At 34.7% G+C, this 249,298-nt stretch overlaps 4 protein-coding genes, 1 long non-coding RNA gene, 1 other non-coding gene and 2 pseudogenes across 7 annotated transcripts; 4 read left to right on the forward strand and 4 right to left on the reverse strand.

Moving 5' to 3' along the window:
- Window positions 1-20,238: 20,238 nt before the first annotated feature.
- On the reverse strand, window positions 20,239-47,815 carry LOC132915936 (cytosolic endo-beta-N-acetylglucosaminidase-like; annotated as a pseudogene).
- Window positions 47,816-52,107: 4,292 nt separating this feature from the next.
- On the forward strand, window positions 52,108-52,180 carry Trnaf-gaa (transfer RNA phenylalanine (anticodon GAA)). Its single transcript has one exon. It is a non-coding gene; the product is annotated as a tRNA-Phe (tRNA).
- Window positions 52,181-68,686: 16,506 nt separating this feature from the next.
- Window positions 68,687-140,391, forward strand: LOC132915938 (uncharacterized). The gene is made up of 2 exons (XR_009659992.1): window positions 68,687-68,891; window positions 139,833-140,391. It is a non-coding gene; the product is annotated as an uncharacterized LOC132915938 (long non-coding RNA).
- A 2,248-nt stretch (window positions 140,392-142,639) lies between these two features.
- Window positions 142,640-162,085, forward strand: LOC132915942 (uncharacterized). The gene is made up of 11 exons (XM_060975705.1): window positions 142,640-142,848; window positions 143,327-143,418; window positions 144,002-144,152; window positions 144,786-144,997; window positions 145,735-145,949; window positions 147,308-147,511; window positions 147,603-147,719; window positions 148,626-148,811; window positions 150,443-150,541; window positions 151,545-152,040; window positions 159,650-162,085. Exons 3-11 carry the CDS (start codon window positions 144,135-144,137, stop codon window positions 160,044-160,046), a joined length of 1,944 nt encoding a protein of 647 aa, XP_060831688.1. The 5' UTR covers window positions 142,640-142,848; window positions 143,327-143,418; window positions 144,002-144,134; the 3' UTR covers window positions 160,047-162,085.
- LOC132915939 (putative serine protease K12H4.7) lies at window positions 161,777-164,809 on the reverse strand (annotated as a pseudogene).
- Window positions 164,810-172,948: 8,139 nt separating this feature from the next.
- Window positions 172,949-174,857, forward strand: LOC132915941 (solute carrier family 53 member 1-like). Its single transcript, XM_060975704.1, has 3 exons — window positions 172,949-173,108; window positions 173,587-173,678; window positions 174,262-174,857. The coding sequence occupies exons 2-3, from the start codon at window positions 173,610-173,612 to the stop codon at window positions 174,514-174,516; spliced, it is 324 nt and encodes a 107-aa protein (XP_060831687.1). The 5' UTR covers window positions 172,949-173,108; window positions 173,587-173,609; the 3' UTR covers window positions 174,517-174,857.
- Window positions 174,858-178,272: 3,415 nt separating this feature from the next.
- Window positions 178,273-181,002, reverse strand: LOC132915940 (uncharacterized). Its single transcript, XM_060975703.1, has 2 exons — window positions 180,798-181,002; window positions 178,273-179,741 (listed from the first exon to the last, which is right to left on the reverse strand). Exon 2 carries the CDS (start codon window positions 179,437-179,439, stop codon window positions 178,357-178,359), a length of 1,083 nt encoding a protein of 360 aa, XP_060831686.1. The 5' UTR covers window positions 179,440-179,741; window positions 180,798-181,002; the 3' UTR covers window positions 178,273-178,356.
- Window positions 181,003-229,932: 48,930 nt separating this feature from the next.
- On the reverse strand, window positions 229,933-233,364 carry LOC132915937 (uncharacterized). 2 transcript variants are annotated; one of them, XM_060975701.1, is made up of 2 exons: window positions 231,851-233,364; window positions 229,933-231,318 (listed from the first exon to the last, which is right to left on the reverse strand). In XM_060975701.1, exons 1-2 carry the CDS (start codon window positions 232,247-232,249, stop codon window positions 231,151-231,153), a joined length of 567 nt encoding a protein of 188 aa, XP_060831684.1. In that variant the 5' UTR covers window positions 232,250-233,364; the 3' UTR covers window positions 229,933-231,150. Both variants share the same exon structure in this region; 1 of them encodes a protein (XP_060831684.1).
- Between the last annotated feature and the right edge of the window lie 15,934 nt (window positions 233,365-249,298).

A 249,298-nucleotide genomic window follows, 5' to 3' on the forward strand; every position in this document is an offset into this window, starting at 1 on the left:
ATTTACGTGTCGCCGCGCCAAACAGCGAAGCTTATTAACAATATGAATAATTGACCGCACGAACATATCAATCAATGTACCATTTGCGAAGTGCACGTTTGCAATTGTCTTGTAGCTTCTATGTAGGTATGTTTCAAATTTTACCAACAATGGTATCATGACTGTAATCATTTATGTTTCAATGTTTCGTTATAGTATTGTAATATTTTATAACAAACATCAGCGTAAGAAGTATTTGTATAGTAATTAATTTCAGCAAAACTATCGTAGAACATCGTTTATTAATAAGAAATATAACGGATTCGATATTGAACATATTCTTACAAGCCTTTAAAATAATTATCATAACAGAAAGAGCGATGTATCTATGTATTCTGTGAAAATGTTAACAAATATTTAAAAAATTCTACAAACATGTACGTAATAAATATTACCTTGTATTTGAGCAAACGAAATTTATTAATTTTAGCTTCGTTCCGCTAAAATTAATTAATTTTTTACTATAATTAATTTAATTAATTTTAAATGTTGGTTTTATTCCGCTAAAATTAATTAATTTTAAATGCTAGCTTTATTCCGCTAAAATTAATTGATTGTAACTTTATTCCGGTAAAATTATTTTATTATTTAGTCGGTTTGTCCTTCGATTTTGTTACGGTTTAAAACCGCCGTAGTATTGAATTTATCAAATTAAAAAGGACTTATAATAATAATCTGAAATATCTTTTCGTTCTTCTCATGTAAGCTCTTTGAATTATTTCTTGACCTGAATCGGATGCAAGATAACAATCCAAAGCAATAATACTATTGATACGTAAGCGTTCAACTTGTTAGGAAACATTTAAAACCACCTACGCAATAGTTAAACAAAAGACGTTATTGGAAATATACGAGACCGCTTGAAAGAAAAAATACCTATATTTCCAGGAACCCATATTTTACAAAGAAATGATTTAGAGAGAGAGAGCTCTTTTCGAAGAACGGAAAAATATTTCGCGTATTTATTCGTCAATTTGATAAATTCAATGCCAGTTTTTAGATATTTTTTAATATTTTCACAAGGAACATAGATATCTTATGTTCCGTTTTCTGGAAATTATTGTGCAGACTCCTAAAACTATATACATATTTTTTTAGTTATTAAAATTTCCTTAATAAGCGATATTCTACATTTTCTTTTCAAATCAATTACTGTACAAATATTTTTTACTTTGGCTGTATTCCATTCGCTTCCTACGTTCGATTGCACGTGTAGTATTGCCTTTGATATCCTTTACATGTCACTACGTCTAAAGTAAAGGAAAAGCAGAATACAAACAGGAAGAATATTTTCGCTTCTCGATTCGTTCCGTTCATTCTTTTTCATATTCTTTCGTAATAAGGTGCAAATGAAGCGTGTTTTTTGCGTAGCAGTCAATATTTTCAACTCGTTTAAAATCGTCAAAGGATGGAAAATCGAGAGATAGCCGTGTGACCAACAATTAGCAAATGCAGCGTTAGCAGCTGCTGGTTCGCCTATGACAGCATTATTGATCGAAGAACCAGACGGTATCGATAAGGTTCACTCTTCATGGAAAAATTACACGATGCAGGGAAACTCGTTACAAAGATTATGCATGATCAGACTGAATGAAGAAATTTTTTATTGGAAGAATCGAGGGAGCTAAAGTAGTGGGCACAGTAGCCAACTCCACTAAAAAGCAATTGTAAAACTCAATCAAGTTCAGTTTCGATATCCAGACAATCTTTGAACTGTTAATCAAACGACCGCCCTTCCGGACGAAGCAGTCATCCGATAACAGGACACGATATCAAGTATACATCAAAGTAACAGGCCAAATTAGGTTCAAATGAATGTAGGCTTCGCCGCTGTTAGGTTGAAATATTTTCTTAAATAATTGGAAGCAAATTACGTGAGGTCTTTCATAAAGAAGTTAAACAGACTTTATCTGTATCAGTGAAATTGGGTTCAGTGGAGAAGACTAAGCCAAGATACTGATATATTACGTCTTTTTGCGTGAGGAGGGGAACATGCTGTGTTACGCATGCCCAGTGTGACCCGCGCCGCTGGGTTATGTGGGGGACTCGGGCGGATGTGTTGCCATACCTCCACTAAAAACCTCTCCCTCCTTCTTCCACTGCTTCAAGGGCGGACAAACCCCGGTAATACCTGTCGGCATTCATCAGGGTCGTCCTTCCTTTCATGCCCCATTGTATCTTCTTCTTCGGGCAGTTGCTACTCGTGTCATACTCTTAGCTAGTTCAAATACTGGGCTGATGTAAAAAAAAAAAAAACCAAACACCACACACGGAGTTCCCAAGCGGTCACCCATCTTAGTACTATCCATCCGTGCTGCCCAGCGCGTTGCTTAAAACTTTCGTGATCGGACAGGAACGAGAGTGCTTTTTTTTTTTTTTTTTTTTTTTTTTTATAACATTTATTGTCCAAGAAGATGAGTATTACATGTGTATGTTATTCACAATAAACAATGAATTTCGGTTGTAGGGTGGATTAGGCAAAAGTACCGATACGCGTCGGTACGACGTAGCCATGGTCTAATATGTGTCGTGGGTTTTCGGTTTTTGCGTTTATTTTTTTGTTTTTTTTGGGTTTAAGTCGCATTGGTGCGTGATTTTTGTGTATTCTTGTGTGGAACGAGAGTGCACTTATCGCGGTTTGGGCGTTGGCCACTGATAAATTGCATCCGAAAGCAAGAAGGAACTGCAAACTAAACAAAAGACGATTCCTATGAAATTACTCCCTGGTCTCAAAGCCAGATATATTGTCAATTTGCCATTTAACAATAGCTGCTATTGCTCACCAATTTTACTAATACAGTCATGATGATCCTATCTCGTTACAGCGTACATGAAATTTCAAAATGTTTCATATGACACACGTACCTAATACATACATTAAAGGTGTCTATGAACATTCAAATACTTTCATTATACACACCTAATGAAGACAAACGAGAAAAGTGTCATGAATTTGTATTGAGGGAAGTTAATGATCGTTCCTCCACCCTGATACGGACTTCCATTGCGCGAATTCTGTCGGCTGATCTTTTTAAATTTCAATCAAGATGTTCGCCGACCGACTGTACGAGCCATTCACTCGTCACTGCCGGTGACAGCATTCGTTTCTTGCGTGACGTGTTATCGATCGCGAATTTTAGGTAGTTCTTGCACTGGAAGTCTGCGGTTAACACGTATAGTTTCTTTCGCAAGCAATTATTAAGACATTAAGCCTTGTTGCAGCATGCAAGGATGCACTTTAAGAAAATTTTCGTAAGGAACTTTATGATAATTGAAGAAATAATACGTACATATATCAGCAGTTCTAAATTTCTGATATATGAAAGACAGTGGGGTGAATAATTTGTGCGATACACTATACAAGTCATTTATGAATAAAAATTGTATTATCGAAAAATTTATTTTGAATGTTAACGTATGTGATAAGTTTAATTTTGAGCGATTATGCTAGGAGCAATGTGGTAAGGTTGAAGATTGAATGTATCGATCGTAGTAAATTGCTACCTATTGTATACATTATATTTTATACTTCTTTTTGATGGTACGTATTTATAAAAAGGCTGAACTCCTCTTAAATGGCATAAAAATGAATATAGACAGTTATTTTTATGATTTCTTTCTATTAAAATTACGCAACTGATATACGTAACGTTATGCAATATCACGTAACTGATGATAGAAATTGTTTACTTCCTTTTCACAAACCTTTGACAGTATTCCAATTTAAATATGATGTTCCATCAAAGAGAAACTACGATTTTAACGCAATTAATTAAATAATAAACCAGATGTAGATGCTTTTTTGAATAAAAATAGTATAACGATAAAAAAAAGACCTTAATATATAATAATATATAATAATAATATTTAATATATAATAATATATAATAATTTCTTTGAATTTTTCGAAATATTCGATAACTCATTGAAATAATACACTTGTGTAGCTTGTATGATCTCGTAAAATTTTGTGCAGCCCTAATCAATAAACATTTCGTAGGATCATTCACAGAATTGCTTTTATGAAATTGTGCTTGAATTATGCCATGTGTAAAACCGGATGTTTAATTAAATCCTAACTTCAAACAGTACGTAATTCTGGGCCGTAATTTATATGCATATATTCTGATATATTTGATGATGTATTAAGTGAAGTACCATTTTAATTTTCAATATCAAACTCATTTTTAAAATCAATTTAATTTCACGATACAAAAATTGGAATAACAAAAATTGTGTAATCACTTCGATGTATTTCAACTGAAATGCAATACTTGCCTTTCGTGTATGTATAAGATCTAATATTATCTTTTAAAAGGGTGAACAATTGTTTCCTTGAAACGTTGAGTTTAGTATTTCGTAATTTCACAAAAATTCATAATAAGACAATTATTTTTCTATCACGAAAACGCAACCAACTCTTGTTAACAGGCTAATATTTAAAAAGGTAATAAAACAATATTTGATGCAACAGAATACTCGTTGTGAGTTTATGAGATCATTCTGATCTTCTAGTATATACAAATGTCCCAAGGGTTTATTTAAATTCCGATCCGTTAAATTTGCATTGTACTATTAAGTAAAGCAAGTGGCACATTAGCGATATTTAGATAAATGATCTCGTACTTCCTGTTATTTCAGGGCTAAAAGAAATTGGCTTCCGTAATTTCATTTACAAACACGAGAGACGAAAGGAATTTGTCCCGCTGTCGGTGTATCTATGCTATTAATCACACGGTTAAATCCCCGGATTTAATCCAAATGTGCTTAAAAGTGAAACTCCTCTATTAATATCTCCGTGGAATTTTATTTTTAGCTCTTTTCTTTTGCTGTAAATCTAACGGATAAATCGATTACTTTGATCTTAAAATTCTGCGAATAAATTGTTTAAAGTCAAAATATATGGACATTACGTTCGATCAAAAATGTTATGAAAATTATAATTATGGGTTGTTCAGAAAATTTACAGCGAAAGTTAAAAAAGTAAAAAAAGAAGTTAAACGAATAATATATGCACCGATTGAGTAATATATTATAGATGACTTTTAATATTTATAATTTCATGAGTCTTCCTTGAAAAATTGTTCGCCTTTTTCGGGAATAAATAATAATTTTTATAGACTTTTAAAGTATCTCGTTTCTCACCGTCGTTTTTTGACTAAGCTTGCTACGTAAATGCTACGATAAATAATAATGAGATTATACTATATTCAACGAATGAAACAGCTAAACAGCAACGATGGACAGCTAAGATGTAAGAATTTCTTAAACATCGTCTGTCACTAAAAGAAAGAAACCAGTTATATTAGCGAATTTTGGATATTTCTCCTCGATTCTCTTTCGTATTCAGTTCGAAATAACATTTGTTCGAGCATTTCGTTATTTAATGGAAGTTCACAACAAAAACGCTACGATGGTTTCGAACAATACGAAATAGAATTCGAAATGTAAATGAATATATTTACGTAAGTAGATAAGCATGTAGGTGTGTGTAAGCAACTTTGTAGTATAATACATTCAAATAATGTCAAAGCTATTCTCTGTTATTTAACTATAACAAAATGAAGTATAATAGAAAGTGCAAATTGTACCTTGCAATACAGATTTTTAAAATAAAACGAAGAGCATAATTGAAGGTGATCTCCTTTGTTCTATCGTACTCTCGACCTTTATTCTTACAATTTAAATTACACGATTCATTAAATCATATAACGACGTACATTTTCCTCGCTTTCTCAAACAGTTCATGTCCTTGGTATTTTACAAAGTAGCGTAAAATAGACTCTTTTTTTACCAGATAATTATGAAAATATAATACAATAACTGTTTTATTATAATTTATACAGGCATATACTTTTAAATAATAGAAATGTAATTTTTCTTAGCAACATTAGCGAATCCTTGCTATAATAACTTCAGCGTGAAGATCCGTTTGATACCTTTCATTTAACACCCTTTAATACGTTTTATTCAAATTTCATTGACTGTTCGTTAAATATACCTGTAACGATTAATGAAAATACATATTATGCGAGTTAATTAATGCACGATCGCTTGTATCTCGAGTACGAAAACAATTATTCAAATGAAATGAAAACAAAAGATAAAGTATAATATAATAAATAATGCAATAACACTGTATAATGAAGACGAATAAAAGCATAATTTATTGACTACAAACTTTCAATATAATCGTCGTTAACATTGATACGTTTTTGACGCGTAACAAATTTTTTTTATTCCGTCAGCGGAATTCTGCTGGCCTATTTTTGATGAAAGATTTCACAGCTGTCTTCTCCCCATCGTCGGGCTTCAAATGAATACCCTTCGATATCTTATTTAACTTCAGGCAAGGAATGGAAATTCGATGAATTTTTGTACGTATAACAGACAGTTCAGATCGGGTTGTCAGTTCACATCAGATATGGTTTTTCGATCGGTTCAGAATCTTTGCCGAATTAATAATAACCGAAAATAGCTTTCGCACAGTGCCGTATCTTCTGAAAATTCAACTGTCACGCGTATGATTACTTCCTTTATTTGTTCGTTCGTTCCGATATTTGTAGTTAGGAAAAATGAATTTAAATATTATTATCGGCGTCGTAGAAAGACAATCAACAGAGGAAATTGGTTATTTCTTATCGTAAAAGATCAACTGAGTTTGTATCGAATTCTCATGTCTCAACCAAGAAGAGATGAAATAAGAGTTTTTAATTATTTCCGAATGTCAATATTTTGATAATCTGTTAAAAAGAGTGGAAAAAGATTTAACAGAAGAGAACACAGCTATGAGGACAAGCATCGGTTCCGAAGAGAGATTGATGATATGTTTGAGGTAAGTAAGTTTTATTAAATTTTATACTTAGTTTTATAATTAACTATAATGGCGATGTACTGATGATTTAATTAATGCAGACTGTTATCTTTATAAGGTTTTTATTCATAAAATTCATTTGGTGGTCTGGAAGCCAACCAGCCAATTTCGACTTGTTGGCAACGTCGTTCTAATCGAATCTCCCGAACGAAATTGATTGAACATAAAATATAGTCAAAATTGAACTGACTAAACTTTACTACGTGGCGAAGTTTACTCAACTGAGCAAACTCGGTGATGCGCTTTAACTTCTAATCTCACTAGTGATTTCCATGAAAGGCTCTTACAAACAATCAAAAAACACTTCCTGGAACAAATCCACCGCTCACTCAAATCATACCTAAGCAACTTTACAGTAAAAATAAAAGATGTATATTCTGAATTAAAAAACATCAAGGCATCAAACACATTGTTACGACCTTTCCCGGCGAGAGCCGGTCGTGGGGGAACGCGTCAGCGAGAGGGGTAACTACGATTCTACTAATCGATGCTGCGAAATGGTCGCTCCCCGTGCGGTTCCGGTAGAACCGGGGTGGCTCAATGAATGCAGCTGTGTTCTACATTCACATGCTTCTACACATATTCTACTCTCAACTGTAGAATACAGTTGCATTCATATATATATAACTTATAAGTATATATAAGTATATATGTATATATATAAGTGTTAATCTCATATAAATATAAATATAAATATATATATTTTTTTTATATCAGATTAATACTTACAGCTTATACAGAAAGTATTGGTTTTAATCGTATCGGAAGTTACCGATAGAATGTTCGAGTGAGACCTTGTAAAATGTTACTTTTCGGAATGACAGTTCGCTTTAGACTGACTATCTTAGACCGATTCTTTGTTTTTCGGGAAGACAATACCCACCACCCTAGGATTACGACACCGCACGCGCCAATGATCACGTAGGCCGATTTCTTTATAAAAACGAACAAATCGCAATCGATCTTTCTGGAAGTCGCGGCCAAGTGGCAACCAGACGCTCGTCGATACATTGTATGTTCATTGTATACCCGCCGGGAATGTAATACGGGAGACCCCGGGCGATGGTTAAAAATATGATCCGTAATGAATTCGCGGCGCAAAAACATCCTACGTGGCAAAACGACCGTTTCTGCAGTAACCATAAATGTGGGTCGTAGAGATTATTGAAGGTGCAGAGACACGTGGATGCCCGCTTGGCCCGGGCGCATGGCGCGTGGCGAGGCAAAATCCCACTCGACGTTACGCCCACCACAGAAAATAAATTAAAAGTCTACAATACAATGGTAAAATCAATTTGGACGTACTGAATACCACTATGGGGGACAGCAGCAATAAGCCACATGGATAAACCAGAATTTCTACAATCCCAGATACTGAGAACAATAGTCAACGCCCCATGGTATGTCAGAAACGAGGATATACGCAGAATTAAAAATACCAACGGTGAAGGAGAACATTTTGGCAGGTATGCAGAAAAATACAAAAGACGAACGACAACACCTCGAAACCAGCGGGCTGCTGAAACGAGCAAAATTCTCACAGAAAGAAGACTAAAAAGAACTGACCTCGCTGAAGAAATAAAATAATCAAACTCGAATATGGTATTCCGCTGGAGGTAGCCACCCACATGTTATTTAGCAGTTAAATTAAGAAAATTTACCAAATGTCTAGCTCGACAAATTGTAAAATACAAATTAAATAATAAAAAGAAGAAACTAATGATTGACTTCCGACCTTAACTCGAAAAAGCTAAAACTGTTGTTCTGCTCTCACCCGAGATCACGTCAACGAAATAATACACACGATGGAAAATAAACAATACTGTACAGCCGTATTCCTGGACATAGAGAAAGCATTCGACAAAATAAACCACGTAAGCCAACTACAAACATTCAAAGAATAATTCCCGGAACAAGTATACCAAATAATAAAATCATACATAAGCTTACAGAACCTTTACAATAGAAGTAAAGAACGCACATTCCGATGTCAGACATCAAAGCAGGGGTTCCGCAATGAAGCGTCCTAGGGATCGTACAGGCTACATACACGGCCAACATACCAACAACTACCAATAGCGAAATATTGAGATTCGCGGACGACACAGCCGTACTAATCAGGCATATTAACCCTGTAACAGCAGCCAAATTGCTACAAAAACAGAAAATTAGATACAAGACAAACGAATTAAAGCTAACCCTAACGAACGCAATCACGTCACATTCATATCACGCTGAGAAAATAGATAACAGCTTCCCGAACGGCACGCAAATAACGCGAACAAGACAAGTCAGCATATCAAATCAATAGTAGACGAAATGCAGGCAGCAAGAAGACAAATGGGCAAATGTTAACAAGCCGAAAATCCAAATTGAGCACAGAAAACGAACTAAAAATATACAAAATAATCATAAAACCAATCTGGACAAAATCTAAACAAAATCGAAACAATTCAAGCCAAAATCCTTAGAACAATAGTAAACGCCCCGTGGTACGTTAGAAACGAGGACATACGGAAAGACCTTGGAAATACCAACGGTCAAGGAGGAGATTTCAGGTGGCAGCTGAAACGTGCAACACAACGAACATCGCAAGAAGACTAAAAAGGAAACACCCAATAGACCTCATAAAAGATATAACTTATTTATTTTTATTTTATTTTTTTATTACCAATGAGATATAACGCTTTACCAAATGTCCTTCAGGACAAATTGTAAAAAGCAAAATAAACTATTAAAAAAAAAAAAAAAGAAAAAAAAAGAAAAAAAAAAGACCGTGAGGAAGACCGGGAGTGCTCGATATCACTAATTGGCTTGCTCGCCTAAAAAACGAGGATGAATCAGGAATCCCTCCTTTCTGGAACGCGAGCGAAGTGATTCGAGGAGTGGTCGAACGTGGCGGCCTCTCCGGTTACTGTGAAATGATTCCTCCGAGTCTCGATAATTGCCCCTGGTACTTGACACCAGTCGAGATCCCTTGGAATTCTTAATTTATGGCGCGAATACGTGTGGCAAGAAAGAAATCGACCTTTCTATGCGTGAAGTGTCAGCTTATATAATCGCCGAGAGACTTTAACACCGGATTAAACAGCACAGCGAACAGATCGCTAACAAAATTAATTTAGTAATGCAACATGTAATTCATCTTTTAAATATTTTTTGATTACCTGTACGAAACACGTACTTGCATTAAATATTTTGTAGCTTTTACGTAAATTATTGGTTTTCTCTTATATTCATTATTGCATGATAATCCCCATAAAATTCAAAGCATTACGTATTCTATACTTGATATATTGTTAACATCAAGATCTGTATTGATTGTATGTGAAGTTTGACCTACATACCTTGATGGCTGAATATCGTGCATTCTACTTATTAAATAAATAATTATTGAAAGAGTACGTACGTACTCGTATAATCTGTACAGAATGCATCACAGCTTGTTTAAAATTATATTCTCGAATAATTAACAAAACAGTGGATGTTAATTGAAGTAAAGAAAGAAAGTGCGGAAGGGATTATCTACTTTCTAGGTAAGCATAATAAGTTAACAATTAACAAACAATTCAGGATGCAGGAAATCCTATTATAATAAAATACATGGCTATTCAGTGAAAACATTATAAATATTTATTATTATATGTTTAAGATGACTATTCATGCTGTATATTAATTATTTTTTAAATATACAGAGTGTCTAGAAATTTCTGTCGTTTGAAATAACTACCAAACGCGAGAGTAAATAACACGAAGAGGTGTTTTTTAAGCTTTTTTTTACGTGGATTATAATAAATATAAAAATTCCAGTTAAAAATTTTCACGTCGCGTTTTTTAAATGGAACACCGTATTTTTGTTCTCGTACGATGAAAGGACCGAGGACGAATTCGATGCCCTGTTTTCAAGTGGTCTTGAATTAACGCAATGTCGCAACAGAGGAAATGTCGAAACACACAAGGGCTGAGTTTTTTGTTTCTCTATTTTTTCACTTTACATCGCACGTTCGAAATTCGCATATCGGTTAAAACGCTGCAGCACTCTGTTTGAAAATGGAGAACAACCATTTGTTTCGATACACCTACGCGTGTGACACCATACGCGAAAAGCATTGTCTACGAAACAGGACCAACAGCTCTTGAAAATAGGAAGAATCGAATTACTGATACACATGCAAGTGTAGTAGAACAAATGGTTGAAAAATTTGTCCGTTTCAACGATACTTTTTCTATAGCGACGTTGCATCAATTCAAAATTATTTGTCAGTAGCGTTTTGAATTTTTCTTTTTTTTTTACTCTGTTATGACATGTGTTGCGACCGTTCGCGGAGAGACGCGGTCGCGAGGAAACGCGTCAGCGAGAGTCGTAAATTCTCGCTACGATTCGGCTAATCGACGCCGCGAAATGGTCGCTCCCCGCGTTTCGTTTAGGATAACCGGGGTGATTTACTGAATGCAACTTATTCTACGATTGTAGAATAAATATATATTTGTATCACAATAACACTTACAGTTTATATAAGGTGTCGGTTTAAATAGTATCTGAAGTTACCACTAGAATGTTCGAGTTATATCTTATACAATGTGACTGATTTGGACGCGACCGTACAGAGAGTTTTCGACTGCGACTGATCGGTTAGAATGTTAGATTGCGACTTTACGATGCTTCTCAGTGAGTTCGTTGGACTGAGCGATCGTGGTAGACGTGTTGATTGAATTGACGACGAAGACGAACTGACTTGATCGTGACGATGCTGTGTCGGAGGTGAGCTAAGGAAGGGTGTGTCTAACGCACGGAATCATCTGATTTGTTGATGACAGTTTTTGGTTGGAGAAGTGAGGGTAATAGAAATTGTTTCTATTGGTTAGTAAGACTATCGATGGACTAGGAAGGGTATTAGCCACCCTCGATGGAAAGTTGGGAGTAGGAGGCATCGCACGTGTGAACACTTAGCGTTCACGTGTTTTCCAGACGTTAACCAGAAACCTTAGAAAACGCTTTCGTGGAAAAGCCGTTGTTTGCAATGAAAGACTTTCGCCAGAGTTTTCTGAGATTTATAGTCAGGCTGTGAGTGTTTTCAAGAGTACGCGATAAGGATGTGCGGACATCTGGCTGCCATCCGTCCGTGATGTGAGGTCCGGCTCAGGTAGAGAGTCGGCCGACGTAACAACATGCGAATTAAAATGTGATATCCCATCTAAAAGATGCAAAACGACCTTCGACTGGCTTTGAAAATTTTTAACTTTAACATTTTACATTTTTACACTTCTTATTACTATTTTATTTTATTTAATTTTATTTTTAATATTTTTTTTTTCCACTTATTACATTTCTCCGTATCATCTATCGTTTGGCAGTTATTTCCAATTGCAGATATTTGTACAGACGCTACATATTTGGTGTAAACATTTGGCAATCTCTGTGTACATTTTCACATTCGTCTCGATCAATATAATCACGATAATTGCGTCTCATTGGTGTATTAATGACATTTCAGTGTTTTATATAGGATACAGAATGTATGCGAAAATGGATTGATAAATAACGCTCACGCGTCACGTAGCTCGAGGACAAAAATAGATGCAATGGTACCGGTAAGCCGGGAGCTTGTAGCTTCATTCCTCCCCTATACCATACCAAAAATCAATAACTGTACATGACGCAATTACAGATACCGTTTATGGGGAAGTTGAATATTGACACGATGTCAACGAGACTCAAGCAACGTGCAATAATCGATTTAATAACGAGAAACGTTATAACCGTTATATTATAATATTATTACCGAATCGATAATGAATAGCCGAGAGCAGCAGTTCTGTATTTACGCCTTACCTTCAGCTGCCGAACATATGAATTAATGGATTCAATATAGTTTGTAATAGCAATTACCATAAAAGCTCATTCACACTATGGTGGATCATTCATTCACCGCACAAATTATTTGTTTTGCGTAGTACCGCATGACACACACATTTCATATGCGGGCGCACAGTAAAGTTAAATTATTAAATGAATTTACACAAGCCAAGTTCAATTACAATTGTATGTAGCACCTTTTCCGAGGAATCAATTGCCAGTATCCTTCCTTAACAGAGTTGCCAACATGTTCAAAGCAAATTGGAAATCTCAAATTGCGTTCTGCCATGGTATTAGTTTAGAATATTGCCGTTATTATTTGAACTTAGTTAGTTAATTGGGAAGCGAGAAACTACAGACAACTATAATCGAACTTCACTTAAGTGAATTCGTTTAATTATCGCGTTGTATTTGGCGCCCCTTTCTCAAGATCGATTGGCGAATGTTTAAGGCATCTAATACCAACGGACAGAATGTGAATTTAATTCTAACAAAAGGGGAAGAATTAAGATTTATTATTATGCTTAAACATATTATAATATAAGGCATTCAATAATATTCAAATTGCGACTTCTAAACGGATTACAGATTTTTCCTGACAAAGTTCCACCGTTCCCTCGAAAGCCCGTCATAATTCCTTCGGGAACATCTCTTAAGCGTTTCAATGAAATTGTCGAGCACAGCACTCTTCTGGTCCCCAACAAACTCAATTTCAATAGAACTACATTTAGCATTAATTATATGCGTAAGATGGGATTTATTCAAATCATGTCGTATAATAAATATTCACAAGATATATGTATACATTAAATATATTGTAATTTCTGTTTTCAGCAGTTTCGCTACTTTTATATAAAACAATATAAAAATGTAAATGTATGTAAGGTGGTTGAAACGACATAGCGAGATCATAATATCGGTCAATAAATATTTAAATATTTTTGTGCTAAATATATTATAAAAAAAATATATATGTTTATATGTACTTGTATTAAATATTTGTAAATTCTATATACATTATTAGATTGATTGCAAACTTTGCCGATGACCGTAATAGTCGTCTACGTCGGTTAAAACTAAATCATAGATATTTATGCAAATTTTTGTAAATTTCAATATTAAATTTTTGTAACTTACAGAATGAAATTTAAAAAATGTTGCATCTACTAAATATTATAAAATCTACTATGTTCTCAATGGAGTTTACAATAAAACTTTACCGTTGAACAACGATCATCTAAATAAACATAAGTCTGGCGATGTAATTAAACCTGTGTTTTATTTTGAACTACTGATAACGATGAAACTTTTCATATTGACGATGGTATAAAGAGATACGTGCATCCGCAAAACGAGCAAATGTAGGAAGCGAGTAAATAAATTTCAGAATTGTTAAATATGAAAATTACCGTTACACTGTGGATTTTATCCAACATCATGTATTCTGAACACGACTAAAGGATTAAAACCCCGACAGATATTTGTTTCGTCCGAAACAAATATATATATATATGTATATATATACAGAGAGAGAGAGAGACAGAGTAACATAGATATGTATAGTAACATAATCTCTAAGCGACCTTCATCTCGTGAAGTTTATGCCTATCGAGATCGCAGGTTTTAGCAAACGTGGACGTTGAAACCAAAGAATATAAGGAAATATCTTCTATTGCAGTAATATCATTTATCCCTTACTTTCTCTTAGATTATCGTCTTTCACTTGCTTCCGCTAATTCATTACGAACGGTACTCGACTCGCTGACAAATTGAAAGCGATTACGTCTTCGGATCCTCTCGCGTGTCGTTTCAGATTTCAGGTTTAATTTTCGAAACTAAATTCCACTTCAGGATCTTCTTACGTTATATACATAATCCTATTTTATCATTAATTATTCGAGGCGATAGAAAGCAGAAATGTATGTAGTTGTTCGTGTGCTAAAATGGCCTTGTAAATTCTAAAAGAAAAAAAGAAAAAGAAAAAGCCTTGGAAAAATGAAAAAACCTTTCTCAATACTGGCCGAATTTCATGTAAAATACTTTTCACGTTGTCACAGTTGAAAGAGATACTTTAGTAGACTTACTCGGATGGATCACCTAGCAGATTACTACACACATACGTTCATCCATATACACACACACATACGCTTCTACTATCGTGAAACATATTTTGCGTTAGTTAAAAACTACGCGTAGGAGAAGAAAACATTTTTCCACACAGTTGTTTGTAATACAATTTGGACGAGATATTTTGCAACGCAATATCGTTTACATGACGCTTTGTACGAGATAGCTCGCAGAGAAATATCGCTCATGTGGCGCTTTGAACGTGATATGTATGTTACACGTTTTTCACTAGAAAGAAAGATCTCGCAAATTCGAGGAACGAATCTCGCAGAATGATTCGCAGAAAAATTAATTTGTAAAATACTGCGTATTTATGAATATAAAAGAGCATCGGTTTCCACGAACAAGTAATCCTATTCCTTTGTCGTATGAAATAATTCAAAGCACGGTATTATGCATAATGGTACGTTACAATCGTTACAAAAGTACCTCGTTTTTTCTACCTAACTCATTCTCCTCACAACGTACGCAGTATTTTGTAGGATGGCATTTCTTTATCGTAGGAGCTATTTTCTTAGGGAAACATCGAGATTTAATGCAAAAGAGGAACTTTTTCTGAGATCTTTTTGTTTTGCGATAAAAATTTTCAACTGGTGTAAAATACTACTTTAATGATCCAGAAATAATGTCTTCTTTTATCTCGCGAAAAGTTTTTCCATCTTCGTGACAAGAGAATATTACAAGACAATTAAATATCGTTATGTTAAGCAAATGTAGAAAATACTTCTCGTGCCATTTCATAAATTTACTTATGGTCAGATTCTCCCGTAAAATTTGATGAATTTCATTTGCTCCACTCATGTATGTGTTATAATCTAGAACGACATTTAGTTTCTGCCGGTATTGTCCCGTACCGTGATCGATATTAGTTGACATCACCAAGCGAGGAGAATGTACAGTAGCAAGGGTTGATACTAGCTTCTTGTCTTCCCACGCACAAAAAGCCACCGTTTCGCTATATCTGACTAGCATTTGTCCTTTTTTCAATTTTTTTATATCTCTTGCAATCGTCCCGTAACGTGGCATTTCCTTTCGTTTTAGACGTACAATACCGCAAACGTTAGTTCCATTTTTATGTAATATTTCGTACAAGGCAGGAGACGAATGGTAATTATTGAGGAACAGAGTTCTTCCTTGTTGAAGCAAATGTTTCGTTAAATGTAATACAATTGAACCGTAGGCATCAAGTGGTTTGGAATTCAAGTCACGTAGCAATTGTCCACTTCGAATTGTATACATAGCCAGTTTCACATTCAGCCAAAACAAAGGTTTTTAGTCCAAAAGTTGCTCGTTTGTTAGGAATATACTGGTTATATGGCAGTCTATCTTCCCATAGCATCACGCTTTCATTAACGACGATATTTCTTTCTGGCCGATACGCGCTTTGAAAGCGTAACGGTAATCTGTCGATAACAGGTTGTACTTTGTACGTTACATCGATGTCTTTTCCATTTATTTTTCTCATTATTCTCGTCGTTAAAATTTAAGAATCGCAGGATTCGCAAGAATTTGTCTCGTGACATAACGTTTCTTATAAATTGAAAGCTGTACATGGGATCGGTATTCCAATACATAGAGATCGTAGGTAAATGGACTATACACGTGTAAATAATAATAGGGATGGCGGAATACATATCAGTAACGGTAATATTATAAGGAACCCTGGAGAAACCGTATTTCTCGAACGAAGCGAAGGAAATATCCCGCGTATTCGTTTATTAGTCAACGATATTGCGTCGACATATGTGTCTCTTTCGTGTTCCAAAGCGATTAACAACATTTGAACCTGAGATATTTTGTTCAAAGCATCGCATGAATAATATACCGTGAGGTATTTCGTATAAAGCGTTATACGAAACGACATTGCGTTGTAAAATATTTCCTTCTCAAATACGAGAGGATTAAAAGGATAAACATAACAAATGGAATATTGAAACGACGAACAGAATAACAGAGACTGTTTACTTGGAGGTATAAAGTCTGATGAATTTGTTTTGTCCTTGTTTATCTTATCGATTTGAATTAAACGTAATTACCTTTACGTAATTATTATGAATACCTTGTACAGAAACCACTGTACGTTTCAAAAGTCTAAGAAATGAATTTTCGTTTGCAAATTTCATCTATAAATTAGTATACACAAGCAACTTGTACATGCAGATAGAGAAATTCCACTTATTTCCTTGCATTTTGTTTTAAGGATGAAAGGATAAAATGGCTGAACGTAATAATCCTTCTTTCATACCAATTTAATGTAAGAATCGTATCGTTGAATAAACACAAATACCTACAAATCGAAAAATTCTGTTTAAATGAATATGTATGTATACATGCATTTACAATCAAGTTCCATGAATTCGTATCCATGAATTGAAATTATTTTCATATATTCGAGAACAAAAGGACACGTATTTATACGTAACTATCGATACTATCGATTTATACGTAACTATATATAAGGAAAAAGTATGCTTGTTTCTTTCGTGAAATGCAGATATACACAATTACGTATAATTTCATGGTAAATAAATGTTTAAATAAATATTGCAGAGAGTAATTAGTCGATATACCAATAAGTATTTAAGTATTTATAAATATCGTGTACCAATAAGTATTTATATTTTATTTATTTCATATTTTTAATTTTCTCTTTACGTCAAAAGTTCTCTTCTCCTATCTCAATTATCCCAGAACTTTTCAGGTTTTTCGGCGAAAAACTTTATTGTATAATTTCTTGTGTCGACCAAAGAGTTACGGTCTTTATCATTAAGGGAATTTTGTAATGACCTGAATAGGGGAAAATTTGAGGGTCCAACGTCTGTTGAACACGGTGGGCGTGCTTCAACATCTTTTGTCGAGTAATCAAAGACGCGCAAAGCCACGCATTGTTCTGACGAAACTGAAACTTCTGGACGTTTTTGTTCAATTGCTGTCTCTAATTCGTCTCATTGCGAGCAATATCCTTCCGAATTTATCGTCTGGTCGTTTGTCGTCATAAACAGCGGATATATTGTTTCCTACTTGTGTAGCATTTTTGCCTTTTCGGTAAAAGAAAAGCATCAAATGCCTATAATGCACTTTGTTTCCTTCCATATTTAGATTTGAAACTAACAAAAATTAATGTATTCTAAGCAAGACTTTTTCTAAAGATGCATCAAATATCACCTTTTACGATATGAACACAATTCATTTGTTTTCAATCATTCTGATATATGCAGACCTGTTTTAATGCCACCTACTGAACATCGGCACGAAATTTCCCAACAACCCAATGTATCACGTAATATATAATTTAAATATCTTTATAAAACAATCTCGTAACTCCTGTATATATTGCGTATGATGGAGGCAGACATAGTTTTGCTTCTTTCTCCTTTTTATAATTTATCACGTGTCTGATAAAATCTCATACGAATAGTTCATAGAAATAACTCAAATCTAATTTCTATATAACAATATCGAATCTTGATTCTGTAAGTATGATAATATAACCATAGTGTTCAAAGAATAGGAAATCAAAATATATGACTATTTCAGCTTGTTGAAACAGTTTAATAATATGTAAAAATACAATTTTATAGTTTACATGTACATCTATGTTTATATGTATGTAAGTACATATATACCATTGATCGTTTTAGATAATAAATGCTGTAAACATACTGTAAAATAAAAATAGGGATAGATAGAAGCTTTTTAAGTTTATGTAATATGTAAATAGCAAATCTGAAAGATCCTAAGAAGTGTATCAGAAAAAGTATAGAATCCAAAAATGACCAAATATTATTTCATTTTATAAGAGTTTTATTTGAAGAAGCTATTACATCTTTATATACTGTAACATTAAATTTGAATACAAGTTTATCTTAGGATAAGTTAAGTTAGTAATTTTGTTATATACGTACATAAAATAATACAAAATATATAAAACTAAATTCTATTTGTTTGTTGCTCATATTCTGGAAATATATAAGTGGAGTATAAACATATAAACATATTGTGGAGTTCTCTGATTTTAATACCACCCAATATCGATAAATGTTATATATATACATATATATATATATATATGCAGTATCGAGGGAAAACCCTAAGAAATTGAGATCTACTTGACCATGGATTGTTCACGTCTCTGAAACTTGTGCGTGCCGGGCATACCGGAGTCATGCTATAAGGGGAGGCCGTTAATTAATTGAGAAGCGAGTATTGTCAGGTTGCCAAGGAGTGTGGTCAGCGTGAAAAAGAGCGTTGGAACCGTTGTAACGAGAGTAGCGAATGACAAATGGTGACTACGTGTATATAGATTGGCCGTACATCATACTTGATTTTGTGTTGACGTGAACGATATTAAAACCTACTAGCACTATACTCTCCCCCATTACATTACACGATATACACACGTGTACACACACACACACACACACACACACACACACACACACACACACACACACACACACACACACACACACACACCATATCATATCATATCATATATCGTGTAATGTAAAACTTATATACTCCTCTCCGTACCTCTCTGTACCCCTCGGATCAATCCTTGTTTTTAAAGAGAGCTATTCATTTACTTCATACCTCTATTAAGTACACGCCCTTGCCCTGACCGTGACCGCGTCCCATTAATCTAGGGCATCCATAAATCTAGGGCACCCATAAATCTAGGGCACCCATATTCGGATTAAATCATAAATAATTATTTCTCAGCTTTATTATTTAAATACAGCTATAATAATAATAAAAAACAAACTGGACTAAAGTATCGGGGACCTTTCCAAACATTTCAAAAGAAAAACTCCAATGTCCTTTCATCTCCGACATATATGTATATATATATATTAAAATGTCACACCTACTTTTATCATCAAGTGACATTAAAATCAGAAAATCGAGCAAAATGTCATAATCCACAATTATGCTTGTTTCATCTTTAGTTAAAAAACACAATGTATTGCGTTATACCATTCTCTGCAATTTCCGTATTATTAGCGAGAAGGGAGGTAGTATATTCAGGTAGATTACGAAAGGAACTAATATAATTGTGCTCGACAGAGATGTAACAGGTGCAACTACGCTGCGTGTTATTCATAACGAACAGTGCTTCGGCATCTCGAACATCTACACATCTTGATTTGCAAATAGCTATGCACAGTTGCAACAGATTTAATAAGGTCTCAGAACACTTAACTCGTCCTTCAACGTTTTACAACTTGCAAGATTTCTACGTTGAAAGATACATTATCAATTTGCCAATAAGTTACTTTCAAACACAAACTTATTATTTGTATATTAATTGTTGTTAATATCTTCTCTCATTATAGATATACTTATTATTATTATTATTTTTTTTTGCATCGTAATAATTATTATTACGCGTTTTCTTATTATCTGAATGATATAATTTTATTACAATTATTAAGTTGTAAATACTGAATTTATTCAAAAATAATGAAGCAAAGATAATTGTTCAGAATCAATTAAATGTATGAAGCAAATTCAATACATTGTACATTATGCATCGCAACATTTCTTTCGTTACAAAAAAAAAGTTATTAATTCATGAATTTAATTAGTACTGATTAGTATTTTTCTTCTCAACCATAAACGAGTTATATAAGACCTATGCTTAATGAAAGGATATATCTGTTACCCACATAAACTCGTTATTCTCAATAAATTGCAGACATTCGATATTTTATTAAGTTTCCTCATTCACTAGCAGCAGCTCATCAATAATGAAAGTTCGTTATTGATCCAAGAATTGATATATCATAAAGAGTATGTGCGTATAGCAGCATCGAGAAAATGTTCAAAATCGTTTCTTTTTTCTTTTTTCTTCGAAAACGAAGCGTCTTCGACTTGTTTTCTCACGATTGTATGAAATAGATACAATGGCTCATAAAAGTATTTTGCAACTACTATTTTTATGATAGAAAAGCCAAAAACCAATCTGAAAATATACATAAAAGTTATTTACAAACATATATTTAATAAAGATTAGCACACAGCATTAATAGCCTCCTTGGTATGCCTAGAAAAAATCTCAAAAGTGGTTCCAGTAAATATTTAAGCTTATTTCATACATATGGAAAATGTTTGATGAAATGTTAAATGACTGTTTAAATACTTTATTGATTTCTACAAAATATCTGCATACTTGTGTTAGGTGTTTTGTAATATCTATGTATATTTTCAGATTTGCTAAAAACTTTACCAATATAGCTATGACAATCGGATTTTGTTACAATACTAATGACATTTCAAAATGTTTCTTTCAAGACATATAGTATATTCATAAAAGGTGTCTTCTGCAAGAATATGAATACCTTCATGAGCAACTGTATAAAAAGAATGCCGTTACTTGACTCCTATTTTAATCTTCTAAAAACTTTCCTGATCTTTCGTGGATTGAGTAATCGAGTGGGACTGATCATTGGGCGGTAATTGATGGTGGCAGTATTTTGTTGTACTAGAGTAGACGCAGTATTTCGTTGTACTCGAGTAGACGCAGTATCTCGTTGTACTTGAGTAGGTGCACTAAAACAACACATGGCAACACATTTTTTATGGAAAAAAGATCCTGCTATTAATGTGTAAAATAATTTTATATTTTGTAGATACTTAAATTCATAAACACTAAAACGGAACGATGGTCTAGTATTGGGATTAAAATTAAATCCTTCGGACTGGATTGAACCAGGTTCCTAAAAAGGAAATCATATATTAATCATAATAATGTTAATCATTTGTAAAACACAATCATTAACATAGTTGGTATCGCGAACCTCTAATATACTACAATACAATTTTGTAAATTTCTTTCTATACCGCTGTAAAAGTGCTTTCAAAAATAGGAATACGGTAACTCTTATCAGGTCATCGCATTATTCGAAATACTGTTTATCGATAAGTCATGATAGTCATATCTTATGATAGTAGCAATGGAATTTGAAAATGTTACGTATAACGTATATAATATTAGGTTGTCCGAAAAGTTTCTTTCGTTTTATAAGGAAATAATAGATGCACAACATTTTCTGTTTTATATTATTTTACTGAATTTTGAATGAAACGAAAGAAACTTTTGCGACAGCCTAATCTATTGCTAAAAGATTTTTACGAGTGTTCGGTGTGTACAGAAGAGTGTACAAAGGGTGTACAGAATACAACAGAATAAATCGATTATCGAATATGCTAGGAATTTTTTCAGTGACTTAATACTTTTAGTTTACTTACAGCTGTATGATCTCCTGGTGACGAATCAAAATTAAACGCGCATTCTAGAGGAATAGATGATGAAGTAGACAATTGTTGACTTTGGGTAACAGGTTGCGATATAGAAAATGAACTTGTAGTTGGACATTGCGGAAATGCTGCTAGTTCCGGATTAGGTCCGTTAAATGTATAATCGGTGGAATCAATCGATATTTGAATCTGAGTCGATACAGGAGGTATCATATTCGTAGGAAAATTGAATCGAGTCCCAGGCATTACAGCCGGTTCAGTAGAAATGGCGTTAAATATAAATTTTTGATGTACACGTATAAGAGACGTTGACTCGCCGGTAGACGTTCTAACAGTACTATCACCAGATACTACTGATTTCACTGACAATGTGCCACGTACAGTTGGCATCCCGAGTGTTGTATTATATGTTGTTTCTTTTTGGTTTGTTGGTGTTGAATCGCAAGCTGCAGGTTTATTTTCTAGCACCGGAGAAGTGCAAGATTTACGTGAAATTGCGCCACCAAATTCACATTGTTTATTAGATAAACTAAAAGTAGTTGGTACCAAAATCGATGATTCGGGTGTTCCAGAATTATGCAAAGTTTGTGATGCATTAGGTACTTGGAATGCTGGACTTGATAATGTTGTTGTCGTTGTTGATTTCCACCAGAAAGGCGTAGATCTACTTTCTGCGTTATCACACGCTGACTCTTAACTTTTTGACGTTGGAGAACCAAGAAACTGGCTCGTACTTGTGTCACCAAATGAATATTGTTTTTTAGATAAATTAAAAGTAGGTGGTTTTAAAATTGATGATTTGGATGTTCCAGATTTATGCAAAGTTTGTGCTGCAGTAGGTACTTGGAATGCTGGACTTGATAATGTTGTTGTCGTTGTTGCTTTCCAACAGAAAGGCGTAGATTTACCCTCTGCGTTATCACGCGCTGACTCTTTACTTTCTGACGTTGGAGAAACAAGAAACTGACTCGTACTTGTGTCACCAAATGAATATTGTTTTTTAGATAAACTAAAAGTAACTGGTGTTAAAATTGACGATTTGGGAGCTGGAAATTCAAGGTTATTCCATTTATCGGTCCATTCTTCTTGGCATGCACGTGAAACTGGTTCAAGTGTTTGTGCAGTTTTTACGTATTTATTATTTGACAATGTTAGAGCATTAAAAGCGTTGGAAATATGTAATGTATCTACTATTGTACTAGAAGTCTTAATCGCTGGAAATTCTGGCATTGAGTCTTTCTTCAGATTCTCTGAATCTTGCTTTACATCGGCCTTTGCATCATCACCTTCAATTCTTCGAAATTTATTTCTATTTTCTGAGATCGACGAAGCTGTATTTTCAGCTGTCTTTGCTGTATTTGTATTTTTTCCTCCTTCAAACATTGTCGCATATAAAGTTACTTTTAGATATTGTAACATCAATCTCCTGTTGGCCATCTCTGTTAATATCAAATTTAACATTGGCAATATTTACAGAGATAGATTTAGTCGACGTTGTACCTGGAAATGATTAAATCCTGATAGCAATATTAGCAGTACAGTTAGCTATATTACAATTTGGACAAAAATAACAGAAATAATCGAATCAACAATTAATGCAGTGAACTGTATAGAAAATGTTTTATTATATATTTCACATATTTTTATAATGTCTTCCTTTTTTAATTGTCCTCGTAATATTATACAAATTCGGAAATTTTAAATTGTACAAAATAGTAGGTCACATTAATATTCGGACCGTCTAAACCAGAATTACTTTTTAGAAATTGGACCAGAGGACTTGAATTTCTTGGAGAAGTTAAAAGGATTAGATTACCAAATGATATGGAAGATAGACTTGGAAAGAAATTGCAATTAGTTGGGATTGCGAAGAAAACAGTAATAGTCATTTGTCATGACATTTTTATCTAAACCTGTAATGACTATTACGATCTTCTAACGATACGTTTCGTAGACTTATGTAGGTTATGTACATGCTTCAAGTTTCATCGAAATCAATTGATGCAGAAAGATGTAAGAATTGTTAGATAGATGTAGAATTGATAGATGTGGAAAACAGGTTTCGTTATTTGCAATTTTATAAATATTGCAGTTTTCGCCATTTTGAATATTTAGTTTATACCAATATTGATCGACGAACATTGAGCGCACAGTAGGGGTTAATTAATCAAAATGAAACATTTCATACCACATTATTTACGACGATTAAAAGCAGTTCAGTGAGCATTTAAAGGATTGATCAATTAGAATATAACACAATTTACATATCCACATTTAACACATAGTTAGACAAGCAGAATACACAAATCTGTAGTTAACAGTTATAAATCAATATGAATGATATATGAAATTCGAGATAAAATACAGGATAACAGAATAAGCCAACGCCCAAATCACGTTGAATACACTCGTTCCCGTCCGAACACGAGAAACTTAAGCAACGCTGGGCACGAGTGGGGTAGTACTCTAAGATTAGGTGACCACTAGGGAACTGCGTGTGGTGTTGGTTTTTTCAGAGGAGGTCAGCCCAACATTGAACTGGTTGAGAAGATGAAGCGAGCAGTAATTGAACGAAGAAGGAGATACGGAGCATGAAAAAGGACAACCCTGCTGATGATTGCCGACGCCGGGTATTACTGGGGTTGTCAGCCCTCAAAGCAGAGAAAGGAGGGCGGGGAAGGGTTTTTAGTGGGTATGGCAACAACATCCGCCCGAGTCCCCCACATAACCCCAGTGATGCGGGTCACTGGGTATGCGTAACAGCATTTTTTTCCCCTCCTCACGCAAAAAAAAGAAAAAAAGGACAATCGAATAAAATAGCCAAGCATAATATGATAGTTTGATAATGGAATCTTGAAGCAGTTTCCTTCGTTCAATGTTACACTATTTTCTTTTACTATTTATGAACAAGGCAATTGTCGAAATGATTGCAAAATGTATTATAATAAAACAGATCGTATTTTTACGGATTGGCAGTTGTGACCGATTTGTAGATTTGTTTAACAATTGCAGTGACATCGTGATGAATTGTGGGGATACACTCCGGCATAATACAGGCTCAGAATCGCGTAATGATAGAAAAACTTTTCCTCCTTTTCCTTTTTTTTTTTTTTACGAGATTTTAAGATCATCATTTTCCGAAAATGGAATTCTATCGTATGTTCTTTTATATTTTCTCTAATCGATACATTTATTTATTCTTTATAGAAGAATATTGAGATTCTTTGCCTTAAAATGCCTTCGTACTTACGTAACTCATTTTGAGATAGCAGAGGCATGATCATTATGAATATGTTTTCACACACGGACAATAATTCAGTCACGTAGCAGGTGGCAGGTAGCAGGTACATAAAACATATAATTTAACAAACACGAAGATGGCACCCAGCTGGGGGCAGCCACCCACCTGCTATATTTTATTTTTATTCTTTTATTACCAATAAATAAGATATAATATTTTACCAAATGTCCTTCAGGACAAATTGTAAAAACCAAGATAAACTAAAAAAAGATAAAAAAAATAAAAAAAACGTAGCATGCAGAGCTGAATTTTATCTGTCCACTTTGAAGAATCACTACGGTTGAAACGAGGATAAAAAGTCGCATTTATGTTGTTTCATTTTAGTACACACAAATGGAAACAGCGTTTATCCGTCGCATCTGTGCGAAGTGAAATATAAATTCGCCGAAAGCGACGTTTTCCGACGAATCGTCCGCTGTATCGATCCGCAGTGAGAGAGTGTAAATTTGACTTTACTTAGAACTCGCAACTACGAAGGAATAGTAAGTAATTCCAACATAGAAATTCTCCACGAATTCCAATCTAAAACCTTAAGATCCTTAATAAATGCACCTTTGTACGTAAACCCTCCAATTAGTCAACTACTCGAGTTGTTGGAACAGATCCGCAGGCTAAAAAGACATTATATCTTATACCTAAGCACTAGATTCAAATAGAATCAAATATATTATAAATACTTCTTAATCATGTTATAGTACCACGTCAGATAAATTTATTTAAAATTCTCTAACGAGAATTGATTGTAAAATAAACGCAAATAAAAAAAAAAAACATATAACTTGACCAAACTACTGACCATGTTTGACTGACCGCGTTTATACAAAGCATCTGTCGATAACTGCTGCTTAAAACAACTGCAAAACGATTGACAAAGGAAACTAATGTATAAGCATCTTTTGTGTGCTTTATTGATACCGTTCAACGTTCAATATTTTTCATCATATAATTGCAATCCTCTAAAGTTACCTCGAGAATATCGGTATTAAATAACTATTTAATTATTTAGTTACAACTAAAAGTTCCTAACATAATTACAATGTTTCATCTACTTTGTTACAAATGCGTAGCTGATAAAGTTACCTTATTGCAATTACGACGCAATAACTGCAAAATAAAGACTGTACGTATACTTGTATTATAAAAATCGTGCAAATAGAATAACAACGGATTGGTGTCCATTTTTTTTTTTTTTTTTTTTCTTTTTCGATTACCGATAACTGATAAATTAACGTATTACGAACGTTTTACAGATTAAAACCACTAACAAGCTTTAGGATTTTTATCTGATTTTAGTAAGCTCGGTTACCTTCGAATAACAGTAATCCTGTTTTCAACTGTGCATTTTTACACCCGGATGAATATATACTGGAGCAATCGCTTGATGTAAGTTTACCGTTTGACAAGGCACATCCTTGATAAGATCCTACTTACTACCAGTATTATATTCCACTAATTATGGATTAACGAGGCAGCCATTCTACATGGCAGTATAAGCAGGAAATGTAGAGTAGGATTCGTTTATACGATACTAGGTTAAAATTGACTTGAACTTCCCTTGAAAGCTTAAAATGGAGTTAAAATCTTTGCCAAATATGTCTTGAACTTGTATGATTCTGAATTATTTATTAATTCGGTTTGGTTTCTAAAGTGGGAGTGAACGATCGATAAAAGGTTCTACATCCTGAAATAAGTCAAGAATTTATAGAATGTGTTTTCACACGGCGCTTAAGTGAATACAGGCAAAAGTGAATCAATAAGAGAAGTTATTCTGCATTTCAAACTAAATCGAAAATGTAGAATAAAATTTCATAGTACCGTTTCTGGGAAAATAAGATTTGAAAATTTATCGAGTAGACGTGCAGCAAGTCGATTCTTAATTCAACGCATTAAACTCTATTTTCTTAAAGACGAAGCTTTACATAGAAGAAACTTGTTTTACATCTTTATTTTCGCAAGCATTAGCCAAATTCACATACATTAAACGAATTCGATTCTCTTGAAAAATCAGATAAATGGAAGAATGTTATTCTTTACTGCATACTTTTTACTTATTTTTGGAGATGGAATACCTCGTATTCCACATCTATCCTTCAAATTTTATTTTCCGTATAATATCTCGTATAATTTCTCGTACTAAGATGCAAGCAAGATGCTAGCAAGCCGCCCTTGAGAGAAGGTTGCTAGCGGGAAGCGTCGTTCCGAGAAAAGTAGATTTCCCGTACCTCCTCTTAGATGGATGGTAGATTTAAGGACTTATTAAAAATAAAGACTATTTGTCCGTTTGAAGGATTTTAATTAACGAAATTCTAAGAATTATAGCGGGTGTTCGGTCTAGCTGAACATGTCCCGTGGAAATGCATCGCCATCTGGTAATTATCTTGCCCGAAGAATAGGGTCTGTGTGTGGCGAGCCTCGGGGTAGATATCCATTACAACGTTCACTGTCAAGTATCGCTACGACTATTTCTTTTTAAAGGGAGCTATACAATTATTCTGTACCTTTGTTAAGTAAAACGTTTATTCCGTGGTCGTGGCTGCATCTGACAACCAGTTATCGCCTCGAATCCAAACTCGTTATCGCAAATCTCAGACAATTATAATCGATTTAATTCACAAAGGTTTATAATAATCGGTTTAATTTATAAAGACAGTATTGGGATATTTTTCAACGAATTCCAAGGGAGGAGGCCCGGTGTCCTTTCATCTCCGACATATATATATATATATATATATATATATTGAGGTTTTCACGTACGAAAAGTTAAATTTATATATATTCTATACAATATTCTATAGAGTAACATTAGAAAGCGTTTTGCAATAATATCTTCAATCGTAGTAGTGTACATATTCTTCCACTTAATTTCAATTTCGATTATGCTTTGTGAAAGGGCAGTAGTTCCTACGCTCGATAAGAACATAAAATTACAAATTTCACGTTTTCAACATTAACTGATAATTTAACGGGTAAAAACAATTTTAACGAGCGTTCGATCTAATCTTCAAATCACGTGTTTTTCTATAAATGCATCGAACCACTTCGAAACAATGATGGAAAGATTTTACGATAAAATACAAATATACATAAATATCTTAATAATTACCGTTAATAATTACCTAAATCGTCTAACAATATAATCACGCGCTATCCATTGCAACACGAACCAAATACGCTTAACTTTCAGATTGTAGAAGTTTGATAAAACGTTTTTTCATATATATATATATATATATTTCGTTGCATAATTTCGATACGAGATTAAATATTTCTTGTTTGAAGTAAAAATAGCAAATAAAAAGATTAATTACTCCAAGTAACTTTATTTGAAAATAACGCTTGAAAACGAATTATTATTGCTAGAATTGCATTTAATATCGTGCAAATATACATACAATTTCGCCATTACTAGCTTTATTACACATTCTGCAGTAGGTATTCTCAGAAGTAGGTATTTAAACTAAATACTGCGAGATAGAATGCTTGTCTTGTGAACAATTTAAGTTTCCAAGTCTGTGCAAATTATTGCGAAGCTTATAAAATGAGGTATGTGAGATATTCATAAGCTTATTCCACGGAATTTAATACACGGTTATACTGTAAATTTAATGCTTGAAAAGAGGAAGGTTTTTCTTCGAGTCGGGTTGTATACTACCGCATAAAAATTTAATCCTTTACACCACGTTAACGTTTAGATACATTATTTCATTATATATTTCGTCATATACTTTGCAATATATATCGCAAGATATATTTTATTCGCAACATTATTGCAATGATTTTATTCTTTATAACCAATATTGCAATATTGTATTTAGAAGTATTAGGACATTGGTGTGAAATTTGACGATTAACATGCAAAATATAAAAGTCAGAGTATCAACAGAAATCCACTTATATTTTCTCACGTGATCTGTAATTAGAGGTAACTTCAAAATCGTAATTTTATTTTTATACTTCCATGTATAATTCGTTAATTATTATAATAATCTTATAATATAGAATCACTTATTAATCAATCAATAACCGCTGTATACATACCTTGTAGTTTTATCTTTGTATCATTATTTCGTAATATGTTGGATGTAATTTACGATAATGTTATTGTATCTTTATGTTAAATAATGTATTCTACTTATTAACTTGCAGTATGATATGATTATGTATTATAATTTAGTCGCTGGAACCGTGTCATTTGCTATTGCCAATAATTAAATTCTGGACGTTTGTGCATATTAAATTTACAGAAAACGTATGATATATATACGCATATAAAATATGCGCAGTGCGTCAGCAGTACGTCAGTACATCATACAAGCTAATATGTCGAACATTATTATACATATAATATTTAACGATCAATATTTAACAGCACTTCTATAATTATTCTGATATGCGCAGTTTGCGCGATAAATTATCAGGTTTTTGCCCAAATTTGTAAATGTTAACTGATGAAGTTTATGCAGAACAAGGACGTAAAGTTGGATATTCACTATTATACGCGTATAAGATGACAGTTGGATACTGTTGAAAATATTGATGATAGAAAAAAATGTTAAGAAAATCAAAAATATTGCACGGGGAAGAAAATTTAGTGTAATTGAATTTTTTGCACGAGGGCATTTCAAGTTCGCTAAACATAATGATGAATTCAACGACTATACTCATTCAAGGTCATTCAAAATCAATCTAAGTCACAGAAAATTTGGTGGTGTTCGTGGTCGATTTTACGAAGCCCACAAGGATTCTCTGTTGCTCGGTACATATTTCCTTGTTCCTTTGATTTTGTTGGTTATGGTACACGGTCGCTATCTACGAGGTTCCGCGAAAGGAAATCTACGTGGGCCATTCGTTTACCTTCTCGGTACATTATGTCAAAAGTAAAATTTTGTAAATAAGCCCACCACCTGTAAACCCCGTCATTCACTTTATTACTGGTTCCCTTCAACGAATTACAATCAATAACAACAAGAAATTCCCGTCCATGTAGATAGTGGCGAAAATGTTTAACGGCGTTTACAACTGCCAACGTCTCTAGTTCATACGAATGATACGTAGAATCCACGGGACTAGTTTTCTTACTATACTATACTATTCTATTAGCCGGTTTTTACCGTCGACCTTATTGGTCAAAATAGCCCCGTATCCACGCGATCTAACGTTAGGATGTAATTCTATCGGATAATTAATTAGGGTCGAACATCATTTACGCCAGTTCATCAGTCAGGACGGAAATTACCTTTTGGCTTATATTTTCATGTTTATCTGTCCAATTTAAGGTAAGCAACAAGATACGAGTAGGCGAGGTCGCCCAAGACCTAGGGAACAGCCAAACGACGTCGTTACGTACTCGTATTGCCCGTTGGGGGTGAAAACTGCTGTATATTCTGTAGAATTAGGATGAATGGGAATTTCATGGAACTCGCTGGCCATGTTCGGGCTAATAAGAGGTAGAAGATATCGATCCGCGACAGTATTTTTATTTAGTTCTCGAAAATCTACGCACAATCTGTCCGAGCCGTCCTTCTTTCTTTACGAGTTTTCTTTACATAACCGTGAATTACTAGGCCTTATAATTTTTACTCTAATTAATTCGCTTATTCTATCACGCATTATTCTTCGCTCTTTCTCGCTCAATCTATAACGGCTTCTTCCTTGCGCGGCAACGTTTGGATCAATAAACCGTATTTCTAGCTGGCTCGTATCTACACGAGAGCGTGGGAAGCCCGTAACGAATGAACTTTTGAACTTTTCGAGAACAAAGATCAAACGACTTTAACAATGATCAAGTACCTCGGTATCAACTTCGTAAACATCGATCTTCTTCTCAGCGGTTTTGTCACAGACATTAACAACTTTTGTTTTACAAAGAGCAAGACATTTTCTGTAATATTCACGTTAAAAGCTTGTCTTAAAATTTCACGATCAATCATGATATCATATTCCAAGTAAGTAACTATCAGCAAGGACATGAAAAATGATCTCCCATGTAAAACCATTAATACATACTGTGAACAAAATTTGTGATGTACATTTAATACAAGTGTTTTCTATCTATACCTCGCAGTATTACTAAATCACTCATTCTTTTGCCGGAAAATTTTGGGGCTACGGATTCTTCAATTAGTGAGCATTCAGCTCCCGAAACGAAGTTAAATTGGAATGATGATTTAATGTACCAATTGGATCTTCCTCTACGCGGGAGTCTACTCGACGTTCGTTATTACAATCGTAGTTTTTCCTCCACAATAACGGACAATTAGGCGCGACATATCCCTTCTAGCGGCACTTGAAGCAAGATGCCGTCGATGATGTGGCTGATCGGTTTTCATCAGAGTTTCGTATATTCTTCACCTGCTCCAATTTTATCCTCTTGCGACAACCCGACATTCGATGTCCGTAGTGGCCACAGTGATGGCACTTTATCCGGGGCTTTCTGACGAAGCCGTCGACTTCTCCTCGTCGCAGAGAAATCACATTTCACTCTGAAATTGATCTTCCGTCTCTATGTCATTCGTGAGTGCTAGTCGTTCGGAGAGTCGATCTTGTAGACCGAGGCAAAGAGCGGCGGCATTAATTATTTCGGCCGTCAATAAATTTTGCCATCTTGTCTTCAGAAGGGAACGGAGACGATTACCGTAAGCTCCTGAGGATTCGCTCTTCGACAGTCCTTCCTTGTATATCTCCATTAGCGCCGAGGTCGCCGTCTCTTGGCCACCAAAACGCGTGATGAAAAGTTCATTAATTACCGGCTAGGTAATTTCTTCATCGTTCAGTACTTGCGTAATCCAATGCGCTGCAGAACCCTCTAAAGCACGATTCAAGGCAGAAAATAACTCGCTGCCTCGTAAAGGATTTTCTTTCATCATTAGGATAACGATTATGCACCATGCAGCCGGGTCGGCGCTCACGATACCGGGGTTAAAACGTGGTAGCGTTAAATTTCCAAGTCCGCCGCTCGATCTTTGCTCTCGCGGCTGAGTCAACTCGCGCACAATAGGTCACGAGCTGTTGCATCGTTACAATCGGCACTGATCCCACTTCTGTGATGTCGGGTTATCATTAAGATTAAAGTTAGGGGCATATAACGAATCTTCAGAGGAATTATTCATCGTTGTCACACAATCGAGGTAACGTTTATTAACACAAGTATGGATGTGACAATAACTATATAATAAGTATGGATGTTCGATAACGAATCCGCTGTCGACGGGATAACAGATGTACTTTGCTTAATTTTTTTCATTTTCAATAACTATCATCGTCGATGGAAATTCTTTTTGACTAAGAATAATCACTAGCGTTATCGGCGATAAAAACATTTTTGGATTATTTCTGACCAAATGGTTGGCAAAGCTGATATACATCTAAGAACAATTTATTTGTTATATATATGCAAAATGGAGAGGATAGTCGTAGTACAATCGGAAACAAGCTGATTCTACATGAAAAAATAAGTCGAAACTGTACAATAAAATTTGTTCATATGACGCTTCGTTTCTGAGAAAATCAAATTTGAAAATTTGTCAAGCATACTTTAATTTTCCTATGTTTTTCCTATATTTTTTTACTTATTTTCAAATGAAATTTAAATCCCTGTCGATTATTTACCCTTATCCGGAATTAAGCAAATTTAGGTATATTTGTCAAATCTTCAAAGTCGATTTTCTTGAAAGCGAAGCCGCAGACGAACGAATACCATACGAAATTGCTTTCATATTTTTCACGTGGAATCACCCCTGCCCGGTCGTACTGCGACTACCGCTCCATCTCGTGTAATAAAATTTTTCGATATGAAATAGCATTTATATTAACTTTTATTCTTACAGTAGATTTCAATTTAATATCTATAATTCGAGAGGGTAACATTTTTGTCCAAATATTGGCTTCGTAAAGACGTCAAAATCCGTAAACATCAAGCTTTGACAAATAATTTGAAACTTGGTAAACTAGATTGAAGATCTTTCAATTCGTTACGTTTCTATGTTCTCGTGATCCCACGAAAAACAGTTTACAAGCTTCAACGTTCCGTCTCTCATGTTACAACCCCTGGTTAACTCCCCAATCTAATTTTTCTGCGCTGATTTGATTCGCTTGCCGAGCGGATTTCAAATTGTATCTACCGATCGATTTGTTGACCAGGCACGTTTCACTTTCGCGACACGACGACTGCGTTTATTCGCAGCAAACGTATTACGTTACATGGAATGTAAAAGCTCCAACACGATACGAGAACAAAGAGGGGCTCTAGTCCCGTTGAAAATGTTTCCGCGGTCGAGGCATACGAGCCGACTCTCCACCTCACTCGCTTTTTCCCTGCCTCGTCCATGATAAAACCAATAGATCGCCTTGGTCGAACAGGAAAAAATTTGATCTCATCTTGTTAATATGAACGTTCCTCCTCCTTAAGCACCAAATGCCGAAGATTTTATGGAAATGGCACGGCTGTTATATTCCTTCGAGGGGGAGCAATGATCGCATAGGCACTATCGGTTTCCATTATACGTCTCGATTCCATATTGTCGATCGCCTATTTGAGGGGGTTGAACGATAGGCGGAAGTATCAGAGGTCGAGGGTTGAAGCTTAGGGAAACGGAGATTGTAACTACAGGTCGGTTAGAGGTATTGCATCGTAATGTTCCGTTGCAGTGTACCGTTGCTCGTAAGTATAGTTCATAAACGTTGGTAATCTGTGACGATATCATTGATAGCTGATAATGTATCTAGGCAATTGAAACGATTTGCGACAACATTATTTAGATTTATTTGAAGTGTAGAAATTAATGGTAAATATGATTATAATTAGAAGTCTAGTATAGTAATTAAAAAAACTATTGGCACATACTGTTATTCTCCAATGAAGCAGTCTTCCGTCAGATTTTGTTCGTCAAACTTTTGTAACCATATTAAAGTACTACTGATATGAAAATGATATTGATAATGAAATGTAGTATATTTTGACCTAATTAATTAGCATGTAAATGCTGTAATAAATAGAATGGTATGCCGATAGTTTCTGTAGCCACGTGTGCCTTTTTATGCAATCACCAAACTATAATAATAAATTATCTATTAAAAAACAGCAACATTATATTTTCCCATCTAGCGTGTACAATTTGCTATTTAAATATCGCTGATTTTAATATCGGAAGTCAAATTACAACTTACAAAGAGATCTGCAAGATTTCTCTTTATCTAATTTATAATCAAAAGATTAAAAAGTTAAAAAATTTGTAGCTGAAGACTTCGTCAATAGTTTTGTAATATTTTACGATTACAAACACCAGTTTTATTGTTGCGTATTAGCTTCGAAAAATTAATTCAATCCGACCATAATATATTATTATATGAAACTAAAGTAATTACGAATGTAGTTATAATAATTTATTCTTAATTTTGTAAAATATACATCAAAAATAAACAAGTGTCTTAATACTTTTTAAGAGTAATGCACACTTTGGTCGATTTGTATGAACAAGACACGAATGCTACTAAAACACATGGTAGAACAAATAAACATCCAGGACCACTTTATTCTCTGTTACAGTCATCCCTGAATATCATAACAGCCTGTTATGCCCGGAGCTATCAAATATTATGGAAGAGTCTTGTTACCGAAAGAATCCATTGTTTTTAGCTCACTCGGTGATAAAGCTATATATACAGTAGATATGATGGAAACGGATTGAATAAATTGATAGATAGAATATTGCGATTAACCGAGGCAATAATATTTAATGTTATTTAACACTTAGATCAATCACGTATTCAATTCAATCAGTACGACACTGATATAGTTTTAAATGAATAATTATTCCACAACAGGATTATGAAAGATGATTAATTCATACGTTTTAGTAACATTCGTGCATTGTCAAGACAAATCAATTAACATATCCAAATACATAGGAGCGAAATCCTACGTAAACATTACAATTTGGTTTAGACACATGTTTAATTTCAGAATATTATAATTTTAATTGATGTTCTACACTTTATACGACGTATGTTATTAATAATAACATGCACAGATTTTGTTATATAGTATACTTTAATGTCACGATCGTTTATCATATATATGTGAATTTTTAACAAATTAAAAACGGATAAAACGTAGAATATAGATAAATAAATATGACGGATGTAAGTGCAATGAAACAAATCAGCCTATTTCTACAACAAACTGAAATTTAACTTTCAGAAAGACTTTTAACAAACTAGGATTTAACCTAGCCGTTTAGAATGTTGTTCATCCTTATAAAAAGTAACCAATTTTTGTTCTCTTTCCATCAATCACGTACGTATTACGCGCAAATTCTGTCAAACATTTTTAAATACAAAGTGTAAGAATTGTCGATATTTCCAGGGAAATTCAAATTACTTTTCACTGAAATTTCATTGAAGCTTTGGAACGAAATATTTAATTTTTCGTTTCGACATAAATTGATTTATTTTTAGACATTTACAATTTCTATTTATTTGACAATCATCAAATAACGTGTCACACAAACTGTTGTCGTTTAATATTTTGCGACAGTGCTTAAAGAATTCATAGCTAGAAGATAATGTACGCATTATAGGACTGTGTAAAATAGTACGTAGCAATTGAAATGCTGCACAAAGGAAATTATTTGATCGTTGACCCAATAGAAGTGAAATAGAAATAATTATGTCGTGTCTTATTATCGAGAAATAACCCTTTATCCTTGTTGAAAAATGTATAATAAAATTGGCCAAAATGTACGCCATGCTGTTGTGAGAAATTTATACGTTTCTAACGGATATTCCCGCTTTAAAATTTCATTAGTTACCGCTAAGGACATTTCATTAAATCTTCCGACGAGAAGAGTAAACAGAAAAACAAATTTAAAACCAGAATAATTATTTGCAGAAAGAGAGGAATGTGTTTTTCGATCAAATATGAGAGCATATACATCAGAAAATTTAGTCCACCGTAAAACCAGAGAAAATTAATACCGCTGCAAAACAAATACACGTAATCCCCTCAGATATTAAACCGCCAATGTAATTTATTTTTGCTCCTCGCTACTTTTAATTTAGTTTTTATCTTTCCGCTAAATTTCATAAGATTTTTCATAAATTTTCATAAATTTTCACAAGTCTAATTTCCATATGTGCATAGTATTATAATATTTATACGTATCTAATATTTGCGTATTATTTTTCTATATTATATTATATTATATTATATTAATAAATATTTTTACGTTATCCCTTTTATACGTATACACCTGCTAAATACTATAAAAAATACTACACTTTGAATGTTTCAAATATTTGTATATCGTCTCTTCAATTTTTACGTCTTTAAAATTGAACATTATTGATTATGACATTATTTCCTATTATATCCTATTATGGAAATTGTTAATTTTAGAGTCATCATTCTTGTGGATCTGAATACATTTCTATGCGTACATTATTTTCGTTATAGTCTCCCTATTATCGTATTATAATAGACAGATCCATTGGTTATAAGTTAGACATATACGTACATTTTGCCTGTTTATTCTTTCCAATTTCAAATCTTAGTGCACAAATTGCAGATTTTTCGTATCTGTAGTCAATGATTGACCGGATTTGAAAGTAGTATATAAAAACTGACTGTTGCAGTTTTTCAGCAATGTCATATGATTCTTACAATATGACGACCAGATGCGTAAGTGGATGTGTAGAAAAAAAGATGAAAATAGTATAATAATAGGAACAAGTTATATATAGATATATAGATAATATATACACTATATATATGTATATTGCTCTCAACTGTTACAAAGACTTCGCGATATCAATGCTAGTAATATTTACTTATATTTTTATAATTATCGATAAATGTACTACAGAAATCGCGAACCACGCGAATAAGTGATCGCAAAAAAAAAAAGAAAAAAAGAAATTTTTTCAGGAAGTACCGAACCCTCTGATAATTCCTGTAAAATTCTACCGTAATTCAACACTCGCTTGTAAAATTCTACCGTAATTCAACCCTCACTGTGTTGCTTCCTACGCGCGAATAGAAGCTGGAAGATGCGCCAACGCGGTATGGATGACGGAAGGGGGAAGTTATCGATCGTCCGCCGCAAACACGGTCGAGGAGGCACGCTTCAAAAGAAACGTCCAAGCTACTGATGTTTAGAATAGTTGCGAAAGAACGTTTATGCAATACCTTAAGGACTAGAGACGATATTCTTTCGCTTTACCGACCATAACAGAGCCGATCCTCGCTGTCGAAGATTATACATTCCGTGAATCGACGAGCTGGCCATCGTTGACGTAATTTAACACCGTATCAAAGACCTTAAAAGTATTATAGTTCCTGTCAAACGAGCATCTAGTATCGAGATAACGAACCATTATTTTCCTATAGTACGTCATCATACGCCGTTTTATAATAGGTTCGATCGCGCGATGTAACACGATTTTGGTACCGTTTATCGTCTCACATGCGAAATGAATTTTACTTTTACTATGCATGACTTTCTGTATCAAGACTCTGATGAATTTTAACCTATTAACTAGGGTCATCCTTTGATCAAAAACTTCTATAACCGATCAAAGTCAACGACAAAACCAGCACAGCATAGACGCAATAACTTATATTATATTATTATATTATAATAATATAATAATTTTTGTAACCTCTATATAGATTTTCAGACTCGTTACAAATTTGAGCAGCGTAGTCACGATATATTTGTGTTTTATTACAATATTGGCGAAACTTCAAAATGTTACGTATAGCAAATAGAATATATGTGAGTCGCAACATGTGGACCATTTTGTCGATTTACATCAACAATTCACGAATGTTACTAAAATATATAGATAAATGACAAATTAATAATCAAAGCCATATTTATTATCTTCTTGTGGAATCATTAGATTTTTTAAATTACGCATAACGGTTGTTACGTCGAATGACACCCTCATCGACCGGATCATCTACCGCGGGCAGACTGGCAACCAGATGTTCGCACATTGTCACGGCGCCCCTTCAATGTCGTGTTTCTAACCGTCGCTAGCGGTCCGCCGGCGTCGTACATCAATACAATGTATCGACGAGTGTATGGTTGCTACCTGGCCGCGAGTTCCAGAGACTTTTATCTCTTGTGACGCTCATATTAGTGTATGACTAATCGTTGAATATAGACGATATTTTAACCTATTAACACAGTGATAAATTCATTAAACCGCTCCGGTTATCCTAATCGAAACACGAGGAACCACTACTTCGCGGTGTCGATTACACGAATCGTAGCGAGAATTTACCCCTCTCGCTGACGCGTTTTCCCCGCGACCGCGTCTCTCCGCAAACGGTCGTAACAACGTTCGACGAGATAAATACGTCACATAAATACGTGATAGATACGTTTGCATATGGCCTTATACATAAATATGCAAAACATGCATCATACAAAGAACGTGAAATAAAACAATACATTTTTATAGTCTGCTAATCATTCTAACAAACTTCTATCTTTATATATTTCATTTTATTTATTATTTATTTATTAATTTCGTTCTTCTATTTGCATTCTATAAAAAAGCACATTTGCATAAACGTCAGCAGTGTCATAACATGTACAACGTACATATCTATAAAAATGTTCTATGGTAAATGTCGGAAAACTTTCATGAGCCACTGTGTGTAAGTAGTACTTGACGTAACTGACAAGCAAAACATACATGGTGAACAAAGGAAAGAGAGAAAAAGGAAAAGAAAAGGAAAAAAAGAAAGAAAGAAAAGGAAAGAAAGAAAAGGAAAGAAAGAAAGAAAGAAAAGGAAAGAAAGAAAGAAAGAAAAGGAAAGAAAGAAAGAAAGAGAAAGAAAGAAAGAAATATTATAATGCAAACTGTAACAGCAGGTAGAACCGCAGAAAAATTCGACTCGATAACCGCAGGAATATCAATGAGCCGGTCGCATTCTTCGATTACAAATAGTTGTTATTGTGACACACGGCAAGCAGAACGTAATTTGCGTTGCTCGTTCGCGATGTGACTGTTAAAACAAACGAGTAACCGGCCCGTGGCTGTTCACTTCGAGAACATCAGAGCTCGTAATGGATGACAGCTATTAGTGTCTGGTGCACGCCCGAAAATTGCTGGCGTTAACTTTATCATCGTGGTCAGTGAAACTGTTGATTATTGTCGGTTACGGTTTAGACGGTATTGGACCATGCTGCAACAAATCATTGGAACGCATCGATTGCCCGGCTAAGCTTCGCGCGATTGCTTTTTTCACGCACCGAGTGTGCCGATGGATACGATTAAAAATCAAATTTCGAATAATTTCATACTGGCCAAGGCAGATAGAAAATTGTTAACCTGTTGATAACTAGGTCATTTCTGAACCAGAAACGTCTACAATTAATGAATTAAAAATTTACAAAAAGAATCAACCTCGGTTAAATTAATTATAGTATTTGCAAATATACGTATATAAGTATTGTATACGTATGTACATCATTCGACAAGTAACGTCGAATTTTTAAAATGTAAAAATTTAGTTACATTCATTGACGAGTATATACCATTTGTTTCGTTCCTGGAACATGTTCTGCCACTGAGGTAATTTTTAAATCCCTCTTTTATAAATATAAATAATGGAAAATATTCCTCTTAACTGGAAATTTTTCCGTAAATGAAACCTGTTAACGTAGCGCTTGAAAATAATAGCATTTATTCTTTTAATTACCAATTCTCGGTTTCTGCAGTTACCATTTCATTTTTATATTAAATTTCTATATTGAAAACATTGATACGTATATTAAATCCCAAATTGAAAACGATATTGATACAATATTTAGCTATTAACCGGTGTATACGGCAGTACACAATGTAGAATATACTAAATTTCATTTTTGGAAGAAATAAAAATTACTCTATAACTTTGAATAAAATTTATATTTAATGCACTAAAATATTGTTTTAAACGAAATAGTTTACTTTCGTAATTTTTAATATACACAAATTCATGTTGTTTCGTATAAAGGAAAAATCAAGCTTTGACTAACAAAACTATAATTATTTATGTTTCGGATCAGGAATCGTAAACGAGCAAGTGAGATTTTTATCGGCAAAGCAAAACTTATAATTTGATAGCAAAGGAAGACTATTTTTTAAAGCTGTATAAACCTGCAATATCTTAGTGATTCGATATATGTATCAATATCTTGAATATAAAAATTGTTTTATTTCGGTATAAGATAAAAGTTTGAATATCTAAGCTTAAATGAAGAAAAAAAAAAAAAAAAAGAATTTAGTATATCAACTGAGGTTTTATTCCACGTTTTCATCTAATCGGTGACTCTACTTAATGTTTTCATCGAAGGTTGGAAATTTTAACCACTGTCCGATTTTATGATAATATTTTCACCTAATATTAATATTCGGATATTAATCCATCGTAACCAAGTCGTCCATAGTTCATTTACGCGACTAAAGCGCAAATGTCGTCGCTATATTCAAAATGCCGCTGATTGGAAAATTAACGGTGTACACGGCAACCGATCAATATGCGTCCTGTACAAACCACTTTCAGATGGATGCAAACGAAATCAGAGTTAAACCTATACTGAAACGGTTCGGTGCAATCAAAACGCATAAACGCTTGTAATTTTAGTAGCTCATCGAAGTGATATAATTTACGGGAGACGTCATTTCGACGTATTTCGAATTTCATGCGGAAAATTACACGAGCCATTTACATTTCTCTCCCATTAACTTTTATCCATTTAGCAATATAAATGTATATCGAAATTCATTTTTTGCAAAGCTTTCCAGTTTCCAAGCTTTCTGTGTAGTATACCTATATCTATACGCGTCTATTTGACGCATTCGAAATGTGCGTAAACCTAGTGTTAAAGTTGTTATATTTTAAAATCAAACAAACGATCATCTCCAATCAATTTCCTTAATCCAACAGTTCTCGGGGAAATAAAGAATATCTAAGTTTTTCAAGTTGGAACTAGATGAACAATCGGAGACAGATACGGCAATCCAATTTACACGTTTTGCATCGTTTTGATAAATAGTTACACGATATATCTCCTCCACAGTGTCACCCGAGGAATATTATTTCGACCATTTATTAAATATTTCAGCCATAGAAACGAAAGAGTTAAGTAAATACCTGAGCTGCTGTAATTAAAAACTGTAACTGAAAAAGAAAATCGTACAATCTGTGTAACCTAACCCCTCCCTATCTCATAGGTACTATATCTTAAAGGAAAAGCTTCTTATCGCTAAAATTTACTCGAAGATGTAATTTAATTTAACAGGAATAAAAAAGTGAAACACAGCGCACAGATTAGTTGATGACACTTTTGTCACGACATTACGACTGTTCAAAATTCTACAGATATTATCAATATATACATAAACAAGTATACACATATACGTAAATATTTCTGTTTTTTATAAAGATAAGGCTCATAACCGCCAGAAATAAAATTTGAATCAAAAATGTTATCCAAATAACATTTTCTAAAGTAAATATCTACAACAAATATTGCAAGAATTATCCGGTTCTAAAATTGTTTGTTCGCTGATATTTCAAGTAGCGCACGCTTTAAATTCTTCCTCCATTTCAGCAGATCTCGAATTTAATTTATTACGAATACAGAGCTTTATCGAAGTGTTGCTTCCTGACCTAAATAATATAATCAACCATAAGGAAACCTTAAAGGAATTTAATAAAACAAAGTCGTAAGAAAAATTAAACAAGTTACCTACCTATTATTGGCATATACATGATACTTGATACTTAAAACAATTCATGGTAATTATTTAGAAAGCTGCCGCCGCCTTGAATTTTTATGCTTTTTTAATATATTGTCGGGCTCGTGATTCTAAACAACTTTTTCCTGCACGTATAACCGCTGCTCGGTCTTAATATCCGAGACATTTGCAAAAATCTGTCGATATTACAGTGAATTGTACCTGTTGCACGATTATGCGCCCGAGACAACGTATGCTGATTGTCGACCGCTGTGAAGTCTAATCCAATAAAATAACAGCTAACCAAAACCTAATTCTCAACTTTTGTTTATAGTTTATATGTATAGGTTAGAATTAGGTATCATTTTATCAGGCCATTTTATCACCAATGAGATATAAGACTTTACCAAATGTCCTTCAGGGCAAATTGTAAAAACCAAAATAAAATAAAATAAAAAAAAAAAAAAAAAAAAAAGAAAAAAAAAAGAAAATATCTTGAAAACTACAAGAGTCCGGCAGTAAAAAGTTGTTAAAAATGTTGATTTCTACAACATATGAAAAAATTATGGAAATCCAAAACAGCAGCGTTCTAAATAATTACACAATTTTCTATATAAATTCTACTTTTCTTAATTACATTCCCAAAAATATCAATTTGCATAAAAATCCAGAATCTAGTAATAAATAATTTCTTGCTTAAGTATTCTTGTGATCTGTACAAAATATATGTATACTTGTACTAGGTATCTTGTAATTTTTATATATTTTTTCAGATTCGCTTCAAACTTCACCAATATAAAAATAATAGTCGAATCTCATAACAGTTTTAACGGAATTTCAAAATGTTTCGTACAACACGCATAATATGTAATATCAAAAAATATGTGCATGACTGTTCAAATGTTTTCGTGCGTCTGTGCATAAATAAGCAAAAAAAGAAAAAGCGAGAGAAGGAAAACTAACAAAGATTAACTTCGCCATCTCGATCTAATCCCATAATAATGTAGGGTCGACCAATGAGAAATGGGCTTATCCTATAATCACGAAGCCGACCCATGAAATATTGAGCGATAAGATATGTTGGATAGACATCCTATGGTGAAACGTTAGTATTCCTTTCACTAGAGTGGTTCTCAAAGATTAAAAGATGATTGTAGCCAGGTCTGATAGTCGGAGAACGGTTTTTACACGGTCGAAACCCTCGTCCTCTGGTAATACACTTTTACTGTGACGCAATCCACCTGCTACGTACATTTATCGAGGGAACGCGAAATGCGAGCGACAGTATAAAGTACGAGAAGCAGACTTACCGTCCAGGTGTCGATGCTTTTGTTTGAGGACGATCTTTCCCAGATAGCAGACGCTACTCCTCGCAAAAGATATACCAATTTCGTTCACAGTCCTCATGTTCGTTCGGTAAACACTGACAACAAAAAGGAAAATTTCATGTTAAATAGAAAGAATATAGTATTACGAACATTAATACGAACGTGACTTCTTCGACGCTTATAGAATTTCGAGATCACACATCAGACTATATTGGCATTTCTATGCATTGTATGATTTTGTTGGGAAAATCAGAGACATACAACATTTTTCTGTATATTCTGTAAATCTAAGAGACTCTTTTTGTTAAAATGTTCTTCCATTGAAAAAGATTTTTATTTTATAGAATTTAGAAAAGTTTATGTAATTTCAGAAAACGAATAAAAATAAGTTTACATAAATCAATAATTTGAATATTGTTTACTTCCTCTTTTTACATAGAATTAATAGTAAAACTATTGTTAATATTCTCCTGTGTGAATTTTTTTCAATTTAAATTGTCCTTTAAATAGAATATTTTTTTGCATTTATGCAACAGTTAAAAAAGATTATGAACTTAAAGACACCTTGTAAAAACTTCAAATTAATTTTCAAACTAAAGGTTTAATATATCTCCATTTACGATTTGAAATTTAAGATAATACCACAACTATCTTTGTTAAAAGCACCACATGAAGCCTTTTATAGAAAGAAACTGAAACTAACAGTTAAACATAAGATCATAATTTATCAACTATTTCCTCTGATTTCATTTGCTTAATTTTCGACATTGAAATAGATGCTTTTCTTTTACTGTTATATAAGTTCTTAAAATATGCAAACGAAAAGTCTTGTAAATATTTCAAAATTTCACGTAATGCAATATACTTTCATTCGAAAATTTCGTTTTCTTAACTTAGAAGTTAAAAACTGTATTTTGTGTCTTATGTCGTAGTTCTAAGTACTTAAACTCGAGCCCTAGTTTATCGTACTTTAAAATGGCAGATCCCAAGAGCATAGCACAATGAAAAATAGTCTTAAAGTTATATGCTCCTGAGAATCATGTAATTTCAACACGTTCCTTATATTGAATAATAGCTATTAATGGTAATAACTATTGCTAATTGTAATTAGTCCGTTTGTAGCATGTAACCAATTGCATATATATGTAGAAGATGAAAGGACACCGGGCCTTCCCCTTGGAATTCTTTGGAAAATTTCCCAACACTATCTTTATAAATTAAACCGATCATCATAAATCTGTAGTCATCAGAAATCTTTATAAATTAAACTGATCTTTATAAATCTTTAGTCCTTATAAATCTTTGTGAATTAAACCGATTATAATCGTCCGAGATTTGCGATAATGAGCTTGGGCTCGAGGCGACCACTAGTCGCCGAACGTAGCCGCGGTTACGGGATGAACGTTTTACCTAACAAAGGTATAGAATTGCATAGATCTCCTTAAAAAGAAACAGTTGTACCGACATCCAACAGTAAACATTCCAACCGTCTTTGCCCCGTGGCTCGCCACACACAGACCCAATTATTCCCGCAACATGATTGCCAGATGTCGATGCATCATTCACAGTATATGTTTAGCTAGCCTGAGGACCCGCTATAAATTTTAGGATTTAATTGACTAAGGTCCTTCAAATTGACAAACAGTCTTTATCCTAACAGTCCGGAAGATACGGCAGATCTGCTTTCCTCACGAACGACGTTTCCCGCTAGCAACTTTCTTTCAATGGCGGCTAGCATCTTTCTCTAACCACCAACATAGAAATTTCTGTTTTAATTAACAGATTATTTGCGACCAACTCTTATATAGAATTTTAAGTAAATACATAGAAATTAACCAATTAACGGCAACGTCCATTTCCCTCACTTTCTGAACGAGGGTTGTCCTCGACGAATCCGATCATCTCGTGACCTGAGACACACCCCATCATAGTTTTTCTCTGTAGCATCACTGTGATGGAGAGGAACATTCTCGTGCGATCTCATCAGCGAGTAAAACAACGTCCTTACGATCAGTGGATATTTCACGTTTTTAGCAAACAGTCCGACTTAGACTTTGGAAGAAAGTATATTCGTTATCCCGTTAACCGCGGATTCGTTATTGAACCTAAGATCATTGTTGATAGTATCTCGAATATCTAATTATCACGGCTACTTGTTAAATTCTGTGATAATCATATTTGTACTGGTAGATATCTTCTCTATTGCCTAATAACAATGTCTAGTCCAAATGAAGATTGCTTACAGGCAGCTAATCATAATGTTAACCAGACGCATATATATCTGCTTTCTAAACAAGAAAAATATATCTGTGTGAGGTACATTTATTTAGAGTATAATCATAACTCATACTATATAAATATTTAATGTATTAATGTAATGTAATGACATTACATATCCCTACAATTATTTTATTAGAAGAATAAAATTTTATTCTTCTAATAAAATGTTTTTTAGGTTTAATTATTTTTTGTTTCTTATGTTACAAATATTTCAATTTATATTTTGTAGACTTACCATCTTTTCCAGTTGGCAACCAAATTCCTTGATTTATAATGAACGATGGATTTTAAGCCTGTATTATTGCCGAGAACTAGTATTGGTTCGGGTTGACTTCCATTTGCTATGGACGACTCCATTTTTTTATAAGCAATGATTGCTACAATGTCTTGTTGAAATTCGATGTGAACGAGAAATAGTCTGTAAATGAATTTAAACACATAATTAATATATAAAATACAATTGTGCGAGGTATCATAAATTTAATTACAAAATATATAACTCCTTCACCTGTGATATGACCTAGTTGTAAGATCATTTGTAGTTAATTCTATGCAACCACCACCTCTGAAAGAGAACTCGCTGCAAAATTCGAAGCTATTTACATATAGCATTGGCATTTTATTTTCAATATTTACAACATTTTTTAATACTCGAACAACATTCTTTCTCGTTTCATAAACATAATGTATCGGTTCTTCTGAACACTCATTTCGATCGTTTTCACTTTTCGGTTCTGGAAGTTGAGGCGATGATGTAAATTTCATGTGCGGTATAGGTACTGAAATTTGTGGATCTTGCAGGGATAAATTGTAAAATGGTTTGTGTTTAAATCTTTTTCTATCCCTTTCATATAGTGCCTGCATAAACTATGTGCATCTCAGTTATAATATATTCATGTGATAAATTCAGTTTTTTTTTTTTTTTTTATATATGGTTTATTTTGGTTTTTACAATTTGTCATGAAGGACATTTGGTAAAGTGTTATATCTCATTGGTAATAAAAAAAATAAAATAAAAATAAATATAGCATGTGGGTGGCTACCCTCAGCAGGGTGCCAACTTCGTGTTTTCTAAGTTATATCTTTTATGATAAATTCAGTTTGTTAAAAATAATGTGTTTGTCAAAATTTGACATACCTGACCACAGCGATAATACATGCTACCACTGCCACGGCAAAATGATGTTTTGAATACTTCTTCTTCGTAGATAGATACATGAACGTATAAATAAGGAAACAACTGTGCCCAAAATAGATCTTCTACTTCTTGGAATGTCTTAGATCCGAAAAATTCGTGAGTCCAACCTGGACCAAAAAGTGCAACAGAAAGTCCTTCGTGTCGTATTTTTTGTAAAGCCTGTAGATTATAATGGTTTAATGAAATATTAAACGATATTATATTATATGCTACAATAAAATAAGTAATATTGTAATTACATATGATGAATTAAATCCACCACCGCCAGAACAACCTCTACCTCAAACATCAACTCCTACATATATATCATGAATATCTCGACTGTGAGTTTTTGCTAGTGCCAAACTGTTTTTCAATTTTGATTTCGTCCAGTTATAATTCAAGTAAATGGCATCGCAGTTTAAAAAGAAATCTCTGAAATATTGTACTTAGAACATTCAATAAAATTTACAAACAGAAACAATTGTAAAAGTATAAGAGTGTAACAAGCTTACATGTTTTTACTGTTAAGCTCATTTTGCCAATTTAATTTTCCTTCATTGGTTACGCTATCGTACCATATAATTTCAGAATTTCTAATTGCTTCATGAATATTTTCTGTTAGATATTTTACAAAATAAATTAAATTATTAACTTGCTCATTTTTAATGGTATTTTCAATATTTAATAACCAGCCATCAAACTTATAAAATTTTGCAACAAGTATTAGTGCATCTGCAAATCTTCTTACTTCTTCCTGAGATTCAAGTATAACATCCCAGATACCTTCTCTTTCCGTAATTACAGTATCAAGAACTTTTACACCATGATTATGTGCTGCATTAATCCATCCAAAAGGGGGCACAGTTATGAAATGATGACTAAAATACACAAAAGTGTTAATAACACTCCAGTGATAAAATAGGTAAGAACCATAAGATTCTGATCCATATATAAATCTGAAAAATCACGGGTATATTATGTATAATATATGAATTAATAAATATAGTGATTTCTATTACCTGTCTTCTAGGTAGCCACCTTTCATATCATGACAGAGCAATGTTTTCGGATGTACTTCTCTATCCAATTTTTCTAACCGCGTTCTTCCTGCGCTTATTTCTAAACCACTGTACACATAATCAGTTGAATCTCGTAGTTCTCCAATTTCTGGCCATGGTTTCAAGTTACCCACGTTATCGAATAATTCTTTTAAGTTTTTGAAAGGTTGTGACTCTGTAACTTCGGTCCTCATCTCTCTGAATTATACTGTTCCACAGATCACTTTCAAATAGTTTTTAATTCATTAACTCAAACAAAGGTTTCTCTTCTTATTTTGGTTCACCGGAAACTTGTATATACATGCGAAGCAGATAGTGTTCCCATCTAACAGAACTGGCATATCAAATTACGTCTCATGATATAATACCATTATCTACCAACTGCTAATGGGCAAAAAGATGTTCATTTCTCTATCAAACAAAGTATACAAAATAAAATTATGAATTTATAATGCTCCTACATCAATGTTTATATGATTGTTTCGACTTTGAAAGTAATATTCTTATTTACGCAAGTATATATTCTTTAATATTTTGCAAAAATTATACCGAAACAAACAATTTGGAATAAACATAACTAAGTAAATACTTTAACTTTTTTTTATATTTAATTAAATATTTTATTTGATTTGAGTAGAATTTAACACCTAACCTTTACGTTTAAAATATTACTCTTTCTCTTTCTCTCTTTCAATGTTATTTCTTCTGCTTCCGTTTTATGATATTTATGACATTTCTTAGTTCAGATATAAGTAACTTTTTCGTAATTTATAAAAAATGACACTCTTTTTAATTATCCTACACTATTAATCCATTACATGTAATTTAACTTTGTAATTTAACTTTTAGCAACTTAAGATATGTGCATGTACAGAGTAATTTTCTTCCTAAGAATAATCATTTGATATTACGATAATTCCAAAAACTTAAATTAATTTGCAAATAACGTAATGCACAGCCATACACAAGCCATACAAGTTATACTTATGTCCTTTAAGTCACCAGAAATAAATTTTAAATTTTATATTATATATTAATATATATTATAGGGAGAAGCACTATACAAAATAATAATATTAAAGACATACATGCAATTTATTAGTATAGATACTTACTATATGCAAAGCGTTCTCTTCAAAGATAATATGTCGGCTACCAAACGATCGACGGCAACCGAACGCATTTCTGGTACTGATAATAATAGTATAGTTACAAGACAGTTGTGTATCTATGACCGACTATAAAATTTGAAAATCGATGCTTGGTCTCGCGGCATTGTCGCATGTCTCATGGGACATAAAATGTATCGCCTACGATCTATTATGTGAATATATTAATAAACTTAACAAATTTGTTATTATTTTCTCTAGGTAATTTTTCTCCCTCAAAATTCCGAGGAAAGTACTGAACTGTTGACTCGTTACCAGTGTTGACAACATTTCATCATTTATCACCTTTCCCACTTCATAGTCAGGTTTTTCAAATTAAGAGCGGCATATGGTACATTTGTATTGTACGTGCGAGAGGGAGGTAACGTTATAGCACAACCACACACAAGTATGTATCCCCTTCATAGTATGTATGCGAGCGTTGTACGATGGCCTAGGACTCCGTTGAGAGAAAAGAGAGAAGCGCAGTGTGAAAATCTTATGCCCTAGATCTCTGGCGAGTATCACACGTGTAGAGCAATTACGTGAATATTAGAAAAGTGAAGTTCCTTATAATACCTCTCCAAGTCCTCTCCATATTTTAATAGCCGTAAATTGGCGCAGCAGCGCCAAAATTTGAAAGAATAAGGAAACACATATGTACGTATCTTTCTTTTGTGAGACAGAAGAGCTTTATTTTTCTGGTCTTCCAACGTTGCCGTCTGAAGCGTGCTTTCCATTTGCGACTAGCCACGCGATTATAAAATCCATTGCCGAATATGGCACAATTTTTATTCGTACTACCGCGATTAAGGATCGCGCGCGACTCTAAAGTTGCGACTTACCTCGGCAAGTCAGTCGCCTGCAACTACAAAGTATACGGTACATGTACGTGCTATTATATCCATCGTCAGAAGAATCGCGCGGGACCGAACGTCATTTTGCTGCTAAAAGTGTGAGCACTCCTCACTAAGGACGTCTTAATATATAACACTATTAACTTAAAGCACTATATAATATTATGTAGTTATAAATTATAATATTATATACTATTATAGTATATACTATTATAATTTATAATACCGTCAATATAAATAATTAATATTATAGTGATAAAAATGACAAAAACCTAAAATTTAATTATTTTATTTATATTATTCAGCTTTTCCAAAGGTTTTTCGTTCAGTACTAATGGTTTCTCGACATAAAAGTTTACTATCCTTTTATGAGAAATGCGGATTGATTAACAAATTGATTAACGTGTTAAGAAATGGATGGTTCTATTAAAAAGAATATAGCTGATCTTTATTCGGTGTCGCGCGTGATACGCCTGATTTCTGTTAGGATAATAGGAGTGGTTGTGGTAAAATAACTGTCGTCTACAGTCATCTAATATAAGGAATTTATTGCCGTTTACAACACGTGGAACGTATACAGATAAGATTGGATTTCGTCGGACCTTACACTGTTTAACCCGAGAGTTGATGTTGTTAGCGCGTTGACTGTCGATACCGTGTTAGAATAGTAGACTTGACTACCCGATGAGTGTTGTAGCACTGACTTGATTCTCCGATGTGTAGAATAAACGTGATTTGACTCTACGTGGCGTCGTAGAGCAATGTTTGACCGAATGAGCGTAATGACTTGACTCTTCCGCGTTGTTGAAGAGTAGTGTACTTGACTGTCTGCGGAGTATAAGAACAGAGACTGACCCATCTCCTACTATTTAGGAGGAAAGCTCGGTGTGGGTGTACCCTTGCTGAACTAAGGACGCGGATTCGTTGTTCACACTTTTCGGTAGAATAATGAGGGTAACGATCCGCGATGCCCATTGGTTATAGCCGAAGTTAATAAACAAATCCGCGGAGAGAGGCTCCTGCAGATATGACTCATGGGTGTCCTTGGTCTTGGGAAAAATCAGCTGTTTAGCAGGGCACACCTGCTTTCCCCGTAATTAGCAAGAGTGTGAAATAAACCTAATGACTGTTCAAATGACCATCCATAAACTGAAAATATTTGTATGAATCGAAGTTAAGCTGAAAAGATTCGGTTTATGCTGGTTCCTTGGGTTTCTTGCAGGTCAGTGTAACGAGGGGTAGGCCTTGGCGGCCAGACCGAAAGGGACGTCGCACGGACCGTCTCGCGCGACGTAACAATTGTAGATAATAAAATTATCTATAAAATGAGACTCGTTACGTAACGATAAGCTCAATTTTTATGCTATACATTAGTAAATGGTGCAAAGACTTTTTTCTTAAATCGTTTATGACGTTAGTTAAAATTGTCATACAATATTGAGGTTTTATGGTATCAGTCATATCAAAATAGGATACCAAATTTCAAATCGATTCGTTTGTTAGTTTTTGTAAAATTAATTAATTAATTTACGAAACGGGAAATTTTTAATTTGTAAGAAAATTATGTGAGTTTACCTTAGTTTATGCTCCGATCTTCTACGCTATGTAGAAGACTTACTCCTCTATTACTAACATTCAACAGATATAAGTATAGTTCAGTGATTCTTTCAATCTATTAATGAATGTAACTATAATGAATGTAATCATAACATTGCGTACAAATTTTTCTGGAAACGGAATAAAATTAGTATTAACGTCGAATGTGTTATAAGATACTAGGAGGAATTTATGCGACAAACAATTAATTTAATATATTTTTACAAATAATTAATTTATTTATATAGGTTATGTTGTTTTCAAACGTGCAACAAAAAGTGAATCAACTTCAAAACAATAGTTAAAATGTACTATATACTGAAATAAGACACATTTGTATTAACGATATGCTGATGTTACATTTTTCACATAAAAAATATATTATTTATATTTTATAAATGTTAAAAAGTTGATTAATTTGAATATATATAATTTTGAAATTAAATGGAACCGCCTTTATTACAAACCGAAATAGCTCAGTTGGGAGAGCGTTAGACTGAAGATCTAGATGTCCCCGGTTTGACCCCGGGTTTCGGCAGTTTTCCTTTTCTTTCATCTATTTTTTTTTGTAAATATTTACGTCTTATGTTCAAGTACATGCTATTCAACTAAGAGATATATTTTGTATGTCTTTGGATGAATCATTTTCACATATTTCCGACGATTAACAAAAATTGTTAATATTATTGATAAAAATTATTTAATTTTCGGTCTGATACACGTTTGAGTATTAAAAATATCCAAAAAATTATTTTTTAAATAAAAAGTCAAGGCGACCTTGAGTTTTTAAATGGCATTTTGGACTCCACAGAGTAGCAGCTAACGTCAAGACGAATTCAACGTCCTACAATACTATGACTTTTAGATGACCTTCAGATTTACAAATCCGATTTACAAATACGATATGGAAAATTATCCCATTTCTATTAAAACATATATTAGATATAAGACTAATACTGCCAAATGAATAAGTTTTTAAATTTATCCAACGATTATAATAATATTGTCTTGTACTACATCATTACACGTTAGAATGAACTAATACTGTTAACTTAAACTTGTTAAACTTAAATTTCTGAGTTCAAGATCATCTCAAAATGATAACAGAATCATAATCAATCATGACGATCTCAACTTTTTATCGGAAAAAAATTTGTAATTTACAAACATGTAGTTGATCGAAAATTATCTAACTTTTGTGCAAAACATTCCTTCCAGAAATTGTAGGAAATGCCGCTCAGAAATATTTGAGTATCAGAAATATTTGAAAATTGGCGGTTAAACTTACAGGATATACCCTGTATATATTATTTGAAACATACGTTTGAGATTGAAATAATACTGTAGTAAGTAATACTAAATGAATATACATATATAAATAATAATAAAATTATTGAAAGAACTAAAAACATTTATTATATATATTTTATTATGTATTTACATATATATTAAGATCTATGTATTTTTGAATGAAATAAGTATGTATAGTAATAATTACATTAGAGATCCTGTTTACCATTTAATAAATAAGATTTCAATAACTTTCTAGCTATTTTAGGTAGTATAACAATTTTTCAGAAGATTATATGCATTCATCTATTACAGATTATCTATGCTAGCATGAACATGAAAACTTATAGCTTTTTGCAAAATATTTAATATTTGATTACATATTTTTTTTGTTTTTTTTTGTTTTTATGTGATTAGTTTTTTATTCTATTTTGGTTATTTTACAATTTGTCCTTGTGGACATTTGGTAAAGTGTTATATCCCGTTGGTGAAGAAAAAAAAATAAAATAAAATAAAAAATAAATATAGCATGTGGGTGGCTACCCCCAGCGGGGTGCCAGCTTCGTTTTTTCTAAGTTATATCTTTTATGTTTTGATTACATATGTAGATAAAAATATAAGCAACAATTTTTCAATAGTAACGGTAACAGGAAAAAAATGAAACTATAAACTTAGTATCGTAAAAACATCGTATCTATAATAATATTAATTAATATATATATTAATTAATATAATTAAATTAATCATTGGTAGAAATTGGTATCAACAAAAATCTATTATATTTACATTTATTGTTTCTAGCCAATATACTAACAATATAACTTTTATATAATATAACTATAATAATTTATTATAATATAACTTTTGGAATATTTAGAATTGGATTTTATTCCAGTTGTTAGTGAGTAATATCCATTTTCCATGTCGTTATTTCGTATAATGTTCTTTTTTAAGTATTTATGACAGTGAAAAGATTTTTCTATGATAGTATTTGCGTTAATACGTGATCATGTTTATGGTTGAAATAATAACGTTCTTTGAAACCGATGGGCTACATATCTGGCTAATGCGTCTGACAGCGACGAATACTCTCATGCGAGTAAACACTAAACGACCCGGTTTTCGGACGAAAAACAATACAGATTGGAATTACTTTGCGTACATAATACACGAAAAAACTGAATCACGGTTGAACGAGAATTTTCAGATAATATATTATCGTTTTCGAATCGGTAAAAAAATTGATGGAAAGCCAATTTGTCTTTTAAACTTATATCGGTATATACACTTACATATGTGGAACGCATAATAATAATATTTTTTAGTGAGTGTTACTGGTGTGCACTTTTCACTCACGAATGAATCCGGCTCGAAGGACCAAATGTTACAACCGTTCGTGGAGAGACGCCGTCGCGAGGGAAACGCGTCCGACGGGAGGCGTAAATTCTCGCTACGATTCGGTTAATCGATGCCGCGAAATAGTCGTTCCCCTTGTTTCGGTTAACATAACAGGGGTGGTTTGATGAATTTAACACTGTTAACAGGTTCAAATATCGTCTATATTCAACATACTTCCCCCGTTGAAAGGTTACCGATCAAAATTCAATAGAGGTAAAAAGTTGAACTCGGTGTCATTGACGGAGTTTAACGTGTTGCTCTCTACATTATGAATTATCGTGATAGGGCATGGGACATCCTGTAACGAATTCGTATAGGTCAATGGTTGCGACGAATTGTCGCCTGGTGAGGTCTTCTCTTTCGCCCAATCCATATCATCGTGAATGATTGCCTGATTCAATGCGTTTGGTGGCGTTGAATCAGAGTGTCGCGATGCTGCAAGTATTATTATTATTATTATTATTATTATTATTATTATTATTATGCAATGAACTTCGCGTGTCATGCGACGGAATCGGCGCTAGATTCGATACGACTTTCTCCGTCGGCGGAGTATGAACATTGTTACTGTTATTATTGAAATCATTCTTACGTCTCTGGACACTGCTGCAAGTGTTGCTGCTGCATTCCGGTGGTTGTGGATTCGCCACTGTGTTGGAGGCATCCATTGAGGAAGAATCAATTTCGTTGTTGAATTGTATTATCAGTTGTATATAGAAATCCAGTAAGTTCTCAGGTTTCTTGTCGTCGATCTCGAGCAATTCGTCAATGACAATGTTCAATCGTTTGCAAATGTCGTCAAATAGTTTTCGATAAGATATTAAGACGGCCTTGTTGCGCTGACCGGACAGTTCGTAGCCGTCGAGTAGGTTCCATACGCTCTCGAATTCGTCGTTTAGATATTGCCACTCCTCATGCAATTCGGTGATTCTTTCTTCGTTTTCCATTGTTTGTGAAGAAAATACTTCGTTGCCGAAGGTGATGCTTATGATGTGCGATCGGTGATTCCCGATGCGGAGTTGTTTCGGCTGCAGTGGTCACTCGTCACTGTGTAGCGGAATGTCGTTGACGTACGTTTCGTGAGAAAGGTGATCCTTGCCGAGAGTGACGCGTTTTGTCGTCGGATCGAAGTTGTTGAATATCGTTATGTTGACGATTGCGGTGTTCCAGTTGCGGTGGGAGGTTGCGTGGTTGCGTTCTTCAACTATCGGGTTTTGCCTATTCAGAATTGACGGCTCTGGCGTTACCGACTTCACTCAAGTGGTAACGCTTCCGCCGTTGATTATGTTGGATTCAAGTGGCACTGTATGTTAGTGAGTGTTACTGGTGTGCACTTTTCACTCACCACTGAGAATCCGGCTCGAAGAACCAAATGTTACAACCGTTCGTGGAGAGACGCCGTCGCGAGGGAAACGCGTCCGACGGGAGGCGTAAATTCTCGCTACGATTCGGTTAATCGATGCCGCGAAATAGTCGTTCCCCTTGTTTCGGTTAACGTAACAGGGGTGGTTTAATGAATGAAACCTGTTAACACTGTGTTAACAGGTTGATATATCGTCTATATTCAACAATCACTTATACAATAATATAAGCGTCACAAAGTATTTGGCGATACGTACAATTAATGTGTTACAGAGAAATTCTACCCGACTTTACGATGTCTCTCGATGAATTCGTTGGATTAAGCGACTTTATTCGTCAGTATGCAGCTCTCGATGTTATACCTTAGAAACTGATTGATTTACGGGTAGAGTGGTTGTTCCACTTATTGATTGCTTGGACGATCAGAACGAACTAATAATAATATTGTGGCATTTTTTAAAGATATGTTTATGATTTTTAAAGCTACTTTCTATTAAATTCTAACGTAATGATAGAATAATGAAGTTAATATTGGTAATTGTTTTCATTCCTTCTTTCCTTTATTATTTTGATACCCTTTCTTGTATAGAATTTTGATATTAAATAACTTCTCATATCTTTGTTGAAATATCGTACATATAACATTTTGTATTAATATCTGTATTTTGTGTTATAATTGTTTCAATATTGGCTATATTAAAGATTGATATGACAATTACAATGTTTTGAAATAAATTGGTATATGTATCATCCTTTTTTAACAAAACAAGGATAACGATATCGACATGTGCTGAAACAACATGTCAAAAGTTACCAGTGTCCATATAAAAGATCTAATTTTCCAACGTTAAATAGTTGTAGCGCATAGATCATGGTTTCAGTGTTAGGAACCCTTAATTAAATCCATTACGGAATACAGTTTCTGAAAAATAAATGAAATTTATGTTGCAATGTATATAACGAGGAGAGATTGGAACCCTAATCGCATTAAGCGTATACTTTGTTTAAGTATAATGAATGAAGATTGAACAATTAAACTTTATATTTAAATTTTATTTTTGATATACATATTTTTTATGAAATAAAATAAACACAAGAAAAAATAATGAAATTATGAATAATTCCATCAAGAATAATATTAATATTATTATTAAATTTTATTATTGTTAATATAATATATAATATATATAATATAAATATTATTATTAAAATTGATATTATTTTAATTTTATTTAATTAGGTAGCAATTGAATTTATTTTATAATTTTCGAAGAAAAAAACTACATTGTTACATGTTTTTAAATTTAAAAAATTTTTGTTATGTACATTTCATAGTTACATTATTTAATATAGTTTTTCATATTACAAACCTTTTAATTTTTACTCAGTTTTTTTTTTTTTTATTAAATGTAAGTTTAGTCATTTACGAGTTTTTATCTTCTTCTTTAAATTAAATAATTATGGAATTAATTATTAAGTTACAATCCACTTTTATAAGAACATATTTTACCTGAAAGAAGGATCGCAATTTCAATTCATAAACTGAAAGACTGAAAAATTTCCCAAACAATTTCTCATATTCTTTCATTAGAACTTTTAATACAAAAATTCTCCAAATAATTTTAAAGCATTTAGTTGTTACTTGAATTTGATCAAAAGAGAAAGTTTCATTTCAGTCCTTTAAATTTCTTTTTTTTCAATGTTCATCTTTTCAGAAAAATATTCGTAGATGACTTCTTCCATTTCGAATTTGGGACAGATTTTGCATGCGTATTAAATGATTATAAAACCAACGATTTTTGTACAATCTATATCAATACAATCTTAATTTTGGGACAGCTTATCAAATTATGTAAGGCATATAAAAGCCTATGGTTCACACCACTTTGTTTTTAATATACATATGTATGATTAATGCATGGAAATATGTCTTCCATTAAGTGAATTATCTTCTTGAACTGAAAAATTAAAATTTTGTATTGAAATTAAAACAAAGTTCGCTGTTATAAAAATTTATTTCCATTTTTAGTAATGCAGAGATTTAATGTTATTATCTATTGTTAACGAACTTTACATTCGAACAGAATGATCTTATGTATTTATTTCGAATAGCAATGAATTGTTATTCATCTGATCTTTAATATATTGGCAAAGCATATTTACCTATATCTGTAGATTTCAATCTATCGTGAACAATTCGAAAATTTAATTAACAATTAATTTTTTTGAAGAAAGGTCAAATTACAGTTATTCAGATTCTTCTCACCTCTACTTTTTATTCGTGTTTAAAAAATTTCGCTTACATTGTTCTTAAGGTATATCCTTTCAAAGTCGGGTAGAATTTCTCTGTAACACATTAATTGTACGTATCGCCAAATACTTTGTGACGTTTATATTATTGTATAAGTGATTGTTGAATATAGACGATATATCAACCTGTTAACACAGTGTTAACAGGTTTCATTCATCAAACCACCCCTGTTATGTTAACCGAAACAAGGGGAACGACTATTTCGCGGCGTCGATTAACCGAATCGTAGAGAGAATTTACGCGTCCCGCCGACGCGTTTTCCTCGCGACGGTGTCTCTCCGCGAATGGTCGTAACACATATTATCATATTATTCTCGTAAGTTACTTACACAACTTATTATATACCTGTGTTTTGAGAGTTTCGTATAATAAAAACAATAAACATTTTTTGTTTCTAGAAGTTACAATGATTGTCGCATTCCTACCTTAACCTTTACTCTATTAACGAGCAATCGTCTTTCGAAACACGTCGCAGCTCATAAATATGTAAATGCATAATGTCTATAATCATCATAAATGAGAAAATTACGTTTTTCTATAAATGTGTTTTTCAATCTATAAACTCAGATTTGATGTTCTCGCGTGCCTGTTGCTCTGCAGCGCATATGTATGTGCTCACTCGTTAAAGCATATATACGCACACAAGCACACCCATATGCGCGCACATACTCCCACGTTCGAAGTGGAAATCGCGTATTACACGGGGGTAAACTAGAAAAGGAAAACCACGTCGAATGTCAGATTTGCCTGACAACAGGAGCTTGCAAAGTATGTTTCCATGGTATCCACGGTATCCATGGATCTCATATACGCACACAGTCAAAGGTACTTTTTAAATCTGAGAAAAAATTAGGCGAGGGTTGCGTGGGGTTAATAATGGCCATTCGCGCGATCCTGATTGGTCAATACTCGCTCGTGCGCGTTGCTGCTTTTTCGCAAACGGTGCAAGCAGGCTCCGTGCGCTGTGCTCTGTGTTCAGTCGAGTTCAATCGTCTGCCGAAGAAGGAAGCCAGCTAGCGGAAGCTGAGGAAACGTCAAGCGACTTCTCTTCGTTCTAAGTCGTCATAATTGCCACCATTGTAAGTAATGTTTTTTGCCAGTTTGCTAATTTTTTTATTTTCAGCGGTATATATTTCAGAAATCAGTCGATACTTTTTGTGGTAAAGTGTACATAATTTTGTATTTCCTGATTGGGGGTCACTTTATATGTTTGATTTACTCATCCACAGTGAATAACGCGGTCAAATCAAAATAAGTGGAACATTTGAGACATTGAGAGAAGGTAGAAAATTGTTTGAAATTGAAATCCTCCCATTTTCTCTTCGGTATCATCGACCCGTTTCATAATATCGAAATTTACCTATCAAAAATTTATTGTTAGTAAAATGTTTCAATGTGTGCCGTAGAAATCGGCTAAAAAAAATATCTCTGTCACTCTCGATCCTGGTGAAAATAGCTATAGAAATGTCCCAGAAGAGCCTAAGATATTTCTAATTTTTGAGAAAATTATTATTAGTTATTAGTGATAAGAAAAATTGTGTTATTACACGACTGTAAAAACTTCCGATTTCGGAAGAATTTAACGCGATAGACGAAGAGATTAATGGAAAATTGCCTTCTTTGAAAAGTAGATTAGAAAAATATGTAGGTGATAGTTTTTTTTTTTTTTTTTAAATAGTTTATTTAGCCAATATTTGATTTTTTGTACATTTTTGAGATTCACAATAAACAATGAATTGAGTATAGTGTGTTTAGGCAAAAGTACCGATACGCGTCGGTACGACGTAGCCATGGTCTAATATGTGTCGTGGATTTTCGGTTTTTGCGTTTATTTTTTTGTTTTTTTGGGTTTAAGTCGCATTGGAGCGTGATTTTTGTGTATTCTTGTGTGTGTTGTATTTTGTCCTGAAACTTGGCCGCAAAACAGGACTCCTCGGTGTATTACTTTTATGCGTTGTGGGATTTTGGGGGAGGGGGATGAGAGGAAAGGGGAGGGGGGTGTTAAATTATATTATTTACAATGATTACAGTATTTACATATTTACAGTACTTACATCTAGATTACACGGTGGTAGGAATGGTTTTTTGTCGAATTGGTAGTTTTCACTTATATTTTCTTATGGGTTTGGAATCCACCAATATTTTTTTGTGTTTTTTCTGTGTTTGTCTTTAGTGTCTTTTTGGGGGAGGGCCATGTTGTACCTCCACCTGGTGTCTGCAGTCAGTCCGTTTAAGTTTTCCTCGTAGAGTATTGTCTTTATCCCTATTTTTCTTTTTATGTGGAAAATTATCGGGATATTGTTTTGATCTTGGAGGTAATTTTTTTCGTCTAGGTATAGGAACGCTTCTGGGGGGATGTAGCCTGTTGTCATTGTATTTTTGTAATATAGTACGTTTGGGTATAAGCCGCTGAAGATTAGGCTGTTTTCTTTTATTTTTGACGCTTGTGCGAAATGATTTCTTGCTAGTTTTAGTATGTGACAGTCAATGCGGTGAATGTTGGCTAGGTCGTAGATTTTTTTGTTTTTTATATATTTTTTGTATCCGCTCTGTTCGGATCTGTACGCATTTTGGCAAGCTCTAATGCATTTTCTTTCGAAAACGCGGATTCTCTCCATTAGCGATGCTGGTATGTTGTACCAGATTGGGCAACCGTATGTTATAATTAGTGAATCTGTTGTTGTGGTTGTTGTGGTGGTTTCCTGTGTTTGTAACACTTCAAATCTGTTTTTTGTTGGTATCACTGGTGAGGGAGGGCTTCTTGTAGTTTTCATGGTTTTGCTTTCTTTGGCGGTGGTATCTTGTGTATTGTTTTCTTCTTGGATTAGAACGAGATCTTCTTCTGTGTTTTCCGGGTTGTCTGGTAGTCTTTTGGACCTTCCCACTAGTTTTGGTTGTGGGTTGAGTTTCCGCGTTTTTTGCGCGGAAAGTCTTATGCTAATGTTGTTTTCTTTGTCCGTTTTTGGCGAGATTGCTTTTCTTTTACTGGTTTTTTTTGTTGGGCTTACGGAGGGTTCCGTTTTTTTGCTTTCTGCTTCATTATCGATGTCGCTTATTTTTTTATTTATTTTGTTGTTATTTTTTTTTCCTATTTATAGCGATGGTGTCACTAATTAATTTTCCACTTTCTGTCACTTTTTTCTTTTTTTCACTTTGTCTTTCTCTTCGCGAAAGATTGTCTAGTTGGCGCGCGCACTGTTCGGGTCTGGGTCAGCTGTCCCTTTTTTTTTTTTTTAGGGCTGAGAGGTTCGTTTGGCTCGGAGGTTCGCAGTCGACTGATATGTAGGTGATAGAAATAACAGCGGATGATCATTGAAAGAAATTATAGATACACATAATATAATTATAATATAATGCACATAATCAAGAAATCAAAATGGATAAGCATTCGAGTATTTTATTTTGGATATTGTATATATGTATTTATACAGTCTACCTATGATCTTTCCTAACACGTAAATTAACAGCATTGCATGCGCTTTTATGCGGCAAACGAGCCGCTTATTTCCCAGATTGGTTAACCCCGCGAAGCAAGTTATATATAAGAAATATAGCAAGTTCGCGTCTCGATTTATAAAAAGTCTATGAAATTTACTATTTCCTCATCTTTCGTTGTCTCTTGAGCGTAATCGATTCGTTTCATCTTACGGAATTGCATATATGAAATCTTATTAGCAAGAATTTCGAGTATATTCCTTAGGAACCGGTTACAAGGAATATCTCTTCGTTATCTAGGCGAAAATGACCGCGGAAAAGTCCCAAAGGAGTCTCAGATAGGATAAAGGGTATCGCAATAGAAAGACAGAGGAATTTCTCTGTCGAGTTTGGCCTAATCGACGGGGTAAATTTTAATATTCCGAAATATATCGTCGTGCAAGCGTGAGTAACTCGTAGCTATTGCACACTGCGTCAGAAGATTCTTGCCAGCCACAAGTCTTGATTAAATTTCTTCATTATCTCGTGATTCGTCGGCTATTCGAATGGATGGCGGTTTCAAAGTCGAGCTTTCGTGGCCTTGAAAGTCTGTCCGGCAAATACATAGCTGGTTACGAACTGCAGTTTTCCTTTTTTCTTCTTTTCTTCTTCCTTCTTTTGTTGTGTTGCCTATGGTGATTGTAGCGTCTTTGACGAAGTCCAAAATGTTTAAAAGATCAGAGAAATTCTTGGTTATAAACTCCGATGAATTTACGAATGTCAGAAAACCTACAAAGATGGTCTTATCACGTTTTTGTGATCTTTATGCGAAGTAGTTGAAGTAAGCGATTCGAAGATATAAAGCCTTTTGAGAGTTGATAAATGTTTTGTGGGAAACGAATAAGATTGGTTTAGTTATCTATATTAATTTGTCTTTGTTAATATTATTAGTTTGCATATAGTTAATGTTAGTAATACTTTTTAAATGTTCAAGAAATCAATAGAAACGTGCATTTAATTCTGATATGAAATGGAAAGGTAGTTTTAATGTAAAGTCGATTGACAAATTATTATTGAATTTTGAAATTACTCTTCCATAAAAAATGTCACTTAATGTTTCAGAACTCATTTGAAACGTGGAGGTAGATATTGTTGATTTAATATTATTTTAAAACACAGATGATGGAAGCACGTAATAAAGGAAGGTTAAAAAGTTATAATCTTACAAAATGTGATTGAAAAGTAGGAAAACACGATAAAGGAAATTTTCATAATTCTTTTAGCAAAGAGGAAAAATTCTATGAAGCGATTTTGTGTGACGGAAGAGTTGCAATGCAAAGTATAACTTTATTATTAAGTCATTTTGTATGGAAGAAAGTTTTTTCTGTTTCGAACTTTCAAAATAATACACAGTTTTATTGAATATTATGAAATGCTAGTAACGAAGAATAAACGCATATATAGTTACTTATTTTTAATTCGTATTACCATTTATCATTTTCATTTTTAAATTTATATTATTGCTTACTATCTTCATTATGTATGAAAAAATGTTTATTTCTTTTTAAATAATTCGCCGTTTTACTAAATATTCTAAGATAACAGTTGAGAAATACAAGCGCACGGTTGCTCATTATTGTCTTTTATCTTCAGTTTTAAATTCGGATACTTATATTTCTTGTATCTTGATTAAAACGTTTACATTTGCAAGTTCGTTGATGCTTCATTTAGAAAAACGAAGGCATTTTGTGCAAACATCTGCAGCTTAGCTTCCGTTTCTTTTCCAAAGTACATATTTTACTTGAGTCGCCTCTTTGTAATTAGCAAATTAATTAACACATTAAGACTTTATTTTTTACATTCTCTATACATTTTTGTGTAAATAAAGGAAGCTGTTGATGCAATGAATTTTTGCGAAAAGTATCATAAGATGTAGTAAGAATGTTACTGAAAATTTAACTTAACTAAAGCTCATCGGATTTAACAATACGTTTATTGATCCACCTCGGTATTTTACATATTATCATTTAATTATGTATATATAATATATATAATATATATATATATATATATATATATATATATATATATATATATATAGTATATAGTATATAGTATATATATAGTATATATATAGTATATATATAGTACATATATAATATATAGTATATATATATATATATATATAGTATATGTATAGTATATAGTATATAGTATATAGTATATATATATATATATATATATATATAGTATATAGCATATAGTATATATATAGTATATATAGTATATACAGGGTGCGCCGTTAGAATCCGGACAAAAGAAGTTTTGTGCAGAAAGTTGTTTATTTAAGTCAATACACAAAAACACATGAAAATGTTGTTATATCTCATTTAAAGGGTCCTTGCTGAGAACTTTTATTCTATGTAACCACCCTCTGCCTCTATGACCTGCTCTATTCTTGCTCTAAAGCGCGAGCACGCTGACTTCAACTGGTCGCGTTTAATTGTCGCGAATTCTGACTCGATAGCAGCTCGTAGGGAGTTGACGTTGGGGTGCCTGCATTTATTAGTTTGTCTCTCGATAACGCCCCACACGTAATAGTCCAATGGGTTTAGGTCGGGACTGTTAGGAGGCCAGAAATCTTTCGACCAAAACATGTCCACATTGTCAGAGAGCCAATTTTGAACAAGATGACTTGTGTGAGCAGGTGCGCCATCTTGTTGAAATAAATACGGCCTTCCAGAAGCCGTAATTTCCATCCACGGCTTTATTACTGTCTTCAGGACCTCCAAATAAACCTCCTTTGTGATTCTTTCGCCTTTTTGGAAGAAGTGCGGAGGCATGACGTCGCCCTCACTTGAGACAACGCTCAAAACGTGAACACTTGCTGGAAATTTGGTTTTGCCCACAACAAAATTAAATTACCGTCGATCTTGGGTAGCTAAAGAATTTTATAATTTCGACCGGCGTTCTCCCGGCGCGAAGACTTTCTATAATCGCCGCTCTTCTATCGTATTCCGGGTTTTGCTTAACGAGTTCTGTCATTTTGAGGTTATAGAAGACTTATTGACATATTTAACTAACTTCAGAGTCAATCAGCACAAACATCTGAATTCTAATATGGTGGGAACTACAAATTGAATTCTGTCCGAATTCTAACGGCGCACCCTGTATATAGTATATATAGTATATATATAGTATATATATATAGTATATAGTATATATATAGTATATATATATAGTATATATGTAGTATATATATATATAGGATTGGTTATCGTAATTTGCCATTTATTTCAATTACTGAATTATATCTATTTAGTGTACTGTTTGTTGAAATTAAATATAAGATTGATGCAAAAATTTAATAATATACCAACAAATATAAGCAGCATAAATTTTGTCAGTATTGATTTAATCGAGCATAGAATTATTTATAATTTGTACGAAAATATTTGTTATTATACGCATATTTGTTATTATACGCTGTCTCGTTAATTCGTCTTCTATTAATTGTTGCAAAATTCATAAATACGATTTGTGATCAGTTTAATGCTTGGTGATCATAATAAGTTAACATAATAAATTCTTTTAACTTTTTCATATTTTGCACCGCTATTATGTATGAATACAAAATTCTAATGGATCAACTATTTCCTTCATAGTCCGAGTTATCTCGTCTTATATGTATGAAATATAACGATGTATTATACAACACTAACGTATTAAAATTTACACAAGTAATTTTACGTATATATGTATTCGCACGAAAGTATCCGGACATTTGCTTCGATAAGACATATCATCACATTTAAGTAGTATACAATAACATTTAAATCGGACCTTCGGTATTTTAAATTAAGTTGTCCCGTTGGATCTCTTTGGGATGAAAACCTTTAAGGATTTTAATCTGTACGTTATCGATAAATAATGTAGTAACTTTACTTTATGCTACAGCACATTGAAATGAAAGGAAGACACATCGAACGACAGTTTACAGAGGTGAAAACAAATTGTTATATTCTGTATCAAAATATTTAATTCTCTCTTCAGATTGGTTCCATCTTTTGCTCGCTTCAACGAGTATTATAACAAACTCTTAAATTATATATTTTATATACTATTTAACATTTAATACTTCTTTATTATTATTTATATACTATATCTTTATTATGTATTCCTATATTCAATGTAGCGGCTGATGTCAATGTCATAAAAACGTGTAAAATCTAGTTAACTAAATTCTCTCCTAAATTCATTTGAAAAGCTACGTCCAAACGATTTACCAAAATGATATAGTACTATTTAGCATATCTGAAGCTGCAATACCGCACATCAAATTAATCTCGTGTGGCTAGCATTGCACGATAATTAAAACATACAGTTGGCACGAGGTTAATTATTTCAGCGATATAAACAGAGAAATTTAACTACGATTTATATATGACATTTATTTGTTATTTAACTCTTTGCAACTAGAATTTCGTTTGCCTACGAAGATGCTCTACTCGTAACACCGGTAATGAAAAAGATATTCTCTGTGACACGTACAATATAAAAGATACCTTATGTTGTAATATAATATGGAATAAGCGTCCGAATGTTTTTCTGAATCTGCCTATGTACAACTTTCTTCCTTCCTCTCTTTAATTCAACGTAAGACTCAAATCGATATCGTTTATTAAGTCGCTGCGATTTTTTTTTTCTCATTCTCCCAAGAAGATTAAAAGAAGGAAGAAAAAATAGCTGCTTCTACATTGGAGCAATTAGCTTTCGATCGTATTGGACCTTCGGCCGAATAGCCTAATTAACTTAATTCCACGATAGTAGACACCGTATCAATGTCGCGATGCGCTTTAAGCGCGCTAATTTGTAAGTGGTATCATGTAATTTGCACTCGACAGTCAAGTGCAATTTTCATGGAATCGATCGTCCGACACGCGTACAACACATTGCGTCGTGGAATGCTTTGAGCAATCTGCAGCTTGTTGCTTCAGTAACGTATGCTTACACTGGATCAAACGATTGTTTGATATCGTTCACAAAGTTGCTATCGCCTTCTTCGTGACTAATCAATAAGTTTATGATGCTCCGTTCTCTAACATTTCCATCTTTTGGAAAGTTTTCAGTCTTTTGAACGAGCTGCATCGGGGTTAAGTGAATGCTCGAATGAGATCGGTTCGGAGCTTCGATTGTTCGAATGGCGTTGTCTCTAATAAATAAGAAGGAGAAATATGTATTTACGACCTGTTGAAGTGGTCGCCACATCTAAGAAAACTCTACACCTGGTCTTTAGTTTTGGCTTCAAGGTTTTTCAGTCTTTGGGTAACACTGCTAGCGTGCGGATCTGGACCAGCTCACATTGTATTCCACACATTGTACTTTAATATACACAATATATATATGTCGGGTTGGCGTTAGGAGCGTTTAATGAGTCTTCACCAGTGTTGTTCATGGTTGTCGCACAGATGTTTATTACACAAGTATGGCTGATACAAGATTGACGATCGGACGCGGTAACTGGACGCTAATGACAATGGCCCTAGGTTCGATATAGCGAATCCACGGTCCACGGGATAACGAATATACTTTGCTCCAAAGTCTAAGTCGGACTCGACTTACTACTCGTGATACAAGTAACGCTTGGTTGACTCTTAGCTAATGAGATTGCCAGAAAGGGAATGACTTTCCGTCACGACGACGCTGCAGAGGAAAACTATGATGGGGTGTGCCTAAGGGCACGAAATCATCGGATTCGTCAAAGAAAGCCTCCACTCGGAGGGTGAGGGAAATAGACGCTGCTGTTAATTGGTCAATTTCTATGTTGGCGGTTAGAAAAGGATGCTAGCCGCCCTAGAGAGAGAGTTCCTAGCAGGCAACGTCGTACGTGACCAAATCAGGTTTTCCCATAACTTCCCGCAATAGGTGACAGATTTACAGGCTGATAGAATAAAGACTGTTTGTCAGTCTGAAGGACTTTAGTTAACTAAATCCTAAGATTTGTAACGGTTCCTCAGGCTATCTGAACATAAACTGTAAACGATGCATCGGCATCTGGCGATCATCTTGCCCAAAGAATGGGGTCTGTGTGTGGCGAGCTGCGGGGCTGTTGGAATGTCTTATTGTCAAGTGTCTGTACTGCCAATTCTTTAAAGGAAAGCTATATTACTTTATATCTCTGTTAGGTGGAACGTTCATCCCGTGACCGTGGCTACGCTCGGCGACCGGTTGTCGCCTCGAGCCTAAACTCATTGTCTCAAGTTTCGAATGACTGTGTCTGGGTTATTTCGTAAATGCTACAGTATTGAGGCTTTTCCAAATAATTCCAACGGGGGGGGGGGCGGTGTCCTTTCATCTCCGACATATATATAGATGACGCACAAATAATTCAATCATATTTTTATTAACTGTGTCGATAGGTTCGTACTTTTCTATCTAATATTAATACACGATTACCTAGGAATATGTACAGAACTGAAGAAAATTAAGCAATAAAATTGGTATGGACCTACGTAACGATCGATAACGATTAACTTTTCAATTTTCATAGTTGAGTATGCGATGCGATATACGAAATTTGTTTAATCTCTCCTTATTGATACAAGATAATAGGTTTCAATGGTTCATTTTTAATTGTAAAATATCTTTTCTCCTCCCTTTTTAACTAAAAGTTACAAATTTGTAAGTATATATATATACTTATTGTTATTATTAAATGTACAATAATACACATCACTTTCATTAATTTTAAAAACTTTTGACCCTCCAAGAATTGTATCAAACAAAATTATATTTTAATAATCCAAAATATATGAAGCGCTGATGGTTTATTTTGTTTAAATATGTCAACGTTTCTTTTATAAATGTAAAAATATTACAACATTGCAATGTTAAACTCGAGAATGTTCTTTTTTTATATAGATCAGATCGCTTCAAAATTATTTTTTTCTATATATTGTGAAACATTGATTATGGAATTCGTTAAGATTTTAAGAACTGGATCAATTTGATCGATCAATGATTAACAGAAGAGTGTGCTTTAATCATGTATGTTAGATAACAATCCATTAGAAAGTTTTAGCAAGTGAAAGAAGATATATCTTGAGAATATTTTGCAAAATTCTGAATATTATGGCTATAAATTCATTTATAACCTATCAATAAATTACGCTATAAAGATAACACAATTTTTTATTTTAACTCTGTAAGTTACTTGTTTTTATCAAAATTTTCTTATTTAAAAGCATTTGATGAGATTCAAACAAATAATGACAAAATATTGTAACATTTTAACTTAATTGTTTACATTAAATATATAATTCAATACGATACTCTTATAACATGATCACGTTTAAATTTTAATTTTTGCATTCATCTAACTTGCTTTAATTTTTTAGGGTCTTCAAAGTCTCTGGATCTCCAAAACCTTGTGCATGGATTTCGTGTTATTCAAATAAACCTATTCTCCTGTAAGGTAAATCATTATAAATCTTCTCTTATGTTGGTATGGTGAGTCTCTTTTTATTATCTTTATTACGAAATGTATGTAATCATGCGTTCTCCTTTTTATTGTGACGGATTTAAATGATGTACTGCATGCCTTTACCAACGAATGCTTACAAATGGCCATGATGCTGCTCTCAATGCGATAAGCGCTGTATTAAAAATATAATTAAAAACATCAGACCAGCGGAGTGAGATCTCTATTTGTAACGTGCCGCCTGCGTATAGAAAGGAGTAAAAATCACCGTGGACTCGTCGCGGTTAGCGGTTGAACTCCAATTTGAAATTGTTTATGTCATGCTGTAACGCCAATCTGTTAACGCCCAACTATTAACGCCAATCGTCGCAACCTTGGGTTCGCAGGTTGATTGCGCCACTTCCTTTAGCAGATGTTTTCCTATTTTTCTTCGGGTAACTAATCAGTTACCCGATTTTATTTATTTCTTTTTTGGAATTCTTTGGTATATAGTTTACATAAAAATAACGTAGTTCTAAAAAACGTTCTCTTTGTCCAACAAACTCCCGATTCCTATACAATCTCCCCTGGTTATCTGGTGCACGCGTAACATTCACGTACTGTTGCATGCGTTGCCATTCCTATTCGTATCCTTCTTTTTATACTTGAATACTTTATTTGAATATAGAATTATAGAAAACGTTTAAGAATACATAAATACAGAAATATAAAAGATATAAAGATATAAAAATAAAAAAATACTGATAGTAAAATTATGATAGTTTGTTTTTGTTCGTTATCGTAGTCTACCGGCGGATCTTGTCCAAATACCAATTTAATTTGAGGGAATCTAGTCGTTAGAAACCTTAACATGAGTTGAATGTTCATTTTTTCTAGTGTGCTAAAGCTATTGTCATTTATCCCTATATGCAAGTGTCCAGTCTGGTTAATAAAGTGTTTAGTTAATTGATGCAACCAGTGCTGTTGGTTGAAGTCTCCTAATTCGGTCTTTGTAATTTGTTTAAAGTGTGGTCTGTTAGTCTTTTGAGTTATTGGAGCTGGGGTGATGTTTGTTTTCCAGTCGACACATTCGTCGTAATAGTTCGGGTTTTCTAAATCGGATTGAACTTTGTCATTGGTGATAAGATACAGTCGGGACAGAGCATCTGCAGCTGTGTTTTCCCTTCCCTTTTTGTATTCTATTTCATAATCATACTCCTCGAGTCTCAAACGCCATCGCATGAGTCTCGATGAGGGATCCTTAACATTTTTTAGCCATTTCAAAGCTTGACGATCACTTTGAATCTTAAATTTTCTACCAAGTAAATATTGTCTCAGTCTTTTGATCGACCATACTAACGCCAATAACTCTTTTTCGGTTGTGGAATAGTTTTTCTCAGGAGGGTTCAAGGTTCGGGATATGTAATAGCATGGATGTCCGTCTTGGGAGAGTATTGCTCCTAATCCTTCGTTACTTGCGTCTGTTATTAATGTGAATGTTTTTTCAAAATCCGGGTATTGCAGTACAGGAGCTTCACAGCTAAATTCAATTATCCTATCGAAAATACTTATAATAAGCGGAGACGATGATGGGAAATGTCTACAATATCTGAAATCTTCTATCGTTTCCAGTTTTTAATCACCCTCTATTCGCCTAATGGATTTCATAAAAATTGACCGTGCGAATCATAAACTACAAGTGATAATTGCTTCCATATGTCCTGAGAGTATTTCCAACAACAATAACTAAAGAGAAACTAAGGAAGAAAAGTATATTGGATCATGATGATGTGCGAGATACTATTCTTGTATATAGAGAATAGTTCATTTTAATCTATAAAGCCAATTATATTCTTGAATTATTTATTGATTCAAGAATATTTCAAACAGGATTTGTTTGGTTGAGAGTAATGTTGGATATTATTGAATAAATTTTCGGACAGTTTAAATAAGAAGCGGAAACGAATTATTTGTTGTTTGAACAAGTCGAAAGACAACGTGTATTAATGTAACGAGATTAATTGTTATTTACAAATACAATTTTATTTTTTGTTTATTACTTTTATTTGCTATTTATCGATCGTAGAGGGAATTTATCTTTACATAAATATAACGTTTCAATCAGAAAGATTTAAACGTTCCTGCTTAGTTACTTTTCAAAGATTCAATGTTTGTCCAGGCAAGCCACTGACGAAACGTTTTAATAAAAGCCCAATAATATGCATATAGTAAATGACAATTAATATTCGGCAATGTATTATGGCAGATGTTATATTACTGTATCTACAGATACAATTTTGGTGGGTCAAATTGAGATTATATTACTGTATCTACAGATACTTGTCCTACCAAAGTTGTCCTCTTGGAACATCATTGTAATTCCGAATAATGAAGGAAATTATTACTTGCGGAAGTTGTAAGGTATAACGAATGAAGAATGTACCATTCGATTTATATAACAAACGAAATTGTAACATATACTAGGCAGTACCGCTACTCACCGATGAATCAAGAGAAGATACATCATTAATTTGAAGCTCTGTTATTCCAAGAAATAATTAAAAAGCCAAACCAAGTCCATGGAAACTCCATGCGGTAGAAAATTTTCTTACTCCAGAGTCAGAATCCAACAATCCCCTCTACATAAGGATGGAACTGGCCATCGACAGGGGGGACACCAACAGCCCTCGAAGAGGAACGAACCACCCCGGCCCAACGCCACCCAGATGGCGCCTGAAGGAGAGGAACAAACAGATGCTACAGGCGGCAGCCATCGTCTCGGCCTGGAGCTGGGACGCCCAATGCACGAGCGCAACCAGTAGTATCGACGAGGAAGCGAAAGACCTCCGTAAATATATGAACGCGGCGTGCAATGCCTCGATGCCGCGCTCCAACCCGAGCAGTGGACATTTGAACAAAGGAGTCTACTGGTGGACACCAGAGATCGCGGAGTTGCGAGAGAGCTGCAACAGAGCCCGCAGAAGATTCGCACAGGCACAGCGTCGCAGACAAACTCGCGACGAGGAAGAGATCTCCCACACATACGAGAAATACAGGGAGGCAAGACGTACCCTCCAACGGGAGATTAAGATGGCCAAAGCGCGGTCCTGGACGGAACTCGTGGACGCGGTCGAGTCTGACCCATGGGGGCGGCCGTATAAAGTAGTGACGCACAAACTGCGTACCTCGGCTCCCCCGATAACAACAAACATGGATCCGATGCTACTGGACAAGGTCGTTGGGACCTTGTTCCCCAGACAGGACGACAGTGCAGGGCAGCCAGAAACGTCCCTCCCCTCCACCACACCCAACGATAACGACGAAGTGGCAACGACGACAACGGAGTGGAGTGAGGAGCTGCATGTCACCGAGGAAGAGCTATTAGAAGCGACGAAGAGGACAGCAGCCCGCGACGTGGCACCAGGCCCGGACGGAATCCCAGGCCGAGTATGGGCAGAGACGATAAATATAATGGCTCCCCGCCTGCGACACTATTTGATAGATGCCTGAAGGACGGCATGTACCCACGGGCATGGCGAACAGCGAGACTGGTCCTGCTACGAAAGGAGAATCGTCCGCTAGATTCGCCGTCCGCATACAGGCCGATATGCCTGCTGGACGAGGTGGGCAAGCTCCTGGAAAGGATAATTGCAGCGCGTCTAGAGGCTCATATGGAGCGACGAGAGCCTGGGTGGCACGACAGCCAGTACGGGTTCCGCCGAGGACGCTCGACAGTGGACGCGGTGAGACGGGTATGCTCTAAGGTGGAGGATATGGTCTCCCAGGAAGGAGTGGCGATAGCGGTCTCACTAGACATAACTAACGCCTTCAACTCCATCCCATGGGCAAGAATCTTAGAAGCCCTGAACTACTACGAGATACCGGAGTACCTCGTAAGGGTTATTAGGGCATACCTCTGCGACAGGTGGATCATATACAACACCAAGGATGGGGAAACGAGGAAACCGGTCGAGTGCGGTGTACCGCAGGGGTCAGTACTAGGCCCAATCCTCTGGAACACCGCTTACGACCGTGTACTTGAACCGTGAACGCTATCAGGAGACTCGGACTGAGCGTGTCACCAACCAAATCGGAAGCCCTGGGGTTCTTCGACCGGCGACGAAGAGAACCACCACCAACCGGACTGTCCATCAATATCAACGGAGAGGAAGTGCCGGTGGGACACCAGATGAGGTACCTGGGTCTCATCATCGACAGCCAGTGGACCTTCGAGCCGCACATTGAACAACTGGTCCCAAGGGTGACTGCCGCGGCCAACGCCCTATGCGGCCTACTGCCGAACGTGGGTGGAGAGGGAGTGGGCGTTCGCCGACTGTACGAGGGAGTCGTAAAATCCCGAGTACTCTACGGAGCCCCAGTGTGGGCCGAAGACATGATGGAGAGCCGGCGCAGCCGGCTACTACTAAGGAGGCTACAAAGGACGACCGCCATCCGCACAGCAAGAAGCTACAGGACGGTGTCATACGCGACGGCGACCGTGCTGGCCGCGTCCCCCCCTTCGAGCTGCAAGCCCTCGCACTTCGAAGGGTATACGACAAAAGGAAGATCTCACGCCTGGACGGGCGCGCAACGACGCCACCACCCGACAACAGACCACCGTCGAGTGCACGGGAAGAAGCCAAACGGGAGACATGGGAGCGATGGCGCTCTCAACTGGTCGAGGAAGACACTACACGGCAACACCGGGCTGTTCGCGCCGTGCTCCCCAACTGGGAAACATGGAGAGAACAAGGCGGGGTACCGCTGACATTCCGTATGACACAGATGCTCACAGGTCACGGAGTGTTCGGTGAGTACCTACTACGGATCCGGCGGGAGGTGACCTCCATATGTCACCAATGCGAGGAAGAGGAGGATACGGTACAACACACGTGGGAGCGATGCCCGGCATGGGCAGACCAGCGCCGCGTCTTGCAACTCGACATCGGCGAGAGCGTAGCCCGAGAAGCGATCGTGAAGGCCATGTTGAGAGGGCACCAGGAATACACCGCCGTCCGCTCCTTCTGTGAGCAAGTGATGCTAGCAAAAGAGCGGGCGGAGAGAGAAAGGAAAAGGAAACGCGACCCAGCAAGAGTGGAGCGACAAAGGATACCCAGGCGCAACAGGGGGGATGGCACCGCCGCCGCCCCAGCTCGAGCGACAAGACTAGGAAAACGGAACACAAGGGATGTGGTCCCCTCCTAGCGGACCAACACAAATATGGACGCCTCCCTCCTGATAAAAAAGGGGAGAACACGATTACCATTGATTGAAACAAACTTTACACAATACACCGGTATTAGTTTCTAGTGCGTTTTGATTAAATGTATTGCACCCATAAAAATAGACACAACAATACGACACAAATAATAGTAAATTTCAGATTAAATTTAGAAAGTAGTATTTGTAAGATCGTTACTATTTCGCACTTTTCCATGTATGGAATTGACCGATATGTCTTTTAAGGAATTCGTATCATTGTTTTATATTATTATTATGTACATAACGTGTTACTATGTTTACCCTTTTACTATTAGTTTACTATTATCCTATTAGATTGCGTTAGAACAAGAGGACGGTAAGCAGAATCGTGGTAATTTGTCGAATAATCAATAAAGAACTAATTATAATATTATTTTTGAAAATAGATCTGAATTAATGTCAAGTCTCATGGATATTTTTCATCGAGACATGAATATTTGAAACACGTGCATTCTCGTTTCTCACACAGTCTGACAGGACGAAAGAAGGAAATTAGTGTATGAATGCGCGGTTCACTCACGATCGATGCAGGTAGAAAGTACTTACGAGGGAGAGTGTAAGGCGAGCGGAGAATGGTGGATAAGAATGGGAAACGGATCAGCCAAATGACTGGCAGTCAGAATAATAATAGTCCTGGTGTGTAATTGTAAGTGTGCCGCGTTTTCATGTCGTAAACAATGCACGTAGTAAAAGGGTAAATAGAGAAACGACCTTGTAAATGATTCTTTGTCGATTACACGTTTGTCACGTTTGTTTACCAGCTAGACTATAGTAAGTGCTATTTTAGTAGAATGCAAGAAAACTGTGGGTGTCACGTTTAACCGCAGTTTCATACAAAAATCTGAACTTTAGAGCGAGAACGTTGTTGTGGAAGTAATGATAAGTAGAGTGCAGATGTTTGTATAAATTCATATTTTTATAAATTGAAAAAATGAAATCTGAGTAGACAATTGTTTTGCTATAAATGTTATAATGAGTACTATGCCGTGTATGTTTCATATTTCGTTCGATCTAATACTTCATATATAAAACCTATAGTACTCATTGCTACATATATATCTATTTAATTAATAGTTATTATTAATATTTGTAATAAAACAATTATCTATACAGGAAGCATAAAAGTTTCAGTAACGATATAGTACATGACATTAGCATTATGTTAGGCATTATTTTACATTAGTTTTGGATTCCCGTTTTCTCGCTTGCATGAAGGAAAAGGATTAGACTCTTGCTTCGTTGGAATTGAAACTTAAATAACTCAGTTTAATATTCCTTTGAAATTACTTAACTTGTGACTTAGAGAGTACACATAGATACCCCCCGACCATTACATTAAACAATTGTACGTCCCTGTTTATAGAATATGTACGTTGTCATTTACTATATAACATTTTGTTCAATCTTAATATCCAGCTCAGCGATCTCACACCCACAATGATATACCTTTGCCACTCGAGGTATACCGATTACTTGAACGTTATCAGTTTGCTACTAATATTCCCTGCTTTCTGTTCGTTAGCCATAAGCGCGCATCAATTTGTTCACGCGCCTTGGTCTTTCCTGTAGCTCCCGGCTATACGTCGCATTGATTCGTTTTCGCTTCTATTTCCTCAGCAGTCAGTGTAATTAACAACATTGGATTTGTCAAGATGGTTACGGTTATTGACGATTTTAAAGTAAGATTTCCTCAAGTCCCCGATCAAGGGAACTTGGATGAAGGTGGTCTTATTTGCGCCTTTTGACGTTATATGAGATTTTCTTATTTCACAAGATCTTTACTAAGCAAATCCTTAAGACACGACCTTAAGATTAATCTTCAGTCGCAGTTATGAAATCAAAAGACATCTGATGACTGTTCTTGAGACGATCTCAAGTATAAGACTGGGCTATGAATATCATCCATAGATTTATATGAAGCAGGTCATATGGGATGCAATTTTTAGCGTGAGAAACCTATCGTTGTATAGGACATAGTAGCAAAGTTCCTTTTGTCAAATATAATATGTGGAAGACAAAGATATTGTAAAAACAAAAGTACCTTTTCGTGTCTTTCGCGTAATTGTTATAGTTAAAGTATCTTCAACTAATTACTTTTTGACATAAATAGGTTAGTATCTTTTTGTAGGGGACGTTGGTACGAATCAATTACTTTATTTAAATCTATATGATTCAATAAAAAAAACGTATTTTGTCATCATATGATTTGCACATGGCCATATACAGAGAAAATTATTATACCAGATTATGTTTCCTTTGAAACTATTCATTTCTTGCCTTAAACATTTTTTCATACAGTGGGCAGTGTTTCAGTAATTTGCATATATTTCTTGAAATCAAACACCCTATATATATTTTAATGTTGGAAGTATAGCTAGAAAGAAAAATATCTGTTCCTTATACTTTTTATTTCGTATTTTCCATTTATTTCTTATTTTCTATCAAATATTATTATATATATGTCGGGTTCTTATTATGATTAGCGTTAGGGTCGTGTAACGAATCTTCGCCTGGGTTGTTCATCGTTGTTGTACAATCGAGATAGCGTTTATTATCACAGACATAGATAGTACAAGATTGACAAGTGGCTGCAGTAACTAGACGCTAATGACAATGACCTTAGGTTCGATATGACGAATCCACGGTCCACGAGCTAACTCTTTGTTAAACTGAGAATATATTTTGAAGCACAAAGTAACGTTCGCTGTGACGCTCGGTATATACTGCACGTAAAGACGATGTGTAATTCTCCAAGGAGATCGCAAAAATAAAAGACTGATGAAAACTTTCCTCTCCTTACGATCGCGTTCGTTTTGTTGAATATTGGCCGGGGATACCAACAAAACTGCAGCCGCCGTTGCTAAGCTGACCCGCGTAGCTGCGACATTGCTCCTGCTCGAGGTTTGATTGTCAACACAACGTGTGTCTCATAATACTGGCACTTCTCTGTTAGGTGGAACGTTCATCCCGTGACCGTGGCTACGCTCGGCGAACGGTTGTCGCCTCGAGCCTAAGCTCATTGTCTCAAGTTTCGAATGACTGTGTCTGGATTATTTCGTAAATGCTACAGTATTGAGGTTTTCCAAGTAATTCCAATGGAGGGCCCCGTTGTCTTTTCATCTCCGACACGGCCATCCCGTCTGTCACACGTCCTCGGGTGTATTTAGAATATTGGGTTTTCCCAATGTTGGACTCGATATAACTGATGTTGTTTACAATTTAGTTAAGTGTCAAAATAGGTCAAGGGTCCAGTTTGACAGCAAAAATTCTGATCGGACGTTTGATAAAGGAAGAGTTAAAAGAGAGCGGAAATCAGTTACGTTATGATTAGTATTCGAAGTACTAGTTGCATTTTGTGAATTATCAGTCCGACCGTAATGACATGATGGACCATTCTCGATCTCGTACTTGGACGACTCTCACTTCTCTGGATCGTTTTACCACACTGAGCGTTTGTGAAAACACTTTTTTTTTTTTTTTTTTTTTTAAATAGTTTATTTAGCCAATATTTGATTTTTTGTACATTTTTGAGATTCACAATAAACAATGAATTGAGTATAGTGTGTTTAGGCAAAAGTACCGATACGCGTCGGTACGACGTAGCCATGGTCTAATATGTGTCGTGGATTTTCGGTTTTTGCGTTTATTTTTTTGTTTTTTTGGGTTTAAGTCGCATTGGTGCGTGATTTTTGTGTATTCTTGTGTGTGTTGTATTTTGTCCTGAAACTTGGCCGCAAAACAGGACTCCTCGGTGTATTACTTTTATGCGTTGTGGGATTTTGGGGGGGGGGTGAGAGGGAAGGGGAGGGGGGTGTTAAATTATATTATTTACAATGATTATAGTATTTACATATTTACAGTACTTACATCTAGGTTATACGGTGGTAGGAATGGTTCTTTTTTTTTTTTTTTTTTTTTGTCGAATTGGTAGTTTTCACTTATATTTTCTTATGGGTTTGGAATCCACCAATATTTTTTTGTGTTTTTTCTGTGTTTGTCTTTAGTGTCTTTTTGGGGGAGGGCCATGTTGTACCTCCACCTGGTGTCTGCAGTCAGTCCGTTTAAGTTTTCCTCGTAGAGTATTGTCTTTATCCCTATTTTTCTTTTTATGTGAAAAATTATCGGGATATTGTTTTGGTCTTGGAGGTAATTTTTTTCGTCTAGGTATAGGAACGCTTCTGGGGGGATGTAGCCTGTTGTCATTGTATTTTTGTAATATAGTACGTTTGGGTATAAGCCGCTGAAGATTAGGCTGTTTTCTTTTATTTTTGACGCTTGTGCGAAATGATTTCTTGCTAGTTTTAGTATGTGACAGTCAATGCGGTGAATGTTGGCTAGGTCGTAGATTTTTTTGTTTTTTATATATTTTTTGTATCCGCTCTGTTCGGATCTGTACGCATTTTGGCAAGCTCTAATGCATTTTCTTTCGAAAACGCGGATTCTCTCCATTAGCGATGCTGGTATGTTGTACCAGATTGGGCAACCGTATGTTATAATTGGTCTAATTAGAGCTTGGTAGCATAATGTTTTTACATTATTCTTGAGATGTTTCGAGTAAAATAGTCTTTTTGCTCTCCAGAATGCTTTATTGGCCTTGGCGAGTTGGGTTTCTATGTGTTGTTTGTAATTTAGTTTGTCATCTATGTTTATGCCTAGGTACTTTACGCAGTTTTTGTGTGGTATGATTGACTCTTCGGATGACTTTTCTTTTAATTGGAAATTTTTGCAGTGTTTTCTTTCTGCTGGGCCGATTTCGCTGGTTTTGGGTTTGAACAGTATGCTTTCGCATTTGTTTGCGTTGATTCTTAGTTTCCATGTGTGGTAGTAATCATTGATTTTGTCGAATAGTTCTTGGAGGTCTGTGTTTATTGTTTTAGTTTTGCGGCCTGTTACGTAGATGATTAGGTCGTCTGCGAAGGCTATGGAGCGTTTGTGGGTAGATTTGTTCATGTCGAACAGGTTTAATATGTCACTGTTGTATATGTTGAAGAGTAGCGGGGAGTTTACAGTTCCTTGTTGGAGTCCGTTTTTTATGCTGAATTCTTTGTTCGATGCATGAGAACCCTCGGTCATTAGGAATGTTCTGTTTATGATCATGTCCCATACTATTTTGATTAAGTATCTCGGGAAGTTTTTTTTTATTAATTTATAAATGAGGCCTGTGATCCAGACTGTGTCGAAGGCTTTTTCGAGATCTATTAAGCAGGCGGCTACTCGTTGTTTTGCGTTTAGTGCCCAGCAGATGTCTGACGTGAGTTTGTTTGTCGCGTGTAGTGTGGAGTGTTTGTGTCGGAAGCCAAATTGGTTTTCTGATATAATGTTTTTTTTTTGCAGAATGTAGTTAGGGGGTTGTTGATGACTACTTCAAATACTTTGCTTATGTTGGGGAGGAGACTTATTGGTCGTAGGTTTGTGAGTGATGAGCCGTCTTTATTTTTTTTTGTGATTGCTATTATTTTGGCTTTTTTCCACTTTTTCGGGAAGTATGCGTTGTTTAGCGCATTGTTGAATATTACTGTGTAGTACCATTTTATTTTGTTCGGTAGGTGCTTAAGTGAGATGTTCGGGATGCCGTCGAAGCCGGAGGATTTTTTATTATTTAGCTTGGCGAAGATTTTGTTTAGTTGGTTATAATTTGTAAAGTAATTTATTTCTGTTTCTGGTTGTTTGGGATTGTCTGAGGTGTTTTCGTTTGAGAACGTGCAGACTGTTTTGTTTAACGTTATGTCTTGTTCTATTTCGTTTTTGAGTTTGTTCGTTTCTGCGATGATGATTCTGTTTAATTCTTCTCGGCCCATGTGTTCGTTTTGGGTGTGTGTTTTGGAGAAGTGGGTGCCTATGATGTCTAGTTTTTCTGTTGTTTTAGTTATTATGAAGTTATTCTCGGTGTCTTTGCTGGTGTTGTGTATCTCTATACCTGCTCCTTGGATGAGGGGAGCTTTCTCTGTGGGCAATTTGAGCGGAGTGCTGGGGTTTTGTTCTTTCGGTCTGAAGATTTGATTTATTTGTGGGAACATGTTGGCTGAGTCGTTTTTGGAGATATTTTTTATTTTGTTTGTCCAGTAGAGGTTTATAGAGTTTGCGAATTCTTGTTTCTGTTGTAATTTTATTTTGTGTAGTAGGTATTTTAGGTATTCTAATTCCTCTCTTTTGTCTTTCCAAGAGTAGTTGTGTTTTATATTGTTTATTTTGGAGAGTATGTAGCTTTTGTCTCGTTGTAGTTCTTTTATTTTGTTGTTGATGTATGGATCGCAAGAGTTTTTTTGTTTGAAGGTTGGGACGGATTTTTGGAGTGCGCTTTGTATGTGTTTTTCGATTTCGTCTATGTATGTGTCGATTTGTCTGTTTGTTAGGTTGACGTTGTTGTAGATATTTAGGTCGCATTTCTGTTCGAGTAGTTTTTGGAATTTTTTCCAGTTTGTCTTTTTGTAGTTGTACTTGGGGGTTTCGGTTTGTGTTTCAAGTGTTAGGTAGTCGGATGTGTTTTTGTTTATCTGTAAGAGTATGGCTTTATGGTCGCTGTCGTAGTCTAGGGTTTTGAGCGTGTTATTTGGTCGTAAGTTTTGGATTTTTAGTCGTGCATCTGTTAGGCATATGTCGAGGTATGAGCCTCCTTTTGGGTAGGAGGGTAGCTCGGAGCTGTAAAGGTTTGTTTTGTAGTGTATGCTTTTATTGTCTAGCCAGTTTCTGATGAAGTTTCCTCTCGTATTGTTTAGTGGGTTTTTCCAGCTTGTGTGTTTTGCGTTAAGGTCGCCGGCTATTATGTGGAAGTTTTCTTGTTTGTCGAGCTGTAAAAGTTCGAAGAGGTTATTGAATTCGTCGTTAAATTCTTTTTCGTTTCCGTAGGTTGCGTAGGCTGCAGTGATGAGTAAGTTTTCCTTTTTGTTTATTTTTATTTTTATGGTTGTCGTCTCCAGGGTTTTAAAACTTGTTATTTTGTCGTTTTGGATTTCTTTGAATTTCAGGGGGTTTTTTATGAGGATTGCCGTTCCTCCTCCTTGGATAGCGTTTGGTCTGTCGTGTCTTATTATGGAGTAGTTTTTGAAGGATACTTTGTGTCTTTTGTTCAGTTTTGTTTCTGAGATGAGTACGATGTCGGGGGTTTCTTTGTTTATTAGGGTTAGCATACTGTATCTTTTTTGGTTTGAGATTAGAGAGTTTGCATTTATTGCAATTATTTTCAGGTGTTTTAAATCTAATTTGGATGTTTTATGCTGTGTTTGTTGGTTTGGTGTGTTTTGGCTAATTGTCGACTGCGATATCTAAGGAGTTGAAGATGGTGTTGAACCTGTCTTCGTGCGATGATATTGCATTTTTTAATTCGTTGAGTTGTATTTGTTGTTGATTTAGTGCTTGGATGATACTTTTTTTAAAATCTTCGAAAGCGTTTAATATTATTTGTTGAGGGATGAACTCGGTTGTAATTGGGATTTGGTTTGCCCGCGAATCTAGTTTTGGGTTTATTGTGTGTGGGGGGTTTTCGATTTCCTGCTTTGGTCTTGCTTGTTGTTTCACTGCGTCCGAGAACTTTAGTTCTGGGGTGTATTTTCGGCTTATCTGGTCTAGTCATTTGATTTTTGTTTCTTTGTCTTTTTTAATTTTTTCTGAAAGTTTTTGGCGCAGCTCTATGATTTTGGGGCACCCTTTGTATGATGCGGGGTGTCCGTAGCTTTTGCAGTTGACGCAGAATATTTTATCCTTTGTGATTGAATCGTCTTTTTTTATTTTGCACTCGCCTGGGCCATGGGGCTCGGTGCATTTTACACAGCGGTAGATTAGGTTGCAGTTTTGTGCTGTGTGGCCTAATCGTTGGCATTTGTGGCATTGGGTAATGTCATTTTTTCTTATTTTTTCCCACGTTATTTTGTAGTGGCTTAGTCTATTTATTTTTTGTAATTTCACGACGTTGCTATTGGGGGATACCTGTACTATGCATATTGGGAGCAGTCTGTTACTTTCCCTTGACTTTCTTGTCGAGAAGCGCGATACTTTCGTAAACTGTATGTCGTCTATTTTTAATGCTTGTAAGTCTTCTAGTATTTCTGTCTCTGTGAGGTTAATGTCTAGTCCTTTTAATAGGAACGTGTGTTGTTTTTGTGCTTTTGGTGTGTATGTGTAGAACGTTGTGTTTGTTGTTATCAGTAATTCTTTTGCTTTAATGTAGTCGTTTAGATTATGTAGGTATAGAGCGTGTTTGTTCGCGTGTATTCTGTTAATGTGAAAGTTTCTGATTTTGAGAGCGTCTTGTAAGAGAGCAATGGTGTCTTTTGGGTCTTGATGCGTTATGTTGATTGGCGGGGGCCTGTTACCTTTTGTGGGTGAGGGGGCGTCCTGTTGTTCCTCTGTAGGGTGGTTGGTGGGCTGTTCCTGTTGTGCTTGTTCCCTCGGTGCCTTTGTCGGTGGGGGTTGCTCTTTTGGTTTGATCAGATGAGTATGTTGATTTTGTGGTGTCGGCGGCCTCCTAGGTGGGGCGAGGGGGCTGGTTGTTCGTGTGTCGTTTGATTTTTCTTGGGTGTGTGGTGTTCCCACTGTGGACGTAGTCCTCCTGTTTGCTTTGATTCGCATTTCATTGTTCTTCCTTCTTATGGCTTCCACGATCGCATTTTGTATTGTTGATTCTTTTGTTGACGTTGCTTGAGTGTGAATCTGTTGTTGTGGTTGTTGTGGTGGTTTCCTGTGTTTGTAACACTTCAAATCTGTTTTTTGTTGGTATCACTGGTGAGGGAGGGCTTCTTGTAGTTTTCATGGTTTTGCTTTCTTTGGCGGTGGTATCTTGTGTATTGTTTTCTTCTTGGATTAGAACGAGAACTTCTTCTGTGTTTTCCGGGTTGTCTGGTAGTCTTTTGGACCTTCCCACTAGTTTTGGTTGTGGGTTGAGTTTCCGCGTTTTTTGCGCGGAAAGTCTTATGCTAATGTTGTTTTCTTTGTCCGTTTTTGGCGAGATTGCTTTTCTTTTACTGGTTTTTTTTGTTGGGCTTACGGAGGGTTCCGTTTTTTTGCTTTCTGCTTCATTATCGATGTCGCCTATTTTTTTATTTATTTTGTTGTTATTTTTTTTTCCTATTTATAGCGATGGTGTCACTAATCAATTTTCCACTTTCTGTCACTTTTTTCTTTTTTTCACTTTGTCTTTCTCTTCGCGAAAGATTGTCTAGTTGGCGCGCGCACTGTTCGGGTCTGGGCCAGCTATCCCTTTTTTTTTTTTTAGGGCTGAGAGGTCCGTTTGGCTCGGAGGTTCGCAGTCGACTATGTCGAAATGAAGTCAAGAAGATTCTATGACTTATTCTACCACGTACCAAAATAATACGTAATAATAGAGTAACTATTACATCGGAGGTGTTCTTTATTTATTTTCGCATGTTGAATAATCTCCTATCAATTGTTTACTTCTGTCGAATCGAGAATCAAACTCGTATACATATGTAGTTGACAGGCTTTTAAGTTTTATTTTCTCAAAACCGAAACCTCCACGTAATATTGTTATTCTTGATTTCCATATTATCTTGGGTCACAGAATTTCGCTGACTTCACACGGATTTAGAACCATGACGTATATTACACATATATAATATAGATAATATAAGGATAAAGGGAAAATCGAAAGAAAATCGACATACCGTAGGATTTTCTTTTATTTAGCATACAACCATTTTTAAGCGGACACGGGATCCCACGGATACAAGACAGACACAATAGTTTATGGAATGATTGAAAGACGCACGAGAAAAATGAACTGCCTGACCCATTTTCATGAAAATTAAACTATGATTCACGTATATATACAATACTAACTCTTCATTCGTCATTTTCAAAATCAGAAAAACCACACAAATTTAAACACTAACAACAAAAAGGAAAATTTCATGTTAAATAGAAAGGGTATAGTATTACGAACATTAATACGAACGTGACTTCTTCGACGCTTTTAGAATTTCGAGATCACACATCAGACTATATTGGCATTTCTATGTATTGTATGATTTTGTTGGGAAAATCATAAACATACAACATTTTTCTGTATATTCTGTAAATCTAAGAGACTCTTTTTGTTAAAATGTTCTTCCATTGAAAAAGATTTTTATTTTATAGAATTTAGAAAAGTTTATGTAATTTCAGAAAACGAATAAAAATAAGTTTACATAAATCAATAATTTGAATATTGTTTACTTCCTCTTTTTACATAGAATTAATAGTAAAACTATTGTTAATATTCTCCTGTGTGAATTTTTTTCAATTTAAATTGTCGTTTAAATAGAATATTTTTTTGCATTTATGCAACAGTTAAAAAAGATTATGAACTTAAAGACACCTTTTAAAAACTTCAAATTAATTTTCAAACTAAAGGTTTAATATATCTCCATTTACGATTTAAAATTTAAGATAATACCACAACTATCTTTGTTAAAAGCACCACATGAAGCCTTTTATAGAAAGAAGCTGAAAGTAACAGATATAGAAGAATTGATAGCATAGAATAGAATAGCATAGATAGTATAGAATTGCATAGCTCTCCTTAAACAGAAACAGTTGTACCGACATCCAACAGTAAATATTCCAACCGCCTTTGCCCCGTGGCTCGCCACACACAGACCCAATTATTCCCGCAACATGATTGTGTATCTATGTCCAACTATAAAATTTGAAAATCTATGCTTGGTCTCGCGGCATGTCGCATGTCTCATGAGACATAAAATGTATCGTCTACGGTCTACTATGTGAATATATTAATAAACTTAACAAATTTGTTATTATTTTCTCTAGGTAATTTTTCTCCCTCAAGATTCCGAGGAAAGTACTGAACTGTTGACTCGTTACCAGTGTTGACAAAATTTCATCATTTATCACCTTTCCTACTTCGTAGACAGGTTTTTCAAACTAAGAGCCACATATGGTACATTTGTATTGTACGTGCGAGAGGGAGGTAACGTATAGCACAACCACACACAAGTATGTATCCCCTTCATAGTATGTATGCGAGCGTTGTACGATGGCCTAGGACTCCGTTGAGAGAAAAGAGAGAAGCGCAGTGTGAAAATCTTATGCCCTAGATCTCTGGTGAGTATCACACGTGTAGAGCAATTACGTGAATATTAGAAAAGTGAAGTTCCTTATAATACCTCTCCAAGTCCTCTCCATATTTTAATAGCCGTAAATTGGCGCAGCAGCGCCAAAATTTGAAAGAATAAGGAAACACATATGTACGTATCTTTCTTTTGTGAGACAAAAGAGCTTTATTTTTCTGGTCTTCCAACGTTGCCGTCTGAAGCGTGCTTTCCATTTGCGACTAGCCACGCGATTATAAAATCCATTGCCGAATATGGCACAATTTTTATTCGTACTACCGCGATTAAGGATCGCGCGCGACTCTAAAGTTGCGACTTACCTCGGCAAGTCAGTCGCCTGCAACTACAAAGTATACGGTACATGTACGTGCTATTATATCCATCGTCAGAAGAATCGCGCGGGACCGAACGTCATTTTGCTGCTAAAAGTGTGGGCACTCCTCACTAAGGACGTCTTAATATATAACACTATTAACTTAAAGCACTATATAATATTATGTAGTTATAAATTATAATATTATATACTATTACAGTATATACTGTTATAATTTATAATACCGTCAATATAAATAATTAATATTATAGTGATAAAAAATGAGAAAAACCTAAAATTCAATTATTTTATTTATATTATTCAGCTTTTCCAAAGGTTTTTCGTTCAGTACTAATGGTTTCTCGACATAAAAGTTTACTATCCTTTTATGAGAAATGCGGATTGATTAACAGATTGATTAACGTGTTAAGAAATGGATGGTTCTATTAAAAAGAATATAGCTGATCTTTATTCGGTGTCGCGCGTGATACTAGCCAGAAATGAAAAGAAGCTGAAAGACGTCCTTATTCCTTATCATTGTACATGCGTCGTGCAGCATCATCAAGTCGAGTTATCGTTACACGTGCGTGTTTCCTAAGAATCAATAAGAAGAATATCGGGATCCTTATCGCGAACCGAAACTATAACATACAGCCAAATTTACACCTTTTCACTTTGGATAATCTGTAAGTAATATACGTTTTACAACGGTTTGTAATATTTCTCAATTATACAATTTGAATTGCATTTGCTCCTAAGATGCTCAGCTGGTCTCTGACTCGATACAAAACGAGAGGAACGACCCTCCTACGAATATTCTGTTTGAAATAAACTGGTATGTATTCTGATTGTATAATATAATCGAATATAATCTGATTGTATTAGAAACAAATTCCTAATAGAAACGTTTTTGTATCATATGACTCGGAACGATTCAGATTAGATCATATTACTATATAATCTGTATAATCTAATCTATAAGACAAGCAACTTTATAACTTTATAAACGTCATATCGATTAAATAAAAAAAACGGGATTTTTTCTTACATTTCCTCTGTATCTTAAAAATTATTTGTCATACGTGAAAAAGTGTCAATAGAAGATTGTTGTTAATTCGTGCATTCGCGGGGATACGTGTCTCGGTTAGGCGCGTCAACGGGAGTCGTAAATTCCCGTTAGGATATAGGAATCGACACAGCGAGCAGGGCGATCCCCTGATTACTGTTAGGATAATAGGAGTGGTTGTGGTAAAATAACTGTCGTCTACAGTCATCTAATACAAAGAATTTATTGCCCTTTACAACATGTGGAACGTATACAGATAAGATTGGATTTCGTCGGACCTTACACTGTTTAACTCGAGAGTTGATGTTGTTAGCGCGTTGACTGTCGGTACCGTGTTAGAATAGTAGACTTGACTACCCGATGAGTGTTGTAGCACTGACTTGATTCTCCGATGTGTAGAATAAACGTAATTTGACTCTACGTGGCGTCGTAGAGCAATGTTTGACCGAATGAGCGTAATGACTTGACTCTTCCGCGTTGTTGAAGAGTAGTGTACTTGACTGTCTGCGGAGTATAAGAACAGAGACTGACCCATCTCCTACTATTTAGGAGGAAAGCTCGGTGTGGGTGTACCCTTGCTGAACTAAGGACGCGGATTCGTTGTTCACACTTTTCGGTAGAATAATGAGGGTAACGATCCGCGATGCCCATTGGTTATAGCCGAAGTTAATAAACAAATCCGCGGAGAGAGGCTCCTGCAGATATGACTCATGGGTGTCCTTGGTCTTGGGAAAAATCAGCTGTTTAGCAGGGCACACCTGCTTTCCCCGTAATTAGCAAGAGTGTGAAATAAACCTAATGACTGTTCAAATGACCATCCATAAACTGAAAATATTTGTATGAATCGAAGTTAAGCTGAAAAGATTCGGTTTATGCTGGTTCCTTGGGTTTCTTGCAGGTCAGTGTAACGAGGGGTAGGCCTTGGCGGCCAGACCGAAAGGGACGTCGCACGGACCGTCTCGCGCGACGTAACAATTGTAGATAATAAAATTATCTATAAAATGAGACTCGTTACGTAACGATAAGCTCAATTTTTATGCTATACATTAGTAAATGGTGCAAAGACTTTTTTCTTAAATCGTTTATGACGTTAGTTAAAATTGTCATACAATATTGAGGTTTTATGGTATCAGTCATATCAAAATAGGATACCAAATTTCAAATCGATTCGTTTGTTAGTTTTTGTAAAATTAATTAATTAATTTACGAAACGGGAAATTTTTAATTTGTAAGAAAATTATGTGAGTTTACCTTAGTTTATGCTCCGATCTTCTACGCTATGTAGAAGACTTACTCCTCTATTACTAACATTCAACAGATATAAGTATAGTTCAGTGATTCTTTCAGTCTATTAATGAATGTAACTATAATGAATGTAATCATAACATTGCGTACAAATTTTTCTGGAAACGGAATAAAATTAGTATTAACGTCGAATGTGTTATAAGATACTAGGAGGAATTTATACGACAAACAATTAATTTAATATATTTTTACAAATAATTAATTTATTTATATAGGTTATGTTGTTTTCAAACGTGCAACAAAAAGTGAATCAACTTCAAAACAATAGTTAAAATGTACTATATACTGAAATAAGACACATTTGTATTAACGATATGCTGATGTTACATTTTTCACATAAAAAATATATTATTTATATTTTATAAATGTTAAAAAGTTGATTAATTTGAATATATATAATTTTGAAATTAAATGGAACCGCCTTTATTACAAACCGAAATAGCTCAGTTGGGAGAGCTAGACGAAAAAAATTACCTCCAAGACCAAAACAATATCCCGATAATTTTCCACATAAAAAGAAAAATAGGGATAAAAACAATACTCTACGAGGAAAACCTAAACGGACTGACTGCAGACACCAGGTGGAGGTACAACATGGCCCTCTCCCAAAAAGACACTAAAGACACGCGCAGAAGAAACACAAAAAAATATTGGTGGATTCCAAACCCATAAGAAAATATAAGTGAAAACTACCAATTCGACAAAAAAAAAAAAAAAAAAAACCATTCCTACCACCGTATAACCTAGATGTAAGTACTGTAAATATGTAAATACTATAATCATTGTAAATAATATAATTTAACACCCCCCTCCCCTTCCCACTCATCCCCCCCATTTATTAATTATTAATTAATTAAAATTATCCCATTTCTATTAAAACATATATTAGATATAAGACTAATACTGCCAAATGAATAAGTTTTTAAATTTATCCAACGATTATAATAATATTGTCTTGTACTACATCATTACACGTTAGAATGAACTAATACTGTTAACTTAAACTTGTTAAACTTAAATTTCTGAGTTCAAGATCATCTCAAAATGATCTCAGAATCATAATCAATCATGACGATCTCAACTTTTTATCGGAAAAAAATTTGTAATTTACAAACATGTAGTTGATCGAAAATTATCTAACTTTTGTGCAAAACATTCCTTCCAGAAATTGTAGGAAATGCCGCTCAGAAATACTTGAGTATCAGAAATATTTGAAAATTGGCGGTTAAACTTACAGAATATACCCTGTATATATTATTTGAAACATACGTTTGAGATTGAAATAATACTGCAGTAAGTAATACTAAATGAATATACATATATAAATAATAATAAAATTATTGAAAGAACTAAAAACATTTATTATATATATTTTATTATGTATTTACATATATATTAAGATCTATGTATTTTTGAATGAAATAAGTATGTATAGTAATAATTACATTAGAGATCCTGTTTACCATTTAATAAATAAGATTTCAATAACTTTCTAGCTATTTTAGGTAGTATAACAATTTTTCAGAAGATTATATGCATTCATCTATTACAGATTATCTATGCTAGCATGAACATGAAAACTTATAGCTTTTTGCAAAATATTTAATGTTTGATTACATATTTTTTTTGTTTTTTTTTTTGTTTTTATGTGATTAGTTTTTTATTTTATTTTGGTTATTTTACAATTTGTCCTTGTGGACATTTGGTAAAGTGTTACATCTCGTTGGTGAAGAAAAAAAAATAAAATAAAATAAAAAATAAATATAGCATGTGGGTGGCTACCCCCAGCGGGGTGCCAGCTTCGTTTTTTCTAAGTTATATCTTTTATGTTTTGATTACATATGTAGATAAAAATATAAGCAACAATTTTTCAATAGTAACGGTAACAGGAAAAAAATGAATTAATATATATATTAATTAATATAATTAAATTAATCATTGGTAGAAATTGGTATCAACAAAAATCTATTATATTTACATTTATTGTTTCTAGCCAATATACTAACAATATAACTTTTATATAATATAACTATAATAATTTATTATAATATAACTTTTGGAATATTTAGAATTGGATTTTATTCCAGTTGTTAGTGAGTAATATCCATTTTCCATGTCGTTATTTCGTATAATGTTCTTTTTTAAGTATTTATGACAGTGAAAAGATTTTTCTATGATAGTATTTGCGTTAATACGTGATCATGTTTATGGTTGAAATAATAACGTTCTTTGAAACCGATGGGCTACATATCTGGCTAATGCGTCTGACAGCGACGAATACTCTCATGCGAGTAAACACTAAACGACCCGGTTTTCGGACGAAAAACAATACAGATTGGAATTACTTTGCGTACATAATACACGAAAAAACTGAATCATGGTTGAACGAGAATTTTCAGATAATATATTATCGTTTTCGAATCGGTAAAAAAATTGATGGAAAGCCAATTTGTCTTTTAAACTTCTATCGGTATATATACTTACATATGTGGAACGCATAATAATAATATTTTTTAGTGAGTGTTACTGGTGTGCACTTTTCACTCACGAATGAATCCGGCTCGAAGGACCAAATGTTACGACCATTCGCGGAGAGACACCGTCGCGAGGAAAACGCGTCGGCGGGACGCGTAAATTCTCTCTACGATTCGGTTAATCGACGCCGCGAAATAGTCGTTCCCCTTGTTTCGGTTAACATAACAGGGGTGGTTTGATGAATTTAACACTGTTAACAGGTTCATATATCGTCTATATTCAACATACTCCCCCCGTTGAAAGGCTACCGATCAAAATTCTATAGAGATAAAAGATCGAACTCTTTTATCGTGTCATCGACGGAGTTTAACGTGTTGCTCTCTACATTATCAATTATCGTGATAGGACATGGGACATCCTGTAACGAATTCGTATAGGTCAATGGTTGCGACGAATTGTCGCCTGGTGAGGTCTTCTCTTCCTCCCGATTCAGATGATCCTGAATGATTGCCTGATTCAATGCGTTTGGTGGCGTTGAATCAGAGTGTCGCAATGCTGCAAGTACTACTACTACTACTACTACTACCACTACTACTACTACCACTACTACTGTTATTACAAGTACCACTACTACTGTTATTACTATCGCTGCTATTACTACTAACTACACTATGACTATGGTTACTATTACTGATAGCATTATTATTACTACTTTTACTAACGTTACGAATACCGAAACGTTTTATTAAATCAAATGCATTGTTAGTACCGTTATGACTACCATTAAAACTGTATAGTTTATCGTAATCGTCATTCTTCGGTGCAAGATGGAGAAGATACATCGATCGATCGATTAACCGTCAGTCACACGTACTCGACGTACAAATGCATTAGAAGAAAAAAGCAAGAAAAGAAAAAGAATAACTGAAACGAACGAACAAACGTCATTTCGAATTCCATAATACGCTTAAACGAAAGAATAAGGCAAAACAATAGTGGCCGGAACAAGCATGTACACATGTATACATAACATATACACGTATGCGCATATGTTGCATATAAAAGGGACGATCGCTAAACAAAGGTGCGCGAATAGTCGGAATTATGTAATTATAGAAACAAGAGAATTTCAAGCGGAATGGGAGAAGATGAAAAACACGTATAAAATACTGCCAATCATACGGAGTGTTTTAAGCAGAAACACGAGATACGTGAATGTATATAAAAATAACATGCGTCTTTTTTCGCAACACGTATACACAGGCATCTATGCGTAGATAGATGTAAAAAAAAAAAAAAAAAAAAAAAAAAAAAATACGTCGGAGATGGTGCGATGGAGCGTGAGAAAGGGAGAATGTGTGACTGCGAACGAAAGCAGGATGAATGGAGGTAAAAGTCTCGCGAAGCAAGAACAAACGGGAAAAAAAAAGAGGAAACGGATGGTTCAAAAATTATATTTCAATGCCACTTCACGCTTGTCTGCGTAATCTGCGTGTGTGGATTTCGACTGAACATGTGCAACTATGTAGTACTATCGTATAATTAACGTAAGTATCTAAGGATCGAGAAGAACGAGAGAGAGAAACGAAACAGGATGCACGTTCGCGTCGATGTTATAGATATTTAATTACGCTGTACAATGCCGAAGAAAGTGCCATTACGGTAAAAAGATAGGAAGCAAGACGGAAAACAATATATATGAATCGAAGAAGGAAAAAAGAGTAAAAAAACTATTAAAAAAGCATCGAGAATCTCGCGAGGGTGAGTTTTATGATGTGCAGTCGAGCGTGTTGAGCGTGATTTTTTCCCTTAAGTGCTTTATAAACTCAATCGTATTTCGTATCGTCGCGTTTAAACGTCGCTGTAAAGAGAATGCATAAATATAATAAAAAGGAAAAGAGAAGAAACGGACGAATGCGTGGGAATTTCGGATACTCGGGCATGCCAACGTTTACACTCCTCGAAATAAGGAACGAAATGGAAGATCGTTCTAACACTTCCGCTTTCGTTTTTCTTATCGAAGAAGATGTTTGTCCCTCCTTTCTTTTCTTCTTACTTTATTTATTGCGTTCAGAAAATTGCGCTTTACTTTTCTTTATCTGTCACCTTTGTTTTTATATTTATTTGCTCAATTATAAATATTAAATATTTCATTTTCGTTATACCTTATGGAAGCCTACTTTTATTTTCTAACTTATACGTTGTTGCAAGTTATCGAAGAAGCATTGAATTTCATGTTTGCATGCTTCACGGATACGAAAGTGTTAGAAAACGTATCCCAATACGCGCGAGTGAAGTAAAATGGAATATTATTAAAACTGTTTTTCTGTGATAAATCCAAAGAATCTAGCCAGATCGACGATGGCGTTGCGTCGATAAACAATTTTCTAGCCCCAAAATGAAATTTGCATTTTGTGAGATTCAGCTACGCGTGGTTCAGTTTTACGAAACGCGAGTACACGAGGGTGTTAACGAGCGTTACAAGTTGGGATTAATCGCTTAAAACGTTAGCTGTTTGCCAGCTATCCAGTGGTCAAAGTTAAACATCTATTCGTACTATGAACGCACGAACGCCTGTCGTCGATCCAAAGATGCAAATAGAAAGATATAATAAATTGGAAAAATTGATAATTTGACCGATTTTAACGTCTACTTGGACTCGTTAGCGGTATCGACTCCATCCGAATATTCCATCGTTCTTCCGTAAAATGCCATTTTCGAGATCCCCGTTTTCAAGACGTTCCGTCGTCTTTCCTCTCCGCACAAATGTATCTCTGTTTCCATTCCACTACGCTAATCAGCATCGTTGTTCGCGCCTACTATTCTCGTTTCATTACCGACCACTTATTATCTCATCTCGCAGCGTTCTGCCGTTTCTCGTACATCGCTTCGTACACCGCTTCGTACACTGCGAGACAGGGATCGAGAAAGTTGTTCGAATCGTGTGTCACTTATCGTTACAAGTATCGTTCTCAAGCATCGTGATCAATATTATCAACGTTATCGTTATTACTATGTTATTATCGTTATTAACCGTTCATTAACCTAGCTTGTATCGTAGTTATTTATATGTATGTATGTATGTATGTATGTATGTATGTATGTATGTATTTATACTTATTATGTATATTTATACGTACAATCTTGAATTAAAACTAACCCTCAAACACATACACACACGTACGTATGTGTTCGTGCTCCTGTCTGTAGTATATATTTATATCTCAATTTATACTTATATTCATATTTTATTTATATTTATATTTATTTGTTTGTCGTTTACGCTAAGTCATCGTTAAGAGCTTGGTCATATGCTTTGCCTTTACGATGCTAAAGAGTTTTGTAAGTTTGAAGATTTCGACTTGAACACATACGTACGTACGTGTGTGTATGTGTGTGAGGGTTAGTTTTAATTCAAGATTGTACGTATAAATATACATAATAAGTATAAATACATACATACATACATACATACATACATACATACATATAAATAACTACGATACAAGCTAGGTTAATGAACGGTTAATAACGATAATAACATAGTAATAACGATAACGTTGATAATATTGATCACGATGCTTGAGAACGATACTTGTAACGATAAGTGACACACGATTCGAACAACTTTCTCGATCCCTGTCTCGCAGTGTACGAAGCGGTGTACGAAGCGATGTACGAGAAACGGCAGAACGCTGCGAGATGAGATAATAAGTGGTCGGTAATGAAACGAGAATAGTAGGCGCGAACAACGATGCTGATTAGCGTAGTGGAATGGAAACAGAGATACATTTGTGCGGAGAGGAAAGACGACGGAACGTCTTGAAAACGGGGATCTCGAAAATGGCATTTTACGGAAGAACGATGGAATATTCGGATGGAGTCGATACCGCTAACGAGTCCAAGTAGACGTTAAAATCGGTCAAATTATCAATTTTTCCAATTTATTATATCTTTCTATTTGCATCTTTGGATCGACGACAGGCGTTCGTGCGTTCATAGTACGAATAGATGTTTAACTTTGACCACTGGATAGCTGGCAAACAGCTAACGTTTTAAGCGATTAATCCCAACTTGTAACGCTCGTTAACACCCTCGTGTACTCGCGTTTCGTAAAACTGAACCACGCGTAGCTGAATCTCACAAAATGCAAATTTCATTTTGGGGCTAGAAAATTGTTTATCGACGCAACGCCATCGTCGATCTGGCTAGATTCTTTGGATTTATCACAGAAAAACAGTTTTAATAATATTCCATTTTACTTCACTCGCGCGTATTGGGATACGTTTTCTAACACTTTCGTATCCGTGAAGCATGCAAACATGAAATTCAATGCTTCTTCGATAACTTGCAACAACGTATAAGTTAGAAAATAAAAGTAGGCTTCCATAAGGTATAACGAAAATGAAATATTTAATATTTATAATTGAGCAAATAAATATAAAAACAAAGGTGACAGATAAAGAAAAGTAAAGCGCAATTTTCTGAACGCAATAAATAAAGTAAGAAGAAAAGAAAGGAGGGACAAACATCTTCTTCGATAAGAAAAACGAAAGCGGAAGTGTTAGAACGATCTTCCATTTCGTTCCTTATTTCGAGGAGTGTAAACGTTGGCATGCCCGAGTATCCGAAATTCCCACGCATTCGTCCGTTTCTTCTCTTTTCCTTTTTATTATATTTATGCATTCTCTTTACAGCGACGTTTAAACGCGACGATACGAAATACGATTGAGTTTATAAAGCACTTAAGGGAAAAAATCACGCTCAACACGCTCGACTGCACATCATAAAACTCACCCTCGCGAGATTCTCGATGCTTTTTTAATAGTTTTTTTACTCTTTTTTCCTTCTTCGATTCATATATATTGTTTTCCGTCTTGCTTCCTATCTTTTTACCGTAATGGCACTTTCTTCGGCATTGTACAGCGTAATTAAATATCTATAACATCGACGCGAACGTGCATCCTGTTTCGTTTCTCTCTCTCGTTCTTCTCGATCCTTAGATACTTACGTTAATTATACGATAGTACTACATAGTTGCACATGTTCAGTCGAAATCCACACACGCAGATTACGCAGACAAGCGTGAAGTGGCATTGAAATATAATTTTTGAACCATCCGTTTCCTCTTTTTTTTTCCCGTTTGTTCTTGCTTCGCGAGACTTTTACCTCCATTCATCCTGCTTTCGTTCGCAGTCACACATTCTCCCTTTCTCACGCTCCATCGCACCATCTCCGACGTTTTTTTTTTTTTTTTTTTTTTTTGTTTATTTACATCTATCTACGCATAGATGCCTGTGTATACGTGTTGCGAAAAAAGACGCATGTTATTTTTATATACATTCACGTATCTCGTGTTTCTGCTTAAAACACTCCGTATGATTGGCAGTATTTTATACGTGTTTTTCATCTTCTCCCATTCCGCTTGAAATTCTCTTGTTTCTATAATTACATAATTCCGACTATTCGCGCACCTTTGTTTAGCGATCGTCCCTTTTATATGCAACATATGCGCATACGTGTATATGTTATGTATACATGTGTACATGCTTGTTCCGGCCACTATTGTTTTGCCTTATTCTTTCGTTTAAGCGTATTATGGAATTCGAAATGACGTTTGTTCGTTCGTTTCAGTTATTCTTTTTCTTTTCTTGCTTTTTTCTTCTAATGCATTTGTACGTCGAGTACGTGTGACTGACGGTTAATCGATCGATCGATGTATCTTCTCCATCTTGCACCGAAGAATGACGATTACGATAAACTATACAGTTTTAATGGTAGTCATAACGGTACTAACAATGCATTTGATTTAATAAAACGTTTCGGTATTCGTAACGTTAGTAAAAGTAGTAATAATAATGCTATCAGTAATAGTAACCATAGTCATAGTGTAGTTAGTAGTAATAGCAGCGATAGTAATAACAGTAGTAGTGGTACTTGTAATAACAGTAGTAGTGGTAGTAGTAGTAGTAGTGGTGGTGGTGGTGGCAGTAGTACTTGCAGCATCGCGACACTCTGATTCAACGCCACCAAACGCATTGAATCAGGCAATCATTCAGGATCATCTGAATCGGGAGGAAGAGAAGACCTCACCAGGCGACAATTCGTCGCAACCATTGACCTATACGAATTCGTTACAGGATGTCCCATGTCCTATCACGATAATTGATAATGTAGAGAGCAATACGTTAAACTCCGTCGATGACACGATAAAAGAGTTCGATCTTTTATCTCTATAGAATTTTGATCACGTGTTTTCCAGATGCTAACCAGGAACCTTAGACATTTCTATCGTGAAAGTGCCTTTATTTGATATGGTACTTTCACTAGCAAGTGTCGAAGGTTTGTGGTCGGTCCACGAGTGTCTTCGGGGGAACGCAATGGAGATGTGCGGGCATCTGGCTGCCGTGCGTCCGCGATGTGAGGTCCGGCTCAGGTAGAGAGTCGGCCGACGTAACAATGAATACACGTTTTATACAGTTATTCTATATATATGTTACACACTTAGCAGCATCGAATTAACCCTTGACATCTTTAAAGAAAGATATGGTTGATATTGGTTGAAGGAGGCGGCGGAGCGCATGACAGAAAAGGATTCTCATAACCAGGAACCTTAGAGAGTTCTATCGTGATTTGGCCTTTGTTTGATATGGTCAATTCCCTAGAACTTTTTCAGGTTTGTGGTCGGTCCACGAGTGTCTTCGGGGGAACGCAATGGAGATGTGCGGGCGTCTGGCTGCCGTGCGTCCGCGATGTGAGGTCCGGCTCAGGTAGAGAGTCGGCCGACGTAACAATGACTACACGTTTTATACAGTTATTCTATATATATATGTTACACACTTAGCAGCATCGAATTAACCCTTGACATCTTTAATGAAAGATATGGTTGATATTGGTTGAAGGAGGCGGCGGAGCGCATGAGAGAAAAGGATTCTCATCCCGAAAGGGTTGGCGGACGGCGGCGGGGTGGGGAACGGGCGCACGCCACTTCCTGGCGAGCTCGAACCGCCTCGCCGTCCAGTGAGTGTCAGGCGCCGGCCAGTTCGGCACCTCGGTGCCGCCAAATCACCTGGTCGGGGAATCAGGCTGTCTTGCCGGCGGCGGTGGCCGTGCATCGCGTCTTTAGTTATAGTCGCATAACTCGAGGTGAACTCGGCGCGGATGGGGCTCGTGATGTAATTCTTATGAGTGGTTCTAGGGCCTCTTCCGCCATGCGCCAAGTACGGCCACCGTGGATGTTTTAGCCGGTACGAATCCGGCACTACCCGGCGCCCTCTCCCCGGAGAGCGCGGGGCGCCTATGAAGGTTTCCTCCACGAAAAAAAAAAAAAAAAAAAAAAAAAAAAAAAAAAAAAAAAAAAAAAAAAAAAAAAAAAGGAATCCGTAATTCAACGTGTTTTGACATATTTTTGCTAACGATTATATTAGAGAGCAACGGCCCTCGACACCAGCGCTCGTACTTTACATAAACCCATCACTTATCCTCGTTTCTCGTATAAAATTTGCAAATTGCTGGGAAATACCGGAAGCGAAATAAGAATAGGCTGATCAGCGGGATATTTTGCCTCGCGTAAGTGGACCGCGACCGAGCTTTCCGAAACATTGACGCTTACAAGCGTACATATAAAGTACATATAAATATAGTATCGCTCGAAAGGAACCGAGTATTTGCTTATTTTCGACAGAATATAATTTTATTACAATATCACGAATGATAATTGTGTATTAATAAATAATGACTATATTCTTTATTATTATTTGTTATTACGAGAAAAATTCATTTTAATCAGGTAGAAGATATGGAATGAGAAAATTTCATGTGTAAGTGCGAAAAAAGGTAGGGCGCAATTTTTGAACAAAATTTATAATAAATATATTTTAGCAATATTATTTACTCTTAAAGTATCTACATGTTCTCTGAAGTGTAGATGAGATAAGAAAAGTTTTCCTAAACTTATATTGTAATTAGTTCAGGCAATAATTCTTCGAAATCGGTAGAAACACCGCCGATGTATTTTTAAAGGAAATAATTTTTGCTACATTAATTTGGTTCCATAAGAAGATGACAAGTATTGTATCACTAAATACTACTAACACTATTGCTACAAATTAGCCAGTGTTCGGATACTTTTGATTGGTTGTTTAACTACAAAATTTTGGGCAATTTTCAAACTATAACATCTTTATACTTTTTAATCAGCATAACCACATATAATAATATATTATATTTCGAGTGGAGTGATTTCTGAAAATCAACATGTAATAATAAAATTGGCATTTGTAATTGCCAAAAGTACTTATAAAAGTACTTTTTTCTACTTGACAAACTCTTTATCTTCAGACCTTTCGATTGTTAAATTATAAATTAATTACATTGAGAAGGTTCTTCTAAATTGGTAAAAAGGTGTTGATATAACCAATGATATTTAAATAGTAAATGTATCTATGTATAAGTACAGTAGTATATGCATAAAGTAAATGGTAAAATATATTTTTGGTGTTTTCTAATTATTTTGGTGGCTCAAAAAAGTATTTGGACATCTACCATAGAAAACATTCATGTGTATATTATGTGTGTTGTATAAAACATTTTGAAATTTGTTTCACGTAATGAGATATTATTAACGTTAATTAATGAGATATAACTATCGTGACATTATTATTGGCACGTATATAGAAGTTACTATATATGCATAGTAGTACTTATGTACATAGTAGAAAAGATATCTTTATACAGATCATAGTATCACATATGTAGTAAATATCTAGTATAAATAGCCTATTTAAAAGTGGAATAAGTAAATTAACGTAAGTTATAGTTCCATTGAATATTTCGACGTATTAGTATACCAGATAGGTGTCTAAATACTTTTGTAATCTCTGCGAAATATATGTAAATGCACTAAATATCTTGTAATTCCAATATATATCTTTAGATTCGTTTCAAAATTGATCGATACAACCATGATAGCCAGCCGAGTCTCACGATAATGCGAATAAAGTTTCAAAGTGTTTTATGATATTATACGATATATTTATAAACAGTTGCTATATGTGTTCAAAGACTTTCGTGAGCATCTGTACGTAATCTGCACGAACGAATAAATACATACAACGCGCTAATATCATAGTTTCGTTGGCTTTCGACCTTTGCCGGATATTAGCACGAATTTAAATGTCCTTTCTCGCAAGCGAAGTGGAAAAATCTCTCGTTATCTTTGAAAGCCGTTTCGTCCCGTGGCAGAGCCTCGAAGCTTGCCACACACCGCGCCTCAGGGACGCGAAAACGTGCCGAGTTATAAAGTGAAATTGAAAGGAGACCCCAGGAATTTTCTCTATCTGCCTCTCTGTCTCGAATCCGGAATCGTCTTCTTCTTACCAGACGGCAAACTGCTATACGAGAACGTTTGATACGAGGTTCGTATAAAGCCTCAGGCTTTGCCGATGTTATTTAAACAGTGGTAGAGCCGTACGTACGGCCAGACGAACCACGCTTCGTTCTGCCTTATCCTTTGCCACTCTACTTCTTCGGACGTCGTGATGCGAGTCTCGCGTCGCGTGTTATCGATGCTTCAAATGCACTGTTCCTTGGTTGATCAATCGTTCTTTGATTTATTTCGTAATTGGTTAATTTTCGATGCTGAAATCGCGTTCTACTTATTCTGTTAATTTTTGTGGCCGCGCTCTTTTTATCGTATTACGGTATTCGAAGCTTAGAACGACTTTCTCACGATCTCTTTGAAACTTGGACAACGCGTTATTTAGTATATTATTTATTCACGATTGAATTTTTAGAAAGTCTAGCCTTAGGAATGGATTCATCTTCAAAGTTAAAATCTTAACGTGTAATCCCTATAGTCACAGTCGATTCGACTTCGATTCGATTCGATTTCGATTAATTACGGAAAAGCCTTTCTTACAAAGTTCTTAAGAAACTATTGTGTTGCGTAAAATGCTTTTCGAATAAAAGTAATGTGAAATATGTAACATCAGTAATTTCGGCGTCCAAAATGTTATTCGTAATACGCATTATTATGTGAAGTTCTGTTCTTCTCTGAATTATCTGTTAGTGTGCGTTTGTAAAAAGCGTAGACAACCAAGAAATTTCTTCCTAGAAATACAATTTGAGACGTGCACAGAAAATACGACTTTCGAGTCTCGGTGTGTTTTACTTTCGGGAAATATCGTCCCGCTACAAATCCCTTAAAAGTCTCTTTATGATAATCCTATATAACATGTAAATTTCATCCGCGACTTTCTATAGGGAGATACGAAAATCGCCGCCGGCTAATAATTGTTGATGTAGGAAATGTAAAGACGTGATTGATAGTTGGTAACTGAATGTTGTTGTTTTCATTTAATTTTGTAGAATTTCATAGGTTGATATAAAATGTTTTTAATTGAACAATTATGAAATACATATTTCATGTGAGAAATTTCAAACAAGAATAAAAATGTATATAAATTTCAGCGAGTTGCAGAATATCGGGGATAATTTATAATACATGAATTCAATGTTATTCGATTCTGGAAATAAATATAAAAATAGTGCAAATAATTTTTATCTAACATCTAACACATTTTACAATGATTGGTGATTGCTTGATTTCAAGTACGTAGTACGAGTTTGAATAAGTTTCAATGTAAAATATAATACGCCTAATTAGTTTTGAAAATTGTGTTGAAAGAGACTTAATGTTGAAGCTATCAAGCTAGCAAGAAATCAAATAAACAAAGTTCTTTATGTACAAAGAGAAATAAGGAAAAAATTGATACAAACATTGAAAGTTTATTTAGAAATTGTAACAATTGGAAAAAGATAATATTTCTAAATATTCTACTTTAATCGTAAAAGGTTAACGTTAATAGCCTGCTTTCACCGATACATGTTATATCCTTCACCCTCTTCTGTATCTTTTTGTAGGTTATTAAATACTATCCGTAATCTATTTCTATCGCACGATGGTTAACCACAACAGTGTAAAATCTAATTTTCTCACGTTATTGTAATTTCCTAATAAACTGCTTGTAGACCTACAACTAAAATTTTATCTAACAGACTACAATTAAATCTAAAATTAATACAAAGTTTTGTCACGAATATAATTTCTATTTATGTGGTGTATGAGTGTACCTTATAGCAAAAACGCAATCCGCGATAACGCGAAACAAGTGGTTTTGTTTAAAACGTATAAATATAGTTTTTATTACGTGGAGATAATTCGAGTCCTAAGGCGTTTAGGCTGAATTGCTGTCAAGGATTAGAGATTTATTTTTCTGCACATATTTGCGAGAAGCAATATATAATTGCTTTTTATATGACCTAACTGAAGATCTTATGCAATATACAATAATATTATCTGTAGATTGATGCACTTTAATAGATTAATACATTTTCAGTTATTTTTTATGTATAGATATACAGTGGGAAAGATCTTTATATAATTTTCTAATCTCGTTATCTGTGTTGATTATACTAATTTAATACTCCATCTAATAGATTAAACTTTGGAATGATTAAAAAGTAGTTATATACTCTTAAGGAAATATCATATCTGAAACAAGAAATAAAGCTTTCTTGTATTAAAATGTTAGTTCATATGGTAAGACGTCTGATTGACGGAGACATGATACTTAAAATAAAGTATCGCGTCCTAAACAGTAAATAAACCTTTTTTGCATTAGAAAATCAATTGGTGCGATGAAATACTTCACTGGCGAACGCTTGAGCTCACGAGTATCTAAATTAGTTTGGGATCCATATCGCTGCAATTTTTTCATCACGATATCATCACGAACCCAAGTAATACAAGAACCGATTCTCTATATATGTTATTAGTTTGATTAAAATTTGATATCTTTCAAATGCAGCCATCGAGAAAATTGTTTCGAAGATTCGTTTTATTGTTCGAACGTTCATCGATGTTGGCCAAATATCAAACTTTCGACGTTTTCTGTTACTTTGGCCAGCGACATTGCAGCGCGATAAATATTTGAAGGTTCTGTTTCAATCATCGCGGAACGTGAATGGTTTCAGCAATTTACCAAGCTTGCGTGGTAACTGGGTCTAATCGTGTAAATCTGTAGCTGCGCGATATTTGTTTTTCAGTAAGTTGTGAACTTACCAGTAAGTTGTAAACTTATGAAACAAGTCTCGGGAATATCCTCTTTCAAATGTCATTCCTATGAGCATACTTTTGCCATTACCTCTGCCTGTACTTTTACCTCGCAGTTCGCCACGCGGTTATACTTATCCTGTTTTAGCTCTTCAGAGCTCGAGTTGCTCGCGCTCGGGCATGTCCAGACGTTAAAACTGCCGCCAAGTATTGTTTCTCTTGCAGCAAGTAAGAAAACAAGAGGATCGGCTGTTTGTGTTATATAGAATCGAACGTTTTCGAAAACTTTGTGCGATTTTATAGTATTAGATATATTTACGTTATTTATTTACAGAAGTTATGCACTAATCGTGGATATTTATAGCAATTGAAAATAATCTATTTCTAGTAATAGTGATTCTCCGTTAATCTGTATTATCGTTCCCTTTTGTAAGGACTTTATTCGTTCGTTCGTTGGAGAAACAATCTCGAACAATGGTATTGTCTTCTTTGTAGACTTTGAATGTCTTTTTCATCCTATGACAATCGGAACAAGTGGTATTCGGATGGTAAACCAAATGAAGTTATTTTGTAGTTTAATCCTTATTTTTAGAACAAATATAAAAAAGACACTTTTTTTGCCAATGAAATATTATTAGCTTTTTATTAGATTTTTTGAAGTATATGCAAATATCTGTAATCATATTGGTAGAATAATAGGCGAGACTAATTACTAGCGAATTACTTATCGTTAGTAGAACATTGAAATATTGAACGTTGAAATGTTGTAAAATTTTATATCTAAAGAGATTATAGTAAGAAAAAGAAAGACTATTGAAGCGAAAAGGTATAGATAATTTTAATTATTTCAAATGATCTGTTATTACTAAATTGATTGGTATTTGTAAAACATTTCTGTTAATAAAAATACATAGCGATATAAGTCGTGTTACAAAGTTTAAGTATCATACTTTTTATCGAGAGAGCCCTTCTGTAGCACTGAAAGTGAAACGTTTGCTCACCCAATAATGAATTTATAAAAGTTCCATTATATTATTTTATAACATGAGATATCCGTTTGGACACTTCAGATTCTTTTTGTAAATTCCACCACGAAGGAATCTTCATCTACGTAACTATTATTATCATTATTATATGTAACTTCTAATACATAGTTTAATAGTAATAAGAATTCGTATAGTTGTGAATAACACGTTCATCGCACAATTCGAGACATTATAATCGGCAAAAACAGACTATGACGTGGCACTGCAATTTGTCATAATGGGAGTATAAAATTTTTAACTGAGACGTTGAAGTAAAATTCTCGCTCGTAACAGTTTTTGTCCTACTTGAAAAACTTATACCGAGCCATATTTTTCACGTTGGTTTATGCGGTCGTTTGCTTGATCTGGCGCGATTTCGCTTCTCCTTACATCATAATGTAAACTCTCTAGACTTGCTATTTTCTTTCTCTGCTCCCCTTTTCGGCGTGCTTTCTTTTCAATTGCACAGCCGTTACACGCGTGTTCGTTTCTTGTACTATTAGCACAAAGGCAAATTGTTGGCCTGCTTTGAAGTCTTTAGGTAAAAAACTGTAGTCCTTTATTCCGTAATAACATAACTACTCGCTGGACCCGTATAGGTAAAGCACTTCTTGTTCTAAGGAAACACGAGTTTCCTGTCATTTCTTTGCTTTTTCGTATCTCCGCTTACATTTTTATGACATTTTGACATTTACATTTTTATACAATTTTATGATCTTACAATATGCAACAATACTTATTATTCCCTGTGACATTTCCTATGTTCCTTTTCGTTCACACATATTGAATCGTTGAAAAGAATAGAAGAACTAAACGGTTAATGAAAAGTCGAGGGGTTTATTTGAACATTTACAGTTTACATAGAGTTTAACTAAAACATTAAATTTACGAAAAATGTTTAGGCTGCGAGGAATTCTTTCGCGAATAAAACTTCCTCCGAGCAATATTGAATAACGAATACTCGAATAACGAACACGATGAGAGAGTCGGTAACAAATACCTTACGAATAATGTAGAAAATTCCTGAAAGTTTGATGGATGATCGGTAATTATAAATTCGGGAGCGAGTAACGTGTCGTTCAGTTACGTTGTTGACTGCCAGCGAATCTGTCTATCTCTATTGAACATTAAACAGATAATTAATTCCCTTGCAAGAATATTCTTTTTCCGCTTCTCTTCTTACAAGATTATATTCATATATGATATATTGCTCCACTTTCGTGTAATTTAAGTGACCGAATAAACATAAAAATTCATTAATTCTATTATTCATTTTATTAAAGAGATTTTAATTCAATGAATTCAGCATGACAAGTTTCTCGACAAGTTTCTCATATGTAGATATTTGTTAAATTTTCAAAATAGAAGGAGATTACTTCTATAAGATTGTGACTAATGTTATGACGTTAGCTTCGACATGAGCTTCAGGAATTGGCAAAATATAGAAAATTGGGAGAAAATTTAAGAACTTTGGATATTCTTGGATATCTTTGGATGATAGATTTAATAACTAATTTAAGAAGATGAGATTCCACGTGATATATCAACGCGTAGAGCGTTGAGAACAGTTTATATCAAGATTATATTATATGCAACTATTAAAATATGTTTGAAAAATCCAAATAGAAATTTAATTAGAGAATTTTTCAAGTAATTGAATTTTTCCTGGCGCGGAGAGACGTCTGGTCATTGGTAGTCCACTATCACTGATGCCTCTCTATTCCTTTATAAGTTTCGTTTGCCTTTCATGTTTCATTGGTCAAATTAACCTCGCTTTCATAAATTTCATTAAATTATAAGACTGTAAAATCTTGGAAAAATAATGTTTACTTTTTAAAAAAAATATTATGAAATATTTCTGCATTATTGGTACGAATATAACATCTCAAGCTTCACCTTTCTTCGTAATCTTTGAAAAGACTAGAAAATTGATCTTCTCTGTAATTTACAGGAATTTCATAACTTCGAGTGCGAATAACTGCAACAAAAGACTGTTTACAATAGAGTTATTACAGTACGTTAGTTCGCATAATATTCTTTGAATATTAAAAATTACAATTTTTGAAGATAAATTGAAAATAATTTTCGAAATTTTTTTTGTTATTATATTTTAATTTTAAAACATATATATATATATATATATATATATATATAAACGGAAATAACTATACTTGTATATAATCTTTTAGTACAATTCAAGACTAAAATTAAAGCTAAATTCTAATCCTACATTTATTTAAAATGCTATATAGACGAAAACTGTATCAACTTTTTTAGAGCTGTTTTAAAGTACCGTTGAAGATTACATTTGTAGAGCGTTTCATCTTGAAGCAAACGGTATCGTCTTCTTATTTCGCTGAGACACTTTTCGTTTCATGCGGTTACCGAACGAAAGCTTCTTCTTTATTCTAACGATGCAGTAACTGTAAATTCTCATAATCAAGGTCTTTTTGTAGCGCCATCCATCTTCTGATTAAGTATTAATTTTTGAGTCGTAAATTTATACTTATATAATAATTTAATTTAATCCTATTGCGTTCCTTTGGTAATTCTCGGCTCAATCGGTTTTACATCAAAATTTTCGTTTCATAAAAAAGCGTCTTTGCGTACCGCTATCTGTGTATGGTCACGATCTAATCGGCCGCCTCACGGCAACCTGCTAATAAAAGCTAACCCAAATCGAATCCAATACTCGCGATTCAAATGCATTGAGAGTAAGCCATAGAACAGATAAAACTACTAAATTTTTAATAAAAGTATCGTCAAAATCCATGAGATCGTCACGAATCAACAGGTTGGCCAACATTTTTTACGGTAACCTAGAAAACTCCTAAAAAGTGTCATTCTAACCGAATGTTTTGCAGCGCGGATGCTATACCAGAAACATAACTTTCTCACCTTTTATTATTTTAATTTTAAATTAGTCCTCCCATTACAGCACTATTCAATTTTTGTTTCGTCACATTTTTAATTAAGTTGTTTTTCCCTCGTATCGTTAGATTTTCAGCTTAAGTGTTCTACTTTTTAAACCGATTTTTCCAAATATATATTTCGTTTCAATTAACGTTTAAGATGAAATTGACGGTTTAAAAGCAAGGCAGATTTTTTAATTTGAAATCGAACATGCTTTTCACTTTCCAAAATTGTTAGAAAAAAGAATTGTTTGGAAAAGGTAACACTAGCAGTTTGACGAATAAAGTGACTTTTTGCTATATTTTAGCATTTTTCTTTGCCATCATAAAAGAAAATGACAGAACTTCCTTGGTTATCTGATAGGTACATGCGTCGCAAGATAACTCGCGCAAAGCGTTACACGAGCCGCATTATAAGTACGTCAAACAAAATTGATTCCAAAAGTGAACTATTCGCTATGATAAGAGTACCATAATTACATATTCGATAAAAGTATAAAGTTTAACGAGAAAAATGTCATAATGAGGAAAAACTGTTTTACTATCTTTTTTAATAAATAAAATTCAATAGCGAAAAATATTTATAAATTTCACTAGTTTATTATTGGTACGCATAATATTTTATTAGGGCTAAAGAATTTTATCTAAATTGAGAAAGAGCGCAAATTCTTCTTGCTAGGTTATTGAGGAATTAATAAGTCTCTGCTTATTATTATTAATTATTGCTTATTATTAGCCTAATTTTCTATTTTAAAATTCACTTTTCTTAGTTATGTTACTTCTTTTTAACAGATCGATGATATCTATCTTGCTTTACTTTAACTTAAGCGTAAAACATCGTTATAGATAAATACTTCCAAGTGTATGAAATTCCTTTCACAAATATTCAACTTCAGCGACCAATGCCACGCATGGCCACACTATTTTTCTCAGAAGCAATAAAAAGTTCTCGTCTTTCTCGTAATATTAATAAATTTACCTTCGAACAGAGGAATTCAACTTTTCAATAGGATTCTCACTTTCCCCCTGTTACACTCGTCATCTTCTGACGAATCATTTTATTTTGCTTAATACGAGGTTGGCCAAAATGTTCGCTTTCTAAGTAACTCGATGGGATCTAAACATCAAAATGATTTACACGAGGAAGCTGGTGCAACTGATTTTCTGCATTTGACTTTAATGTTTCGAGTATGTCGGTTATTTGCCGCGTGGTATAACGTTGAGCATCCTCAATTAAATTGTTCGCTATCAACCTTAACTGGTCTACTCGAACCGCGGAATAACGCCCAACAAGAAATGTCCAGCACGAAACTTGGCAAACTACTTTTGACACGCTTGATCAGTCACAGCATTTTCTCCATACACTGGACAAATCCTTTTTCGCGTTGTTGTTATTGCGTTCTTACCTTGTTCAAAATAATACAACATAACATCTAGAATACATACTACCTGTTTTCTTCTATCTTTTTTTCTTCTATCTTCAATGTTAGCACAATCGCAGCCATCCCTGTCAGGCGAGTCTATAATTTTCAAAAATCCATAGCCAAATGTCGCACGATTATTACCATCTCAGCGTTGTTATTCATTTGTTTATCGCTGAACGAACGAAAGTTTTATCTGTCGTTCGTGCTCTAGTAACGTATCATAAAATAACTTTTTAAAGATCCATTCGATAGGCTATCCAACGTTTTGCAAACCATAAGTTATGGCTTATGACTGTAATAGCGGCGCCATTGATGATTTAGAGAAAGCTGTAACAATAAATAATAAAGTTCTAATCGTTGTGAAATGCACATATGAAATGGACGTTGCACGTGGATATGAACAAGCAGCCATAGATTTTGAAATATTAACAAATAGAACTACGTGGCCAGTTGGTGAACGTGTTAAAATAGCTATGCAAAAATTTGCCAATCTTTATAATTTTTCTAAAAATGCAAGCTATTACGATAAATTTCATAGCATAACTACTATATTGGACAAAGTGCGAGACGTCTAAAGCGTTGCTAAAGTCACCTTGTGGGAAAAACTGAACGAATAATTTTGGCCATTTATAGGCCAAATATAACCCCGATATAATCTCATTCTTCCGGAATCACGTAGCCACAAATTTTGTTTTCTTTAAACGACCAGATGCATTCACGAGGATGCGGTTGTATCAGCTGGCTCAGCCGCGGCGAACGATGACCGGCGTATATAGTTTTCGACAGGATAAATGACGCGGTGTATAAGGGTAATTTAATGGGCGTAAAGGCAATGAACCGGTGGCAATTTATCTTTCCAAGAAAATTCTATGCAAATAGTATGAAATAAGATTCGTGCGATATAAAAACATAAATATAAGGAACGAACGCATTAATAATAAAATAATGATGTATTTATTCCAGTAAAAGTTATCAAAAGAATCGGTTAAAAATGACTTACCTTTGCAAACTTTAAGATAACAGGGAAGTTAAACGAAGCAATTTCTTTTATCTTCATTTCTTCTCCGTAATTAATATCCTGAAAAATTTTGCAAAAATCTAGCTCATTCTTCATAAAATCTTGCTCTTCTTAATTTTCAAATTACTCAAGGCCTGAAATTTGCTTCTGAATTTAAGATAAAATTAACATTCAAACATCGTTTTAACGCGCGCATACGCAATCTAATGGAATAAATTTCCACAAAGCTGTTAGCCATAAAGCTCGCGTCTCATCGTAATATAGCAAAACATCGAAGAATACAGTTCCTGTGTTTGACTCGTATGACACGAGAATAAATATGACTATTCGAATGTAATCCATCCTTTATGAGCTTTTGTTCTATACTATCGATGAAACTTGGTAACCAATGACCGTATTTAGTACCGAGCTCGACATACCGACGCAAACTATACCGCGTGTTTTATTACCTACATCGCCATTAGAGCTTACCTATCAGTCCACAAAAGAAAACAAAACTCACCATTCAAATAATATGTTAATCTTCTGCGTTCTTTGGATTACTTTCAACGCAATTACATCTTTCTGTTGCTAGAAAGTTTCGTGTGTACGAGAGAAAAGTTGTTACTGACACGTGTGATGTATCATTTCAATTTTAGATTTCCTTCGAACACTGCAAGTCCTTTCGCTTTTTGAAAAGAAATGAAATGAAATGAAATGAAATGAAATGAAAACGTTGAGGTATTTGGAACCCAGCAGAGTTACAAATTGAAAAAGTAGGTAATTTTCAGTCAATTACCTTGAAAATTTTCTTAAAGCATATCTCTTTCGTTCTATCGTTATAACGTTCTGTACAAGTACTAAACCTTTCAACGTTCAACAAAATTTGTTTCACCCACTTTTTAATGCATTTCTAACACACGGCAAAGTTGTTCATGTTTTGAATCTAGCATAAATGGAACAGCATTTTAATCATTTAAAGTGCACCTCTCCTGTGGACCTTGAAGTTTCAGTACGCGGAACATTCGATTCAACGCGTATATAGGAAGTTGATGAAATAAATATAAACTTTTCGCGTAATAATGTTTTATCCTATCTTAAAATACGAGAGAAACGAAAGAGGAATAGCGAAAGTTATGCAGTTATGGTTAAATAGAATACGTTTAGGAAGTCAAATGTGTTAAGATTATTCAGTGGATGGAATTAAATAAATGCGTGAGCAAACTGCAAGGTATTGAAAGTGTATATTTTGTGACTAGTAAATTACAAAATATGTGGTACTATGTAAGCCGATCCAGATCCTCTCGCTAGCAACGTTACCCTGAGACTAAAGACAACTGCCTCAACCAACATCGGACGTGTACCGCTTATGGCCTTTCCTAAACGCATTCTTTTGTCTATGCGCCTTCGAAGACCTTAGGCGGTTGAGAAACCGAAGACCAGATGTTGAGTTTTCTCAGAAGTGACGATCACTTCAACACCCTCCCTAAAACTCTACATCGGTCTATACAATTATCTCTTTGTAAATATTCGAAGCTTAATTTCGTCAATACCTTTCTCTTTATTATTCAAATTAATTTATTACTCAAAATACTACAAGAAGACTTAACAGATCATGTAGAGTTTTTCCCTTTTTTTTTTTTTTTTTTTTTTTTTTTTAATATAATAACCACTTCGATACCCTCCCTAAAAACTCTACATCTTTACAAAAATTACCTCTTAATATCTTTTTTTTTATTTTTCAAACCTAATTTCTGTCTCAAATAGTCAAATCTTGGTTTTGGCAACGCCTTTGTACATATACAGTGCTGGACAAAAGTATTGGCACAGCATGATTGTTATGATAGAAATGCTTATAACTACTAAACAAATTGATTTAAACAAAAAACTTTTTGACGTATTTATTTATTATCTATTCTAGTTTATTACATAACAAGAGCAACAATATAAATAAAATAATACGCAAAATAATAACAAAAATATATTTTTTGAACATTTTATGGGTGGACAAAACTATTGGCACAGTAGAATATTTACGCTTATAACTAATTACATAATAAACTTCTAATATTTTGTTGGCAGTCCTTTTCTTTTAAGGACTTCCTTTAATCTTCTGGGCATCGAGTGGACTAATTTTTTAGTGAATTCAGGTACAATATTGCTCCATTCCTGCAGAAGAACTTTCTTCAGTTCAGACTTGCTTGTGATATTATGTTTCCTAATTCTTTTTTCCAATTCGTTCCACACGTGCTCAATGGGATTCATATCGGGACTTTGAGGTGGTGTGTTTAATGTGTGGGCAGTATTATATATTATCCACTGACGAACAATATACGCCATATGTTTAGGATCTCGATCCTGCTGAAAATAGAAATCCCTGGGGAGGTTTAATTTTTGAGTACTTTTCAAAAGATTTTGCTTGAGTATATTTAAATATACATATTCATCCATTATCTCATCAATGAATATAAGTTCTCCTACACCCGATGATGCCATACATCCCCACACCATTAAACCACCACCCCCATGTTTCATGGTGGCTTGCAGATTCAGTTCGTCCATCTCTGTGTTGGGTTTTCGCCATACTAATATTCTGCCGTCAGATTTAAAAATATTAAACTTACTTTCATCTGAAAACATGATCTTTTCCCAAAAATCAGTATCTTTCGTAACAAACTCTTTCGCGAATTCCACTCTTTTCTTTTGGTTTATTTTACTGATGTAGGGCTTTCTTCGTGCTGCACGGGCAGAATAACCGGCATCCTTCAATACCCTACGTACAGTTTTGGTACTTACTTCTTTTTCACACTCAGCTTTTAACATCGAAGCAATTTCAGTCGAATTAGTTTTTGGATCCTTCTTTACAATATTTACGATTTTCCTTTTTTCTCGAATTGTTACCTTAGAAGGGCGACCACTCCTAATTTGATTCTCTAGATTTTCTTCACTTTTAAAGCGTTTTATGACTGAACGCACAGTAAAACGACTTCTGTTTATGATTTGTGCAATTTCGTTGTAAGATTTATTCATCTTATATAAATTTAATATTAAAGAATTAGGAAACATAATATCACAAGCAAGTCTGAACTGAAGAAAGTTCTTCTGCAGGAATGGAGCAATATTGTACCTGAATTCACTAAAAAATTAGTCCACTCGATGCCCAGAAGATTAAAGGAAGTCCTTAAAAGAAAAGGACTGCCAACAAAATATTAGAAGTTTATTATGTAATTAGTTATAAGCGTAAATATTCTACTGTGCCAATACTTTTGTCCACCCATAAAATGTTCAAAAAATATATTTTTGTTATTATTTTGCGTATTATTTTATTTATATTGTTGCTCTTGTTATGTAATAAACTAGGATAGATAATAAATAAATACGTCAAAAAGTTTTTTGTTTAAATCAATTTGTTTAATAGTTATAAGCATTTGTATCATAACAATCTTGCTGTGCCAATACTTTTGTCCAGCACTGTATCTGCCAGTTGTTCTTCGCTTGTTACGTACGTTACATCAATTTCGCCTCTATTGTATAAATCTCGCAAGAAATGATATCTTACATCAATATGCTTACTTCTTTGATGGAATTCCGGATTCTTAATTAATTTCGCGGCACTAGTATTGTCTACATATAGCGTATACTTGAGGATATCTATTTTACATTCAAGAAATATTTTCTTCAGCCACATAATTTCTTTCGCTCCTGAGGCTGCACTGACAACTCAGCTTCTGTCGTAGATAAAGCTATACATTGTTGTCGCTTACATTGCCATGTAATGGCCGCATTCGCATACTTACATACAACGCCTGATGTCGACTTTCTTGTGTCTTTGTCGCCTGCATAGTCAGCATCGCTGAAGGTTTCGAGACTACCTGCTTTTGTATATAAGAGTCCCATGTCCGCGGTCCCTTTTATGTAGCGTAAAATTCGTTTGACTAATTTCCACTGATGTTTATTTGGATTTTCTAAATGTCTCGACGCTATATTTATTGCAAAGCTAATGTCTGGCCTACTTACGGTTTGTAGAAACATTAAGTTTCCTACAGCTTCTCTGTATGGTGCGTTACAATCATTATTGCCTATGTTACTTTCATTCCAATTAGTCTCAATAGGTGTAGAAACACTGTTTGCCTCATTCATATTAAATTTCTCTAATTTTAGCAATTTACAAACGCGATTTGTACCATCATCAAAACCTTTAGGTTGTTTCATATAAATGTCTTCTTTCAGACTTCCATATAAAAATGCGGTTTTAATGTCAAACTGTCCAAGGTGTAAATTATTTTTGGCAGCCATACTAAGCATTAATCTAATTGTGTCAAACCGAGCAATAGGACTATAGGTTTCCTTATAGTCTATGCCTTCTTTCTGTGAACACCCTTTAATCACAAGTCGCGCTTTATATCGTTCCGAATTGTCCGGATTTTGCTTTATCGTTAAAACCCACCTATTGCTAAGTATCTTTTGATCTTTTGGTTTTTCTACAAGGATCCACGTCTTATTTTCATGGTGCGATTTCATTTCATCATTCATAGCCGCTTTCCATAATTCTTTCTTTTCGGATCTCATCGCTTCGTTAAAATCCACCGGTAATTTTTCCGCTACGTACGTTACTGGACTACCATAAAAATCGGTTCGTTTTATTTTGTCTCTATCTCTCAATTGTCTCACATTCTCCTTGGTTACATGAGGTTGTTTTTCATGTTCACTCACTGCGCTTTCATACGTACATGCTCTATCGTTCTGCGTACACACATCTTCGCGCTCGACAATTTTCGGTAAATTTATACTAACGAATTTTGCTGTTTCTAGTTCGGGCTTAAATATTACGTCACGGCTAAATATTACATTTCTTACGGTCGGCGCGTATATTCGATACCCTCGTCCGTCATCTAAATAGCCTACCAAATATCCTTTGTTAGCCTTTTTGTCAAGTTTACTTCTCTTTTCCGCAGGTATGTGTGCAAAGCATTCAGTACCGAAAACTCTAAACTTTTCTACATCTGGGGATTTCCCGTACCATAGTTCATATGGTGTTTTATTGTCTTGTCCTGTTGGCCCTGTCTTATTTATGACATGCACTGCTGTGTTCATGGCTTCGGCCCATAAAAACAACGGTAGAATTGGTTTCGAATGTAGCATTGACCGGCCTGCCTCTACTATTGTTCTATTTTCTCTTTCTGCAACGCCATTCTGTTCAGGAGTGTATGGGACGTTAACCGTGTGCCTAATTCCCTGACTTCTTAAAAATTCTTTAACCTCTTTATTTTTGAATTCTTTCCCTCCATCACTATGAATTTCTTTGATCTTACTATTGAATTGGTTTTCGACTTCTAAACAAAAAGTTTTTATCTTTTCGATTACTTCTGACTTATGTCGTAAGAAGTAAATCTTCGTGAATTTCGAAAAATCGTCCTTAAATATCAAAAAATACAGTTTCTTTCCTAATGACTCGACTTCCATAGGTCCACATACATCCGTATAGATAATTTCGCGAGGTTTAGTCGCACGCTTGATTTTCTCGTGAAAACTCGATCTATGATGTTTCCCGTATGCGCAACCTTCACAGAAAAAGCTACTATCCTCAACAACTTTTATATTTAAATTCTTTAAGAAATCCTTAACGTGTCTGATGTTTTGATGACATAGCCGTTCGTGCCATAATTGCAACGTATCCGCGTTTGATTCCGCTCTATTGCTAAGATTGCAAACTGACGGTACTATAACTCGCATATCGACCTTATATAAATTTCCGATAACCGAACCTCTTGCTATTACCTTCTTGTTTTGTAGAAATATACATTTTTCCCCATCCTTTAAAATACAGAAGTCTATACCCCTCCTTGCGACAGATCTAATGGAAAACAGATTTCTTTTCATACCTGGTACATATAATACATCGTTCATTGTACATGCTACCCCTTTGCCATCCACAAAAGTCTCTACTTTGATTTTTCCTCTGCCGCATGCTTCCATGAATGTACCATCGCCGATCTCTATCTTCACCGTGTTATCGAATTTTTCGAAAACGCTGAACCATTCTTTTCGTCCTGTCATGTGATCCGTAGCTCCTGAGTCGATTATCCAAACATCGTGGTTTGCCGCATGTATCGTTGAGGTGCTTCCTAATAGGCTAATTCCGTTGTCATCACGATTTTGATTTCTGGGTTCCTGGTTGTCTCTACTGTTGTTTCCTTTATTATTCTTGAAGCAATTTTTGCTGATGTGGCCTTTCCTTTTACATATATAGCATCTAAAACAATCTCTTTTTAGATGTCCAACTTTTCCACAGTTGAAACAGCTTCGTCCTTGTTTCTCGTATTCAATTTTATTTGATCGCTTCTGCTGTTCCCTTTTACAATTATTACTTTTTGTTACCAGCGCCACCGATGTTTCCTGGTCGTCTTTCTTCCATCTGCTTTCTTCTGTCATCAGTCTGGTACTAAGCCTGTCTAGGGTCATCTTTTCTTTTTCCATTGAATCCCATGCACTGTGAAAGTGATCAAATTTACTCGGTAACGCCGATAAAATGCGTGTTATCAGCATTTTCTCGGCAATTTCACTTCCAAGGGCTTTCATCTTCGCTGCTATTAGTTCCAACTTCGACAAGTTGTGGGACACATTTTCAGATTCCTCCCATTTAAAATTGAAGAACTGCTTCTGGACCATATTTAGATTCTCATTCGACTTCATATCATATACTGCGTTTAATTTTTTTCACATTTCATGTGCTGTTGTGCAGCATAAAAGAAGATCCAACGGTTTTCTTCCTACCGAGGTCACAATTAATTTCCTCGCTAACCGATCTGCCTTCAAAAATCTTTCACGGGCGATTTCCTTTTCTGTACTGTTACCTGGATGACACAGATTCCCTTCACACACGTTGATCAGGTCGTCATCTTCCTCCAGAAGTGTACGCATAATAAAACGCCACTGGAGCCAATTTTCTTCGCCACGTAACATCTCGATCTTCGCACTTGCTGATTCCATTTTAGCACTATCACTTACTTTACTAAGCACAACTCTTTAACACTTTATTCACTTCGCGTTGCTACCTTACAATTTACAGCCCTGGGCCCATAACCTGTTAAGATTATTCAGTGGATGGAATTAAATAAATGCGTGAGCAAACTGCAAGGTATTGAAAGTGTATATTTTGTGACTAGTAAATTACAAAATATGTGGTACTATGTAAGCCGATCCAGATCCTCTCGCTAGCAACGTTACCCTGAGACTAAAGACAACTGCCTCAACCAACATCGAACGTGTACCGCTTATGGCCTTTCCTAAACGCATTCTTTTGTCTATGCGCCTTCGAAGACCTTAGGCGGTTGAGAAACCGAAGACCAGATGTTGAGTTTTCTCAGAAGTGACGATCACTTCAACAAAATGTAATAGAAAAAATAATATAAGCAGCTTCGTGTAACGATTTTATTTTGTAATTATCTTTATTTCCGATGAACAATGGGGGTTGTAAAACAGTTTTATGCGTGAAATAAAATAAATATATCGTTTGGAGCAAATTTCAATATCACTCGACGACACAAAACAATGTAAAATGTCTTTGCTATACAAAGTTACTCGATAAGACGAAATAGCTTTTCGCTCACAATTCCATTCGACAATTGTTCCGTGCACGCACTTTCCGCATAGTATATAGGATGTTTCGTTTCGATATTTCGCATTGAATATAGATACTTTCTTAAATCAATATTCTAGACAAAAATAAGGAAATGTTTTTCAAACTATCAAACTATTTTATTACTTTATATCATTTGAAGATTGACGTATTATGGATAATTGAAACCTATTCTTCGTCAGATGCAATAATACGATAATAAAAAATATATTATTACGAAACTGTGAATGTTTAGCTTTTTATGAACACAACTAAAGAAACGAAACCTTGATAGAAATTTGTTTTACTTATTAAATATTATAACGAGAATTACATCTACTCTTGCATATTAGACACGCATATTCTGTACATTTAAATTCCTCATAAATGCATACAAGTTTTCAACGATCGTAAAAAAATCAAACGAAAAATCAACGATCAAAAGAATCAGCTGGAGGGAAAAGATCATCGATCATTAACATTTATATCGTCTATTAACTTGGCATGTTTTCTACTTCGATAGGAGTAATGTAGATATTAAAATGTTTGAAGAAAATGAAACTCTCTTTTACTGAATCCGGGGAAGCTGACAAACGTACTCAGGACACATTTCGTAACGTCCGCCTAAAACCTTGGTTGGCTTTTTACGCTTTTCCTTTACGCCCTAATTCCGTGTATGTACTAGAGGTCCTTTCCTGCATATCTAACACTGCAAATCGTGTGATTAGAAATAAAGATTCATTTTCATTTATCAAATTCCCACGTTCGTGAATATTACGTAATTTTTGAAACATTAAAAAATAACAATTTAGTAGTTTCTATTTGCAGATTTATTATTAATAACGTTCGCCGTTACTCTTTCAAAATATGTATTTTGTACTTTTCCCCTAATCTAAAAATCTTCTATTTTCTTTCTAAATAACTATTTGTAACACATGTACCGTATATTAGCAAGGAACAATGTAACTGTTAGCGTATCATAATTCCTTTCTAAAAAAATGTTTAAAGAAATTTTCTTTCTGAAGGAAATTAGAGACAATTTGAAGGGAGATTGAAAGAAAGGAAATTAAAAAAGATTAACGATCCTTAGAAAATTAAACGATATAATGGAAAATGACAGAAGTTGAAAATATTTTTCACAAACGTCTAATTTATGCAGCATATTCAAACCAAATCGTTTCTGAACCATTACCATTATTAAAACAGCTGCCGCTTTAATTATTTTCAGCTGCGCATTAAAATAATGCTTTAAAAATTTAAATATACCTTTTAAACTGTCATGCTATTTTGTAGGAAAATGGATTTATTAATATTCCCGTTAAGTAGTTATTTGTATTATAAAAGAATTAACATCAGAATGTAATTATTTGCAGCAATGGTTGTTATAGTAATAAATAAAAATATCAGAAATTTTGGAAACGTATGATTTTATTATTAATTAAATTTACTTTCTGCCGATATTTTCCGGAGAAACGAATAGCGTAATAGCGGAGAAACGAATAGACACAGTACCCAGTACCGAGAGACTACAAATTAATTAAATTAAAAAATATTTCGATATTTCGAAATATTCAGATTATCCTGTCAATCTTTAACCATAATTTCAAAGATTTCAGAGAGCAAAGATTTTCCAAAGTTCTCGAATTAAAGATTTCATCCGGGTTTCTCTTCTCCCCTGAGCCGCTCGATTATTCATATGTTCGACGTAGCACAGACATTCGCGAACCATCATGATCGACAGTGAAATGGAAAAGAGGGAAGTAAAAACGGAGGAAACAGTCGAGAAGTGTGCGTCAATAAGGTTCCATCTAAAAGTGGAAGTGACCTGCAAAGTATCGATACGACAAGTAGATCCGGTCAGACCTCGAAATACGTACGATGAATACGTATCTCGTTTCTGTCCCGATACGGTTTAGATCACAGAGAGAAGTTGTTTCGTTGGACGAAGTATCGTGAGGTGAATAGATTTTGAACACAGAACTTGGCACGAAGTTTGCGCAGCCGGAACACGAAAGACAGAGACGAGATGACCTTGGACTTTCGCTAGCGAAGCTACCTTGAATTTAACTGTAAGTTTGATGCAGTTACTCCGACGAGAAATAAATTGCTCGATGAATTTTTGTATTTGAACTTTTCTAGTTGACAACAATTTTGTAGTTGAATTAAAATCTTGAACTCTTTCTTTCTTTATTGCTTGTAACTTGTAAGTTAATGAGTTTTTAAGCATTTCTCTTAAGCAGTTTGTTTCCGTTGAATCTCGTAAGTTTTGCTTTAAAAGTTACCGTCTATGTACTATTCTCGGACAATATAATTAATAATACGATATAGTTTTATTCTAAATTTTTGAAGTTCTGTTCTTTTCTAACCAAGCACGCTAATTACATATTCGTTTATTTTGCAGCATAAAATTAAATCTACATTAACCTTAAAGTTACAAAATAGTTAATATACAAAATGTTGCACTTTATTCTAATCTTCAAACACTCAAAGATGTAACAGAGATACCTATCGTCACTGAAAAATTGTTTATGAAACAAAAATTTATAAAACGAATCGTCAAATAATAATAATAATAATAATAATAATAATAATAATAATAATAATAATAATAAAAGTTAAAACCGAACGACCGTATATATTACACAATATGTATAGGAAAAAGTTGTTTAAAACGTTGATCTTGGCAACAGGTTTCAAAGTCATCGAAATCGGTGAGATCGCGGTCTATTCTCGATAATTACCAAAAATAATCAGCATAGGTATCCGCAGTCTAGTTATTCGTAACCAAATATCAGTTATGACAACTATGGTCCCTGTAACTAACATCGTTGGTAAAAACTAACATCGTTCGAGTGTGATTCGAACCTATTCACGACACACGCGTATTATCGACGCGCAGGAACAGAAAAGAGATTACGAACGTGATGTGGAGAGTAATCAAGCAGAATATGAAATATTAAAGGAAACGGGCGTCTTTTAGTTCTTGGCACTTGAGAAGATAACGCGGGAGGCGCGTGCCTGTGCCAGTACCGTTTTTCGCCTAAATGTTCTCCGTGGCTGGCCGCTTTAAGCGAAAAAGCCCTCAGCCTTGTGTATAACGCTCGCTCGTTTGTCCGTGTGTTCGTGACCGAGACTTTTTATCCAGCCTGTACACTCGTGTATACCTTCATGCCGGAGAAAAAACAGAAGACTCGACGCGTTCGACGGGCCGTGTACGACGTACAACACGATGTCGCGATTTTAAGCGAATCTGGTCGCCTTGGGAGGTCGCTTTATACTCGTTTAAAAGTGGAAAATATCCTAACAGGCTGAAAACTAGACGCATTTTTAAGGCAATTTTCATCGCATAAACAACAATACAAGTAAATCAATTTATCGCTTATTACGGTTTGCTACGCCCTTTGAATCATTTCCCACCTGATCGTGCTTTCCTATGGTTGATAAACTTTTTATGTTTGAAGGAAGTACGAGAGATGGTACGAGGTGAAGGATAAAAGGTTGCTACCTTTATCGAGTGGTTGTTGATGACGCTGTTAGTCGTTCAAGAGTTTTCGGGTGCAGACCCCTCTTAGGGCCCATTCTGCAGTCTCATAAATCCTTACCTTTTCAATGGTCTTGAAATTGTAATCACAATTACAATTACAAAATAACGAAAACAGAGTCGTTTAAACGGAAACGTGTACACAGAGTTACTATCTATCATTTATCGGCGCGTGATATTAACAATAACGAAATAATTTTTCAATTTCAACAATAAAGCTTTTGACGTTTTTAATTAGTAAACGTGAACGTCGAAATCAAAACACGATGTTCTTTTATTAATACATTTTCATATTTCTCGTAACGTCAATTAAATTGTTTAACTTTTTGGTAAATCATTTTGGAATAAACATAGTTTATCTCTACAGTGCTAACGAACGTGTCGAAAATGTATCAATTTGTCATTGTTTTAGAACTGAATAATTTGTATTGGAATAAAAAATAAAGTATAATATTTGTTACCGATTTGTTTAATTTAAGAGGTTACAAAATCATGTAAATAATATAGCTATACGTATAAATTTAGAAACTTTTGTACATTGTTGTTATGTGTTCCATTATTTATATATATTATTTAACATTTAATACTTCTTTATTATTATTTATATACTATATCTTTATTATGTATTCCTATATTCAATGTAGCGGCTGATGTCAATGTCATAAAAACGTGTAAAATCTAGTTAACTAAATTCTCTCCTAAATTCATTTGAAAAGCTACGTCCAAACGATTTACCAAAATGATATAGTACTATTTAGCATATCTGAAGTTGCAATACCGCACATCAAATTAATCCCGTGTGGCTAGCATTGCACGATAATTAAAACATACAGTTGGCACGAGGTTAATTATTTCAGCGATATAAACAGAGAAATTTAACTACGATTTATATATGACATTTATTTGTTATTTAACTCTTTGCAACTAGAATTTCGTTTGCCTACGAAGATGCTCTACTCGTAACACCGGTAATGAAAAAGATATTCTCTGTGACACGTACAATATAAAAGATACCTTATGTTGTAATATAATATGGAATAAGCGTCCGAATGTTTTTCTGAATCTGCCTATGTACAACTTTCTTCCTTCCTCTCTTTAATTCAACGTAAGACTCAAATCGATATCGTTTATTAAGTCGCTGCGATTTTTTTTTTCTCATTCTCCCAAGAAGATTAAAAGAAGGAAGAAAAAATAGCAGCTTCTACATTGGAGCAATTAGCTTTCGATCGTATTGGACCTGCGGCCGAATAGCCTAATTAACTTAATTCCACGATAGTAGACACCGTATCAATGTCGCGATGCGGTTTAAGCGCGCTAATTTGTAAGTGGTATCATGTAATTTGCACTCGACAGTCAAGTGCAATTTCCATGGAATCGATCGTCCGACACGCGTACAACACATTGCGTCGTGGAATGCTTTGAACAATCTGCAGCTTGTTGCTTCAGTAACGTATGCTTACACTGGATCAAACGATTGTTTGATATCGTTCACAAAGTTGCTATCGCCTTCTTCGTGACTAATCAATAAGTTTATGATGCTCCGTTCTCTAACATTTCCATCTTTTGGAAAGTTTTCAGTCTTTTGAACGAGCTGCATCGGGGTTAAGTGAATGCTCGAATGAGATCGGTTCGGAGCTTCGATTGTTCGAATGGCGTTGTCTCTAATAAATAAGAAGGAGAAATATGTATTTACGACCTGTTGAAGTGGTCGCCACATCTAAGAAAACTCTACACCTGGTCTTTAGTTTTGGCTTCAAGGTTTTTCAGTCTTTGGGTAACACTGCTAGCGTGCGGATCTGGACCAGCTCACATTGTATTCCACACATTGTACTTTAATATACACAATATATATATGTCGGAGATGAAGAGACACCCCCCCCCCCCCCGTTGGAATTATTTGGAAAAGCCTCAATACTGTAGCATTTACGAAATAACCCAGACACAGTCATTCGAAACTTGAGACAATGAGTTTAGGCTCGAGGCGACAACCGGTCGCCGAGCGTAGCCACGGTCACGGGATGAACGTTCCACCTAACAGAGATATAAAGTAACATAGCTTTCCTTTAAAGAATTGGCAGTACATACACTTGACAATAAGACATTCCAACAGCCCCGCAGCTCGCCACACACAGACCCCATTCTTTGGGCAAGATGATCGCCAGATGCCGATGCATCGTTTACAGTTTATGTTCAGATAGCCTGAGGAACCGTTACAAATCTTAGGATTTAGTTAACTAAAGTCCTTCAGACTGACAAACAGTCTTTATTCTATCAGCCTGTAAATCTGTCACCTATTGCGGGAAGTTATGGGAAAACCTGATTTGGTCACGTACGACGTTGCCTGCTAGGAACTCTCTCTCTAGGGCGGCTAGCATCCTTTTCTAACCGCCAACATAGAAATTGACCAATTAACAGCAGCGTCTATTTCCCTCACCCTCCGAGTGGAGGCTTTCTTTGACGAATCCGATGATCCCGTGCCCTTAGGCACACCCCATCATAGTTTTCCTCTGCAGCGTCGTCGCGACGGAAAGTCATTCCTTCCTGGCAATCTCATTAGCTAAGAGTCAATCAAGCGTTACTTGTATCACGAGTAGTAAGTCGAGTCCGACTTAGACTTTGGAGCAAAGTATATTCGTTATCCCGTGGACCGTGGATTCGCTATATCGAACCTAGGGCCATTGTCATTAGCGTCCAGTTACCGCGTCCGCTTGTCAATCTCGTATCAGCCATATTTGTGTAATAAATATCTGTGCGACAACCATGAACAACACTGGTGAAGACTCATTAAACGCCCCTAACGCCAACCCGACATATATATATATTTTCTATCTTACATTTTATCCACGCGTTTCTTTGTATCCACATACATCAAATAACCTTAACATGTCCAATGTGTGTATATGCTGTGTGTTTATTTTGACGATGTCTTTGGGTTATTATCAGCATTTATACATTTGATTCGATCAGTAGTGTTCGTATTTCTTACTATATGAAGATGTCAGTGAAAGAAAAGCGTGTAGTCTTATCTCTAGAAACGAAAAATGAAATAATAAATGGATTATAACAGGGTGAAATTATAACTGACGGATATGGGAGTGCTGACGGATATTAGTGTCCGCGCAAGCGTAACAACTAAGCACGACCCAATTCCGTAATTAAAACGAGCGTTAAGCGCGTCTGCCAATGGCTGGATGTTCGGAAGCGTGAAGAGCAACACGATGTCGTTTCGCAGCCCTTTGCGATCAATCGTCGTCGATCGAGCGAAAAGGCGGTAGAGAACGGACTCGCGCCGTGTTAAATGCGAACCTCTTCCACTGGATTGAATCCTCGAACGGGGCGGACAGGCTGGCGGCGGTTGCCGTGCCACGATTCACTGGCTTGAATAATTTACTCCATCGTCCGGGAACCACCGACGCTGAAAGCGTCCCGCGCTGACTTTCGACTTTCCCTTATATCGTCGGATCTCTCCACCTTATGTGACTTTTTATAAGAATTTCTTTTTTTTTTGTAAGATAAATTGGAAGTTTCCCATGATATAAATGCTAGACTGCGATTTAGGGAATCTTGATGGTACTATAAACGTATTTGGAAGAGTCGCGCAACAGGTGGAATCCGTTTTATACTTCTCGTTCCTGAATTCTTCACTCGCTGTTGGAAATGTTTACCCTCGTACACATACCTACACACACTACCTTTTCATCCACTATGCTGTTAGGCTACTGCGCTAATAAGAATTTCTACTCTGTTGCTGCATAATAAGACCTCGTTTTTTTAAATAAAGTATAGTTAATCTTACATAGTACCTTCGAGATATCATGTTATTTAATCGAAAGGTAATTATTTTGATAATTCCAGATTTATAAAAACTATTATCCGTAGTATTTAAAAATTCTTAAAATGGAACCGTTATTAATATATCTGGCTATGCTACCAACCAAACAGCTATGCGACTTAAGTCAGATAATCAACAACAAAAATGGACTTATCATACCTTTTTCCGTATGCTTTTTATTTCCTATCGTTTTGCCATTGCTTCAGTCACGGTATAAGTTGACCATTAATTGCTGACAGGTACGAACAATCAACGGTTATAATCAAGTCGAATCAGTCATCGGTACGACGAACCGCAGTTTGGCGGAAATTCGAGTTTACGAGCGGTCGCTTCGATTTCACGTAAACGTTCCTTCTCGACCGATAGGAAATTTCGGAAACATCTAAAGTGACAATTAGGATAATTGCCGTGTGATGTCGTCGTTAGAGTCGATTTTGGTTACGTACATCCACTCGGTAACAGAATAGAAAGTAGGATTTACTTTAAAGCGGAGCTTCCAATTGAACGTTGTTTCTACCACCACTATACAGAACAAAGATGCGAATATTCAAGTAATTACATTTACGGATTGCCAAGGATTATTTCAACTGCTCAGTTTCAGTTTGTTCCAATCTCTGAGCTAAATAATACACGCGTCATCCATCTTAAAGCGGAAGTAACGAAGTAAAATGTTTTCGTATGAAATATAATGGCTCGTGGAACCATTTGAACGCTACATTATGTGTATTACGCGAAATACTTTGAAATTTCATTAATGTTGTAATAAGAAAGGGCGGTCGTGATTATATGTAGTAATTAAATTTGAAATCAATCTGGGAAAAATTGCAGGATTTATTACGAGCATAAATTTAGTAAAACAAAAGACAACACGAATGCAATCATCTCAAATACAATTATTATAATAAGCATTGGAGATGGTCCTGTTTAAGTAGTTTTGTAAACTCTGCGAAATATCTACTTACACTGAATATCTTGTTGTTTCTATATGTACATTTTTTAACTTATTTCAAACTTTACCGATATAATCACGATAATCGTGTATCATTACAGTGCTAATGAGACTTCAAAATGTTTCGTGTCTCATGCTGAAAAAAGTAGCTTCGAATCGATAACTCACACTCTAGACGAAAATAGAAGCCACTTAATTCGAGACTCGTATCGTTAATTCTTCGTGATCAATTTTCAAAGGGCAATGTCAGATGTAGCGTATATACGTTCTTTGGAATGTTTTTCCATTTATTTCTGTTCAACAAAGTATATGGTCTAATGTTTCAATGTAATGGATACAGTAGAAAGAAATACTTTAAACAAATTCTGTAATGGAATGAAAATAAAATTATTGTTTTCGCTAGAAGCGCCATTACATTGGTACAAGTAATAGACTGATTTAAGTAACGTCTAGATGCACTTTACGAAGATTATTTATAAAAGGTAGGAATGAAAAACCATAAACTAAATTAAAATTACGTAAATTTCAATAATAATTGTAAATGAATGAAAATCACGAATGATACGTTGAAGTTGGAGTTGGTGAAATATAAATAGTTTATATCCTTCTTAGAAAATCAATAATTTCCTTTATTATTATTTATCTTTTCAATGTCCTTTTTATCCTTTATCAACAGATCTTCAGCATCTAAAGACGAAAACTATCTGTAACTATCTCTAATTTTTTATCTTCTTCTTTGTCAAAGTAGCAGTAACAAGACATAAAAATAAATTTTTCCTAATTAATACGAAGCTCTATAAAATAACCTAAAGTTCAGTTTATCTAAATTTATGCTTAAATTTACATTACTTTCTGTTTTTTACTTTCAAATAATTTTGCAATCTTCTTAAACAATTCTTATAATAATCTCACATGTTGTTATCTCTTTCTCATTTCGTTAACTAGTTTTCTCAATCTTTATGTTTATTTATTCCTTTTACCTCCGACATAAATGCAACTTCAAAAAAGAAGACATTATATTCGTGTTATGTGTGTACATGTACATAGGTATGCATATCAAAACTCGTAGAATATTTTGAGCGTATTTGTTGAAAGTTTCTGAGCAGTCACCAAGCTTCAAACAAAACCTGTTGGTACTTCAAAAGGAGACGCCTCACTAATTAAACGTGTTTCATCCTTTCGGTACTTCCAAAGGATGTCCCCCCTTTATTTGCGTCCTTTTTTTACATCTTTTGCCTCTCCCCTCTTTCCTCTTCCTTTCTTCTTTCACTTCTCTCCTACTTGTATTTTCTTCTTAATCTCTCCTTCAGTTTTATCTATGAATATTTCGCTCCTCTTTTTCTATATCGTCGCAGCATGTTTCATATTTTATTTTTTATTACGTTCCAGCACAGTTTCTGGTATTTTACATTCTACTACCCCTTCTCTTTGTTTTTTTTTTCTACCGGGGGAAGTTTTCCATATTTTTGCTCTTGCTTCTTCGCGTTTTTCTTTATTACTCTTAACACTATTCTTTGATTCATGAGTTCTCCTTGGTATTTCCATTTGTTCTTTATAGACAAAAAAGATTATCATCAGGAAACGTTTTATTGTTTCATTTCCAAATTGCAACGTTATTCTTTGATTTATTAATTTATTTCGTTCTGGCATTCTATTATCACGTTTATCAAATTGTTAAATTTATATGTAGTTTGTTTGCATTAAGTTAAGAGAAGTTTGTTTAATATATTATACGTTATATTCTGTTTTTTCCCGCGAATCTTGAGCTTCATTCGCAATAGCATAACCAGTGTGAAGTTATTTTATTTGATACGAAACGTTCTTTGAAGTTTCAAATGAAGTTGAGGTTCTTTCAATTGTACCTTCAAACTTTATTTTTTATTAACCTTACTCAAATCTTCCTTTTTTGAGAGCCTTACGCAGCTATATAAAATTAACTGAATATGGTATTAGATTACAAAGTTCGTACAAGTACATTCGTTTAAACTTGGATATTACGTTGTCTGGAAACTCGAAACAAATGTTAGACGATTATAAATTACGTATAGCGGGAATTGAAAACAAACTCATAAAAATGGGCATTTCCTACTTTTTCTTGCGTGGAGGAAATTTCAGTATTAGCAATATTTCAGCAAATATGATCTTCGTTATTCATTACTTGAGGTCAGTTTATTCGAACTGAAGTAATTTAACTGCTATGAGCGCAAGCTTCTAAATCGTAATTAGTAGTGGCTGTTTGTTTGATTTTATCCTGCGATCTTCGTATAATTTATATAATCAAATTATGTTATAAAAATTTAACACATATGACTATATTGCGAAGCGAATTTATATTACCAAAAGTACCATTACATTTAGAGAAAAGTATGTGTCATTCCAGTATTTATTAAATCATTTTATTTTTCAGAAAAGTATAATAAACGTATTCCTATTTTTTCCCACTTCTGCAATTCTTATCTCTTGTGAAAGATGAAATCTGTTTTTAATTTTATTTTTATACGCGACTGTTTAATTTAAACATTTTCTAATCAATGTTGTTCACGATCAACATAAAGGCGTGGAAACTTTTTGGCCAGCTCTAACTTTTCGCACTATTTGATTGACAAATTGACAATATTCTTTTCAACCACACAGCGATATTTACGTTTATTTCAATCTACGATAGTTCCAGTCAGCAATAAAACTAACGTTCAGTATCATTGAGTATCCCTCAGTAATAGAACAACGAACATCGACAGCAACGTATACGATCGACTATCGATGAACTGTAAAGGCCACGATACAACGATGACATTAACTAGTTAACGCCCTGAATAATCTACGTTACCGCATTACGCCACGAATGAAGTACCAATACTACCAACTTTCATTTCTGTTGTATCCTGACGGATTAAATTACGCTATAAGCTTAATCGTAATTTCGTTACATTACAATAAAGTACTTGTCAGTAATTAACTTTCCAACAAAGAGACTTGCGTTTTTACACGAGTTTCAAAGAATTTATGGAATCTGTATTATATGTGTAACCTGTATTTTACATGTGATACGTGTAATGCGTAGATTATAATGAAGTATAACTAGCTCGTGTTTGCCATAAAATTTATTGGGCTAGCTATTAAATACATAAAATTCCGGAACGATCTTGTAAGAGTTGCACATTGGCTCGTAAAAGTATTTAAACGGTTACCATTTTTTTTTTTTTCGTGGTGGAAATCCGCACGGACATCCGCCGCCTTTAGGGGAAAGAGCGGCGTGGTAGTGTCGGACTCCAACCGAGTAAAACCTCCACAATGACCGTCCCTATAGCGACCGAGGGGTTCCCGGGAACCGCTGTGGCGACACACCGAGCCCTCCGCCCCCCCCACAACTTAAACGGTTACCATAGAAAATTTTTATGTTCATATTGTAGGCTTTATGCTAACAGTTCTGAAATTTCGTTTAAACAATAACGGGAGACGATTGCTATGACTGACATGATCAATGTGAAAAAATATACAGACGTTGCAAGATATTTATTGTCGGAAAAGGTATGATTATATAGTAAGATCATAGTTTTTATAAACGTTTGAATGTGCTTAACAAACTCTGTAAATATTTTCTTTGGGTATCCTTTCTTGAAATTGAAAAAATCTGTCTCCTTCAAATTTATGTTGGAATTAATGCCTGCGTCGTTCTGACCATTTGCCTTTTATCAAGTTTGACAATATTTATTAACAATTTTTTAAGGAGGTCAAAAACATATGTAGGTCATAGATATACTGATATTGATAGGTTATGGAAACGAATGGAGTTGTCAGATAAGTGAAATGTCAATCGGAAATAGCAATGAAAATTATATTGAAAACTAATTAATCTAGAGTAATAAAGATTAATAAATACGTAGAAACTTCTTACTCAAGCTAGCTTTGAAACTTGTAAGATACATACATAAGATACATCTTGTAAGATATATAAAGTTTGCTAATTTCCACGCGTGTAGATAAAAATACTCCATTACGCATAAGTGATAGCTCGTCTAATTGAGAACGATGTTTCCTCGATAGATAATAAACTTGTTACATCGTGTGGCACAGCAGAGACGAAACCTATTTGCAATATTTTCACGTAAGGCTGTTTAATAATTTTCATCGTGTAAGCGCACGGGACATTCCTATATCCAACGCCATTAACTTTTTCACGCTAAGCTTTAGGATTTTTAGATAGAAAGCGGCCTTTTATAGTCTACGTGAGCAAGGTTGAACTTACTTTCGTAAGTTCGTCTACCGCAAGGGGGTAGCGTAAGTAATAACACAAATTCTCAAAAATAACTTTTCTAACTTTTCAATTCTGAAGTTGATCAATTGCGCTTCCGAGTGGCTTATTTAATTTTGCTCTTGTTCCTCACTTTTGTCATCTACATGTAGTTCTAGTCTACTCTTAATGGAAACCGATCTCGATTGGTTAATATCCCCGTATCGTCCACAGCTTAATAGCTAATCACGTGGCATGGCCACGATGATGTTCATTTGTTTTGCGGGACAATGTGCCATCCAATTTTCTTCGCGTACGATCGATTTCTCCGGCCAACAAGGATGCATGTCTTCCGATGTTCTCCCGTTTGTTAGCTGTCCTTCCTCCTGAACGCAGCCCTATTTCAAGATTGGCTGGTCCATAATCGACCACCCCATCGTAGTTTATTTATTCCTAAGGTTATTTATTTGGGTGACTAGGTTTTCTTCAATATCTGCTTCATAATAGTTCGTCGATTTTAGTTATAGTATTATTATAGCTTTACCATTGTAGCTATTATGAAAAAAGCCGAACAGTTTTTATCATTTCTTTTATTCGTGACAGATAATGATGGTAATATTAATGGATAGATAATAAATTTTAGTAAAATGTTAGTAGCTAAACGCGTACCATTGTCACAAGTTATTTAGTCATTAAAGACTGTAATTGCTTTATCCCATTAGGATTTTAGATTTACGTAGTTATATAGGTATACATAAATATACATATACTACTCGCAAAATTAGCATATTATGATTCAAATAATATATATACACAAATATTACATACAGCTAAAATTAAAGAATTTGCGTATTGTATTTAGACATATTTATTTATTTATTAGATTATTATTTAGATACATATTATGATATTTATGATATTTATATGTGTATTCTAATATTAAATTAATACATATATACATAATACATACAAGAAACCCAAGGAACCACCATAAACCGAATATTTTCAGCTTAGCTTCTATTCACACAAGTATTTTCGGTTTATGGATGGTCCTTTGAACGGTCCTTGCTAATTACGGAGAAAGCAGCTGTGCCCCGCGAAACAGCTGATTTTTCCCAAGAACAAGGACACCCATGAGCCATATCTGCAGGAGCCTTTCTCCTCGTATTTCGTTTATTAACATTGGCTATAACCAATGGGCATCGCTGATCGTTACCCTCACTTCACAGTCAAGTCACTGCTCTTACACTCCTCGGACAGTCAAATACTTTGCTCTAACATACCTCGCACTGTTCTTCTACACATCGGCCAGTCAAGTCTACTATTCATTCACGTTCACGGCATTCAACGCGCTAACGCTATCCACCCTCGGGTCAAACATTGTACTGTCCGACGACCTCCAAGATTTTCTCTATACGGTCTACGGATTGTAATCTGGTGTAAATAAACTTCTGTTATATAACTGTAGACTACAGTTATTCAATCGCAAACACCCCTATTATCCTAACAGAAATAAGGGGATCGCCCTGCTCGCGGTATCGATTCGTATAATCGTAAGGGGAATTTACGACTGCCGTTGACGCACCTCAACGCGAACGCGTCTCCCCACGACTCGACGAAAACACATGTGGTGCGGTGTACTGCTCATAGTTATCAATGCTCTCCCTTACGTGCTTGACGGCAGCTTCGAATTGTTTGTCGCGCCTTTTCCTTATGTTATTGCTCTTTGCCATGGTCGGCATGATTAGTGACGTAGTTAAAATTAAAGCTACTTACGTTGCTGATTTCTGACGTCCAAGCGTGTTGTAGAATGGCGGTGTGATCACGTGGCACTGTTCACTGTTAGGAGCACTTTTTACTGGCACGTGATCCGGCTCGAAGGACCATGTGTTTTCGTCCAGTCGCGGGGAGACGCGTTCGCTTTGAGGCGCGTCAACGGCAGTCGCAAATTCCCCTTACGATTATACGAATCGACACTAGCAACACTATCTCGACAACGCAACTCGCACTCCCTGATTTCTCGATTCATACTCTCTGGCTTCTTCACTAACGCACGTGTTCCGCGTCCGCTCGTGGCCAGGGTCACGTAAGCCTTTTTTACCAAACTATTTAATTTAACGACCGACGACACATTTGTCACGTAAAATCACAAGTCACAACTCAGATTATAAAATATACAAGAAGGTTGGGCCGAAACACAACTATTAACTTTCTTTTTTGTCGCACTTTATTATGCACTTAATAATTACAATTGCGTATACACTGAGTTGGCACTATGGGTCCAGTCCAGTCGCGGGGAGACGCGTTCGCGTTGAGGCGCGTTAACGGGAGTCGTAAATTCCCGTTACGATTATAGGAATCGATACCGCGAGCAGGGCGATCCCCTTATTTCTTTTGGGATAATAGGGGTGTTTGTGGTTGAATAACTGTAGTCTACAGTTATATAACAGAAGTATATTTACACCAGATTACAACCCGTAGACCGTATAGAGAAAATCTTGGAGGTCGTCGGACAGTACAATGTTTGACCCGAGGGTGGATAGCGTTTGCGCGTTGAATGCCGTGAACGTGACTGGATAGTAGACTTGACTGGCCGATGTGTAGAAGAACAGTCCGAGGTATGTTAGAGCAAAGTACTTGACTGACCGAGGAGTGTAAGAGCAGTGACTTGACTCTCCGAGTAGTATTTAGGGGGAAAGCTCGATGTTCATTCAACAGGTGTTACCATTTAATATTTCTATATGACTACAAGCAACGAAAAAAATAGAATGTAAACAAATTTTTGTTTTCATTCATTAAATATTACAGCAAGTATTTAATATATTTTTGTATTTATATAAGTTTGTTATATTTTATACACATATTCCTAACATTCATCTGACTAACTGTATTTTAGATATTTTTATTATGTTTTTAAATATCGTATCGGTATTTCATGCATATTTTTATCATTAAATTTTCCATAAATGCATGGTCATCCGCATTTTTCTACTTATTAGTATCTCATAAGGATATTTATGCATTTGTGAAAAATATAAAGATGTAAAAATACAGATAATATATAAAAATGCATAAAATATCCGCAATAGAATATTTTCTGTAATATTTAATAGGAAAACCAATTTCCTATCTAGATTTCATCTTTTTCGTTAACACGTTCGTAATAAAGATGGAAATTTGTATAAATATCTATAGTCTATTAACAAGACATTGTCTATGTTTATTATCTCAAGAATATATGCAAGGATGTTAAGATTATTCAGTGGATGGAATCAAAGAAATGCGTGAGCAAACTGCAAGGTATTGAAAGTGTATATATTGTGAATAGTAAATTACAAAATATGTGGTACTATGTAAGCCTATCCAGATCCTCTCTCTAGCAACGTTATCCTGAGACTAAAGACAACTGCCTCAACCAACGTCGGACGTGTACCGCTTATGGCCTTTCCTAAACGCATTCTTTTGTCTATGCGCCTTCGAAGACCTTAGGCGGTTGAGAAACCGAAAACCAGATGTTGAGTTTTCTCAGAAGTGACGATCACTTCAACACCCTCCCTATAACTCTACATCGGTCTATACAATTATCTCTTTGTAAATATTCGAAGCTTAATTTCGTCAATACCTTTCTCTTTATTATTCAAATTAATTTATTACTCAAAATACTACAAGAAGACTTAACAGATCATGTAGAGTTTTTCCTTTTTTTTTTTTCTTTTTTTCTTTTTTTTTTTTTTTTTTTTTAAATGTAATAACCACTTCGATACCCTCCCTAAAAACTCTACATCTTTACAAAAATTACCTCTTAATATCTTTTTTATTTTTCAAACCTAATTTCTGTCTCAAATAGTCAAATCTTGGTTTTGGCAACGCCTTTGTACATATATCTGCCAGTTGTTCTTCGCTTGTTACGTACGTTACATCAATTTCGCCTCTATTGTATAAATCTCGCAAGAAATGATATCTTACATCAATATGCTTACTTCTTTGATGGAATTCCGGATTCTTAATTAATTTCGCGGCACTAGTATTGTCTACATATAGCGTATACTTGAGGATATCTATTTTACATTCAAGAAATATTTTCTTCAGCCACATAATTTCTTTCGCTCCTGAGGCTGCACTGACATACTCAGCTTCTGTCGTAGATAAAGCTATACATTGTTGTCGCTTACATTGCCATGTAATGGCCGCATTCGCATACTTACATACAACGCCTGATGTCGACTTTCTTGTGTCTTTGTCGCCTGCATAGTCAGCATCGCTGAAGGTTTCGAGACTACCTGCTTTTGTATATAAGAGTCCCATGTCCGCGGTCCCTTTTATGTAGCGTAAAATTCGTTTGACTAATTTCCACTGATGCTTATTTGGATTTTCTAAATGTCTCGACGCTATATTTATTGCAAAGCTAATGTCTGGCCTACTTACGGTTTGTAGAAACATTAAGTTTCCTACAGCTTCTCTGTATGGTGCGTTACAATCATTATTGCCTATGTTACTTTCATTCCAATTAGTCTCAATAGGTGTAGAAACACTGTTTGCCTCATTCATATTAAATTTCTCTAATATGCTTTCGATATACCTACTCTGATGAATAAATATTGAACCATCTTCTAGTCTATTAATTTCAAGTCCAAGAAAACTCTTTACTTCTTTCGAACTCGTAATTTTGAATTCTTTATTTAAATTGTTAAAAAATTTATCGATTAGAGATTCGTCTGAGGCTACTACCAGTCCATCGTCTAAATAGCCTACCAAATATCCTTTGTTAGCCTTTTTGTCAAGTTTACTTCTCTTTTCCGCAGGTATGTGTGCAAAGCATTCAGTACCGAAAACTCTAAACTTTTCTACATCTGGGGATTTCCCGTACCATAGTTCATATGGTGTTTTATTGTCTTGTCCTGTTGGCCCTGTCTTATTTATGACATGCACTGCTGTGTTCATGGCTTCGGCCCATAAAAACAACGGTAGGATTGGTTTCGAATGTAGCATTGACCGGCCTGCCTCTACTATTGTTCCATTTTCTCTTTCTGCAACGCCATTCTGTTCAGGAGTGTATGGGACGTTAACCGTGTGCCTAATTCCCTGACTTCTTAAAAATTCTTTAACCTCTTTATTTTTTAATTCTTTCCCTCCATCACTATGAATTTCTTTGATCTTACTATTGAATTGGTTTTCGACTTCTAAACAAAAAGTTTTTATCTTTTCGATTACTTCTGACTTATGTCGTAAGAAGTAAATCTTCGTGAATTTCGAAAAATCGTCCTTAAATATCAAAAAATACAGTTTCTTTCCTAATGACTCGACTTCCATAGGTCCACATACAGTGCTGGACAAAAGTATTGGCACAGCAAGATTGTTATGATACAAATGCTTATAACTATTAAACAAATTGATTTAAACAAAAAACTTTTTGACGTATTTATTTATTATCTATCCTAGTTTATTACATAACAAGAGCAACAATATAAATAAAATAATACGCAAAATAATAACAAAAATATATTTTTTGAACATTTTATGGGTGGACAAAAGTATTGGCACAGTAGAATATTTACGCTTATAACTAATTACATAATAAACTTCTAATATTTTGTTGGCAGTCCTTTTCTTTTAAGGACTTCCTTTAATCTTCTTAATTATAACACTCGATCAGTGAAACTGGAGACTTCAGTTATTAAACAACAAAAAACCAAGAAAGAGTAATAATGTCTAGAAAAACGAAAGAAACCACAATTGAAGAAAGAAAAATAATATTAAATTTATATAAGATGAATAAATCTTACAACGAAATTGCACAAATCATAAACAGAAGTCGTTTTACTGTGCGTTCAGTCATAAAACGCTTTAAAAGTGAAGAAAATCTAGAGAATCAAATTAGGAGTGGTCGCCCTTCTAAGGTAACAATTCGAGAAAAAAGGAAAATCGTAAATATTGTAAAGAAGGATCCAAAAACTAATTCGACTGAAATTGCTTCGATGTTAAAAGCTGAGTGTGAAAAAGAAGTAAGTACCAAAACTGTACGTAGGGTATTGAAGGATGCCGGTTATTCTGCCCGTGCAGCACGAAGAAAGCCCTACATCAGTAAAATAAACCAAAAGAAAAGAGTGGAATTCGCGAAAGAGTTTGTTACGAAAGATACTGATTTTTGGGAAAAGATCATGTTTTCAGATGAAAGTAAGTTTAATATTTTTAAATCTGACGGCAGAATATTAGTATGGCGAAAACCCAACACAGAGATGGACGAACTGAATCTGCAAGCCACCATGAAACATGGGGGTGGTGGTTTAATGGTGTGGGGATGTATGGCATCATCGGGTGTAGGAGAACTTATATTCATTGATGAGATAATGGATAAATATGTATATTTAAATATACTCAAGCAAAATCTTTTGAAAAGTACTCAAAAATTAAACCTCCCCAGGGATTTCTATTTTCAGCAGGATCGAGATCCTAAACATATGGCGTATATTGTTCGTCAGTGGATAATATATAATACTGCCCACACATTAAACACACCACCTCAAAGTCCCGATATGAATCCCATTGAGCACGTGTGGAACGAATTGGAAAAAAGAATTAGGAAACATAATATCACAAGCAAGTCTGAACTGAAGAAAGTTCTTCTGCAGGAATGGAGCAATATTGTACCTGAATTCACTAAAAAATTAGTCCACTCGATGCCCAGAAGATTAAAGGAAGTCCTTAAAAGAAAAGGACTGCCAACAAAATATTAGAAGTTTATTATGTAATTAGTTATAAGCGTAAATATTCTACTGTGCCAATAGTTTTGTCCACCCATAAAATGTTCAAAAAATATATTTTTGTTATTATTTTGCGTATTATTTTATTTATATTGTTGCTCTTGTTATGTAATAAACTAGAATAGATAATAAATAAATACGTCAAAAAGTTTTTTGTTTAAATCAATTTGTTTAGTAGTTATAAGCATTTCTATCATAACAATCATGCTGTGCCAATACTTTTGTCCAGCACTGTACATCCGTATAGATAATTTCGCGAGGTTTAGTCGCACGCTTGATTTTCTCGTGAAAACTCGAACTATGATGTTTCCCGTATGCGCAACCTTCACAGAAAAAGCTACTATCCTCTACAACTTTTATATTTAAATTCTTTAAGAAATCCTTAACGTGTCTGATGTTTTGATGACATAGCCGTTCGTGCCATAATTGCAACGTATCCGCGTTTGATTCCGCTCTATCGCTAAGATTGCAAACTGACGGTACTATAACTCGCATATCGACCTTATATAAATTTCCGATAACCGAACCTCTTGCTATTACCTTCTTGTTTTGTAGAAATATACATTTTTCCCCATCCTTTAAAATACAGAAGTCTATACCCCTCCTTGCGACAGATCTAATGGAAAACAGATTTCTTTTCATACCTGGTACATATAATACATCGTTCATTGTACATGCTACCCCTTTGCCATCCACAAAAGTCTCTACTTTGATTTTTCCTCTGCCGCATGCTTCCATGAATGTACCATCGCCGATCTCTATCTTCACCGTGTTATCGAATTTTTCGAAAACGCTGAACCATTCTTTTCGTCCTGTCATGTGATCCGTAGCTCCTGAGTCGATTATCCAAACATCGTGGTTTGCCGCATGTATCGTTGAGGTGCTTCCTAATAGGCTAATTCCGTTGTCATCACGATTTTGATTTCTGGGTTCCTGGTTGTCTCTACTGTTGTTTCCTTTATTATTCTTGAAGCAATTTTTGCTGATGTGGCCTTTCCTTTTACATATATAGCATCTAAAACAATCTCTTTTTAGATGTCCAACTTTTCCACAGTTGAAACAGCTTCGTCCTTGTTTCTCGTATTCAATTTTATTTGATCGCTTCTGCTGTTCCCTTTTACAATTATTACTTTTTGTTACCAGCGCCACCGATGTTTCCTGGTCGTCTTTCTTCCATCTGCTTTCTTCTGTCATCAGTCTGGTACTAAGCCTGTCTAGGGTCATCTTTTCTTCTTCCATTGAATCCCATGCACTGTGAAAGTGATCAAATTTACTCGGTAACGCCGATAAAATGCGTGTTATCAGCATTTTCTCGGCAATTTCACTTCCAAGGGCTTTCATCTTCGCTGCTATTAGTTCCAACTTCGACAAGTTGTGGGACACATTTTCAGATTCCTCCCATTTAAAATTGAAGAACTGCTTCTGGACCATATTTAGATTCTCATTCGACTTCATATCATATACTGCGTTTAATTTTTTTCACATTTCATGTGCTGTTGTGCAGCATAAAAGAAGATCCAACGGTTTTCTTCCTACCGAGGTCACAATTAATTTCCTCGCTAACCGATCTGCCTTCAAAAATCTTTCACGGGCGATTTCCTTTTCTGTACTGTTACCTGGATGACACAGATTCCCTTCACACACGTTGATCAGGTCGTCATCTTCCTCCAGAAGTGTACGCATAATAAAACGCCACTGGAGCCAATTTTCTTCGCCACGTAACATCTCGATCTTCGCACTTGCTGATTCCATTTTAGCACTATCACTTACTTTACTAAGCACAACTCTTTAACACTTTATTCACTTCGCGTTGCTACCTTACAATTTACAGCCCTGGGCCCATAACCTGTTAAGATTATTCAGTGGATGGAATTAAATAAATGCGTGAGCAAACTGCAAGGTATTGAAAGTGTATATTTTGTGACTAGTAAATTACAAAATATGTGGTACTATGTAAGCCGATCCAGATCCTCTCGCTAGCAACGTTACCCTGAGACTAAAGACAACTGCCTCAACCAACATCGAACGTGTACCGCTTATGGCCTTTCCTAAACGCATTCTTTTGTCTATGCGCCTTCGAAGACCTTAGGCGGTTGAGAAACCGAAGACCAGATGTTGAGTTTTCTCAGAAGTGACGATCACTTCAACAAATATAAAGATAAAGAATAATAAATTCTATGCCTTTTTCTATACTACAGAAATGATTGACCTACTCGTCAATCGCACAGTCCAAACCAGTGTGCCTAGAAACCAGTGTGCCTAAAATTTGCACAGTATACTTCTTTTATGATGTAGACATGAAATAAAGAATAATTTATGGAAACTACAGATCCCAAAGGGGCAAAAAGAGGTCTAATTTTTTACAGGGTAACCGTATCTCTATGTCCACTAAGTTTAGAAACCTGAAATTCGACGTACAAACTTTCCACTAGAAATAAACGAACACGTGTTTGGGCGTTTTTCGAAATTGAACCCCTAGAAACTGTTTAAAAAGAGTTTAAAAAAATAAATATAAATTCAAATACTGTTATATTATAAAGTAAATTTAATAAGATCCAAACTCATGTTCGTGAATCACTGTACATGTCAACTATTGTCTATATGTCTATTATGTCTGTACATTTCAACAATTTTAATGGTTAATGATTTAGAATAGATGCAGCGAATATATTTTATTGATGGTGGTTGTACTTATTAAGTAAGATACGGATATCGCCCTATTTAATATACTGAAGTAGATTAGACAGAGAGAGGTTGATATCTAATGGAATTTTATATTAGTGGCGGATGATTTTATTTTATAGGTGATCTAGTTGAATTCTATTTGATAAGATGTAGATGTTGTTTTGTCTAACAGTTAAGTGGGTTGGGAATTTATTGCAGATATATATGCGACATTGATTAATGTTTGTTTTTAATTTGAAAGTACTTTGCGCAATAGGTTATGTAGTGAATAATATGATGTGATCTGTATCAAACTAAATGTTACGATTTCTGCCGTTTCCCTTTCCATATATAATTATATGCGTAACCACGGAAAAAATTCTTGAACCGTTCTTGTCGCTCCTAATTGCTCTTTCGAAATCTTTTTTGGCAGATTTCAATATTTGTGAAAGCGAAACGTAGCGAATTCTATTTCTTAAGATTCCTTTTGTACTTGATTTGATACGTAAGTGTTCTTAAGATTGTTGAAATTCCATGGAAAATGGTTAATCCCCTACTTACTGTGGCTATAAAAAGTATTACTGCACCATTGTATTTCTTATAGCACTGACATATCAATTAATTAGATTACAGAATATTACATTTCGTATCGCTTAGTTAATAGTTATTTCATACGACTCGTATGTCATTTAAACGTTTCATTTAAAAATGAGAGTATGTGTCGATACTTGTCGTAGCCATTGTATTTATTTGAATTCATTGAGAAAATAATTGTCATATAATTAAACCATCAGATTTAATAGAGGTGAAATTCATTTAAAAGATATGTCACTTCAAAATTTTTCTTGTATCTTCTTCGAAACTACAATGCTCTCTGATCCAGCTATCGCGAAATTTCTAGAACTATACATCAAATTTTCATCAAATTTTATTCTGCATAATTTACTATTATTTTTGCAATTTAAAGCTTTATATCTTCGGAAGAAATTCAAAACCAATAATGTAATGGCACAAACTCTCCTATCCTACCATACTACCATTATATTTATTATTTCTTAAAAACAGACCAATGAAAATAACATAAAAAATTGTTGTATTTTCATTACTGCAAGGAATAAGAATAGGCACATAGAATTGTCATTTACAAATCAATTCAGTTAATCAGTTAACTATTTAGTATTTTTTGATCTTTTAAATAATTAAATATAAAAACAAAAATATATGTGGAATGAATATAAGTTTTGGAAATATACTTATTATACACATATATTTACAGAAAAAATTTCTTTAAAAGAAAATTAATTTAGATAGAATATCATTTCATATATTATCATTTATATTCTTTAACGATAGTTAAAGGAATAACGAATAATGGTATTTAATTTTACATTCGACCCAAACAGAGATTTCAACAACATACCAGACGGCCGATAGTGAGAATGCCGACTATCGGCGAAGAAGAGGAGCACCATATGCACTTGTATAATGGTATCGACGGCACAGAGGCAGAAGACTTAGTGTTAATACTGATCACACCAGGTCGACAGTGGGACAATTAATGTCCGATAATGAAATGTATTTAAAACATTGTTAAACACTGTATCAATTTCTATCGTGTTGCAATTGTTCTCTATTGTATCTATTGTTATGTATCATATCCCTTAATTGATTTTCAAAATTCTTCTTTCATTAACGTATCTAAATTTGGTTGATCTAGTATTAAAAGTAGAAAGTTTTTATCATTTCAATTATCAACGCTTTGAAAATTTGTTAGACAATTGTTGTTGTTACACATAGATACATAGAATAGATATATAGATACATGTCGTGTTACTCGATGTATAGATATGATTATATTTAATAAGTAAGATTTAAAAGTTAGTAAATTTATATATTTTTTCTGTTGTTTATCATGTAGCTCTGTGTATTTGTTGTGAAATAAATTCCAAATATAAACTATAATTGTGATATTTCTCGCCAGTCACTATAGGTTCTTACAAGTAATAGCATTTCTTTGTTTAATTAATGAATATATTATGATTTATTTCTTTGCAATATCATAAACAGCATAAGTTAACTTAAGGAAATTGTATTTTCGTCCAGTCGCGGGGAGACGCGTTCGCTTTGAGACGCGTCAACGGGAGTCGTAAATTCCCGTTACGATGTACGAATCGACACCGCGAGCAGGGCGATCCCCTGTTTTCAGTTACGATAATAGGGGTGGTTGTGTTGGAATAACTGTAGTCTACAGTTATCTAGTATATATTTATTTATCACCATTAACAACACGTGGGACTTACAGAAATTATTTTTAGATCTTACCCGAGGGTTTAGGTGTTAGCGCGTTATAGCCCGAGAACCTGACTGACTGTCTGCTCTACTGCTCTTACTGAGGAAAACTCGGTGAGGGTGTGTTCTTCTGAACTAAGGACGCGGATTCGCTGTTTACTCTTTTGGGTAGAATAGTGAGGGTAACGATCCGCGATGCCCATTGGTTATGGCCAATGTTAATAAACACAATATGAGGAGAAAGTCTCCTGCACATTTGGCTCATGGGTGTCCTTGTTCTTGGGGAAAACCCAGCAGTTTCGCAGGGCACATCTGCTTTCTTCGCAATTAGCGAGGATGTGCAATAAACTAACGGACTTTTGGGACCTTCCATAAACCGGCGCTGTTTATATGACTGTAACTTAACGGTTAACAGATGCGGTTTATGGGGGTTCCTTGGGCCTAATACGGGTCACTGTGACGATAGGTAGGCCTAGGCGGCCTGACCATAAGGGATGTCGCGCGGACCATCTCACGCGACGTAACAGAAATTATAAAACTGTAGCAAGCTGTACAGATATTGCGTTTACCTTGTAAAACATGTTTTATTATGTTTAATTTAAAATAATGATTATACAATAATAGACGAAATCAATCTTTGGGATGTGCTTTGCATGTAGTAAACTAAACTAATAAAAGAACTAAAAAACTAAAAAAATATACGTAGATATATATATATTTTTTCTCTTTTTCTTTTTATTTTGGTATTTTTACAATTTGTCCTGAAGGACATTTGGTAAAGTGTTATATCTTATTGGTGAGAAAAAAAAAGAAAGAAAAGAAAATAAAATAAAATAAAAATAAATATGGCATGTGAGAGGCTACCCCCAGCGGGGTGCCAGCTTCGTTTTTTCTAAGTTATATCTTTTATGAAGTTACACGTGATGCCAATTTAATGCCGCCATTCTATTGTATAGTCGTTAACGTGACGTCTATAATATATATGTGTAATAATGTCTATAACGTCTCTAATGTATATGTGTAATGTCATGAATAAATGAATTTAAAAAATAAAACTTGTCGAACGTATATATTATCAACAAATAAATTGTGCATGTTGCAATTTTTTACAAAGTAGAAGATTGAATTCACATATATATTTAATAAAATCTTATTATTGTTATAACATTTAAAAATGCTTGACAAAATCGAAAAAATGTTTTATTTATATTAAAAATTAAATTCAAAGTAAATGTTAATTGAGAGAATATTCTGAGGGTAATAATATAATAAAAGATTGTCTCAATATCTGATAAAAAATACAAAAATCCACATAGCCAACTTCAAATAAAAATGTTCGTAATTATTTGTGTGCTATAGTTCTACTTTCTTCTATATAATCAACTATTTGATGGATATAATTCGGTTAAAAAAAATAAAAATAAAACGTTTGTACAAAAACAATATACATATATATATATATATGAGGATATATTTTTTACATTCAATATGCATGTATACATATGTACGTAAACATATAAACAAAATCTTTTTTTGTAAAGTAAGAATCGAAATATGAATGCTTAACATTATAAATTGCATGTAACTATTATAGATTATATACATATCACATATAAGCATTTTATCTAACTGAAATAAATCTTCCAGCGATGACATTATCAAAGGTATTTAATCGGAAAATTCTCGTCAATCCTTACTATACAGGTGGACACTAGAAGCTATCTATATTTGCGAAAAACGTTCTAAATTAAGTAATAAAAAGACTTCTAGCCGTCTAATGAATATCGCCTGTACGTATGAAGAAACAATGGTGCTATGTGTCGTGTAAAGCTTGACAGTTAAACATAAGAAGTAAGAATAAAGACATCCATATATATGCGTCAGGAAGATGATACAGTTACACTGTACATGCGAATGTGTGTGTTCAAGCGTCATGGCGTGTCCAGGCCTGAGTTGAGGCAAAGGACGATTGGCAGTCGTTTAGAAGCATCTGGAAGAGTCGGTTGACAAGAAGCGTGCGTGCGAGTGGATTTACGAGGTCTTCGGAGTATAATACATGTGTATAACTGTTGTGTGTGAAATAAAGTGAATTATTTGAATTTCCGAATCCCTCCTATATCTTTACAATATGTAAGTAATAATAATTTATCATGAAGTAAAAGAATTCAGAAAATATTGATTTAGTACTGCCGACAAAGGTTTTAAGTGCATTATATGTGTATGTGACCTCTTTCGTGGTTTAATTCCTTAAAGACGAGCGTGAAACGAAACATTTGGTTAAATTGTTCATCTTTTCATTTTCTACTTTGCAATTATATTATCATAATATTTCACTTTGCTCATTTTATTATATTGTTATTTTTTTGGTATACGCTGTTCGTAATAATAAATTAATACATCGAGTAAATGTTGTTTATGAAGATATATAGACTATAGAAATAAAAAAGTTTCTTCAATTATAATGTATGATTTTCTCACTTTGTACTTCACTTATATATCTCATTCTTTTATGTATGCTTTATTATATACATAATTATTTTATGGAAATTTTTAATATTATACATTTATATCGCTTTAGCAATAATTTAAACGAATTTGTTTATTGCAGATTATTGCATTAATTGAAGCAAGATGAAGTTTGCAGAACAACTGTCTGCTCACATTACGCCTGAATGGCGTAAGCAATACATAAGCTACGAGGTAAAATAAAATAGCCTTGGAAATTAAAATATTTATATTTTAATTGTCTTTGTTAAAAATTTATTTCTATGCTAATGGAGATATACAGGGTGTTTGAGAATAAGTAGGAAATATTTTAGGAGTAGCTTCTGCATATATAAACAATAGAAAGACTTTATATAAATATATGTTACTTGAGTTTGTTTTCGAGTTATAGTGGATTTAATTTTTATTCTTTTATTTTGTATACTACAGTATATACTGCTTTTCATAAAAGGTATTTGAGATGGTATTTTTATATTCCAATGCAAGCTTGCAGATATCTTACCAATGACTGTCTTACTATGTTTAAATATCCAGATGTAATCTGTATTTGCTGGAAACTTGAGAAACACAATACTTGTCTACGGAAAGAAATATGAATTGCAAAAGAAAAACCGTTATAATTTGAAAAGAAAGTCAAATAGGACATATCCTCATATGAACTTTTTATGGTTTAGGTATACAGAAGCCACTCCCAAAATATTTTCTACTTATTCTGAGACACTCTGTACAATGAAAGATCAGAACACTATTAATTAAAATGACCTCTTTGGGTTAATAGGAAATGAAGGCAATGCTCTATACTGCTGTAGAAGAAGCACCGTCAGCTGAAAGTGTTGTTCGTGATATTTCGATCGCACCGATAGAAAGTTCTGATCAAACGCAAATTTTGCGTATGATGGGTGAAGAAGAAAATGGTGTACTCAATAGAGGTAAACGTAAAGTTGGTGGTAAACGACAAGCTACTAGTAAAGAAGACAAACGGGCATTGCTGAAAGAAGAAACAGTTGATATAGATATATCAAATGCCAGTTAAAAATAGTTCAATTGTTTTATTATCAGAACCTACGCAAAGCAATATTATTCCAAATTTAATGTAATTTTTATATAGGCAATAGTTTGCCAGAAAGAGTGCAGTTCAATTTTTTAAATTGTGTTTATAAAAATATAAACTTTCACGAAACTTCCCCTTAGTTACCTTCATAAATTTTGAATCCATGAATGTGAATTATGTTTACTACAGAAGGGACTAATTAATGTGAATTTCAATTGTTAAAAATGGATAATCAAGTTTTAATAAATATCACATTTCAAAAGACTCTTTATATATACCTTATTTATCATTTCTTATATATATTTTGTTAATGTAATTCATTTTGTAGATATAATCAGTATTTTAACACTTTCTACTAATTAAAATGTACCAGGGTTATTAGAAAAACTTGAGTTTTAGGGTTTTTATACTGACTTTTACACCGATTATTCTTTTCTTATGTGTATATTCTTCTTTATGTAAGGTTTTTCCTTTTTATAATTTAAAGAAACGTGATTACTTTTTTATATAGGCTCTTCCCATCGAGAGGTGTCCACAATTTAGAGATCAGCCACCAGGTTCGACAGCAACCTACAATGGAAAATGTTACATATTCTACAATCGCCAACCGATGATATTCCGAGAAGCATTGGCATTCTGTCGTGCACGAGGTGGTACTTTAGTGGATGAAAGTAATCCTGCGTTACAAGGGTTTATTTCGTGGGAACTATGGAGGAGGCACAGGTACCGAATTCATTAATTGTCCACCTCTACGCTTCGCTATCTGCTTTCAACTCTTTTCTGTAACATATAACTAGTTCAATTTAATCAAAATCAGACTGATCTATCTAGTTCGTTACAATAGACAATTTATTATATCTAATACTAATAGCAACTTTCATCAAACTGTTATTTTCATATTTAATAGTTAATAAAAATGCTACATGAAAGGTATAGATATTATTCTATACGGTAGTAATAAAATTTTAAAATAAACACTTTAGCTTCAAAACAAGTCAATTTTCCTATTGTACCATTTGTACCTTGTAATTTGAAATTACTTCTATTACTACCATGAAATAAACTAAACCTACCTTTTGACGTAAATTGTTTACAGTGGCGAGTATAAAAATAGGATAACTTGTACTCATAAATACAAATAATATTAGAGTGAAAACTTTCGTTTCTATTCTTCTTCTTTTATATAGAATTCAAAAATACATCTCTTGTAAAATCTTAAATAAATTTTAATCAATATGTAGCAGTTAAATACGAGCAATAACAAATACAAATAATTAGATTAGAATCTTAGATTCTGATACATAGATAATTTAATAAATTATTATAGAAATAGTTTAAGCGAAAGGTAAATTACCATAAAGAGAGTTATTATCATAAACGAAAAAATGTTCAATGTTCATTGTGTAATAAGTGTGTTTTCAACAAGCATTTCTAAAAAGATATACCTTATCTTTATTAAGGAGTGATACTTCGAGTCAATATTGGATGGGTGCAGTAAGAGATCAAAAGGATCGTACGATTTGGAGGTGGACAGGAAGCGGCGACGAAGTTTCTGTTTCTTTCTGGAGTCTACCTCAAGGCAGCGAAGAAGACTGCGCCCGATATGATGGTAGTAGAGGATGGCTTTGGTCTGATACCCCTTGCACAGCTCGATTAAATTTCATCTGTCAACACCGTGAGTAACAAGTATTTTCTCATTACTATCGAATTACTATCAAATGTCATCTATATAAATGTCATCTTCATTACTATAGAAATATATATATATATATACTTAATTCTTCATAGATATCTTAATACGTACATGATGACACATTGCACAAAACAATTAGAGGACCTTTTCTCATATCACTTTGTCTTTTATATTCGCTTCTTGTGTTTGTACATTGTTTTTTAATTACCATTCGAGATCAATTTTTAGAATACATCATGATATCGTACGAATAGCATGTTGATATGTTAGGTTTATAGAACTTCTCCGCTTTTATTTACTTGATTGGTGCGATAATATAGTCAATCCGTTTACTTTTTTTAGCAACGCGTAAAGAATAGAAAGATATTAAATAAAGGGTGAAAAATATTATGCGAGCCTCTCAAAAGCTAAACTGAACAACTTGGCTTATTGTTCATTTCGTAATTTCATTACACAAGTACACGATTAACGTTCAACTCTCAAGACACGAATGATTTCCTTCCATCAGTTCATTTATCGCAAAATGACGACACTAATGATAGTAAATTCTGTGATAGTAGATTTAAAAAATAATGTTTATATCATCATCAACTTGTTGTATTTTAGAATTTATGGGATTGATCAATATGGTTGCTGAAAAGCTTATGTATAAAAAATGAAGTTCTTATCTCTCTCTTCTGAAAAAGATAGATAGAAAAAGATAGAGAAAAGTAAGCAAATGTATGGAATATCATCTTGTTTTTTAAACGTTACTCATATAAAATCAGTCACATAAAATACAAGATTTTTGTAGGTATTCAATCATACATTTACACTCAATTTAAGAGCAGTCCCATATTCCTAACGTTACGAGCAATCTTCAGTATTGAACTAACATTTAAAAACGCATAAATTATATCTAATAAGAAACAGGTACTCAACTACTGGAAGCTCAACATCAGGTACAATATTTTCATGGAAAACAAACAAAGAGTATTCTTTTTATTAATTATTCTCCTTATTAATCAAGAAGCTACTTCGCTTATAAAATTTTTAAAAAATTACATACCCAAGTATCAAACTCTCGACCAATACGTTCGTCATGTGCACAATATCCGCGCTATTTTTCTCCGTCAGAGTATCGCGAGAGAAGTTATTGGAAAAATAAACGGTGCCAAGTGAGGCAGTGAGAGAGCCTCATGACGTTTCACAGATAAGTCACCTGTCAGATTCGATTCGTACAATTTATTTATCGGATTTTTACAAATGTCTCTATTCTATATTAGATAGATACTATTCCATACTTGGTCAAACAATGTGAGACAACAAGTAAAACCAAGGAATTCTTTGTTTGCTCTTAGAACCACGAGCGTGTGGTCGACCAGAACAGCCTCCGAATTCCACGATGACGATGACCACAACAACAGATCGGAATTCCGGAAGCGCATATGAAGTTGGCGCGACGGTGGATTACACTTGTAACGCCGGCAGCCTTCTTATAGGACCGTCGACTCGTACATGCCTCGATACTGGCTTCTACAACGAGTTTCCACCGATGTGCAAAAGTAAGAGAGCAAGAATTAGACACAGAGGCCACTCGGTGAACCATACACGATCGTCCTATCGATGTTAAATTCAACATTCTGCTCGTTTCAGGCATCGAGTGCGGTTATCCAGCGAACATAAAACACGGAGGTTACACACTTATCAACAATACCGTTAGTTATCTCAGTCAGGTGCTTTATTCCTGCGATGAAGGATACGAGATGACTGGTAAGAATTTATCGTGGCGTTAGCCATTATTTCTCATTGATAAATGGCTATCGTTTGTGGGTAATATCGTTTGATACCTGTGTTGAAACGCTTCGCCAACGAGCATTTTGAAGGAAATTGGTAAGAATATTAGTTGGTGTTGGATCCTGATGACATCATCTTTCTGATTGTTTATTGATCCTCTCGTTGCGGCTTGATTTTGTTCCTGGTTCTAGAATCGTTTAAATTGGTTTATCATTTTTAGAGATTTATGGTAGAGATTGAAATTAATCTGATTGAAGATAAGCTTTGAATGCGTGCATGATTTTAATATGAGAATTTTTATGTTGCACAACTGACAAATTCCTGTGTCAGTTGCACTGTATAGTGTTTATTCATGAAAATGAATAAATAGTGTAATAACGTAATGCAATGAATCTTTTCCTTTTTTTCTCTCCATGTTGCGAATCATCTACACAAGCGTTTCATGCGACCGTAAGCAATAAAAGTAAAAAGAAAATCATGGAGTACATTCAGTTTAAGCAGATATAAATATAAATATGTACGCATGTACATTTTCCAAGATACTCATCGATACATTATAATAATATATTATGATCAGATTTTTATACTTTCTCTCTAAGATTTCTAATTTGAGATTAAAACAAAATATTTTCGATTTTTATGAGACATTAAATGCTACAAGATTTATTAATGAAACTCCGATATAGTGGTACTAAAGCCAAAATGTTGTATAAAACAATTTTATAAAACGGTTTTATAAAAAATAATATAGAAGGATATGTATAACTTATATAAATAGACTTTTCATTTTTAGTTTAACGCTACATAGACATTGTTTACAGCTTATTAATAAATTATAATGGATTAGTAATTTGCAGAAGAAACAATTTATTCCGATTACAGGTCGTGCAAGACTGACATGCGATATCGATGAGCGCTGGAACGGACCGCCACCACGTTGCGAGCCAATTCTGTGCGATCCTCCTGCTCCTGTTCCACATAGTTATATTCAAATCGATGAAGTCGACGAGACCGAGACAGTACCATCGAAAACGAACTTCAGTCGAAGTCTTCTCGTAGGCAGTATCGTTACATACAGTAGCGGACAAAAGTTTAAGACGATGATTTGTAAACCGGATTACAAACATCTTATACGCATATTGTTCTTCTATTCGGTTTGTCTCTTTGGAATAACGTAGCTGTATGTTTGACCTTCGTAACCTCAGACAGTCAGTTGTTAAATACAAACAATGTAGGAGTTACAACAGTTAGTTACCGCCTAGCACTTGGAAACAGTGGACATTAGTTTAAGACGATCTGTGTAAAACGTGAGTACGAGTACAGTTTTTGAACATTTTGATTCTGGAATGTCAAAATCATTGTTTAGTGTACCTTTTATTGCTTAAAATTCATTTAGGTAGGAACAGACTATGGGTAAATCAAAGAATTTACTTGAAAACGAAAGGGAACAAATCGTAAGGCTGCGAAAGCAAAGTAAAACCTTCACCGAAATAGCAAATATAGTGAACAGGTCAGAAACAGCTTGTAAACAAGCTTGGTATAAATGTTTAAAGACAGGCATGTATTGCGATCAACCGAAAAACGGAAGACCACGGAAAACAACACCGAAAATGGATCGCCGGATTCATCGATTGAGCGAAAAGGATCGTTTTCGTAGTGCAAATAATATTGCTGCGGAGATAAACTATGAAAACGATACACAAATTAGTGCTAGAACTGTTAGGAGAAGATTAGAAGACTTTAACTTAAGAGGACGAAAACCCCAAAAGAAACCACTGCTGAGTTCTAGGAATCGAAAAAGACGACTTGCATTTGCTAAAGCTCATAAGCATTGGACAAGTGAAGATTGGCAAAAGGTATTGTTTTCTGACGAATCGAAATTCAATCGCGTCTGTTCTGACGGGATACGGTACGTTAGACGTCGAATTGGCGAAAGTTTGAAAACACAGTGCGTTTTAAAAACTCTTAAACATGGTGGTGGCAACGTTATGGTGTGGGCGTGTTTTTCTCGAAGCGGCCCTGGTCCGATATGTCGTATCAATGGAATTATGGACCGTTTTCAATACAAGGACATACTCAAGAACACAATGTTACCTTTTGCACGCAACAATATGAGTGATGATTTTATTTTTCAAAATGATAATGATCCGAAGCACACGGCTCGGGTTGTGAAACAGTTTTTTCAAGAAGAAAATATCACCGTGCTGCCGTGGCCGTCGCAATCACCAGACATTAACCCAATCGAGAATTTGTGAAGCATCATAAAAAAGACAGTACAAGGTTATAAACCGAAAAATTTAAATGAACTTTACTCTACGATTGAAACAGCCTGGAATAATATTACGGTAGATTAATATAAAAAATTAATAGATTCTATGCCAAGAAGATGTACCGAAGGGATAAGAAATAACGGATATTGAACAAAATATTGAATTTAAACAAAAATTGTGTATATTTTTTAACCAAAAATTAATATTTTTTGTATAGTCTTAAACTTTTGACCGACGAAATATTATACAGATTTCGTTCCTTTTTTATAACTTAGCTATTGAGCAAAATATCAAAATGAAATTTTTTTTCTAAGTGTACAAACAAATGTACAATTAGTTAATACCAAAAGTAGAACACCGTATTTATATTTTTTATGGAAAGTAAATCAATTATTTATTTCTTCCATTTCGTCTTAAACTTTTGTCCGCTACTGTACACTTGCGAGAAGGGTTATAGACTTTCTGGCTTCCGACAAATATTATGCTTGCCTACTGGCTTATATGATCATGTCGCACCCACTTGTACGGGTATGTGATTTAATTATTTTTATGGAATAAATACAAATTTAATTATTTCTGTAGAAAGAGAAGCAAGTCATTTTTCGTGATAGTGTTTGCAATCTTCAAATACAAGGATAATTTAATTTCATAATTAATTATTGAATCTTTATTAATGTAAATGTTATAATATGAGAATATTCAAAGGTTGTTTTTCAATCCAATTCATGAGATATTTATTTTATACTTGGAACTTAAATTCATTTATGCATATAACTGTTATGCGCGTAGCAACTCAAAGAATTAATAAGTAATTCATAATTGTTTTAATATATACATATATAAATTTCAAAATGAATTCTGATTTACAACAGTATTGTTTTCAACCAAATTCTACTTAACTATTGTGTACCTTGTGTACCTGACTGTTATATGTGTGTGTCCGTGCGTGCGTGTGTGTGTGTGTATAAAAATAGTATAATACATATACTATTAATATAATATAAATGCTTATATATTAAAATATTATTTTAAACTAAATCACATATAATTCGTATGAAATCTGTATTATAATATATCTGCAATAACTGTAGTTGCAATAATTGCAATAATTAATTTCAGTAATTTCAATAACGATATATGTAGATTATCATTTACATTTAATTTTTTGTTGAAATCGCAAACAATAATCTTTTGTCGTATTGACCTCTTAAGGACTCTTGACCTCTTACTCTACAAAATTCAATCAAAAATGTACTCAATTTTTTCGTTATCAATTTAAAACTATATTAATACGCTAATATATCATAATTAGAATTACAAAAAGGCTCTTTTCACTTAAACCAATACAGGAGGTCTAAGATAACTTGGGATAAAAGAAATTTTACATATGATTGGAAACTGGGAATCTATATATTCCTAAGGGATTATGTGAATACATAATAATAATAATCATTAAATTTTCTTTAACAGAACCTATGTGAATGATTAGAATTACAAGAGAATCAACGTCTCCAAAATTCCTTTATTACAGAAGAACCACGTACCACCGTGACTGTGTCTTCCCGAACAACCGTGCGACCAACGACCAGCAGAACCCGACACACATTCCTACCACCTCGAGTTCGAACCACAACAATCTCGACGACCACAACCACAACCACCTCTGTGCCACCACAAAGAGTGGCTAGCACCGCCGAATTACCCGCGACGGTTCGGGAAACCATAGCAAGGAAACCAAATATTGGTCTTCAGAGACCAGCACCGCCTCCGTCGCCACCTTTGAACGACGACACCAACGATCATCCTCAGGACAATGAAATTTCTGGCAGTGGAGTGGACAATGCTCAGGCTGGCATTGGAACTGGTGTTCCTGAACCTTCTGGACCTTTCAGGGTGGACAACGCCGACCAGTCGAGTAACACTCATCAAGCAAAATTAAATCTAGGCGCGGTGATCGCCTTGGGTGTCTTCGGTGGTTTCGTATTCCTTGCTGCTGTAATCACCACCGTTGTAATACTCATACGCAGGTAAAAGCAAATCACTCACCTAAATCCGCGAATTGCGTGTAGAATGATGGCATTATCGAGTTGTTGTCGGTTCTTTTGATTTCTGTGATTTGGTTGCACCAAAAGTAACGCCTGTTTTGTGATGTCAGATTATATTCATCTTTGTTTTTATTTGTTTGTTACGTTTTGCTCGTTTTCTAGCGCGTTGTTTATTCGTTTCTCATTCGTTGCTGAGAGCAATTTGAGGATTATTTTATTATGAGTAAGGATAATTAATTAAATTAATTAAATAATATTTTTCATATATTTCATAGGTAATTTCAATTCTATATTTTGAAACGAAATAATATGCGTGTGTTTAAATGGAAATATGAATGTTTGATAGAGATTAACATTCAATTTCTAATCGTTGAATTTCAAAATTAGGAAAGAAATTTAAATATTTTTCATTGCATTAATTGGAAAATTAAATGGAAAAAAAAAGAACTTGATTTGAAACTTTTACTGATACTGATACTGAAAAAGTTTATTTCGTGGCAAAATACATTTGTTTTAATCTTTGGGATTTGTTTAATTTCGTTCAATTTCTAATATCTCTACTTTAAATTAAACTTCCTAAAATTAGAAATATCCTGATATTTTCACATACTATCAGTTATGGGAATTAAACAAATTTCGTATCACTTCAAATGAATAGAAATCTTAAGATATAAATGGTGGAAGCTAATAAAATTACTCTTATACATATACTACTTCCTTTTATCGTATTACTCTATTAGAAGGAGGAAATTTCTTACTAATTCTCTAATGGCTCGATGGCAACCTACTTATTTAAAAGACTGGTTTTCTCGTCCTTACCATTGACTGACTATCAATTACCGTAAATATTCAAATATACGTAGCGTAGATGCATGTTACATTGTTCCCATTTTGACTTTTAGATTCTTGTGTCATGAAATATGTTATATTGGTAATCATCTGGTTCTCTTGTTATCTGCAATTTAAAAATTGTATTGCCCTCGACTTCTCTAACAGTCATTATTTCTTGGACAGACTATGCATAACTATAGCTTCTATATACATACAATACATTCGCTCTTTGACCCAACGTGTGTATATTGTATCGCTTACTCTACATTTGTTTAAACTTTCTTTATTCTTTCATCTGTCTTCTTGCCTATTTTCTTCTTATCTAAACTCGCGTTTCGTAGCTCCCTCGAAATATTGTAATTTGTAATTCATTCCGGGTGTTGTAATTAGTGTAACAAAGAGTTGTTACGTAAACAGTCTTTGCAGAAGAAAACGTGTAAGAATCAATAACCTCCGAGCCCTCTTAATTTCGATTATATTTTTGTTTTTAATATTGTCGACTGGTAATATTATAAATGTTGTTTCTATGCAGCATGCTGTAAAACATTACATTTTAAGTGAAAAAATACAACGTTACTAGACCAAGATATCTTCTGGAAAATTTCCATCTATATCTAAAATACGCTTTTACGATGTGCATTGTGAATTATTTTGGATGCATATTAAAAGTTTACAACGAACTACGCTCCAGGTTTTGGTTGATAAAAGAAATATTGTAGAATCTTTGTTATTCGAAAGATTGGAAATTTTTGAATTCATGGAAACGCAATATATTTGTCCTCTTAGTTTCATACATTTTAGAAACATAGGAATCGCAGTTTCTTTTTGAATGGAGTTTTAATGCAAACGTTAGTTTTTATAGACATTGAAATCATTGAAATTTCGAATCTGCACAACATTATAATATAGAACATTATATTACCATTGAATTCGTATAAAGTAATCTGGTTTTGAAAAAAAAAAAGGAAAGAAAAAGAGCAAAAAATGCGTTATAAAAAAATTACGTACCTTATAGAATGATTTAACACGAATTCTTAACAGAAATTCAAATGAGAGGTTCTATTGCATCTTTTATCAAAACATGAATTATTTTGTTTGATTAAAAAATTGACATAAGACGTACATATGATTTTTGCGTTAGAAAATGTAGAACAAGATTTTTGTAAATTTTTGTTATAAGAGAATACAATTATAAGAAACGGCAAAATGATCGACCCTTTCGAAGGTGATTAACACTTTCTAAATTGAAAGTCCATGTTTGTTAATCAAACCATATATGTTCCTAATTATATTCATTACAATTCTTTAAAATTGATATTACTAACATGATCTATTCTTTTCAAAAAGCATAATAATTTAAAAAGTTCTCTGCATCTTTCATTACGTCAAAGATAATTTATTAATGAGATTGCGTACGATATTCTTTTTTTCTCAAGAGAACAAATTATTGTAGATTATTTTCCGTGACGAAAGGGTTAGAAATTTAAAATTAGACAAACTTGTCTACATGGGACATTCAAACTAATCCTTTCATTGCTGTTAATTACCTATTTACCTACACGATATACATATAAAAAAATTATAATTAACTATAACATCGAAAATTACAAATTTTAAAGTATAATATAACATTTACCTCAATATTTACATTGTATAATTTAAAAAGTTAACAAATCCATTTATACACCACTGCGTTTCATAATTATAAAACCATCCAAAAACTTTCAATTTTTATGTGTCATATTATAATTTTTATATTTCGTCATAATGTCATATTTCAATAAGCTTAATTGTTCGATTTTGAACTTTCGAATATAATTCTAATTTATTTGTATAAGAATTGAAGAGTTTAGAATGGTTTTATAGTTATGGGACGCAGTGTATATAGTGTCTAAAATACTCACTTTTCTTTAACAATATATTTGCCATGAAGATTCAATTATTACATACATTAACAGATGAAGATTTACATTTAAAAATTATCTCAGCAACGAAAGGGTTAATCCAAACAATCATAATAAAACAATCATTCAAGGGAAGAGAAAAAATATCAACATTAACCCTTTGTGGTCGTATGTTTATTCTCAGCTACCAAAAAGAAAAAGAACCGTTCTAATTGTATAATAATATTAACTTTTCATATTGACAACATATTTCATTTCGAAGATACACCCTAATAGGATTCTGCAAATTAATACAATTAAATATTTTCTTATCTTGAATTATTTGATAAAGGATGCTCCAAAATGCTCCAAATGCAAAAAGAAAACTGAATGATATAATACATATATATATATATATATACAGTAAACTGCGAATTTTTATGCAAATGCATATTTTGCATATATTTTTTACATATATCAATATAATTAAAAAGAAATAAAATCAAGACATATTTGTTTCATCTATTAAGTGTTATAATGAGCACAGTATTTGGATTATTTTTTATATATTTTCGCACATTATTTCGCACATTCTATAAATTTTTACGCCCTCGAATTTGCAATTTAATTACCAGTATCTGTTCAATGAAAATTAATTCCAACTAGCACGGTGCCCATATCTCGGCTGAATAAGATCGCAAAGGGTTAAAAAAGAAATAGTAACGTCCGCAAAAAAAGAAATAATTTTAAAAAGTGGAAAAAATAAAAGAAAAAAAAAAGAAAAAAAAAGGAAAAGATTGATCGGAGGAAACTAGGTAACGATCAAGAAATAACAATTAACACTGAGCCCATTTGCGTTGCGGTGGCTAGCGGCAGTGGCAGCGTCAGAGGAAGGCGTCGCAGGGGGCTTGGCGGGATTGGTGCGTTGAGGGGTGGCGGTAGTGGTGGCCTTGGAAGGGGTGACACCGGGATGCCCTCGCGTTGGTATACGCTACTGGCGCTGCCCTTCCCCGACCAGCACCTGGGGCGCCAAGACTTGACGGCTCGCCGCGGCACCGATCATCCTTATTCCTTCGGCCTCTCGGCGGCCCATCGCGCTGGATACCTTTCCAACCCTGTCCTTTAAGATTATCAAACAATTACTTCCTATATAGTCTATATATATACATATATAGTCCACCATTATCGCCTTCACCCTCCACGCAACCACCGCCCACCACTACATCAACCATCACCACGTACCACTACAACCGCCATGCGCCACCCTCGCGAGTGATTACTAGTCAAGGTAAACGAGCAACGTTTATAATGAGCACCCATATATAGCGATAGCTCGTTCACCACCGCTCACCACGATTACCACGTATTTTTAAAGCTTCTCCTCTTCTTCCGGACGCACACAGGTCAATGCAGCGTTCACGCACTTTCTTCCCCCCAAGTAGCTTCATCTATGTGTACTGTTCTCTTAGCACATCGTTTAAATAGGATTGGGCACTATCCTTTTCGTTAATGGAAGAGATTCGATTTAAGGGAAGAATATACGTATAGTGAGAAGTTTAGAGTTTGATGGGATGAAGTGTTCTATGAAAAAATTTGCTCAGTTTCTGAAAATTATTTGTCTCTGAATTAAGATAACTTGCCCATCGATTAATAATGGTTCGTGATTTAAATAAATAAAGGAAAAGTAATTGCTAGATAGCTTAATAAGACGAAGTAATCGCAAATAAACGAGTAATTAGCGGAAGAAATATAATAATATTTTGTTGACTGTTAAACATAACTCAATTCGCATGAAAAGTTGTTCTAAACTGATATTCGCACTGATTTTTTATTAACTCTTTAACGTTCAAATCTTGTTGTCGAGGGACGTTATACACCATCGCTCAAAAGTCATAAAACAGTTATTATATTAGCTCAAAATTGGAAAAAATTAAATATATAATAAAGACATCAAGAAATAGTATTTGTACAGTGAAGAAATTATACACTACTAATATACATAATGATTTTATTAAAACAGGCTTGTAATTGAAAATTCATGATCTATAACAAATACCAACATTTTATTAAAAATACGAGATGTCCTAACACTTTTGAACAAGGGCGTTCAAGAGATAGTTTCGATTCGATAATATCAATGTTTAAATCAAATAAACCGGCACGTGATCAACCTATTGACTCCATTCGTCAATTATACGGACTTGAGCAAACTGGATGTTTCTACTTGTTTGCTGGTTTATGTTATAGGTTTGCACAAACTAGATATTTCCACTATATGTCAATTTATGCAATATAGAAATATATATCTTTTGTTTCCTTTTTTGTTTTTAATTTAATTTTAAATAGAATTTGTCGTTACATTTAAGTTAGATTATATATTTTGTTAGTGTATTAATACCTAATTCTAAGGTTTTAACTTTTCAACTTGAAATGTCGCTGTAATTCCATATTTTATTTCCCACTATGTTCCCTCTGTTCAATACATGTGAATTGTTTCAACAATTTAGTACTAATGCACATATTCAACTGTTTTCGAACTTTCATTTAATTATTTGTATTTCGATATTTCATTGGTCGTAAAAATACTTCCTGTTGTTATATTTGTTATAACTCTTCTATTACTTCGGGTTAAAAACGTGGAGCATCATTAAATTGTCAGATAACTTTAATTAACTGATATTTATAGGCTTAAATAATAAGAAATAATAGCATGATATAATTATGACTGAATACGATAAAACTGAATGTATAAAATTCCAGCGACATTCAAAATTACCATACCCATTGAGACTGAATAACCTTTTTAAAATTGGACCAAATGATTTGGATTTTTTTTAAAAATTAGGAAGATTATTTTACTAGATCAAGTATAAAAAAATTTTTTGAAAAAACTACAACTGGTCGGAATCGCCAAGAAAGAAAGTAAACATTATATTTTCCGCAACTTCTTTGTCTGAGCTTGTAATGAAAATTTAAACGATACATTTTAGACATTTATATCAGTTACATACATGCTGAAAATTTCATCGAAATCGGTTAACGTTGCTATGAGCTGCAAACGTTTAAAGATGGTGAAAAATGGCCTAAAATTTACGTCTTTCGGTGCCTGTCGCTTGTTTTCGCGACAACCAATTTTAATAAAATTTTCGGCATATATGTACATGTATAACTGATAGAAATGTTCGAAATGTTGTTTAAAGTTTCATTACAATTCCAAGAAAAAATTTTGGGAAATGCGATCCTTACTTTTTTTCTTGACGATTCCAACCAATTGCAATTTTTTTAGAACTTTTTTTATACGTCATCTAGTAAACTAATCCTCCTAACTTATCAAAAATATTCAAACCGTGCGGTCCTATTTTTAAGCAGTTATTCAGTTTTAAAGAGTGTTACAACAATTTTGGAAGTTACTGTAAATATAGAACTTTAAATTGACAACTAAACATATTTGTATAATCTCAACAAATTAAAATTTACTATCTCTGTATTCACAATTATATCTGTGTATATTAAAATTTATTTAATAGCATAGTTTGATAATGTTTCATAAAGTTTCTGGTTGTACAATAAGCTATGCTGAAGGAAAAATGCGATGATTACTAGAAAATGGCTCACTATATATAGTAAAATAATTTTAATAAAAATCACAAGAGATTTAAATTATAATAAACTCCTAATATATCTATATCTAACTATTTGGTGCTCCTTCCATCTTCAAATTGGTGATGGTATTGCTAATGATTTCACTACAAATTGCTTCAATTACACTTCGCTAAATTATGTTTCCCAAACAAACATACATAATACAAAATGAAACAATCGATTTGGCTTCAGTTTCTCAACTAAAGTGTTATAATAAAAACCAGAAATATTTGAATAAGAATTTTCTATAAGGAACAATCTAAATATCTGAAAGCCAAATCGACAATACAACAAACCGCATATATATCTTGCTTACTGTATATATATGTTCCTAAGAAGAAAGAAGGAAGATCATAAATTATTAATTAGAAATACACTATGGGTCTAAAGCGAATGAAATCAGCGAGATTCTAAATTCAAAATAAAAATAACAAAATTACATCGAAGCATTTATTTTCGAAAAAATGTATATGTGTTACTTTTCAAGTACATATATATTTGCTTCATTCCCAGCTATACAGGAATAAATAATCGACAAGAGACTATTTTACGTATAAAAATGTAAAATACAAATTTTTCGTTTGAAGCTTCCTTTTGAAGAAAATAAAGTTTGATCCTATTCGGTCAAAAAATCGCATATTCAACAAACTTTCAAATTTTATTTTCTTGAAAATTAAACTCTAAGCGAATAAATCTTATTCTATATTTTCGGGTCGAAAAAATTTAATTTATTTTCGTATGTAGAATAACATCCTGTCAATTCCTTACTCCTACCCAGTCGAAAATCAATCAAATACATGAATACCTATGTGATAAGTTTCCAAACACGATTTTCTATAAAATGAAATCTTCGACGCAATTTCGATTTAACGACGACGATTTTCTGATTTAACAAAATTTTTCTACCGATAAATTTCTAGTTTCGCAATTCACTAAAAAAATAAATATGATATTTATAACCGAAAAAACTTCGTGCCTGTTGAAATTAACATTTCACACGATGATGATTATCTGATTTAACAAAACATTTCTACCGATAAGACATTAGTTTTCTAGAAAACTACTTCTGTACATCAATTTAACAAATTACCATTCAATAGTCTTATTCGACTAATGTTCTATATAAAATAGAAAAATTGTACAACTTATCATTTTGTCAACCTACAGATATTACCAGTAAATCATTATGCATAAAGTTGAAATAATAATAAATATTTGTTAAACTATTCACACAGAAATCGCGGTAGAAGCAGCAAGCATTACCGACACCGTGCATCTCCAGATTGCAATACCGTGGCCAGCTTTGGAAGCAGTTCCTCTGAGAGTCGAGGAGGACTGAATCGATATTACCGTCAAGCTTGGGAAAATCTGCATGAGACGGCCGGTCATAAGACCAATCATCCTCCTCTTAGTCGCAAGGAGACCCTGGATGAACCAGGATACCGAGAAAATTACCGTGGCAACAACACCGAGAGAGATGGTTCAGAATTAGTTGTGAGCGATGTAGCCACGTACCCGTCTAACAAGCACGCCAGCATTTCTGACAAGAAACGCCATCATCATCATCATCATCATCACCACGGTAACTCTACGCCCGAGTGGAGGCAGTCTCAGTCTCATCACAGATACTAAACATAAAATCGGTTACCTAGAACCGCTTATTTTTTTGAGATTTTCGGTGAATCGATTATTGTGACGAGTCGCGATTAGATCACGAGCAAGTTGTATTTTTTATGCTGTATGCATATTTTATAAATGGTGACGCACTGGAAGATGGTGACTTTATGTTAAGAAATACGTACAAAATGTAAGGTAAATTTCCTTCAATATAGAGTTTTAATTTCAGCAAATGTATTTTTGATTATTTGTTGAATGTGAAAGATATAATTAATTGAATGTTTATTTGGTAATATTTGGATTTAAAAATATTTGTACAGACAAATTTGTTTACATAAGTGAAATACTTCTTGTGTATGTGTATGTTTATATATAAGAACATCTCTTTTTTATTTCTTCAATACAGTAGTATGTGAATTTTATATATTGATCTGATTCTTTAAGAAAAAAATTAATGAATTCATATATTGCTTTAATTTCAATTTTAATTTCTAAATAACTTTACTTTTTATAGAAAAGCACATCTATCTCAAAATCTTTTGAGGTGGATCGTTGACATTTTCTATAATATTCTAGATCTAAATTACACATATACATTTTGAAACATGTATAAAATCTTGTGTTTAAAATTCAACTAACTGTTTCTAGTAATTCAGCTAATTCTAAGTTAGAATATCAAAAATGTATATTGTTTTCCATTTACAATTCAAAGTTTACTTAGAAGAATGTATATTTAACATGAATTATAAATCTTTGTCCCAAATTTTTTCAAGAAATATGTATATGTATATCTAATATTCTTAGAACAATATTTTGTAGTCATTTGACGAAGAAATTAGTAAAATAAAATATTACCAAATGCATATATATCATAACAAACGTTTGACAAATATTTAAAATCATTTTTTTTAGAAATAAAGTTTCATGTGGATAAATTTTCTTATATTTCATCTTCTTTTTAGCATTAAATCACCATCCATCCATGTATTCTGCTATATCATTTATGAAATAATTTGTAACTCCATTTAAAATGGAAACTTAAAAGAACATGGTGAACAATTCAAACGTTGCGTAGGAGAATTTTTAAGCGTGATTCATAGATAGAAAAACTAATTCATCCTACATTTATTGTTCTGTTATACAGTAAATTATTTACGACTACCTTGTTACGTAATGTAAATACCGTATACTGCAGTAGCGTAAGTCAAAGATGAAAGTTGTGAATGTAGGAGGATCACGAGTTGATCGAAGGATATGCCAAAAAAATGAGAAAGTAATATATGTATATGTATAATTACTGATCAAACGAATTCTAATAATTTTTAAACGAATTCGATACAAACTATTATAAGAATGTTTGATTATAATAGGATTGACAATATTTTATGAAAATCATACGCATACTCGGTTGATCAATATCTGTAATGGGCACCTTGGCCTCGCCTTAAAGGAATCGAACAAACTCATAACGAAACGATATTCGAAGATGGTACCGTTAAGGAAAGGCCGACGCTATACATATCAGGATCAAAATTCATTTAGTTATGGTGCTCATTTTAAGACACTTTGCACTTATTCAAATTCATGTCGGATCTGTTTTTGCAGATTTTAAAACACCTTAATAAATTATTTATGTTTAGTATTATTTTAACCAGTTAAACATCTTTTCTCATGCTTGTCAAGAATAAAACATATATAATTAATAGATATGTATTTAATCATTGACTGACGTAAGATATTCGTAGTAAGTTTGTACATGTATTTATTTAATACTTCAGTAATCTACAAAAAATTGTAATAGTGCCATTATGGGCAAACTTGTTTAATTGTATCTATACATGCATTCTAGTTGTTTAAACATAAACACAGAATGGTGAACACTCGTGTATCTTCAGTAACTTGTTATGTACGTACATAGTTAGTTTTAGTCTTAGTTATGCACGAATTGTTTCAACTAAAAATATTTATGTATCATAATTGTTTCACAGAAGTTCATAAAGGAAAATACAAATTGTTCAAAAAGTTAATAAGATAAATTTAATTCTTTTAATACATCATTTTTGTTTAAAAAAATAAAAAACTACTTATCATAAAGTAGTTAAATGTAGCACACACAGCGTTAAAAATATCATATTTAATTATGCAGCCATTCATCTATTAAGTGTCCAACCTCAACTCTGGCAGCTTTCAACTGAAGTGGATCATTTTTGGAAGGAGGATACATGTTGGCACAATGAGCAATACCTATGGTCATAATAATAAATAAATTTTTTGTATTACACGAAAAATGAAAAATTTCAATTAATATGTACACACCATCAATATAAATGACAGGTATTTGCGGATTTGCTGATTTTGTAATTCCCAAAACATGCCAAGGATCAATTGATCCATGTACAAATACTACATTTGTAGTCTTTAAATCTAATCCTCCATACAGAATATTTGTTCTATTCACTGCCGAATTCAGCAAATGAATATTGTACCTGTTAGAATACGGAAATGTTATAATTTTATAGCTAATGATTTATCATAATTGAGAAATGTATTTATCGTAATTTTAAATAAACCTTGGGCCAAATATATCAATGCATTGTTGTACAAAGAAATCTACTGGGAAAGTTTCACTAAATAATTTTGGACGTGCTGTCGAAGTTTGAAAGAATCCAAATTCTGTACACGTTTGGTACGTCCATTGACGTCCTACAAGAAATATATTTTAAAATACAATAAATAAAAATTAAAACAGCAATAGTATAAGTAAAAAAATACATTACCCCCTTCTGCTTCTTCGCTAGCCATGTTATGTTCCGAAGTTTATGAATCATTTTATTATACATATAATCCAAACACTTTTTTTCTGATGCCTGTAATATTTTAGTGCTCAAAATTGCAAGTCTGTCAATAGCAATACCCAATGTTTCGTTCGTTAATATGTCGCAGGCACTATCGATAATTAAATTAGCCATTGCGGAATTATTACGATTGTCTTTATTGTACTGTACAATACCAGCAAAGATGCTTGCTATTGTTTCATACAAATTCGAAATATCATTACGTTTGGTATGTTTGTTGATTGGATCACATAAACTATAAGTAAAAATAATTTTTCAATAATGATATATTTGATTTGTAAATGAAGAATTTTACTTTTACTTACATAAATTTTTTAGCTATTCCTTGTTGACCGATAGGATGATGTAACATTATATGAAATTGTTTGTTTGCTTCTAGTATTGCATTTACACATGCTTCAGAATATTCTTTGAGGGCATTTTCAACAACAACAAAGTATTCTATAAAGTATAATTATTAATATAAAACACTTCTGTTTTAAATAAAATATTTTTTATATTTAAGTGTATCTTATATTTACCCTGAAAATCAATTTCTGCTAATAAAGGACCACTAGCAGAAACAGCCCCGTGTACTAAATGAGGATATTTATTACGCAACCAAGCAGCTAATGATCCAGCATATGATCCTCCAAATGCAATCCATTTAGTACCAGCTGGTAACTTGTAATTAATATTCATGAATTCTATAAAGTAAGCCAAATCTGCAAGTGCCTGTTGCGATGAAAGATACATTAAATTTTTCACGCCGAGATCCCTGCAGATAACAAAAACGTAACATTATAACTTAAAATGTATCAATTATATATTTTATAAACAATGTTACATACGAAGTAGGATGACTTTGTCCATAAAAGCTGTGTTCCACTTGAAAACATAGCGCCCCAAATTGCTTAGCATATTCGATCCATTGACCTTCTGCCATCCATTTAGCATTTGCTGCAGCTTCACCACTTATCATCAAAAATACTGGACCACCTTTCTTATAGTGCTCTCCAACCTAACCCCAACCTAACGTTTACGAAATATCTCTGAAAAAATAATAAAAAGATTTATATTATAAAATAAAAATTAAGAAATATTTAATATATTCTTATTACCTGTTGCCAAACACGCGCATCAGTTGGATCAAAGTGATCTAGAAACTGTGTAAACCATTCAGCACTTGGAAGTTCATGATCTTCAGATAAAATTGGAGCACCTAGATTACCATATTTGCTTCGACCCCTCATAAAAGTCTCCCATGATATACTATTATTTATAAAATTAACGAAGAATAATAATAGTAGTAAACGGTTCATAGTATCCTAGGTTTGGATAAACTATAAAATATGCATTCTGAAAAAATAAAAACTAAATTTATTATTTATATTACACATAAAAAATTAATATATTACGAATATTATTTTATCAATTTTATTCTCTAATAAATTAAAACATAACGATAACATAGTTAATACTACCTTTTTAAAATACAAGTTGTCTTACATTTATTATTTACAGAAATGATATTTTTAAAATTAGTTCTTATAATATAGGCACTAATATTATTCTTGTACAAATTTACACGTGTTTTTTATATATGAGTACTACAATTTATTAACTTGAAACCATGCTTGGAACAAAATTCCAATCTTTCCAACATGATAAAACTAAAAGAATATAAATATAAAAAGCAGAGGAATGTACTTACAAATTTTATAGTAATGATAAGTTGTTCTTTCCTGTTTAGAGCTTCTTTTTCTTTATAGTACTTATTGAATAATTTACTTAGTTCGTTTTAATATATACAATATTTAGAGAAAACATTATAATTTGTAACCTTGATGTAATGAACAATTTTGCTGCTTTGCAAAGGCACTATATGTGTATTGTTAACTTGACTTGTAGCAGCTTGTAGTACGTGCAGTCTAATATATATATATATATTATATGTATAGCTGATATAGTATGTGCATTTTTTGTATAGCGCCCCCTATAAAACGGTTTATTACAATAAATATATATATATGTATATCATATACACGAGTATAAGTTAGCAAATAAAAGTGCATAAATCATTTTACGAAAATAGTTCGTGAAAAAAAGACAGATACAAAAGTTCCAGATAACATTACCAAAAATGGCTCTAAATATATGAAAACATTTTAGATTTTAAATAAATGATACATGTAGTTAAAATATTATCAATGTAAACTTTGTAGTGTTAATTGTTAACGTAACTCGTAAGTACACTTATTTGTCTTGTATTACTTTTTGTTGTACTGGATATTAATTAGATTAAATATGTTATAATGAATAAAATCCAATTTTTTTTTTCATTTGAAAAGAGTTACATTAAGAATCTTCTTCTATTATTGATTATACATACACATAATTACTTCTTAAAAGATAATTATCATACAATCTACTAAAACTATATTTTTAATGTTTTATACATTTTTCTACGCATTATACTATTTATCTTATGATATTATAATATTTTATTTTTTATATATTTAATAGTTCCGTTTATATATATTTAAGTATATATTTGTGCATGTTGCAATCTTTTACAAAGTAGAAGATTGAATTCACATATATATTTAATAAAATTTTATTATTGTTATAACATTTAAAAATGCTTGACAAGATCGAAAAAATGTTTTATTTATATCAAAAATTAAATTCAAAGTAAATGTTAATTGAGAGAATATTCTGAGGGTAATAATATAATAAAAGATTGTCTCAATATCTGATAAAAAATACAAAAATCCACATAGCCAACTTCAAATAAAAATGTTCGTAATTATTTGTGTGCTATAGTTCTACTTTCTTCTATATAATCAACTATTTGATGGATATAATTCGGTTAAAAAAAATAAAAATAAAACGTTTGTACAAAAACAATATACATATGTCGGGTTGGCGTTAGGGGCGTTTAATGAATCTTCACCAATGTTGTTCATGGTTGTCGCACCGATATTTATTACACAAGTATGGCTGATACAAGATTGACAATCGGACGCGGTAGCTGGACGCTAATGACAATGGCCCTAGGTTCGATAAAGCGAATCCACGGTCCACGGGATAACGAATATACTTTGCTTCGAAGTCTAAGTCGGATTCGACTCGTAGATTATTCACCGATCGTACAAGCACACTAGGCGTATAGCTAATGAGACTGCCAGAAAGGGAATGACTTTCCGTCACGACGACGCTGCAGAGGAAGACTATGATGGGATGTGCCTAAGGGCACGAGATCATCGGATTCGTCAAAGAAAGCCTCCACACGGAGGGTGAGGGAAATGGGCGTTGCTGTTAATTGGTTAATTTCTATATCGGCGGTTAGCAAAAGATGCTAACCGCCTTTGAGAGAGAGTTCCTGGCGGGAAGCGTCGCACGTGAGGAAATCTGATCTCCCATATCTTTCCGCAATAGGTGACAGATTTACGGGCGGATAGAACAAAGACTGTTTGTCAATCGGAAGGACCAAGTCCTAAGATTTGTAGCGGCTCCTCAGACTATCCGAGCATAAACCGCGAATGATGCATCGGCATCCGGCGATCATCTTACTCAAAGAATGCGGTCCCCGTGTGACGAGCCGCGGAACTGTTACAATGTTTCATTGTCAAGTGTCGGTACTGCCAATTCTTTAAAGGAAAGCTATGTAACTTCATATCTCTGTTAAGCGGAACGTTCATCCCGCGACCGTGGCCACGCTTCGGCGACCGATGGTCGCCTCGAGCCCAAAGGCTCATTGTCACAAATTTCGAATGGCTGTGTTGGGTTATTTCTTAAATGTTACGGTATTGAGGTTTTCCAAGCAACTCCAACGGAAACCCGGTGTCCTTTCATCTCCGACACGGCCATCCTGACTATCACACGTCCTCGGGTGTATCTAGAATATTGGATTTTCCCAATGTTAGACTCAATATAACTGTCGTTATTTACAATTTAGTTAAGTGTCAGAATAGGTCAAGGGTCCAGTTTGACAGCAAAAATTCTGGTCGGACGTTTGATAACGAAAGAGTTAAAAGAGAGTGGAAACCCGTAACATTACGATTGATATTCGAAGTGCTAGTCGCATTTTGTGAATCATCAGTCTGGGCGTAATGACATGATGGACCATTCTCGATCTCGCACCTGGACGACCCTCAGTTCTCTGGATCATGATACCACACTGAGCTTTTGTTCAAACACTATGTTAGATGTTATCTCCGTAGTGTTAACGATACTTGAATTGAATTCGGTAACGGTGTGTTGATCTCGCACTTACTTTGTTTGGGCCGTATGCCCCCCGTAAGCGTATGTGAGCCACTATGTTCGATCCGACACCTGATTACCGCACTGGACATGTATGAAGACATTGTCCTTTGCCATATCGCCACACTACGTTAGATGTTATTTCCATGATACTTGAATCGAATTCGGTAACGGTGTGTTGATCCCGCACTTACTTTGTTTGGGCCGTATGCCCCCCGTAAGCGTATGTGAGCCACTATGTTCGATCCGACACCTGATTACCGCACTGGACATGTATGAAGACATTGTCCTTTGCCATATCGCCACACTGGCATATGCAAACTCTTTCTGCTAAGTGCTGTGGTCAGCATGATCCTCTGGGACCGAGGTACTCGCATCGTCATGGTCACTGTTCTCGTCATCACCGCAGACGTCCAACTCAATAGGAACGCGACTATCTGGCATTTTCTTTAACCTATCATGGCTGTATTTATATGACCGTTTGCCGTCTAGTGTTTTTAAAATGTACCTATCTCCTTCCAGAATTTCCGCTATCACAAATGGACCGCTAAATTTCGGATCTAGTTTCGTTTGGTTCCTTTCCTCGTTTTTCTTTAATACAAAGTCACCGAGATTGAATTTAACTACTTTGGCTTTCGTTTTATCGAATCTTTCCTTATCATACTTAGCGCTATCTTCCATATTTCGTATGGCCTGTTGTCTTACGTTGCAGATATCTATTTCCTTTTCTTCGGTATTTTCAGATAGTAGTAACCCGTAGGGTCTCGCTGTTTTACCAATTAATAATTCTAGCGGACTCGATTTAGTCACACGATGAGTGGTGCAATTTAAAGCTAACTGTATTTCGCCGATCGCGTCTTGCCATGATCGCCCGGTCGTTTCTACTGTTGTAAACATATTCTTTAATGTACCCATAGTACGCTCTACTTGTCCATTCGCTCTACTAGCACCGGTTGCTATTAGGTGGAGTTTAATTTGTCTATCCTTACAAAAATCTTGAAATTCTTTGCCGGTAAAACATCGCCCTTGATCTGCTATTATCCGAGAGGGACTGCCGAATAGAAATATGGCGGACTTAAGTGCCTTAACGGTGCTAAGTGAGTCTATTTTACGAGTGTGGTGTAAGTATACAAATTTGGTAAAGGCATCGATCAGGACGATGACGTATTCTTTCGAGTCGTTCTTGCCGCTCAGCTTTCCCGTTATGTCTACGTGAATGGTATGCCAAGGTATGCTGGTCTTAGGTATGGGATGTAATTCAACTTGCACTTTGCCTGAATTCGCCTTAGAAATCTGACAAGCATGACAGTTCTCTACGAATTTGCGAACATATTTCGCCATCCCTTCGAACCAGTAATACTCGTACAGTTTCTCGAGCGTTTTATCCCAACCTAAGTGCATAATTGACTGGTGTATGTGGTTAATGACGGACCACCTAAACCCTCTTGGTACGATGGGCAGGCAGAGGGTCTTGCCTCTCCTTTGTATTTTACGGTAAAGGGTACCGGATCGTAACTCATACGTACTCGCAATGTCTTCCGCGAGCTCGTCGTTTCGCAGTTTGTTGACGATTTCAGAAATTTGAGGGTCGCGACGTTGTTCCGCTAGTAGCCAATCTTCCGAGATTTCGGCCAGATTAATTTTCTTTTCTTCGATCTTGTTGGTGGGGGCGCGGTCGCTGTCTACAAGATTACGCGAGAAGAAATCTACGTGGGCCATTCGTTTGCCTTCTCGATACATAATGTCGAAAGTGAAAGTTTGCAAGTAAGCCCACCACCTATGAACCCTGTCACTTAGACTTACTTTATTACGAGCTGCTTTTAACGAGTTACAATCAGTGACAACGAGAAATTCCCGTCCGTGTAAATAGTGGCGAAACTGTTTAACGGCGTTTACGACTGCCAGGGTCTCTAGTTCATATGAATGATATCTGGATTCCGCGGGGCTCGTTCTCTTACTGTAATATTCTATTACTCGGTTTCTGCCGTCGATTTTGTGCATTAAAATAGCGCCGTATCCGTCCGAACTAGCGTCAGTATGTAATTCTATCGGGTAGTTCGGGTCAAATATCATCAACACCGGCTCGTTGGTCAGGATGGAAATTATTTTTTGCCTTATGGTTTCGTGTCTATCTGTCCAAGTTAGGTTTTTAATACCGGAGGTAAGTGCGTATAATGGTTTCATTACCTGCGAAAATTTAGGGACGAATTTTCGGAAATAGGAGGCTAAACCTATGAACTGCCTAAGTTGAGCGACGGTCGTTGGTGCCGGTAGAGAACTCAAGGCTTGTATTTTACCCGGATTTGGGCGAACTTCTCCGTTATGAACTACGTACCCGAGATAAAGTACAGACGTCTTGAGAAAGGAACACTTCGAAAAATTGAAGGAGAACCCGGCGTTTACGAGGGTACCTAGTACGATGCGTAATCTTTCTAGAGCCTGATCTACCGATTCAGCGATGATTAGGACGTCATCCAGGTAGACAACGACGTACGAGTGGGCGAGGCCGCCCAAGGCATTGAGAATAGCCCTCTGGAAAACGGACGGTGCGTTTTTCAATCCAAACGGCATCGTCGTATACTCGTATTGCCCGTCGGGGGTGACAAACGCTGTATATTCTGTCGAATTGGGATGAATGGGGATTTGATGGAACCCGCTGGCCATGTCGAGGCTAATGAAGTACTTCGCCCTTTGCAATCTCGCGATTTGATCCGCGATAAGAGGTAGAGGATATCGGTCCGCGACCGTATTTTTGTTTAGCTCTCGAAAATCTACGCACAACCTATCCGAGCCGTCCTTCTTCTTTACGAGTAACATAGGGCTCGCGAACGGTGAGTTACTAGGCCTTATAATTTCTGCCTTAATTAATTCGCTTATTCGTTCGCGCACTATGCTTCGCTCTGCCTCGCTAAGCCTGTAGGGGCTTCTTTGTACGGTGATATTAGGGTCGATCAGACGTATCTCTAACTGTCCCGTATTTACTCGTGCACGCGGGAAACCCGTAATAAATGAACTTTTGAATTCTTCGAGGATGGAGATCAATCGGTCTTTGTCTTTGCCGAACACCTCGGTGTCGACCCCATTAATATCGATTTTACTTTCGGCGGTTACATTGTAAACATTGGCAGCTTTTGCCCTGCAGATACTGAGGCTATTTTGGGTAATATTTACGTTAAAACCTTGGCTCAAAATTTCGCGGCCTATCATGATGTCGTAATTTAGGTAGCCGTCGGCAAGGATGTGAAAAATTATTTCCAACGCAAAACCATTAATACGTACTATGGATGCAATTTGAGACGTGCAATTAATACGGTGATTTCCTATCCCTCGCATTACTACTACTTCGGTCGTTCTTTTGCCGGAAAATTTCGAGGCTACGGACTCTTTGATTAGCGAACATTCGGCTCCAGAATCGAAATAAAACGAGAACGACTCACCCAGATGGCTTAATTTACCAGTTGAAGACTCCACCACGCAGGAGTTGACTCGACGTTCGTTATCAGGGTTGCGATTTGTTTTCTGCAGCAGCGGGCAGTTGGGTGCGATGTGGCCCTCTCCGCGACACTTGAAGCATGACACCTTGGACGATCCAGCCGGTCGGCTTTTCTCCTGTCCCTCGGTTCTCATTCTCGTACGACACTCCGCTATTTTATGCCCGGGAATACCACAGTGACGACACTTGATCCGGGGGTCAGGTAGCTTCTGCCGTTTAACTTCGGGGCCCGTTGATGGATTTTCTGACGAAGGCGCCAGCCTCTTCTTCGCGTAGTGGAAAGCATTCATTTCCGTCCAAAATTGGTCCAGAGTCTTGATGTCACTTGTAAGCGCTAATTTCTCGATACGTTCGTCGCGCAGACTCAGGTGATGAAGAACGGCGGCGTTGATCGTCTCGTCCACGTTCAGATGACCCCACCTTGCCCCGAGGAGGGAACGGAGACGAACACCATAGGCTCCTATGGATTCGTCCTCCTGCTGAGGTTCGGCCACCATCTTTATTAGCGCTGAGGTTGCCGTCTCTTTACCACCATAGCGCATAAAGAAAAATTCCTTAAATTTGGTCCAGGTGAAGCCCTTACCGAACGGTAACCGCGCGAACCATGGTGCGGCACTACCGCCCATTGTACGGCTTAGAATGAAAAATAGCTCGTCGCTACGGATGGGCCTTTCGTCCATGAACTGACTAACAAGTGAGCACCACGCGAGCGGATCGGCGCCCTCGACTTCGGGATTGAAATGCGGCAATGATATTTCCTTAGGATCCGCACTCACCCTTTGCTCTCTCAATTCACTCGCGATGGCCAGAAGCTGCTCCTTAATCGTAGACGGTGGTGATCCCACTTCTGATGTCGGGTTGGCGTTAGGGGCGTTTAATGAATCTTCACCAATGTTGTTCATGGTTGTCGCACCGATATTTATTACACAAGTATGGCTGATACAAGATTGACAATCGGACGCGGTAGCTGGACGCTAATGACAATGGCCCTAGGTTCGATAAAGCGAATCCACGGTCCACGGGATAACGAATATACTTTGCTTCGAAGTCTAAGTCGGATTCGACTCGTAGATTATTCACCGATCGTACAAGCACACTAGGCGTATAGCTAATGAGACTGCCAGAAAGGGAATGACTTTCCGTCACGACGACGCTGCAGAGGAAGACTATGATGGGATGTGCCTAAGGGCACGAGATCATCGGATTCGTCAAAGAAAGCCTCCACACGGAGGGTGAGGGAAATGGGCGTTGCTGTTAATTGGTTAATTTCTATATCGGCGGTTAGCAAAAGATGCTAACCGCCTTTGAGAGAGAGTTCCTGGCGGGAAGCGTCGCACGTGAGGAAATCTGATCTCCCATATCTTTCCGCAATAGGTGACAGATTTACGGGCGGATAGAACAAAGACTGTTTGTCAATCGGAAGGACCAAGTCCTAAGATTTGTAGCGGCTCCTCAGACTATCCGAGCATAAACCGCGAATGATGCATCGGCATCCGGCGATCATCTTACTCAAAGAATGCGGTCCCCGTGTGACGAGCCGCGGAACTGTTACAATGTTTCATTGTCAAGTGTCGGTACTGCCAATTCTTTAAAGGAAAGCTATGTAACTTCATATCTCTGTTAAGCGGAACGTTCATCCCGCGACCGTGGCCACGCTTCGGCGACCGATGGTCGCCTCGAGCCCAAAGGCTCATTGTCACAAATTTCGAATGGCTGTGTTGGGTTATTTCTTAAATGTTACGGTATTGAGGTTTTCCAAGCAACTCCAACGGAAACCCGGTGTCCTTTCATCTCCGACACATATATATATATATATATGAGGATATATTTTTTACATTCAATATGCATGTATACATATGTACGTAAACATATAAACAAAATCTTTTTTTGTAAAGTAAGAATCGAAATATGAATGCTTAACATTATAAATTGCATGTAACTATTATAGATTATATACATATCACATATAAGCATTTTATCTAACTGAAATAAATCTTCCAGCGATGACATTATCAAAGGTATTTAATCGGAAAATTCTCGTCAATCCTTACTATACAGGTGGACACTAGAAGCTATCTATATTTGCGAAAAACGTTCTAAATTAAGTAATAAAAAGACTTCTAGCCGTCTAATGAATATCGCCTGTACGTATGAAGAAACAATGGTGCTATGTGTCGTGTAAAGCTTGACAGTTAAACATAAGAAGTAAGAATAAAGACATCCATATATATGCGTCAGGAAGATGATACAGTTACACTGTACATGCGAATGTGTGTGTTCAAGCGTCATGGCGTGTCCAGGCCTGAGTTGAGGCAAAGGACGATTGGCAGTCGTTTAGAAGCATCTGGAAGAGTCGGTTGACAAGAAGCGTGCGTGCGAGTGGATTTACGAGGTCTTCGGAGTATAATATATGTGTATAACTGTTGTGTGTGAAATAAAGTGAATTATTTGAATTTCCGAATCCCTCCTATATCTTTACAATATGTAAGTAATAATAATTTATCATGAAGTAAACGAATTCAGAAAATATTGATTTAGTACTGCCGACAAAGGTTTTAAGTGCATTATATGTGTATGTGACCTCTTTCGTGGTTTAATTCCTTAAAGACGAGCGTGAAACGAAACATTTGATTAAATTGTTCATCTTTTCATTTTCTACTTTGCAATTATATTATCATAATATTTCACTTTGCTCATTTTATTATATTGTTATTTTTTTGGTATACGCTGTTCGTAATAATAAATTAATACATCGAGTAAATATTGTTTATGAAGATATATAGACTATAGAAATAAAAAAGTTTCTTCAATTATAATATATGATTTTCTCACTTTGTACTTCACTTATATATCTCATTCTTTTATGTATGCTTTATTATATACATAATTATTTTATGGAAATTTTTAATATTATATATTTATATCGCTTTAGCAATAATTTAAACGAATTTGTTTATTGCAGATTATTGCATCAATTGAAGCAAGATGAAGTTTGCAGAACATCTGTCTGCTCACATTACGCCTGAATGGCGTAAGCAATACATAAGCTATGAGGTAAAATAAAATAGCCTTGGAAATTAAAATATTTATATTTTAATTGTCTTTGTTAAAAATTTATTTCTATGCTAATGGAGATACACAGGGTGTTTCAGAATAAGTAGGAAATATTTTAGGAGTAGCTTCTGCATATATAAACAATAGAAAGACTTTATATAAATATATCTTACTTGAGTTTGTTTTCGAGTTATAGTGGATTTAATTTTTATTCTTTTATTTTGTATACTACATTATATACTGCTTTTCATAAAAGGTATTTGAGATGGTATTTTTATATTCCAATGCAAGCTTGCAGATATCTTACCAATGAATGTCTTACCATGTTTAAATATCCAGATGTAGTCTGTATTTGCTGGAAACTTGAGAAACACAATACTTGTCTACGGAAAGAAATATGAATTGCAAAAGAAAAACCGTTATAATTTGAAAAGAAAGTCAAATAGGACATATCCTCATATGAACTTTTTATGGTTTAGGTATATAGAAGCCACTCCCAAAATATTTCCTACTTATTCTGAGACACTCTGTACAATGAAAGATCAGAACACTATTAATTAAAATGACCTCTTTGGGTTAATAGGAAATGAAGGCAATGCTCTATACTGCTGTAGAAGAAGCACCGTCAGCTGAAAGTGTTGTTCGTGATATTTCGATCGCACCGATAGAAAGTTCTGATCAAACGCAAATTTTGCGTATGATGGGTGAAGAAGAAAATGGTGTACTCAATAGAGGTAAACGTAAAGTTGGTGGTAAACGACAAGCTACTAGTAAAGAAGACAAACGGGCATTGCTGAAAGAAGAAACAGTTGATATAGATATATCAAATGCCAGTTAAAAATAGTTCAATTGTTTTATTATCAGAACCTACGCAAAGCAATATTATTCCAAATTTAATGTAATTTTTATATAGGCAATAGTTTGCCAGAAAGAGTGCAGGTCGTACTTTATGAACAATTAATATTTCCTTTGTTCAAAATTGAAGATTGTGAGGCTGAACTGAACAAGTGCCTTGTATATATCCTGTTTATTAAACTATGAATTTAATAACTTAGTGTAAAGATATAGAAGGGATTCGGAAATTCAAATAGTTCACTTTATTCAACACACAACAGTTATACACATATGTTATACTCTAAAGACCTCGTAAACCTACTCGCTCGCTCGCTTGTTGTCAACCAACTCTTCCAGATGCTTCTTAACGACTGCTTGTCGGATTTACATGATTTGTCGAATTACTTAATAGAACCTTTAAACCTTATTACTTTATTTACATTCCTCTTAGTTTACATTCATCCATGACCTAAACCTTTCAAATTTCTTTCTACACAGTGCCTTCGTAAAAATATCTGCAGTATTTTTGCCTGTACTTACTTCAATTATATTTATCTTGTTTTGTTGTTGACGAGTGTGCTGTATTTCGCATCCTTTATTTGTTGATAATATATACGTTCCAAGCAATGCGGTTGAATACCCGGCATCTCGCTGTATTCTGTAAAAAGACAATAGTTCGTAGTCATTTATCAATTTATCATTTATCAATTTGTCATTTATCAATTTTGATGTAGCTTACTCTATCGGAGCCTCTTCCATTTCAATGTCTCCTTCTTCCTCCTCACCAGTCGTGATAACATGAATGGGGGCCTGGTGGTCCACCCCCATAGCGAGTAGAGTTGTAGTTCTCGTGTGCAGATAGTGACTCTATGAACTTTGTGAATTCGTTGTTGTTGTGCTCTTTTATTTCGTTTTTTATTTCCTTTGCGAGTTTGTTTAGGTGTTTTTTGTTTTCTTTTGTTCTATGTTTTTGCCATTTTGCTTTCGCTTTTCTTTTATCTCTAATTTTTTCGAAGATGTCTGATGGGATTTGTTTTGTTTGTCTAGTGGTAGTTGCTGGTTTTGTGGTTGCCCGTGCTGCCTCTTGTATAGTTTTTGTAAGTGTTGTTACAGCTTGTTCGATGTGTTGGGGCGTTTTCAGTGGGATGTTGCAGTTGATTTTGCTTTCAATTATTTCTTTGAAGGTTTGCCAATTAGTGGATTTGTTGCATAGCGTCTCTGAGTTGTTGTAGAGTATTGGCTTGTTTCTGTATGTTATTATTATGGGTGTATGGTCGGAGCTAAGCTCGAGGCTGGATGCTATATCTATTTTATTTCCGTTTAATCCCTTTGTGACTGCAAAGTCGAGTAGGTCAGGGATTTTGCTCAGGTCTGTCGGCCAGTATGTCGGTCTTCCTGTGGATAATATATTGAGATTGTTTTTCCTGATGTGTTTTTCCAGGGTTCTGCCTCGAGGTGTAGTGATTCTTGATCCCCATGTTGTGTGCTTTGAGTTGTAGTCACCTGCTGCGATAAACTTGTCGCCTAGTTGTTGGAAGTATTCTTCCCACATTTGTGCTGTAATTTTGTGTCGCGGTGGTGCATATACTGCTGACAGCTGTAGACGGTTGCTGCTAGCTTGTACGGTAACGGTAGTTGCTTGTATGTGTTCTTTACTAACTTGGCTGTGTAGGTGGTGTTTAATGTCGTTTCTTATTATCACTGCGGTCCCTCCGTGTGCTTTTCCTGAGGGGTGCTTGGTATCGTATATGGTATAGTGCGGTATTTCTGTGTAGCTTTTTATTGTGAAATGCGTTTCTGATACGAGTAGTATGTCTATGTTGTTGTGGTATAGGAATGCTTTGGTTTCAATGGCCCTTTGTTGTAGGCCGTTAGAGTTCCAGGCAGCTATTTTTAGTATGTCCGTTTTTACTTTTTGCTTAGCATGGTTGTTATCAGTTGTATCATAGCTGTGATTTGTAATGATTGCTGTTTGAATGCTTCGTTTAGTTCGCTTATCGTTCTTGTTAACATGTCGGTGCTTTTGATGGATTGTTTTAATAGTTCTTTTATTTCTGTAGCGTCGTTGGTGTTATTGTTGTGGTTTTGGTTGGCTACGGGTGTTATTTCCTTGGTTGCTTGCGCGTAGCTTCGACTGCCAGTGGTGTTGGTATTGTTGTGGTTGTTGTTCATTACGTGCTGTACTTTTATTGGTGTCTCAGCTTCTGCCCTGTCTTGTTGTGTGTGGTGGTAGTTATATGTCCTGCTTCTAAGCGGCGGAAACAATTTACGTTGGAGTATTTTTCTGGCTGGGCAGCCTTTGTAGCTGGCTGGGTGGTTTCCGTTGCAGTTGTAGCACTTTACCTCGTTTATTTTTCCCGTATATGGGCAGTAAGTTGTCAGGTGCTTTTCTGCGCATTTGACGCACACCGGGTTTCTGTTGCAGTAATTTTTTGTGTGCCCATATTGTTGGCACCGCATGCATTGAGGTATGTCTTTTTTTTGTCTGGGTGGTTCAACTGTGATTATTGTGTTTAAGATTTGTTTAATGTCATAGATTTCCTTGTTGTTTTTGTTCGGTTCTAGTTCTATTAGGAACAGCGGTAGTGGTTGTTTGGTATCAAATCTTGTTATGTTATTTATTACCCTTACCTGGTGTCCGATTTTGGCTAGTTCGTCACTTATGTTGCTGGTGTTTGTCTTTGGGTATAGTCCTCTGATAACTGCTTTATAGCTTTTGTCAGTTTTGAGTTGGTAGGTATGGTACCCGGCGTTTTTTTCTTTTAGCACTTTTACCACTTTTCTGTAGGTTTCTGGGGCGTTGGTTAGCACTTTTACCTGGTCCAGTTTTAATTGTTTTATTGAGTAGTTTTCTTTGCCTGCCGTATTGTTTAGCAGTTCGAGGAGGGGGTCTATTACTTGCGCATCGATGTATATTGGTGGTGGTTTGGCGTTGTGTTTTGGTTTTTCCGTTGTTTCTGGTTCCTTCTCTTGTGGTAGTATGCTGAAGGGGTTTTGTAGTGGGATTTCTTGGAGCCACTGCTTACTTTCTGTTTCTGCAGCCCTCCTAGTATTTGCGTTTGTTGTAATTTTTCTTCTTTTGCTGGGTTAGATCGGGTAAGATCTAAAAATAATTTCTGTAAGTCCCACGTGTTGTTAATGGTGATAAATAAATATATACTAGATAACTGTAGACTACAGTTATTCCAACACAATCACCCCTATTATCGTAACTGAAATCAGGGGATCGCCCTGCTCGCGGTGTCGATTCGTACATCGTAACGGGAATTTACGACTCCTGTTGACGCGTCTCAAAGCGAACGCGTCTCCCCGCGACTGGACGAAAATACAATTTCCTTAAGTTAACTTATGCTGTTTATGATATTGCAAAGAAATAAATCATAATATATTCATTAATTAAACAAAGAAATGCTATTACTTGTAAGAACCTATAGTGACAGGCGAGAAATATCACAATTATAGTTTATATTTGGAATTTATTTCACAACAAATACACAGAGCTACATGATAAACAACAGAAAAAATATATAAATTTACTAACTTTTAAATCTTACTTATTAAATATAATCATATCTATACATCGAGTAACACGACATGTATCTATATATCTATTCTATGTATCTATGTGTAACAACAACAATTGTCTAACAAATTTTCAAAGCGTTGATAAATGAAATGATAAAAACTTTCTACTTTTAATACTAGATCAACCAAATTTAGATACGTTAATGAAAGAAGAATTTTGAAAATCAATTAAGGGATATGATACATAACAATAGATACAATAGAGAACAATTGCAACACGATAAAAATTGATACAGTGTTTAACAATGTTTAACAATGTTTAACAATGGGTTAGTTTTCGGGCTCCTGCCACCGGGCACTTGACCCACGCAGTCCCGAAACCGCTTCTGGTTGTGCCGATCTCCCCGACCTGCACCTCCGCGTTTCCGCATCCAGCTGCCGATGCCAGCGCTCGCCGCAATTCTTCCTTCCTCATCGAAATGTCAATTCCTGCCAGCCTCAGCTCCGCCGTCTTTATTGGAGCTGCTATTTTCACCACTGTTGGGTCCAACACCTCGTTGAGTTTTGCCGCTAGACGCGACGCCTTCCCTCTGTCTTTATCGCCGGGGACTCTGATTACTATTGCCCCGGTCATTGCTTTCCGCATTTCTACGGCCTCTACGCCGATCTCCTTCAACGGGATCTTCTCCCTCGCCGTTGCGAGCACGTCGGCGTACGACATGTTCGCTCCCTCCCTTATCGTTATAGTCACCGCCGACGTTCGCGGTGTGCGGGGTAGCTTAGTCGTCCTTTGTGTTTTGGCCGCTTCCTTCCTGGTAGCGGTCGTGGTGTTGGTGCTCTGTTTCGGTGCACCTGTGTTCCTGACCTGCGTAGCCGAGGTCGCCCCTTTCTTTGTTTCATCGCCGGCAGAGGCGGGCGTTTTCTTCTCCTTCCTTTTCTTCCGCGACTCCACCACCTTCCATTCATCGTTCCCCTGTTCTTTCGGGGGTGCCGACTTCTGGATGGTCTTGGGGGTGGCAGAGTGGTCTGCCTTTCTTCTGGGTTCTGGGGTGCGCGGTCGTCCGCCCCCATTTCTTTCCTCGATGGCCTCTCGTATTCTTGGGCCGAGTTCCTTGAGCTCCTTCTCGAGTGTTTCTATGCGCGCGCTCTCGCTCTTGCTTTCCCGCGAGGTGGGGTCCGGCGCGGGCCTTCGTGCTAGTTCTTGACGAAGGGCCGCATTTTCCTCCTCCAAAGCTAGCAGTCTCTCTTCCACTGTCCTCATGGTCGCGGTGCCGCCATTTGGTGCTGGACCAGTCTCCTTCATTCCCCGGTCCTTCCATGCGATGGCGATATATGCCGCTGCATCCCTGAGGACTTTTACGTACGTCCCCTTGAGGTTAGACGACGTGTTTGCCACCCTCATTATTTCCGCTATCCGCCGAGTGACCTCGGCGCTAACGTCCGCCGCTGAACTTGTTCTAACCTCCAATGTTAGTTCAAAGGCGGTTGAATACCCGGCATCTCGCTGTGCTGGACCACGTCATGCATCTCGATTTCGTCATTGTTTACTACGTCGTCGATTGTCTCCATTTGGAAACAGCTGTGCATCCTCCGATGCAAAGTTACATAAAAGTGGCAGCTAAACAGTACCAGGATGAAGTCTGCCAATACCTCACTGATGCTAAGGATTAACACGAACCAGCTATAGCTTCCAGAGTCTGTATTCTGTAAAAAGACAATGGTTCGTAGTCATTTATCAATTTATCATTTATCAATTTGTCATTTATCAATTTTGATAAATAACAAGAGATGTAAAAGACATGTAAACTGCGTAAAATTCTCGGAAGAATTAGAAAGAAGATATTAGTGTTAGAGAACAAAGATATATCACGATTATTCTTAAATAGATTGAAAAAGGAGAAAAAGAAGATTCATTGGACAATCATAAACAAAAACAAAAAATTATAACATACTAGAAGTATATTATAAATGATGGTCTTTGCAATTTGTAATGGCATACGGTACTTTCATTTTATTAATGATTGATGTTACTTTAATTACGAGGTCATTAGCGACAATTACATTTGATTATTTACATTAATCTGGGTTATTAATCACCTTAGACTTTCTATAAATTTTGGCATTTTATGAACCTTTTTCGACTTTAAATATGGTAATTATCTTCAACAAGGAATTTTAGTGCATATTATATTGTAAAATATATATTTACGATTTATAGATATATAATCTTTATTATCACTAGAATATAAAATATGGAATAATTTATTGTAATAATTAATATAGAATAATTTTTATTATATGGTATAATAAAATTATATATTTATTACTCAATATGTTTACGTTTATTATATATTTTTCAACAGATAAATAATAAATAGTTTTATTACACGTACGATTACATTTGTTTATGGAATATGTAATTTAACTAATGTATTAGTATTTAAAAACACATTAGTATAAATGTCTATCTTCATAAAAGATATAACTTGGAAAACACGAGGCTGGCACCCCGCTGGGGGTGGCCACCCACATGCTATATTTATTTTATTTTATTGTGCTATCGTCTATGGAGATGACATATTAAAATTTATAGATTTATTTTATATAGATTATTAAATAATGAAGAATTTAACTGAAGGAAAAGAAAACAAAAGTAACGTAGAAAAATAGTAATTAACATTTGAGTAGTGCAACATAGTGTTCAGCAGAGAAAAAGAAATAGGAAAGGACAGTACCGGTGAAAGTACAGACAATACGTACGTTTGTGTAAATGTGAACGACGATCACACATAAAGATGTTAGCGAAAGGACAAAGCTAACGAGGTCGAATACCAGGAAAGCAATGGTAAATCCGGAAAATTTGTTGCGCGGCGTCCACAACGCATCAAAAATACCAGCAAGTCCTGTGAAACTGGCAACTACGCCTACGCACATCTGCAAACCTTGGCCGAGAGACTTGTAGGGCGACAGTAGAAGGACGAATACCAAGGTAATCAAACCTGAGAAACATTAAAATCGATTTATATTATAATGTGTTTTAGCATGATAACAATTAAAATATGATTCAATTAAGTTTTAATATATAAAAGTAAATCGTATATAGAGTTATATAAGTATAATAAGATTACAATCACATAAGTTTAAAATACCAATTAAAAAGCACGAAGTATATGAGATACTCTGATTTGAAAATTTTCTTTAATTTTTTAAATGTGTAAAATGTTAAAAAATATCATTTAATTGCCATACATATATATCCTAGATTTGTTTCAAATTTTACAAATATAATCATGATAAGCGAGTTTGCCATTTATAGCCAATACTAATTAAAAATCCAAAATGTTTCGTATAGCACATATAATTACAGTAACACACATATATTCTTAAACGTGTCTATAGGTGTGCGAATATTTTTTTGAGCCTGTGTACTTCAACCTGATCATATATGAAATATGAAATAGTTTTTCAAATGATTATCCATAAATGTGTCAAAAATAGACTTACCAATAAAGCTTTCGAGCATCAATGAAAGGAGGTAGCGCCTATTAGCAGACCACCACTGGGATCTTGGTTGTTGTTGTTCCATCGAACTATTATGTTCACAACAGGTGTCCACAAGTTTCGAATGCTTTCTGCACAAAGGATTGGGATTATATATAATATATGTGTGGCAGCTTTTTTTTTTTTTTTTTAGTATAACATTAGATTGATATAAATTATTTTTGCAACGATTTCCGTCAGTAATTTTTATATTTCATATAATAACAGCTAAACTAAACCTTCTTATAGTAGTTCACTTAAACAAGAATTTGTCAATTATTAACAACAACTTCATTAACTTCTCAAACGTGTCAATTTCTAGTTTCACAATTCACTAAAAAAATAAATATGATATTTATAACCGAAAAAACTTCGTGCCTGTTGAAATTAACATTTCACAGGACGACGATTATCTGATTTAACAAAATCTTTCTACCGATAAACCTTTTTTTCAATATAATTCACTAGATTATAATAAGCCAACATCTTTTTCTTTCTTATTCAACAGTGTACATAGTTGTTAAAATCAAAATTATAAAAGAAAATCTCTTATCGTTAAACAACCTACAAGTTAGAAGCAAAATTCGACGTGATTTAATTTTTTGGCTTAAAACGTTCCCAACGATCAGAAATCTCTTCTACTTAAAAAATTTTCTCTTTCAAAACGAGCGACCATTCTACTTGATTTTCTCTGTCAGAACGATCATCCGCCAATCAAATATCATTCGTCGGCAAATTAACTATCGCACGATTCCGTCACCTTCGAACTCAGCCTCGAATAAAATCGCCCGATCTTCACAAACGAATCATTTCTTCGTCAGAAAAATCTCTCACTATCTGAACGACTCGTCGAACGATTCATCGAAAGATGGCAGCGTCAGAAACATTGAAACTGTCGCGGCGCTTGGAAGTTTCGGATTGTCAACTGATAGAAAAAAATCTTTCTTTTTCGAATGTTGGAAAATTGGAAAATTGAATTTTAGCAACGAAATATCGCATATTAAAACATCGCGCGCTTGTAGGTTGCAGATAAAGTTGCGGAAGGCTCGTGAATATACGTACCAGATAGATGTAGCTGTTCGAAGTTGCTGGTTGATAGGGCCGCAAGGAATCGTAACACGCCTCACTGGTCGAAAGTCACGCATATAATTGCATATAAATGCAAATAAATGCGTATAGATGCGTATAGATGTTGCGGATGCGCCTGGTCCAGATCGCAGTCAGATGCTGAGACCGCGAAGCCAAGGGATGCTTGTGCAAAGTGAGAGCTCGACTGGTGGTGATGATGTTCTTCTATGACCGCCTTCTTCAACACCCAATCGCTGACTGAAGTCGGAGCGTTGTTGGCTCGAAGAGGACAACTCGCAACTGCTGTCTTCTCGCTCGGGATAGCTCGTGACTACAACACTCCACGCACCTTTCTGCGCCCTTTTATACTTTTCCATCAAGGTATAACCCCTGGTGATTGCCCCCCACTATTCCGATCCCCTCTCCGTACAATAGCCGTCGTTCTTTCCACCATGGAACACCCCTAAAATTGCTCAACGACCGATCAGAAATCCTTGCGCGATACGTGGTTCGCTGGCAGCGTGCGCGCGTGTCGAGGGCGGAAACTAAAGGTTTGCGCCTGCTTGCTTTCCATTTTAATTACGCTTGCAAATTAGGCTAAGCATGTCTGTGAGTTCTTTATGTAACTTAAAAACGGAACGCCCTACGCATAACATATATAAATATGTAAAATATTTTTCGTAGAGTACTTGAGATATTTAAACGAAATAAATCCCTATTTTCGTTTCATTTTTTTAATCGAGTACACAAAGATAGGAAATTGCACAAAAATCCGTTTATCCTAATTATTATATATCAAAGCGTGTAGTTTGAGATTAAACGGACATTATTCGGCTCGTTCGATGCGAAACTGATTGATTTGATTCTGTGCTGAAAATTCGCGGCAATTCCTTGGTTTTTAGCGATCTATAAGTAAAAATAGAGAAATTGCTTTTTTTTTAGTTTCTTTTTTAAAGTTTCTTAAAAGTTGCTTGCTCAGGTCAGAGGAGAACGCGTACAAATAATATTATAAATTCTACAATTTGAGGAAATTCTATAATGCGATAAAAATATTTGTACGTTCTAAAATATTAAACTTGCTGCGCTCTTTGAATTTTTGCATCTTTTGTTTAAATGCATAAAAACTTGAACGCACTCAATTTAATTAATCTGATATTAAACATATCAACAATGATTCTTCTATTTTATCTTCAGTCTTACAAACTGATAATGATTAAATGATAGGAAAATGCGACAGAATTGCTAATGGTTTAAAAAAGTAGTAGGTAAAACAGATAAAACACGTTATTATACATATTTATAAAGAATTGGAAATCTATAATAAGATCTTCCAAACACAGTCGTTTTAATCAAATTTTGTATTTATCTTAGTTGTACAAAAAATTATATCCCGTCTTCATCGAAGCTATTGCGATTATCGTATTTAAAGATTTCAATATTTTCAATTTTCAATCTTTAATTTATGTTTTAGATCGACCAACTTTGTCGAAAACTTTATCGAGTTATGTAGAAATCTGAACTGCTACGAGAAAAGTAAACTAGAATTCAATGTTGATCTATAGTTATAGCTAAGAAACTTCATTTTTATTGGTACTGATTTTAACATTTACTTTCGCTAAAGGTGACTATAGTCTTTCATTATTCAACGCTAGCTGAATGCGAAGGGTGTAACTCATAGTAAGGAAAAGATTAAGGTCTTAACTCTATGTTCTGATGTATTATGGTTCTAGATGCTAGATGCAGTTGTTCAATGCCATGCATTATTTGTCATCGTGTTCTTTCGAATTAATATATATTATTTTTCTGAAAGCTTTTTCGTTCACGGATTTTTCTAAATTTTCTAAATTCTATATACGTTTCTATATTATTATAAATTTTACGAATCTAACAATCCATATTTATTCAATTGCTTTTAATTAATATGGAGAATCAGTTTCCTTAATAAACTGTATTGTCTGTACAATTTATTTTTGGAATTTAAGTCCGATGACCGATAAATTTTTTCAATTTTTAAATAAGTATTTCATATATTCTTGCATACGATTTGTATTTTCCATGTTTTTCTAAACGAAATTTCCCATAAATGCATAAACATCCATAATCTAGTAATTAATAAATAATATCCTTTAGTATATTAATAATTATATTAATTATCAATTTCCTAATTAAAATTAACTGACTAATCAAAATATAATTAACCTGGCTGAATACCCTGAGCTAATTTTGATTGTTTATTTATTATTTAGGTTAAGGGAATAAAATAAAAAGCTAAAAGTATAAAATAAAAATAGAAACGTTAATAAAATAAGATAAGAAATGGTGGTTTAGACGATGTGATATGCATGAGAGATACATTTTCTCATGAAAGAATATAGATGTAATATATTGTCAAATAAAATTATTATTACCTATATAAATTAATCGAAACTTGCTTCTCAATCTTTTCTTGTATAAATGTATGTATAAACATTTATTTATTTAGGAGAATCCTTTTTGCTGAGGATCAAGTATCAAATTCAAATAAATAATGATAGTAATAAGTAATGAAAACGGAATTTCAAATATCAAAATAAACAAATTGATCGCAGTACCACTAACAGCACAATTTCTTGAAATTTTATAAAATTGTACAATTTGAGCGAAAGGGGAAATAGCGACGGAAAAAATACTATGCAAATCCTTCAAATTTCCTTTCGTAATCACAATGTTGCGAAACGGAATTGAATGATATAAATATTAAAACAATTTTATATACCGCTCGATATTAACAATAAGTTTATTCCTTTGATAATCGAAAGTTTCTGAACTTTTTTCTAAGCTTTTTCTTAAATGTGATAACTTTTTACCTCTGATTTTGCCTTTATCTCTATCTGCAAGTATGAAACCGAAATTGGCCAATAGATGGCCCTAGCTGTTCGTCTCACGAACATTTTCCGCTTACACCAATTCAAGTTTCATAGAACAGCATAGTTCGTAATAGCGTTGAATATGTCGAATTTTATGCCTGGAAACTACGACTTGCGAACAGCATTGATTTTCTGTTCACATTTGAAGGAAACTGCTGCAAAATCGCATCGAATGCTTGTCGAAGCTTACCGGTCAGGTAAATTATCTTGGTAAATCACATTGCTGTGAGTGCTTTAAAAAATTCAAAAGTGACAATTTTGACGCTAGGAACGAATGACGTGGAAGATCACGGAAAAAGTTTTAAAGCAGCGAATTTCAAGCATCGTCGGACGAGGATAACGCTCAAACGCGACAACGACTCGCTGATCGATTGAACATGACACGAGAAGCATACGTTTGAAAGCCAGCAGGAAAACGGAAGAACCACTTGCGAAATGCTGCTCGCTGGATACAGAAGAAAATCGTTTCTCCACCGAATTGTGACTGGCGATGAAAAGTCGATATATTTTGAGAATCCTAAGCGTGAAAGATGACGAGCAGCTGCAGAACACCAGAACCATCAACATCGACTACAAGACCAAATTCGTTTGGTGGGATAAGAAGGGTGTGATATATTACTAGCTTCTAAAACCTGACGAAACCGTTAATACCGAGCGCTGCCAGCAACAAACGATCGATTTGAATCAAGCTTTGCGCGAAAAACGAGCAGAATATGAAAAAAGGCAACACAATACTTCGAATAAAATATTTTTAATCATTTTCATACAATAAACGTGTATTTTCTATATAAAAATTCCGGTTTCATGTTTGCATACCTGGTAGAATACATTTTTTAAACTTTAAATGTGCGTTTTTAAACTGCGATATATGAAATCTTTTCAATTGAGAATCAGTTTTCTAAAACTGTTTTATTCAGACCGTTTTCTATCTTTTTAAACTGTTTCTATCCAATTATTTAAATTCCTATCTAATCGTCTAATTATTTACGATATCTAATTCTTTCACAAGACTTCTTTGACCAATGCAATTGTTTTTACCTTTCTTTTGTGGTTGAATGAGAAAGTTTTTAAAGCATAACTGATAATAGATACGACCTGTGCTTTCCAATTCAGATTAAAGTTGTTAATAGTATTAATTTTCTTATAAAGAAAATTTTTCTATCTTTAAATTTCTTATATAAATGAATATAAGCGTCTACAGTGTAGTTATCAAATTCCCATTGTTTAGCACACAATTTGTAATTTTGTTCTGATTGCCCTAAAGCAGTATCCATCCATAAGCACGTATTGATTTCTAGGGCTTGCCCTTCGTGCGCATGTGATATTTCAGGCAAATACACGTGCTTATCTTCATGATCGCGTTATTAGTGAGCAGTCGTATTATAATTTACCAGCCACGCATTATACATATTCCTTAATTTTGAAAAAAGTTTAAATCTACACGTTTATATCTCGATCGCTACAGCAAATATTTTTCTGTTATCGGTTCATTATCATTTACGCTTTCTAAGAAAATATATTTTCTTAGAAACGTTGTTTAACTTGCGTCATGCGTCCTTCATTCGCACGATCCATTAGGAGCGTTTCAATAAGGATTATTCCTAAATTCCAAACATTCCCTCTTCCTCTAGAATGTGCGCTCTTTTTGCGTGCAACACGCTATCTCTCGTGTGTATCACGATATCATGCGCATCTTCCGCATTTGCCTGAGCGAACTCTCACAATTGATGGATCTGTTTTACGAACGTCAATCTGCCACACTGGGTGAAACTAAAACCTCATAATTCTAACAGCTCAGATTATTGTTAACCTTTCACCTTACCGGTCTTCGTAAATTTATTTTGCAACTTTACCCTCTCTGCTGTTACATTTTACTATTTTACTGAACAGCAAAAAACTCTGACTAGGTAATAAAAAACTGAAAAAGGTAATACAAATACTAGGGTTATAATATCAGTATGAAATATATTTCTCTACTGCTTTTTAAAACATCAATCTGATCTATAATATATGCAGACCTCATAACGTAAACTTTCCTTAATATCGTATTATACCTAATATACCTGTTGTGTCATTTCAAGTTTCTACAGTAGCGATTTGTAATTTCATCTATTTATGTTTGAAAAACAATAAGTTTACAAGTTGAGAGAACAATGTATCCGTAATTGTAACGAAAAGCGTTCAAAGTAATGTGCGAAATAATTTCATCATGAAATCAAAGGAAAGTTCTTTGTGCAGCTCAACTCTGTGTTATTTAATTAAATTAAAATAACATACATCGTGGAATAATATCTATAAAAGCTGTAGTATACTTGCTAATATCTTCAAAACAGCATTCAATCAGCTGTTCCTGTTTCATTTCATATATTTAAGTAAATCTGTATTTCAATTAACACGATAAAAGAACCAAATACTAAAAAAAAAAAAAAAAAAATATTATACCTCGTATCTTTTATACTATTTTTGCATACGTTGCTAAAGGTGTATTCTTTACATTTTTGTATGTTTAGCTTTTTCATAAACGTATAAAAACCAACCAACGTTATTGTTTTATTCGCGGAATAGAACAATGCTACGCAGTTCTCGCTTACGATACGTCTAGCAACAAAAAATTTCACTTCAATATTTTACGCGCACGAAACATTTTTGGAATCAGACAATCGAGATCGCTCATTCACAATAAAGCCCTTCCTCCTGACAGGAGATCGTTACGTTACGTGTTGCACGCTCATCTTATGGTATTAAACTCGGCTCGCTTATGCCTCCCTTCATGTTTATGTATCAAAGTGATCCGTAGGCAGTTTACGCACGAATGTATAATTCATTCTATGTGTATACATTGCTTGGAGTTAGCCGTTCTCTTGCGAAACCTTCTTCCGAGACAATCTCGAGGGCGTGAACATTGGCCAAAATCGCTTCGTAAACGCGATGGGCCAATTAAAAATCAATTTTGCTCGAGAAACATGCTCGAACGATTTGCAATAAAGTTGTTTACTAATTTTTCGTGTTTTACGCGATCGTCGAAGACATTTTTTTTTATATTTAGTTTTATTTTATATTGTTTATTACCAATGAGATATAACACCAAATTACCAAATGTCCTTCGGGACAAATTGTAAAAACCAAAATAAACTAAAAAAAAAAAAAAAAAAAAAAAGAAAAGAAAAGAAAAGAAAAGAAGATATCAGATAATTCGCAATCTTCGGTACAGCTTTAATATGCGTAGGAATTGCGTGGGGGATTTATTAGGCTTTCCTTTGAATTCAATAGGCAGCTTATAAGCTTGTTTGACAGACTTCCCCTTTGTTGAGTTACTGGATACTGATACATTTAGCGAATGCCTATAAATTTTGTATAAATATCCACGGTGTAGGTGTTTACGATGATGATATCAATGAATGATAATACGATAATATGATATTGTTTTGTTTGATTCTGGGAACTGTAAGTGGGGAAAATATTGGGCAAACTGAGAACATTATCGTAGCAGTTCAAACAAAATTTTATTTCTGTTTTAAAAATTAACGATGGCGATAGAAGTTTATATGAATTAATATTGGAGAAATACTGGCAATACCGGTTTATAGTGAATATTGTATGTTGATGTTTATATTAAAAATATGAACGTTCACATAATGGTATTTAAATATAATATAATAATATAATATAAATATAAGTATTGAATACAAGCATCGTTAGAAATTAATTAACGGAGGAATGTTAAATATTATGTTCCGTTAAAATTAAATTAATTGTAATTCGGGATTTAAAATAAAATAAAATGAATTAATTCATTTACTGTTTATAAATTTCATTTTTCTTCTACATAGAAAAGAATATACTTCTATAGTTATGTACTAACATTTTAAGAGGCACCATATCTATATGCGTTTCAATCTCATTTCCGTAATATCATGGAATATATCATGTCGGAAATGAAAGAGCACCCGGGCTTCTCCTTTGGAACTCTTTAGAAAATCCTCAATACTTTAATCTCTATAAGTTAACCCGATTATAATTATCTGAGATCTGTGCTAATGAGGTTGGGGGCTCGAGGCGACAACTAGTCGTCCAATGTAGCCGCGGAGGACTCGCTATAAATCTTAGGGACTTAGTTAACTAAGGTCCTTTAAACGGGCAAACAGTCTTTATTCTAACAGTCCTTAAATCCACCACCCACTACAAGAAGGTACGGGAAATCTGCTTGTCTTATTAATGAAGCTTCCCGCCAGTAATTTTCTCTCGAGGGTGACTAGCATCTTTCTCTAACCACCAACTAGAAATTAACCAATTAATATAGGAACGTCCATTTCCCTGACTTTCTGAGCGAAGGTTTTCCTCGACGAATCTGATAATCTCGCGCTCTTAAACACACCCCATTATAATTTTCCTTTGCAGTATCACCGTGACGGAACACGATCTCTCTCTTGCAATCTCATCAGCAAAAAAAAAAAAAAAAAAAAAAAAACGGCGTCTTTACGATCAGTGAATATCGTCACACGTTTTATTTTAACCAAGACTCAGACTCAGACTTTGGAAAACCGTATCTTTACTATCCCGTTGACCGCAGGTTCGTTATCGAACATCTAAGACCATTAGGCGTCTATATAATCACCTCGGTTGCTTGTCGATGTTGGGATACACTTGTGTTAGGTTAATCAATATCACCTCGATTTGTATAACACGATGACCACCTCCAGTGAAGATTCATTATACACGCCCCTTTTTTTTTTATTTTTTTTATTTGCGTGTGGAGGGGAAAATGTTGTTACGTTACGCATGCCTAGTGACCCATATCATTTGGTTGGTTATGCCGAGGATTCGGGCGGATGTTGTTGCCATAAGCACCGCTAAAAACCCCACCACCTCCTTCTTCCACTACTTTGAGGGCGGACAAACCACCCCCCCCCACCCCCAGGTAATACCTGTCGGCAGTCGTCAGGGTTGTCCCCCTTTCATGCCCCGTTGTATTATCTTTTCTTCGAGCAGTTACTGCTCTGCTCTCGTCGTCTTCTCAGCCAGTTCAAATACTGGGCTGATCTCCTTGCGAAAAAAAATCAAAAAACACCACACGGAGTTTACCAAGTGTGGTCAGCACCCATCTCGGTATTATCCGTGCCTAGGCGTTGCTTAATTAAATTTTCACGATCGGACGGGTACGAGTGCACTTAACGCGATTTGAGCGTCGGCCCCGTTACACACCCCTGCCCCTTAATCATAATTTCGACCCAATATGTAGAAAAATTAGTCTCTATACTGTATGCATACGTATCAGTAATGAAATTTTTGACACTGCCGCAAAATTCATTTTCATGTATGTACCTAGTATGCATGTAGAAAGGATGCGTAATAATTAATAATATGTATACCAATAGTAAGGAATTTAAAATGATATACGATTGCACGAAGCTGTGCAACGTTCGACTTTCCTGCAACGATAAGCTATTGACATAATAGCAAATTGACGGTAATAAGCAAATGATAATCGTGACTTGAATGAAAATCGACGATCTCTCTGCGATTAACGGATACACGATTATTCGAATGATCGCTTATTCAACGAACCGTTTGATTAATTAGAACGTAACTAGCGCGAGGAAATTTCTTTCGCTTCTTATCACTTCCGATATTTACGATCAGATTTCTTTTTATGATACTTCACTTGCATATTATATTTTTATTCCATTTATTAATTAATCGTGATAATATGTTTACTAATGAATTACAGTAATGTTTACTAATATTATTACATTATTATATTTTAATCAAGAAACCAATTAATTAATAGTGAATTACTTCATTTGATTGTTTCTTCTCATATTGTACGTATCGATCTTAATTAAACGTTTTTATCCTACAATATAGAAAAAGAAATAAATGTGTTTTTGATTAATTACATTTAATTCATATATTCCCGAGTCTTTTGTCATATTTTTGAAAATAATGTCACATTTTTATTACTTGGTATCCGATTACAATTTATTATCCAAGTCCTTTTATTATATTTACAAGAATCACTTAGTTTACAAGAATATACGAATCATTTGAGAAGACGTTGAGCTGTGTCAATAGTGCTGCAGGAATCCTCCAGGAATCGAAATAAATTTACGAAAATAAACAAAATAAATAAACAAAATTATCCTTTCGAAGAAACGATGTTGCATTTCTGGGGTAACAGTTATAATGCTTCTCTTATCGCGTCTTTCTAAATAATCGATATTTATTAGCAAAGTTTCCTCAAAACTGAAAGAATTGGAAATTTCTATTCCTTTGGTGAATTTAATTGTTAATTTCTTCGATTTATTCTTTTACATAGTGATAGTTTTATTCTTTCATCGTTATAAATTTATAAACTTTTAGGCCACCACCAAACTACAGATTTTTATGCATCATTATAAGAAATTTGAAGCAAATAACGTTTTAAAATATACGTAGATGTGTGTTCAAATCACGACGGTGTCACTAATTGTGGAGAATCGTTGGTCCTGTTCAACTCACCACTGGGTTACCAGTGTAGGATTGTAAGCGATCGATAGAATAGCGAGAGCTTGCTGTTGCAACCCGTCAAATATATTTAAAATAATTAAATAAATAAATATAAATGGTGTCGTCGAGACGCTCGTACAGCGTATAAGTCGCAAAATAAGATCGCTGATAAATACTCGATAAATGCTCGATAGATACTGCACGATAGCTCTAGATAATTAACTCGCTCGTAATCGCATCCGTCGGGGGAAAGACGATTGCACGTAACGGCGACGTTGTTTTGCCCGGAGTTTATTTATTATTATGCTGCGTGTTTCCTAACGATATTAATACTTCGAGGCAAAACAATATGACTTGAATTGTCCTCTGACTCATGTGCTGCTACATATATTAGGTATTTCATATTTTTTAATTTATAGATATAAAAATATGAATTTGCATAGATATCGGTAGTCTAACGAATAAAATTTCAGAGATTTTTGATATTTTTACATTATGCCAGTTATATTAAAAAACGAGTATTCTCCTATTGGAAAATGCTGCGTTTATGGTACAAGAACACATTTGCTAACATTTTCATAATAAGTGAAATCCAATGAAATGTAAACGTTGAGCTGGAAAACAGACGAAAACACTTTAAAACGGATATAAAACGTCTGATGAACTTTAATTAAATTACGTTGATGCGATTGTTTGTTTCTTTCCCCTTATTCAGGGTTCGAGGGTTGGATTACCAATACGGAACATTCCACAGGATTAATCATCGATTGATTAATATCGGCTGAAATAACAGTGAGGTCCGTTGCAATGAAAAATGGTAATTAAGTGTTCGCTCTTACAGGAGGAATCTAGTTGAACGATATACATACGTGTGTAGGTATGTGTATGTATCTTCAATGAAACGGTATAAAACAGCAAGATGTTTCCGCGGCCTGGGAAAATCACAAGCGCATATCACTCGTAATTAAGAAATCTAACTTCCGGGTGTATAAATGCAGTATTTAAGTAAAACCTCGTTGTATACGATATTTTACTACAAGACTTTAATTTAATTTACTTCTAAACACTGCATAATTACAACACTTGATAAGCGAAATACGAATCGTAAAAACAAAATCGATCTGTTAGGATCTTTTTAATAATTATTTCCTACCACCGAAATTCATATAGATAGAATACATATAGACGATCAATCAATATTTCAGAAAAATCTCGCCGACAGCTTTAATACAGCATGAAAAGTAAAAAAATATACGTACTGACATAACGTTGTGATTCCTGCACTCAAAATCAAACGGATACGATCGTTCGATAGAACTTTTAAAACTCTGAACTTATTTGGCCTGCAACATTTTTGGCAAAAATGTTTGAAACAGTTTTAACATTCTGTGTAATAATACGATACATAATACATAAGAATAATTGATTTGGGAACACGTAAAATCACGTAATTAGTTATTCGATCGTCATTTGCGGTCTTATCAAAAATTATTCGATTCACTCGGAGTGCCAGTAGGAAATGAGATGAGACGAATCACAGATAACGTCGCGTTTCGCACGAAAAGTTCGACAATCCTGACGCTGGCTGGCCAAACTTATTTACGATATTTTTCTAATTGACATTCAAGACAGTTTCTTTTAAGAAAAATATTTCCTTAATGTTTCATAATATTTTGTTAATACCTTTTAATGCTTATCTAAACAAAACTCAATAAATCGTTGAATTTAACAAAAAAGGTACTTTAGAAGGTTTTTAACGTTTAGAAACCAGAATCCGAAATAGAATGCGAAAACTGTTCTGAATCAGATGATTTCTTATCTTCATCGTGGCTTACGGTTCCATCGTAATGAGTTTCTGATGGCACAGGTATTTCTATGATTTCTTTTAAAAACGGTTTACTTTCTTTCGTCGGTATCTGTCTCACGCCAATCAAAAGTGGATCTGATGTAAAAAATTATCCGTCAATGACGTCCAGGTCACATGTTTCTGTGGAAAAGTTCGTGCAATAATTTTGCCAGCGCGATCAAAAACGCTTACTCTACGGCTTCAACCGCTTCTTTCGCTAACTGACTGATAGGAAATAAAACGTTCTGTATTTCAATGGAATTTTCTACGTGATTGATACAAATCTATCGATATAATTTGCCAGTGGCCAATGTCCGTTTTGCAAATTTCTACGTATTTATTTTATGGCCAGCACCAGAGATTACTTAGATCCATGTCCATTATTTTTACTTTTGTAAAATTGTTGTAAAATTGGAACATTTTCTTGTAAAATGAAGCGATAGTATTATATATTTTATCATCAACGATAATTAATATCGGAGATGCGCTGGTTAGGATTTTGATTGGCAGCTGATCATCCGATCAAGAAGCCGTCTCCGCCGAAGATTTTCAAACACCGTCAACGAACAAGACGCGTCAAATTTAAAGTTATTTAATATTACAAACTCAAAAAGAAAATTCGTTAGCATCGTTCGCCATGTTTACTTTTTTCATTGCATCTTATTTCTTTTAAAGACATTTCTCTTTTGGAAAGTTTCTTGTTATGGTCAAATTAAGAAATAATTACGGGTATAATTTTACGGATTCTAATAAACTTATTGTACGTAACGAAAAAGATATTGAAAAAATTGGAATTCAATTTCATAAACGCGCTGTAAATTTAATAATGTAAATGGAATAATATTAATCGACTAAAAAGAAATTACGAGTTATATGTTGTTATTAAATCAATATTAGATTCGTGCAGTTTCTACAGTCGAATATTCAGCAAATATGTTCAGCAAATACGTTGAACAAATAGTTGGAAAATTTTGCGCGAAAGTTCCGATTGAAAGTCCAAAAATATAGGAATCGTAGAAAGGTCTGGAAAGTCCAATAACTCCAAATTAACTCTGAAGTCCAAAGTCTGGACGATTTACTCTTGCAATTGTAGAACCTATTACATTTCTAATTCAAAGTGCCAATGTCCTAATTCTTTAAATGACGCGTTAACGTAACTTTAGTCCTTAACGAGTTAATATCGCGAACATTCGGCTGGAAATATTCGCCAGAAAATATTCGAGGTGAAATACTGAAAAATTACGCGAACGAAATCGACGTGCACCGGTAGCTCTGGAAAATCTTCAACGAACGAGTGTTCGTACACGGCCTTCCAGACGTTTTTCCCTCCGACCTTCCTCAAGCGACCTCGAGAGAAATGCACCACCGACGAGAAGCCGGAATCCTCCTTTTAATCCGACCAAGTCAGATCTTTTAATATTTTCACGATTTCTTCCCTCGACGTTTTAAACCATTGTTAGTTGATCTATAATACGTGAGCTTTTAATATGAACTCTTTCCAGAGGAGATTACAGGAGAAAAACATGACAAATACACGTTTGTTGATGTTTCCGATTTTATGATAGAATAGGATGTTCGTGATTAAATAAAAAGGATTTCAATACGAACAAACTTGCCAGAGAAGTAAATCTGAAAAATAATTTATAAGTTGGTAAAGTTTTGCGAAAGATAAATATTCAAATATACGTACGAGATAAGTATTTTTTGAATTTTTTTGTTTTATCGACACCGTTTCAATTATGCATGAATAGATTAAATTGCAGTGGCGATTTGTAACAACAGACCCTATTCATTTTTGGAGAACTGTGATAATCTTCGTTGATATTTAATACATATGATACGTAATGAAAAACAAAATGTGACTACGACGAATTAGAATAAAGTTTCGAAATTTGTTTGCTTTCCCATCTCCAATTCAGTCATACATGTTTCATAATGCATGACGTAAAAGAAAGATCTCGATATAAAATATAATGTCATACGATATTTCTGTTACAATGCATAATATTCTGTGACGTAGATGCGCGCGCTGCGTCGCTTTGATGAACAAATAAAACGTAGCGAAGAATCGAAAGCGAGGTCGGCACGTGCGGCGCAATTTATTGCGTATTTCGAAAGAGACTCGCGAAGCTTTTGTGCTTTTTTAAAATAAAATTGAAATAAAATGAAATTGTGCAGGTCTTACAGCGTTATTGAAATACTATTTATCAAAGTAAAATACTGCTCTATGAATATTACTAAAATATTAGTTATTAAATATAATATAGGAAATTTATAACATTTAAGAAAATATAATATAAAACACAATAAATTTGCATGAAAAAAAAATGGTATAAAAACATAGAATAAAGTAATACCAATCATTAAATTATAGTAAGTTAGTGAAGATAAAGATCGAGAGAAGAAAAAGAAACATCTTTCTTAAAGTCTTTTGTAGACGAGCATAATTTATTAATACATAATAATGCATGATTTTGATATTACTTTTTTTTTATATATATATTTAACATTACTTTGATAATGCTGATCGTTAGCAACGCAGGACAATTGACAGTCGCATAATTTCAGACACAATTTTGTAGATCTCAGAAATTAAAGAAGACTCGGCAGATTTTCACTAGAATCCAACAATTCGGTTATTTTGTTAAGCAGTTTAGCGATTTTTCTCTCGTGTCACCAATTCAGAGGGAACATTTTCATATAAATGTATCGTACGTATGGAAATTTCCACGCAATAAATGACAAAAATGAAGCTGCAGAAACGAGCGATGAATTTGTAAAACATGATAAAAGGACGTCATCACTAATTATGACAGTTAAACTCTCTGAAATGCAAGAGGAAAGTGGAAACATAAAATTAACGTAATTAAAACTTCTTTCGGAGAAATTCGAAATTAATATGAATATTTTACGCAGCCAGAGTAATTTTAAAAAATATTCAAATTAAAAACATAATATAATGTTTCATCGCTTCGTTTGAATTTTATTGTCTTCTACTTATATGGTTATCATTCTAGGAGTACGCTTCTAAAATAAATGAAAGTAGAGAAAGCATGTTTTGAGCAACGTTTTATACGTGAGCAAAATAACATATACGTATAACGATCAGAATTAGGCGAAGTTTTAAATATTTAATAGAAAGGTGAAAATCAAATAATATTATTTTATATTATAGACAACCGTTATATAGACACGTCACACATCAGGATCCGAAGAATGTCAAATTTTTTAAACAAATCTCAAATACTTCGGACAATGATCAGTATACCTAATTCAATTGGTATACTTAATTTTCAATAATAAATACTTTTCTTCGCTATATAATTCACTTAAATACTTTACCTCGAAGTAGAATAAACAAGACTAAAATGTAGATCTAACAGTTTAAACGTTTTAATTATTTCGCACCTCTACAATTAATTTGGGAGAAGAGAAATTAAGAGCAAGAAAAATTAATTGCAGCTTTTTCTTGCTCTTTACAAGGAATTGTCCTTTTATTCGCGGTTCGCAAGTTGCTCGACATTCTGTTTACCGAGGAAGAAATTGGAAGATGCTACACTGGCGAAAGTTCCTCTGTCGTGTCTCTGTTTAATCCTTTATTTGACGAAGGTCAAAGAAAGTAGTCGTTCAAATCGCCAAGCAATCTAATTCATTATTCCTGTCTGTTTGTCTGCTGCATCTTCGGAGATTCACTTTTGACGCGGCTTTTTCCACCTTCTGCAGCCGATTGTATCAAAAGATAAAATTATATTCGCGAAAGTTTTACAAATATAAAAATTCATTAGGAACAAAATTGAAGAAATGAAACTTGAGTAGAAATTTGCTTCGTATAAATACTAAATACGTATTATTATAATTGATATTCTCCTTTCATATTTATATAATGTTATATAAATATTTTTTATATTCTCATATATGGTGTGTCTACTCCTCTATGGCAAGTATCGAAATACTTTCGCAATTCGCTGTATACATAATATATTGTATTTTTCATTTAATATTATTTCATAATATTTCAATTAAATAATATCTCCAAAGATAAATTTAACGAATTCCCTCAGACGTCATTTTCACAATATCGTTTACGACGTTGCGTCCTATTATCCAACCGATATTAAATCGATACCTCTTTCCTTAACGAGCACTACCAGGAAAGTTTAAAATTATACTTCAGATTCTGGATCTATGTCGGCATAAGTTATTCATTAAAGGATGATTTATGCACAGATTACGAGGGCATGGGCGAAAATTCTACGCGTCTGACTTTTTTCCTTTTCTGTCGCGTCCATTTCTTGAAAATTCATCTTAGCTGAATACCGATGAAAGTTAAAAAACGCCGTTCGTGGAAAATCACGAGGACGTTTAACGTATAGAAATCGCAATAGAACACTACAGCGACTATGCATATAAAAGAGCAGATTATCTTTTCTATTACAAACATAACGATGTGCATTTTATATGCATATACGTGCGAAGAGCTCACAGGAAAAATGGGGAAATGTCAAGTTTTAGGATTTCTCAGGAAATAGAAATTTATTTTTCAATATACAGAGTGCCCCGATTTAACTTTGACAACGAAATATCTCGAAAACTGAATTTTAACGAAAACAATGTTTTAAAGAAAAGCTGTAGAGTTCTGAGGGACACGTTCGATATCAATCTTGTCTCAAAAATCAAATAAAAGAATTAAATACTTTTTATTCTCATTGGCTTTTTTCAATTTGACTTTTCTGTTTTCTAGATACTTAATTTGAAGATTAACCTTCGCACGGCGAGTAAAGAATAGAAACTATGGAAATGACTGATAAAACTTATAACGTTTACGGTGCAGGGGAGGGATACCCCAGTACCGGCGCAGCCACGGGTTGTAAAGCGGGCCCCATTGCGTGGTCATTGAGCAACCGTGGCAGTCCGGGGGTGGACCACCAGGCCCCCGGACGCGCTCAAGCGTCTGGTGAAGAAGTCAAGCGACCAGTGAGGTCCCGGGGCCGAGGAAACAGCGACCAGTGAGGTCCCGGGGCCGAGGAAGCGGCGACCAGTGAGGTCCCGGGGCCGAGGAAGCGGCGACCAGTGAGGTCCCGGGGCCCGGCAAGCGGCGACCAGTGAGGTCCCGGGGCCCGGCAAGCGGCGACCGAGAAGAGAGGTCCGACGACGGTATGGCGTCGTGCACCTCCTCTTCGACGATCAAGAGCGCGCCTGGTAGGCGTGCAAGTAGGAGAACTATTGGGCAGGCAGACCGCGGAAGGATGATTGGGAGGGCGGTGCACCGTGGCGTCCCGCAGGTACTGGGCCCGTTGCTGTGGAACATCGCGTACGACACGGTACTTCGGGCGCCGATGCCCCCGAACTCGGCGCTGACGTGCTACGCCGACGACACGTTGGTGCTAGTATTGGAATCGATATGGGGCAGGATCGTCCGTCTGGCGGAACTGGCTGGGGCTGGATGTATCCCCCGAGAAGTTCGAGGAGATGTGGTTTTGCCGGAGGGCCGATTACGGGACGCCTCCGGCGGACTATCGCCTGAGGTTGGCGGGGGCAGAGATCCGGGTCGGGACCAGTATGAGATACTTGGGCCTGACTCTCGACAGTCACTGGACGTTCGGCGCCCACTTCGAGCGTCTTATACCGTCTTATATCGAGGTGACGGCGAACGCCCTGGGACGTCTGCTATCTCGGCTGGGCCGGTCCGGTGTCGAAGTGCGTAGGCTGTACACCGGCGTGGTGCGAGCAAAGCTCCTCTACGGAGCTCCGATCTGGCCGGGGATCGGGAGGCTGCATAGGTGGGTGGTGCTTGCACCGTTTCAGTGTCACGAATCAACTTTCCTTTTTGCCATGTGGTACGCCAGATGTGACGGTCCTTGCGAGATTCCCCGTAGTCCGAACGCCAAGACCTATCTATTGTTCCATTAACTCGCAGCAGGCCTAAGAAGACGACATAAACCGAATCTGTTCAGTTTCAGTTTTCTTCACGTAAACATTTTTGGTTTATGTTTGTTGCACTCGACTCTTACCTAATACGGAGAAAGCGGGTGTCTGGCAAGATAAGACTTTTCCCATAAACAAGGATGCCCACGAGCCATATCTAGCTCTCCTTGTCTTTACTACCTAATTCATTTACCAATGGGCATCGCGGATCGTTACCCTCACTTTTCCACCAAAAAGTGTGGACAACGAATCCGCGTTCTGAGTTCCAAAGGGAACACCCACACCGAGCTTTCTTCTTTGATGGTACGAGTCCGTTCAAACAGTTCTATTTCTAATTTCAATTCAGTTACAATATTGACCTTTGTAATAAAACACTAAGTCTAAAGAATAAAGACTATACTAAACTCAACAGTTGTGTAATTACTCAAAAAATTACGCGACATCAGCGGCGGCAGCTGCGACAATGACCTTGCTCGTTGACCTTTCCCTGTTCGAGCTGCCGGGTTCTCCCGGGCAGAGTTGCAGCGAGCAACGCGGATGCGGAGGCGTGAGCTCGGCGAGTACTGCTCAACAGATAGGCACGCTGGCCTCGACACAAGAGCCGGCGCGCCAGGGGTTGAGAGGGGTTGAGAGGGGTTGAGAGCCCTCGGGCGCGCTCCCCTGACCTATAGAGTGACGCAAGTTCTCCCGGGGCATGGATGCTTCGGCGAGTATATGCGCCGAATCGGAAAGAAGGCGACCGCGTGTTTGACCCGGCTAACATTGCCCGGCGTGGGCAGCGCTGCCACACTCTCTCATCGGGGAAATAGGGGTTGACCTTTCGCCACCGGCGATCTTTGAAGCGCTGTTGACGAGCGAGAGGGGCAGGATGGCCGTAACCTCCCTCTGCGAGCTAGCAATGCTGCGGAAGGAGGCGGCGGAGCGGGAGAGGGAGCGAGCCTTCCATCCCGGGAGAATTGGTCGACGAGGACGCGAAAGGTGAAGGTGAAGCTAGGCGCTGAACTTTCCAGCGCCCGGGAGGCATCAAACAGCTCGGTTGGGGATCCGGACTCGTGTCGCCGCAACGGTTCCCGAGCTCCCCTCGACACAGTAGAGACAGTCTTCGTGGAGATTTTAGTCAGTTGGAATCCGACACTACCACGCCGCCCTGCCCCCTAGAAGCGGCGGGTGACCGTGCGGATTTCCTCGAAAATATATAAAAAAAAAAAAAAAAAAAAAAAAAAAAGAAACGTCCATCTACGTATCTACAGATCGTTCACGATCCAGGGCTAATCAGAACGATTATCTGTATTGGTAAAGTCTGAGAATTCGACTTTTCGATATTCGAAGAATTCGATTTTTTTTCTTTTTTTTCTTTTTTTTTCTATTTTATTTTATTTTATTTTGGTTTTTACAATTCGTCCTGAAGGACATTTGATAAAATGTTATATCTCGTTGGTAAATAAAAAAAAATAAAATAAAATAAAAATAAATATAGCATGTGCCAGTTTCGTGTTTTCTAAGTTATATCTTTTATGAGGTCTATTGGGTGTTTCCTTTTTAGTCTTCTTGCAATGTTCGTTGTGTTGCACGTTTCAGGGAAAAGAACGTGTATGAACGAAATAACGATACTCGACATAGTAGCATGTGGACTGCAGTAAGACGATGTAACTTAATACGACACGCTTGAAGCTCAAGCCAAGACTTTATTTCCAAGAATTGGTGGAGATATGGACGTAAGCTAGACTGGATAAAAATCCGGACGCTAAAGTGGACTGAACAGATACTTCCGTATCTCATCCTTTCAGCGCACAGACATTGTCTTATTGCTCTACGGTTGAAGCAGACATGTAGGAGCGAGATATCTGTCTTTCTTAGACATTTCTTTCTTAGACATACGACTAGTGAATATGACTGAAGAAATTTCTATTTAAATTAATACAACGTAGCCAAAGATAAAGAGCACAGACGGCAGCACATGAAAAAATGTTAAATTCAAAATTCGTTAAAATTTACATTCTCCGTCTTTTGCTGTAGGCCCTTCGTCCAATTATCCCATCAGTTAACGTAAAAATTTTACTTTTTTGCCGACCGATTGTGGAATCGCGTCAGAGCCAACCACTCGTAATATTCGTATCATAGCATTCGTAATTGTATTAGGAAAACTAATTAGGTTCATCATTTACAAATTCATATTTTTATAAACATAAATATAAGAAGTAAATTTTAAGAAACGATTCATCTACAGTATATATTGTATATGTTCAGACATTTTTTTTTATTCAATTTTAAGATTCTACAGAATGCAGATAATATGAAAAAATATATATAATATCGAAAGCAGAGTACTTATTATGATACTTTGTAGGTGAAACAAATTTTTATTCTCATGAAATGCTAGCAAATTTCGGGTGAATGAGAGTTTCATTTAATTTAATCAATCCTGGCCGACCGTGAAGTAACCACCTTTTAAAAAAAAAAGGCATCTATGGAAATCGATGCAAGCGGATACGTTCGGTCCGGTGCCATGCGCCTGTGCAAGAAGAAGCGCGGGTCAATGCAATTCAATACGAAAGCGATAAAAAGGCAAAATCGGCAAAAATTTCTCATTTTTTCTTCAGTGGAAAGTCTTATAAACCGTAAAGCGCGTAATGTAAGCCGCAACCCGACAAATGTGCACGCTTGCAAAATTCTAATTTACATAACGGCTAGCATACGAAATGCGGGAGGCGATGAAGTAAATACTTTACTCGAGACAAAGGAGGATCTCCGTGACGTTGGCAGTGTGTTTCATCACTGTCCTTAGTTCGCGAATTGGACCGACTTTGGACAAACTTCGTGAGAATATTTCTGTTTATTTTCTAATTAGCAACATTATGAGAGAATATTCTAACGTGCGAAACATTAATATCATACTGTAGTTTCTGGCTATCGAATTAAGATCGCATACAGAAGTTTCATTTCTCTAATTACAATATATCGTGCAGAGGAGAGTCGCGCAGTATCGACTGTTACAGACAACGAACTAAAATTAGTTCTGGCTGTTTCACCAAATATTAGCACTTTTATTTGAATAAACAAACAAATATAACAATTCTGTGTAACGTACATAGAGATATGAAGATGGAGTGTACGCGAGCGAGCTAAGAAAGCGATATAGGAATAGAAAGAGAAAATCGTAAGACGAAATGTATTGCACAACTGTCTCCTAAATCATAAAAATCCAAACATTCATGTAGTATATATAATGTAAAAAATGTACAGAATATCCGAAGTATAATGCTCTTTATAATATTTAGTGGCTGAAAGTATTTTTAGTTTCGTTCATAAGAAAGTGAATTTGCATAAAAATACAAGTATATTAAATGTAAATGCTATAACAAATACAATACCGCGAAAATACTCTCTATAATCATATATACATTATATATATATACATATATATTCATATATATATTATATATTTTATTACTATATTTTATCGAAAAATATCTTTACATTCTACCGAATCGCTTGCGTACTGATTTTTCATTATTACATTACGCTCTCTGAGGGCAAACATTCAGAATATTGATTAAAACGCCGACGCAAAGCACCATATATGAAATATGATAAAAAGAATATGAGCTGTAAAGAGCGAATGGTGGAAAAATAAATTATTAACAAAATTGTGTATGACATCAGAGAAGTTAAAAACGTTTATTATTAAAATTCTCTCGTGCGTTTTAACTTTGTTAAAAATATAGGAAATATCGGAGGTTTCGACAGGTTTTAATACAGTGGATAACTGACTCTTTATGCTTTTTGATCCTATTTAATTAATTAATAAATCTTATTCAAACAAAGGGCGAACGTACAGAATCGATATTAATACCAATGAAAACATCACGACCAAATACGCCCGCAGGGAAACCTTGTAAAAAACCGTACAGCAAGAACCATAAAAGTTGCATCGAATTTATCTTCGGAACTAATTTATTGATCGGTTAGTTGCTTGTGTGAGTGTACTCGTCATGAGGTAATACCAATATTTTATGTTATAACGAGCCTTATCGGTAATAAAATTACAAAATAAAACATAATAAATAAATTTTATTGCAATTTAGTACCATATTATAACAGCCACACATACTTCCGTATTTACATTTTACGTACATACTTTTCAAAGTTTTCAAGGAGGTTGCAACAGTTAGCTAACTGCTTGATACGTATTGTACTTAATAGGTCCCCTGTGTTTTTGAGCGCTGTGTTGGTAATTAGTAGGTAAGTTTCACGAAGTAATACATTTACAGTTTCTATTCGTTTTATTGTAAAGCAAGAGATCGTATTCGTACGTCACGTTGTCGGGCAGAATTTTGCACGAGGTTACATCAGCATGCGCAATATCGTACGCCGAGTTCCATTGCAATTTTCGTCCCGTAATTTGTTGGGTAAATCAAAGAATTGTGGATTTAAAATCTTAAACATAAGGTTTTATATACATGTATGGGTTTGACAATGATAAAATAACAATAATAAAGATTCCAATATCAGCGCGTATTATTTTCAATGCAAATGAACGAACGCATTCTACATTTGCATTCGCTGAAACAGCTTAAAAATGGAAGGTAAATCGCGGGATATGGAAACTGATCGAATGGAATGTAATCAATCCTCCATTATAAGCAGATAATATCCGCTGGCAAGTGCAATGATCCTATACTGGTACGCGTTAAAAATAAATTGGCCTCGGTTTGCTCTTACTTTCGTTCTGCCTCGAATCGAATCGCTGCATTTCGTCTTTCTTAGAATCGAAATCGTCCACTTCCTCTTTGGATGCTTCCGCGAATCGACATTGCAATCTGTATTGGAAAAGCTTGTCTACGTCTCAAGCTGTTAGCTTTCTTTCTCGTGAAAAGCGGATTTTGATAAAGCTCTCACTGCTTATTTTAAAGTTCAGATTGCGATTTAGTTTAGTTCTAGTTTAGTTTTAGTTTAGTTTTAGTTTAGTTTACTTTACTTTACTTTACTTTACTTTACTTTACTTTACTTTACTTTAGTTTAGTTTAGTTTAGTTTAGTTTAGTTTAGTTTAGTTTAACACCGAATTTATTGATAACACGATATTATACTGACATTATTATTCTGTTGGAAATAGTTCTTAAAATGTAGATATTGATAAATACAGTAACATTAAAAACACTAGTTATTATTATTAAACAAATATATTATTAGTAATTATAGTAATACTAGTACACACACACACACACACACACACATGTATATGTACACATTATTACATTTTTAATATACCATTTTGCGAATGAAAAAGCTATTTACAAAAAAATACTCGTAATAAATAAAATCTTCGAAAATTTACCTAGAGATTTCATGGAATACATGTATACACACGCCCATCATTGCATTCTTAGTACACGGTTCTGCAAAGGCAAAACGCTATTTACAAAACGATATTCGTAGAAAATAAAATTATCAAAAATTCATCTACGGATTTCGTAGAATACATGTATACACACGCACACTGGTGCATTCTTAGTACACGATTTTGCAAAGGTAAAAGCTATTTGCAGAAAAATATTTGTAATAAATAAATTCTTCAAAAATTCATCTACGGATTTCATAGAACACATGTATACACACGCGCACTAGTGCATTCTTAGTACACGATTTTGCAAAGGTAAAAGCTATTTGCAGAAAAATATTCGTAATAAATAAAATCTTCAAAAATTTATCTAAATATTTCATAGAATAGTTCAATAAGAAGGAGTCGAATATACATTAAAATACGAAGTATTTCCTCCGTCGTTGATATCTAATTTGCTATCCCGTAGTCCCGTAATTGCCTCGACGCGCGTACCTGGCATTTTTCCCTTCGAATAAAATTTAAAGGCGAACAGCAATGGTGAACGTCGCGCGAAAAGCCAAAGAATGTAATCCATGTTACACGAAGTGATCGTGCAGGAAACGTACAGGATCTTGCGTGATCCCTTAGCTGTGTACGGAAAAACAAGTTCAGTTAACAGCTATTCCCGAGTATTGAAATCTAAAAGAATTCAGTTAGACATTCGATGCCATCATAACCACTCTTTAAATTCATAAGATAAATAAAAAATAACGTATAAATTTAATTTTATATCCTAATAAACAAGAAATATAGATATAGGTATGATATTTATGCAAATGAAATATGCAAAGTATGTCGGAAAGATATTTGATATATGTTTATGTTATCGAATATTATCTAGAATATTTTATTCAGATTTGCAGTTATCAATTGACGACGTTTACATCTATTAAGATATATCCAACGTCTACCTATCTTTTAAAATATTCGTTTATAGAAAGAATTTCCCGTACATGTTTCTTCACTAAAAAGGGAACGCCCAATAGGCCTCATAAAAAATATAATCTAGCAAACACGACGTTGGCACCCTGCGAGGGTAGCTACCCTCAAGCTATATTTTATTTTTATCCTTTTTTTTTTACCAACAAGATGTAATATTTTACCAAATATCCTTCTGGACAAATTGAAAAAACCAAAATAAAATAAAATAAAATAGAAAAAAAAAACATGTTTCTTGTTTGCCATACAATTTACGTTGCCGATTATGATGCTATGAATTTGATCAAATAGAACTGTCCTGATTCGAAACAAACCCACGGCACGTTATTTCTAACCAAACACTACAAATCGCAAAAAATGTATGATTTCATTTGGTCTGTATCATTTTATATATCTTGAACTATATATAATTTGATGAAATAAATAATTCATACAATTACGTGATGATATGGAAGTATATCCTCTTACAGTACTTTTACAGGTTTTATTAAATTCTCTTAATCGACATTTCCGATACGGTTTCGAAATGAACGAACGCGCTAATTGTATGCAATTTACAAAGCAGAACTTTAAAGTCCACTCGTACGATTACCTGCCCGGTGAATTATTCTGTTATTTCATTCTGTTTGAAACGCGCGAGCCGAAAGAAAAAAAACACCGTCGACGGGAAAATCAAGTTTCTGCGATGTTTCCCTCCCTTTCTTCTCTGCGAATCACGATAATGTGTTATGAAACGCAACATCCAGTAAAGCCAGGAAAGGGAAAGCCAGGAAAGGGGAAGCCAGGGTAACCTTATCCGATACTATAATTTGAATTTGATTATTTGAATATTTTATTATTTGAATTTTTGATTATAAAATCGAAACGCAGTATCGAACGTGAAAGATTAAGCTGTAATCGGTTTGGATCGTTTGATCCTCCTTTTGAAAATGTGCCCCCGCGAGAAAGGAAATCATTACTTTGAAATTCTGTCAGTCGCCAGACTTTATTTGATTTTAATTTAGCATGCACTCATCGTGTCGTTCAGCTTGCAATTATTTTCGTACCGAGTGTGATAAAATACGTAACGTAATTGTAAATTGTAGACGAATGCTCTCGAGAGACTAAAGGCGTAGGATGGAACTAAGCTTTCGAACATAGTCTTCTTCTTTTTTTTTCTTTTTCTTTTTTTTTTTTTCTATTTTATTTTATTTTATTTTGGTTTTTTCAATTTGTCCCGAATCATATTTGGTAAAGTATTATTTATGATGTTTTAGTGATTAGGGAAAAAAAAGGAAATATAGCCTGTGGGTAGCTACCCTTAGCGGGGTGCCATCTCCGTGTTTGCCAGGTTATAAAGTTTATGGAACATACAGTGGCTTACAAAAATGGATTTATGAATACATTACGTGTTATACGAAATTTTTTGAAATTTAGTCAGCCCTGAAAGAAGATAAATCTTTTCTAAATTATCCGATTTTAAGAGAAGAGGATATTTCCTTCATTTCATACTTTCATTTCATACTTTCATTTCAGACTTTCATAAATTATATTTATACTCTTTCCTACGAACTGAAAATATCTCAAAGCTTTAAAATCTCACATTTCTTCTTCCATGTTATCTCGAGATATAGTATGATGTAAATAAAGTCGTGGAGCTTTACGTGCAACTAATTGCGTTGATCATATTCGTATTTTACTTATTTATACATATGAACGTTTTTAAATTAACGTAGAAACCAGCGCAACCTTTATGATAATATAAATATACTTTTTTTCAGTAATAACGTGATAGACTTTCCTGAATTATAAATTAAATTATTTAATTATAAGTAATATCTAATATATATTTATTACTATTTTAATAAAATTATGACTTTCAATGCCGAGTTGCTCAACATCGAAATACATTCTCATTTTTGATCGTGTTCAAAGTATAACTCGTACTTCGTTATTCGAGATATTTCAATATCTCGTTATACGTTAAACGTAACATTTTCAACATTTCAGCTTTATAATTTTACATTGAAATATACTAAATAGAGTAATAAAAAGCGTTCTATATTTCACTTAACAGAGTAATAAAAGTCGATGCATCATATAAATGCACGTCTGTACGTCTTAATAGTCCCTGCATTCTGCAAAGTTCATGCATCACATACTATTCATCATGTCCGAGCAATTACTTCCTGCTTATATCTTACCCATCGATCCTTTCGATAGAAGAATGTTTGATATCAAAGAGCTACCTATATTCGGTATAATTAAGCAATTAAATAGAAAATTCTATTACAATTTAACGAAAAAAAAAAAAAAAAAAAAAAAAAATACAGAAAAATAAATACAAAATTATAAAGATACGAGAGACAAGCTAGGATAATTCAACCAATTCTGCCTCGAAGAATAGATCGATCGAGGATAATTGATAGGCACGTCACGGTCTCTACGTTTCTTCTTAACAATCTATCTATTTAAGGTGCAGTGAGATGAAAGTCTATGTACTCGTACAGTGATTTATGAAAGTACTGAAATATTTATCACAGACGATTTCGACTACGTTGTATCTACAAATATTGTTGTACAAAAGTTTTGAAAATTAATGTTGCAATATAATACTACAATTGTAAATGAAAAATATATAGGTATGTGAGTTACAAGAAATTTATTGTTAACACACATATTTAGGTTAAAAAATTGAGCACAGCACGAGCAGTTGTTTAAACGTAATATTTACGTGTCGCCGCGCCAAACAGCGAAGCTTATTAACAATATGAATAATTGACCGCACGAACATATCAATCAATGTACCATTTGCGAAGTGCACGTTTGCAATTGTCTTGTAGCTTCTATGTAGGTATGTTTCAAATTTTACCAACAATGGTATCATGACTGTAATCATTTATGTTTCAATGTTTCGTTATAGTATTGTAATATTTTATAACAAACATCAGCGTAAGAAGTATTTGTATAGTAATTAATTTCAGCAAAACTATCGTAGAACATCGTTTATTAATAAGAAATATAACGGATTCGATATTGAACATATTCTTACAAGCCTTTAAAATAATTATCATAACAGAAAGAGCGATGTATCTATGTATTCTGTGAAAATGTTAACAAATATTTAAAAAATTCTACAAACATGTACGTAATAAATATTACCTTGTATTTGAGCAAACGAAATTTATTAATTTTAGCTTCGTTCCGCTAAAATTAATTAATTTTTTACTATAATTAATTTAATTAATTTTAAATGTTGGTTTTATTCCGCTAAAATTAATTAATTTTAAATGCTAGCTTTATTCCGCTAAAATTAATTGATTGTAACTTTATTCCGGTAAAATTATTTTATTATTTAGTCGGTTTGTCCTTCGATTTTGTTACGGTTTAAAACCGCCGTAGTATTGAATTTATCAAATTAAAAAGGACTTATAATAATAATCTGAAATATCTTTTCGTTCTTCTCATGTAAGCTCTTTGAATTATTTCTTGACCTGAATCGGATGCAAGATAACAATCCAAAGCAATAATACTATTGATACGTAAGCGTTCAACTTGTTAGGAAACATTTAAAACCACCTACGCAATAGTTAAACAAAAGACGTTATTGGAAATATACGAGACCGCTTGAAAGAAAAAATACCTATATTTCCAGGAACCCATATTTTACAAAGAAATGATTTAGAGAGAGAGAGCTCTTTTCGAAGAACGGAAAAATATTTCGCGTATTTATTCGTCAATTTGATAAATTCAATGCCAGTTTTTAGATATTTTTTAATATTTTCACAAGGAACATAGATATCTTATGTTCCGTTTTCTGGAAATTATTGTGCAGACTCCTAAAACTATATACATATTTTTTTAGTTATTAAAATTTCCTTAATAAGCGATATTCTACATTTTCTTTTCAAATCAATTACTGTACAAATATTTTTTACTTTGGCTGTATTCCATTCGCTTCCTACGTTCGATTGCACGTGTAGTATTGCCTTTGATATCCTTTACATGTCACTACGTCTAAAGTAAAGGAAAAGCAGAATACAAACAGGAAGAATATTTTCGCTTCTCGATTCGTTCCGTTCATTCTTTTTCATATTCTTTCGTAATAAGGTGCAAATGAAGCGTGTTTTTTGCGTAGCAGTCAATATTTTCAACTCGTTTAAAATCGTCAAAGGATGGAAAATCGAGAGATAGCCGTGTGACCAACAATTAGCAAATGCAGCGTTAGCAGCTGCTGGTTCGCCTATGACAGCATTATTGATCGAAGAACCAGACGGTATCGATAAGGTTCACTCTTCATGGAAAAATTACACGATGCAGGGAAACTCGTTACAAAGATTATGCATGATCAGACTGAATGAAGAAATTTTTTATTGGAAGAATCGAGGGAGCTAAAGTAGTGGGCACAGTAGCCAACTCCACTAAAAAGCAATTGTAAAACTCAATCAAGTTCAGTTTCGATATCCAGACAATCTTTGAACTGTTAATCAAACGACCGCCCTTCCGGACGAAGCAGTCATCCGATAACAGGACACGATATCAAGTATACATCAAAGTAACAGGCCAAATTAGGTTCAAATGAATGTAGGCTTCGCCGCTGTTAGGTTGAAATATTTTCTTAAATAATTGGAAGCAAATTACGTGAGGTCTTTCATAAAGAAGTTAAACAGACTTTATCTGTATCAGTGAAATTGGGTTCAGTGGAGAAGACTAAGCCAAGATACTGATATATTACGTCTTTTTGCGTGAGGAGGGGAACATGCTGTGTTACGCATGCCCAGTGTGACCCGCGCCGCTGGGTTATGTGGGGGACTCGGGCGGATGTGTTGCCATACCTCCACTAAAAACCTCTCCCTCCTTCTTCCACTGCTTCAAGGGCGGACAAACCCCGGTAATACCTGTCGGCATTCATCAGGGTCGTCCTTCCTTTCATGCCCCATTGTATCTTCTTCTTCGGGCAGTTGCTACTCGTGTCATACTCTTAGCTAGTTCAAATACTGGGCTGATGTAAAAAAAAAAAAAACCAAACACCACACACGGAGTTCCCAAGCGGTCACCCATCTTAGTACTATCCATCCGTGCTGCCCAGCGCGTTGCTTAAAACTTTCGTGATCGGACAGGAGCGAGAGTGTTTTTTTTTTTTTTTTTTTTTTTTTTTTATAACATTTATTGTCCAAGAAGATGAGTATTACATGTGTATGTTATTCACAATAAACAATGAATTTCGGTTGTAGGGTGGATTAGGCAAAAGTACCGATACGCGTCGGTACGACGTAGCCATGGTCTAATATGTGTCGTGGGTTTTCGGTTTTTGCGTTTATTTTTTTGTTTTTTTTGGGTTTAAGTCGCATTGGTGCGTGATTTTTGTGTATTCTTGTGTGGAACGAGAGTGCACTTATCGCGGTTTGGGCGTTGGCCACTGATAAATTGCATCCGAAAGCAAGAAGGAACTGCAAACTAAACAAAAGACGATTCCTATGAAATTACTCCCTGGTCTCAAAGCCAGATATATTGTCAATTTGCCATTTAACAATAGCTGCTATTGCTCACCAATTTTACTAATACAGTCATGATGATCCTATCTCGTTACAGCGTACATGAAATTTCAAAATGTTTCATATGACACACGTACCTAATACATACATTAAAGGTGTCTATGAACATTCAAATACTTTCATTATACACACCTAATGAAGACAAACGAGAAAAGTGTCATGAATTTGTATTGAGGGAAGTTAATGATCGTTCCTCCACCCTGATACGGACTTCCATTGCGCGAATTCTGTCGGCTGATCTTTTTAAATTTCAATCAAGATGTTCGCCGACCGACTGTACGAGCCATTCACTCGTCACTGCCGGTGACAGCATTCGTTTCTTGCGTGACGTGTTATCGATCGCGAATTTTAGGTAGTTCTTGCACTGGAAGTCTGCGGTTAACACGTATAGTTTCTTTCGCAAGCAATTATTAAGACATTAAGCCTTGTTGCAGCATGCAAGGATGCACTTTAAGAAAATTTTCGTAAGGAACTTTATGATAATTGAAGAAATAATACGTACATATATCAGCAGTTCTAAATTTCTGATATATGAAAGACAGTGGGGTGAATAATTTGTGCGATACACTATACAAGTCATTTATGAATAAAAATTGTATTATCGAAAAATTTATTTTGAATGTTAACGTATGTGATAAGTTTAATTTTGAGCGATTATGCTAGGAGCAATGTGGTAAGGTTGAAGATTGAATGTATCGATCGTAGTAAATTGCTACCTATTGTATACATTATATTTTATACTTCTTTTTGATGGTACGTATTTATAAAAAGGCTGAACTCCTCTTAAATGGCATAAAAATGAATATAGACAGTTATTTTTATGATTTCTTTCTATTAAAATTACGCAACTGATATACGTAACGTTATGCAATATCACGTAACTGATGATAGAAATTGTTTACTTCCTTTTCACAAACCTTTGACAGTATTCCAATTTAAATATGATGTTCCATCAAAGAGAAACTACGATTTTAACGCAATTAATTAAATAATAAACCAGATGTAGATGCTTTTTTGAATAAAAATAGTATAACGATAAAAAAAAGACCTTAATATATAATAATATATAATAATAATATTTAATATATAATAATATATAATAATTTCTTTGAATTTTTCGAAATATTCGATAACTCATTGAAATAATACACTTGTGTAGCTTGTATGATCTCGTAAAATTTTGTGCAGCCCTAATCAATAAACATTTCGTAGGATCATTCACAGAATTGCTTTTATGAAATTGTGCTTGAATTATGCCATGTGTAAAACCGGATGTTTAATTAAATCCTAACTTCAAACAGTACGTAATTCTGGGCCGTAATTTATATGCATATATTCTGATATATTTGATGATGTATTAAGTGAAGTACCATTTTAATTTTCAATATCAAACTCATTTTTAAAATCAATTTAATTTCACGATACAAAAATTGGAATAACAAAAATTGTGTAATCACTTCGATGTATTTCAACTGAAATGCAATACTTGCCTTTCGTGTATGTATAAGATCTAATATTATCTTTTAAAAGGGTGAACAATTGTTTCCTTGAAACGTTGAGTTTAGTATTTCGTAATTTCACAAAAATTCATAATAAGACAATTATTTTTCTATCACGAAAACGCAACCAACTCTTGTTAACAGGCTAATATTTAAAAAGGTAATAAAACAATATTTGATGCAACAGAATACTCGTTGTGAGTTTATGAGATCATTCTGATCTTCTAGTATATACAAATGTCCCAAGGGTTTATTTAAATTCCGATCCGTTAAATTTGCATTGTACTATTAAGTAAAGCAAGTGGCACATTAGCGATATTTAGATAAATGATCTCGTACTTCCTGTTATTTCAGGGCTAAAAGAAATTGGCTTCCGTAATTTCATTTACAAACACGAGAGACGAAAGGAATTTGTCCCGCTGTCGGTGTATCTATGCTATTAATCACACGGTTAAATCCCCGGATTTAATCCAAATGTGCTTAAAAGTGAAACTCCTCTATTAATATCTCCGTGGAATTTTATTTTTAGCTCTTTTCTTTTGCTGTAAATCTAACGGATAAATCGATTACTTTGATCTTAAAATTCTGCGAATAAATTGTTTAAAGTCAAAATATATGGACATTACGTTCGATCAAAAATGTTATGAAAATTATAATTATGGGTTGTTCAGAAAATTTACAGCGAAAGTTAAAAAAGTAAAAAAAGAAGTTAAACGAATAATATATGCACCGATTGAGTAATATATTATAGATGACTTTTAATATTTATAATTTCATGAGTCTTCCTTGAAAAATTGTTCGCCTTTTTCGGGAATAAATAATAATTTTTATAGACTTTTAAAGTATCTCGTTTCTCACCGTCGTTTTTTGACTAAGCTTGCTACGTAAATGCTACGATAAATAATAATGAGATTATACTATATTCAACGAATGAAACAGCTAAACAGCAACGATGGACAGCTAAGATGTAAGAATTTCTTAAACATCGTCTGTCACTAAAAGAAAGAAACCAGTTATATTAGCGAATTTTGGATATTTCTCCTCGATTCTCTTTCGTATTCAGTTCGAAATAACATTTGTTCGAGCATTTCGTTATTTAATGGAAGTTCACAACAAAAACGCTACGATGGTTTCGAACAATACGAAATAGAATTCGAAATGTAAATGAATATATTTACGTAAGTAGATAAGCATGTAGGTGTGTGTAAGCAACTTTGTAGTATAATACATTCAAATAATGTCAAAGCTATTCTCTGTTATTTAACTATAACAAAATGAAGTATAATAGAAAGTGCAAATTGTACCTTGCAATACAGATTTTTAAAATAAAACGAAGAGCATAATTGAAGGTGATCTCCTTTGTTCTATCGTACTCTCGACCTTTATTCTTACAATTTAAATTACACGATTCATTAAATCATATAACGACGTACATTTTCCTCGCTTTCTCAAACAGTTCATGTCCTTGGTATTTTACAAAGTAGCGTAAAATAGACTCTTTTTTTACCAGATAATTATGAAAATATAATACAATAACTGTTTTATTATAATTTATACAGGCATATACTTTTAAATAATAGAAATGTAATTTTTCTTAGCAACATTAGCGAATCCTTGCTATAATAACTTCAGCGTGAAGATCCGTTTGATACCTTTCATTTAACACCCTTTAATACGTTTTATTCAAATTTCATTGACTGTTCGTTAAATATACCTGTAACGATTAATGAAAATACATATTATGCGAGTTAATTAATGCACGATCGCTTGTATCTCGAGTACGAAAACAATTATTCAAATGAAATGAAAACAAAAGATAAAGTATAATATAATAAATAATGCAATAACACTGTATAATGAAGACGAATAAAAGCATAATTTATTGACTACAAACTTTCAATATAATCGTCGTTAACATTGATACGTTTTTGACGCGTAACAAATTTTTTTTATTCCGTCAGCGGAATTCTGCTGGCCTATTTTTGATGAAAGATTTCACAGCTGTCTTCTCCCCATCGTCGGGCTTCAAATGAATACCCTTCGATATCTTATTTAACTTCAGGCAAGGAATGGAAATTCGATGAATTTTTGTACGTATAACAGACAGTTCAGATCGGGTTGTCAGTTCACATCAGATATGGTTTTTCGATCGGTTCAGAATCTTTGCCGAATTAATAATAACCGAAAATAGCTTTCGCACAGTGCCGTATCTTCTGAAAATTCAACTGTCACGCGTATGATTACTTCCTTTATTTGTTCGTTCGTTCCGATATTTGTAGTTAGGAAAAATGAATTTAAATATTATTATCGGCGTCGTAGAAAGACAATCAACAGAGGAAATTGGTTATTTCTTATCGTAAAAGATCAACTGAGTTTGTATCGAATTCTCATGTCTCAACCAAGAAGAGATGAAATAAGAGTTTTTAATTATTTCCGAATGTCAATATTTTGATAATCTGTTAAAAAGAGTGGAAAAAGATTTAACAGAAGAGAACACAGCTATGAGGACAAGCATCGGTTCCGAAGAGAGATTGATGATATGTTTGAGGTAAGTAAGTTTTATTAAATTTTATACTTAGTTTTATAATTAACTATAATGGCGATGTACTGATGATTTAATTAATGCAGACTGTTATCTTTATAAGGTTTTTATTCATAAAATTCATTTGGTGGTCTGGAAGCCAACCAGCCAATTTCGACTTGTTGGCAACGTCGTTCTAATCGAATCTCCCGAACGAAATTGATTGAACATAAAATATAGTCAAAATTGAACTGACTAAACTTTACTACGTGGCGAAGTTTACTCAACTGAGCAAACTCGGTGATGCGCTTTAACTTCTAATCTCACTAGTGATTTCCATGAAAGGCTCTTACAAACAATCAAAAAACACTTCCTGGAACAAATCCACCGCTCACTCAAATCATACCTAAGCAACTTTACAGTAAAAATAAAAGATGTATATTCTGAATTAAAAAACATCAAGGCATCAAACACATTGTTACGACCTTTCCCGGCGAGAGCCGGTCGTGGGGGAACGCGTCAGCGAGAGGGGTAACTACGATTCTACTAATCGATGCTGCGAAATGGTCGCTCCCCGTGCGGTTCCGGTAGAACCGGGGTGGCTCAATGAATGCAGCTGTGTTCTACATTCACATGCTTCTACACATATTCTACTCTCAACTGTAGAATACAGTTGCATTCATATATATATAACTTATAAGTATATATAAGTATATATGTATATATATAAGTGTTAATCTCATATAAATATAAATATAAATATATATATTTTTTTTATATCAGATTAATACTTACAGCTTATACAGAAAGTATTGGTTTTAATCGTATCGGAAGTTACCGATAGAATGTTCGAGTGAGACCTTGTAAAATGTTACTTTTCGGAATGACAGTTCGCTTTAGACTGACTATCTTAGACCGATTCTTTGTTTTTCGGGAAGACAATACCCACCACCCTAGGATTACGACACCGCACGCGCCAATGATCACGTAGGCCGATTTCTTTATAAAAACGAACAAATCGCAATCGATCTTTCTGGAAGTCGCGGCCAAGTGGCAACCAGACGCTCGTCGATACATTGTATGTTCATTGTATACCCGCCGGGAATGTAATACGGGAGACCCCGGGCGATGGTTAAAAATATGATCCGTAATGAATTCGCGGCGCAAAAACATCCTACGTGGCAAAACGACCGTTTCTGCAGTAACCATAAATGTGGGTCGTAGAGATTATTGAAGGTGCAGAGACACGTGGATGCCCGCTTGGCCCGGGCGCATGGCGCGTGGCGAGGCAAAATCCCACTCGACGTTACGCCCACCACAGAAAATAAATTAAAAGTCTACAATACAATGGTAAAATCAATTTGGACGTACTGAATACCACTATGGGGGACAGCAGCAATAAGCCACATGGATAAACCAGAATTTCTACAATCCCAGATACTGAGAACAATAGTCAACGCCCCATGGTATGTCAGAAACGAGGATATACGCAGAATTAAAAATACCAACGGTGAAGGAGAACATTTTGGCAGGTATGCAGAAAAATACAAAAGACGAACGACAACACCTCGAAACCAGCGGGCTGCTGAAACGAGCAAAATTCTCACAGAAAGAAGACTAAAAAGAACTGACCTCGCTGAAGAAATAAAATAATCAAACTCGAATATGGTATTCCGCTGGAGGTAGCCACCCACATGTTATTTAGCAGTTAAATTAAGAAAATTTACCAAATGTCTAGCTCGACAAATTGTAAAATACAAATTAAATAATAAAAAGAAGAAACTAATGATTGACTTCCGACCTTAACTCGAAAAAGCTAAAACTGTTGTTCTGCTCTCACCCGAGATCACGTCAACGAAATAATACACACGATGGAAAATAAACAATACTGTACAGCCGTATTCCTGGACATAGAGAAAGCATTCGACAAAATAAACCACGTAAGCCAACTACAAACATTCAAAGAATAATTCCCGGAACAAGTATACCAAATAATAAAATCATACATAAGCTTACAGAACCTTTACAATAGAAGTAAAGAACGCACATTCCGATGTCAGACATCAAAGCAGGGGTTCCGCAATGAAGCGTCCTAGGGATCGTACAGGCTACATACACGGCCAACATACCAACAACTACCAATAGCGAAATATTGAGATTCGCGGACGACACAGCCGTACTAATCAGGCATATTAACCCTGTAACAGCAGCCAAATTGCTACAAAAACAGAAAATTAGATACAAGACAAACGAATTAAAGCTAACCCTAACGAACGCAATCACGTCACATTCATATCACGCTGAGAAAATAGATAACAGCTTCCCGAACGGCACGCAAATAACGCGAACAAGACAAGTCAGCATATCAAATCAATAGTAGACGAAATGCAGGCAGCAAGAAGACAAATGGGCAAATGTTAACAAGCCGAAAATCCAAATTGAGCACAGAAAACGAACTAAAAATATACAAAATAATCATAAAACCAATCTGGACAAAATCTAAACAAAATCGAAACAATTCAAGCCAAAATCCTTAGAACAATAGTAAACGCCCCGTGGTACGTTAGAAACGAGGACATACGGAAAGACCTTGGAAATACCAACGGTCAAGGAGGAGATTTCAGGTGGCAGCTGAAACGTGCAACACAACGAACATCGCAAGAAGACTAAAAAGGAAACACCCAATAGACCTCATAAAAGATATAACTTATTTATTTTTATTTTATTTTTTTATTACCAATGAGATATAACGCTTTACCAAATGTCCTTCAGGACAAATTGTAAAAAGCAAAATAAACTATTAAAAAAAAAAAAAAAGAAAAAAAAAGAAAAAAAAAAGACCGTGAGGAAGACCGGGAGTGCTCGATATCACTAATTGGCTTGCTCGCCTAAAAAACGAGGATGAATCAGGAATCCCTCCTTTCTGGAACGCGAGCGAAGTGATTCGAGGAGTGGTCGAACGTGGCGGCCTCTCCGGTTACTGTGAAATGATTCCTCCGAGTCTCGATAATTGCCCCTGGTACTTGACACCAGTCGAGATCCCTTGGAATTCTTAATTTATGGCGCGAATACGTGTGGCAAGAAAGAAATCGACCTTTCTATGCGTGAAGTGTCAGCTTATATAATCGCCGAGAGACTTTAACACCGGATTAAACAGCACAGCGAACAGATCGCTAACAAAATTAATTTAGTAATGCAACATGTAATTCATCTTTTAAATATTTTTCGATTACCTGTACGAAACACGTACTTGCATTAAATATTTTGTAGCTTTTACGTAAATTATTGGTTTTCTCTTATATTCATTATTGCATGATAATCCCCATAAAATTCAAAGCATTACGTATTCTATACTTGATATATTGTTAACATCAAGATCTGTATTGATTGTATGTGAAGTTTGACCTACATACCTTGATGGCTGAATATCGTGCATTCTACTTATTAAATAAATAATTATTGAAAGAGTACGTACGTACTCGTATAATCTGTACAGAATGCATCACAGCTTGTTTAAAATTATATTCTCGAATAATTAACAAAACAGTGGATGTTAATTGAAGTAAAGAAAGAAAGTGCGGAAGGGATTATCTACTTTCTAGGTAAGCATAATAAGTTAACAATTAACAAACAATTCAGGATGCAGGAAATCCTATTATAATAAAATACATGGCTATTCAGTGAAAACATTATAAATATTTATTATTATATGTTTAAGATGACTATTCATGCTGTATATTAATTATTTTTTAAATATACAGAGTGTCTAGAAATTTCTGTCATTTGAAATAACTACCAAACGCGAGAGTAAATAACACGAAGAGGTGTTTTTTAAGCTTTTTTTTACGTGGATTATAATAAATATAAAAATTCCAGTTAAAAATTTTCACGTCGCGTTTTTTAAATGGAACACCGTATTTTTGTTCTCGTACGATGAAAGGACCGAGGACGAATTCGATGCCCTGTTTTCAAGTGGTCTTGAATTAACGCAACGTCGCAACAGAGGAAATGTCGAAACACACAAGGGCTGAGTTTTTTGTTTCTCTATTTTTTCACTTTACATCGCACGTTCGAAATTCGCATATCGGTTAAAACGCTGCAGCACTCTGTTTGAAAATGGAGAACAACCATTTGTTTCGATACACCTACGCGTGTGACACCATACGCGAAAAGCATTGTCTACGAAACAGGACCAACAGCTCTTGAAAATAGGAAGAATCGAATTACTGATACACATGCAAGTGTAGTAGAACAAATGGTTGAAAAATTTGTCCGTTTCAACGATACTTTTTCTATAGCGACGTTGCATCAATTCAAAATTATTTGTCAGTAGCGTTTTGAATTTTTCTTTTTTTTTTACTCTGTTATGACATGTGTTGCGACCGTTCGCGGAGAGACGCGGTCGCGAGGAAACGCGTCAGCGAGAGTCGTAAATTCTCGCTACGATTCGGCTAATCGACGCCGCGAAATGGTCGCTCCCCGCGTTTCGTTTAGGATAACCGGGGTGATTTACTGAATGCAACTTATTCTACGATTGTAGAATAAATATATATTTGTATCACAATAACACTTACAGTTTATATAAGGTGTCGGTTTAAATAGTATCTGAAGTTACCACTAGAATGTTCGAGTTATATCTTATACAATGTGACTGATTTGGACGCGACCGTACAGAGAGTTTTCGACTGCGACTGATCGGTTAGAATGTTAGATTGCGACTTTACGATGCTTCTCAGTGAGTTCGTTGGACTGAGCGATCGTGGTAGACGTGTTGATTGAATTGACGACGAAGACGAACTGACTTGATCGTGACGATGCTGTGTCGGAGGTGAGCTAAGGAAGGGTGTGTCTAACGCACGGAATCATCTGATTTGTTGATGACAGTTTTTGGTTGGAGAAGTGAGGGTAATAGAAATTGTTTCTATTGGTTAGTAAGACTATCGATGGACTAGGAAGGGTATTAGCCACCCTCGATGGAAAGTTGGGAGTAGGAGGCATCGCACGTGTGAACACTTAGCGTTCACGTGTTTTCCAGACGTTAACCAGAAACCTTAGAAAACGCTTTCGTGGAAAAGCCGTTGTTTGCAATGAAAGACTTTCGCCAGAGTTTTCTGAGATTTATAGTCAGGCTGTGAGTGTTTTCAAGAGTACGCGATAAGGATGTGCGGACATCTGGCTGCCATCCGTCCGTGATGTGAGGTCCGGCTCAGGTAGAGAGTCGGCCGACGTAACAACATGCGAATTAAAATGTGATATCCCATCTAAAAGATGCAAAACGACCTTCGACTGGCTTTGAAAATTTTTAACTTTAACATTTTACATTTTTACACTTCTTATTACTATTTTATTTTATTTAATTTTATTTTTAATATTTTTTTTTTCCACTTATTACATTTCTCCGTATCATCTATCGTTTGGCAGTTATTTCCAATTGCAGATATTTGTACAGACGCTACATATTTGGTGTAAACATTTGGCAATCTCTGTGTACATTTTCACATTCGTCTCGATCAATATAATCACGATAATTGCGTCTCATTGGTGTATTAATGACATTTCAGTGTTTTATATAGGATACAGAATGTATGCGAAAATGGATTGATAAATAACGCTCACGCGTCACGTAGCTCGAGGACAAAAATAGATGCAATGGTACCGGTAAGCCGGGAGCTTGTAGCTTCATTCCTCCCCTATACCATACCAAAAATCAATAACTGTACATGACGCAATTACAGATACCGTTTATGGGGAAGTTGAATATTGACACGATGTCAACGAGACTCAAGCAACGTGCAATAATCGATTTAATAACGAGAAACGTTATAACCGTTATATTATAATATTATTACCGAATCGATAATGAATAGCCGAGAGCAGCAGTTCTGTATTTACGCCTTACCTTCAGCTGCCGAACATATGAATTAATGGATTCAATATAGTTTGTAATAGCAATTACCATAAAAGCTCATTCACACTATGGTGGATCATTCATTCACCGCACAAATTATTTGTTTTGCGTAGTACCGCATGACACACACATTTCATATGCGGGCGCACAGTAAAGTTAAATTATTAAATGAATTTACACAAGCCAAGTTCAATTACAATTGTATGTAGCACCTTTTCCGAGGAATCAATTGCCAGTATCCTTCCTTAACAGAGTTGCCAACATGTTCAAAGCAAATTGGAAATCTCAAATTGCGTTCTGCCATGGTATTAGTTTAGAATATTGCCGTTATTATTTGAACTTAGTTAGTTAATTGGGAAGCGAGAAACTACAGACAACTATAATCGAACTTCACTTAAGTGAATTCGTTTAATTATCGCGTTGTATTTGGCGCCCCTTTCTCAAGATCGATTGGCGAATGTTTAAGGCATCTAATACCAACGGACAGAATGTAAATTTAATTCTAACAAAAGGGGAAGAATTAAGATTTATTATTATGCTTAAACATATTATAATATAAGGCATTCAATAATATTCAAATTGCGACTTCTAAACGGATTACAGATTTTTCCTGACAAAGTTCCACCGTTCCCTCGAAAGCCCGTCATAATTCCTTCGGGAACATCTCTTAAGCGTTTCAATGAAATTGTCGAGCACAGCACTCTTCTGGTCCCCAACAAACTCAATTTCAATAGAACTACATTTAGCATTAATTATATGCGTAAGATGGGATTTATTCAAATCATGTCGTATAATAAATATTCACAAGATATATGTATACATTAAATATATTGTAATTTCTGTTTTCAGCAGTTTCGCTACTTTTATATAAAACAATATAAAAATGTAAATGTATGTAAGGTGGTTGAAACGACATAGCGAGATCATAATATCGGTCAATAAATATTTAAATATTTTTGTGCTAAATATATTATAAAAAAAATATATATGTTTATATGTACTTGTATTAAATATTTGTAAATTCTATATACATTATTAGATTGATTGCAAACTTTGCCGATGACCGTAATAGTCGTCTACGTCGGTTAAAACTAAATCATAGATATTTATGCAAATTTTTGTAAATTTCAATATTAAATTTTTGTAACTTACAGAATGAAATTTAAAAAATGTTGCATCTACTAAATATTATAAAATCTACTATGTTCTCAATGGAGTTTACAATAAAACTTTACCGTTGAACAACGATCGTCTAAATAAACATAAGTCTGGCGATGTAATTAAACCTGTGTTTTATTTTGAACTACTGATAACGATGAAACTTTTCATATTGACGATGGTATAAAGAGATACGTGCATCCGCAAAACGAGCAAATGTAGGAAGCGAGTAAATAAATTTCAGAATTGTTAAATATGAAAATTACCGTTACACTGTGGATTTTATCCAACATCATGTATTCTGAACACGACTAAAGGATTAAAACCCCGACAGATATTTGTTTCGTCCGAAACAAATATATATATATATGTATATATATATACAGAGAGAGAGACAGACAGAGTAACATAGATATGTATAGTAACATAATCTCTAAGCGACCTTCATCTCGTGAAGTTTATGCCTATCGAGATCGCAGGTTTTAGCAAACGTGGACGTTGAAACCAAAGAATATAAGGAAATATCTTCTATTGCAGTAATATCATTTATCCCTTACTTTCTCTTAGATTATCGTCTTTCACTTGCTTCGGCTAATTCATTACGAACGGTACTCGACTCGCTGACAAATTGAAAGCGATTACGTCTTCGGATCCTCTCGCGTGTCGTTTCAGATTTCAGGTTTAATTTTCGAAACTAAATTCCACTTCAGGATCTTCTTACGTTATATACATAATCCTATTTTATCATTAATTATTCGAGGCGATAGAAAGCAGAAATGTATGTAGTTGTTCGTGTGCTAAAATGGCCTTGTAAATTCTAAAAGAAAAAAAGAAAAAGAAAAAGCCTTGGAAAAATGAAAAAACCTTTCTCAATACTGGCCGAATTTCATGTAAAATACTTTTCACGTTGTCACAGTTGAAAGAGATACTTTAGTAGACTTACTCGGATGGATCACCTAGCAGATTACTACACACATACGTTCATCCATATACACACACACATACGCTTCTACTATCGTGAAACATATTTTGCGTTAGTTAAAAACTACGCGTAGGAGAAGAAAACATTTTTCCACACAGTTGTTTGTAATACAATTTGGACGAGATATTTTGCGACGCAATATCGTTTACATGACGCTTTGTACGAGATAGCTCGCAGAGAAATATCGCTCATGTGGCGCTTTGAACGTGATATGTATGTTACACGTTTTTCACTAGAAAGAAAGATCTCGCAAATTCGAGGAACGAATCTCGCAGAATGATTCGCAGAAAAATTAATTTGTAAAATACTGCGTATTTATGAATATAAAAGAGCATCGGTTTCCACGAACAAGTAATCCTATTCCTTTGTCGTATGAAATAATTCAAAGCACGGTATTATGCATAATGGTACGTTACAATCGTTACAAAAGTACCTCGTTTTTTCTACGTAACTCATTCTCCTCACAACGTACGCAGTATTTTGTAGGATGGCATTTCTTTATCGTAGAAGCTATTTTCTTAGGGAAACATCGAGATTTAATGCAAAAGAGGAACTTTTTCTGAGATCTTTTTGTTTTGCGATAAAAATTTTCAACTGGTGTAAAATACTTCTTTAATGATCCAGAAATAATGTCTTCTTTTATCTCGCGAAAAGTTTTTCCATCTTCGTGACAAGAGAATATTACAAGACAATTAAATATCGTTATGTTAAGCAAATGTAGAAAATACTTCTCGTGCCATTTCATAAATTTACTTATGGTCAGATTCTCCCGTAAAATTTGATGAATTTCATTTGCTCCACTCATGTATGTGTTATAATCTAGAACGACAATTAGTTTTTGCCGGTATTGTCCCGTACCGTGATCGATATTAGTTGACATCACCAAGCGAGGAGAATGTACAGTAGCAAGGGTTGATACTAGCTTCTTGTCTTCCCACGCACAAAAAGCCACCGTTTCGCTATATCTGACTAGCATTTGTCCTTTTTTCAATTTTTTTATATCTCTTGCAATCGTCCCGTAACGTGGCATTTCCTTTCGTTTTAGACGTACAATACCGCAAACGTTAGTTCCATTTTTATGTAATATTTCGTACAAGGCAGGAGACGAATGGTAATTATTGAGGAACAGAGTTCTTCCTTGTTGAAGCAAATGTTTCGTTAAATGTAATACAATTGAACCGTAGGCATCAAGTGGTTTGGAATTCAAGTCACGTAGCAATTGTCCACTTCGAATTGTATACATAGCCAGTTTCACATTCAGCCAAAACAAAGGTTTTTAGTCCAAAAGTTGCTCGTTTGTTAGGAATATACTGGTTATATGGCAGTCTATCTTCCCATAGCATCACGCTTTCATTAACGACGATATTTCTTTCTGGCCGATACGCGCTTTGAAAGCGTAACGGTAATCTGTCGATAACAGGTTGTACTTTGTACGTTACATCGATGTCTTTTCCATTTATTTTTCTCATTATTCTCGTCGTTAAAATTTAAGAATCGCAGGATTCGCAAGAATTTGTCTCGTGACATAACGTTTCTTATAAATTGAAAGCTGTACATGGGATCGGTATTCCAATACATAGAGATCGTAGGTAAATGGACTATACACGTGTAAATAATAATAGGGATGGCGGAATACATATCAGTAACGGTAATATTATAAGGAACCCTGGAGAAACCGTATTTCTCGAACGAAGCGAAGGAAATATCCCGCGTATTCGTTTATTAGTCAACGATATTGCGTCGACATATGTGTCTCTTTCGTGTTCCAAAGCGATTAACAACATTTGAACCTGAGATATTTTGTTCAAAGCATCGCATGAATAATATACCGTGAGGTATTTCGTATAAAGCGTTATACGAAACGACATTGCGTTGTAAAATATTTCCTTCTCAAATACGAGAGGATTAAAAGGATAAACATAACAAATGGAATATTGAAACGACGAACAGAATAACAAAATAACTGTTTACTTGGAGGTATAAAGTCTGATGAATTTGTTTTGTCCTTGTTTATCTTATCGATTTGAATTAAACGTAATTACCTTTACGTAATTATTATGAATACCTTGTACAGAAACCACTGTACGTTTCAAAAGTCTAAGAAATGAATTTTCGTTTGCAAATTTCACCTATAAATTAGTATACACAAGCAACTTGTACATGCAGATAGAGAAATTCCACTTATTTCCTTGCATTTTGTTTTAAGGATGAAAGGATAAAATGGCTGAACGTAATAATCCTTCTTTCATACCAATTTAATGTAAGAATCGTATCGTTGAATAAACACAAATACCTACAAATCGAAAAATTCTGTTTAAATGAATATGTATGTATACATGCATTTACAATCAAGTTCCATGAATTCGTATCCATGAATTGAAATTATTTTCATATATTCGAGAACAAAAGGACACGTATTTATACGTAACTATCGATACTATCGATTTATACGTAACTATATATAAGGAAAAAGTATGCTTGTTTCTTTCGTGAAATGCAGATATACACAATTACGTATAATTTCATGGTAAATAAATGTTTAAATAAATATTGCAGAGAGTAATTAGTCGATATACCAATAAGTATTTAAGTATTTATAAATATCGTGTACCAATAAGTATTTATATTTTATTTATTTCATATTTTTAATTTTCTCTTTACGTCAAAAGTTCTCTTCTCCTATCTCAATTATCCCAGAACTTTTCAGGTTTTTCGGCGAAAAACTTTATTGTATAATTTCTTGTGTCGACCAAAGAGTTACGGTCTTTATCATTAAGGGAATTTTGTAATGACCTGAATAGGGGAAAATTTGAGGGTCCAACGTCTGTTGAACACGGTGGGCGTGCTTCAACATCTTTTGTCGAGTAATCAAAGACGCGCAAAGCCACGCATTGTTCTGACGAAACTGAAACTTCTGGACGTTTTTGTTCAATTGCTGTCTCTAATTCGTCTCATTGCGAGCAATATCCTTCCGAATTTATCGTCTGGTCGTTTGTCGTCATAAACAGCGGATATATTGTTTCCTACTTGTGTAGCATTTTTGCCTTTTCGGTAAAAGAAAAGCATCAAATGCCTATAATGCACTTTGTTTCCTTAAAATATTTAGATTTGAAACTAACAAAAATTAATGTATTCTAAGCAAGCCTTTTTCTAAAGATGCATCAAATATCACCTTTTACGATATGTACACAATTCATTTGTTTTCAATCATTCTGATATATTCAGACCTGTTTTAATGCCACCTACTGAACATCGGCACGAAATTTCCCAACAACCCAATGTATCACGTAATATATAATTTAAATATCTATCTATAATTTAAATAAATAAAACAATCTCGTAACTCCTGTATATATTGCGTATGATGGAGGCAGACATAGTTTTGCTTCTTTCTCCTTTTTATAATTTATCACGTGTCTGATAAAATCTCATACGAATAGTTCATAGAAATAACTCAAATCTAATTTCTATATCACAATATCGAATCTTGATTCTGTAAGTATGATAATATAACCATAGTGTTCAAAGAATAGGAAATCAAAATATATGACTATTTCAGCTTGTTGAAACAGTTTAATAATATGTAAAAATACAATTTTATAGTTTACATGTACATCTATGTTTATATGTATGTAAGTACATATACAGGGTGCGCCGTTAGAATTCGGACAGAATTCAATTTGTAGTTCCCACCATATTAGAATTCAGATGTTTGTGCTGATTGACTCTGAAGTTAGTTAAATATGTCAATAAGTCTTCTATAACCTCAAAATGACAGAACTCGTTAAGCAAAACCCGGAATACGATAGAAGAGCGGCGATTATAGAAAGTCTTCGCGCCGGGAGAACGCCGGTCGAAATTATAAAATTCTTTAGCTACCCAAGATCGACGGTAATTTAATTTTGTTGTGGGCAAAACCAAATTTCCAGCAAGTGTTCACGTTTTGAGCGTTGTCTCAAGTGAGGGCGACGTCATGCCTCCGCACTTCTTCCAAAAAGGCGAAAGAATCACAAAGGAGGTTTATTTGGAGGTCCTGAAGACAGTAATAAAGCCGTGGATGGAAATTACGGCTTCTGGAAGGCCGTATTTATTTCAACAAGATGGCGCACCTGCTCACACAAGTCATCTTGTTCAAAATTGGCTCTCTGACAATGTGGACATGTTTTGGTCGAAAGATTTCTGGCCTCCTAACAGTCCCGACCTAAACCCATTGGACTATTACGTGTGGGGCGTTATCGAGAGACAAACTAATAAATGCAGGCACCCCAACGTCAACTCCCTACGAGCTGCTATCGAGTCAGAATTCGCGACAATTAAACGCGACCAGTTGAAGTCAGCGTGCTCGCGCTTTAGAGCAAGAATAGAGCAGGTCATAGAGGCAGAGGGTGGTTACATAGAATAAAAGTTCTCAGCAAGGACCCTTTAAATGAGATATAACAACATTTTCATGTGTTTTTGTGTATTGACTTAAATAAACAACTTTCTGCACAAAACTTCTTTTGTCCGGATTCTAACGGCGCACCCTGTATACCATTGATCGTTTTAGATAATAAATGCTGTAAACATACTGTAAAATAAAAATAGGGATAGATAGAAGCTTTTTAAGTTTATGTAATATGTAAATAGCAAATCTGAAAGATCCTAAGAAGTGTATCAGAAAAAGTATAGAATCCAAAAATGACCAAATATTATTTCATTTTATAAGAGTTTTATTTGAAGAAGCTATTACATCTTTATATACTGTAACATTAAATTTGAATACAAGTTTATCTTAGGATAAGTTAAGTTAGTAATTTTGTTATATACGTACATAAAATAATACAAAATATATAAAACTAAATTCTATTTGTTTGTTGCTCATATTCTGGAAATATATAAGTGGAGTATAAACATATAAACATATTGTGGAGTTCTCTGATTTTAATACCACCCAATATCGATAAATGTTATATATATACATATATATATATATATATGCAGTATCGAGGGAAAACCCTAAGAAATTGAGATCTACTTGACCATGGATTGTTCACGTCTCTGAAACTTGTGCGTGCCGGGCATACCGGAGACATGCTATAAGGGGAGGCCGTTAATTAATTGAGAAGCGAGTATTGTCAGGTTGCCAAGGAGTGTGGTCAGCGTGAAAAAGAGCGTTGGAACCGTTGTAACGAGAGTAGCGAATGACAAATGGTGACTACGTGTATATAGATTGGCCGTACATCATACTTGATTTTGTGTTGACGTGAACGATATTAAAACCTACTAGCACTATACTCTCCCCCATTACATTACACGATATATATGCGCGCGCGCGCGCGCACACACACACACACACACACACACACACACACACACACACACACACACACACCATATATCGTGTAATGTAAAACTTATATACTCCTCTCCGTACCTCTCTGTACCCCTCGGATCAATCTTTGTTTTTAAAGAGAGCTATTCATTTACTTCATACCTCTATTAAGTACACGTCCTTGCCCTGACCGTGACCGCGTCCCATTAATCTAGGGCATCCATAAATCTAGGGCACCCATATTCGGATTAAATCATAAATAATTATTTCTCAGCTTTATTATTTAAATACAGCTACAATAATAATAAAAAAAAACTGGACTAAAGTATCGGGGACCTTTCCAAACATTTCAAAAGAAAAACTCCAATGTCCTTTCATCTCCGACATATATGTATATATATATTAAAATGTCACACCTACTTTTATCATCAAGTGACATTAAAATCAGAAAATCGAGCAAAATGTCATAATCCACAATTATGCTTGTTTCATCTTTAGTTAAAAAACACAATGTATTGCGTTATACCATTCTCTGCAATTTCCGTATTATTAGCGAGAAGGGAGGTAGTATATTCAGGTAGATTACGAAAGGAACTAATATAATTGTGCTCGACAGAGATGTAACAGGTGCAACTACGCTGCGTGTTATTCATAACGAACAGTGCTTCGGCATCTCGAACATCTACACATCTTGATTTCCAAATAGCTATGCACAGTTGCAACAGATTTAATAAGGTCTCAGAACACTTAACTCGTCCTTCAACGTTTTACAACTTGCAAGATTTCTACGTTGAAAGATACATTATCAATTTGCCAATAAGTTACTTTCAAACACAAACTTATTATTTGTATATTAATTGTTGTTAATATCTTCTCTCATTATAGATATACTTATTATTATTATTATTTTTTTTTGCATCGTAATAATTATTATTACGCGTTTTCTTATTATCTGAATGATATAATTTTATTACAATTATTAAGTTGTAAATACTGAATTTATTCAAAAATAATGAAGCAAAGATAATTGTTCAGAATCAATTAAATGTATGAAGCAAATTCAATACATTGTACATTATGCATCGCAACATTTCTTTCGTTACAAAAAAAAAGTTATTAATTCATGAATTTAATTAGTACTGATTAGTATTTTCCTTCTCAACTATAAACGAGTTATATAAGACCTATGCTTAATGAAAGGATATATCTGTTACCCACATAAACTCGTTATTCTCAATAAATTGCAGACATTCGATATTTTATTAAGTTTCCTCATCCACTAGCAGCAGCTCATCAATAATGAAAGTTCGTTATTGATCCAAGAATTGATATATCATAAAGAGTATGTGCGTATAGCAGCATCGAGAAAATGTTCAAAATCGTTTCTTTTTTCTTTTTTCTTTTTTCTTCGAAAACGAAGCGTCTTCGACTTGTTTTCTCACGATTGTATGAAATAGATACAATGGCTCATAAAAGTATTTTGCAACTACTATTTTTATGATAGAAAAGCCAAAAACCAATCTGAAAATATACATAAAAGTTATTTACAAACATATATTTAATAAAGATTAGCACACAGCATTAATAGCCTCCTTGGTATGCCTAGAAAAAATCTCAAAAGTGGTTCCAGTAAATATTTAGGCTTATTTCATACATATGTAAAATGTTTGATGAAATGTTAAATGACTGTTTAAATACTTTATTGATTTCTACAAAATATCTGCATACTTGTGTTAGGTGTTTTGTAATATCTATGTATATTTTCAGATTTGCTAAAAACTTTACCAATATAGCTATGACAATCGGATTTTGTTACAATACTAATGACATTTCAAAATGTTTCTTTCAAGACATATAGTATATTCATAAAAGGTGTCTTCTGCAAGAATATGAATACCTTCATGAGCAACTGTATAAAAAGAATGCCGTTACTTGACTCCTATTTTAATCTTCTAAAAGCTTTCCTGATCTTTCGTGGATTGAGTAATCGAGTGGGACTGATCATTGGGCGGTAATTGATGGTGGCAGTATTTTGTTGTACTAGAGTAGACGCAGTATTTCGTTGTACTCGAGTAGACGCAGTATCTCGTTGTACTTGAGTAGGTGCACTAAAACAACACATGGCAACACATTTTTTTATGGAAAAAAGATCCTGCTATTAATGTGTAAAATAATTTTATATTTTGTAGATACTTAAATTCATAAACACTAAAACGGAACGATGGTCTAGTATTGGGATTAAAATTAAATCCTTCGGACTGGATTGAACCAGGTTCCTAAAAAGGAAATCATATATTAATCATAATAATGTTAATCATTTGTAAAACACAATCATTAACATAGTTGGTATCGCGAACCTCTAATATACTACAATACAATTTTGTAAATTTCTTTCTATACCGCTGTAAAAGTGCTTTCAAAAATAGGAATACGGTAACTCTTATCAGGTCATCGCATTATTCGAAATACTGTTTATCGATAAGTCATGATAGTCATAACTTATGATAGTAGCAATGGAATTTGAAAATGTTACGTATAACGTATATAATATTAGGTTGTCCGAAAAGTTTCTTTCGTTTTATAAGGAAATAATAGATGCACAACATTTTCTGTTTTATATTATTTTACTGAATTTTGAATGAAACGAAAGAAACTTTTGCGACAGCCTAATCTATTGCTAAAAGATTTTTACGAGTGTTCGGTGTGTACAGAAGAGTGTACAAAGGGTGTACAGAATACAACAGAATAAATCGATTATCGAATATGCTAGGAATTTTTTCAGTGACTTAATACTTTTAGTTTACTTACAGCTGTATGATCTCCTGGTGACGAATCAAAATTAAACGCGCATTCTAGAGGAATAGATGATGAAGTAGACAATTGTTGACTTTGGGTAACAGGTTGCGATATAGAAAATGAACTTGTAGTTGGACATTGCGGAAATGCTGCTAGTTCCGGATTAGGTCCGTTAAATGTATAATCGGTGGAATCAATCGATATTTGAATCTGAGTCGATACAGGAGGTATCATATTCGTAGGAAAATTGAATCGAGTCCCAGGCATTACAGCCGGTTCAGTAGAAATGGCGTTAAATATAAATTTTTGATGTACACGTATAAGAGACGTTGACTCGCCGGTAGACGTTCTAACAGTACTATCACCAGATACTACTGATTTCACTGACAATGTGCCACGTACAGTTGGCATCCCGAGTGTTGTATTATATGTTGTTTCTTTTTGGTTTGTTGGTGTTGAATCGCAAGCTGCAGGTTTATTTTCTAGCACCGGAGAAGTGCAAGATTTACGTGAAATTGCGCCACCAAATTCACATTGTTTATTAGATAAACTAAAAGTAGTTGGTACCAAAATCGATGATTCGGGTGTTCCAGAATTATGCAAAGTTTGTGATGCATTAGGTACTTGGAATGCTGGACTTGATAATGTTGTTGTCGTTGTTGATTTCCACCAGAAAGGCGTAGATCTACTTTCTGCGTTATCACACGCTGACTCTTAACTTTTTGACGTTGGAGAACAAAGAAACTGGCTCGTACTTGTGTCACCAAATGAATATTGTTTTTTAGATAAATTAAAAGTAGGTGGTTTTAAAATTGATGATTTGGATGTTCCAGATTTATGCAAAGTTTGTGCTGCAGTAGGTACTTGGAATGCTGGACTTGATAATGTTGTTGTCGTTGTTGCTTTCCAACAGAAAGGCGTAGATCTACCCTCTGCGTTATCACGCGCTGACTCTTTACTTTCTGACGTTGGAGAACCAAGAAACTGACTCGTACTTGTGTCACCAAATGAATATTGTTTTTTAGATAAACTAAAAGTAACTGGTGTTAAAATTGACGATTTGGGAGCTGGAAATTCAAGGTTATTCCATTTATCGGTCCATTCTTCTTGGCATGCACGTGAAACTGGTTCAAGTGTTTGTGCAGTTTTTACGTATTTATTATTTGACAATGTTAGAGCATTAAAAGCGTTGGAAATATGTAATGTATCTACTATTGTACTAGAAGTCTTAATCGCTGGAAATTCTGGCATTGAGTCTTTCTTCAGATTCTCTGAATCTTGCTTTACATCGGTCTTTGCATCATCACCTTCAATTCTTCGAAATTTATTTCTATTTTCTGAGATCGACGAAGCTGTATTTTCAGCTGTCTTTGCTGTATTTGTATTTTTTCCTCCTTCAAACATTGTCGCATATAAAGTTACTTTTACATATTGTAACATCAATCTCCTGTTGGCCATCTCTGTTAATATCAAATTTAACATTGGCAATATTTACAGAGATAGATTTAGTCGACGTTGTACCTGGAAATGATTAAATCCTGATAGCAATATTAGCAGTACAGTTAGCTATATTACAATTTGGACAAAAATAACAGAAATAATCGAATCAACAATTAATGCAGTGAACTGTATAGAAAATGTTTTATTATATATTTCACATATTTTTATAATGTCTTCCTTTTTTAATTGTCCTCGTAATATTATACAAATTCGGAAATTTTAAATTGTACAAAATAGTAGGTCACATTAATATTCGGACCGTCTAAACCAGAATTACTTTTTAGAAATTGGACCAGAGGACTTGAATTTCTTGGAGAAGTTAAAAGGATTAGATTACCAAATGATATGGAAGATAGGCTTGGAAAGAAATTGCAATTAGTTGGGATTGCGAAGAAAACAGTAATAGTCATTTGTCATGACATTTTTATCTAAACCTGTAATGACTATTACGATCTTCTAACGATACGTTTCGTAGACTTATGTAGGTTATGTACATGCTTCAAGTTTCATCGAAATCAATTGATGCAGAAAGATGTAAGAATTGTTAGATAGATGTAGAATTGATAGATGTGGAAAACAGGTTTCGTTATTTGCAATTTTATAAATATTGCAGTTTTCGCCATTTTGAATATTTAGTTTATACCAATATTGATCGACGAACATTGAGCGCACAGTAGGGGTTAATTAATCAAAATGAAACATTTCATACCACATTATTTACGACGATTAAAAGCAGTTCAGTGAGCATTTAAAGGATTGATCAATTAGAATATAACACAATTTACATATCCACATTTAACACATAGTTAGACAAGCAGAATACACAAATCTGTAGTTAACAGTTATAAATCAATATGAATGATATATGAAATTCGAGATAAAATACAGGATAACAGAATAAGCCAACGCCCAAATCACGTTGAATACACTCGTTCCCGTCCGAACACGAGAAACTTAAGCAACGCTGGGCACGAGTGGGGTAGTACTCTAAGATTAGGTGACCACTAGGGAACTGCGTGTGGTGTTGGTTTTTTCAGAGGAGGTCAGCCCAACATTGAACTGGTTGAGAAGATGAAGCGAGCAGTAATTGAACGAAGAAGGAGATACGGAGCATGAAAAAGGACAACCCTGCTGATGATTGCCGACGCCGGGTATTACTGGGGTTGTCAGCCCTCAAAGCAGAGAAAGGAGGGCGGGGAAGGGTTTTTAGTGGGTATGGCAACAACATCCGCCCGAGTCCCCCACATAACCCCAGTGATGCGGGTCACTGGGTATGCGTAACAGCATTTTTTTCCCCTCCTCACGCAAAAAAAAGAAAAAAAGGACAATCGAATAAAATAGCCAAGCATAATATGATAGTTTGATAATGGAATCTTGAAGCAGTTTCCTTCGTTCAATGTTACACTATTTTCTTTTACTATTTATGAACAAGGCAATTGTCGAAATGATTGCAAAATGTATTATAATAAAGCAGATCGTATTTTTACGGATTGGCAGTTGTGACCGATTTGTAGATTTGTTTAACAATTGCAGCGACATCGTGATGAATTGTGGGGATACACTCCGGCATAATACAGGCTCAGAATCGCGTAATGATAGAAAAACTTTTCCTCCTTTTCCTTTTTTTTTTTTTTTTTTTTTTTTACGAGTTTTTAAGATCATCATTTTCCGAAAATGGAATTCTATCGTATGTTCTTTTATATTTTCTCTAATCGATACATTTATTTATTCTTTATAGAAGAATATTGAGATTCTTTGCCTTAAAATGCCTTCGTACTTACGTAACTCATTTTGAGATAGCAGAGGCATGATCATTATGAATATGTTTTCACACACGGACAATAATTCAGTCACGTAGCAGGTGGCAGGTAGCAGGTACATAAAACATATAATTTAACAAACACGAAGATGGCACCCAGCTGGGGGCAGCCACCCACCTGCTATATTTTATTTTTATTCTTTTATTACCAATAAATAAGATATAATATTTTACCAAATGTCCTTCAGGACAAATTGTAAAAACCAAGATAAACTAAAAAAAGATAAAAAAAATAAAAAAAACGTAGCATGCAGAGCTGAATTTTATCTGTCCACTTTGAAGAATCACTACGGTTGAAACGAGGATAAAAAGTCGCATTTATGTTGTTTCATTTTAGTACACACAAATGGAAACAGCGTTTATCCGTCGCATCTGTGCGAAGTGAAATATAAATTCGCCGAAAGCGACGTTTTCCGACGAATCGTCCGCTGTATCGATCCGCAGTGAGAGAGTGTAAATTTGACTTTACTTAGAACTCGCAACTACGAAGGAACAGTAAGTAATTCCAACATAGAAATTCTCCACGAATTCCAATCTAAAACCTTAAGATCCTTAATAAATGCACCTTTGTACGTAAACCCTCCAATTAGTCAACTACTCGAGTTGTTGGAACAGATCCGCAGGCTAAAAAGACATTATATCTTATACCTAAGCACTAGATTCAAATAGAATCAAATATATTATAAATACTTCTTAATCATGTTATAGTACCACGTCAGATAAATTTATTTAAAATTCTCTAACGAGAATTGATTGTAAAATAAACGCAAATAAAAAAAAAAAACATATAACTTGACCAAACTACTGACCATGTTTGACTGACCGCGTTTATACAAAGCATCTGTCGATAACTGCTGCTTAAAACAACTGCAAAACGATTGACAAAGGAAACTAATGTATAAGCATCTTTTGTGTGCTTTATTGATACCGTTCAACGTTCAATATTTTTCATCATATAATTGCAATCCTCTAAAGTTACCTCGAGAATATCGGTATTAAATAACTATTTAATTATTTAGTTACAACTAAAAGTTCCTAACATAATTACAATGTTTCATCTACTTTGTTACAAATGCGTAGCTGATAAAGTTACCTTATTGCAATTACGACGCAATAACTGCAAAATAAAGACTGTACGTATACTTGTATTATAAAAATCGTGCAAATAGAATAACAACGGATTGGTGTCCATTTTTTTTTTTTTTTTTTTTCTTTTTCGATTACCGATAACTGATAAATTAACGTATTACGAACGTTTTACAGATTAAAACCACTAACAAGCTTTAGGATTTTTATCTGATTTTAGTAAGCTCGGTTACCTTCGAATAACAGTAATCCTGTTTTCAACTGTGCATTTTTACACCCGGATGAATATATACTGGAGCAATCGCTTGATGTAAGTTTACCGTTTGACAAGGCACATCCTTGATAAGATCCTACTTACTACCAGTATTATATTCCACTAATTATGGATTAACGAGGCAGCCATTCTACATGGCAGTATAAGCAGGAAATGTAGAGTAGGATTCGTTTATACGATACTAGGTTAAAATTGACTTGAACTTCCCTTGAAAGCTTAAAATGGAGTTAAAATCTTTGCCAAATATGTCTTGAACTTGTATGATTCTGAATTATTTATTAATTCGGTTTGGTTTCTAAAGTGGGAGTGAACGATCGATAAAAGGTTCTACATCCTGAAATAAGTCAAGAATTTATAGAATGTGTTTTCACACGGCGCTTAAGTGAATACAGGCAAAAGTGAATCAATAAGAGAAGTTATTCTGCATTTCAAACTAAATCGAAAATGTAGAATAAAATTTCATAGTACCGTTTCTGGGAAAATAAGATTTGAAAATTTATCGAGTAGACGTGCAGCAAGTCGATTCTTAATTCAACGCATTAAACTCTATTTTCTTAAAGACGAAGCTTTACATAGAAGAAACTTGTTTTACATCTTTATTTTCGCAAGCATTAGCCAAATTCACATACATTAAACGAATTCGATTCTCTTGAAAAATCAGATAAATGGAAGAATGTTATTCTTTACTGCATACTTTTTACTTATTTTTGGAGATGGAATACCTCGTATTCCACATCTATCCTTCAAATTTTATTTTCCGTATAATATCTCGTATAATTTCTCGTACTAAGATGCAAGCAAGATGCTAGCAAGCCGCCCTTGAGAGAAGGTTGCTAGCGGGAAGCGTCGTTCCGAGAAAAGTAGATTTCCCGTACCTCCTCTTAGATGGATGGTAGATTTAAGGACTTATTAAAAATAAAGACTATTTGTCCGTTTGAAGGATTTTAATTAACGAAATTCTAAGAATTATAGCGGGTGTTCGGTCTAGCTGAACATGTCCCGTGGAAATGCATCGCCATCTGGTAATTATCTTGCCCGAAGAATAGGGTCTGTGTGTGGCGAGCCTCGGGGTAGATATCCATTACAACGTTCACTGTCAAGTATCGCTACGACTATTTCTTTTTAAAGGGAGCTATACAATTATTCTGTACCTTTGTTAAGTAAAACGTTTATTCCGTGGTCGTGGCTGCATCTGACAACCAGTTATCGCCTCGAATCCAAACTCGTTATCGCAAATCTCAGACAATTATAATCGATTTAATTCACAAAGGTTTATAATAATCGGTTTAATTTATAAAGACAGTATTGGGATATTTTTCAACGAATTCCAAGGGAGGAGGCCCGGTGTCCTTTCATCTCCGACATATATATATATATATATATATATATATTGAGGTTTTCACGTACGAAAAGTTAAATTTATATATATTCTATACAATATTCTATAGAGTAACATTAGAAAGCGTTTTGCAATAATATCTTCAATCGTAGTAGTGTACATATTCTTCCACTTAATTTCAATTTCGATTATGCTTTGTGAAAGGGCAGTAGTTCCTACGCTCGATAAGAACATAAAATTACAAATTTCACGTTTTCAACATTAACTGATAATTTAACGGGTAAAAACAATTTTAACGAGCGTTCGATCTAATCTTCAAATCACGTGTTTTTCTATAAATGCATCGAACCACTTCGAAACAATGATGGAAAGATTTTACGATAAAATACAAATATACATAAATATCTTAATAATTACCGTTAATAATTACCTAAATCGTCTAACAATATAATCACGCGCTATCCATTGCAACACGAACCAAATACGCTTAACTTTCAGATTGTAGAAGTTTGATAAAACGTTTTTTCATATATATATATATATATATTTCGTTGCATAATTTCGATACGAGATTAAATATTTCTTGTTTGAAGTAAAAATAGCAAATAAAAAGATTAATTACTCCAAGTAACTTTATTTGAAAATAACGCTTGAAAACGAATTATTATTGCTAGAATTGCATTTAATATCGTGCAAATATACATACAATTTCGCCATTACTAGCTTTATTACACATTCTGCAGTAGGTATTCTCAGAAGTAGGTATTTAAACTAAATACTGCGAGATAGAATGCTTGTCTTGTGAACAATTTAAGTTTCCAAGTCTGTGCAAATTATTGCGAAGCTTATAAAATGAGGTATGTGAGATATTCATAAGCTTATTCCACGGAATTTAATACACGGTTATACTGTAAATTTAATGCTTGAAAAGAGGAAGGTTTTTCTTCGAGTCGGGTTGTATACTACCGCATAAAAATTTAATCCTTTACACCACGTTAACGTTTAGATACATTATTTCATTATATATTTCGTCATATACTTTGCAATATATATCGCAAGATATATTTTATTCGCAACATTATTGCAATGATTTTATTCTTTATAACCAATATTGCAATATTGTATTTAGAAGTATTAGGACATTGGTGTGAAATTTGACGATTAACATGCAAAATATAAAAGTCAGAGTATCAACAGAAATCCACTTATATTTTCTCACGTGATCTGTAATTAGAGGTAACTTCAAAATCGTAATTTTATTTTTATACTTCCATGTATAATTCGTTAATTATTATAATAATCTTATAATATAGAATCACTTATTAATCAATCAATAACCGCTGTATACATACCTTGTAGTTTTATCTTTGTATCATTATTTCGTAATATGTTGGATGTAATTTACGATAATGTTATTGTATCTTTATGTTAAATAATGTATTCTACTTATTAACTTGCAGTATGATATGATTATGTATTATAATTTAGTCGCTGGAACCGTGTCATTTGCTATTGCCAATAATTAAATTCTGGACGTTTGTGCATATTAAATTTACAGAAAACGTATGATATATATACGCATATAAAATATGCGCAGTGCGTCAGCAGTACGTCAGTACATCATACAAGCTAATATGTCGAACATTATTATACATATAATATTTAACGATCAATATTTAACAGCACTTCTATAATTATTCTGATATGCGCAGTTTGCGCGATAAATTATCAGGTTTTTGCCCAAATTTGTAAATGTTAACTGATGAAGTTTATGCAGAACAAGGACGTAAAGTTGGATATTCACTATTATACGCGTATAAGATGACAGTTGGATACTGTTGAAAATATTGATGATAGAAAAAAATGTTAAGAAAATCAAAAATATTGCACGGGGAAGAAAATTTAGTGTAATTGAATTTTTTGCACGAGGGCATTTCAAGTTCGCTAAACATAATGATGAATTCAACGACTATACTCATTCAAGGTCATTCAAAATCAATCTAAGTCACAGAAAATTTGGTGGTGTTCGTGGTCGATTTTACGAAGCCCACAAGGATTCTCTGTTGCTCGGTACATATTTCCTTGTTCCTTTGATTTTGTTGGTTATGGTACACGGTCGCTATCTACGAGGTTCCGCGAAAGGAAATCTACGTGGGCCATTCGTTTACCTTCTCGGTACATTATGTCAAAAGTAAAATTTTGTAAATAAGCCCACCACCTGTAAACCCCGTCATTCACTTTATTACTGGTTCCCTTCAACGAATTACAATCAATAACAACAAGAAATTCCCGTCCATGTAGATAGTGGCGAAAATGTTTAACGGCGTTTACAACTGCCAACGTCTCTAGTTCATACGAATGATACGTAGAATCCACGGGACTAGTTTTCTTACTATACTATACTATTCTATTAGCCGGTTTTTACCGTCGACCTTATTGGTCAAAATAGCCCCGTATCCACGCGATCTAACGTTAGGATGTAATTCTATCGGATAATTAATTAGGGTCGAACATCATTTACGCCAGTTCATCAGTCAGGACGGAAATTACCTTTTGGCTTATATTTTCATGTTTATCTGTCCAATTTAAGGTAAGCAACAAGATACGAGTAGGCGAGGTCGCCCAAGACCTAGGGAACAGCCAAACGACGTCGTTACGTACTCGTATTGCCCGTTGGGGGTGAAAACTGCTGTATATTCTGTAGAATTAGGATGAATGGGAATTTCATGGAACTCGCTGGCCATGTTCGGGCTAATAAGAGGTAGAAGATATCGATCCGCGACAGTATTTTTATTTAGTTCTCGAAAATCTACGCACAATCTGTCCGAGCCGTCCTTCTTTCTTTACGAGTTTTCTTTACATAACCGTGAATTACTAGGCCTTATAATTTTTACTCTAATTAATTCGCTTATTCTATCACGCATTATTCTTCGCTCTTTCTCGCTCAATCTATAACGGCTTCTTCCTTGCGCGGCAACGTTTGGATCAATAAACCGTATTTCTAGCTGGCTCGTATCTACACGAGAGCGTGGGAAGCCCGTAACGAATGAACTTTTGAACTTTTCGAGAACAAAGATCAAACGACTTTAACAATGATCAAGTACCTCGGTATCAACTTCGTAAACATCGATCTTCTTCTCAGCGGTTTTGTCACAGACATTAACAACTTTTGTTTTACAAAGAGCAAGACATTTTCTGTAATATTCACGTTAAAAGCTTGTCTTAAAATTTCACGATCAATCATGATATCATATTCCAAGTAAGTAACTATCAGCAAGGACATGAAAAATGATCTCCCATGTAAAACCATTAATACATACTGTGAACAAAATTTGTGATGTACATTTAATACAAGTGTTTTCTATCTATACCTCGCAGTATTACTAAATCACTCATTCTTTTGCCGGAAAATTTTGGGGCTACGGATTCTTCAATTAGTGAGCATTCAGCTCCCGAAACGAAGTTAAATTGGAATGATGATTTAATGTACCAATTGGATCTTCCTCTACGCGGGAGTCTACTCGACGTTCGTTATTACAATCGTAGTTTTTCCTCCACAATAACGGACAATTAGGCGCGACATATCCCTTCTAGCGGCACTTGAAGCAAGATGCCGTCGATGATGTGGCTGATCGGTTTTCATCAGAGTTTCGTATATTCTTCACCTGCTCCAATTTTATCCTCTTGCGACAACCCGACATTCGATGTCCGTAGTGGCCACAGTGATGGCACTTTATCCGGGGCTTTCTGACGAAGCCGTCGACTTCTCCTCGTCGCAGAGAAATCACATTTCACTCTGAAATTGATCTTCCGTCTCTATGTCATTCGTGAGTGCTAGTCGTTCGGAGAGTCGATCTTGTAGACCGAGGCAAAGAGCGGCGGCATTAATTATTTCGGCCGTCAATAAATTTTGCCATCTTGTCTTCAGAAGGGAACGGAGACGATTACCGTAAGCTCCTGAGGATTCGCTCTTCGACAGTCCTTCCTTGTATATCTCCATTAGCGCCGAGGTCGCCGTCTCTTGGCCACCAAAACGCGTGATGAAAAGTTCATTAATTACCGGCTAGGTAATTTCTTCATCGTTCAGTACTTGCGTAATCCAATGCGCTGCAGAACCCTCTAAAGCACGATTCAAGGCAGAAAATAACTCGCTGCCTCGTAAAGGATTTTCTTTCATCATTAGGATAACGATTATGCACCATGCAGCCGGGTCGGCGCTCACGATACCGGGGTTAAAACGTGGTAGCGTTAAATTTCCAAGTCCGCCGCTCGATCTTTGCTCTCGCGGCTGAGTCAACTCGCGCACAATAGGTCACGAGCTGTTGCATCGTTACAATCGGCACTGATCCCACTTCTGTGATGTCGGGTTATCATTAAGATTAAAGTTAGGGGCATATAACGAATCTTCAGAGGAATTATTCATCGTTGTCACACAATCGAGGTAACGTTTATTAACACAAGTATGGATGTGACAATAACTATATAATAAGTATGGATGTTCGATAACGAATCCGCTGTCGACGGGATAACAGATGTACTTTGCTTAATTTTTTTCATTTTCAATAACTATCATCGTCGATGGAAATTCTTTTTGACTAAGAATAATCACTAGCGTTATCGGCGATAAAAACATTTTTGGATTATTTCTGACCAAATGGTTGGCAAAGCTGATATACATCTAAGAACAATTTATTTGTTATATATATGCAAAATGGAGAGGATAGTCGTAGTACAATCGGAAACAAGCTGATTCTACATGAAAAAATAAGTCGAAACTGTACAATAAAATTTGTTCATATGACGCTTCGTTTCTGAGAAAATCAAATTTGAAAATTTGTCAAGCATACTTTAATTTTCCTATGTTTTTCCTATATTTTTTTACTTATTTTCAAATGAAATTTAAATCCCTGTCGATTATTTACCCTTATCCGGAATTAAGCAAATTTAGGTATATTTGTCAAATCTTCAAAGTCGATTTTCTTGAAAGCGAAGCCGCAGACGAACGAATACCATACGAAATTGCTTTCATATTTTTCACGTGGAATCACCCCTGCCCGGTCGTACTGCGACTACCGCTCCATCTCGTGTAATAAAATTTTTCGATATGAAATAGCATTTATATTAACTTTTATTCTTACAGTAGATTTCAATTTAATATCTATAATTCGAGAGGGTAACATTTTTGTCCAAATATTGGCTTCGTAAAGACGTCAAAATCCGTAAACATCAAGCTTTGACAAATAATTTGAAACTTGGTAAACTAGATTGAAGATCTTTCAATTCGTTACGTTTCTATGTTCTCGTGATCCCACGAAAAACAGTTTACAAGCTTCAACGTTCCGTCTCTCATGTTACAACCCCTGGTTAACTCCCCAATCTAATTTTTCTGCGCTGATTTGATTCGCTTGCCGAGCGGATTTCAAATTGTATCTACCGATCGATTTGTTGACCAGGCACGTTTCACTTTCGCGACACGACGACTGCGTTTATTCGCAGCAAACGTATTACGTTACATGGAATGTAAAAGCTCCAACACGATACGAGAACAAAGAGGGGCTCTAGTCCCGTTGAAAATGTTTCCGCGGTCGAGGCATACGAGCCGACTCTCCACCTCACTCGCTTTTTCCCTGCCTCGTCCATGATAAAACCAATAGATCGCCTTGGTCGAACAGGAAAAAATTTGATCTCATCTTGTTAATATGAACGTTCCTCCTCCTTAAGCACCAAATGCCGAAGATTTTATGGAAATGGCACGGCTGTTATATTCCTTCGAGGGGGAGCAATGATCGCATAGGCACTATCGGTTTCCATTATACGTCTCGATTCCATATTGTCGATCGCCTATTTGAGGGGGTTGAACGATAGGCGGAAGTATCAGAGGTCGAGGGTTGAAGCTTAGGGAAACGGAGATTGTAACTACAGGTCGGTTAGAGGTATTGCATCGTAATGTTCCGTTGCAGTGTACCGTTGCTCGTAAGTATAGTTCATAAACGTTGGTAATCTGTGACGATATCATTGATAGCTGATAATGTATCTAGGCAATTGAAACGATTTGCGACAACATTATTTAGATTTATTTGAAGTGTAGAAATTAATGGTAAATATGATTATAATTAGAAGTCTAGTATAGTAATTAAAAAAACTATTGGCACATACTGTTATTCTCCAATGAAGCAGTCTTCCGTCAGATTTTGTTCGTCAAACTTTTGTAACCATATTAAAGTACTACTGATATGAAAATGATATTGATAATGAAATGTAGTATATTTTGACCTAATTAATTAGCATGTAAATGCTGTAATAAATAGAATGGTATGCCGATAGTTTCTGTAGCCACGTGTGCCTTTTTATGCAATCACCAAACTATAATAATAAATTATCTATTAAAAAACAGCAACATTATATTTTCCCATCTAGCGTGTACAATTTGCTATTTAAATATCGCTGATTTTAATATCGGAAGTCAAATTACAACTTACAAAGAGATCTGCAAGATTTCTCTTTATCTAATTTATAATCAAAAGATTAAAAAGTTAAAAAATTTGTAGCTGAAGACTTCGTCAATAGTTTTGTAATATTTTACGATTACAAACACCAGTTTTATTGTTGCGTATTAGCTTCGAAAAATTAATTCAATCCGACCATAATATATTATTATATGAAACTAAAGTAATTACGAATGTAGTTATAATAATTTATTCTTAATTTTGTAAAATATACATCAAAAATAAACAAGTGTCTTAATACTTTTTAAGAGTAATGCACACTTTGGTCGATTTGTATGAACAAGACACGAATGCTACTAAAACACATGGTAGAACAAATAAACATCCAGGACCACTTTATTCTCTGTTACAGTCATCCCTGAATATCATAACAGCCTGTTATGCCCGGAGCTATCAAATATTATGGAAGAGTCTTGTTACCGAAAGAATCCATTGTTTTTAGCTCACTCGGTGATAAAGCTATATATACAGTAGATATGATGGAAACGGATTGAATAAATTGATAGATAGAATATTGCGATTAACCGAGGCAATAATATTTAATGTTATTTAACACTTAGATCAATCACGTATTCAATTCAATCAGTACGACACTGATATAGTTTTAAATGAATAATTATTCCACAACAGGATTATGAAAGATGATTAATTCATACGTTTTAGTAACATTCGTGCATTGTCAAGACAAATCAATTAACATATCCAAATACATAGGAGCGAAATCCTACGTAAACATTACAATTTGGTTTAGACACATGTTTAATTTCAGAATATTATAATTTTAATTGATGTTCTACACTTTATACGACGTATGTTATTAATAATAACATGCACAGATTTTGTTATATAGTATACTTTAATGTCACGATCGTTTATCATATATATGTGAATTTTTAACAAATTAAAAACGGATAAAACGTAGAATATAGATAAATAAATATGACGGATGTAAGTGCAATGAAACAAATCAGCCTATTTCTACAACAAACTGAAATTTAACTTTCAGAAAGACTTTTAACAAACTAGGATTTAACCTAGCCGTTTAGAATGTTGTTCATCCTTATAAAAAGTAACCAATTTTTGTTCTCTTTCCATCAATCACGTACGTATTACGCGCAAATTCTGTCAAACATTTTTAAATACAAAGTGTAAGAATTGTCGATATTTCCAGGGAAATTCAAATTACTTTTCACTGAAATTTCATTGAAGCTTTGGAACGAAATATTTAATTTTTCGTTTCGACATAAATTGATTTATTTTTAGACATTTACAATTTCTATTTATTTGACAATCATCAAATAACGTGTCACACAAACTGTTGTCGTTTAATATTTTGCGACAGTGCTTAAAGAATTCATAGCTAGAAGATAATGTACGCATTATAGGACTGTGTAAAATAGTACGTAGCAATTGAAATGCTGCACAAAGGAAATTATTTGATCGTTGACCCAATAGAAGTGAAATAGAAATAATTATGTCGTGTCTTATTATCGAGAAATAACCCTTTATCCTTGTTGAAAAATGTATAATAAAATTGGCCAAAATGTACGCCATGCTGTTGTGAGAAATTTATACGTTTCTAACGGATATTCCCGCTTTAAAATTTCATTAGTTACCGCTAAGGACATTTCATTAAATCTTCCGACGAGAAGAGTAAACAGAAAAACAAATTTAAAACCAGAATAATTATTTGCAGAAAGAGAGGAATGTGTTTTTCGATCAAATATGAGAGCATATACATCAGAAAATTTAGTCCACCGTAAAACCAGAGAAAATTAATACCGCTGCAAAACAAATACACGTAATCCCCTCAGATATTAAACCGCCAATGTAATTTATTTTTGCTCCTCGCTACTTTTAATTTAGTTTTTATCTTTCCGCTAAATTTCATAAGATTTTTCATAAATTTTCATAAATTTTCACAAGTCTAATTTCCATATGTGCATAGTATTATAATATTTATACGTATCTAATATTTGCGTATTATTTTTCTATATTATATTATATTATATTATATTAATAAATATTTTTACGTTATCCCTTTTATACGTATACACCTGCTAAATACTATAAAAAATACTACACTTTGAATGTTTCAAATATTTGTATATCGTCTCTTCAATTTTTACGTCTTTAAAATTGAACATTATTGATTATGACATTATTTCCTATTATATCCTATTATGGAAATTGTTAATTTTAGAGTCATCATTCTTGTGGATCTGAATACATTTCTATGCGTACATTATTTTCGTTATAGTCTCCCTATTATCGTATTATAATAGACAGATCCATTGGTTATAAGTTAGACATATACGTACATTTTGCCTGTTTATTCTTTCCAATTTCAAATCTTAGTGCACAAATTGCAGATTTTTCGTATCTGTAGTCAATGATTGACCGGATTTGAAAGTAGTATATAAAAACTGACTGTTGCAGTTTTTCAGCAATGTCATATGATTCTTACAATATGACGACCAGATGCGTAAGTGGATGTGTAGAAAAAAAGATGAAAATAGTATAATAATAGGAACAAGTTATATATAGATATATAGATAATATATACACTATATATATGTATATTGCTCTCAACTGTTACAAAGACTTCGCGATATCAATGCTAGTAATATTTACTTATATTTTTATAATTATCGATAAATGTACTACAGAAATCGCGAACCACGCGAATAAGTGATCGCAAAAAAAAAAAGAAAAAAAGAAATTTTTTCAGGAAGTACCGAACCCTCTGATAATTCCTGTAAAATTCTACCGTAATTCAACACTCGCTTGTAAAATTCTACCGTAATTCAACCCTCACTGTGTTGCTTCCTACGCGCGAATAGAAGCTGGAAGATGCGCCAACGCGGTATGGATGACGGAAGGGGGAAGTTATCGATCGTCCGCCGCAAACACGGTCGAGGAGGCACGCTTCAAAAGAAACGTCCAAGCTACTGATGTTTAGAATAGTTGCGAAAGAACGTTTATGCAATACCTTAAGGACTAGAGACGATATTCTTTCGCTTTACCGACCATAACAGAGCCGATCCTCGCTGTCGAAGATTATACATTCCGTGAATCGACGAGCTGGCCATCGTTGACGTAATTTAACACCGTATCAAAGACCTTAAAAGTATTATAGTTCCTGTCAAACGAGCATCTAGTATCGAGATAACGAACCATTATTTTCCTATAGTACGTCATCATACGCCGTTTTATAATAGGTTCGATCGCGCGATGTAACACGATTTTGGTACCGTTTATCGTCTCACATGCGAAATGAATTTTACTTTTACTATGCATGACTTTCTGTATCAAGACTCTGATGAATTTTAACCTATTAACTAGGGTCATCCTTTGATCAAAAACTTCTATAACCGATCAAAGTCAACGACAAAACCAGCACAGCATAGACGCAATAACTTATATTATATTATTATATTATAATAATATAATAATTTTTGTAACCTCTATATAGATTTTCAGACTCGTTACAAATTTGAGCAGCGTAGTCACGATATATTTGTGTTTTATTACAATATTGGCGAAACTTCAAAATGTTACGTATAGCAAATAGAATATATGTGAGTCGCAACATGTGGACCATTTTGTCGATTTACATCAACAATTCACGAATGTTACTAAAATATATAGATAAATGACAAATTAATAATCAAAGCCATATTTATTATCTTCTTGTGGAATCATTAGATTTTTTAAATTACGCATAACGGTTGTTACGTCGAATGACACCCTCATCGACCGGATCATCTACCGCGGGCAGACTGGCAACCAGATGTTCGCACATTGTCACGGCGCCCCTTCAATGTCGTGTTTCTAACCGTCGCTAGCGGTCCGCCGGCGTCGTACATCAATACAATGTATCGACGAGTGTATGGTTGCTACCTGGCCGCGAGTTCCAGAGACTTTTATCTCTTGTGACGCTCATATTAGTGTATGACTAATCGTTGAATATAGACGATATTTTAACCTATTAACACAGTGATAAATTCATTAAACCGCTCCGGTTATCCTAATCGAAACACGAGGAACCACTACTTCGCGGTGTCGATTACACGAATCGTAGCGAGAATTTACCCCTCTCGCTGACGCGTTTTCCCCGCGACCGCGTCTCTCCGCAAACGGTCGTAACAACGTTCGACGAGATAAATACGTCACATAAATACGTGATAGATACGTTTGCATATGGCCTTATACATAAATATGCAAAACATGCATCATACAAAGAACGTGAAATAAAACAATACATTTTTATAGTCTGCTAATCATTCTAACAAACTTCTATCTTTATATATTTCATTTTATTTATTATTTATTTATTAATTTCGTTCTTCTATTTGCATTCTATAAAAAAGCACATTTGCATAAACGTCAGCAGTGTCATAACATGTACAACGTACATATCTATAAAAATGTTCTATGGTAAATGTCGGAAAACTTTCATGAGCCACTGTGTGTAAGTAGTACTTGACGTAACTGACAAGCAAAACATACATGGTGAACAAAGGAAAGAGAGAAAAAGGAAAAGAAAAGGAAAAAAAGAAAGAAAGAAAAGGAAAGAAAGAAAAGGAAAGAAAGAAAGAAAGAAAAGGAAAGAAAGAAAGAAAGAAAAGGAAAGAAAGAAAGAAAGAGAAAGAAAGAAAGAAATATTATAATGCAAACTGTAACAGCAGGTAGAACCGCAGAAAAATTCGACTCGATAACCGCAGGAATATCAATGAGCCGGTCGCATTCTTCGATTACAAATAGTTGTTATTGTGACACACGGCAAGCAGAACGTAATTTGCGTTGCTCGTTCGCGATGTGACTGTTAAAACAAACGAGTAACCGGCCCGTGGCTGTTCACTTCGAGAACATCAGAGCTCGTAATGGATGACAGCTATTAGTGTCTGGTGCACGCCCGAAAATTGCTGGCGTT

The sequence above is a fragment of the Bombus pascuorum genome, unplaced genomic scaffold (genome assembly GCF_905332965.1).
Source record: "Bombus pascuorum unplaced genomic scaffold, iyBomPasc1.1, whole genome shotgun sequence".
Taxonomy (NCBI): Eukaryota; Metazoa; Arthropoda; class Insecta; order Hymenoptera; family Apidae; genus Bombus; species Bombus pascuorum.

Excerpts from the sequence above, each read along its gene's own strand:
- LOC132915941 (XM_060975704.1), top strand. The coding sequence starts at position 173,610 with ATGAAGTTTGCAGAACATCTGTCTGCTCACATTACGCCTGAATGGCGT. Across the intron at positions 173,679-174,261 it reads AGCAATACATAAGCTATGAG|GAAATGAAGGCAATGCTCTA; the intron begins GTAAAATAAAAT and ends TTGGGTTAATAG.
- LOC132915942 (XM_060975705.1), top strand. Across the intron at positions 147,512-147,602 it reads GTTTCCACCGATGTGCAAAA|GCATCGAGTGCGGTTATCCA; the intron begins GTAAGAGAGCAA and ends TGCTCGTTTCAG. Across the intron at positions 150,542-151,544 it reads TGTCGCACCCACTTGTACGG|AAGAACCACGTACCACCGTG; the intron begins GTATGTGATTTA and ends CCTTTATTACAG.
- LOC132915940 (XM_060975703.1), bottom strand. The coding sequence starts at position 179,439 with ATGAGGGTGGCAAACACGTCGTCTAACCTCAAGGGGACGTACGTAAAA.
- LOC132915937 (XM_060975701.1), bottom strand. The coding sequence starts at position 232,249 with ATGCCAACTGTACGTGGCACATTGTCAGTGAAATCAGTAGTATCTGGT. Across the intron at positions 231,319-231,850 it reads CACCAGGAGATCATACAGCT|GAACCTGGTTCAATCCAGTC; the intron begins GTAAGTAAACTA and ends TTTCCTTTTTAG.